General features: G+C 35.4%; 2 protein-coding genes and 1 long non-coding RNA gene across 5 annotated transcripts; 2 read left to right on the forward strand and 1 right to left on the reverse strand.

The window, feature by feature from the left end:
- The first annotated feature begins 27,538 nt into the window (after positions 1-27,538).
- On the forward strand, positions 27,539-131,291 carry ghrhra (growth hormone releasing hormone receptor a). Its single transcript, XM_030159384.1, has 13 exons — positions 27,539-27,779; positions 28,311-28,419; positions 64,854-64,961; positions 76,903-77,003; positions 77,367-77,464; positions 83,544-83,676; positions 91,802-91,955; positions 102,251-102,311; positions 102,683-102,752; positions 102,928-103,022; positions 120,165-120,294; positions 123,383-123,424; positions 130,266-131,291. The coding sequence occupies exons 1-13, from the start codon at positions 27,678-27,680 to the stop codon at positions 130,410-130,412; spliced, it is 1,350 nt and encodes a 449-aa protein (XP_030015244.1). The 5' UTR covers positions 27,539-27,677; the 3' UTR covers positions 130,413-131,291.
- A 6,249-nt stretch (positions 131,292-137,540) lies between these two features.
- adcyap1r1a (adenylate cyclase activating polypeptide 1a (pituitary) receptor type I) lies at positions 137,541-193,949 on the reverse strand. Of its 2 annotated transcripts, XM_030161229.1 has the most exons (15): positions 193,810-193,949; positions 189,192-189,354; positions 176,365-176,461; positions 163,320-163,418; positions 163,111-163,211; positions 162,934-163,028; positions 160,466-160,598; positions 156,805-156,958; positions 155,381-155,441; positions 155,129-155,198; positions 154,929-155,020; positions 152,249-152,332; positions 149,745-149,874; positions 145,485-145,526; positions 137,541-140,169 (listed from the first exon to the last, which is right to left on the reverse strand). In XM_030161229.1, the coding sequence occupies exons 2-15, from the start codon at positions 189,231-189,233 to the stop codon at positions 139,966-139,968; spliced, it is 1,404 nt and encodes a 467-aa protein (XP_030017089.1). In that variant the 5' UTR covers positions 189,234-189,354; positions 193,810-193,949; the 3' UTR covers positions 137,541-139,965. The 2 variants fall into 2 exon arrangements, with proteins under 2 accessions (XP_030017089.1, XP_030017090.1); XM_030161230.1 differs by lacking the exon at positions 152,249-152,332.
- A 6,790-nt stretch (positions 193,950-200,739) lies between these two features.
- On the forward strand, positions 200,740-202,082 carry LOC115437773 (uncharacterized). 2 transcript variants are annotated; one of them, XR_003937979.1, is made up of 4 exons: positions 200,740-200,818; positions 200,959-201,056; positions 201,170-201,375; positions 202,070-202,082. It is a non-coding gene; the product is annotated as an uncharacterized LOC115437773 (long non-coding RNA). The 2 variants fall into 2 exon arrangements; XR_003937978.1 differs by lacking the exon at positions 202,070-202,082 and having other exon boundaries at positions 201,170-201,800.
- The last annotated feature ends 45,345 nt before the right edge of the window (positions 202,083-247,427 follow it).

The following is a 247,427-nucleotide window of genomic DNA, read 5'->3' on the forward strand; positions in this document are numbered from 1 at the left end:
TTTAATTTATTTGTTTAGATGATTTTTCCTTTGGACATCTTGATGTTTGTTCAAAATTTCTCTGTTTTGTATACCAATATATTTTCAATAAAGTTGAAAAAAAAAATCAGCAACAGGAAGTAGTCTTTGTCTTTTCAGATATAGAAATAAACTTGCATAGCTGAATAAATAAATAAATATCTTCTATGGACTTGCAGGTGGAAAATATATTAATCACTATTGGCTTACACATTCTTTTATACACTCCAAGTTTAAAGTTTATGTGGCTTGACAGTATTTTTTTCTTTTTCATAAATGATTTTCAATATTTGGACAATCTTGCACATTTTCTATTTTAATTAACAGTCCCTCAGTTTCACATAACACAGAACAGCTGTCATACAATCTGATTTCAGTTTAATTAGACTAGACACACTTGGTTTTCACACAAAAAACAGGAGTAGTAGAGAGTAGAGCCAACCACAGAATCATAACGTGTCTGTAGCAGTGTGTACTCCCAAGGACTTCAGTCTCCTCAAAAGGTGAAGATGGCTTTGGCCCTTTTTGTGTGACCACTCCAGTTTATTGTTTAGGTGGACACCCAGGGACCTTCAACTGTCCACCAGCTCAATGTCTGAGCCCTGGATGTCCACCAGTATGGGGGTAGTGGTCTTCTCCGGTGGTCGATCACCATGTCCTTTGTCGGTGTAATGATACTGATACTGAGCACAGATTGTTCAACTTTGGTCATTCTCAGTCAAAACTCAAGATAAGGAAAAAACACACATCTTCAAAGGTCAAAGGTCAAGATTATGGGTCGTAGATCATCATTTTCTGAACAAATTCTGAATTTGAATATGTCTTGCAAACTTTTTGGAACCTTGTCTTCAAGGGTGCAAAATAAAATGTTGAGTGAATATATTAGGACGGTCCGTCAGTCATTGTAACCCAGGGGTCACCTCGAGACCTACTATCCTGCATGTTTTAGATCACAGGTGTCAAACATGCGGCCTGGGGTCCAAATCCGGCCCACCAAAGGGTCCAGTCCGGCCTTTGGGATGAATTTGTGAAATGCAAAAATTACACTAAGATGTTAACAATCCTTTTAGTTCAGGTTCTACATTCAGACCAATCCAATCTCAAGTGGGCAGGATTCAGTAAAATACTATCATAATAACATAGAAATGATGACAACTCCAAATTTTTATCTTTATAAATATAAATATTGTCATGTATTTACACTAAAACAAAGTATAATTTCGCAACAAATGTGAATAACCTGAACAAATATGAACAACCTGAAATTTCTTAATTGAAGTAAGTACAATTTTAACAATATTCTGCCTGTTATTAAATGTTTTGTGTATTTGTAGATCTACTGTGATCTGTAAGTTCTAATGTACATGTGGAAATGATAAACTGAGGCAGAATATTGTTAAAATTACACTTATTTTTTCAGTTTGTTCATGTTATTCACATCTTTTGAAAGGATAGTTTGTAGATGGAAACCGTTTCATAATGTAAATTTACTTTTTTCACTCTAAAACATGGAGAAAAGTTTAGAGTTGACATTGTTTATATATTATTGTGTTATTATTTTTCTGGTCCAGCCCACTGCAGATCAAATTGAGCTGAATGTGGAACTGAACTAAAATGAGTTTGACACCCCTGCTTTAGATGTTTCCAGCACACCTGACAGTCGCTATCAGGTTTCTGCAGAGCTTGATGATAGGCTTATCATTTGAATCAGGTGTGTTGGGAGAGGGATACATCTAAAACATGCAGGATAGCAGCACTCGAGGACCAGGGTTGGTGACCCCTGTTGTAACCAGTAATAAACGAACATCAAAGTGTATTGTTAATCATTTTCAATTTATATAGCATAAGGAAAGAAGTTGGTTTTTTTTCTCACATTGCAAGGTGGTCATTTCATTAACTGCATTATTGTGCGTTGTATGTCAGAGGTAAGCACTCCAGCACAGTGTGTTTTGAAGGGTGACCTTCTCTAGTGAATACTTAAGGGATGTTATATTATTAAGTACCACATACATTACCAGGAGTGTGGATCAAACCTACGAGGACTACTGTCCATTGGATCTTAAGTCCAACGCCTTAACCTCTCGGCCATCCTGGTATCCTGTAACCCCTGAAATATGGAAATTTACCAAAACTATTTAGAAATATAGTTGAAAATATTTTAATCTTTGTCTCATCATTTTTCTCATCTTCTATTTATGTCATTTTGAAAACATTTTTATTTTCTCTGTTTATTTCTTGTGCTGCTGTACATTTGAATTTCCCCTGGGGGATCAATAAAGGAACAAATAATTAAATTTTGGTGGTGATTGGGGGGAGGGGGCACTGATCTGCCTTGGCGGAGGTCCGCGCTCTCCGAGTGCTTTTCTAGTTTTTGCTGCAGCACCAAAGATTTTTAGCAGGTATTAATCATTCATTGTCAAATTATCAGGAAGATCTCCTAACAATAGTGGCAAAGTGGGTTACTGTAATTTAAAACTCAGAATCTATTCTATTTTTATTCCATCTTTCCACAAAGTTGTAATTTTCATACAGGATCAAAAAAAGGGGGTGTGGTTTGCCTCTGTGTCCCCACAACCCCTCCAACATGCAGAAGCATTTAAGTCTGTACAAAACTGTTGTTTGGGTGTTATAAAGAACCGTACTACATTTTTCCAACTACATTCTCACCAGTAGGCTGAAGAGGAGGTAGAAGTAGCAGATTCACACATATTGTCCCATTGTTCACATGATATAACTCTATTCAATTCTTTCTCCCATCTTTTTTTTTTAATATAGTCTGTTGAATTTCCTTTGCCTTTCAGCAGGCCTTGATAGAGCTTAGAAATAACAGACTTACTTTGCTTATAGAATAAGCTTGTGAGACTAGTTGAATTATCTTGTTGGCCTCTGAAATACATATTTTTAGTGTGTTTGAAGAGAGACATTTTCATAATTATAAATGCCTGAAAAAATCTTTGTTTTCCAAGTCATATTTTTTTGCAGTGTTTGAAAACTTGGTAAATTATTTTTTTTATCCAGTATCTTGCAATATACTGTTATCCCTGTATGTGACCAGTTTTTCAAACTTGAATCAGTTTGATTAGTTATAAATTCTGAGTCAAAGCCAGCCCATCTAAGGACTCGTATCAGGCTGCTCAGATTTAATTCTTTCACAACTTCAAACCATGTCAATAGTGTAGGAGACCAATGGACTTAATTCCTTTTGACAAGCTGCTGTACGTTTCTGATCTCCAATTAACGCTTGTATTGGAATATTTCCACACGTTCTGCATTTGTTTCCAACTACCCTCGCAGGCACCATCACACCTCTGTATTACTGTTTTAAGGTGAACTGTAATATCTTATCTTATCTTATCTTATCTTATCTTATCTTATCTTATCTTATCTTATCTTATCTTATCTTATCTTATCTTATCTTATCTTATCTTATCTTCATTGTAAAATCAGATATTAACTCTTTCATGCATGAATTATGAGAACCTTAATCAAGATTTTTTTCCTGAGTGTTTTATTCCTCTTTAGGCATGAAAACACGTGCCTAAAGAAAATTTTCTTATGAACCTATTTTTCATGGTGTTCCAAAAATGTCCACTCACACCATGCATTTAATTTTTGAAGCAAATAAACATGTATTTACTGATATATTGTGTGAAAACTATGAAATAAAAACATTTTTAATGCATATTGTAGGTAATGCATTTCTCAGACAGGGATAGTTGTTTGTTTACCTGCTTTACTAGTTTGTGTGATAAATGAATTATCTACAAAAATTATATGTGGAGGACAGTATGAACTTTTACCAGACATTTTTAATGCTACTAATCTGAAGTTTTCTCTCATTTTAACATGCTAATACCAGTCAGTACTCACTTCATGGAGATAATATGCAAAAAAAAAAAAAAAAAAAAAAAGTGGTTTTTGACTAATTTTAGGCGGTTTTTGGGTAATTTTGGGTGATTTTTAGGTGGTTTTCTTGGGTGATTTTTAGGTGGTTTTTGGGTGGTTTTTAGGTGGTTTTTAGGTGGTTTTTGAGTGATTTTTGGGTGGTTTTTATGTGGGTTTTAGTAAGTAAGTAAGTAAGTAAGTAAATTTTATTTATAGAGCACTTTTCACAGACAGAGTCACAAAGTGCTTTATCAATTCAAATCAGAATCAAATTAAGTTTACAGAGACCCAACAGAATCCTCCAGGAGCAAACACTTGTGATTGGTGACAGTGGCGAGGAAAAACTTCCCTTTAACGGGCAGAAACCTGGAGCAGACCCAGACTCCTGAAGGATGGCTGTCTGCCTTGACCAGTTGGGGTTAAAGAGAGAGAGAGAGAGTAAAGGAGGAGAAAAGAGAGAGCAATAGAGATATAGAGAGACTGGGGGGGGGGGCGGGGGGGGGATGACACATGGAGTACGTTATGATGAATATATCAGGGTAGAGACTGCGATCTGGTAGGATCGGCGATTCTACCAGTAGAAACTCCGATCAGAGTCTCTACTGGTAGAAACTCTGATCCGAACCCTAACCCTAACCCTAACCCTAACCCTAACCCTAACCCTTCTACTGGCAGGATCGGAGTTTCTACCAGTAGAGACTCTGATCGGAGTTTCTACTGGTAGAGACTACGATCGGAGTCTCTACTGGTAGAATCGCCGATCCTACCAGATCGCAGTCTCTACCCTTACAAATACATAGAGTGTAATCAGTTTGTGGTGGCCCTGGGTCAGGTGGGAGACTAAAAAGCCTTTTTGAACAGGAGGGTTTTGAGGTGTTTTTTGAAGCTCTCTACAGAGTCCATGGACCGTAGGTGTAGAGGCAGGTCATTCCATAGACGTGGTGCTACAGCTTTAAAAGACCTGTCACCGCGTGTGCTAAAACAGGTCCGTGGAACCATCAGCAGGTGCTGTACTGAAGACCTCAAGCTACGAGTCGAGCTGTAGGGCTGGATCAGGGAAGCAATGTATGCAGGGGCCTGGCCATGTAGGGCCCGGAAAGTTAGCACAAGAATTTTGAAATGAAGACGATGTAGAACAGGGAGCCAGTGGAGAAATTTAAGGATGGGAGTGATGTGGGTTCTCCTGTTTGTGCGGGTCAGGAGCCTGGCAGCAGAGTTCTGGACAAACTGTAGATGGGCCAGCTCCTTCTTGTTTAAGCATGTGAACAGGCTGTTGCAGTAGTCTAAGCGAGAAGACACAAAAGCGTGAACGATCATCTCGAGCTCATTTATGGACACCATAGATCTGAGTTTGGAGATGTTGCATAGTTGGAAGAAACAGTTTTTGACTAGGTGTTTGGAGTAGAATTCTAAAGACATGTCCTGGTCAAAGATGACACCCAGATTCCTCAGTTTGGTCTTTACCGAGGAACTCAGGTCTCCAAGGTGATGTTTGATCCCTGGGATTGCACTATCCGGGGCAATGATGAGGGTCTCTGTTTTGCTGGAGTTCAGCTGGAGGCTGTTATCATTTAGCCACTGCTTCAGCTCTGACAAGCAGTTGATTAAGGAACTCAGTTTGTGGGGCTCAGAGGAGTTAAAGGAGCAGTATATCTGGATGTCATCCGCGAATAGATGATAGGAGACATCACTATACTGTCGGATAATGTGGCCAAGTGGGAGGACATAGAGTAAGAATAGCACTGGTCCCAGGACAGAGCCTTGGGGCACACCACACAGTACATCCGCTGAGTCAGATTGGAAGTTGTTTATTGACACAGTGAAGCTTCTGCTGGTCAGGTAAGAGGAGAACCAGTCTAGCACATGACCTGACATCCCTACCAGGTCCCTCAGTCTCTCAATCATTATGGTATGGTCCACTGTGTCAAAGGCCGAGGAGAGATCTAGCAGGACCAAGACCGTGGATTTCCCGGAGTCAGCCGCCATCAGGATGTCACCAGACACTTTTAATAGTGTTGTCTGTTGAGTGGCGTTGTCTAAACCCAGACTGAAAAGTGTCATATATCTGGTTTGTCTCCAGAGAAGCTGTAAGTTGTTTAGACACTGCCTTTTATGTGGTTTATGGGTAATTTTTGGGTGATTTTTAGGTGGCTTTTTTGGGTGATTTTTAGGTGGTTTTTAGGGGGTTTTTTTTGGTGATGTTTGGGTGGTTTTAAGGTGGTTTTTGGGTGATTTTTAGGTGTTTTTTGCATGATTTTTAGGTGGCGTTTACGTGGTTTTTAGGTGTTTTTTAAGTAATTTTTATTTGGTTTTACGATAATTTTTGGGTGAATTTGGTGATTTTTGAGTAGTAACATCATTTCTACATGAAAAAAAAACAACCCCCCCCCCCCCCCCCCCCCGACAATTAAAAAAAAAAAAAAAAAAAAAAAAAAACAACCCAAACTGTTAATTATAGACTTAAAACAATAACAAGCACTTGATTTACACTCAAACATGTTACTCTAGATCAGGTTTATCAAGAACAGTGAAGTTACATTAATGGTATGAATTGCAGTGTATTATGAGATGGTGCATAAACGTCCACTGTGTTGGCTGATATGGAACTAAAACAACAAAACCCATGAATATACAAGAGAGCAGTTGTAGAATAACTGTCCGGTGGAGTGACCAGTATGCATGAAAGGGTTAAATCCCTAGCCTCTCAACTCTTCAAAATGATCAGCTTAAGCTTTTAAATCTTCTCTATAGCCTCAGGTTTGACAAGTTCATTCTGACTTCTGACAGCCACAAAATACTGACAGATGTAAGTAAGCCATCAGACGTCACAAAGATGTCCTCAGCTAACCTTCAATGACAAGGAAAGGGTAGAGGCCTGTCTGGCATCCGCAATAAACTGCCTTTGACAAATTACATCTCTATAGATTAAATTAAGGCAAATTGGAAAAGTACCAAAAGTCATAAGAAATACTTTTTAGTATGCCTGACTTTATATGACTCTTCCTGGTGTTATATTCTAAAGCAAAAGGGCAAGATCATATAATTAAAACGTGATTATTCTTATTCTGTGCGTTTGTGGTTTGCTTGCAGTTTTACAGCTCTCACTGTCTGTCAGCTGTATTCCTCCCTCATACATACATTCATACAATTTCTGCATCACTTGTCAGATGCATTATGTATGTGTGATATCAGTGATACATAGGCTGTTCTGTAATGTACACAGTAAAATCGCCAGCGTTTATATAACACTTAAAGAGTTCATTTTAACACTACCTCAGTGAACATATGGTCCCTATCTACAAAGTGTAAAATTTACACTGAACATAGAGTTACATTTCCAGAGTCAACTTTACTCTAGTAAGAGTTATTATTTTACACTACACTTATTAGTGTCAATCAAGTTTTACACTATGTGAGAAGTAACACCCATAGTGTTAGTCACATTCAACACTGAAGCTTTAAGTGTTAAGAAATAACTTTTCCAGTGTTAAACCTACTTAACACTACATGTCGATAAATAAATTACTCCCAAAAATGTTGATTTTTAACTGCCTCCTATCAGTGTTACATATGATGGACTATAGTCCCAGTGTTCCAGGGGAGAAAAAAAGATACAATTATTTCTGGACCCAATTTATTCCAAGTAAAAATTAAATATTGCAATTAAAAGTCCACAGTAAATTTGCCAGTGTAAAAAATGTATTTTAATTCTTTCGGCGTTATTCCAGCAATGGACAGAGTAAAATTTAACAAGATAATTTCCGGTGTTGGTGAAAATAATTAGAGTTAACAGAGGTTTTACACTGTCAGTGTCATATATTCAGTGTTAAAGTAAATTAACTCTCTCAAAGTTAATTCAACACCGAGATACCAAGATACCTTTCAGTGTTAAAAAATAATGACTCTGAAAAGCCCCGCCCACCAACCTCCATGCTCAGACTGAGTGAGAAGTCGAACTCTGGCATCTCCATCTTCCTCGTATCGAAAAACTGCGTTTGTAAGTTTGTGTAAATAAACTATTGCTTTTGTTATTTCATCCAAACAGAATCTGTGTGCAAGAATAAAATTACGTCATCATTGTCAATGTTGGGTACGTGTTTTCAAATACCGAATTTCAAATGGATGACATGATGTCATTTTATGTTTACTTTTAATTGCAATATTTAATTTTTACTTGGAATAAATTGGGTCCAGAAATATTTGTATCTTTTTTTTTCCTCCCTGCAGGCACTGGGACTGTAGCACATCATATGTAACACTGATAGGAGGCAGTTAAAAACCAACACTCTTTGGAGTAATTCATTTATCAACATGTAGTGTTAAGTAGGTTTAACACTGGAAAAGTTATTTCTTAACACTTAACTCTTCAGTGTTGAATGTGACTAACACTATGGGTGTTACTTCTCACATAGTGTAAAACTTGACTGACACTAATTAGTGTAGTGTAGTGTAAAATATTAACTCTTACTAGAGTAAAGTTGACTCTGGAAATGTAACTCTATGTTAAGTGTAAATTTTACACTTTGTAGATAGGGACCATATGCTCACTGAGGTAGTGTTAAAATTAACTCTTCAAGTGTTATATAAACACTGGCGATTTTACTGTGTAAACATAAAATGACATGTAAAATGAAAGCCGCCGACCCAATATCACGTTATCCATTTGAAATTCGGTATTTGAAAACACGTACCCAACACTGACAATGACGATGTAACTTTATTCTTGCACACAGATTCTGTTTGGATGAAATAACAAAAGCAATAGTTTATTTACACGAACTTACAAACGCAGTTTTTCGATGCGAGGAAGATGGTGATGCCAGAGTCCGACTTCTCACTCAGTTTGAGCATGGAGGTTGGTGGGCGGGGCTTTTCAGAGTCATTATTTTTTAACACTGAAAGGTATCTTGCTCTTATTGGTGTTGAATTAACTTTGAGAGAGTTAATTTACTTTAACACTGAATATATGACACTGACAGTGTAAAACCTCTGTTAACTCCAATTATTTTCACCAACACCAGAAGTTATCTTGTTAAATTTTATTCTGTTCATTGTTGGAATAACTCAGAAAGAATTAAAATACTTTAACACTGCATTTTTTACACTGGCAAATTTACTGTGTATAGGTTTATAATATCAATGCTAATATTAACTTTGGGAGCTCAGTAGATGCAATCCCCTCTAAAAAAAAATGCATATGCGTATCTGTTTGGCACTACGAAATGAGCCTAAATCCTTTGATATAGGATTCTTTGATTTGGAACATTGCAGAGAGAGACACTGCAATAAGATTAAACATCAGTGTTGAGTCACTTCACTTTCTAAATGGAGACGAGTCTCTGCTTCAGTGACTCTGGAGGGAGTGTTCACCTTTGAAGCCATGATCTGAGTTGTCTGATCCACTGAAGTTCAACATACAAAGCTGTTTAAAGGTATGAATCAGTCTTCAAGGTCCATTTGGCTGCAAGAGGGCATTTAATGGGTCAGCAAAGTCAGGACTATTCACACAGAGCAGGGTCAAATTTACATCTCAATGACTCCAGAATGACTCCACAGTTCAGCGGATTCATGTTCGAGGAAAGAGAGCAGAAAGTGTTACCTGACCTTTGTCTGGGCTGTCAGGAGTAAATACAGGAAACATGGAAAGCACTGCTCTATGAATTTCTTTTTGTGCTTTGAATGATAAATTGTGTCCCATAGGCTTTTAGGCTGCGACATGGAGAGAAAACATCAGACAAAATTTGAACTAAATATCTCCCAAAAACACAACATGAAATAATTCTAAGAGCAAAATATCAGAAAGTCATTTGAAAAACCACTGTGTTGAATTCTTGTAGGTACTCACAGGTGATTGATCGATTATCCCCACGACTATAACTCACAGGTGTCAAACATGGGGCCAGGGGGCCAAATCTGGTCCGTAGGATGAATTTGTGAAATGCAAAATTTACACTGAAGAAATTATCAATCAATGGTGTAAAAATAATTTTAATTCAGGTTCCACATACTGACTAATAAGATGTCAGTTGGGTCAGATCAGTAAAATATTACCACAATACCCTATAAATAATGACAACTGCAGATTTTTATCTTTGTTTAGTGTAAAAAAAAAAAAGGAAAATTACATGAAAATCTTTATAGCAACAAACTATCCTTTTGCAAAAAAAAAAAGTGAATAACCTGAATATGAACATCCTGAAATGTCTTAAGTGAAGTATATGCAAATTTACCAATATTCTGCCTGTTACTAAATGTTTTGTGTATTTGTAATTGTCACCTAAGTTTTAATGCACATGTGTAAATTATAAACTGATAAACCGAGGCAGAATATTGTTAAAATTGCACTTGTTTTTCTTGAGACATTTCAAGTTGTTCATGCTATTCAGATTTTAAAGGAAACGTAGATGTAAACATTATCATAATGTAGTTTTACTTTTTTTATTGTTCTTATTTTACTGTTCCGGCCCACTCAAGATTGATTTGGGGTGAATGTGGTCCCTGAACTAAAATGAGTTTGACACCCCTGCTATAACTCATTACTACCTGTATTTCTAAAGTCCCTTATCTTTCCATTTTAAATCACATTTTTATCACACAGTTCATATCACATGGTTTGTTCACAATATAGAGACTCATTGGAAGTTGTTATGGAAATTTTTTCTCTGCTGCTGGTGAATAATGAAATAGAGACATCTGCTGGCTGACAATATTTTATTTCTTTGTCAAGAAAGGTCAGTTCTGCACACGAGCGGCGATTGTGAAGAAAAGACAAAGAGCATCTCACAAGGTCCACCTTTTATAGGGTGAATCACATTTGCAAGTGACACCTCCACTCTCCTCAAAGGGCCTTTTGATTGAATGATGAACTCAAGGCTTTAACAATCAGTCACCTTTTGTTACCTTGCAAGAAAATTTACACACACAGTAGGGTAAGAATATGGGAAAATTAGCATGCAGTGGGGGGTATTCGGGAAAGTTAGCATGTAGTGGGGAAGGGTAGTCAGGAATGGATATGGAAACAAAGAAGGCAATCAGAAAATCCCATTACAAAGTACATAAAAATCCAAATCTATCTATCTATCTATCTATCTATCTATCTATCTATCTATCTATCTATCTATCTATCTATCTATCTATCTATCTATCTATCTATCTATCTATCTATCTATCTATCTATCTATCTATCTATCTATCTATCTATCCATCCATCCATCCATCCATCCATCCATCCATCCATCCATCTACACTCTAAAAAATGATTCATGGGGTTAGTAAGTTAAGCTTAAAATCAAGAGCTTTCTCTGCTTAAAAAATAAGTTTGTTACATGTAGAGGTTTAAATCAATTGATAAGTTATTTTATTAAGTTGGTCTAAATGAAAAACAAGGAAACCAGTCTTAACTTAATAACTTATCGATTTTGAACAGACATTTCTGCCTGTAACTTAACAAAGAAGTATATTAAGTTAGTACAACTTAAAAATCTTGTAAGCTTCCTTTAAAAGCTGAGTACAAATCTGACGTGCCCAGACATGTTTTGCTGGCAGACCACGCCTACCACAAGAAATGGAAGGAAGCACAGAAAAAAAAGGAGAAACACAGTTTTGCACAGAACTTTACTGAACTTTAAGGCTTGACAGAATCTATCTATCTATCTATCTATCTATCTATCTATCTATCTATCTATCTATCTATCTATCTATCTATCTATCTATCTATCTATCTATCTATCTATCTATCTATCCATCCATCCATCCATCCATCCATCCATCCATCCATCCATCCATCAGCACAAGATCTCTTTCACACATTTGTAACTCTTCATGGTAAACATACTGCTGATCACTTTAGCCACTTTTATGCAGAGATCCCAGAAAAAACGTGAGATGGTGATCCCACCTTTTTTCTACCATTGACTCATTTCCACAGCCAAGCCAAAGGAGTAACAGAGGTGAGACAGGCTGGACTTTTACCACAGTGGACCTGCGCTCCGGAATCAAAGGGCTGGTGATGTTGCACAACGTATAGTGTGATGTATAACTTGCAGACTCCGAACATAGCGGTGTTGCTAACCTCTCCAGAGTGGGTCCGTCTTTCACTATTCCACAAATGTTAGCATGGATAGAGTCCTCCGCCCGAAGTGACAACAGCTCATGGATCTCGGCAGCTCCCCAGTTGGTCGCGTTGATATGTTTGTTTACTGTACACGGCCTGCGCTCATTTTTAAATCCCTCCAACGCTTTGGTCGCACATGCAATACGTCAACAAAACTTCACACCTTGGTTGCAGAATGAGAAGTTTTTCTTTTACATATGCCACGTTTCCACTGCATGGAACCAGCTCGACTCGGCTTCGCTCGGCTCAGCTCGACTCAGTATTCCTGGAGACCGTTTCCATTACAGCAGTGGTTCCCAACCTTTTATGGCTGGTGACCCCATTTTAACATCACAAATTTCTGGCGACCCTAGACATTCAAAATGGAGACTTTTTTTTGTTTGCTAAAATTAATTTCTTTTGATCATGTAACAGTTTGCTATACTATGTTGCAACTAAACATTAATTTTAGACGACATTTAGCCTATATAATGTATATTATTGTGGACGGAGGCAGTAAATCCAGGTGTAGATTACTGCACAAAGTGAGAATTTTATTTTCCTTGGTCAGGATATGTACAGTCAGTCCAGCTTGGATTTACAAGGCTGACAATTAATACTGAGCAAACAGTAACTCAAACTATGAACTAGAAAAGCACTCGAAGAGCGCAGACCTCCGCCAAGGCTGATCAGTGGCCCCCCCCGTGGGCCCCCCCACGCCAAGGAGGTTATGTTTTTGCCAGGGTTTGTTTGTTTGTCTGTCTGTCTGTCTGTTTGTCTGTCCGTTAGTGTGCAACATAACTCAAAAAGTTATGGACAGATTTTGATGAAATTTTCTGGTCTGCGCCCCCCCGTGGGCCCCCCCACCCCCGATCACCACCAAAATTTAATCATTTCTTCCTTATCCCATTTCCAACAAACCCTGAAAATTTCATCCAAATCTGTCCATAACTTTTTTGAGTTATGTTGCACACAAATGGACAGACAAACAAACAAACATACAAACAGACAGACAGACAAACAAACAAACCCTGGCAAAAACATAACCTCCTTGGCGGAGGTAATTATGAAAGAGCTGCAGTATCTGACACTGACCACAATGAACATTTGACAGATAAACAGAACCACAGTGCTTCAGTTTCAGCTTCAGAGTTTGTCATGTCTTTTATGGATTGTGATTGTCTCTATCAACTCACTATATATTTTTTTAGTAATTTTTTTTTTTTAATTTTCATCAATTACTTGAAATTTCAGGCGACCTCATTCGAATTCCAGGTGACCCCACGTGGGGTCCCAACCCCAAGGTTGAAAAACACTGCATTACTGGATACTACTGACTTTATAGTACCTGGACGTCATAGCGATGTGGTGCATTATTTCCATGTCGTCTGCTCAGAGAGTTGCTGAAAACTTGGTCGTTGCGTGTTGTCTCGTCTGAATTTTTACGCCACCAAAGACTGAATCTCCTCGACCGACCATGGTGTAGTTTTGGGCTGTTATCATGTGGATTAATGTACCGCTATATTTACTGTCAACTTCCACATGTGTTTTTTGTAAAATGGTGGGTCACAGAGAAAACTGTCTGACCAGTCAGTGTTCTGCAGTGTTATAAGTCATGGTTTAGTATCGCTTGGAACCTCGGCGGAGGTGATACCAAAAAACTAGTACCGGGTACCAGATTCCAGGTCTTTTTTCATAATAGAAACGCAAAAAGTGGAGTTGAGTCGAGTCGAGCTGGTACCACACATTTTGAAGCGCGGCGATAGTGTTCTGGAATTAGGATCCCACCTTTATCACGGCTCTGTTACTACCTCCAGTGGTGTTACAGAGCTGTGACAGAGGTGGCGCCAAATGATCCACCTTTTTGTTTAAACAGACATCGTTTTGGAATAAAGGCAAAATATTCCCATAAGTACAATATAAAAGGGGCTACTGATAAACAGTATACTCAGAGGTTTTCTTCTTATGGGAAATTGCTTATTTCTTTATATATCTTTTTTTGTTTGTTTGTTTGTTTTTTTTATTATTTAGTAATTCATTTAGCAGTGCCAACATTCATTATTGCCCTGCTTTATATATCAGATATTAAAGTGACTACAGGGTGGGGAAGCAAAATTTACAATATTTTGAGGCAGGGATTGAAAGACAGTGTGTGACCAATTAGTTTATTGAAAGTCATGAGAATTTATTTGCCACAAGAAAACTTATATAATAGAAAATGTTTTTATTCTATGTGTCCTCCTTCTTTCTCAATAACTGCCTTCACACGCTTCCTGAAACTTGTGCAAGTGTTCCTCAAATATTCGGGTGACAACTTCTCCCATTCTTCTTTAATAGTATCTTCCAGACTTTCTCGTAATAGTTTTGCTCATAGTCATTCTCTTCTTTCCATTATAAACAGTCTTTATGGACACTCCAACTATTTTTGAAATCTCCTTTGGTGTGACGAGTGCATTCAGCAAATCACACACTCTTTGACGTTTGCTTTCCTGATTACTCATATGGGCAAAAGTTTCTGAAAAGGTATGGATAATAGTGTTAGGTATGATTATGACATCAATATATGTTTGGTTTCAAAACAATTGACGTAGTGCCTGCTGAGAAAAAACAACTAAATGTTCATTGTAAATTTTGCTTCCCCACCCTGTATATGTTGTATTAATGTTTATTGGTCATAAATTAGTTCTTGCATGGACAGCCCTGTTTGAACAGATGCATTCAGAGTTGCATCTAGAATTGTTACCCATGTCTGAGGTGTTTTCCCTGTTCACAATCTATACTGTGAATAGAGCATCCCCGATCCACACAATTGAAACCATTTATCAGACACCCACTGCTTAGCCTTGTTTAACTGCAAACAGCTAATATTAGTTTGGTTTTCAGACTAATATGTTTGGAAAGCCTGATGACAACGGTGGTATCACACACACCTTTTGTCTCACTGTTTGCACTTGGCTGTTAACGAAGCCTCGTGGAAGCCTCTGCTGCAGGGATCGATTAAAACCTGATAGTAAGCTTCACTAAGAGGCTTGTTTTTAATTATTTTTCAGCTATTAGAAGACAAGGCCTCCTACTGCAGGGTGGTTTCACACGCTCACAATCACTAGTTTGTTGTGAGGAGAATGAATATGAATAGTTTATTTGTAAAGTACTGTACATTCAGAGAAATAGCCACAGGCTGAATGTTGTGTTCCTCTGCTTTCTTTAGGGTACATTCTATAGCACCGCCCTGATCTGCATTTGTACACCTGCACACATTCACACATTGAATCAGTTTGATCTGACCTCATCTGTAAGTTACTGACCACAAAGCAGCGGAGCACCAAGGACATATATTTCTTGCTCAAAGCGAAAGAATCAAGACCAAAGAAAGTCTTTTCAGACAGTTCAATTTTGCAACCTGCCCTTCAGGGTTCAGCAGAGTTTGCCTTCACTGACTTTAAACAACTTCTTTCTCCACATCCAGACCAGCTCACATGGAAATGAAACTCACAACAGATGCTACACCAGGACAATGATACAGTTTTTTTTTTTTGTATTTTTTTGTATTTTTTTTTTTTTTACAGTAGACTAACTTCTGTTAATGCTGACCTGTAATGATCTGAGAATTACTTTTCAGTGAATAATAATTTTGGAATAATATTTTATTTCATATGTAAAACTCTTCCTTCCTCAAATAAAAGTCCCGACTGAATAAGCAAATACTGTATTGTTTAGGTTCATTTGCACGTAGGGCTGAACTATAAAAAATTAATAATAATTACTGCAATTTATTATTGCTACATAATTTTAACACTATGACAATTTGGAGATGAGTGGCTGTGTATTGTAATTGGATTTTATACTGTGATAATTATTGATTTTGTGGTTACGTTTTTATGGACAGTAAAAAAAAGGAAAAAAAAAAAAAATCAAATTTCTTCTTCAGACTTCTGAGGAAGAGCAATATTGGAATAAATCTTTGCATGGGAGCTACACTGGTGTGTGGATTTTTTCTTGTTCTTCTTTTATTGCTATCTGACACCCAGTAAAAGTGGTTACCAACACAGAAAGGCATGGTTCTGGTGGTGTGCTTCATTATTGTTACTGACCAAATCTTTTCTTTATGTTCTGCCTCTAGATTTCTGAACTATTCTTAAGAAAAGTTTAAAGCCACAAATAATTGTGACGTTCTATAATTTCTAGTAATTTTTGTTTATTTTTTGTGACAATTGCCGATGCAAACTGACATAAAAGCTCTCATCATTACAATATTTTTGACTGTAGGTGCAATCAGGTTAGAAACTTCTGTATTGATGAAGAGCCAAGCAGGACTGAACCGCTGTTATTGATTTAAATTAGGGGTGTCAAACTCTTTTTAGTTCAGGGGCCACATTCAGCTAAATTTGATCTGCAGTGGGCAGGACCAGTAAAATAATAACATAATAATATATAAATAATGTCAACTCCAAACTTTTCTCTATGTTTTAGAGCGAAAAAAGTAAATTTACATCATGAAAAGGTTTACATCTACAAACTATCCTTTCAAAAGATGTGAATAACATGAACAAACCGAAAAAATAAGTGTAATTTTAACAATATTCTGCCTCAGTTTATCATTTACACATGTACATTAGAGCTGACAGATCACAGTGGATCTACAAACACATAAAACATTTCATAACAGGCAGAAGTGGCACTTCAGACGTTTCAAAATGTTCATATTTGTTCAGGTTATTTACATTTTTTGTGAAATTATGAAATTTGTTTTAGTGTAAATACATGAAAATATTTACATTTACAAAGAGAAAAATTTGGAGTTGTCATTATTTATATGTTATTATGATAGTATTTTACTGGTACTGCCCACTTGAGATTGAATTGGTCTGAATGTGGAACCTGAACTAAAGGGATTCTTAATATCTTAGTGTAATTTTTGCATTTCACAAATTCATCCCAAGGGCTGGACTGGACCCTTTGGCGGGCCGGATTTGGCCCCCGGGCCGCATGTTTGACACCTATGGTTTGGAGAAGGGGCGTCATTTTGATCATTTCAAGAAGCGAGACTGTTTAAGACGAGAATGTTCTGTTTCTAAAAAATCCGTTAGTAATCTTTGTGCAGGATTCCACACCACTCTTGTAACAAATGACTCCAAAATTTGTGAAATGCCATTAAAAGTGCAGGTGCCTGACTCGAAGTTGTATTCAGGTGATCACAGAGAGTCTTTCCTTAAGTGCACTTGAGGAGCAAATTCAGTAACTTTCCACACTTGAATAAAGCAACTTAATCCTCAATGACCTAAACAGCCACCTCTGAAGCGCTGATCCTATCAATGCATTGAAATAATTCAGCTAAAATACAGCTTCTCAACAGCCCATTTAGACATTCAGAGGCTCCGTACTGAACATGGAACCATCATCAACTTCTGCAACATTGATTCATCAATAAAACCCATGTTTTACAAATAATAGTGCTTTCTGTCGCCTCTTTTTTTTTCTGATCATTATCTTTATAGATTTTTTTCATATAACACAAAAAAAGAAAAAAGGAAAAAGAATAAATACAAAAATAAAGCAAGAGGCTGGAGAGACATGAATGGAAGATTATGCCACGTGTAACAAAAATTAAACACAGTTTCTGTTCCTTCACATACACAACATGTCATTATGAACAGCTAGATATACATAGACACAAACCAGCATAGACAAGCACATAAGCAAACAGTGCTGTCTTAAACAAAAACAACCATAACAACAAAAACAACAGGGGATGAGGCCACATCATACATAAACAAAAGAATCATTTATGATACAAAGAAAAAAGAGTGGAGGGAATCCCCCTAAAGACAGCATCCAATTTTTACATTCCACCACAGCAGCATCATTAGCATCAAGCGCATAGTAACTCCAATAACCCGCTATGTGTTGATCCATACTGTATTTTCTCACTTATGGTCCGCCAGGCCCTTCAACACAGAGATAGTTAGTGTTGTGGCCAAATAAACCTTCTAAGGACAAGAAATTAGTTTTGGTTTAGTTTTTTAGTTTAGTTTATTTCAGACACAAACATAATGGATAATGGATTTCAACTGTTATACATCCCTTATGAAACAAAAATAATATGGGAATATATTGAAAAATATAATGCATTATATTAAAAAATACATTTCCATGTATGGGAAAGTAGTGCATATATTTTCCAATATACTGCAATATATGCTTTAATCATATATTGATACATATAAAACATATATTGCAATGAAGACAAAAACTGCCCTATATTTTTGCATATAGTTTTATTGAAACTCAATTTCTTTCCATTGACACAAGTTTACATAAAGCAGATATTTATCAACACTTACATTACTTGGTATGCATAATAACATATTGCATGAAAATATGCATCATGATATACATGAAAAAAGTGTTAACTAAAAAAAAATGCTCAATAAGATGCCTCCTTAGTCATTTTGGCAACATAGGATGAAAAAGATGTACATATATATATATATATGTACATATATATATATATATATATATATATATATATATGTATATATATATATATATATATATATGTATATGTATATGCATATGCATACATATATTTCGAAGTGTATTACTAAATATATAATTACGTATATTTAGTAATACACTAGACAATATATATATATTTATATATGCATACATACATTATGAAGTGTATTACTAAATATATAATGACATGTATTTACATATATAAGTACATATATTGTCATATATGTTTCAATATATGGAAAGCGGCAATTCCTTATGTATTTTTCAATATATTGTAATATAATACAAAATATATTGACACAATATATTATTCTGTATATTTTAAATATAAATATATATTATACAGTAATATATTTTTCAGTCAGTAATATATTGACACTCAATATACAGAGAAATATATTTTCTTTGCATAACGGTACTATACCAAAGAGGAATATAATGGTTCCATTTACTCAGAAGGCAGATTGTCAATCATCCATTTTGCGATCGAATGAGCATTTTTTGCGATCGAATGAGCATTTCTTCCTCTATGTGCTAATCGCCTGTACAGAGCTGGGTAAAAGGGCATTTGTGTACTCTGCTCTGTCCACATGTAATATGTTGGTAAAAGACTGGAATCTGTCTGAATTGATCTCCCTGAACGCTTTTAAATCCAAACTCAAAGTGTTGTAGAACGACTCAGTGACTTTCACGTGTTTTTCATAGGTTGACTTGTCCTGTAAATTATTGTTTGTTGTAACTGTATGTTGGAACTATGTGTTATGTTTCATGCTGTCTCTTGGCCAGGACTCCCTTGGAAAAGAGGTTCTTAATCTTAGTGGGATTTTTTTCCTGGTAAAATAAAGGTTAAATTAAAAAAAATAAAAAATAATAGTAGAAGTGTGTATTTTAATTTCAGTTCCATCAAATGATATTCATGCCAATTTGTTCATTGCTTTAATATTATAGCAGTTTCTGAAACATATGGACAAAGGAGTGGACTTTGAGTTAGATGGGTATGAACAGATTAAACAAAGCAGGTGATGGAGTAGCTTTATATATTGACAAAACATTGCAAAGCAAAATAATTGACAATATGACAATAGCAGTCAGTGATGTACTGGAATAGTTGCAGTTAATGTTAATGGATGAAAAAAAAAACATGTTGTCTGGGTCTGTATCCGCTTCCAAGTGTAATGTATTGTGATCAGTGTCAGTAAATAGATTCAGTTCCAACATTTCAAATCCTTGAATCCTTTGTAGCAGCTCTCTGTCATTCATGTCTTTTGAGGTAGATGAAATGTTCCTTAGTTCAGGTGTCATTATTTACATACAACTACCGCTGCTTTGTACCTCGTTGATGATGAAAATGAGTCTCAGTCATAATTAAGTTCAGTATAACCTCCTAAGACCTAGCTGTGGGTTTTCTGTCCACATTTGTGGACAAGAGTTTCACAACTTTATACAAAAAAAAAAAGAAAAGAAAACTATCCACCACAAAGGAAATTCCATAAAAATTTTAAAAACGGCATTTGAAAAAACTGTTGCATCATAATGTTTCCAATATTGGCACTTATTTAATAAAAAACAAAAAAAGCTTGTACTTTGCTGACATTTCCTGGGTCTTATGAGGATATAAATGTATTATTCAGATGAGTGTAACAGGATTAAGTAAACTTCCCTTCTGGTGACCCACAGTTGCACTGTAAGACCGGATATGTTGAGTTTACTTAAAAGTTTGAGTAAACTGGTTGCCTTAAAAAATTTAAGTAATGAGTAATGGAAACTTGAGTGTATTAAACTTAAATGCTAGATTTGAATGGAATTGCTATTTTAAGTACAACACACTAAATGCCAAGTTAATTTAACTTAAAATTTGTTGCAATGTCAATTGCTTTGTATCATCATTAGACTGAATATCATCAGTTCATTGCACTCATTTCCAAGTGATTTAAATTAAATCTTTTGCAATATGAATGAGTGATGTAACGTTCACGAACGAATCAAATCTTTTGAACGGCTCTTTGAAATGAACGATGGGAACCAAGTCTTTGTAAAGAGCCGTTCTTTTTTTTTTTTTTTTTTTTTTTAAAGGAGGGAGTGTCTGATTGCCTGTCAATTTAGCATCACTGGGGAGGCACTGGGCAGGAAGAGAATGTTCGAGCAGAAAAAAAAAGTGCACTGCGCATGTCTCATGGCAAGACGTTAGCAAAAAAACAACAGTTTGAAGCGTGAGGTGAGCATAGAAAAGTTTGAGAGTGAGTGAGTGACCACCTGTGAGTAATGAGCCAAAGAAAAAGGAGTATTTGGAAAGATTCAGAAAGAAAACATGGGCATGCAACTTGAGAACTGCACTACAGTTCAGGTATTTCAGTAATTGAAGTGATTAATACCTGTTGTGTTTTGTGCCATTTTTTCCGTATGTTTACACACATTTATTGTTTTTGTTTTGAGGAGAACAAAATATGATTTCATAAGAAAATGTTTTATTTTCTTCTTCATTTTTAGGCTACAGACTAGTCCACATAATGTACCATGTTGTTTTTGGTCCAGTTCCATCATTTGCCTAATGTCACCTCTCATGTCATGGATTTAACCCACACATTTAACTAACTATTCTTTTTTACGGTAAGATAATATGTACTGCTGCACCAATTAAACACCTTTAAAATGTAATGTAAATCATCACATGTAGCCTATTTAATCATTAAAACATTGGCGTTTCAAAATAATGCAAAACACATAAAAGAGCCAGTCTATTGAACGACTCTTTTCAGTGAACGACTCCCTTCAAAGAACCAAAAGTCCCATCACTAATATAAATTGCTTTATGAGATTATTCAACTTAATATATTGTAGCGTGGATGGAAGTTTGGTAGGAAGATAGCTCAGCATAATATGCCAGTACAGTAAGAGCTTTTAATTTGGCAAAGTATGGAGATTCCTAGTGCAAAATGTCAGTCATAGCTGAACAGTAAAGTTATTGTTTGGCCTATGGCTGTCAGTCATGGTGCAGCTCTATAAAAATACAAAAAACAAACAAAAAGGCCAATAAACATTGCCATACACACATTAAGTCCAAATCAACACTAACACCACAACCCCGCTGAACCCTGCACAGAAAAATAACACATTTTCAACAACATGTCCAATACCCACAATGCAATGCAGAGATAAAAAGGGGTGGTCATGAATAAAACTTAGCGATTTAATTCCATTCAACTTAACCTTTGTCATACTTTCAACTATGTTTACAAATTAGTAGAATATACTGAACATTTTATAGTAATGGAATAAAACTGAAATCATTTAAGTACATTGTATTTATGTAATGGCGCTAGTACAGGCACAGAATCCAAATGCAGAACTCCGAGGCGGAATATAAAGTTCAAGGGATTTATTTGTCACAGATTCCACAAACAATTGGATAATGATAATGAGTGACAGAATCTTGAGGATAATTGATGGAGACTTCCTCTTCAGATTCGTCCTCTGGGCTGAGGATGTTAATCCCTTTCTCCGTTCGGTTACCGGGGCCTTTTTCCCCGACTAGGGAAAAGCAGAGGGAGGTCAGGGACGGAAACAGGTCATACACAGGAAAGCTATCAAACAGGCGACAGGACATAAGGGTTGGACTAAACTCACGTACCAGAAGTCAGGCTAGGCGATCAGAACCAGGATAGCAGATGAGGCAGACAAAACCAACAGGGAGCAGGCAGTAGGCAAAAACCGGGTAGTCAAAAACGGGTCACAAAACAGGTAATCAAACAGACAGACAAGATCAAAACGCTGGTAAGAACTACAAGAGTTACAAACTGGCGTCTGACCAGGGCAAGAGACTGACTTTAAATACACAAAAGGGAGGGAGGGAAGACAACTAGACACAGGTGGCACAAATCAGGGCGGAGACAGGTAATCAGGGGAAAGGTGAACACGATCAAGGAAGGGAAATAAAGACGACAGACAAGACACATGAGGGGAAACTTAACAAAATAAAACAGGAAGTGACAAACAAACATGAAAGACAGACAAAACCAGACTAGTGTCTGGCTGCAGGCATGACAATTTAAAGCCTTTTAGTAAATACAAAGTCTGGGTTTACAGTGTGCTCCAGGTGACACACACACACACACACACACACACACACACACACACACAGTCAGACAGACAGTCAGACAGACAGACAGACAGGAAAAAGCCCCTTATCATCAGTGGTGGTCCTTTTAAAGGGAGGAAACAGGAGGGAAGAAATAGGAGAAAACTGTGTGTGTGTGATCTTCAGTTTCACATATGAAAAAAGGAGAGAAGTAAGAAAGGTATAATATAATAACAACAACAACAACAACAACAACAACAATAATAATAATAATAATAATAATAATAATAATAATAATAATAATAATAATAATAATAATAGTAATAATAATAATAATAACAATAGCTTTATTTACATAGCACCTTTTAAAAACAAAGTTTACAAAGTGCTTTTGACAAACAAGTAAAAGGCACAACAGCAGGATACAAGATGCAAGTAAAAACACTAAAACAGAAGCAACACAATAGGAGAGATGTGTACAACAATGCAGAAACATGACACTTCGAATAAATTAAATGAATCGGAATAAAGAGGGCAGGGATAACGTAACATGATGCTGTCAAATCAATGCAAAAATAAAGGAGTGAGATAAAACAACATCATCTATGAGAATATAAACCAACAACTAAACAGGATAAGATTCAAATTTAAAAAAATAAATAAATAAATAAAAATTAAAATGGTATTGTATTGTATTTCCCTCTTCAGTGGCTCATATGGCACATCATTAGTCTTTTACCAATATAAGTCAGGAATGGGGACCAGATTCTATAGAAAACTCCCATCATACATCCAGACCTGTATGTGAAGTATTCCATGGGTAGCATGTCAAAAATAACCTTATGCTCTCCAGCTATTGTGGGGGATTTACAGTCTATCCACTTCAACTATATGTTCTTCCTTGCACAAAAAGTGAGAGTAGAGAAGAGTCTTTTGGAATGTGTACTTTTAAGTTGTGTGTCTGCCAGTCCAAACAGTAGACACACCGGGTCTTTTTTAAGTTTAATGTCAAAAATTAAATGTAGTCAATTTTCTATATCTTCCCAGTATTTATCAATATATCTACAAGTCCAGACACAATGAATACAACTCCCCACCTCGACATTACATTTAATGCACAGTTCTGATCTACTGTTACACTCTATTTTACCAGTTTGTGTTTGTGCAATAACTGTTTTTATATGTTTGAGATGTGCTTATGTTTTAGCTGTGTTTATGTTTTGTTTCCGTTTTTGTTCATGTCTTTTTTTTTTTTTTTCCTTTGGATTCTGTGACTCAGGGAAACACACAAGAATTCCCATGTACCTATACTGTGATATATCTGTGTAAATGGCAAATAAATTCTATTCTATTCTATTCTATTCTATTCTATTCTATTCTATTCTATTCTATTCTATTCTATTCTATTCAGTTTGTGTCTAATCTGGGGAGATGGCGAAGACTGACCCCTCTTTTTGAACTGAATTACTGACATATCTGATATATTTTTTCTGTTTTAATACAATAACCTTGGAATTTACCTTGAGTCACCATGTGGCTCTGACTCTGAGCCACCATCTGTCCACCACACACCTTAACAACACATCCTGATGCTGCTAAATTCACTACTGCCACTTTGCTCATATATCACCACCTTAACTGTTACTGTTACTATATACTGTGTAATTTTGTATATATTAAGAAGTTATTTTATTATTTGTTTTGCTTGTTTGGTTTTTATTGCATATTTCATGGTAGTTTTTATTGTGTCCTATTTAGCTTTTTGTAAATTTTCTTCTCATGCTACAAACACTGAGACCTGGGTGACTATATTTCGTTCTATCATGTACTATAAAGCTGAGTCTGAGCTTTTATGAATATCTACATGGTCAATAAATTAAATATAGGAAAATAGCAATTTTTACTGAAAAATGCAAAAAGATGAGGATGATATTAGACTATATGGTGATTAATGACTTTGGAAAGGTTAAATGTGGAGAAAAATTCATTTGGAAGGCGCCACAATAATAATTCTGGGCATGCAACCCATAAAGACCCAGTGCTACTTTAATGGCAGTTCCCAAATGAATTTTTCTCTCTATTAAACCTTTCTTAAGTGATTTATCACAGTTTAGTCTAACATTATCATCTATATTTTGAGTGTTTTTCAGTGAAAATCATGTATTTTCCTGTATTTAATTTGCCTATCATGTAGATATTCATAAAAGCCCAGATTACAGTTGAGGGTTATTGTATCAAAAACAGAGAAAACTGAAGAAAAAGCAACTTTTTCAGCAAAGATATAAATAATTGAACATAAAAACAAGTGTCTCTAAACCTTACCAATGCAAGTATCTTGAAAACTTCTGTATCTCACTATCATTGATCCAACTCCATGGGTTTTACAGGGGAATGTTGTAGAAGATGATGGTGTTTCTACGTTCACTACGTAGCCTCTGAACGTCCATATGGGTCATATTAGATGACCATGAAAAGATGACAAACAGCATTTTACACCAGTTATTTACCTGTATTAAATAGTGGATCAGGTATTAAACAGTTTGGATCAGTAGATAATTTTGGTATATGGTGGATGTTCAGGTCTTTATGGGTTAAGGTAGAGTTTTTCAGCCTTGGGGTTGGGACCCCATGTGAGGTCGCCTGGAATTCAAATGAGGTTGACTGAAATTTCTAGCAGTTCATTAAAAAAAACAACTTACAAATAAAAAGTATATGGTGAGTTGAGATAGACGATCACACACTGTAAAAAAAATCCTGTTGTTTTTACAGAAAAAAACTGGCAGCTCTGGTTTCTAGAACAATACTGTAAAAAACACATCCAACTGTAAACATATTTGTAATAAGTAGATTTAACATTTTAACCCTTTCATGCACTGTCCACTCCAGTGGACAGTTCTTCTCCAGCTGTTCTCTTGTATATTAATGGGTTTTGTTGTTTTAGTTCCATATCAGCCAACACAGTGTATGCTTATGCACCATCCCATACACCGTAATTCAGATCATTACTGTAACTTTACTGTTCTTGATAAATCTGATGTGCACTAACATGTTTGAGTGTAAATCAATTGTTATTTGTTAGATAAGAAGGCTTTTTTTTTTTTTTTGCATATTATCTCCATGAAGTGAGTAATTACTAGCATTAGAATATGTTAAAATGTGAGAAGACATCAAATTAGCAGCATTAAAAATGTTTTTATTTCATTGTTTTCATATCACTTTCTGATATTGGGTTTTAAACACGTTTCTTTACTTCAAAAATTAAATGCATGGATATTTTTGTAACTCCATAGAAAAAAAATACTCGATCGCATTGTTTTTTTCATGGCTAAACACTGAAGAAAAAAAAATCTTGACTAAGGTTCTCATAATTCGTGCATGAAAGGGTTAAAAATGTAGATTTCACACTGGATTTAAATGGTAAATGGACTGCGCTTATTTAGCTCATTTTCTCCACCTTCATGGTGTCCAAAGCTCTTTCCAAAACCACCAGGTCCAACTGGGAACAATTTAGGGTTCAGTGTCTTCCATGGACACTTTGACATATGGACAGTCAGAGCCAGGATTGGAACCACCAACCCTTTGGTTATTGGACAAGCTGCTCTACCAACTCTACCAACCCATTCATGTACAAGTTTAAAATGTTATATTGTTAAATGTTTACTTTTGTATAACTTTATATATATATATATATATATATATATATATATATATATATATATATATATATATATGCCGTTATTTCAACATTATGGTCTTTGCAATTTAAACAGCACCACACTGTATTTCACTTTACAGTTTAGACAATAGAAATCCATCATTTCTACATACAAATCTGGTTTTGTTCACATACTCTTCCTGTAAAAACTACAGCTATATTTGATTTAATCGTTAACACAAAAATGTTTTCAAATAAGCAACTTTACATTGTATTGTCACTTACAGTTTTTTTTATGTTGCAATTTTACAACTTTTTGGTGTTAATTCTACAGTATTTTTTTTTTTTTTTTTTTACAGTGCAATACATTAAAGACATGACAAACTGTGAAGCTGAAACTGAAGCACTGTGGTTCTGTTTATCTGTCAAATGTTCATTGTGGTCAGTTTCAGATGCTGCAGCTCTTTCATAATTCATAGTTTGAGTTCTTGTTTGTTCAGTATTAATTGTCGGGCTTCTAAATCCAAGCTGGACTGACTGTACATATCCTGACCAAGGAAAATAAAATTCTCACTTTGTGCAGTAATCTACACCTGGCTTTACTGCCTCCGTCCATAATAATATACATTATATGGACTAAATGTTGTCTAAAATATAGCACATACAACATAGTCCAGCAAACTATTACATGATCAAAAACAAATTAATTTTAGCAAAAAAAAAAAAAAAAAAAGTCTCAGTTCTAAATGTCTGGGGTCTCCAGAAATTTGTGATATTTAAATGGGGTCAATGAGCCAAAAAGGTTGGGAACCACTGGGTTAAGTGTTAATATCATGACTAAAACTTCGAACATTTTTCCAAACCAAACTGTGATCCACCAGTGGTATGTAATTCAATACACAACAAGTCAAAAATCTGCAGGAATTTTATTAGAGCTCACTTATCCAGTGTAAGCTGGCTTAGAGGAAAGGTTTAAGCATTAGAAAAAGGCTTGGCTGCCTCACACAGAAGAGTACATTTAATATAAATGTCCTTTTTGAACTTGGTGTCACCGTTATAATAACATGGAATGACATGGATACGGAGTTATTTACCTGTCAGAGAATATGCATCTGTCTCCAATGCCCTGTGTGAATGAAAAAAATATTCATTCAAGTGTTTTTCCTCTACTGTGATGGGAGAGAGCGAGAAAGAGAGAGAGAGAGAGAGAGAGAGAGAGAGAGAGAGAGAGAGAGAGAGAGAGAGAGAGGAGGGTGTAGAGACTCAGAGTGTGTCTGAGGGAGAGAGAGAGCAGATGTGCGACAGCTCTGGGGGAACGGGGATTCATCTATTTTAGGTTGACGGAGTGACTTTTCATACCGAACCCATAAAGAAGTCAGTCTTTAAAGGGCGCAGTGGGAGCAGATCAACTGGATTTACGCTCACATCACCATCGAATGAGGGATAGGAGGACAGATAAGAGCGTGGAAATGGAAAAAGGACGACAGGACAAATGTATTCTCGTCATATTTTATCTGCATTTGTGGTACAAGCCTATGGTGAGCCTTTTATATGTGTTATTTACGCACCATCTATATGACAGAAACCAAACACACAGTTTTCCATCAGTATGATCCAAAAGTTGTGTCTTTACAGCTGCTAATTTAGGAAACAGTCTACCTACTTTTTTGATCTTCAGGACTGTACTGCTACCATGCTTCTATCTGGTTCTTTTACGCACAAATGCGCAAATTACGCAAAAAAATTCTCTTTGAGTCGCTTGCATGTGGAAGTGTTATCAGTGTAATGAAGACCTACATCTGCACCGATTTCCATAGATAAGAAAAAAAAAAAAAAATCAAAATGACATCAGATGTGTCTAAATTTGTGCCATCTTCTAATCAGGGCTTTATGATTAAAAAAGGAGAGAAAAACTACTTTTAAATCATGGATAAAAAAGTTGTTTGTCTTCATTGTGATGCTGCTGATCATTTGTTTGTTGGACTGGACACACTCCACCCTTAGGAGCTCCATCAGTGAAAGGTGATGTGTGTTTGACTGTACATAAATAAGTTGTTTGGTGTTTGCAGGCGGAGGCGATCCATCCGGACTGCGCCATCATTTCGCAGCACCTGAGGGCTCAGGAGATCTGCAGCCAGACGAGGAGGAGCGAAGCGCAAAACCACACCGACTACAGCGGTGGGTCTGTGCGTGTGTGCGTGTATGTGCGTGTGCACTGTAAGACAAGATAGTTGAGTTTACTTAAAAAATCTCAGGTAACTCGTTGCCTTAAAAAATTTAAGTAATGAGTAATAAAAACTTGAGTGTATTAGACACAAATGCTTGATTTGAATGGAATTGCTATTTTAAGCACAACACACTAAATGCCAAGTTAATTTATCTTAAAATTTGTTGCAATGTCAATTGCTTTGTATAATCATTAGATTTGATATAATCAGTTCATTATACTCAATTCAAAGTCGATTTAAATTGAAGTCTTTTGCAATGTAAAGTGCTTTGTATAGTCATTCTACTTAATATATTGTAGCATGGATGGAAGAAGTTAAAGAAGCTAGCTAAATGTCATTTGCCAGTACAGGAAATGCTTTTAATTTGGTAAAACCTTAAGATTTCCATTGTATAAATGCAGTCTTAGATGAACAGTAAAGCCATTGTTCGTCCTATGGCTTTGACTCATGTTGCAGCTCTACAAAAATACAAAAACAAACACAAAAAGGCCAATAAACACTGCCATACACACATTAAGTCAAAATTAACACTAACACCACAACCCCGCTGAACCCCTGCACATAAAAACAACACATTTTCAACAACATGTCCAATACCCGCAATGCACAGATAAAAAGGTGTGGTCATGACTAAAACTTAGTGATTAAAATCCATTCAACTTAAACTGTTTTGTACTTTCGACTATGTCTACAAATTAGTAGAATATACTTAACATTTTATAGTAATGTAATTAAACTTAAATCATTTTAGTACATTGTAATTAAAGCATTTTAGTAATAAATACAACTTCTGGGCTTACAGTGTGTGTGGGGGGGGTATGTGTGTGTGTGGGTGTGATCGCCATGCTGCCTGTTTCTGTGTCTCAGAAAGAACCAAGAAACTTAGACCTGGATGTTTTTTTTAATAAATTTTTTTGTAATAGAGGTGTTGGATAAGTTACACTGAAAAGATCCAACAAAACTTCAACATCACATGCATCCCTGGCCAGTCTCAGCAATGATCTCCCATTTTAACCCTTTAACCCCTGATGTGTCTGTGCTGAGCATTCTGAGTGTATGATTTATTTGAACCCTTTCATGCACACTGGTCACTACAGTGGACAGTTATTCTACAGCTGTTCTCTTGTGTATTCATGGATTTTGTTGTTTTACTTGCATATCAACCAACACAGTGGATACTTATGCACCATCCCATAATACACTGCAATTCATACCGTTACTGTAACCCAGCCAGCATGTCCATGTGGCCCCAAAAGGGTTACAATTGGGCTGCATATAAGGGTCGCATGTGGGTTTGTCTGCAGTTTCCATGGTGGCCCCACATGTGTTTGCCCATATCAGAATCCGAATCAAAGTCAGAATCAGAATCTCTTTTTTGTCATTGTACAAAGAACAATGAAATTGAGGCAAAGCTCTCAGGTTCAGTGCAAGAATTTACAGAAAAATATGAGTAAAACAACAAGAAATATCAGTAAAAGGCACAGATATTTACATTAAAAAAATACAAAGTATTGCAAACTAAGATATTTGTAAAACAGAATTTAAGTAGTGCAAATGATTTGAAAGATAAATATTGTACGATAAATAGTGTGAAAAATAAATACTATCAGATATTCAGATCTCTGATTCTGATATGGGCAAACACATGTGAGGCCACCATGGAAACTGCTGACAAACCCAAATGGGACCCTTATATGCAGCCCAAATGGAACCCTTCTGGGGCCCACATGGACATGCTGGCTGAGAACATTCCTGTTCTTGATAAACCTGATCCGCAACAACATATTTGAGTGTAAATCAGTTGCTAGTTTGTTTGTTTGTTTTTTTTAAGTTGTTGTGTTTCGTTGTTTTTTGCATATTATTTGAGTGAGTAATAACTGCTATCATAGTGTGTTAAAATGTGAGAAAATATCAGATTAGCAACATTAAAAAAACATTTATTTCATAGTTTTCACACAGTATGACAGTAAATACATGTTTCTTTGCTTCAAAAATTAAATGCATGGTGTCCAGCTGAGTGGACATTTTTGTAACTCCATGAAAAATAGGTTCATTAAAAAAAAAAAAAAAAAAAAAATCAATCACATTGTTTTTTTTCATGCCTAAAGAGGAATAAAAACACTCAGGAAAAAATCTTGATTAAGGTTCTCATAATTCATGCATGAAAGGGTAAAATATTTATAAAAATTCAACTGTTTGCTCAGTAGGAACATTTTAAAAACATGCTTATAGAATAGACCTTGTTCTTTCCATAGACATCTGAGCATGCTCAGTCCACCCCTGCTGCTTGTGGAATGGGGGGGGGGTGTAGGCAGAGCAGTGAATGAGACCACCTTGCCTATATTATAAAATTAGACGGTTTGGGCTTTTTTTTTTTTTTTTACACCATTTTCCTTGTGGTTTTTTTTTTGTTTTTACTGTTATTTGCAGTGTTGTGATGATTTTCCTTTATTTTTATTTATTTATTTTTTCATTGATTTATTTTGAATATGGATACGATACAATCTTCCTGATTACTACTATTTGACTTCTTTGCACAACATAATATAGAAATGACAATTCAAAGAAGCATAAAATAATGATACACATAAAAGAAAAGAAAGAAAAAAAAGTCCTATTCGACAAGGAGTTTGAAGAAGCATGGCTTATTAACTCTCACCCCTTTGTCTAAACCAACAATATGTACATATATACATACATACATATACACCCATATACGTACACATCTATCCATCTATACACATATACATGTATGTATACACATACATACATACATTTCAACAAATTGTTGAAAAATAGTCGCCACTCAACTCCACACACACTTGATGACCAATAGTCTCTACGAGCCCTTCCAGTCCGGTTTCCGCCCACACCACAGTACAGAAACCGCTCTTCTAAAAATCCCTGATGATCTCCTCCATGCAGCTGACTCTGGGTCATTAGCCATCCTGATTCTTCTCGATCTGAGTGCAGCCTTCAACACCATCTCACACCCCATCCTCCTCAGTAGACTCTCATCTATTGGTATCACCTATACCCCCCCTCCGCTGGTTTCATTCTTATCTGTCAGGCCGCACTCAGTTCGTTCAGCTCAAATCTTTCAGGTCAGATCCCTCCCCAGTTACCTCAGGTATGCCCCAGGGCTCTGTCCTGGGGCCCTTTCTTTTCATCATTTACCTTCTCCCCCTTGGCAATATCTTCAGAAAATTTAACATCCATTTTCACTGCTTCGCGGATGACACCCAGCTCTACCTCACCACCAAACCTTGCTCCACACTCCCACCCTCCTCCCTCACCTCCTGCCTCTCTGAAATTAAATTCTGGTTCACCTCCAACTTCTTGAAACTCAATAGTGACAAAACAGAAATGCTCCTCGTTGGCACAAAATCCACTCTCTCCAAAACCAACACCTTTCCCCTCACTATCGACAGCTCCTCAGTCTCCCCCTCCCCTCAGGTTAAGAGTCTGGGTGTCATCCTCGATGGCCTACTATCTTTCAAATCCCACATCAATAACGTCACCCGGTCTGCATATTTCCACCTGCGCAACATCAACCGTCTCCGCCCCTCCCTCACCCCCCATACCACCTCTATTCTTGTACACAGTCCCGTAACCTCCCGCCTTGACTACTGTAACTCCCTTCTATTCGGTCTCCCCCAAAAGTCCCTCCATCAGCTGCAAATGGTCCACAACTCTGCCGCCCACATTATCACCAAAACCCCCTCCTACCACCACATCACCCCCATCCTCCAGGAACTACACTGGCTCCCAGTTAAACAGAGAATTGAATTCAAACTCCTGCTGAACACCTATAATTCCATCCACAATCTCGCTCCTCAGTACCTGTCTGACCTCCTCCATGTCACCACTCCAGTCCGTTCCCTCAGGTCCTCCTCCTCTATCCACCTCACCGTGCCTCCTGTCCGCCTCAGCACCATGGGAGGCCGAGCCTTCAGCCGCTCTGCTCCTCAGCTCTGGAACTCCCTCCCACCATCCATCCATAACTGGGATTCTCGCCCCACATTCAATTCCAGACTCAAAACTCACCTTTTCAGAATAGCCTACCCCCCATAAGCTCTACTCTCCATTCTACAACTTCATTTCTATATATAGTAATTATTTGTTTTAATCTGTTTATTTCTTTGTATTTTATGGATTGTTTGTTTTATCTTGTTGTACAGTGTCCTTTGGTGTCTTGAAAGGCGCTTATAAATAAAATGTATAATTATTATTATTATTATTACATATATACACACATACATACACATATACATAATTATATATATACATACATATACATACATACATGCACACATGCATACATATACACATACCCCTACATATACATACATACACATATATGCATATACACACACATATACATACCCATGCTCATACACTTACATATACATGTACAAATTCATATAAACAATGTTCCATACATACACATACACATTCCCATTGGCTTCTCTGCCTCTAATCCCTATGCCGTATCAATAGGTAAAGGAAAATAGTCAGAAATGATAATTATCAATTATAACTGCTAAACCAAATATTTTTGCACATTTTCTTAAACTGGATAATGTTTAGACTTTGCTTGAGTTCCTCACTTAGATTGTTCCATATAACACCAGAAATAGATAAACAAAAGCTTTTTAAGGTTGTTGTCCTGTTTTTGATTTTGAAGTTATATTCCCCTCTTAATTGATAACCTCCCTCCTGATTTCTAAAAAAATTTTGGATATTTTCGGGTAATTGTCTGTTTTTTGCCTTGTACATGATTATTGCTGTTTGGTAAGATACGATGTCTATGAGTTTCAGTAGTTTTGATTGCCTAAAAAGTGGATTTGTATGTTCCTAGTACTGAGCCTTGTGAACAGTCCTTATTGCGCTTTTCTGCAGGATTGTAAGTGGTTGTAATGATGTTTTATAAGTATTTACCCAAACCTCAGCATAGTTATGTAAATATGGCAAGACCAGTGAACAGTAAAGTGTGCGAAGAAAACTTTTATCCAATAATTGCTTGGCCTTGTACAGTATATGACTGCAATATTTTTTTCTGTGTTTTTACCAAGTTTTGACCGTGTAACTGCTTTTTGGAGTTCAACCAGGTGTCAGAAAACAGCTGGACTGATTTAGACAAAAAAAAGAGCCCCAGAAAAAAAACTACTGGGCCCAAATTCAAATCCTCGTTGTTCAGTGTGTTCCAGTTCACAGTTCATGTTCAACATCCTAAATCTCTTACTGATGTACATTCTAAATGCCTTATTAAGTAAAAGCAAGTCAAACTTCAATTCCTTTCTTTGTCTTTTTCTGTTATTTCACCTTGTTTTGAATTTAAAACACACAGTAAAACAAAACCACTGAAGAAAAGGAACATAAACACATACTCACTGCAGCTTTTATGACATTTTTGTAGCCGTAAATTCACAGCAGCACGTTTACCTGGAATAATTTCTCAGGGGTTAAAGCACGGGTGTCAAACTCATTTTATTCCACAGGCCACGTTCAGCTAAATTTAATCTGAAGTGAGCTGAACCAGTAAAATAATAACATAATAATATATAAATAATGTCAACTCCAAACTTTTCTCTATGTTTTAGAGCGAAAAAAGTAAATTTACGTTATGAACAGGTTTACAAACTATCCTTTCAAACAATGTGAATAACATGAACAAACTGGAAAAATAAGTGTAATTTTAACAATATTCTGCCTCAGTTTATCATTTCCACATGCACATTATAACTTCCAGATCACAGTGGATCTACAAACACACAAAACATTTAATAACAGGCAGAATATTCTTAAAATTGTACTTACTTCTCTTCAGACACAGGTGTCAAACATGCGGCACGGGGACCAAATCTGGCCTGCCAAAGGGTCCAATCCGGCCCCTGGGATGTATTTGTGAAATGCAAAAATGACTGAAGATATGAATAATCAAGGATGTTAAAATCATTTTAGGTTATTTCAGTCTAAAGTGGATCAGAACCAGTAAAATACTATCATAATAACCTATAAATAATGAAAACTGTAAATTTGTCTCTATGTTTTAGTGTAAAAAAAAAAAAGTAAAATGACACAAAAATGTTGACTTTTACAGACTTGTCTTTTACAAAAAAATGTGAATATCTGAAATGCCTTAAGAGAAGTATGTGGAATTTTAATAATTTTCTCCGTTATTTGATATTTGGTGTATTTGTAGATCCACTGTGATCTGTAATTTGCGATTCACATGTATAAATGATAAACTAAGGTGTAATATTGTTAACATTGCAGTTATTTTACTAAAGAATTTTCAGGTTGTTCATATTTGTTAATGTTATGTTCAAGTACAATTCGTAGATTTAAACATTTTCATTGTAACAGAATTTACTTTTTTCACTCAAAAGTTCTTATTCTATTATTTATAGTATTTTACTGGTCCGGCCCACTTTAGATCATATTAGGCTGAACTAAAATGAGTTTGACACCGCTAAGACATTTCAGGTTGTTCCTATTTGTTCGGGTTATTCACATTTTTTGCCAAATTATGCTTTGTTTTAGCGTAAATACATGAAAATATTTACATTTACAAAGAGAAAAAATTGGAGTTGTCATTATTTATATGTTATTATGATAGTATTTGACTGGTCCTGCCCACTTGAGATTGAATTAGTCTGAATGTGGAACGTGAACTAAAAGGATTGTCAATATCTTCAGTGTAATTTTTGCATTTCACAAATTCATCCCAAGGGTAAGACTGGTGCCTTTGGGGGGCCGGATTTGGCCCCCGGGCCGTATGTTTGACAACTGTGGGTTAAAGGGTTAACTCTTTATAGGACACTCATCAAAATTCAAAATTTGAACCTTAGTGTGTTATTGGACGTCATCATCTACCTCCTGGTCGGTTGGTGTGACAACAGTCTCCCTCCTCTTGCCATAAAACATGCCAGCAGCACTTGGAAAAAAGTAAACACACGCAATAAAACGACTGTTATAAGGTCATAAACTGACAAAAATTCAATACAATCTCTCTGAATCACCGTATAGTGTTATAAAAACCAAAAAGCTTCTCGACCTCACCGAGGCGCGGGATTGGCCCCATACTTTAATGTTTGCGGAAATTACCAAAAATAGTCACTTACCCGATAAAAGGTTGGACTGCAGAGCTGATTTTATTCCTGTGTGATGAACACTTTTGATAACCTTCAGCTGGTCGATAAGGTGTCATCATGATTTCTCTAGAGTGCACCAAAATGCTTGTGTTGTCTGAAGCCATCATTTATGTATTTACTGTGTTGTTATTATTATCACCTCACCAAACATGTGGCCTGGGGACCAAATGCAGTCCGCCAAAGGTTCCAATCTGGCCCATGGGATGAATTTGCACAGTCCAAAAATTCCACAGTCAAGGTTGTGGAACTCATTTTAGTTCAGGTTCCACATACAGACCAATATGATCTACAGTCAAATAATAGCAGAATAACCTACAAGAAATAATGACTGCATATTTTCTTCTCGGTTTGATGTGAAAAAAAATATTACATTATGCCTATAAATAATGACAACTTAAAATTTTTGTCTTTGTTTTAGTGTAAAAAATAACATTAAATTATGGAAATATTTACATTTACAAACTATCCTGTAACAATAACATGTGAGTAACCTCAACAAATATGAACAACCTGAAATGTCTAAAGAAAATTCAGCACAATTTTAACAATTTTCTGCCTGTTACTGAGTGTTTAGTGTCTTTGTAGATTCGATCAATAATGTATATGTATAAATGATAAGTTGAGGCATAATATTGTTAAAATTGCACTTATTTTTCTCAAGAAATTTCAGGTTTTTTTGGTCATTCACATCTTTTATGTTTGAATAGTTTATAAAAGTAAGTATTTTCATAATTTAATGGGGTTTTTTGCACTAAAACAAAAACAAAAATTTGGAGTTGTCATTATTTATAGATTATTATGCTATTATTTTACTGGTCCGGCCCACTTGAGATCAAGAATGTGGCCCCTGAAAGAAAATGAGTTTGAGACCCCTGCCTTAGATAATGCACAACTTGTTGGTACCTTGGCTTGAAAAATTATTTGCCATTTTTAACTGATACTATAAGTGTACCTGTCTGTGCAGATGCGATGAAAATAACTGGAGATCATAGTGATGCAAAATATGACATTGAGATTCAGTAGGCGATTTTACAAAATGGGTACAGTTCTCTGTAGTGTAAAGCAATATTCGCTCATAAATATAAATCAGGTAAAGGAACTGTACTGATTCCAGAGGAGGAGGGAGATAATAATGTCACATCAAATGGAAGCACAAATGGAGCATACATATACAGTACATGTGAAGCATATTCTACAGACCGGAGTGTGGAAGATAAAATAGCTGCGACAGTATATGACATAAAGCAGGGGTGTCAAACTCATTTTCTTTCAGGAGCCGCATTCAGCCCAATTCAATCTTCAGTGGGCCGGACCAGTAAAATAATAGCATAATAGCCTATAAATAATGACAACTCCAAATTTTTTAGTGCAAAAAATAACATTAAATGATGAAACTATTTCTATCCAAAACAAAAAAGATGTGAATAACTGGAAAAAACTGAAATTTCTGAAGAAAAATAAGTACAGTTTTATCAATATTATGCATCAACTTATGATTTCTACATATGCATTACAGATCAGATCTACAAAGGCACAAAACAGGCAGAATATTATTAAAATTACACTTATTTTTCTTTAGACATTCCAGGTTGTTCATATTTGTTCAGGTTATTGACATTTTATTATTAAAGGATATCAGAATATAATATTCTTTGCAATAAATCAAAGAGAAAAAATTGGTGTTGCCATTATTTAGAGGAAAAATATCATGTTATTTTTCTCACATTAAACCAAGAAGAATATTTGGAGTCACTATTTCTAGGTTATTATGCTGTTATTTTTGAGTTTGATGCCCTTGACTGTTAATATTTTCAGGGTAATTTTTGCATTTTGCACTTTGCAAATTCATCTTGCGGGCCAGATTGGAACCTTTGGCGGGCCAGTTTTGTTTGACACCTGTAACATAAAGGAAGAGAAATGCACTGGTAGAAACAAAGCAGGAGTGTTTTTTTTTGTTCTTTTTTTTGGTGCTTAACAAAACGGTGGTGGTACAAAGAATATAAATGCAGCAGGTATGAATTTGTGTGCAGGGTCAATTTTTGGATGTTTCGGTCATCTCATAATACTATTAAAAGTCAGGTTTAGACGAGCTCTAAATATAAAGTGTCGTGAGATAATTTTTGTTATGATATAGTGCTGTAGAAATAACATCTGATTGATTGATATGCATTTGGAGTAGGAAGAACTAGTTAAGGTGCAAACCCATCTCCCATCCACTCAGCAAAGCAGATGCACGACATTATCTCTGTGGCTATGTGGTCAAAGGGCGTTTAGCTGTTTATATTCTGTGTCTCTATGTGAAACACGAAAGTGAATGTGACTACATACAGGTTGTAAGAGGCCTAAACCTCAGGACCCGTGACTTAAGGAACAGGTTAATCATCAGCCTCTTGAAAACCTCTGTATTCCACTTATGGCCAATTGGCTAATTATTCAGTGGCATAAGGACAAGTAAATAATTGCCTGTCTGATTGGCCACAGCTTAAAATATGAACCCCCAGGTGGTTCTCAAATCCTTAGAGCATATGAAAGGAGCTTGATGTCCCCTTTAGTCGACATACACTTATTTTACCAGCTCTCGGCAAGCAGGCCATAAATATATTCACACAGAAATGATGATGATGATGATAATGATGAAATTCTTTATTCAATCATCACATAATAATACGACCAGTGTCAACAACAACACTACAAACATTACAAACATTGCCAACAGGTTAATGACTGAAAAGGCCCAGGCTGAAGCAGAATGCCTCTATTAATGCCTGTCCTACATGACAAATTCAGCTACCCAGTATTCAATATAGGAAAAAGAAAAAAAACAAACAAAAAAAAAACAACAAAAATACAATGCATACAACCAAACAAGCAAAAACATAAAAAGGTGAAAATAAACCAGAAAAATAGAAAACCTAACCCACCAAATTAATGATAATTTAATGTAGAATCAAAAAGAAATTATTTACCTATTGCTTATTAGAGCTTAACAATTGTATCTTTCAAAAAATGTTTTACATACCATTTTTTTAAATATCAAAAATGGGCTACACATTCTTAAATCCATGCTGGCCTCATTCCATAGTTTAACTCCAACAACAGATATACATCTTCTATTAGTCTCTTTTCTAGCTTTTTGTACAACAAATTTACAAACATCTTGCAAGTCATATTTAGACTCATGCACTTTATACAATTAAAAACACTATCAATAAACGGCACAGAACAAGCATTATTTAACAGTAATTTTAGCAGTAGATTAGCTATTGATGTAAGAACTGAAGTGATTTTGGTTATTATCAAGAAAACATGGAAAATGGCTCTGAAATTAAACTCTTATCAGCTATTTTATTGTTATCTTTATATTTGCCCAAACAAATGTACCTTTAGTTGGACCAGGAATTAAAATGAACAAGAAATTGAAGAAAACAAGGGGTGGATTAATAATGTTTTTGCAACTGTATATATATATATATATATATATATATATATATATATATATATATATATATATGTATATATATATGTATATATATATCAGGGATGTAACAATATGAAAATTTCATATCATGGTTATTGTGACCAAAATTATTACAGGTATCATTATTATGGCGGTATTGTTGAAATGTGTTCAAAATGTTCAAAAAGTACTCATACACATACTGAAATAATTTAAGCAATTTGTATTTTGAAAAAAAAAAAAAAAAAAAAAAAAGCAACAACAACAAAAACCCCCAAATAAAATAATAGGCACAATGTACTTTCTGTTGGCAGAAACATTCAAATATTACCATGTAAACATCAAACATACAAATGTGCATTAAAGGTGGCCCCTTATGGTCATTATTTGACCATTTTCCATATGAAGTTTGAGTTTTAGTTTGTTTTTCATAGATGGATAGATAGTCTCTCTCTTTCTCATTTTTCAAAGTGTGGTAATCAAACACGGTTATTATGATAATTAGAATTTAAATAAGTAAGTAAGTAATAAGTAATACTCATCGTTATACCGGTAATCGTTACATCCCTAATCTACACATATATGTATACATATATATATATATATATATATATATATATATATATATATATATATATATATATATATATATATATATATATATGTGTGTGTGTGTGTGTGTGTGTGTGTGTGTGTGTGTGTGTGTGTGTGTAAATGTGAGTCCCTTTATTACATATTACATATTACATATTACATATTGCACATATCCTATATTTGAAAAGGGAAGTGGACTCTGTGTGTCTTGGGCATCACATCAAATCCATATAGAGCTGACTGCTGCAGTTTGGCATACTTATGTATTTTTGGTCAAGAAAGAGACTAGCAAAAATGACAAGTTGATAGGACCAATATTTTAGGATATATTAGTTATTTTGGAATACAATGGCCTCCCTGTGGTCAATCACATTACTATGCCTAGAATCATAGAATCATCAATGAAGTGAGTTACCTACCAACAGATAAACAATAGGGCCATGTTGCCATGGTGTCAGATTTTATGTGCCGAAACAGACATGCCAGCTGAGAGGTTATTCAACTGAAAATGCCAGTGGAATTTACCAAGAAAGTAAAGAATGTAAAGGAATGAACTGGACCAGAGGATCTAGAACCAATGATACTTTAACACATTACCATTACCTATTACCAATACATCATTTGTTTAAATTCACTGTTGCACCTAGGGTTGTAACGATTACCGGTATAACAATAAACTGCGGTAAAATTGCCAACGGTTAGTATTACCGTTTAAATTCTAATTATCATGATAACCATGTTTGATTACCGCACTTTTAGGGCAGAAAACACCTATGTAAAGATATGCTTTTTTATCAAATATTTGAGTATAGTTTTAATCTATTACAATTTTAATTTTCCATACCTAATATTTGGAACCAATATTCACTTTTAAAGTTGTTGAAAAGGTTCGTTAAGCATCTTTGTGTTATTTATGCAATAAACTATATACATTTTTCAAATCGGATTTTAAATATTTTTTTGTGTTTTCTGGCCTTTCGTGTTGATAGTAGGTTAAAGTGAAAAAAATAACAGGCAGTTGATATAAATGAAGTTGTGCTGAAAAAAAGAATGACATGGGTATAGTAAACATTTGTTTATATAGTATATAAAGGCAAAATCAAAAGGACTGAGAAACAGCCAAAATAGGCTCAGACCACTAAGGGTTAATACTTGAATATTTCTGTCAAGAGAAAGTGCATTGTGCCAATTATTTTATTAGTTTTTTTTGTTGTTGTTGTTTTTTTGTTTTCAAAATGCTGTTAATACTGATTTTAAATTGAGAAACTGACTGAGAGCAAACATTCCTATCTAAGCCTGTGGTTAAAAAGAGAATGAAAACTGAAGAGCTATCATAGGTGTCTTATAAACTAATAGAAGACTTATGGTCAGTATTAAAATCAGTATTAACAATACAACTTGGTAAAATTATTTCAGTGTGTGTATTAGTACTTGGTGAACATTTTGAGCACAATTTCAACAATACTGCGATAATTATGATAACCGGGATAATTTTGGTCACAATAACCGTGATATGAAATTTTCATATCGTTACATCCCTAGTTGCAACTTTATTGTCTATTTATTATCTCCTCAACCCCCTGCTGTTTACAGTTATATTCTGTTTATGGTTCTATTCTATTCTATTTTTTTTTTTTTTTTTTTTTCACATACTATGTTAATTTTGCACCATGGGGCCTTAGAGTTTTGTAATTTCAGTTTTCTGTATGCGATGCACATATGGCAAAACTGACAATAAAGCTGACTTTGACTTTGATAAATATAAATATATATACATAAATACAAATATATACAGTATATATAGTCCATTATCGTTTATTTACCATATTTCATATTTCAGAGTGATATGATGAAGCGGTTTAGAGTGTTCTAGCATGGGGAACATTATCATTATACTGATGATGCGCACACTCACTGACTTCATTTTATTGGGATGAACATGGTGTTTCACAAAGAGGCACGACACACTGATGCCCTTCATCTCTTCAACAGAAATGGCACCCTTCTCTCACCTCCCCTCCATGCGAATGATGAACATTTCAAGACCAATTTGATATTTATTACCTCTGATGACTCTTAACACTTTGGCATTAACTTGTCATCGTGCTACAGACAAATGCATGCAGATGAATTTCACTATCAAACTGTGGTTTTGTGAATCTGCCTCCGTGACGCCGTCCACACAGGAGATATGTAATTACACCAAGATGGAAATTCACTTCGAGCTGAAATGACACCTTTTGTGAGGTAATAACAGTCTGCAGTGACTAGCATCATACATCACTGTTTTTCTTGTTTGTTTCTTTTTACTGTTTTGTTTGTTTGTTTGTTTGTTTTTCTTTACCATGTAATGAAAATAGAAAAATAAACTTGGAAAGAATTCCACATAGATATGATCATGTTTTCCATGTTTCTTATTATTCCCCTTGGTAGTAATTACATTTTGAGCAACAATTAATTAGTCAAAAGTCTCTGAGTAAATAAAAAACACTTGCCAGTTTAATTCGTGCAAGATTTAATCTATTTTTAATTGGAGTGGCATTTATGCTTATTTAATGACAAAGCTGTTATTCCATTTATTCTAAAAATAACCTGTTGATTAATAGAAATGTATTTTATTGGTTGCAGGAATATGCATACCACATGTAACCCATATAAGATGTCAACAGAAAGGATCAAATAAGTGAGGGCCTCATTCAGTTGCATCTCTGGAGGTGCTCCTGCTTCACCAACAAAGTCATTCCATACGTCATCACTAATCCCAAATGAGGTGACATTCAAACAGCTAAGTACAGGGTTTCCTTTAGAGCTGTCAGTTAACAAAAGTCAAAGAAAAAGAAACAGCACAGTGGAAGAGAAAATCTTTCAGTTGATCTGAGTGGAAAGGTTTGTAATTAATCATCACACTCTTGACGTGAATGTCAATTAGAGTTTGACAGTGCGACACACCAGGGAATACACAGCAGCCTTATGGTTTGGGATTGTCCTGGGTGATTAAACCCAACCACAAAGACTCCAGTCCCAGTGTAAGTTTCCATAATTTGTAGTTTTCTCTTGCAACCATTGTGTCCTTTGTAACGTGTATGAATATGGAAAAATGTTTCTTTTAAGATCAATTGTTTCTCTTTGACATAAAAGTCCTCAATCATTGCAGATCACAATTTAATTCGTGACAGCAATTCATCAGCAACTTGAATTGCAACATACAGAAAATAATCACCCTACACTGTAAAAAATGACTGTAGAATGAACACCAAAAAGTTGTAAAATTGCAACATAAAAAAACTGTAAGTGACAATACAATGCAAAGTTGTTTATTTGAAAAGATTTTTGTGTCAGTGATTCAATCAAATATAGCTGTAGTTTTTACAGGAAGAGTATGTGAACAAAACCAGATTTGTATGTAGAAATTATGTATTTCTATTGTTTTTAGAAAATAAAACTGTAAATACAATGTGGTGCCGTTTAAATTGCAAGACCATAATGTTGAAATAACGACATATTTGCTTATATATATATATGTATAAGTTATAAAAAAGAAAACGTTTGACAATGTAACATTTTAAACTTGTAAATGAATGGGTTGGTAGAGCAGCTCGTCCAATAACCAAAGGGTTGGTGGTTCGAATCCTGGCTCTGACTGTCCATATGTTAAAGTGTCCATGGAAGACACTGAACCCTAAACTGGTCCCAGTTGTACCTGGTGGATTTGGAAAGTGCTTTGGACACCATGAAGGTGGAAAAAATGAGCTAAATAAGTGCAGTCCATTTACCAGTTAAATCCAGTGTGAAATCTACATGTTTAAACTGTTAAATCTACATGTTTAAACTGTTAAATCTACATGTTTAAAATGTTAAATCTACATGTTACTCTGTAAATACGTTTACAGTTGGATGTGTTTTTTACAGTATTGTTCTGGAAACCACAGCTGCCAGTTTTTTTCCGTAAAAACAACAGGACTGTTTTTTTATAGTGTACTGCAGCGAACAGCATGAATGTTTTCCATCACAATGCTCTGATAATTAGAACTTTCCTGACCAGCACCAAATTACAGGTAAATATAGCGAGGATGACAAGAAGGCAGATATCTCCCTTTGTCTGCAGTGGCCAAGAGCAAAGTTGAAAGCTGAGAGAAATGCATTAGACTCACATTTATCCGGTGAACAGAAGCATGACTTCCAGTGCCTGTATGTGCTTTGATGCTTGCTGTGACTTTAAGCAACTGTTATTACTATGTTGCAGCTGAACTTGGCTGAAAATGTAATATAATATAGTGTTGTGTACATTCAAATGTCCACAGATTCAGTCACTGGTAGGTTTACTGCAGGTTTAAGCACTAGTGAACTAAACAGCATGTGCACGCTATACTCCCACATGCATTATTTTCTTAGCAAGCCCACGCTATTAGTGGTGTCATCATGTGTCAAAACATCCCATCATTCTTGTATTTCATTGTCCTTATCCTCAAGAAAAGCTCTAATTTAATAATTTAACCCATAAAGACCCAGTGCTACTGTTGTGGCAGTTCCCAAATGATTTTTCCCTCTATATTCAACCTTTCTAAAGTGATTTATCACCATTTATCATAATATTATCATTTGTATTTTGCATTTTTTCATTAAAAATCAGGTATTTACTTATATTTAATTTATTGATCATGTAGATCACGGATGTCAAACATGGGGCCCGGGGGCCAAAACCGGCCCACCAAAGGGTCCAATCCGGCCCGTGGGATGAATTTGTGAAATGCAAAAATTACACTAAGATCCTTTTGCTTTAGGGACCACATAAAGCCCTACTTTAGTCTCAAGTGGGTCAGATTAGTAAAATACTACCATAAAAACCTACAAAATAATGACAATTCCAAATTTTTCCTTTTTGTTTTAGTGTAAAAAAGGGAAATTACATGAAAATGTGTAAATTTACAAACTAGCCTTTCCCAAAAAATATGAAAAATTAGAAATGTCCTAAGAGAAGTAAATGCAATTTTACTAATGTTCTGCCAGTTACTAGAATATTTGATGTATTTGCAGATCCATTGTGATCTGTAAATTTCAATGCATGTTTGCAAATGATAAGCAGAGGCAGAATAGAGTTAAAATTGCACTTATTTTTCTTAATAAATTTCCATTTTTTCATGGTTGTTCATGTTATTCACATTTTTAAAAGAACAGTTTATAGATGTAAACGTTTCCATAATGTAATTTTACTTTTTTCACTATAAAACACATTGAAATGTTTGGAGTTGGCATTATTTATATATTATTATGCTATTATTTCACTGGTCCAGCCCACTGCATATCATATTGGGAGGATGTGGCCCCTGAACTAAAATGAGTTTGACACCCCTGATGTAGATGTTCATAAAAGCTCAGAGTAAAACTGAGGGTTATTAAATCAGAAACAAAGAAAACTGAAAAAAAGGTGACTTTTTCAGCAAAATTATTAACTGAATATGAAACAAAAGTCTCCAGTCACTCTCATTTTTCAAACTCCATTGGTTTTACTGGTGAATCAATATTGTAGAACAGGGGTGTCAAACTCATTTTAGTTCAGGGGCCATATTCAGCCCAATTCGATTTCAAGCGGGCCAAACCATTAAAATAATAGCATAAAAACCTATAAATAATGACAACTCCAAGTTTTTATCTGCGTCTTAGTGCAATAAAAAACATTAAATTATGAAAACATTTACATTTATAAACTATCATTTCACTAAAAAGATGCAAATAACCAGAAAAAAATTAATTTCTTTAAAAAAAAAAAAAAAAAAAAAGCACAATTTTAACAATAACATGCCTCAACTTATCACTTGTACATGTCGATTAGATTACACACAGTGTTACACAAACTTTTGGTAAGAGGCATAATATAGAAATTTGGAAGTTTGGAATGTGGAACTAAAGAATAACGTCAACAATATTACACTGGGTTACAAAAAAATGTTTTTTGCAAGTTGTCTAGGTTTTTTCAACTGAATTAGGACCATTTTGCACCACTAAATCCAAACATGACATCTGTTTTTCTCAATCAGGTCAGGTTTTTTTGCTAATTTGATTTTGAAAAATTTGATCTTCTCACAAAATTGATTACATTTTTGTGACTTTATCAGTTGATTTTTTATATAGTTGTCACCCATAATAGGTTTTAAGAGAAAAAAAAATCATTTTCTAACAGGATGTATTTATTATGTATTCACCGCAGATGGAGCAGAATATGATCTGAATAAGATCTTCTAGTCGAAGCCATTTCATTCACCTGTAATATTAAAAAAAACATTAATCATAAATTGGCAAAAGCAAAATCTTCAGAACTCGTTTATTGCAAGAAATATGAAAGAATTTTGTGTCATATGATGTGAAAATGCCCATAAATGTAAGCAAAAACGTTAAAAAGCCAATATGTAGCATAGTTCAGAAAGTTGACCTGATTGAGCAAAATTAATGTGATTTTGGATTCAGCACACCAAAATTATCCTAAATCAGCTCAAAAAACTTAAACAATAAATTTGTTGTTGACCAGTGTTATGTGTCAGTTTACGAACACAACTTACAAATCGGATCTACAAATCCACAAAACATTTAGTAACAGACAGAATATTGTTAAAATTGTACTTTCTTTTCATGTTGTTCAGATTTGATTATAAGGGTTATTAGACTATTATTTTACTTTAGATCACATTGGGCTAAAACGAGTTCAGCACCCTTGACTGTTAATATCTTCAGTGTAATTTTAGCACTCCATAAAATCATGCCGCGGGCCGGATTGGAACCTTTGGAGGGCCGGTTTTGGCCCCCGGGCCGCATGTTTGACACCTGTGTTGTAGACGATGGTGGTGTTTCCACTTTCACTACGGAGCCTCTGAACGTTCAAATGGGTCATATCTGATGACCATGAAAAGATGACAAACTGTATTTTACACCAATTATTTACATGGATTACAGGATTAGTGGATCGACATATATTAAAAATTTTAGATCAGGAAATGTTTTTGCTTCAGAGTGAATGTTTGGGTCTTTATGGGTTAATTTAGTCCTTGGATTGGCATCTGATACTGACTAGTCGGATTTATATGGATGTAGTAATGTGTGCCACAGTCCCATTTTGTTCACTGGAGGATAGGATGCTTGTTTCTCATTGATGTACTTCTTACGCCACCTTGACTACAGCCCTTTGCAAAATGCCACATCTTTCTAATTTTAAAGGGCACTTATCGAATTTATCTGTTACTTTAGAAAAATCTAATCGAACAACCTGACAGATACCATTTCTAAAGGAACACTTGAAGTCCAGTAATTAAATCAGGATACTTTAAGCGCTCCTGTGCCCCAGTGTCATTAATACTGCAGCTAATCTGTACAAACAGCGGTTTGGTTGTGTTTGTGCCGCCTACCAAAGAGCCAAAACAAGCACCACTGTCTCTGCGGCGAAAATTAAAATTACTACTCTTTCCTTCTAAATAGATGCAGAGTGCATACACCTCTGTTTTATTAGGATTAGACCCATCTGCGCAAACTGGGGATGATCCTCCCACATGCTTCATATTTCTTCTTTCACCAAATCTAAAATTTCAAAGCCAACATCCATTTCTGGAATTATCCATATGAAAATGAAAAGCCCTCAAAGCCAATCTTTTAATCCCTGATACCAATTAGTGCAACACAGATTTTTTTCTTCACTGTATAAACAACACCATACCTTTTCCTTTCTCTCTTAAACTTCAGTAGTTAACTACAAGCTTCACATCTTTTTACTTTCAATGAAAATGTTAAATGTATTTTCCCAGAGATGCTCTTGACAGTTCTGGGTTGAAAAGAATTGTTTTCTGTGTCTTGTGTTTGACTAAGTCCAGTTTACTCTGGACTGAAGCCCAAAATCCAGGGAAAAGATCCATTTTTATTTTTAGCTGCTTCAGTCCACACATGTCTGTACTCAGTCATCACCATCAAAGTGTGTAAAATGAGGCTGGAAAAGATGACGGTTGTCATTTTTAAAAATATTAACAGTGGATCAAAGCGCCACAAACTAAGCTTTAATAAGCATGTCATCAAGCTCCAACAATCAGCACTCCAAATATGTTTTCTTCTGATAAATTTAATTCTAATTTCTGTTTACACTATCATTATTATTATTATTATTATTATTAGGTAGAACATTTGATGTTGATAATTAAAGCAATGCCATGGAACTTTTGCTTGTGGGGTCCCCCTAAAGTCAAGAAACAGTATTGTGTGTAACAACTGTCATAAAATCTGGATCTCAGTAATACTTGCACAGTTGTTGACAAGCCATTGATGTCGGCAAACTTCCTGAGGAAAGACAGTTACTGTGTGTTCAACCATGTCTTCAGACGGAACAAAAGGCTATGATTTCAATAAAACGACCTGAAACATAGTAAGCTTTAACACAGAGGATTTTATAGAAGAATTTACACTTACTAGTCCAACAGTAACACCGTCAGGTCTCCCTGGGTGGGGCATCCCTCCTCCTCTTTCAGCTCACACCAGCCAGTGAAAACTGGGCCAATATTCACCCTGGTCCCACCACTTATTTTATGACTCTCACTCCATCTTTCCTTTCTGTCTCTTTGGACAACACCCTTCCCCTCTTTGCTTTTCTTGCTGCTTCAGCCATGACTGTTAGCCTGTTTGTAGAGTTCCCTCACTCCTTCCTTTACCTGCCTCGTTTTTTGAAGGTGTGTGTGTGTGTGTGTGTGTGTGTGGGGTGACGTATGCTGCAAGGTTATTATCATAAACGAAAACTAATGAAATGACGAAAACTAGAATTGAAAAAACATTTTTGTTAACTCAAATTAATAAAAACTATAATTAAAAGAAAAAGTGATAACTAACTGAAACTGTATTGTGTGTTTACAAAACTAACTAAAATGGATAAAAATTATGGATAAAATTCCCTTCGTCTTTGTCAATGTTGGATTGATACGAAAGCAATTTATTTCGCTCTTGCAATTTTAGCTAGCGGCACCATACGACACTTCACAGTCCGTCACTTCTTGTCACTTGTCGTTTAGTCGTCTTCTGGTCCCCACTCTTCCTGGAAGGATGAAGACTAAATTTGGGAGATAGGAGCAGAGTCCTGTGTGGGATTTATTTGAATACAACGGAGAAGAGGAGAAAAGATATTAAAAAAACTACAACTAATACTAGAACTAAACTAAAACTAAGCATTTAGAAGAAAACGGAAACTAATAAAAACTAGCAAACCTGCTCTAAAAATTAAGTAAAACTAAATGAATTAGAGAAAAAAAAGTCAAAACTAACTAAAACTAAACTATAATGAAAAATCCAAAACCATTATAACCTTGGTATGCTGTAAAGCAGTCAAATTTTGTAGTTCTCTTTGTGCAGGGGCTACAACCCAGAACCAGAAGTTGCATAGTGCGAGTGCAGGTGATACAGACGCTCTGGAGCGACGATGAAAGTCTAAAGGTGTATTCACACCTGGAAAGTCCTTAGGTCCACTTATTTGATTCAGATCGCATTTTCATTGCACTTTTTGCTAGTGGACCAAAATTTGTTGACAGAAGCACGTCCAATGCCAGCACTGTGCTGACATTGGACAGAAAAGTCGGGGGTGGAGTGAATCAGAGATGGCCGATGTTGGTGAAAACAAACATGGAGGTCCTACAGTATGAGCAGTTATTGTTTTCAGAATACGTCTTCTATTTTTACAGAAACAAATTTACGAAAATAATGTTAACTATCAAGAACATTCAGTCTCCTAATTGCTCCACGTCTGTCCACGGTTCATGGCTGCTGCTGTTAGCTCTGACTACCTGTGCGGCTCGGACACTTCCAGCGGCTACGGTGGCTCATCAAGCACAAAAAGAGGCATGGTTCTGTGGTTTGTTTCAGCTCGAGGCCGGTTATATTCACACCAGAAGTGAACCGGCCCAGAGTCCGCTTGTTTGATTGGAATCAGAGTTGGCATGTTTGTATTCACACCTAAAAAGAAGTCCTTTTAAACAGACCAAATGAAACAGGTCTGAATACAGTGAACCTATTGTGAGTTGTTACACCCCCAACCTGACCCTTAAAATGTAGCTTGAAGGCTGAAAAACTCCATAGTGTTGCTTTAAACAAGACAGCCTGCACACTGCTGTTACTGTGCATCACTTCATATTAACTTTTCAGCTTTGATTAAGGGTGCATTTATTACACTTTTTATTCTTGATGAAGTTCCCTTAGGGGCCAAAATATTATTCCGATCTGTAAATTATGATGCTCAGCAGGAGCAAAGTGCAGGGTATTCTTTTTAAGATTTAAGTTACAGACTGTGCTGGATCTGCAAATATTCATTTTGATGAATAAAGAATCATCATTGTTACGTTACAAAATTATTGTACACACACGCATGGCTCAGGAGGTAGAGTGGGTCGTCCAGTAACCGAAGGGTTGGTGGTTCAAATCCCGTTCTGTCCTAGTCGGTCCGTTGTGTCCTTGGGCAAGACACTTCACTGTCCTTGCCTCTAGTGTCACTCACACTAGTGCATGAATGCATTCCATATAATTTCATCCAGTGGTCCCCACCTGACCCTCTCAGCTTTTTCAAATTTTTACATACTTATAGAACATTATATATGATGGGAAAATCCAAAATTTCAAGGCTTAATTGTAAATAGTTCCAAAGTTCAGACCATTTGGAGTAGGTTGGGGGTACCCTAAAATTGCAACCAAAATTAAGACTTGACATTTTCAGCTTTTCAGGCTTCTATAACTTCTGAACAACAAGAGCTAGGGGTCTGAAATTTTCAGAATCATTTCACAGGAATCTATAGTCCTAAGAAATGTGAAAATATTTACTTCAAATTTATAATCGCATGTTACAGAGAATGACAAATTTGAGATTTTATCCATGGCAAACTTCTAAAATGCTACTTTTGGCCACTCATTACACAAAAACTAATCATCATATTCATTAGAAATTTGATGTGCTATATCTTGGCTACTTAGGGAATGGATCTGTGTAAAATGAAGGTCCTATGTTCTGTTATGTGTGATATATGAACAGCTGAAAATCAGCTCACCTTCGGATTCAAAAGTCAATATCAGCATGTGGGATAGGTAGGATCACAAAATAAAAGACACCATGTGAAAGGACAGGACGTGACCTAAATTTTGACACCAAGCACAACTTGCTTCTATAAATCCCATATTTTAGCCATACACATGGCTAAAATATGGTGGCAAAAACGTCCATATTTAATTTGAACATTTAACATAGAAGGATTTATGATTCTGAAAATTTCAGACCTCTAGCTCTAGTTGTTCGGAAGTTATAAAAGCCTGAAAATAGCTGAAAATTTCAAGTCTTAATTTTAGTCACAATTTTAGGGTACCCCCTACCTATGCCAAATGGCCATAACGTTGGGACTATTTACAATGAAGCCTTGAAATTTTGGATTTTCCCATCATATATAATGCTCTATAAGTATGTAAAAATTTTGAAAAATCTGAGAGGGTCAGGTGGGGAATTTTCTTAAAATCTCTTGATTTCATATGGAATGACCCATATGAATGTTTGGTGGTGGTTTAGGTGTGTTGGTATAGGTGTAGTTTACCACCACCAGAGGGGAAGTGTGAGAGTGAATGAATAATGGGACAATAATGTAATGCACTTTGAGTGGCCAAAAAAATTCTATAGAAATCTAATCCATTATTATTATTATTATTATTATTATTATTATTATTATTATTATTATTATTATATAAGTCATTATTTTATTGTAGTTTACGCTTTCCTCTGTAGTGCCTTCCAACTATCTGCTATTAGAGTGAAAATCAGTTAAATTAATGAGCAAAATAAGTCATAAACCTAAACAGACTGTATGTTATTTATTTACAGTGGTTATAGTATTACATGTGTGAAAAATACCTATAATCCACAGTCAAAATGTGACAGAGCACCACAGATTTATCTCCTGTGGCCCAAAAAATATCTATAAATGTTTTATATTTTAATTTCACACTGCTGTAGGTCCAACAACACAAGAGAATAAGAAACAAATAGAATACTGTTTTTTGGAGATGTTATTAGAAATGTTCCGAAAGAGAATGCAAACTAAAATGACTGAAGCAGATTGATTTTAGGGTGGATTACAAGAAGAATCACACAGCCTTAAAATATTTAAAGCACACTGAAAAAACCAAAAATTAAATGCTGTTGTATAACCATGGGAAAAATAGGAAACAGGACAAGTAAAATGAACATTTGAAATGAAAAATAATAATAACAAAAACTAGAATAAATACCTAAAATTCCTCCACACATTCGAGTGTGGTGTGTGTGCCAGAAACACCTGCTTTATGACTCATTTTCCATTCACTGTGCCACTCTGCAAAAAGCATCTCATGAGATTTTGTGACACGACATCCAAAAGTGCCTCTTCCTGCAAACTCGGTGTCAGAATATAATCTTCCTGACAGCAACAGAGCAGAAACAGTGACGTAAATCATTCAATTCCCAGGTTTACTGTGAATAATTGCACATCCTTGCCCTACTATCGCTTCCCACTGTTACGATGGAGGTGATGTCATTTTCATCAGACCACCTGGCAGGTTTCAAGTGGGATGCTTTTTTTGCTGTGGAATCAGAGTAGAAGGAGTGGATAATTCATTAGACACACTGTCTTTGTACTAATGAAATAAGACATCCAGAGAAATTGTAAATTTTACCCAGACATATTGCTGCATGTAGGTCACTGCTCTGCCTTAGACTATGATAAATTATGCTAGTGTCGATGGTATACAGTTTTTAATTAAGTCTCAATGACATCTAATCACGGAACAGGACACATGTGTAATACCATGCATTACACCACAAGTAAAACCTATTTAAATTATGTTTTCATTAGTTAAAGCATAACACGTGTAAGGTACTGTCACACTGAGGACCATGCGTACTAAGCTGCAAACTACTCTCCGTGATGAAACTCATAAGTGCTGGTGCTAATGTCCTCTAATCAGAAATGTTCAGCCCATCTACCTTCAGGGGAAGTCTGGGAAAACACATTAATTTCCACGAAGCCCAAACTCCTTTAACAAAACAATGACTTTAGCTCACAGTGAACGGAGCTTCAGTCAGTTTGTTTGTTAGTTTTAACCTTTTATTAGTCACTCATTGAAATACTCTGAAATTCAAAATTTCAACCTGAGTGTGTTATTAAAGGACATGACAAAACTTTATTACTTTTGTGAAAATGTTTCAAATTTTTGTTATTATTATATAAAGAATCATAGTCAGTGAAGTTACTATATTTGGTTTCTTTACCTGTAAGTGGCAAAAAAAAAAAAAAAAGAATAAAAAAAATCTAAGAAATAAATATCAAAAAGTGCTAATCCAGACACCTGTCCACATCTGCATTATCCCTTTGAACATCATTCCTTACACTCTCAAAAACAGAGGTACGAGATCAGAACATTTATGTACCTATAAGTACATTTTTTAAGAATGTTCTCTCAAAAGTACAATATTGGTCTTTAGGAGGCCAGAATTGCACCTTTAGACTATGAAAAAGGCTCCAAAGTTCTGTAAAGTACAAATGTGTACTATAGGGTACCCTGCAGCATTAAAAACTGTGTGTAGACCATGAGAATAGGCTATAGGCTAGGAGAACTGAACAGTAGGACTAATTATAGTTCAAACATTAGGCTTAGCGCATTATTTATTATATATCATACTGTAATTACTCTATATTATATTTAATAATAATTTGTGTTTTAATTTAATAGCCCAATTAGCTCAATGATAGTAGCCTAATAATTTATTTCGCTTATTAGAACCTCTGATTATTGCCATAATCTCTGTTTTATCAAGTTTTCATTCACACCTCCATGTCTTGATGTCATAGCTTACCTATGCCGTTTTTGTTTTTTTTTCTCAATTAGGCCACCGGTTCAAACTTTAAACATCATGACATTATGAACTATATGAGAGTTTTCTTTCTATGTAAAGTACTTAAGGTACAAAAATGGACCATTTCAAAAGGGTACAGAAATGTCTCTGAAAAAAATACACCCCCAGCGACAAGCATTTGTACCCTTTTAAGTACAAGCTGGTACCTCTGTTTGTGAGAGTGTACATTAGTACCATTACTTCATGGTACCTAACAAAGCAGGTACACTCACTGTTCATGCAGAGGTGGACCTTACAGACCCGGTAGACCACATCAGACTTGAAATTGTTGCCTCGCTGTCCTCACTAGAACTTTTGCTGCCACTGTCTTGTAATGCATGCAGAAATTACTAAAAATAGTCACTTGCCCCATAAAGGGTTAATCTGAACTAGCATGTTAGCACAAAAATCACATATTAATAAATAAAATAAAACAAGTGGTGCCAGGCACACAAAAAAAAAACACCTCTCACATGTATTGTAGCTTATTTTGGCATGGATCCAGCTGATATCATGTCTACAGGGTGGGGAAGCAAAATTTACAATGAACATTTAGTTGTTTTTTCTCAGCAGGCACTATGTCAATTGTTTTGAAACCAAACATATATTGATGTCATAATCATACCTAACACTATTATCCATACCTTTTCAGAAACTTTTGCCCATATGAGTAATCAGGAAAGCAAACGTCAAAGAGTGTGTGATTTGCTGAATGCACTCGTCACACCAAAGGAGATTTCAAAAATAGTTGGAGTGTCCATAAAGACTGTTTATAATGGAAAGAAGAGAATGACTATGAGCAAAACTATTACGAGAAAGTCTGGAAGATACTATTAAAGAAGAATGGGAGAAGTTGTCACCCGAATATTTGAGGAACACTTGCGCAAGTTTCAGGAAGCGTGTGAAGGCAGTTATTGAGAAAGAAGGAGGACACATAGAATAAAAACATTTTCTATTATGTCCATTTTCTTGTGGCAAATAAATTCTCATGACTTTCAATAAACTAATTGGTCATACTGTCTTTCAATCCCTGCCTCAAAATATTGTAAATTTTGCTTCCCCACCCTGTATGCAAGTGCTGATGTCATCATATCAATAGCCTCTATATATATGCCAAGTTTGAAGTAAATTGAAACCAAATTGATGATTTTATAGACATTTGAAATTTCGACCATTATAAGTATACTTACAGTCAATAGAAACTTTGAGGTAGAAATGTCTGCATATTTCTACTTGTAGGGGGGTTGGAATTATTCATTGTGGATTTATTGATGACTTAGTGCTCGGGTAGTTGAGATAATGATGAGTTGTTGTGTTGTTCATTACACATGGGTTGGTCCAAATACACATTGAGCAATACTCAGTGGGTATCTGCACAATTTGAGGATTGGTTTTGCAGGCCTATATAAAGGCCTAAAAAAGGCCTCCGTTGTTAGTCCAGTGAACGGCATCATGCCACGTCTATCACATGAACAACGTCTCCGGGCACTGGGTATGGTGGAGGCCGCTTTGAGCTCCAGTGGTATAGCCAGGCCTATGTATGTATGGGCTGTTCCCAACCCACGATCAGAAACCTGGTTGAACACCACAACACCACAGGCTCTCTTGACCATAGACCACGTTCAGGGGGAGAGAGAGTGACAACTGCCGACGAGGACCGCTACTGTCGTGACTTTGTGTTTGGCAGGTGTCATTTTCTTTTGTTACGTTTTTTGTTTTGAAATTATTCTTGAACTTTAGATTTTTGTTTCTGTATGCCAATATCCTAAACAAATGATTCATATGAAAAAATTCCAGTTTAGGGTTTCAAAATAAAAATGATGTCGAAAAATATGATCTCAAAGTTTTCATTGACTGTGAGTTGAAATGGGAGAAAAAAATTTAAAAAATAAAAAAATTCATAAAAAATGTGAGCTTTGACTTTCTTTTCCCACAATGTCACCACATCTATTGTGGGTCACTGGCAATCTATAAACCCACTTTAGTATGAATTCAACCAATAGTTTTGCTGCTATAGACATGTGTAATTTTGCCCATTATAAGTAAATGGGAAAAAAAAAAAAGAATTTAAAAATTCATAAAAAATTTTAACTGTGACCTACTTTTCCCAAAATATAATCCAATCTATTCTGGGTCACTGGCAATCTATAAACCCAATTTGGTATGAATTCAACCAATAGTTTTACCGCTAGAGTGTTAACGAACAAAGAAATAAACAAACCAAACCAAAAACAATAGAGGGTTTGCACGTTGACGTCACCACTAGTGGAAGTCACCGCGGTTCCGTCCACTGAGTGGCAGAAAGAGGGAGTTGAGTAGCGGCTTTGGCTTGAATACTGCGAAAACTTTAGAACAATCTAAAAAAATGGGGAAGAGCTGGTGTGCCATTGATTGCACAAATAGGTTTAAAAAGCACTCGGAGCTATCGTTTTAGCGGCGACCTAAAGCCAAAGACAGAAGAACCAGATGGATCGCTGCAATTCGTAGAAATAACTGGAATCCAGGCAACGAAACCTGGATTTGTGGTCACCATTTCGTGTCAGGTAATGTTAATTTATACTGTGTTCTTGCGTAAAATCATACCTTAAATTACATATCGTTTTGGCTAACGTTACTTCTTAGTAAAGCTCTTAATGTTGGCATCTGTCATTTAGTTCTATATTTCATAACTGAAACGTTTTTGTCTTCATTTGTGTGATTCTGAACCTTGTGCTCTACATGATTTGTGAACTAGCTTAAACTGAGGCTAACCTAGTTTTCCAAATAAGGGGGTACTCTAGCACAAAGCTGTTGTAGCTGTGTTGGATCCAGTATTTGATGTAAACTCTACTTAAATCTCCACAGTACCAGTAGATCATCCACTCACTTGGGTCAGTACTAAGGGTTCAACTCCAGTAAATCAGTAGTGAACTGTGAGCACTACTGCTGGGCCTTTACCTTGGCAATCACCGCCAAGAAAATACGTCTGCACTGACAGAAAACCTCAAAAACAATAGTATGTTGAATTGAAAGCACTCACCAGCTGTAATCCTCTAATTAAAGATGATGACGGGGATGTAAACAACTCTTTATCTTTTGCATGCTTTCAGCCTTTGCATTGTGGATTTTCCTGGCGTTGAAATCAGGTTCATATAAATGTCAGGATACGTGATTTCCGGCCACATATCAATGTTCGTAGACCACTTGTTGTTTGGTAGCTTGTATGGATCCATGTCCAGTCCAATTGTCTTTACTTTCATGTTATATTCCACATTTTTCCCGGTCTCACTGTAGTTACTGCTGTGCTCCGCCATGTTTGTTTTTGCTGCTCAGTCTGACTTAGAGGGGCGTGGCCCAGGGGGGAAGTGACGTATGTGCATTCCCTCTATACCCCTTGCCTCTTCTTCGGGGGGGTCTGGGTAACCACATTTGCAAGTTATCTGCAGCACACTGGTGTAGTGGTTAGCACTATCACCTCACAGCAAAAAGGTTCTGGGTTTGACTCCAGTTCTCTGTGTTTCTGTGAGTTTGCATGTTCTCCATGGGTTCAGGTACTCCAGTTTACTCCCACTGTCCAAACACAGATTTGAACTGGTTAACTGGTCAATCTAAAACACACATGAGAGTGAATGGTTGCTTGTCATCCCTGTGATAAACTGGGACATGTCACTGGTATACCCCACCTTCACCAGTTGGTAGCTGGGATGGGCTGCAGCCCTGTGACCCTCCAGAGGACTAATGAAAATAAATGAATGAAAACTATTTGCATGAGACTACTATTACCTGTGGATCTCTGTAATTTGTCATAATTACAGAGGTCATCTTGTGAGGCTAATCCTATGTGAATCTACCATGTATATAATTAGTAAAGTAAAAATTCCTCCACAAATTGCATACCATGTTATGACACTGAGGTTGTGTGATAATATTAACCCTGTGATGAAAGGTTAACTCCATTTATTATCCCCACAGGGTAGTTTGGTCTCTGCATTTTACCCATCCTAATACACACAGCTCCTAGCATTAGCATTAGCAATTAGCAAATTAGGAGGAGCGGCTGCCAGTGAAGGCGCTCAGGGACCAACTCCAGATCTTCATTAGTACCTCGACCAATGGCACTGACAGGAGAATTCACCTACTTATACTTGTTTTTGATGGCGTGTGGTGCAAAGAGAGCATTCAGCACAGACAGGCCAGAGCAGGAATGAAACCCACAAGCTCCTGACTGTGAGGCAGAAGGACCAGGCAGTGTACTGTGCAGATGTGTCATAGTTTATGCTCCTTCTGTGCATTTACTCTGCCTGTTTCCTGGCTGAGAATAATAGAGGTTGTGCTTGGATTTATGAAGTGTTTTGGCTTACATTTATGAAGTTCATTTCACAACACAGCATGGAGACCCATTTACTGACAGAGTACCGTACCATACCGTACTCATACTCATACCCATACCCATACCATGCCATGCCATGCCATGCCATGCCATGCCATGCCATACTCATACTCATACCCATACCATACCATGCCATGCCATGCTATGCCATGCCATGCCATACCATACTCATACCCATACCATACCGTACCATACTCATACCATACTCATACCGTACCGTACCGTACCGTACCATACTCATACCGTACCGTACCGTACTGTACCATACCATACTCATACCGTACCATACCATACCATACCATACTCATACCGTACCGTACCATACCGTACCATACCATACCATACTCATACCGTACCGTACTGTACCATACCATACCATACCATACCATACTCATACCGTACCATACCATACCATGCTCATACCGTACCGTACCATACCATACTCATACCGTACCATACCATACCATACTCATACCGTACCATACCATACCATACCGTACCGTACCATACCATACTCATACCATACCATACCATACTCATACCCATACCATACCATACTCATACCATACCGTACCATACCATACCATACCATACCATACCATACTCATACCGCACCGTACCATACCATACCATACCATACCATACATACCATACCATACCATACCGTACCATACTCATACCATACCATACTCATACCCATACCATACCATACTCATACCACACCGTACCATACCATACCATACCATACTCATACCATACCATACTCACACCCTTACCATACCATACTCATACCGTACCATACCATACCATACTCATACCCATACCATACCATACTCATACCATACCATACCATACCATACCATACCATACTCATACCGCACCGTACCATACCATACCATACCATACCATACCATACCATACCATACATACCATACCGTACCATACTCATACCATACCATACTCATATCGTACCATACCATACCATACCATACTCATACCATACCATACTCACACCCTTACCATACCATACTCATACCGTCCCATACCGTCCCATACCATACCATACCATACCATACCATACCATACCATACCATACCATACCATACCATACCATACCAACTTCATTTATAAAGCACTTTAAAAACTTTTCAGCTGGCCAAAGTGGCATACACAAGTTATAAAACAAGATAATAAATAAGTAAAACAGTGATAACACAGGATTCAAAGCGGGCTAAGAACAACAAAATACAACCATCATAAAAACAAAGACAAATTAAAATCTGGTAAAAACAACACTGGAAATCTAAAAAAATGTCTCACTCATTGATTAAAAGCCAATGAGAAAAAGTGTGTTTTTAGACGTGATTTAAATACAGGCAGAGACTGAGCCTGTCTAACATCTAAAGGCAACTGGTTCCACAGCTTTGGGGCAGCAACAGAAGAGACACGTTCCCCACGAAGGTTCTTTTTTGTTAAAGTTAGGTGATAAAAAATTCAAATCTTTTTATTCTGCTTTTTTTCCCCACAATTTCATTCTTACCTTTCTAACCTAAAACTGCAGGCCAAATATGACACATTCCAAATGAACATATTACCACAAATAAAGAAGCTGCATTATTCCTCTGAGCAAGAAAGGTCTCCAACTGCAAGGAAAATTCATCTATTCAATTTATTAATATATTAACATATTGTTCAGCCCTAGAGGCAGACATTTAGATGATAACCTATTATTAGTTACGGTAAATGATACAATGATTCAACATTTTGCTTTGTTTGTCTTTGTGATGTTAATTTGTGTTTGAACTAAATATTCGCTTTGTGTGTTTTTTTTTTTTTGTTTGTTTTTTTTTATTATTGGTTATCAGTAATGCTGGAATGTCTTGCTTATTTTTGTGTGGACCCTAGGAAAGATAATTGTTACTGAGATAATAAAATAAATAAAAGTCTAAATTAGCAGAGGTCCTCACATTACATTAGTCCTGTGTGAATGGAGCTATAGAAGGTTTGGTCGTTCAGTGTTTTTCTCTGGCCTTGGGATGTCACTGAACAACACTGAACTATTGCACATATCCTTGCCCCTTTCCTGAGCCTATTGTCAATGTTTTAGCACTTTTCAAAATGATGCAGTAGGTGGACCTGGGTTCTGAGCAGGGGTGAAGTTACACTCTAAACCAGTGTTTTTCAACCTTGGGGTCAGGACCCCACATGGGGTCACCTGGAATTCAAATGGGGTTGCCAGAAATTTCTAGTAATTGATTAAAAAAAACAACAACAAAAAAAAATTTACTAATGGAAAATATATGGTGAGTTGAGAGAGACAATCACAACACATAAAAGACATGACAAACTGTGAAGCTGAAACTGAAGCACTGTGGTTCTGTTTATCTGTCAAATGTTCATTATGGTCAGTTTCAGATGCTGCAGCTCTTTCATAATTCATAGTTTGAGTTACTGTTTTTTCAATATTAATTGTCAGCCTTGTAAATCACAGCTGGACTGACTGTACATATCCTGACCAAGGAAAATAAAATTCTCACTTTGTGCAGTGATCTACACCTGGCTTTTCTGCCTCCGTCCTTAATAATATACATTATATAGACTAAATGTCGTCTGTTTATTTGCAACATAGTAAAGCAAACTATTGCATGATCAAAAAATAATAAATTTTAGCAAAAAAAAGTCTCTGTTTTGAATGTGTGGGGTCACCAGAAATTTGTGATGTTAAAATGGGGTCATGAGCCAATAAAGGTTGGGAACCACTGCTCTAAACAAATGGTCCTCTTACTGCAGTACCCTTCTGGATTTTTAGCAACATGACTCCAAGGACAGCAATGTGGGCCTTTAGTGTTGGCTATCACTTTGGTCCAGAATGCAATATCTCAACAACAGTTTGATGCACTGCCATGAAAAGTGGCACATGCATTCAGTCTTAATGACTCTCCTCACGTCTCGATACTTCAAGTGCCAGCGGCAGTTTGACATTTTGACAACTGCAGGATGAATAAGGGTGTCAGTTAGTTTTAAACTAACAACTTCATGCACATCTTATTGTAAATCCTGTTATTCTCTCACCTCTCCTTGGCCAATCACTGCATGATGTGGGCATCATTGTCAGCTCAGACAATTCCCACTCCAAGAAGATGAGGGGGAAGGGATTCTGTTTAGCCAACGCATCAGCATTTTAGTCTGATTACACCTTTATCTACGTGACAGTGATGGTCTTGATGTTCTTTGATTTTTCCTTACGACTGAAGACCGTCTAAATTAGTGATTACCCCATAATAAGCTGGAGCTGTAATTTCCATGTAAATCATGCATACATGTTATAAATAGGTAATCACTACATGTTCATGCTACTCATAGTTTTTACAGCTCTCCAGCTTGCTTTATCATCTATCCACCCAAAATGTTATATAATAGCAATAATCTCACATGCTGTCATTTTCCTTTGCAAGAATTTCACAAAAATGTATTCTGACACCATCTGCTGGGGGCTTTTTTTGGGAGTCCAACCCAGGAAATTTTGAGCAAAAATCAAAACTTTTTGTATATTTTGGTGAATTTACTTACCATCAGTTCTTGTCGTTCATGGTGGAAATATCTTGGTTAATGAAAAGGAAAAACACAAACTGAAGCAGGTGATGAAATACACTGTTCCTTCAGATATTCTGTATTATATTCAAATATATATTTTTCTCTACCTAAACAACCATAAAAATGTCCAAAGCACACAGCAAAAAGTATCTACGCAGGTCATTCTTATTAGTTTTATGCTAATAAGTAACATATTTAAAGAGATTGAACTTGCAGCTCCTTATGTAGTTGGAAACTGCGTTGAAAACTTCCAGAGTAAGAACTGCTGATATAACTCACTAACTCAAATACATTTCTGATGCCAATCATATAATGTGTTGCCACTCCTACAAATGTAATCTAATACATTCAACAGTATAATCCAGCTATTCTCATAACTTTGTTGTCTCATCTGAAGTGTTACTTTCGGTCACTACAGGTACAGGGGTTGGACAAAATAATGGAAACACCTTAAAAAATCAACAAAATATAATTTAATATGGTGTAGGTCCGCCTTTTGCAGCAATTACAGCCTCAATTCTCCGAGGTATTGATTCATACAACTTGTGAATTGTTTCCAAAGGAATTTGAAGCCATTCTTCAGTTAGAATACCCTCCAACTCTTTTAGAGACGATGGCGGTGGAAATCGACGTCTTACTTGAATCTCTAAAACTGACCATAAATGCTCAATAATGTTGAGGTCTGGGGACTGTGCCGGCCATATGAGATGCTCAACTTCATTAGAATGTTCCTCATGCCATTCTTTAACAATTCTAGCTGTATGGATTGGGGCATTATCATCTTGAGGTGAAGGTGTTTCCATTATTTTGTCCAACCCCTGTATTTGTTGTCACATTTTCAGCAAAACTGTTATTTGTAGAAACTCACAAATGCTACCAGAAGACAACAATGCTGGATTTACCTACCAGTGCCTTCGGTGTCACCCCCACCCCCACCCCCATTTGAAAATCTGCAGAAAACATTTATGCTTTGAACGAGAATCAAACCCCAGTCTTACACACTGCAGTCTGAAGTGTTACCTATGGAGCTAAATCTCTGTTGGCCTAATTTGACCAATTTGCTATCTGATTGTCTTGGTACTTCTGGGAATGGGACATTCACGTCTAAGCTTCAGGGTTCATTAAGATTAAAGTGTATACTGTGTTGTGAAATATGACCGTAATGCACAGTATGTTCTGTAAACAAAGCAAGCAGTCCTGCTGAGATGGAATATGACAATTCAGAGAAGGATATCACATATGTATGTATATATAACACCCCCCTCCCCCCTTCCAGTTTTTCTGTATCAGCCACTGGACAATGTTTACACAGTAAACGAGTCTATCTACAGAAACAGTAGAGGGTTTTTAAAGGGATAATGGAAGTCTTCTTTTTGTAGAAAAGCAGAACATTGCAAAGGGAGTGGATCAAAATAAGGTTTGGTATTAAAGGAGACTGTATTAAATAAACAGAGGAAATTAGAAACAAAGGGCTGATTCTAATACAGGCCTTCAAATAAAAGCCTGGTACCTGCAACTGTGCCTGTGCTTTTAACGATAAATCCATATAAAAGTCTCCTCCTTTTAAAATCCATGCCTATGAACGTCACCGCGAATCATTTACTTCAAAAACTTCAGTACGATTGTCTTTCCTGTGAGGATAACAGCCTGAACTGGATGCTTACATATCTGTAATCTCTTAAGCAGCTTTTTCTTTTTGTAATACATTTCTTGAAAACTAAATTGCCCCCCCCCCCCCCCCCCCCCCAAAAAAAAAAAAAAAAAAAAAAAAGATGAGTCACAACCACTCAATCAAATTTAGGTCTGGAATAGCATGTGACATTAGTGGTTATTGTCTGTTGTTGCCATGTTTGGATCATTTACATTGTTCTTTCCGCTACAAGCCAATTAATACAAAGGACCTGTTTGGATGAATAAACACATTTTAATACGTGGCGGCTTCAGCCTCAGTGAAGAGTTAGAGCCCTAATTTTACTGCAGACAGACTGTGTTTATGCTCTAGTCTGCAATTGCTCTAGGCTGCTTGAAACATTTTTACGTTCCTCGAAACTTAAAGTGCCCGGGGAGAATAATTTTTTTTTTTTTTTTCTTCACAGCAGAGACTTCCTGTAGAAAATGTGTTTGACATTTCTTTGGTTCTCACTTAAGCCGTGGGGATAAATGAAACACTTTTTGCATTGGTTGTTTTTTATTCCTCACTGGTTCAGCAAACAGGGACTGAACTAGTCTGATGTTGCCCCCGACACAATACACCGTCATTGGGTTTCAGTGGACATATGTCTGTTTGTGATCATATTCTATCTATAGATATTATAGGACAGTGGATGGAAGAACCTGGCAGGTGTGATGTTACACAAAAGCTTTCACCACAGTTCATTTACGGAAACATGACAAGACAAGTCTAGTTGTGCGGAGAGAATCTGACAGCCTATTAGTCAGGATTAATAGGAATTTTCTTTTTGTGACTGGATAATTGGGTCACCAGTATACAGTTTAATTTGGTGTAGATGGTGTTTGCACTGATGGAAACCTGATGTGGCTGAAGCTGTGAAGCAGGCGACAACATGAAGCATACTGTCCTCTGAGAAATCCCTCTGTTTGCAGAAGTTGAGGACATTGTTCAGTTTACAAGAACGCCGTCAGAAAGTTAAAAAACCCAACTGGCACACAGGTATCAAATGCACTTTTCAAAACTGTAATATTTGGCTATTTTTAGAGCAGCACAATAATGTTGCTTTTACAAATAATACAGGGAAAAACCTGCTTAAGCTGCTTATGTGGGGCATGAACTGGCTATTGGGAGTAAACATGCTCTTTTTTACCGTATGCTTGAATCATTTGGGTATATTTTCAGCAAAAACATTGCTTCTTCTTAATAATATAAGAAAAAATCCTTCACATGTAGTTCAAAAAATGGATGAATTCCATTACAGTGGGGAATAAAAGATGACAAACCCTTCAAGATTATGCAAAGAATAAATCAAAATATGCATTTATGTCAATTTTTCATGCAAACATTCCCCTTTACCTTTTCACCTGCTATGACTGGGTTGAGCTGCCTAGAGGAAAACACATAAATATATTTAACAATATAAGGGAATGGCCCATCACTGGTCTGTGGATGCAGAAATGTGACCAAAAATGTAATATCCTCACAAAGAAGATTTAAGTAAAGTAATTTTACTCAAGCCTCAAAGTGGATGTTTTGTGTTACTTTTGATGTAAAAATATATAAAGTACTGTAAGTCTTGTAGCAGTTACCAGGTGTTTGAGTTTTGCTCCTTGTTTGTGTTTGCAGGATGTAAAACTGAGTGGGATGATATCGGATGTTGGCGAAGAGCTGAAGTCGGGCAGGTGGTCAACTTATCCTGCTCTGAAGTTTTCCAGCATTTCTCCAGCAATCAAGGTCAGTTATAACTTAAAGCAGTGTTTCCCAACTTTTTTGAGGCATGGCACATATTTTACATTAGAAAAATCACAAGGCACACCACCAAACAAAAATGTCCCAAAAACTATATTTATTGAAATATAATGCAAATCTAGTCTCAATTTACTTACTCAGTGTAAAACCTGGGCCTGTTTAGTTGAACACAAAGCTGGTATTCTTGCAGGAAATGAAGAAAGACACACACAAATCTTCTTCAATAGCTCTGAGTCTCTCTTTTTTCGTCTTTATAACGGTGATGCTTGAAAAGCCCACCACGCATAGATAGACTGTGGAGAAAGGGAGCAGAACTGAAATAGCTTTGTTGGAGAACTCCTTGGCAGCAGTCACCGCACACTCTCTCGGGGTGGGGGTGGGGGAGCATTGGGGGTGCAGGGGCAACATTGTTGCAGGGTGTTTGGAACAAGAAAGCTAAGAGGGGTGTGTCAGCGACCCCTCAGATGGACCCCCTGACTTACGGATTGAGGTCCGTCGTATAATAGTATAGGAGGCATATCTCCCCCACTCCAACCTGATACCTAGGGTTCGCAGGTAACCAGCTAATCTGCGCATCACTAGTGAGACCCTATTAGTGAAACCAATAGGCTCTTTTAGTCTGCATTGGTATTTATTGATTATCTATTGTTGATTATTTAAATGCATTTATTCGTAGTTGCTTTCAATAATCCTGTATTTATGCACTGATTTATTTATGTTCGTCACATTGTACTTTGGATGTGGGCTGATGTCTGTGGTAAGATGCAAATGAATTGCCCGTATGGGATAAATAAAGTTTTCTGAATCTAAATATGAAGGGGGCTTTATCAACAGAACGCACTGCATCAGGGCCAGTTCACTGTCATTTTTATTTTGCAAAGGGAAACAGGAGACTGTTGTAGTGGATCACTGGTGCGTGTGTAGCGGCTGTACATATACGTTGTGAAAGACTTTCCACACAATTTTTTTCCCCCTTCCTTTTCTGTTTAATCTGGCACACACAAAAACGATATGTCACATGAAAATCATGCAGTCCGTCTTATGAGGCAATAAATAAATAAATAAATAAATCACAGTTAGCTAACTCCGCAATCATACCACGAACATACATAAAGAACATTGCAATTAAAAAAAAAAAAAACATACTCAACCCACAGAAAGCCAATCATGACACTAACACAACGGCACATAACACTCATTCAAATATGACATAAAGAAAATAAAAAAATGTAAAATAAAGACAGGACCAACATGCACGTACTCACCAGGAGAAAAGGACAGCACAACTGCTGCTATCTCCTGGGGTGCACGACCCCAGTTTGCAGGGGAGTGGTGTTCATGTCCCCAAAATAAAATTGTAATTAACACAACAAAGGTCTGCGATGGCAAGTGGAATCCTACACTATATACCTTAAGTCCGTTACACGTGCAGTCGTATGTATCTATATCTATATCACGCTGCTCGCTTAGAGTACCAATCAGGTGAAACTGGATCATTTTCCATGGTACACCTGATGAGTTCTCACTGGCGGCACACTGGTTGGGAAACACTGACTTAAAGGGTACCTGTAGTGAATTTTCATTGCTAGCTATTTCAAAAGATCACATATAATACTAGCGGTTCCATCAGGTGACTTAAGGTATAGCCCGTTGTCAAGTACAGGAGAGTACTAAGTCAGTGCTCCATCAGTCAGACATGGTCAGAGACATACTTCCTTCTTCACAGGCTGTTCCTGCACTGGTAGTTCTGCAGTAATGTTGTATTATCCGATTACCTGGGCTGTGATAGACTGGTTGCTGACCCCGTGCAGTAGACACTAGTCTAAGATCACACGTTATCAGCTGATGCTGGGTCGTGTCCCTATGACGGCAAAACTTACAGCTACACAAACAACAAGCACGAACATGTGCTTTTCATTCAACCTCGCTCACTGACTGCTGCATGTTTACTCACACTTGATCACCTGAAAACAACAATGGTATGTCACTTTCAGCCAGTAGTGGCTGCTCCCCATAGGTTCTGCCCTGGTGCATAATTCACATAATAAAAAGGTCCAGTGTGGTGCATTTTTTTTGACTGAATTGGCGCCTCTCTTGCTAACAAGTAATTCACAAATCACAATTAATGTTGAAAGCATGACCAGCGCAGGTACACTATAATCATCTTTCCAGATTATTTATCTGTCAGGGACCCAGGCATATGGATGTTACTTTCCAATTCAAGAAGAGATGCATTGTACCAGATTTAACGTGACAGTCACTAATTTCCATCTGCAGTCTCTGGGCAGGTAGCCAGAACATCTCATTGAGAGTCAGGAGTAATAAAATCGTACATGAGTGAAATACATAGTATTAGGAATCCTATTTTCTGCCTGTGCACTTTGCTAAGTATAATTACCTTTTCTGGATAATCTGCTGTGCTAATGCAAGTTAGAGCCTCTCTGATGAAAGAGGTCAGTATGAATTATTCATTTATGTTTGTTGGCAAGGTTTATATATGCCCGGGGAGATCTCTGGCAGGAGAAACGATGCAAAATCATGTCTCCTTGGCCTGAGTTATGAAGCAGGATTTTCTGTCACCAATGAGACTACAAAGAGGATGTAAGTGGTTGCAGAAATAATATAATAAATTCAATACTTTCAGATATAGAGGTAGTGAACACCTTTACTTGTTGTTGTTTAATGTAGCAGAAGTTTACTATGCACTATGTTTGTACTAGTTACATAGTATAAAATATACTACTTGATATTTATTCATATACACTCATTAACAAGTAACTTCTATGTGAATATTTAAGTGTTACATAATTCATGTTTTTATCTTTTAAATTGGTAAATGAGGAGAGAATCTACATTTTTGAAGTCTGGGGATGTATATGTTTCAGTTCAAAGACAGACATTATAAAGTTAATGTACAGTCATAAGAAAAAGAACACATACCCTCTTTGGATCCTATGGGTTTACATATTGTGACGTAATAAAAAAAAAAAAAAAAAACATCTGTCCCCCACCAGATTCTAAAATTATGTACATTTAACCTCAAGGGTAAAACAACATACAACCAATTCCACTGTGTCATTATTTATTTAACAAAAATGAAGCCAAAATAGAGAAGCGGGAAAGTCATTAGCAATGAGCGCAGACAAGCAATTTTTTTTGCTGCACATCAATCTGGGAAGGGTTCAAAGGCTATTTCCAAACAATTTGAAGTCCATCATTCCAAAGTCAGAAATATTATTCACAAGTGAAAACATTTAAGACAGTCGCCAGTCTTCCCAGAAGTGGATGTCCCAGCAAATTCACCCCAAGGTCAGACTGTGTAATGCTCAGAGAAATGAATAAAAGCCAAGAGCTACATCCCAGACTTCACAGGCCTCAGTTAGCATGTTAAATGTTCAAGTCGATGACAGTAAAATTAGAAAAAGTATGTGCAAGTTTGGCTTATTACCCCACCCCCTGAAGGGGAGGCAAGGGACATTGTTTTTGGTTTGGTTTGTTTCTTTGTTTGGCTGGTTGTTTGTTAACACTCTAGCAGCAAAACTATTGGTTGAATTCATACCAAATTGGGTTTATAGATTATTAGTGACCCAGAATAGATCTCATTATATTTTGGGAACAGTAGGTCAAAGTTACAATTTCTTATGAATTTTTCAAAAAAATGTTTTCCCCATTTACTTATAATGGGTGAAATTTCAAATGTTTGTAGCAGCACAATTATTTGTTGAATTCATACCACATTTGATTTATAGATTGCCAGTGACCCAGAATAGATCTCATGATATTTTGGGAAAAGTAGGTCAAAGTTAAAATTTTTTAATGAATTTTTAACATCTTCTTATTCCCGCATTTACTTATAATGGTCAAAATTTCACATATCTGTAACAGCAAAACTATTGGTTGAAATCACACCAAACTGACTTTATAGACTGCCAGTGACCCAGAATGGATCTCATTACATTTTAGGAACAGTCGGTCAAAGTTCAAATTTGTTATGAATTTTTAAAATCTTCCCATTTACTTATAAAGGGTGAAATATCTGGGTTTGTTGTGCCTGGCCAAGGTTATTATTGTTAATGAAAACTAACGAAATGACGAAAACTAGAACTGTAAAAACATTTTTGTTAACTGAAATAAATAAAAACTATAATTAAAAAGAAAAAATGATAGCTAACTGAAACTGTATTGTGTGTTTACAAAACTAACTAAAACTCATAAAAATTATAGATAAAATTCCCTCCGTTTTCATCTTTGTCAATGTCAGATTGATATGAAATCGATTTATTTCCCTCAAGCAATTTTAGCTAGCGGCGCCATATGATATTTAACGGTCTGTCACTTCTCGTCACTTATGGTTTAGAGTCGTCTTCTGGTCCCCACTCTACCTGGAAACATGGCGACTAAAGCAGCAGTCCTATACGACGGTGAAGAAGATAAAAAAAAATATGAAGAAACTAAAACTAAGCATTTAGAAAATAACGAAAACTAATAAAAACTAGCAAACCTGCTCTAAAAACTAATTAAAACTCACTGAATTAGAGACAAAAAAGTCAAAACTAAATAAAACTAAACTATAATGAAAAATCCAAAACTATTAAAACCTTGCGCCTGGCACCCCTTTTTTAATCTTGTTCGGACAGGTTGTCAGAAAAAAAAGCCTCTTCTCTCTAACAAAAACATGACAGCACAGCTTAGGTTTGCACAACTGTATATGAACAAATCACATTACTTGTCCAAAAACGTCCTTTGAATCGATGAGACCAAAGTGACGATGTTTGACCATGACGCATGGTCCCGCATTCAACATAAACCGAACACGGCATATCAGCACCAACACCTCATACTGACTGTTAAGCACAGAGGTGAAGGGGTGACGAACTGGGCTTGTTTTTGCAAGTGTAGAACCAGGGAACCTTTCAGTCATTGAGTTGACCATGATGTCCCCTGTAGACCAGTGTTTTCTAGAGTCAAGTGTGACGCCATCTGTCTGACACCTAAAGCTTAGCTGGAATTGGGGTCATGCAACAGGACAATGATCTGAAACACACTATAAAATGTACAACAAAATGGCTAAAAAGAAAAAAAAAAAAAAATCCGGACCTCGTTCTGACTGAAATGATGTGGTGGGCTGTGGACAAACCAATGACGACAAACCTCAATGAACTGAAACAATGTTGTAAGAAAGAATGGACCAAAACTCCACAACAATGTGAGGAGATTAATAAAGTCAAACAGAAAACAATGGCTGTTTCTCAATGTCAAGTTTGCAAGTACGGTCTTGTGAATTTGGTGATTACAGTCTTGGTAAGAATGGTTCCTGAGAATGGACTTCCTAAGAACGCAAGTCTCTGTGTAATTGAACGGCTGAGTGTCTCTGCTGTATTTCTGCCATCAGCTCCCTCAGGTATTTCCTTTAAATCACCACAATGTCACTCAATTTGACATTTGTACCAAGGTTATTATCGTTGATGAAAACTAACGAAATGACGAAAACTAGAATTGTAAAAACATTTTTGTTAACTGAAATAAAAACTAAAATTAAAAGAAAAAAACGATAACTAGCTGTAACTGTATTGTGTGTTTACAAAACTAAAATGGATAAAAATTCTGGATAAAATTTCCTTCGTTTTCATCTTTGTCAATGTTGGATTGATATAAAATCAATTTATTTCCCTCAAGTAATTTTAGCTAGTGGCACCATATGATATTTAACGGTCCGTCACTTCTTGTCACTTGTCGTTTAGTCGTCTTCTGGTCCCCACTCTACCTGGAAACATGGAGACTAAAGTTGGGAGAAAGCAGCAGAGTCCTGTCTGGGATTTATTTGAATACGACGACGAAGAAGAGAAAAGATATAAAGAAACTTAAACTAAGCATTTACAAAATAATGAAAACTAATAAAACTAGCAAACCTGCTCTAAAAACTAATTAAAACTGAATGAATTAGAGAAAAAAAAGTCAAAACTAAATAAAATTAAACTATAATGAAAAATCCAAAACTATTATAACCTTGATTTGTACAACTACTTACACATGTTTTCAAACTAGAACTAATTTTGCTGAATCCCATGTCTTGATAATAAAGATGTTTTTTCTCACTATTCTGTCTCTCGCGTGTGTTCCAACATTGTATCACATCATCTCATGATAGTCATCTACTCAATAAAACATTTATGAATCAAGTTATCACAGAAGCTGCTGTTGCATGTGAGAGTAGCACAAAGTGCATCTTGGGAATTATTTCTCAGCCAAGTCTACACGAGTCACCAAATAGTGCATCCTTGGTTTAAGCTGGCAGACAAAAACAACATCCATGCGTTCTTGGATTGTATGAACTTTGAAATGGAACAGTCCTTGGGCCAGACTGAAGATGTTTCACGAGATCGCGAGAACGTAAGAACAGACAAGAATGTGTATTGAGAAAGGGCCAGTATCTTCATATTGTTGTTGCTAAAGGTGGTTCTACAAGCACCTGAACTATGAGTGGACTTCTGTTTAGTTTTTTCATGCACTGCTTCTCCATTTTGACTTCACTTTTGTTAAATAATTTCATAGTGAAATCTATTCTATGTTCTTTTCCATTTGACATTAGACTTGGAATTTTAAAACCTGGTAAGGACAGAATTTTTCACCAAGTCTTGATGTGTAAAACCATGTATTTCCTGGAGATAAAACTTTCTTTTTCTCCTGACTGGTTGTGAGGTGTTAGTTTGCCATTGTCCTTATAGTACTGTCATTAGGAAAGGATCAATAGAATGTAAGGTCATGATCATTAGGGTATAATGTTCTTTCCTCTTTACCTAGATGAAAATGATCACTCATTATAGGTTCCAAATTGCAGATGAGTCAAACAGACCACGGTCTTTGCTCATTGAGCTGGCTTTTACTATGCTGCCTCCAGCTAATGGCTGAGTGCCCTGTCAACGCTTTATTTGTTTCAATACTTCTGTACTTACCTCCTTGTTCTCCAGAGAATGCCAGTGCAGGGACAGGAACACCTGATATTTCCAAATGGATGCTAACCACTAATGAACATCAGTACGTAACCACAGACAAGTGTCACACTTTCTGTTTCAACGCACTAATAAGGAGAGAAATGATCCAAGACAGGAAATATCAGTCCTAATGTACTCAAGTGCACAAGAATGACAGCTTCTCTTCACAACACCATCACACCATCCGATTTAGAAGACGAGAAAGCTCTTATAATGGGAAAAGGAAATATGTGACAGAGTAAAGATCATTGGCTTCAATGGGTACGGTTACATGATGTTTTTTAAATCCGATTTATTTTTCCAGATGAAATTAATTCGGAACTAAAGTATTTTCTCTTCTGTTTATATGGAAATGTTAAACTTGAATAAAGGTTTACATGAGGTGTTAATGGGGTAGATAAGTGAGCAAAAGGGTTTGCACTGCAGTGCTAACGTTGCCTTGTTCTCTCAGCCCTTCCTTTACCGTTTTAGCTTTGCATTAGTTTTTATTTCCCAAGATTTTATTAGTGCAATAACTCACATGGCCATGATTTGAACCTCAGTTTGTGATCATATTGACCCCAGCGGACTAAAGGAATGATTAGAGAGAATTGAATTTCACAAATCACTCATAAAATACTACAGATCACCTATAAAAGCCTGGCTACGTCTGACCATAGGAATGAAGTGATTATGCTAAGCTAGGCTAAGCTAAGCTAACGGAAGGGCTGTGAGAACAAGGCAATCGGTGCACTGCAGTGCAAACTGATTTGCCCACTTATCGAACTCATTAGTGCATGACGAATGAAATAATAAAAAAACAGGTGGTGAACTGTTCCTTCAGGGTTTTCCAGGCTGGTAGATCCCATCAGAATAGCCCACTGGAACAGTTTGGGAAGACTAGACTGCAGTGCATATTCTTCTGCCAGCGCAGAATGTGTGCGTCATCGCGACAGGACAAGGCAACGAGCATGTGCAGAATGGAAGGAATAAAGGGTTTACATGTCCCAGGAAGAATTTAGTTCGGAATAAAAAGGGGATTAAACCAGTGACTTTATTCGGATTTAAATTTAATCCGAACTATTCTTTTTCAACTGGAATAAGGTGTTTACATGGGCATCTGAAATAGGATCTAACCTTTAATCAGTTTAAACCAGGAATAAAAGTTGTCATGGAAATGCACGGAATATGAGATTAAAAGAGATTTAATTTTACTCACATCACCTCAACACCTGTACTACAACAACTTAGTGTATTATTTTGTATTAAGATGTCTTCCATGAAAAGAAAAAGGAAAAACAAATGGGCAGCCACAGAAGGTACTGTACTACTCTACAGTCAGAACTATAGAACTGTATGGACTGAAGGTTAAATATCTTTGAGTGGCCATGGAATACAGCCAGTGATTGAGTGAATCACACAGTTATCAAACATAGGCCTATAGCTCTACTGTATCCTGTTGTTTCTAATTTTAAATTATTTGGAATGCAATGGAATTCAGTGCCGTAACTGAGGACAACCTTATTAAAGCCAACTCTTTGCTTGGGTTCCAAAAGTGGTCACATTAATGAGGTTAAATTGTATTCAGTATCAGTATTTTTTAGTGTTTTATTTGATTCAGAGCATTTATACTGTTAATTTTGCTCCCCACCATTCTCCTGTACCCCCACCCCCCCCACCCCCCATTCTATTTTTTCTGGATTTGTCAGTGATATGACATCTCTGAAGATGAAAATCACCATAGCATTTCTCAACTATGGATGTTCCGGATAGGGTTCAGTGTCTTTTGCTGAGAAATGTCATAACAATATAAAAATGATTGTACCAACCTTTATCAACACAGAGCCCTTTTTAGAAATGTATGAAATTTAACTGTTTGGACTCATTTTGTTCCTGCATTTCTTGACCCCAGTGAACCTGCAGTAATTATTTCAAGAAATGTGAATCTATAACAGAATGAAACCATTAGTGAAGTGTGTGACACAAAAGCTGCTTGTGCATTAATGTACAAAAGTCAAAGACACATTTGACACATGTGGCATTTATAAAGAATATTCACATTCATTACAAACATACAGCGAAGAATGTATGTTAACATTCTGCTAGTGCTACTAATAATAGTAATATTGCCATTGTATCTATGTATATGGATAAGGTGGATTTTTGGTCCTGAGTGAAAGATGAAGAAACTAGAAAGTTCTTATGCCGTACTATTCAATTATTTGTAAAAGACACAACCAAACAATGCCCAAGGTGCAGAAAAATAGCATAAAAGATTAAATAAACAGAAATATTTCAAATAACACAGCAACAGGAAAAAAATGTAAGAGTTCCAACAAGGTGAAAAAAATTGTTTAAAGGACGCAGCAAGAAAAAAATAAGACGTATGAAGAAGACCGTCACATAAATGACAATAAAAGACAAGTAGGATGATAAAAACACACCTGTAGAACATAATTTTGTGCTTTTGTGCTTATCCTTTATTATTATCTAAACATAAAAGTAGTGTAATCTGAGTTCAATAAAATGACAAGACAAACATTTTGTGTTTAAATTATGATATAAAAGTATGAAAGGAAGAAAAACAGTATATCACATATATTGTGATAAATATGACACTTAATTTTCTTGCCTTAGTTGAACTTTCAAACCCTTTCATGCATGAATTCTGTGAATAACGATCCAGATTTATCAAAGATTGACAGAACATTTAATTTCACTTTATTTACAACTTGGAGTTATTTTCTTGTTTATGCACAAATTCACTATGTAATGAAGGAATAAAAAAGGCTGAAGCTTATATTAGGAAGTGTAATGGTTGTGTAGCATTTTGTTGGGTACGTTCATTAATAAAAAAAACAAAAAACAAAACAAAAATCAGGAAAACATATTTCAAAAGCAAGACAGGAAGCAACTCCGTGTGATGTTAACAGCTACAGTTAAATGTATGTGGAAACCTTTCAACAATGTAGTAAATATGAGATAATTCACTGTTTAAAGGAAAACTGACATGTATACAGAAATATGAAAGGCTAAATATAGTTGGTCTCAATGTAGGGGTTGAATTTGATGCATTATTATGTGATTCTGCATGATTACTGACACCAATATGTTAGTTTATTTATTTATTTATTTATTTATGATTATCTAATGAAGTCCAGAAATCAATCATTCCACACAGGAGAGGTTAATTTTATACATTTCATTCTTGGTTGTATCTTATGTTATATAATCAATATAACAGCGGGTCACAATGAAATGACTCCAAAGCTGTGTGACTGTCACATACTGCTTATGTGCAGTTGGTTTCAGGTGAATAAAGAAAGAATAAACAAGTGGTGGCAGGCACAACAAACCCCACCCCTCACACGTATTTCACCCTTTATAAGGAAATGGGAAGATTTTTATAAAATCACAAACATATTTTTTACTTTGACCTACCTTTCCCAAAATGTAATGACATGTATTTTGGGTCACTGGTTATCTATAAACCCAATTTGGTATGAATTCAACCAACAGTTTTGCTGCTACAGTCAAGTGAAATTTCACCCCTTATAAGTAAAGGGGAAAAAAAAATAATTAAAAAATTCACAAAAAATACTAACTTTGACCGACTGTTCCCAAAATGTAATGGCCTCTATTCTGGGTCACTGGCAATCTATAAACCCAATTTGGTATGAATTCAACTAATAGTTTTGCTGCTACAGTCATGTGAAATTTCGCCCATTATAAGGAAATGGCAAAAAAAAAAAAAAAAAAAAAAAAAAAAAAAAAGATTTTAAAAATTCACAAAAAATTTTAACTTCGACCTACTGTTCCCAAAATGTAATTGCATCTATTCTGGGTCACTGGCAATCTATAAACCCAATTTGGTATGAATTCAACTAATAGTTTTGCTGCTACAGACATTTGAAATTTCACCCATTATAAGTAAATGGAAAAAAAAAAAAAAAAATTCATAAAAAATTTTAACTTTGACCTATTGTTCCCAAAATGTAATGAGATCTATTCTGGGTAACTGGCAATCTATAAACCCAATGTGGTATAAATTCATGCAATAGTTTTGCTGCTGGAGTGTTAACAACCTGTAAGTAAATGGAAAAAAAAAAAAAAAAAGATTTAAAAATTCACAAAAATTTTTAACATTGACCTACTGTTCCCAAAATATAATGAGATCTATTCTGGGTCACTGGCAATCTATAAACCCAATTTAGTATGAATTCAAGTAATAGTTTTGCTGTTACAGACATTTGAAATTTCACTCATTATAAGTAAATGGAAAAAAAAAAAAAAAAAAAAAAAAATCATAAAAATTTTTAACTTTGACCTATTGTTCCCAAAATGTAATGAGATCTATTCTGGGTCACTGGCAGTCTATAAACCCAATTTAGTATGAATTCAACTAATAGTTTTGCTGTTACAGACATTTGAAATTTTGCTCATTATAAGTAAATGGAAAAAAAAAAAAAAAAAATCATAACATTTTTTTAACTTTGACCTACTGTTCCCAAAATGTAATGACATCTATTCTGGGTCACTGGCAATCTATAAACCCAATTTAGTATGAATTCAAGCAATAGTTATGCTGCTGGAGTGTTAACAACCAACCAACCTTCGGGGGGGGCGGGGTAACTTGAATAAAACAGAATGTTAATCTGAATTCAGGTTCACAAAACACTAGCATGTTCTTTGCAATTTTGCTTTCATTCTAATGTTTTACTTGCATGAGTCGACCTCTGTGAAAAAAAGCTATTGATACACATGATAGATGAGGGTCTGAGGGTGTCAGTAATAAAGGTGATGCTATTACTAAGGATAAACAGACATATCTGCTAAAGCACTTTATCATCATAAACTCACCCGAACACCGTACATGAGGGTTACATTGATTTTATGACATACCTGCAGTATTGACAGAGGTTGAATCAAACCCTAACCTTTATGCTCTTCTTCAGGGTACGTTTACAGGAACTGCACTGTCGACGGCTGGTCAGAAATGTACCCGCCGTATGAAGAGGCCTGTGTTTTCAGTGACGACAGTGAGCCTGAATCTGAGGTACACACTTTGTATCAGGTTGTAATCATACCACTCACTTACCTTTCTTCCTCCCATGCTGTTTCCTAATCAGTTCAGACCTTTTTGGGGATTCTTTTTCTCTATGAATAAACATCGACATTTATATAAGAATGTGTCCTTTTCTTCAGATCTGTTCACTTCAGTGCTACAGTGTGAAGCGTTTCAGTCAGTTTTAATACACGGAGCGTTCAAATACTCACCATGACAATCGTATAAAAATTCCTGACGTTTTGTGATATTTTGTGCGGCATTTTACTATTCAGGTGATTTAATATCAGCGTCTCTGATGGCATCACAGTGTACTCACTGTCTTTTAACGTCTCCTTTCTTTTTTTTCTGTAGACAAGTTACCTCTCCACCTTCAGACAGGTTTACACTGTGGGCTATGCTACCTCTCTCATCTCTCTAATGACGGCTATTGTGGTGTTCACAGCTTTTAGGTAAGACCAGAGACACATGCACACATACCTGGAGAAAAAACAAACAAAAAAAAACTAGAGCTGGGCAAGTTAACACGTTATTTCCACGTTAACACATTCATTAAATAACGCCAACAATTTTTTTTTTAATCTCACGTTAATGCCGTTTTATTCTAACTCCTATTCTTCTGCCACTGCTTGTGTGCATGTCGCGATTAGCTCAGCAGATAGACAACAGGTTTACCAAGAAAAGCCGGACGCCCAAAACGTCTGTCCAAGTCTTTTACTGTAGACTCACTGTAAAACTGTAACATACATACAAAATATGTCTCAGTTCTGTTCATTGCCTTAGTACATTTACATGGCATTATACATTTAAATGAATGGGAAAAAGATTGCTAGCTCGATGCTAACTTCAATGGGAAAATCCATACACACGCTAATGATTAGCATTTACAGATTAATTTAAGATTTACAACGTCTTTTTATCCAGCAGCAAAGGTTCACATCAGAGATATTTATACTATTCATTCTTACAACATCTGAACATAAAATACTCTTAGGCAAACGTTTTTGGGGCCATACAAACAGAGTGAAAGAAACGTGTCTGTTAGTTCCTTCTTATGTCTGAACTGGCTACGGGAACACCGCAAGGACAAAACATACGTTAGTGCAACTTATTCCAACCACCTTTGCTTGCTTTTAACAACTGAACATCACATATTATTGGGCTTATTATTATTAGTACTTATTAGTGGGCTTAAGACTCCTGTCAATCACTCACAACCGGAAATAAACTGGTGTGGACAAAGTAGCGTTCTTTCGCATGGACATTTTCATTTTAAATGTCTTCAGATGGTGGGGTTGAGAAGGACACAGTTGTTTGGAAGCACTGCAATGTGGAATTATTTTTATCACCGGAGTACTTCCAGTCTGAAATATCACTGAAAGGCAATACATGCTGTTGATGCCGGCAACACCCCCCCATATAACTATGCGATTAATCGTGATTAATCGCAGAAATCCACATGATTAATTACGATTAAAAATTTTAATCACTGCCCAGCACTAAAAAAACCTACAATGCTCATGCAACAATTAATGCAGCGGTTCCCAACCTTTTTTGGCTCGTGACACCATTTTAGCGTCACAAATTTGTGGCGACCCCAAACATTTAAAACTGAGACATTTTTCTCTTGGATATATCTTAGTGGGGCTAGGCAGATGAAGACATCTTTCCATTCTCTGTTTGGTCCAGTTTCGACTGTGTCCAGGCAGGTTGAACCATAGTAACGCATGTGGTCACATGATCGAGTCAATCAAAATATGCCCTCTCAGATGTTATATCCTGCATTTTATTTGAACTTGATTTTTACTTGGAAAAATGTGTGGTGTTTTAATTATAATGAAATATATATTGAATCATTTAAAAATATTTTTATTAGTAATTTATTTCCTTTTTTCATCAATTACTAGAAATTTTAGGCGACCCCATATGAATTCCAGGCAACCCCATGTGGGATCCCAACCCCAAGGTTGAAAAACACTGATTTAACCCTTTCATGCATGAATTATGAGAGCCTTAATTAGCCTCATGAGAGCCTTAATTTTTTTTTCCTAAGTGTTTTTATTCCTCTAGGCATTAAAAAAACAATGCGATTGACTTTTTTTTTTTTACCTATTTTTCATGGGGTTGCAAAAAATTCCTTTCAGCAGGACACTATGTATTTAATTTTCGAAATGAAGAAACTTATTTATTGATCTACTGTGTGAAAACTATGAAATAAAAACACTTTTAATGTAGCTAATCTGATATTTTCTCACATTTTAACATACTCTAATACTGGTCGTTACTCACTCCATGGAGATAATATGTTTTTTGTTTAACCCATAAAAGCCCAGTGCTACTTTTGTCATCATTTTGTTTAAAAAAAAACAACAAAACTGTTAATTACAGTCTAATAACAACAACAAGCAACTGATTTACACTCAAACATGTTAGTGCACATCAAGTTTATGAAGAACAGCAAAGTTACAGTAATTATATGAACTGCAATGTTTGGGATGATGCATGAGCGTCCACTGTGTTGGCAGTTTTGGAATTAAAATAACAAAATCCAAGCTGTAAAACAGTTGTCCACTGTAGTGGCCACTGTGCATGAAAGGGTTAATGAGTATCTCAGTTATGGTATAAATATCATAAAGCATAAATACTGATATAATCATGTGAGACACTAAGGCTTCTAGGGGTCACTATGTACCTAGAAGTGCCATTTCTAGTCCACAAAAATAACCTCTGTCATTGTATCATGCAATAGTAAAATGTCTGAAGTCATAACATGAGTTTGTTTGAGCATCGCCTGTGTTTTAGTCATGAGGTTTTACAATTAGAAACAGTCTTGACAGACAGGCTATGATGATGTTTTCGTCTCTTATAAATGACTTCACGTAGCTTTCACATCACATGTTAACAAGTATCGTTGCCTAGAACTGAACAGTATTTAAAGCTGCAGAAGCCGAAAGGGAAGCAGAGAGAAAAAATATGTGAGAATTTGGAAATATACACCATCCCTCTGCAGCTTCTTCCTCAAAAGATTAAATATAAAAACAGATGAACCTGACATTGTTTCATGCTGTTTATAGAAAAGAGATGGTGCTTTAGGGAATCAAGCTGTAAAACAATGAGGAGACAGCGTTAAAGTGTCAAACATGTAGGTAGTAAAAATGCACCCACAACACACAAAACCTAGACCCTATAAAAGATGTCAACTGTGCTCAAAATAACAGTAACGAAACAAGGTGTTAACTGAACCAACAGAGGGAACACACAAGGTAACAATAACTAAAAGTAAATCCTCCATTACATCACAGCCGGTAGTGCAGTCTTTTAAAATGGAAACTGCATTTTATAAACCTCTTCTCAGTTCCTTGGTTTTCACTCCTCGACACACATCTGGATCACACAAACCACAGCAGGAGCAGTACTTTAAAAATGAGCGTTCTTCAATCTAAAGTTGTCTTAGTTTTTTTTAAAATGATCAAATGCATCAGGGGTGTCAAACTCATTTTAGTTCTGGGGCCACATTCAGCCAAATTTGATCTGAAGTGGGCCATTGAAATAATAACATAATAATATATAAATAATGTCAACTCCAAATTTCCTCTATGTTTTAGAGCAAAAAAAGTAAAATTATGTGATGAAAATGTTTACATCTACCAATTATCCTTTAAAACACTATGAATAACATAAACAAATAAAACTTTCATAAGAAAACTAAGTGCAATTTTAACAATATTCTGTCTCACTTTATCATTTACACATGTAAATTACAACTTACAGATCATAGTGGATCAACAAATACACAAAACATTTAATAACAGGCAGAATATTGTTAAAATTACACTTCAGACATTTCAAAATGTTCATATTTGTTGAGGTTGTTTGTGTTTTTGTGAAAATTTAGTTAGTTTTAGTGTAAATACAGTAAAATAACATGAAAATGTTTACATTTACAAAGGGAAAAATTTGGAGTTGTGAGTATTTATAGGTTATTATGATAGTATTTTACTGATCCGACCCACTGCAGATTTAAGTGGTCTGTTTGTGGTCCCTGAATTAAAATGATTTATATCTTCAGTGTAATTTTTGCATTTCACAAATTCATCCCAGGGGCCAGACTGGACCCTTTGTTGGGCTGGATTTGGCCCCCGGGCCACATGTTTGACAGCTGTGAAATACATGATCAAACGTATGTGTGTGAAAAATATTGTATAATATTTCTACGTCGCCTACTCACAGTATACTGTTATGCCACTTTGTGAATTGAATTAAATATTAATCATAAGTTCACATTTTCTGTGTGGAGTTTGCATGTTCTCCCTGTGTCTGCATGGGTTCTCTCTGGGTACTCCGGCTTCCTCCCACCATCCAAACACATGCACTGTTAGGTTAATCAGTTAATATAAATTGCCCATAGATGTGAATGTGAGAGTGATTGTTTGTTTCTATTTGTCAGCCCTGTGATGAACTGGTGACATGTCCAGGGTGTACGCCGCCTTTGCCTATAACTAGCTGGGATAGGCTCCAGCGACCCCCGTGACCCTAATGAGGATAAAGAGGGTCCCGAAAATGAATGAAGGAATGAATGAATGAATAAGTTGTTATTTGTTGCCCAGTGATGCTAAAACTAACTAGAAGCACTCGGAGAGCGCAGACCTCCGCCAAGGCTGATCAGTGCCCCCCCCCCCCCCCCCCCCCCGTGGGCCCCCCCCACCCCCGATCACCACCAAAATTTAATCATTTCTTCCTCATCCCATTTCCAACAAACCCTGAAAATTTCATCCAAATCTGTCCATAAGTTTTGAGTTATGTTGCACACTAACGGACAGACAAACAAACAGACAGACAGACAAACAAACAAACCCTGGCAAAAACATAACCTCCTTGGCGGAGGTAACAATCACTGCTGCTTTAAGTGCAATAAATCCATTTACATAGGATGAAATTTTACACACTGGAGGTTATGGGTTATAGGTGTAAATTTTCCCATTTTTAATCTGGATTCATGTTGACCATGTCTAACAACAGTGAGTATAACACAGCACAACTTTGGGAAAATTCAAAATGTGCAACTGCAGTTTTTTATTAGAATATAGTAATGAAGTCTAGTAGAGAGAGAGAGAATTTCACTCAGTACACACTGGCTGTACAATATGTACTAGACCAGGGGTCTCAAATATGCGGCCCGCCAAAGGTTCTAATCCGGCCGTGGGAGGAATTTGCAAAGTCCAAAAATTCCACTGTCAAGGCTGTCGAACTCATTTTAGTTCAGGTTCCACATACAGATCAATTTGATCTACAGTAAAATAATAGCAGAATAACCTACAAGAAATAATGACTGCATATTTTCTTCTCGGTTTGATGTGGAAAAAAAATATTACACTATGCCTATAAATAATGACAACTTCAAATTGTTGTCTTTGTTTTAGTGTAAAAAATAACATTAAATGATGAAAATATTTACCTTTACAAACTATCCTGTAACAATAAAATGTGAGTAACCTCAACAAATATGAACAACCTGAAATGTCTAAAGAAAATTAAGCACAATTTTAACAATTTTCCACCTGTCCCTCAGTGTCTTTGTAGATCCAATCCATAATGCACATGTAGAAATGAGATGTTGAGGCATAATATTGTTAAAATTGCACTTATTTTTCTTAAGAAATTTCAGTTTTTTCAGGTTATTCACATCTTTTTTGTTTGGATAGTTTATAAAAGTAAGTATTTTCATAATTTAATGGGGGGGGGGGTTGCACTAAAACAAAGACAAAAGTTTGGAGTTGTCATTATTTATAGATTATTATGTTATTATTTTACTGGTCCGGCCCACTGGAGATCAAATCAGGCTGAATGTGGGCTCTGAAAGAAAATGAGTTTGAGAGCCCTGTACAAGACAAATATTATCAATATAATAATAATAATAAGAGTAAAGAAAATATACATGAATAAGTGTGCAAAATATTATTGTGTGTACTTATAATTCTATGATTATAAAGAGGAATTATACAGTCTGTATAGTCTAAATGACAGTAAATATAATTCCATCGACTATTTCCTTTTAAAAACATTTCCAAATTAATTACACAGAGATTCCTTAAGACTGTTCAGACATGTTGCTGTTATACATTTTTCCAGTATTGACGTCCATTGTAATAGACATTAAAAATCTTCACACCATCCTCTTTAATAAGTGTCTACTTCACATCCACTGAGAAGGCTCCTTCATTCGTGGCACGCCCTTTTCTATTAAAGAAAGGTTTTTTTTTTTTTCCTCCGGCAAATAAGCTAAAAAAAAACTGACCAAACACTACCTGACCTGCATTAAACAGCAAAGAGACAAATCAGTGCGTTCTTTTCAGGGATTTTTCATTCTTCTCCGGAGTGGAGAAGAGTTGGTTATGACAGAATATCTGGTCTTTATAGAATAGACATTAAACAGACATGTGAGTGTAGATTCATGGCGTCCTGTGGTCACTTATAATGTTAATGCTGCTGTTTTATATAAATGCATGTTTTATTGTCTTCGTCCTTTTGTAGAAAATTCCGCTGCACCAGAAACTACATCCACATCAACCTGTTCTCCTCGTTCGTCCTGAGAGCCAGCGCCGTTTTCATTAAAGACACTGTTCTGTTTGCTGATGAGACCTTGGACCACTGCTCCATGTCCACGGTGAGCGCTTCGTAATTAGATGGTAATGTTTCTGTCCTTAAGTGAATCCTGCATCTGCTCCATTATTGAATTAACAATGGAAATTAGACAGGAAAGAGGAGTGAAAGAGGGGAAGACATGTGACAAACAGATGAATAGCACCCATTATTTATGGCAAAACCCATTCATCAGTCTGCAATAAAAATGACAACCTCAGTACAAACTACATATAGTTTACATACATACCTCATGGTGGAAAAATACAGTAGGTGGAGTTTTCTCAGATGTGTTTTTTTTTTATTAAGTGAGGCTTCAAAATAAAAACAGTTCAGAAAGATCTTAAAGTGTAATTCCACTGATGGCCACTAGATGCTGCCTCTAATTGACATCCATTGCCTAAAGCACAGGTGTCAAACATGCGGCTCGGGGGCCAAATCCGGCCCCCCAAAGGGTCCAATCCGGCCCGTGGGATGAATTTGTGAAATGCAAAAATTACACTGAATATATTAACAAGCAATGGTGTCAAAATCATTTTAATTCAGATTCCACATACAGACACAATTAGATTTCAAGTGGGTCAGAACCTGTAAAATATTATTCTTATAACCTATAAATTGTGACAACCCTAAATTCTCTCTTTGTTTTTTAGGTGTAAAAAAAGTTAAATTACGTGAAAATGTTTACATTGCCAAACTATACTTTTCAAAAATTGTGAATAACCGGAACAAAAATGAACAAACAGAAATGTCTTTAGAAAAGTAAATGCAATTTTGTCAATATTCTGCCTGTTACTAAATGTTTTGTCTGATTGTAATGAACATGTGTAAATGATAAACTGATAAACCGAGGTATAATATTGTTAAAATTGCGCTTGTTTTTCTTAAGACAATTCAAGTTGTTCCTTTTATTCAGATTTTTAAGGAAACTTTGTAGATGTAAACCTGATCATAATATAATTGTACTTTTTTCACTGTTACTATTTTACTTGTTTGACCCACTTGAGATCAAATTGGGCTGAATGCGGCCCCTGAACTAAAATGAGTTTGACGCCCCTGGCCTAAAGAGACAAAGTCACTAATTTTATTTATTTATTTTCTTAGGGGCCATTCTGGTCACTTTTTTTTCTTCATCTAGGCCTTATAAAACATCTACTCATATTCTTTTGTAGATCATCATAAATTTGGATTTTTAGCCTAATAGAGGATTTTGATGTCAGGATTTCAATGACACACATTTCCTTTTAACCCAATAGTTGGGACCTCAGTACTTTTCAATGAATAATTTATTTCTGTTCATTATTTATTATCATTTTATTTTATTTTTTATGACAGACAACTCTGCTGTAGTCATACCTCATGAGATATAGTGACTCACATGTTTAATGTAGTTTGTGTTTTTATCATGTTGCTAAGCTAACATTCAGCATTAACCATCAATAGCTGTTTTTCCATTGATCCTCAAATTGTGGGAATATAACTTGCGCATAAAAATTTGCCTAATGGAAAAACAACAATTTTGCCAAAACTCTCAATTTTCGATGAAAAGCTTTTGCTCAGGCAAGAGGTGGTTTTTCAGGCGTAGCGAAATTGGTATATTGCGCTAAACTGCAATGGAAAGACCTTTGTCCACAACTTGAATAATGTGAACAAAAAAAAACTAATGTTGACAGATGTTACAACCTGCAAAGAAGAACAGTTTTAAAAGACACATGGTGCGGTATGTGTGGACACACCAGGAAACTGAATCATTTTTAGCTTACCAGCCGATAGGCTGTAAGCTAGTGTCGTCATGCAGCCTCCGTCATCGTTGTCGTCTGTTGTCCGTTACAAAAATTTCAAACGTCTTCTTCTCCAAAACTACATTTCCGATCGACTTCAAACTTGGTATACAGCTTCTTTATGATGATGTCAACAAAACTTAGGGATATTATTTGGATCCGGATCTCATTATGGATTTGGTGCGACTTTGAAAAATTTCCCCATTATAACAGATAGGAAGTGCCGGTAAGCTACAGGGCCATTGGTCCTATTTTCTAATTTAGTACGGGATAGAGGGGTAATATATAGTAGTAATAATGAATATATCTGTAAATCAACATGATATTTATGTTTGTCGCTATGGTTATGGAATGACTTCTTGTGTCATCTTGTGATATTAAATAAACAAATCATTGCATTTGTGATTTAACCTCCTAAGACTCAGGAAATGTCAGCAAAGTACAAGCTTTTTTGTTTTTTATTAAATATGTTCCTATATTGGAAACATCATGATGCAACAGTTTTTTCAGATGCAGTTTTTAAAATTTTTATAGAATGTCCTTTGTGGTGGACGGTTTTCTTTTCTTTTTTTTTTGTATACAGTTGTGAAACTCTTGTCCACAAATGTGGACAGTGGGTCTTAGGAGGATAAAGATGGACACAACAAAGCTGTTTCCTCCTCTGAGGCACCAATAAAGGGGGGGTAAACATGACCAATTCATGGGGCCCAGTATTTGTGGGGGGCCCATAGAGCAGTGGAGGGGGCCCAGTGGATACAGGTTAGAAGTTGTGGGCATAGCTGGGTCTTAGGAAGTTCATGGAAAAATCAACATTACGCACTTCTGTTTTTTCAACATGTAGTAAATATCAGTAAACTTTTGCGCACATGTCCAATGAAAAAGCGACTATTATTTACTCTTCTCCAGCTCAGACATTTTGTCCCAAACTCAACTCAAACCAGGGGTTCGTTTCTGGGTTAAACACTGTATGCACCCATTAGGGCACCCTTCATTGCAAGTAGTGAGTTAATGATGGGTCAGGTCACGGTCAGGGAACGTGGCAGCTTAGCGAAGGCAAAATCCGTCTCTTGGCTTTCGCTAAACCATCATTAGCTCACTATTTACAACTATATGTGGGTGAATGAATGCAAATGCCTCCACTCCCGCTGTTTCCATTTCAAGAATATAAAACCACTACATTCCTGTAACAGTCAGTAATCATCAGTCATCCAGGTGAAAGCACTGAAAATGTTCAACTTAAGTATGACACATTTGTGGAACAATTTGTCAATATTCTTCTCTATTTATTTCTCGATGACATTTAGACCTACATATATTACCCAATTTTATTTGCCATAAATTTGCATACTTGTACAAGACCCACATGGGCCGATGTGAGAAATGGAATTATTTTCATTCTTCAGTTTTCTACTCCCCTCCCCCTTACACACTTCTCTCTCCCCAAATTAATGCATCTGTCAGCATTATGGTTAGAATGAAGAATTATTATAGGCTATTTATATACATGCATCATGCGTCTGGCTGGACGTCTAAGGATGACCTGAGTTATTCCACACTGGTGACTTTATTAATAGAACACTAAACGGTTACTGGTGGCTGTAACCACGCCGACAAACAGACAACACAGGACAAACAGATTGTATAGAAAAACTGAACTCTGCTCTGTTCCCTCATCCACTCACTCATACCTCATTACATGTGCGCGCACACACACACACACACACACACACACACACACACACACACACACACCAAGGTTATAATAGTTTTGGATTTTTCGTTATAGTTTAGTTTTATTTAGTTTTGACTTTTTTTTCTGTAATTCAGTTAGTTTTAATTAGTTTTTAGAGCAGGTTTGCTAGTTTTTATTAGTTTTCATTATTTTCTAAATGCTTAGTTTTAGTTTAGTTTTAGTTTTTTTAATATCTTTTCTCTTCTTCTCCGTCACATTCAAATAAATCCCAGACAGGACTCTGCTGCTTTCTCCCAACTTTAGTCTCCATGTTTACAAATTTTAGTTAGTTTTGTAAACACACAATACAGTTTCAGTTAGTTATTGTTTTTTTCTTTTAATTATAGTTTTTATTTATTTCAGTTAATGAAAATGTTTTTACAATTCTAGTTTTCATCATTTCGTTAGTTTTTGTTAACGATAATAACCTTGACACACACACACACACACACACACACACACACACACACACACACACACACATGGTTCACTGGCTCTGCCCCCAAAACCACTCTCATTCATTCATTCATTCATTCATTCATTCATCTCTCAAAGCCACACCCACTCTGTTCTCTGCTGTACTATGTCCTGAAGTAATATATGGTTATCCATAAATCAAAACAGAGAACAAAATTCAGTGAGCGGCTCAAACCTCACACAGTAAATTTTTTTTTGTCAGCGCAAAAATGTCCAGGAGAAAAATCTGACATCATCAAACATGTGATCAAACTTCTATTAAAAAATTTCTTTTTCAAATGTAAATAATATTTCAAAGCAAATACATGAAATGAAGCTACAAAAATGTATCCTCATTCTAACGTAGACCTACAAGGTCCACGTTAAAATCAGCCATATAACACGATACTTAGCTAGCGCAGACTTTTAACAACTAGCACAGAAACTGGATAATGCATCTCGCGTTGCATTGGGGTTAACAAACTAGTAAGTGAGCCCAGAAATGGGATAGTGCAAAATGCATTAAATGCGTTGCGTTGGGCTTAATGATTTAATGAGTGAGCGCAGAAACGAGCCCCTGGCCCCAAAAACATACCACCGGTTTAAAGTCCAAATCCAAAAACCAACAGATGACATCACAGAAGCTCCAGCCTCTTCTTATGTACAGTCTTCTACAGTTTACTCTTGTGATTAGTGAACTCAACAGCTGTATATGATGTGTTTTTTTTAGTTTGAAATTAATTTATACTTATACCTGTAGCAAAAGGTACTGGATTCTGGTTTATCACAACTTACTTTATTTTGTTTATTTTATGTTGGCAGTGCTACTTCATTTTTTGTATCTTTAGAGTCGACATATACAGCCCAACTAGAGAAACAAGAAAGTCCCACATGACATTTAGATTATATTATGGAATACATCATTTGCTGTGACATCCTTTATGATGCATGATGCTCATACCAGGGGTGTCAAACATGCAGCCCGGGGGCCAAAACCGGCCAACCAAAGGGTCCAATCTGGCCCGCTGGATGAATTATAGTGAAATGCAAAAATTCCACTGAAGAAATTAACAATCAAGGATGTTGAAATAAAGGTCAGTTTAATCTAAAGTGGGTCAGACCAGTAAAATACAATCATAATAAACTATACATAACGAAAACCACAAATTTTTCTTTGTTTTTGTGTAGAAAAATGTAAAATTACACAAAAATGTTTACATTTACAGACTAGTCTTTAACAAAAAATGGGAAACAACCTGAAATGTCTTAAGACAATTCAATGTAATTGTACTAATATTCTGGCTGTTATTAAATGTTTTGTGTGTTTGTAGATCCACTGTAAGTTGTAATGAACATATGAAAATGAGAAGCTGAGGCCAAATAATGGCATAAATTGTCAAAATTGCACTTTTTTTTCATAATAAATTACATTTTGTTCATGGTTGTTTGTGTTTTTTAATATTTTTTTAAAGGTTAGTTTGTAAATGTAAACATTTTGATAATATAATTTCACTCTAAAACACAGAAGTTAGACATACAAATTTTGGAATTGATATTATTTATATGTTATTGTTATTATTTTAATTTTCCAGCCCAAATCAGCTCATATTGGGCTGTATGTGGCCCCTGAACTAACATGAGTTGTACACCCCTGGTTTATACAGTGTTCCAATAAATGTCACAACCTGTATTTCTGTTCATAGTTGTAGGTTTTTTTTTTTTTGTTTTTTTTTTTGTGTAAAGTCTTCTCCATCACATCCCAAAGACTCTCATTGGTGTCTGGGTCTGGACTCTGGTTTCCAATCTATGTGTGAAAGTGAAGTCTCACACTCATGGAACATTCTTTAATAATCTGAGCCTATTGTCATCTTGGAATATGTCTGCAACAAAAGATCAGTCATTCAGTATATTCAGATTCAGCTCATTTTTGGACACATAATGTGGCTGAACTTAGACCTGACCAACTGATTCAACCCCAGATCATAATGCTGCACCCACAGGCACTAGGCATGATGGGTAATCACTTCATCCACCTCTCTCCTCACCCTGATGCGTCCATCACTCTGGAATGTTCTGGACTCATCACACCACATTAGATTCTTCTATTAAAACACTGTCCAATCTTTATTCTGTCTATCAAACTGATGGTTGTTAAAGAAATGAGATGTCACTGACTGCATCAGTTAGGGGTATTATTATAATCACATAACCCAAAGGAAGGATCTTACCTCATTGATGGGGTAAATCCACACTTTTTTGTCTGTGTAGTGTGCAAACGGAATGACATATGGCACAGATTTCAAACATACGGCCCGTGGGCTAGAACCGGCGAACCAAAGGGTTCAGTTCGGCCCGTGGGATGAATTTGTGAAAAGCAAAAATTTGACTGAAGATATTAACTAGCGATGTGGACTCGAGTCACATGACTTGGACTCAAGTCAGACTCGAGTCATTCATTTGATGACTTTAGACTCAACTTGACAAAATGTAAAACGACTTGCAACTCGACTTGGACTTAAACACCAGTGATTTCTGACTTCACTCGGACTTCAGCCTTAGGACTTGAAAAGACTCGATACATTCATTGCACATTCTATATTCTTCATTATTTTTACCGTATCTATTCTATTGTGCGGAGGTCTGGGGAAACATCTATAAAAGCACTCTACAGCCCATATGCAAACTACAGAAAAGAGCAATAAGAATAATAAACAAAGCAGGATACAGCGAACACACAAACCCACTATTTATAAAATCACACACATTGAAGTTCATGGATTTGGTTCAATTTAAAACTGCACAGATAATGTACAAAGCAAGAAATAATCTACAGCCAAAAAATATCCAGGGAATGTTCACTGAAAGAGAAGGAGGATATGGTCTAAGGGGAGAGCTAAATTTTAAAAAACATAAAGTAAGAACAACGATGAAAATGTATGAGCATAACAAGCTGTGGAGTGACTGTGTGGAACAATCTAGAACAGGAGATAAAGGAAAGTACAAACAAATATATATTTAAAAAGAGGAAAAGAATTGTTTCTAAATAGGTATATGGAACATGAAGGATAAAAATAGTATAGAGAGTGTAAGAGAGTGTAATTCGAATTTCAGAGATTTTCGTGTGTGTGAGTGGATTAAAGTGAGGACAAATGTGAAGTCTAGATGGACTGGGATTGTGGGTGTGAAGTTATGGAATGGACCTTATGATGCATTTAAGTTATTCACTCCTTTGGCGAAGTTAAAAAAAAAAAAAAAAAAAGAGTACTTTAAATTATTCAGAAATATTGAATTGAGATGGTAGATGTGTTTTTGTTATTGATTTTTAATTTTTTAAAATTTATTATTATTATGGTGTGAATGCTCGATGCTGTACACATTTAAGTTGATGTAAGCAGTGCATTAGTTGAAAAGGATAGGCAAAAAAATAAGCTTTTGTTTCTAGCCTATTCCTTTTTTTGGTTTTTATGTTTATTACGATTGATGTACTGAGTATAATGATTGATGTAAAACCAAAAATAAATAAATTCATTCATTCATTCATACTTTACCTAAAACTTTAAGATTAAAAAGTGTGTCATTAAAAAAGTGTACTAATCAAGTCATTTCATACCTCCCTCACTGAGCGACTCAGTCCACCTCTCTCTCGCTGCCTTGACATACTTGTGTGACCTGTCAGCAGAAGGGGTGGGAAGTGAAAACTGGTTCCAACTTAAAACCAGTTCCAACTGATCAGTTTCATTGGAATTGTACACCCAAAGCGTTATCAATTCTTCTAAATGATTCTCTCATTTCCCAGCGTGATGTTTTCTGGTTTTCCCTACGTCGCATCGTGGTTTGCACAGTCTGAGCCCATGGACCAGGTCTGAGTGCATCCGAGTGTATAGAGTCACAGTCTCTTATACCTAAAGTAAAAATCTGCAGGTTTATTTGATCATGTTTACAATGAAAAGTTTGCGCTTAATATAGTACAGTTGGATTTTTTGAATATATTTGTGAAGTCAGAGATACTTGTAAATAGCATCAAAACACTCATGTCTCCCACTGTCTTTCCACTTCAGCACAGGTAATAGCATCTCCTTTGAAGCAGTGCGTCAGATCAATATTATATAATGACGCTTCCAGAAGTGACTGTGTGTCTGATGTACTAAATCTATCTATTTGTTGTGTTTTTCTTTTCCTAGACAGCGTGTAAGTCGGCGGTGGCTTTCTTCCAGTTCAGCATCCTGGCCAATTACTTCTGGTTGTTGGTGGAGGGCATGTATTTGCAGACGCTGCTCGCTCTAACCTTTGTGTCTCAGAGGAAATACTTCTGGTGGTACATCCTGATTGGATGGGGTGAGTAGGGGGACTAAAAAAAAAAAAAAAAAAAAAAAAAAAATCAATGTTCGTAAAACTGACAGTACATTGAAAAGTCTTGTAGCTGTCTTGCCATTTAACACATTTCATTTACTTCTGATGATTAACCCTCTGGTATCCGAGTGTGCCTTTTAGGCACAATTTTCACTTTGTTGTAAAAAACTTCATATTATTTTTCACAATTTAAATAAGGTTAGAATTCAAAAGTTGTTCATTTTTGCATGATCTTTAAAATTCTGGTCACCAACTAAAATGTGCACATTGTAAACAAAAGAAAATGACCAGACTAGCATCTGTCTGCCAAGTGTGGCTAAAACGCACTGTTTCTTCCATTTGATATGTATGATTAGGGCTGACCTGGATTTACAAAAATAAAATCAAATTAGAGAAGAAAAATAAATCAATATATAAAATTTAATAGTTTGATTTATAGGTGTGCATTTTATGCACACTTGGTGACAGATGCTAGTATTTTTGAACATTTGACCGAGCGCCAAAAATAATAATAATGCAAATTAACCAATGTTGGAGTTAATCACTGACATATGCCAGGATGAAAAAATCAAATAATATGTGATCCGCTTTTTATATAGAATATTGAAAAAAAAATATTTTTTTGTTTTTTGCATCAAAAAAATGGTTTGTTTCCATTAAAAACACGGCATTTAAAGGGTTAAAAAATGTGACAGTTATTGAGTATTTGGTATTTTTATTTACGGCTCAAGTGGATGAAATAGAAAAAAGTGTAAAAGAATTAAGAACAAACTGTTTTAAAATTTTTTGACATTATTCCGCAAGTGTGCCAAAAAGGCACACTTGGTGCTTAGTAAGGGCCTTGGTGGACGGGATACCGGAGGGTTAAAAAAGTTTATTTCTTGTTCTTTCAAAGCATCATTTTGTGATTTTTTTTTTTTTTTTTTTTTTTTTTACAGTTTAAGGCGATCCCTTTGTCATGCATTTTCCCATTTGTTGTGGATTTCTATTTGCTCTTTATTTAGTCCCCCCAGATAAAAAAAGAAAGCTAGTATTGCACAATAACAGCCTCAGCGGTTAAAACTGAACCTGTTCTCTTTGTTTTCCTTCCTGTCTTTTGTTTCATTGACTGTTATAAATGAGTTGTGTCATCCTGTGCTCCCCAGTCCCTCGTCTTATGTTTGTTGTTTGTTTTCCTGTTAAGCCTGCTCGCTTGAGTGCCACTAATGTCTCCACTGTCCCTTGCAGCCAAAATATTGCAGTCCATTCCATCCCAGCAGGAACCCACCACCTCTGTTTATTCCAGTATTGTTATGTTTAGCGAAAAGCTCGAGTGCCTAAAACATTTAGTCACTTGGTTATGACAGGAGCTACAGCTGGTTGAACTAATGGTGCTGAGTGTTTTTATGAGGAGATTGGATGAAACTTATGGCAAGCTGTGGTGATGTGTGACAGTCAGAATGAGAGCTGAAAACCTGTGTGTCCGTCTGAAAACACCCATGGGTGGAGCGGGTTGTATCAGCTGCCAGATGGTTGATCTTTATCATTCATGCAGAGAAAATAAGACACTCCAAAGGTACTTATTAGTGCAGGTATTGAACAACACATAAGTGCATGGAAAAATCTTACTATTAAATATTTCTGCAAAAAAACCCCCAAAAAAACAGGAATTGTCATTGTTTTCCCATGTGTGATATTTTCTGTATTGAAGTCAAGAGCGTAGAGACACTATTTATAGTACCTATTTCACTGAGTTTCCAAATGAAAGTGACAAAGCTGTACTAAATGCAATGAAAATTCACACTGTAAAAAAATACCCCATATCTATTCAGTAAAAAGAAGGCAACACATTACAAGCAATATTATTAATTAAATTTCACTGTTTGGTATTAATTAAATGAAGCCCTTAATAGTTATCCATTTAATATGAGCAGATTTGAATGCTAAACAAAATGGAATTAATTAAAACCTAAACAAAAATATTGAGTTGATACAAAAAAGATAAAATATAAAGATAAAAATATAATTCATTACTCAAATAATCATTTCTTTTTGTGAAACGAACTTAAATAATAGATGTAAATATAAGACAAAATGAATTGTTGGATTTTTAAGCCTTTATTTTGGTACGTCCAACTCAAATAACTTAAGTGATTTTCACAGATTTTATTAAGGTAGTACACCTTTATATTATTGTGATATTTACTAATGCCCTGAGTTATTTTTTAGAGTGTACTAGCCCAGTGAAAACAAAATAAGTTTCCTTACTTTAGACAACCAGGAATTGTGCAAGATGAGCAATGGGGAAGAAGATGGGCATTCTGGACTCTTTTCAAATGTCATGTGATGATAGCCCGCTGTATTAAAAAAAAAGCACTTTGGCAGGAAGTGCTTTTCAATTAAAAATTGCCTGATTACAATGATTTGAATTCACTCAATGTTCTCTGTGTTTGGAGTTAAATAAACAGAAGGCTCATGTTTTATTTAACTACAATGAGTAGATTTTATTTTAGACATTTTTATCTGAAATTTAATTAAATAATTGCCACAAAATCAAAGACACAATTATACTGAATATATTTTACCTAATACATTAATTAAAATCTACATGGCCACAGAATCATTTATTACAGTGTATGGAGATCAGAGATTGGTTGTGCTTTAATCGTTGCCTCACTAGCTGGGTTTCTATCACAGTTTTCTGCAAAATAAAAGCCATATTTCTACAATTTCAACAAAGCTACTTGCACAGTCGTGGAAATAATTATTAGACCACCCTTGTTTTCTTCAATTTCTTGTTCATTTTAATGCCTGGTACAACTAAAGCTACATTTGTTTGGACAAAAAAAATGATAACAACAAACATAGCTCATAAGAGTTTAATTTCAGAGCTGATATCTAGACATTTTCCATGGTTTTCTTGATAATGATCAAAATTACTTAAGTTCTTATCATTAGACAATTATTAGACTGACGTGTTTAGTTTAGTTCAGTTGATTTATTGATTTCAGTCATAAGATAAAAGAAAATCTGCTTCTACTTGTCAGTAAACTCAGCAAATCATGAATGAAAAGCAGCTGAAAGATCAGCAATCTGATATTTTCTGCCCTCTTTGACAAAGTACTTGTGCGTCTATGGAAGCAATTCCAAACAGAATTATGAAATTAACTTGTTAATACAATATCTGCCTTCACTTACTGTCACAACTCATCATTAAAAAAACCAAAACAAAAAACCAAACCAAACCAAACCAAAAAAACTCTTTAGTGTTAAATATAAAATGTTAAATAAAAAATAGTATTATAATAGTGTCAAAATAAGGTAGGCTCTATCTTAATACATCAGCTACTTATTTAAATAATAAACAGCAATATGTTTAACTGGAAAAAAATAATACAGCATTTGATTTCAGAAATAAATGACAGATTTGAATTTCATCCTCCTCCGTTGTTACCTCACTTGTAGCTACACTGTAAAAAATGACTGTAGAATGAACACCAAAAAGCTGTAAAACTGCAACATAAAAAAACTGTAAGTGACAATACAATGCAAAGTTGTTTATTTGAAAAGATTTTTGTTTTAATGATTAAATCAAATATAGCTGTAGTTTTTACAGGAAGAGTATGTGAACAAAACCAGATTTGTATGTAGAAATTATGTATTTCTATTGTTTTTAGAAAATAAAACTGTAAAGTGAAAAACATTGTGATGCCGTTTAAATTGCAAAGACCATAATGTTGAAATAACAGTGTATTTGTTTGGTTTTTTTTTAAATAAAAAAAGTTATTGAAAAAACAATGCAACATTTTACATTAATGGGTTGGTAGAGTTGGTAGAGCGGCTCGTCCAATAACCGAAGGGTTGGTGGTTTGAATCCTGGCTCCGACTGTCCATATGTCCAAGTGTCCATGGAAGACACTGAACCCTAAATTGCTCCCAGGTGGACCTGGTGGTTTTAGAAAGCGCATCATGAGGGTGTATAAAATGTGCTAAATAAGTGCAGTCCAGTTACCATTTAAATCCAATGTTAAATCTACATGTTTAAACTGTTAAATCTACATTTTTAAAATGTTAAATCTACATGTTACTCTGTAAATATGTTTACAGTTGGGCGTGTTTTTTACAGTATTGTTCTGGAAACCACAGCTGCCAGTTTTCTTCCGTAAAAACAACAGGATTTTTTTTTACAGTGTACTGAAGCTAACATCACGAGTTTACATTACGTTATGAAAACCAGTCATGATGAAGTAGTTTTTATATCTACAGTGAAAATGCGCCACACTGGTGCCAAAACTGGTCCAAGTCCAGTCAAATTGAATCAGTTGAAGTTGGTACCGTCAGTGAAGTAGAAGCATAAGTGCTGCCAGTGGGTAAACCAAGTCTAACCATAAAAAAGATTCAATTACAAATGAACGTAATATCTGAAGGTCTGTAACGCACATATACATGCCCAGAAATGTATTATTGGTTCACAAACATTCGATTATACTCTGTGGTTTGGAGACATACAGTGGCATTTCTGGGATTGGTTTAAGATAGAAAACAGACGACACTGCAGGAGGCCTGAGTTAGATGAAAGGGGAACCTAAGTACACCGCCTGTCTCATTTTGTGTCTTTAGCAAACTACATTTCAAGAGATTTACATGTCACAAGCTCAGAGAAAGATGTTACAAGACGCAGGCAGACACCTTCCTTAACGAGGAGTCCAAACCCTGCTGCAGGTTTGTCTTGTCACCTGTCACTGTTGGACTAGGTGATATATTCCCACAGTACAAAACACCACAGACAGTGCACATCCACCTGAAAATAGTCCCCAGCAAAAGTTACATCAATCCTGTAGTTTGCACAAAAAAAAAAAAAAAAACAAAACCCTCAATATTTTAGATAAATGTCAAAAACAAATAGAAATATATATCTAGAATTATCATATTAGCCTCATAGCATAATTACCTGAGACATACACTATATGGACAAAAATATGTGGACACGTTGAATTGGTCTGGGATACAAAACAATAATGATAAATGTCATAATATAGTTTTATATTGGGAGAAATATCATTGCATTGGTTAGTTTAGTTTAAATTATCTTTGCTTCCAAAATGTCTCAAAAGATGTTTTTTTTTTTACCTCATTTCTGTTTACACTGATTTTGTTTTTTTTTTTATTTTATCTATTACTATGATTTTAAGTGTTATACCTCTAAATTTCTAAAATATTTTTTTGGGCTCTGACTGTAAATAATAATTTTCCACCACAACTAACCCCCTACTTTCTTCACATCTCACTTTAAAAAAATAATAATAAAAAATCTCCGTTTTCAAACTATATGGACAAAAATATTGGGACACCTTCGTTAACGAGGAGTCCAAACCCTGCTGTAGGTTTGTCTTGTCACCTGTCACTGTTGGACTAGGTGATATATTCCCACAGTACAAAACACCACAGATAGTGCAGATCCACCTGAAAATAGACCCCCGCAAAAGTTACATTACTCCTGTAATTTGCAAAAAATAAAAAAATAAAAATCCCAGTATTTTAGATAATGTCAAAAACAAATAGAAATATATATCTAGAATTATCATATTAGCCTCATAGCATAATTACCTGAGACATACACTATATGGACAAAAGTATGTGGACACGTTGAATTGGTCTGGGATACAAAACAATAATGATAAATGTCATAATATAGTTTTATATTGGGAGAAATATCATTGCATTGGTTAGTTTAGTTTAAATTATCTTTGCTTCCAAAATGTCTCAAAAGATGTTTTTTTTTTTACCTCATTTCTGTTTACACTGATTTTGTTTTTTTTTTTATTTTATCTATTACTATGATTTTAAGTGTTATACCTCTAAATTTCTAAAATATTTTTTTGGGCTCTGACTGTAAATAATAATTTTCCACCACAACTAACCCCCTACTTTCTTCACATCTCACTTTAAAAAAATAATAATAAAAAATCTCCGTTTTCAAACTATATGGACAAAAATATTGGGACACCTTTGTTAACGAGGAGTCCAAACCCTGCTGTAGGTTTGTCTTGTCACCTGTCACTGTTGGACTAGGTGATATATTCCCACAGTACAAAACACCACAGATAGTGCAGATCCACCTGAAAATAGACCCCCGCAAAAGTTACATTACTCCTGTAATTTGCAAAAAATAAAAAAATAAAAATCCCAGTATTTTAGATAATGTCAAAAACAAATAGAAATATATATCTAGAATTATCATATTAGCCTCATAGCATAATTACCTGAGACATACACTATATGGACAAAAGTATGTGGACGCGTTGAATTGGTCTGGGATACAAAACAATAATGATAAATGTCATAATATAGTTTTATATCGGGATAAATGTCATTGCATTGGTTAGTTTAGTTTAAATTGTTATCTTTGCTTCCAAAATGTCTCAAAAGATGGTTTTTACCTTGTTTCCCTTTACACTGATTTTTTTTTTCTTTTTTAATCCATGACTATGATTTTAAATGTTCTGCCTCTAAATTTCTAAAATGTTTTTCCTGCTCTGACTGTAAATAATAATTTTCTACACCATCTAACCATCTGCTTTCTTCACATCTCACTTTAAAAAAAAAAAAAAAAAAAATCTCAGTTTTCAAACTATATGGACAAAAATATTGGGACACCTTCCTTAACGAGGAGTCCAAACCCTGCTGCAGGTTTGTCTTGTCACCTGTCACTGTTGGACTAGGTGATATATTCCCACAGTACAACACACCACAAACAGAGCAGATCCACCTGAAAATAGACCCCCGCAAAAGTTACATCAGTCCTGTAATTTGAAAAAAAAAAAAGAATCCCAGTATTTTAGAAAATTTCTAAAACAAATAGAAATATATATCTAGAATTATCATATCATTAGCCTCATAGCATGATTGCCTTAGACATGCAGTACACTATATGGACAAAAGTATGTGGACACGTTGAATTGGTCTGGGATACAAAACGATAATGATAAATGTCATAATATAGTTTTATATGGAGATAAATGTCATTGCATTGGTTAGTTTAGTTTAAATCGTTATCTTTGCTTCCAAAATGTCTCAAAAGATGGTTTTTACCTTATTTCCCTTTACACTGATTATTATTATTATTTTTCTTTTATCCATGACTATGGCTTTAAATGTTCTGCTTCTAAATTTCTAAAATGTTTTTCGTGCGCTGACTGCAAATAATAATTTTCTACACCATCTAACCATCTGCTTTCTTCACATCTCACTTAAAAAAAAAAAAAAAAAAAAAATCTCTGTTGATGTTTATAAACTATATGGACAAAAATATTGGGACATCTCATGGCTACAGCTGTAAGATATCCTGTTTATACTGATTTGAGATATTAACATCAATATTAATCATCAATATGATATTTATCACAATATAAAACTATATTATGACATTTATTATATAGTTTTGTATCCCAGACCCGTTAGGAAAGAAACACCTGAATTCAACATGTCCCTATACTTTTGTCTATATAGTGTATGACTTAGGCAGTTATGCTATGAAGCTAATGATATGTAATTGTACAACACCTACAGGGACCATTTTACTGCATAATGTCTACTGTTAGTTTTCATGCATTAAAGCTGGAGCCAAAACTTATGGAAAAAAACACCAAAATTTAATCAGTAGTGTGCATCGTCCCTTTGCAACTCTTCTCTAGTCCAAATCCAAAGACTGAATGAATGTCTGCTGTTTCCTGCTGTTATGAAAAAGGTGAAGACACTTTCCATGAGCAGTAGAATTGACAAAGTCTGATCACTGATAGGTAATTATAGCTGTCAATCATATATTTATCACCAAAAATCTGAGCATCACAGAGTAGATTTTCCTAAAGTTAATAAGAAATTTATACCTAATGATGCTCAAAACGATCAGGTACATTTTGCTTCATATATATATATATATATATATATATATATATATATATATATATATATATATATATATATATATATATATATAAATATTTTACTTTGTAAGTTTTGAGTTCAGCTGTACAGAGCCTTTACTTGTTGTGTACCACAGCACTAACCCTAACCACTAAACAAACAAAAGGTCAGCAGGATTAGCACTTAGTGTTAATCCTGCTCCTTCCTGTTGTGTCCCATGGGACCTCATTTCAGAAATAAAAACTGAATCAAAGTCAAGAGTGAAGTCATTTTTGGATCTTGTTTGATATTTGCCATTATTTATACATGAAGTTTGTCAATTTAAAAGATCATTTTACAAGTCAACAGACAGTGAAAATACATAAATACAGAGACCACACACCTGAAAGTCAAAGGAGCAAGTTTCAGTCAATGAATGTCTCTCTTGAGCTTCAACACGATCAGACTTGTAGTGAATTTCAGGCGCTATAACACATGAAGACTGAAATGAAATAAAAATAACAAGGTTACATCAATGTTCTTGCTGGTGACATGACAGGTGGCGTTCACTGAGCTGTTTTACACTGAACCAGATGTTACTACGCTGTCGTCAGAACACACTGCCTCTTCCCTGAGTTGTAAATAATATTTTAACTAGACAAACATATGTGGATTAGACGGTAAATACAAATGTACTTCTCTTAACACTGACCATTATAAGGTCAGATGAGGCAGACTGGATTGGGTGGAATTTTACTGTTCTATTTGAACATCGTAGCATCTAATCAATCAAACCACCGATCAGAGCACAGACATCCTTCTGTATAGTCCACTTTACCATAAACCGTACACCAGGGTGGCCAACCTGAGGCCCTGGGGCCACATTTGGTTCTTGAGCCGTTCCCCAGTGGCTCCATGTGGCTTTGTCAAAACACATATGGAAATGAATATTTTTTTTAACCATTTTGCTGTTATTGTCGCAACTGTTAAGCCATTTTGATATTTTACAGTTATAAAAATGTAACCTACACTCCAAATTAATGCAAAAACAGATATTCTCATTGCAGTGAAAATTACTTTTTATTTTATGACACTGACTGTATTTAATCTGTATACTTCACTGCAAAGAAAGCCTTCACATATCAGTCGATGTTTGCTGCACAACACAATTATGTCACTGTTTTCTTTAATGTAGTTCTGTAATTTCTTTGTATTTCTGTACATGCAACAAAACTTTGATTTAATCTTGACATATGTTTTACCAACTAATCCTTTCTTTTTTTAAAAATAATTCTTTATTTAACAGGTTTTTTTTGGTTTGTTTTTTTTACATTTATGTACAACGACAGACATACTAAAACCGATCCCCACGGACAAAACTAGACAACTTCAAACAAGACAAAACAGAGAAAAAGAGATTTTTTTTTTTTTTTTAACAAAACAAAATAACACAAAAACAAGCTGCAAAGTTGAGTTGCATGTGCATTCATGTTCAGAGGTGTGTTTATTGCGGTCATTGTATACTGTTAAAGCATTCATACAAATGGGGTGTGTGCCACAAGATTGGGCGTATAAGAGTGTGAATGTGTGTGAGTGTGTGTTTGTGTATGTGTGTGTGTATATAATTAGTTACTGAACATGGAGTAGTCAGAACGAAGGGGTCAGAAATAGGCAAAACAAGTTATGAAATACAAGTCAAGGTGAAATAATAGTGAGTTTGTTTGTGAACATGGACCAGGTTTCATTGAAATGTTAAATTTACCAACTACTCCATATATCCTAATAACCATTTATTTATTCATTCATTTATTTATTTATTTTATTTTATTTTAATTTTTTTATTTATTCCCAAAAATGGCTCTTTAGATAGTAAAGGTTGCAGACACATGCCCTATACTATTACTAAAACATTTAGAAATTTACCATTTCGACAAAACATTACACTAATAATAAACCTATAATATACAATTTTACAATATTAAAAAATGTAAACCTATGAAAAATATAGGTTAAATATAACCCAGTTGTAGCTACTTCTTTCCAAATTCTGAAAATAAATCTGTGTCCTTTGTATCTGTGTTTGTATGACATAAAACACTGTGTATGTGTCTCTGAGTTAGAGATTCTGATTGTGATGTGTCTTATCATTTTCTTTTCTGTCTCCTGCTTTTATCCCGAGTCTGTTTCTACTTCTGGTACAGAGATGCAGGCAGCAGATGGATACATTAGATACAAAGAAAGCATCAACACCATATTTTTTTTTTTTTTTTTTTAGACCTAATGACATTTTTATAAAAAATGCAGCGAACATCTGAGTTGGTGCGTCAGTGTTGCTCTGATTAATGTTAGTTGACAGATACACACAGCATGAATAATTAATGTGTGCTCTTATGTTGAAGGTCTCCCGTCAACAGTTCTTATACTCTGGGTGTTGACCAGATTCTTCTACGATGATAGAGGGTATGCCTTTTTACATAACATGTTGTGGTTGATATCGCCTCATTACATTCTGAATTAATGCATGTTAAACAGCTTCCGTGAAAGCTCCAGTTATATAATCATATATGATATCATCAGTTATTGATAAATCATTTTTAATGTAATGATGTGTTCAAACCAAAGTCATGAAAGAGTGAGAGAAATACTAAATAAAATAGCAATGATTATACTGCATTTTGTTGGAATACAATAAAACTAAGTATAACATTAGCCTTAAAGATCGAGACTGTATTTAAGTTTAAAGTATATCTATTTGCTTTTTTTCTTTATTTTTTGCATGTTTCAACTTGTATTAAACTGTGATGTAATATTTATTCTGTCATTAATTGCAGTTGCTGGGATGACAACGATAACGTTGCTATTTGGTGGATTATTAAAGGACCGATTACAGCCTCTCTGTTGGTGAGTGGAGTTGACATTACCGTTGTTTTTCAAAGACACATTTCACCTCAACATGTGTTCGTAAGCAGGATTATTGATGGGTTTAGATCAATTCGCTTTTATTAGAATGTCACGTGTTTTAACTCTCTGTGTGAGTTGTGTCATCTGGATAATGACGTGCATGTTTTTCTTCCAGATCAATATAGTCATCTTTGTGAATGTGATCCGGATCCTGGTTCAGAAACTCAAATCTTCAGCCATGGCTGGAAATAATGACACCGGGCATTTCATGTAAGTCACAGTCCACTGCTGCAAGAAACTGAACACAAGGAAGAGCTTAAATGTTGTCACAGTTCGGGAAGTCGTAAGAGCTGCAAGAATGATTCCCAGCAAATACAGACTCATACATAACTCATAATCAAATCGTTATTTTCTCATTAATATGTGACGTAGATCTGTTTTACTTATAACAGCTTAAACAGCACAAATCATGCAGAGTCTGATCTTCTCCATTCTGATCCAGCTCATTTATATACACTACCAGTCAAAAGTTTGGATTCACCTTCTCATTTAACCCTCTGGTATCCCATCCAGCAAGGCCCTTACTAAGCACCAAGTGTGCCTTTTTGGCACACTTGTGGAATAATGTCAAAAAATTTTTCATACAGTTTGTTTTTAATTCTTTTTATACTTTTTCTATTTCATCCACTTGAGCCATAAATAAAAATACCAAATACTCAATAATTGTCACATTTTTTTAACCCTTTAAATGCTGTGTTTGTAATGTAAACAAACTAATTTTTTTTAATGCAAAAAACAAACAAAAGCATTTTTTTTCCAATATACTACATAAAAAGTGGATTATATATTATTTGATTTTTTCATCCTGGCATATGTCAATGATTAACTCCAACACTGGTTAATTTGCATTATTATTTTTGGCGCCAGGTCAAATGTTCAAAAATACTAGAATCTGTCACCAAGTGTGTGTAAAATGCACACCTATAAATCAAATTATTAAATATTATATATTAATTTATTTTTCTGCTCTAATTTGATTTTATTTTTGTAAATCCAGATCAGTCCTAATCATACATATCAAACGGAAGAAATAGCACACTCTGGCACACTTGGGAGATGCTAGTTTTGTAATTTGCTAAACTAGCTAGATGCTAGTTTTGTAATTTTCTTTTGTTTACAATGTGCACATTTTAGTTGGTGGCCAGAATTTTAAAGATCATGCAAAAATGAACAACTTTTGAATTCTAACCTTATTTAAATTGTGAAAAATAATATGAAGTTTTTTAACACGAAGTGCAAAGTGTGCCTAAAAGGCGCACCCGGATACTGGAGGGTTAAATGATATGAGATGGACCGCAGATGGCCAGCCAGTGCTCAGTATCACTGTGAACTCCTTCAAGACAAGTTGGAAAACATTTCAGGTGACTACCTAATGAAGGTCATCGAGAGAATACCAAGAATGTGTAAAGCAGTAAAAAAAAAAAAAAAAGCAAAATGTGGCTATTTTGAAGAATCTCAAATATAAAACATGCTTTGAGTTATGTCACACTTTCTAACTACATAATTCCATGTGTGTTCATTCATAGCTTTGATGCCTTCAGTGGGAATCTACCATGTAAATAGTCATGAAAATAAAGAAAAAACAGGTGAGTCCAGACTTTTGTCTGGTAGTGTATATGATCCTAAATTAGGTTCAAAACAGGTTGGATTGTTGCAACGTGGCCTCAGTCTGTACACACATCAAATCAGTGGGTGTGTACATGGTATTTGTCACAGTTGTTTGATGACAGGAGTTACTTATGGAATACAAATACAGAAGACAGCAGCGACAACATTATTACACTGGAAAAAATCTAAATCTTACCAAGTGTATTTTTGTCATTTCTAGTCAAAATATCCCATCACACTTAAAATAAGACATAATCACCTAAAGAGTAACTTTTCACTGAGATATAAGAACTTATTTTTAAACAATAGATCTGGAAAATCTTATTTCAAGAAATCTTACCAAGATCATTTTCACTTGTTCCATTGGCAGATTTTTTTGCTTGAATTAAGCAAAAAAAAAATCTTGAATTAAGCAAAAACAAAAATCTGCCAATGGAACAAGTGGTTGGTTGTTTGTTTCTATATGTTGGCCCTGTGATGAACTGGTGACACATCCAGGATGTACCCCACCTTCACCCATAGGAAGGTGGGATAGGCTCCAGCACCCCCACAACCCTCTTGAGAACAAAGCGGTTCAGAAGATGGATGGATGGATGGATGGGTGAGTGGATGGATGGATGGGTAAGTGGATGATGGATGGATGTATGGACGGATGGATGGATGGATGGATGATGGATGGATGGATGGGTGGGTGGGTGGACGGATGGATGGATGGATGTATGGACGGATGGATGGATGGGTGGGTGGGTGGATGATTGGGTGGATGTATAGATGTATGGACGGACGGACGGATGGACAGATGGATGGGTAAGTGGATGATGGATGTATGTATGTATGGGTGGGTGGATGTATGGGTGGATGTATGGATGTGTGGACTGATGGATGGATGGACAAATGGATGGATGGGTGGATGGATGGATGGATGGATGGGTGGGTGGATGTATGGATGTATGGACGGATGGATGGATGGACAAATGGATGGATGGATGGTTGATCAACATACTGGGAACCCCTGAAATAGAATATATTTAACCTCCTAAGACCCAGGACACGTCAGCAAAGTACAAGCTTTATTTTATTTTTTATTAAATAAGTGCCCATATTGGAAACATCATGATGCAACAGTTTTTTCAGATGCAGTTTTTAAAATTTTTATGGAATGTCCTTTGTGGTGGACAGTTTTCTTTTCTTTTTCTTTTTTTGTATACAGTTGTGAAACTCTTGTCCACAAATGTGGACAGTGGGTCTTAGGAGGATAAAGACGGACACAACAAAGCTGTTTCCTCCTCTGGGGCGCCAATAAGGGGGGGGGGGGGTAAACATGACCAATTCATGGGGCCCAGTATTTGTGGGGGGCCCATAGAGCAGTGGAGGGGGCCCAGTGGATACAGGGTAGGAGTTGTGGGCATAGCTGGGTCTTGGGAAGTTAATGGAAAAATCAATATTACGTACTTCTGTTTTTTCAACATTTAGTAAATGTCAGTAAACTTTTGCGCACATGTCCAATGAAAAAGCAACTATTATTTACTCTTCTCCAGCTCAGACATTTTGTCCCAAACTCAACTCAAACCAGGGGTTCGTTGAAGTTGTGAAAATGTCGTGTAAGATTTGTTGTATAATAGAGGTGTAGAAGTCAGGAGTCGAACGCTGAAAGCATGTTAAGTTTCGTTTTCACGGTATCGTAAGTCCCCCACCACCCGACAGATTGAAAAGACACTCAATTTCTGTAGGGCCCACAGTGATTATACTGAATAATTGATAGCGGCATCCCTGTTTCTCCTACTGTGTAAAAATGAAGCCACTGTCACAGGAGCTGTCACATTTATAATCACACACAATTTGGAACCCCAGTCTCACACTCCAGATGTAGATGAAGGAACAGATGTTTCCAGAATGCACAATCTCCCTTCCATCAGCTGAATGAGGAGTTCTTCAAGATAGGATCTCCTCTTGGCCCCATGTGTACCATACTGCCCAATAGAAACAAAATTCTTCCATGAGTAGAGTCGAGCCACTGAGAGTGAGAACTGAGCAGCAAAAGGACAAAAAATACAAAATAAAGGAAGAGCCGGCTCTCTCTCTTGATGGGAATCGAGTCTTCTGATTAACTACAAAGCACTGGCTCTCAAAGCTGCATCTTTTGAGCCCGACACACCACTACTGACCAGGACACAGCAGCAGGCGGCTTTGTTGACGGCTTATCAGAAGACACTCTGAGGAGGAGTATCTTTTCTATAAAGGCTGCCTTGTACACCTGCTGTTCATTTGTTGGTAATACTCAGCTGGTGGCCCGACAGATGATGAAATAGCTACTGATTATGGAGGATGAAAGAGGTAGTTGGTACCAATCAGCAAATGCAAGTGAGCTCTGCTTGAAATAAAAGTAGGGTCGCATGGATCGGGGCATTTTGGGGCCGAAACCTCAATTTAAAATAAAAAATATCACTGTTAGTTTCTGTTTGTTCATTTTGCTTATTTTTGCACATATCGGTTCCTTCTTTTGTATCAAGGAAACAAAGAATTCTGCATTAAATCCACCAAATTTATGAAGAAACCTTTATGAAGCATCCTAAAAGGTCATCTGATTTGCAGGCAGGATGTCCATAGCCTATGAAACATGAAGTCACCAAAAATGAAACCTTCAAAGTCAGTCTTGTAATGCCGCCGCAATCTTTTGTATGTTTTTTTTCTCCAAGATTGCATTGGAGTTATGACTGTCCAGCTCTTCCTTTTTTACTTTGATGTCTGCCTTCAAGCAGCACCCTGAGAATAGTACAGTATCCTACAATTCTGCTTTATCAAGAGAAGGGAAAAAAAAAAGCCAAAAGGGATTGAAATGTATAATATATATAAAACATAAAGCATAGAACCTGAAACATCACAAGCTCATTTTCAGTGACTTCGGCGTCCGTGCGTAGAAAAACATTTCCCTTCATGTCAGTGTTTAATAGATACACCTTTAGCCTCAATCATAGAACTGAGTCTGTGTGGGCAGGAATCAATCAGGCTTCCACATCTGGACGCTGCAATTTTACTTCTTTCTTCTTTACGAAACTGCTGAAGTATGAACATCCTTTTTCACATCCGACCATAAATGCTCTATTGGATTACGGTCTGGGCTTTGACTTCAACTGGCCACTCTAGAACATTCACCTTATAGCCTTTTAAACCATTTCTTTGTAGCTTTCATTGTACGCTTTGGGACATTGTCTTGTTAGGAAATCAGTCTTCTTTTAAGACATGCTTCCCTTGCAGACTGAATCCAAGTGTCCTCCAGATTATCCTTATATTTTGCCGCATTCTTTTTATCCTCGACCTTTACCCGCTAACTTGCTTCACAGTAGGGATGGTATCTTCAGACCAAAGAACCTCCTACCACTTGAGTCTCCCATATGCCTTTGGCTGAACTCTAATTAAGACTCCTTCAGCAGTGGTGTCCTCTTTTTTTTTTTTTTTTTTTTTTTTTTTTTTTAGAATAGAATAGAATTTTATTGTCACTGTCACAGGAACAGGAAAAATCCATCATTTGGCAGCTTTGTTGTGTTTAGCAGCAAAAACATTTAATGCAAAAAAGAACTGTATAAAAAATAGCACACAAAATGTAAAAAATGTAGACAATGTATAAAAGCTACAAGGTTAAATATTAAAGATACTACTAAAATACTACTAAAGCTAACGGTTTTAACAGGCGACATCACATCACCCCTATCCTGGCATCCCTCCATTGGCTCCCTGTGTGTTTTAGAATTGATTTTAAGATTTTACTGATCACTTTTAAAGCCCGGATGGGTCTGGCCCCTAGCGATATAGATGAGATGCTAGTTGACTACGAGCCAGTATGCGGCCTTAGATCCTCTTGGCTGTTCCAAAGTAGAGGCTTAAATCTAAGGGTGACTGGGCCTTTTCCATTAGGGCCCCTCGATCTTGGAACGGCCTGCCCGAGGAGATAAGACTTGCAGAATCAGTGACATCTTTTAAATCACTTCTTAAAACACATTTTTATATACTTGCTTTTATGTGATGTCTGTCCCTTTTTAAATTTAAAATTTTTAATTTTAATTTTTTAAATTTGATTTTATCCTGTTTGATTAATTTATATTCTAATACATGATGTTGTTTTATCTCATTTCTTCATTTTTTGCATTGATTTAACAGCATCATGTTACGTTATCCCTGCCCTCTTAATTTATTCGAAGTGCTATATTTGTTGTACACATCTCTCTTATTGTGTTGCTTCTGTTTTAGTATTTTTACCTGCTTCCTGCTGTTGTGCCCTTTGTCAAAGCTCTTTGTAAACTTTGTTTTTAAAGGTGCTATACAAATAAAGCTATTATTATTATTAAAGCTATTGAAATAAACAAAAATCTAATTCTACGCTACAGATGAGAAATAGATACAATAAATAAGGATATATACAAAGTATGATTAAAAAAAAAAGACAGACAAGGTGCATGGGTTGTGACTATTGCACTGAGGTAGAGTAAGAACTGCACTGTCCATTAGACTGGGGAGTGTTGTTCAGTGTGTGTGTGTGTGTGTGTGTGTGTGTGTGTGTGTGTGTGTGGGGGGGGGGGGGGGACATTTAATCTCTTGTGGCTAAAAACTGTGCTTGAATCTGTTTAGTTGTTTTTTTTAGTTTTTGTCTCCCATGAAGAACATGGGCAACAGTTGCTGAATGCAGTCTGGCCCATCTTGGCTGCTTAGGAACATAGCTCACAAGTGTCAAACATGCGCCCGGGGGTCAAATCTGGCCCGCCAAAGGTTCCATTCTGGCCCCGGAGGATGAAAGTGCTAAAATGAACCTGAACAGTCCAGGTTGTCCAAATCACTTTGGTTCAGGTTCCACATACAGACCAATGTGATCTACAGTAAAAATAATAACACAATAACCCATAAATAATGATGACAAATTTTCTATGGGAAAATTATGTGGAAAAAATTTAAATGAAAAAAATAACATGATACCGTGAAAATATTTACATTTACAAAACTATTCTTTCACAATAAAATGCAAATAAATACATAAATAAAAACAGAGATGAACAACCCGAAATGTGCAATTTGAACAATATTCTGCCTGTTACTAAATGTTTGGTCCATTTATGGATCCACTGTGATGTTTAAGTTGTGTTAATAATAAGAGATGTAATATTGTAGAAATTATTCAAATTTTTGTTCCAAACTCCAAAATTTAACATTATTCTGCCTGTAACCAAATGTTTATGTAACACTGTGTGTAAATGTACATGTATAAATAATAAGTCGAGGCAAAATATTGTTAAAATTGCACTAATTTTTCAAATGAAATATCTGTTTTTTCAGGTTATTTACATCTTTTTTGTAAAATGTAAATATTTTCATAATGTAATTGTCTTTTTTTTGTGCTAAAACAAAAAGGAAAAACTTGGATTTGCAATTATTTATAGGTTATTAAGTCATTATTTTACTGGTCTGGCCAGCTTGAGATCAAATTGGGCTAACTATGGCCCCTGAACCAAAATGACTTTGACACCCCTGACTTAGCTGTTTTAAAGAATATTCATAGGTGTCTTGGTGTCCTCATTCACTAGTTTCCTTCTTGCACAGTCTCTCAGTTTGAAACTGACAGTTTCTGAGTTTGTGCTCTAGAGCTACACTTCCATTTATTGATGGGTTTAACTAAACTCCAAATGGTCAGTCACTTGGACTTTTTTTTTGGATTTGTCCCCTGATTTATACTTTTCAGTAACCCTTTCTCAGAGCTGTTTGGAGTGGTCTTCTCTTGCCAAGAATACTGATGAACCACTTATTTAACCTTCCTGGACACAGCTGTCTTTATCCTTCAATCACTTGAGACACATTCATTGTACTCAGGTGAGGTCCATTCATCTATTTGTGAGACTTCTAGTGCCAGTTGGCTGGACATCTGTTCAAGAAGTCACTTTTAAGGGAGTGAATATTTATACCGCCACTTGACAATACTTTGTAGTATCTTCACTTATTGCAAATTGTCAAAAAAGTAAATACATAAGTTGAACAAAAAGATTACATGGATAGCCATTCTAAAGGGGTAAATTCTTTTTCATAGGCATGACATGGCAAAGTGCAGGCTAAAATTTAATCTTCAGATTAGATGCTGGTAGTTTAGACCTGGTTTTATGTATTTATATATTTTGCTGTGACTGAACAGCTCAAATCACATGGAATCATATTTATATCATCCAGTCCACTGCAGTATGTGGTCCTGAATCGTACACAGAGTCAGTCGTGATAATCGATGTGACCTCAGTGTGAACAGTCAGATCAGGATTCATGCAAATTTTATGTTGATCCTTCACAGCTTTACACTGCAAAAATCAAAATCTTCAAAGTATTTTTTTCTCATTTCTTGTCAAAATATTTTATCACACTTAAAATAAGACATAATCACCTAAAGAGTAACATTTCAGTGAGATATAAGAACTAATTTTTAGACAACAGATCTTGAAAATCTTATTTCAAGAAATCTTACCAAGATAATTTTGACTTGTTCCATTGGCAGTTTTTTTTTTTTTTTAAATTTGGATTAAGTAAAAAAAAAAAAAAAAAAAAAAAAAGCTTGGATTAAGCAAAAAAAAAAAAAAAAAAAAAATCTGCCAATGGAACAAGTGAAAATTATCTTGGTAAGATTTTTTGAAATAAGATTTTCAAGATCAACTGTCTGAAAATAAGTTCTTAAAACTCACTGAAAAGTTACTCTTAAGGTGATTCTGTCTTATTTTAAATCTGATCAGATATTTTGACTAGAAATGAGAAAAATACACTTGGTAAGATTTAGATTTTTGCAGTGTATTGAAGGAAGACATTGAAATACAATTAAGTATTACATATGAGTTTAATCTTAAACATGTACACCCAGAACATACACATGCAGCAGTAAAATGAATCCAAAAGCACAGCTTTTACTTGTAGTAGTGAATTTATCAGATTTACTGAGGCAGTGACACCGCTTATGCCAGTGTTTGTGCATGTGGTACAGTTCAAAACTATAATCCTGTTAAAGGCAAAGCCCGAGGTAGGTGGTTTCAGATCCAAAAAGCAGAGGTTGGAAACAGTAGTAACAAAGGGTTTATTGTCCATACTAAAGAACCAAAAACACAGGTAATGAGGGGGTCTGGAGGTTGTCACAGAGGAGCCAGAAAAACTCAGGTGGAGGGACACGGCCAAGAACCAAAAAACAGCAGGCTGGAGTTGTCACCTGTAAGGAGAGGAACTCAAAAGGAGAGAAAAAACAAAGAAAACAGACCACCACAGTACCTCCCCTCAAGGGACGCCTCTGGCTGAACACCAGGCAAGTCAGAGCAATTTCATCTTTAACACTTACTGAAAACCAAAAGCAATTTAACTGTGAAGCTATCTTTAGACCTCTGGCAAAGCTGCCAAATTGAAGTGAACATCCAAATAAAGTCCAACAACTTCAACATTCAGTAACCCTAACAACCACATTAAAAAAAAAAAAAAAAAGAAGGCATTCACAACCACAAAATGCTCTGAATTACTCAGTTTACCCATAAGGGCTTAGTCAGATATAACTAACATAATTTTTCAAGTAAATCAGACTAAACACCAATAATCAACTTCAAATTCACTTGATGATTAGGTGACACGTCCACCTTCATAAAGTCCACCTTTCCTATGCTGCTAGGTTTCATAAATCGAGGCTCTGGATCAAGCTCTCCTGCAAACATAATTTTTTATGTTATGTTTATTCATCTTCTCCACTGGTGCAGGCTTTTCCTGCTGCTGGAGACATCCATGCCCCACCAGGTTACAGGGCTGTGGTTCTGGGACTGGTGGGGGAAGGAAATCAAAGGCAGACACTTGGCTAGGAGCAGCTGGTGGGACATCTGGAGTCATGAGGTCGGCCTTCTTTACTGAGGTGCACTGAAGCACCCCTCCTTCCACAGTTTCAGGCTGGAGCCATTTCTTCTTCTTTCTTCTGGAAGAACTTTTCCCTTGAAAGTGTGTTTTCAGTGATTGATTACGATTCTGCAACTATCCAGGATGGTCCATGTGGAGGGACAGAGCAGGCTTGGCCCTTACTGAAGACAGTTTCCAGGTTGTGGTATTCAGAAGGAACTTTAGAGGGGTCTAAACTAGGGGCTTGGATTGCAAACAGTGGAAGTGACAAAAATGCTCCAATTGGTGATAGTGAGGGTTATGGAGCTTTAGCCAGGAGAGACGAAGAACTATGGGTGAGGACGATGACGAGACCACTGATGGAGAAATGGACTCTAGATGATTTCCTGGGGTTAGCAGAGAGATAGGGGCAGTGCAATGTGTAACAAGGGCCACAGGGTCTAGGGCCAGTACTTCCCTGGGTTTAAACAGAGGCACAAGGGGTGGTCCTAGATGAGACACACACTTGGGGTCTATGAAATTCTCATCTTCTCCTGAGTCTATAAGAGTGGACAGAGAGGAAGGTTTGAGCTCAGGGCAAAGTACCTTTAACTAGAAAGTTAGACGAGGACTGATACACCGAGGTTTTGCTCACCAGTACCCCCTCTACTGCTGCTGATCCTCTCTTTACCAGCTTAGGACAGTGGATACGAGTGTGACCGGCCTCACCACAGTAAAAGCAGAGCCCAAGCCTCACTCGGCGCTGGCGTTCCTCAGGAGTGACTCTCATTTGTCCTAACGGCATGGGCTCCCCCACATCAGCCTGAGGACCCACAGACAAGCTGAGGATACCACTGGTCAGAGCTGCCGGTGAGGGGGGCGGAGAGGGTCTCGATCCTGAGCCCTGGTGGAATCTGGTGCGGGGAAAGGGAGGAGGGGCACTAGACCTGTCTGATCTCTCTCTACGTAACTCCCTCAAGTGGTTGTCCAGGCGAATTGCCAGAGAAATTAGCTCTTCTAAAGAGGAAGGTTCATCCCAGACAGCCAGTTTAACTTTAATTTCATTACTAAGGCCTTGATAAAAAGCCGATCTAAGGGCCGCCTCATTCCATTCGCTTTCAGCAGCCAGGATACGAAAGTCTATGGCATAGGAGGAAACTGGGTTGTTTCCCTGCTTTAAGGATAAAAGCTGTCTGCCAGTTTCCTTTCCTTTAAGGGGATGCTCAAAAACCTTTAACATTTCAGTAGAAAATGTCTGATACGACTGGAGGTTAGGCGAGTGATTGTGGGAAATGGCTAGTGCCCAGGCTAAGGCCTTATCAGTTAACAAGCTCATAACAAAAGCAACCTTGGAATTATCTGAGTGATAAGTGAACGGCTGCTGATCAAAGACAAGCGAACACTGGTGGAGGAAATGCCTGCATAGCCCTAGTTCACCTGAGTACCTGCTGGGTGTGGGGATGAAGGGCTCACAGGGTTGGCTGGGCCGGGCGGGTTGGACTGGAGGAGCCGGTGGAGCTGGAGAGGCAACGGACAGCTGGTTGAGACGATCTTTGAGTTGGGTGAGGGAGGTGGCCAGATTCTGGATGGAGTCCCGGACCTCCTGTAAGACCTCTCCACGCTCACCTATGTGTGTCTCTTGAGAAATCAGGCTCTGCTTCAAAGGATCAGCCTTGTTGGGGGTTCATGTCGGCCAAAAGATTCTGTTATGGGCAAAACCCGAGGTAGATGGTTTCGGACCCAAAAAGCTGAGGGTGGAAACAGTAGAAACAAAGGTTTACTGTCGACGCAAAAGAACCAAAAACACAGGTGATGAAAGGGTCTGGAGGTTGTCACAGAGGAGCCAGGAAAACTCAGGTGGAAGGACACAGGAAAGAACCAAAAACAGCAGGATGGAGTTCTTAGCAACAAGCAGCAAAAACATCTGTACCAGGTGGAATCTTCTGGCACTGTGGTGGTGGTTTGACCCGCTTAAATACTGAGCTGGAGGGAGAGGCCAAGTGGAGACAGGTGTGCTAATTAACACACCTGTCACCTGGAGTAGGGGGAGGAACCTAAAAGGAGGAGCAAGGAGAGAAAACAAAGAAAACAGACCAACACAAACCTGTTCACACTGGAATCTGATATTGGCTACAGTAAGAAAAAAAAAAAAAAAACTGTTATCATGTTTTCCTACTCTTGATAGATCAGATTGTATGTAGATAAAACGTTATTTTGCAGAGGCACTCTTAACATTAAGATATTTTAACTGCCTCTGAAGACCTAAAGCAGACTAGTTTCCTCATATTCAATTTTATACAATTTATAATAATAATAATAATAATAATAATAATAATAATAATAATAATAATAATAATAATAATAATAGTGAAAGGAAAAGTCCAAAATATTAAGTTAATTCAGTTTTCTGCTCCCCTCCTCAGGCTCTGTGTGCTTGACACAAAAATTTAATTCTACACTACAGATGAGAAATATATACAACAAATCAGGATATATACAAGGTATGATTAAAAAAAAAAAAAAGACAGACAAGGTGCATGGGTTGTGACTATTGCACTGAGGTAGAGTAAGAATTGCACTGTCCATTAGACTGGGGGGATGTTCAGTCCGTGTGTGTGTGTGTGTGGGGGGGGGGGGGGGGGGGACGACACATTTAATCTCTTGTGGCTAAAAACTGTGCTTGAGTCTGTTTAGTTGTTTTTTTTTGTTGTTTGTTTTTGTCTGCCATGAAGAACATGGGCAACAGTTGCTGGATGCAGTCTGGGCCGTCTTGGCTGCTTAAGAACGTAACTGTTTTGAAGAATATTTGTAGGTAATAATAATAATAATAATAATAATAATAATAATAATAATAATAATAATAATAATAATAATAATAATAATGAAAGGAAAAGTCCAAAATATTAAGTTTATTAAGTTTTGTGCTCCCCTCCTCAGGCTCTGTGTGCTTGGCTCCATCCCCCACCCCCCACCCCCTAGTCATATTCATTTTAATTAATTACTATAAATTCTAACTGATAGTAATTGATATGAATACATTATTATAAATATTAAATTATTTTACCCATTGTTGAATTGTGGTTGCCTCCACTGCTACAGCCACCACAATAATACTAGCAAGTTAGACTATTATTATTATTATTATTATTATTATTATTATTATTATTATTATTATTATTATATTTTTGTGTTGTTGTTATTGTCATTATTACAATAATTATTATTTTACCCCTCATTCCCCCCTCTCTCTTTCTCTCTTTCATTTACACCCCCCTCTTCCCCTTTTCCCTATCTTCCCTAATCAGTCTATATTGTTTAGTTGCCCTTTACATTTATTATCTTCTTCACTGTAATATGATCTTGTCATTGTTGTTGTTTGTCATTAGTCTGTTGTTGTTTTTCGCTTGTTTGTTTGATTTTCCTTTTGTTTATGTGTTGTTGTTTTTCTGTCCACAATATCTTGTTAATTATCACTCATAAAAAATAAAAAAAAAAAACTATTAAGTTTTACTATCAAAAACAGATTACTTTGAAAGTGACTGGCTTCATAATCAAACAGTTCCACAATAATAGATAATGGCTACATGTACATTTTTAGGTGTTAAACATGGATGCAAGGATTTGGATTAATGTCACCCATTTCAAATGTGACCAGAGGGGGAAAAAAAGCTTGTAAAACTTCTTTAAAATAAACCTGCAAAGTCAGATATGAATGTGATAGAGAAATGCACTGCAGTTTATCTACAAAGGATCGAAGGAAATGGATCCAAATAAATTTGAAAATGCAGAGCTGTGATTTTCCTGTTCCACAAAGAAAATGGTGCGTTTGTGAATCAGCTCTGGGGAGTCCTGAAATGTAACTTTCCCACAATGAATCTCCCTGTCTTTCTTCTGACATCAGGTTGGCACAGACTCGGGCTCCACTGAATTAATGTACAATGAGAGCACTCAAAAATAGCACCTTGATACCAGAAATAGATATCCACACTTTTGCAGTATGACAGGACTTTTCCTCCACCTCAACGGCCATTTCATTCTTTCAGAAGCTTTATCTCTGTCTTATAAACTATAATCGGCTTCAGACAGATCAGTGACATTAACACAAAAGCACGAATCCCAAGTGTGACAAAAGACAGATGCAATCCTATTATGCGCCAAAAAATAAGATGATGCTATTTTTAGCGCTAATCTTTTAGCAGCTCTTTTTAATTCTAATACAATGGGTTTTTTTTCCCACTTATATAGGACATCCAGATGAATTAAAGTATGTTCTGGTCAGTGTTACAGCTGAAGCTCTGCAGGGATCCAAGAACAAGACAACATGCATTAGGGTTTAGATTAGTGGCTGTTTTTTTTTTTTTTTTTTTTTTTTTTTTTTAATCTGTCTTTGTGCACAGTTCTGAACTAATATTTTAATCCTCATCAATACTCACCTCCATGATGTGAAAAAATAAGCATGGATTAAAGAGAAAAAACAATAGAACATTGAGGTGCTTTTTTGCAGAACACTGGCACGGTTTGTTTTTCCAGGAAACAGATGGCATCATAATGAAATGGCAACATTTACATGATATTTAAACACCGGTGATCTGATTGTAACAGCGCTTTGATCACGTCACATCCTAGTTTTCTGACATTTAAATATATATTTCCTGATGAACCTGTTGATTATGCTGCACTAAAGGTTGTTTTGTTTAATACAGATATGATGTCCTACCAGTGAAATTACAGGATATTGTATAAATTAAAATATTAGACATGATTTATAAAGTAAAAAATAATATTGTTCTAAATACCATTCAAGATTTCTTTAAATTAAAAGAGAGTAATTATAATTTAAGAGGTCTTTATATTTTTGAATGGACTAAAGTGAGGACAAATACGATGCATTTCGGTTGTGGGTGTGAAATTATGGAATCGACTGGATGATGAATTTAAGTTGTTCACTTCTCTGATAAAATTTACAAAATGCCTTAAGTATAAAATCATTCAGGAATATTCAGTTGAGATGGTAGATATGTTTTTATTGTTGTTGATTCTTTTGTTATAATAATGCTTGATGATGTACACATTTAATTTAATGTAAGCAGTGTATCAGGTGAAAAGGTTTGGCAAAAAATAAGCTTTTGCCTCTAGCCTATTCCTTTTTTTGTTTTTTGTGTTGTGCTGCGTGTGGTGATTAATGTACAAACTAAAAATAAACCATTTATTCATTCATTCAAGATTGATTTTGTACATTTTTTCCTATTTAACTACGGTGGCCGACAAGGGCCAAACACATTGCAGCGGCCCAGTGCATCTCAGTTAGAGAAAACAGCTGCAAGTACAGAAACAATGCAAATTCACAAACTCAAACACAAGTCTAAATGAGGTACAAAACGAGGAACGTGGTGCAAATGAAAAAATGCGCTGCAAGAAACAAAAACAAATGTATAATCATAAAATGCTCTGCAAGTAAAGAAACGATTCAAACCAAGAAAACATCTGCAAACGAAAAACGCTGCATCACCAGTCAGTAAAAAGGAAGTGTTCCAAACCTGCAGCCAGCCAGTGTTTATAGACAACAGACTAGTGTCAAATAGAATCAAATAAATGTCACATGATCGCTACGCCATAACTTCAATTTGTTCCAAGTGTAGTTTGAAACCCTGTCAGTCAGCTGTTCTGAGTCTCTCTCTCCATCCTGTGTGTATGTGCATTGACAGCGCCCCCTACAGGTTTGGACCACTTCCATTGTACTGACTGGTTATGCGGCGTTTTTCGTTTGCAGATGTTTTCTTGGTTTGAATCGTTTTGTGCTTTGCATTGTTTCTCTATTTGCAGAGCACTTAATGATTATGCATGTGTTTTTGTTTCTCGCAGCGCATTTTTTCATTTGCACCACGTTCCTCTTTTTATGGGTCGTTTACACTTGTGTTTGAGTTTGTGAATTTGCATTGTTTCTGTACTTGCAGCTGATTTCTCTTAACTGAGACGCATTGGGCCGTTGCAATGTGTTTGGCTCTTGTCGTCCACCGTATTTAACATCATACTAGAATCAGAATCAGCTTTATTGGCCAAGTATATGAACACATACAAGGAATATGGCTTCGGTTTTTACATTGCTCAAGACATACAGTTCTGACATGAACTCAGACAACATGTGGACCTATAGGGATCTAGAGAGGACAGTCTGAGTGACTGTGGTCCTGGTGAAAGTGTCAGTCAAGCCTCTATTTTTCTTTTCAAGTTAAATTCAGAACAGGTGCTGCACACACACATTTGGAGCAGATGCATACAGCGTCCCACTTATGAAAGCATTTGTGCAGCAGATGATCCTTGAAGATTAACTAATGAGATCAGCTTAACAAAGAGATTTTTCACTTGTCATTACTCACGTCTATGTCTTTTTGTGGTGCTGTGTGTCGTACATATGTGAAACGTTATCTCCAAGATTCAAGCGATACGTTTGTCATTTACACACGTAACAAAGAGTGCAGCTACACAGGAATAGATTGACTTCTACATCAGTGAAAATACAAAACAGAAGGAACTATGATAAATATCAACACACCTAAGATCAGGGCTGTCAAACTCATTTTCTTCCGGGGGCCACATTCAGCCCAATTTAATCTGAAGTGAGTCGGACCAGTAAAATAATAGCATGATAGCCAATAAAGAATGATAACTCCAAATTGTTTTAGTCCAAAACTGACAATCAATTATGCCAATATTTACATTTACAAACTATTCAAACAAAAAGGATGGGAATAACCAGAAAAAAATTAAATTTGTTAAGAAATATAAGTACAATTTTATCAATATTATGCCTCGACTTATCATTTATATTTATATAAATGTGTATTACAGATCAAATCTACAAAGGCATAAAACATTTAGTAACAGGCAGAATCTTGTTAAAATTACACTGAATTTTCTGTAGATATTTCAGGTTGTTCATATTTGTTCAGGTTATTCACATTTTATTGTTAGAGGATAGTTTGTAAATGTAAATACAGGGCGGGGAAGCAAAATTTACAATATTTTGAGGCAGGGATTGAAAGACAGTGTATGACCAATTAGTTTATTGAAAGTCATGAGAATTTATTTGCCACAAGAAAATTGACATAATAGAAAATGTTTTTATTCTATGTGTCCTCCTTCTTTCTCAATAACTGCCTTCACACGCTTCCTGAAACTTGCGCAAGTGTTCCTCAAATATTCGGGTGACAGCTTCTCCCAGTCTTCTTCCAGACTTTCTCATAATAGTTTTGCTCATAGTCATTCTCTTCTTTCCATTATAAACAGTCTTTATGGACACTCCAACTATTTTTGAAATCTCCTTCGGTGTGACGAGTGCATTCAGCAAATCACACACTCTGGCGTTTGCTTTCCTGATTACTCATATGGGCAAAAGTTTCTGAAAAGGTATGGATAATAGTGTTAGGTATGATTATGACATCAATATATGTTTCGGTTTCAAAACAATTAACGTAATGCCTGCTGAGAAAAAACAACTAAATGTTCATTGTAAATTTTGCTTCCCCACCCTGTAGACATAGTGTAGACAAACATTCGACTAGAGACAAGGACAATAATGGGTTGAGATTTACAGTGGATTTATAATGTAATATGTACAGAGTACAAATAGGATTTTTTTATGCAGTAAGTGGATGTGTGGATCCTGTCTATTAAAAATATATGTGTATGTATATATTATTTACAGTGGGATTTGCATTGTAATATACACAGAAAGTGCAAATTGAGCAGTTTTGTACGGGAATAAGCTCTATAAAAATATATATTTATGTATTATTATCATAGTCAGCTATGATTAAAGCTGTGCACAGTCTTTATGTTATTAATTTTTCTTCTTTTTCTTCCACCTGTGTTGTTGGTTTCCCTCAGGAGGCTGGCTAAATCCACTCTGTTCCTCATCCCTCTGTTTGGGATGCACTACACTGTGTTTGCTTTCCTGCCTGAAAACACTGGAGTGGCTGCCAGACTCTACATTGAACTGGGTCTGGGCTCTTTTCAGGTACAGCACAGAGAGATGTCGGGCACAGATACTGACACTATTGAGCCCCGAAGTGGCAAAAGCACACTTTCTTTTTTGTACTTGAGTAGAAGCGTACATACTTGAGTTGAATCAGAATTAGAAGCTGTAAAAAAGGCTCCAAGAGAGGAAATATTTCTACATATCCACTGGTTGTTCCTGTGCAAAGTTGAATTTCTCATTTTCTATGTGGGTGTCAGTTCTCTTTCATCTAATTAAACAGATAATAGTTTGTGCTTAAGTTCAAGATCCCCCCTTCCATGTTTTGTTTTATTACATTTGTCATGTTGTTGTGCACAAAATGGACTTATCTATGTATTTTTTATGTGTTTTTGTCCCCTCCATGTCAGCAGAAGTAGGAAATAGCACAAAAATCCATAAGTACACATATTAAAAGGTTGACAATAGTAAAGTAGTAGTAAAAAAAAAATCATCAGGAAAATAAATACTCAATTATATATAACTCAAAAGTCCTCTTATGTACAGATATTATTACTCCACCCCTGAAGCGGAGGCAAGGGGTATTGTTTTTGGTTCGGTTTGTTTGTTTCTTTGTTAAGACTTTAGCAGCAAAACTATTGGTTGAATTCATACCAAACTGGGTTTATAGACTGCTAGTGACCCAGAATAGATGTGATTACATTTTGGGAAAAGTAGGTCAAAGTTAAAATTTTTTAGCAATTTTTAAAATCTTTTTTTTTCCATTTGCCTATAATGGGAAAAATTTCAGATGTCTTTAAAATCATCCGTTTTGTTTCAATTTACTTCAAACCTGGGACACATATAGAAGCAATTGATATGCTGACATCACCACATGCATAGACATGATGACATCAGCTGGATTGATGCCAAAATAAGCTACAATACATGCGAGGAGCGGGGTTTGTTGTGCCTGGCACCACTTGTTTGTACTTTGATACATCCCATCTCTAATTAAGACAAAATCCAAAGCCAAATACAAAGATTCTTCAACAGAAGTTTATTTTCTATATTTGATCCAAGCTCTGTGTTGTATTCATATTCCAAACTCAACAGTTGGGAGAATTTGTGTAGCAGAATGCACCAACATCTGCAACTATAAAACCACCCACAAATCAACATTATGTTTCCACAGACTGTATCACTCACTGAATAAAGTATAAAGGATTTTTTTTTTTTTTACTCACTGTGGTGTTATCAAGTTTTCTTCTTCAAACTCATAGTCTGCTCAAAATAAAATTGTCTTATAATTTTTATGTGATTCACCAGCTGATAGTTTATATTATAGCTCTGTCGGCTTAGCTCTGTTTATAGATATAAAACAGCCACAGGAAAACCATAAATCACCTCTGTTTTTTGTAACTGCACTAAAGATCTGTTTGGAATCAAACAAATAAGGTCACAACTGTCACAGTTTAGCCTGAACCATGGGTCAACAAACGGCAACTTAGAAATCATAACATCACATAATAACTTTATACCTTTATAGTTTAACTCACCTGTGTAGAAGACACGCTGCCATTTCAGCATCAAACGCCATTCTTTTCATTACCTCCACCAAGTGAAACAGTAGAGGTTATGTTTTCATCAGGGTTTGTCTGTCTGTCTGTCTGTCTGTCTGTCTGTATGCAAGATAACTCAAAAAGTTATGGATGGACTTTAATGAAATTTTCAGGAAATGTTGATACTGGCACAAGGAATAAATGATTAAATTTTGGTGGTGATGGGGGGGGGGCTGATCTGCCTTGGCGGAGGTTTGCGCTCTCCAAGTGCTTTTCTAGTTTAAGTCTGTGTCCAGTTCAGAAAATAACAACAGTGCTTCTAGCTTTTATCACTTTGTCGATAAAAGTTGTTTCTTCATGGTTCTCATGCCATCTCATCACTTTCTGATATTTTTGTCAAAGGCCCCATGGCGTTAGTTTTCCTCACCATGGGAATCCAGCAGATTGACTCATTACTCCCTCTAGTGGTCACATAAATCCACCAGACCAGGGGTCGGCAACCTTTACAGCCTGAAGAGCCAGTTTTGTCTCGAAAAAAAAAGAAAGAAATCTGACCAGAGCCATGAGAAAAAAAAAAAGTAAACCCATCTACATTTTACCATGAGGTGGCTGCTCTGCTGGAGCCTATTTGGGATTAGTTTGCTATTTAACTTTGTATTTCCATTGCAATAATGCAATGTCTGGTGTATTTATGAAATTATACAACTACAAGAAAGAAAACATCCAAAATTTATACAATTTTTTTAGATGATGGACACTATTTCCAAAACGTAATTACATTGTGCAGTGGAGAAAAAAAACGCGACTTTCATGTATAGTGGCTTACTTACAAACTACGAGCAAATGCAAATTGAGCATCTTGTATTGAATTTGGGAAGAAAATAATCCATTTTGGTTTTTATGCTGTGAAAACAGGATTTTATTCCATGTAAAGCCTGCACATTTCTGCAGATGGACAAAGTTAGAATAGATTTTGGCCGATAACAGTGTTAAAAAGTAATGACTCATTCAGTTCATTTCAAAATGTTCCTTATGTTTTTTGACTAGAGGAACCATAGACAGATGCTAAAGAGCCATATGTGGCCCCAGAGCCACAGGTTGCAGACCCCTGCACCAGACTATCATGAATAGACTTGGTTCATATTTCTACAATTGAATACACTGACGTCTCTGCCAGAGCTTTTTATTCTAAGCACTCTTCTGATAATTTTAGTTCATTTTTTAAATGTAGAAATAATACATTTATCCCATTACATAAATTACACTAATGAAATAATGTCTCTATTGTTTGTTTACATTGAGTGAGTTGTTAAAAAGAAAAATGCTTTTAACCTTTTCCACTGCATTTTTCTGCCTTTATTAAAAGCTTAGACAGCGGAGAGATGATACATATTCAGGATGTGTTAAAAATCGTAAAAGGAAATGAAGTGTATGGACTTGTCACAATCTAAATCCATTAGGCTAAAAAGTTGTAAATGTAACATGAATAGGTAAACTCATTTTAGATGTTTGTTTAATTTAGTATTTTGCCCTGAAGCTGAATGTGTGCAGTGTGTGTTTCAACAGTTGCTTTTCCGTTTGTGTTGCAGGGTTTTGTGGTGGCGTTGCTGTACTGTTTCATGAATGGAGAGGTACGTGAATCATGTAGAATCTGTAACATGTAAACACACATCTTTTACTCACACAGTTGCTTCAGAAGAACAAACATCAGTTGAAGTAAGCCTCACTGCAGGGGTTGTTGACGGGGGGCAACTCTAAAGCGTTGCCAAATGTAAAACATCGGAATTGCATTTGCATAATTTATTCATAACTGTGCAAGCCAGAAGTAAAACAGAGCAGCTACCCAACGTACCATGTAGAAGTTTTGACTGCAGGTCATGTATTTTATGGGTCCTTGTTTTGTTTGCGCTGGTTTCACACTAATCATATTCCTGACAGTTTGTGGTGCAAAAAAGCGTAAAGCAGCACAAATAAAAGCAATGAAGGAGACACTGAACTAAACGAGGGAGTTATTAATGTGCAAACCCCATTTCCAGAAAGGTCTGGGCATGGAAGTGTGATGAAATGAGTAAAAATTAAAGTCATCAACATTTCAATAATATTATTAATGCATTGGTTGACAAACTGGTGATCCATGTAAAGCAAAGGTGTCAAAATCACTTTAGTGCAGGAGCCACATTCAGACCAATGTGATTTAAAGTGGGCCAGACCAGTAAATAATAATACAATGACCTATAAATCAGGTCAACTCGCAGTTTCCTTTTTGTTTTAGACTGAATAAAGTAAAATTACATTAAAGGAGTGATTTTTGCTTTTTTTTTCAAACATGGAATTATGCATTTTAAAACATTCCCCTGTGGTCTACATAAACTGTAAATGCTCTACTTGGGTCTGAATTCTTCATTAATTCAACTCCGCAAGTCCATCTTCAACCCTATTTCTGAGTAATGACACCAGAAAGGTCGTTTTGAGCGCTGGCCCTTTAAACGCACATGACTCCACCCCTTCCAGGTTGTTGATTGTGTTTCTCTGTCCCGTTCAACCAACATCTGAACATTTTAGGTAATTGGCTTGAAGTTTGGACATATTTTCAGTTTTTACTACAACTACTGCTGCTGATAAACAATTATGTTGTACTCGGAGAAATGTTCATGGGAAGTCTTGACCTGATATGTGCAAATGTCATGACATAACTAGTTATAGACGTAACAAATTAAGCAGGAATTAAAGCAGGTTGTAGAAATCCAGTCCATTTTTGCTAAAATGAATATAAAGATAGCTTTGCAGCACCTGGAGGGTTCAAATTCAAACTTTTGGAACTATTATGGTCCAAATACACAAATAAATATACCAAAGACTAATAAAAGTATGTTAAGCAAATATGACCCCTTTAAGGAAAAATGTTAAGATCTACAAACTATCCTCTAAAACAGTTTGGATAACCTGAACGACCACAAGCAACTTGACATTTCTTACAATATAATGTCTCAGTTTGTCATATACACATGTGCATAACAACTTACAGATCACAGTGGCTCTACAAAGACAAAAACATTTGGTAACAGACAGAATATTGGTAACATTACACTTACTTCTCTTAAGACATGTTATATTGTTCATATTTGTTCAGGTTGTTCAAATTTTTTGTGAAATGTGAAATATTTTCATGTAATTTTCCTTCTTTTTACACAAAGAAAAATATGGAGTAGTCATTATTTATAGGTTATTATGATAGTATTTTACCGGTCTGGTCCACTTTAGATGGTATTGGTCTGTATATGGAGCATGAACTAAAATGAGTCTAACATCCTTGATTGTAAATATCTTCAGAGTGATTTTTGCATTTCACATGGTCATCCCACGGACCGGATTGGACCCTTTGGCGGGCCGGTTTTGGCCCTCGGCCTGTATGTTTGACCCCAATGATCTAAAGAATAACATTTTTGTAACAGTATTATCCGGTCTAATTACACACTTCAGATCACAGTTGTTTTTTCTTTTATTCTGATTATTTTAAACTAACTTTTTATCTTTTTTTGTCATGGTGGAGGAAAAGAGACACAGGCTGACAGTTTAATAGGACGTGGCTTTATGGTTTTATAAATGTTTTTTGTTAACCTGTTAAACCCTGATCATATTTTCAGGGGAAAAATGCCTAAAAAGACATACCCAAAGTAAATGAAGAATTATTTCACAATAATAAGGTTCATATGGATGTTCTTGGTGTTTATGGACATTTAGGGACCTCACAGAATCTATTCCCATCGTCTAAAATATTGTATCTATTACTATGCCTGAGCAAACTGTAACAAACTAAAAGAGAAATTAGAATTTTTTATCCTCGCCTGTTTTTTTTTTTCGGCTGGATTGACGATGATATGCATAAATTAATTGTTCGTGTCGGAGATTTTTAATAGCGTATATTTCACCCCATAAAGATTAAAGATCATGTTTTAACATTAAAGTTTGCACTAAAATACACTTTTGATGTACTTTTATTAACATTAGGGTCTAAACTTTTAGCAAAAGTTGAAAAAAACATTAATTGTCCTGATGTATTACATTTTTATAGTAGATGAATATTAATATAATTTTTTCAGCCCGCGAGCGGGCTGATAGGGCTTAAGGGGTATGGCTTTACAGTCGCAGAAACAATTATTAGACCATCGAAAGTCATCAGAAACAATGGTTATACGATCAAGTCCTAACTCCTGCGTGTATCATGTGACTAAAACAGACAGAAAAGAAAACATGGAATGCCTAAAAGCACTGTTTTTGTCAGTACAATGCCCTAGATACTGATGTAAGAACTGAAGTGATTTTGGTTATTATCAAGAAAACATGGAAAATGGCTAGATATCAGCTCTGAAATTAAACTTACTATGAGCTATTTTTGTTATCATTGTATTTGTCCAAACAAATGCACCTTTATTTGTACCAAGCATAAAAATGAATAAGAAATTGAAGAAAACAAGGGTATTGTAATAATTTTTTCCGTGACTGTATAAAGACAATCATGCATCGTGTGATCACCTGGATGTTTCTTTATAATAACCATTGCTCGAGTTTTCAAAAAAAAAAAAAAGAAAAAGAAAAAGAAATGAAGAATACAAAACAGGATGGATCTGACCTTAGTATCTAAAACAGTTGGACATTAATTGTTCTGACAGTAAAAGTGAACAGTAAAAGCTAAGGTCAGGTTCGGACACTTTTGGTGCAGTTAAAGACAAAAATTCACAATCACTAAAATTAACCCTTTCATGCATGAATTATGAGAACCTTAATCAAGATTTTTTTTTTTTTTTCCTGAGTGTTTTTATTCCTCTTTAGGCATGAAAAAAAAACAAACAATGTGATTGAATGTTTGTTTTGTTTTTTTTAAATCAACCTGTTTTTCATGGAGTTACAAAAATGTCCGCTCAGCTACGCCATGAATTTTATTCTTGAAGCAAAGAAACATGTATTTAAAACCCAATATCATAAAGTGATATGAAAACAGTGAAATGAAACCATGTTTAATGCAGTTAATCTGATGTTTTCTCACATTTTAACATATTCTAATACTAGTTATTACTCACTTCATGGAGATAATATGCAAAAAATAAATATTAACAATTGATTTCCACTCAAGAACCAACAAAGAACAGCAAAGTTACAATAATAGTATGAATTGCAGTTTATGAGATGATGCGTAAGTGTCCACTGTGTTGGTTAATATGGAACTAAAACAACTAGACCCATGAATATACAAGATTAAAGCTGTAGAGTAACTGTCCACTGTAGTGACCACTATGCATGAAAGGGTTAAATACCGGTCATAGTCAATTTTAACATCACTGCTTTCATTTGTTTTTAATTTGAGGTTTGTACTTTGTCATTTAAATAAAGCTCCAGATGAATTAACAAATTACAGATTTGCATTTTAGACAATGTCCCAACCTCTCTGGAGATGGGATCTTCCAACTCAGTCACTAGAATTAATGCTACAGAAGCCAAAAATGCCAAGCAATGCACTCCTTCCTTCCCTCTGCAAGTCTCTCACTCTATGTATAATCACAAACTAGATATAAATATAGATGTACCTGATGCTGTTTCATGCCATTATGGAAATGTGAAAGCATTTTTCCAAGCTTTCATATTCAGACATTTAACAGAGCATGCACGCTGTGGTGTCATGTTCATGTCACATCTGACTAAATCTGATCAGTGATCAGTAATTACAGCAGTCAGTCACGTATTTAATCTTCCTACCTGTTTGAAAATGTGAGTAATTAGCCAAAATATGCATCATGAAGTAGATTTTTAATAGACTGAAAACAAAGAGGGTAGATGCAGATGTCTCATTTCCTCTCAGACCACTTGAATGTCAATAAACTGAAATAATAAAGAAAGAACTATGATGCATTGCAGCTTTAAATGTTGCCATTGAATGTTTGTGCAGAAGCAATGCTGTTTTTATGTGGTTGTAATGAGCATAATATCTATTTCTCAGTGTATTTATTAAAACAGAACAAGAAAACAAATGTAGATCTTGAGCACAGCATTGAAATCTCACATAAAATATAAACTACATGGTTTCTACAGGAGACAGTCAGTACTTAGTGTGATTTCTGTTCCTATTTGGTTAGCCCAAGCATAAGAAATATTGGACATGTGTGGAATGAAACCTGGGGTAAAACACTAGACGATTAGTTCAGTAAATCTCATAATGTCTGTGCAGAAGATAAGGTATTTCAGTCTGTTTTTTTCTTAAATTCTTGTTACCCTGCCCTCCAAAGGAGAGGCAAGGGGTATTATTTTTGGGTTTGTCTGTTTGTTTGTTTGTTTGTTTGTTTGTTTGTTTGTTTGTTTGTTTGTTTGTTTGTTATCACTCTAGCAGCAAAACTCCTGGTTGAATTCATGCCAAATTGGGTTTATAGATTGCCAGTGATCCACAATAGATCTGATTACATTTTGGGAAAAGTAGGACAAAGTTCAAATTTTTTATGAATTTTTAAAATCTTTTTTTTTTTTTTTTCCCATTTACTTATAATAGGCAAAATTTCAAATGTCTGCAGCAGCAAAACTGTTGGTTTAATTCATACCAAAAAGACAAAAAAAACTATTTCACAGGGAGCTATTGGTATTAGACAAACCAGAGGTGCTCATGTAGAGAGGGCATGAATAATAGAAAACAGCTTAAAAATCCAGGCACGCACTTGGTTGGAAAAATTAGAAATTGTAAAAAAAACAACCTTTATTTCATGAGAGCCTGTAGATTAATTCTTTGGGGCTGGAGTTAAAAACACACCACACGCTGGCTTTTTACAATTTCAAATTTTTCCAATCAAATGAGAGCCTGGATTTTTGTCTTTTTTTCTGAATTCATACCAAATTGAGTTTATAGATTGCCAAAAACCCAGACTAGATATGGTTACATTATGGGAAAAGTAGGTTAAAGTTCAAATTTCTCATGAATTTTTTAAAATCTTTATTTTCTCCCATTTACTTATAATGGGCAAAATTTCACATGTCTATAAAAACATGAATTTTGTTTCAATTTACTTCAAACTTAGCACATATATAGAGGCAATTAATATGCTGACATCAGCACACGAATACACATGATGACATCAGCTGGATCGATGCCAAAATAAGCTACAATATGTGCGAGGGGCGGGGTTTGTTGTGCCTGGCACCTCTTGTTTTTAATGCTGTTTTATTTACAGTACAGTATAGTGTACAGGTTACAGTATGTCACGATATTCTTGCTAATACAACAAACAAACAAATGATGGGGCCTAAAACATTTACGCAGTATATGTCTAATATCCTAATATCTTTTTACCATTTTGTATTATTAATAAATTATGGCCTGTTTTGGTAACACTTTATAATAAGTACACACTATGAAGCATTAGTTAAGCATTAATAAATACTGAATTCATCATTTATAAAGCATATTTATGACATGAATACTCATTAGTATATGGTTTATAAGCAGTTATAAATGTTTTACTCATCATTCATAATCATAATCATTCAGTCATGCAGCTTGTTTGATAATCCCATGTGCTGTGTCTGTCCTTTGTTACAATAACTGAAACTTTTGTGAGTCTTTAGGCATTTCCAACCTTTAAATCTCATTTGTAAATGCTTTATATGTCATAGAGAGTGCACACTTTAGATGAGCTCACACCATAGACTTAATTAAAGAGTAGTTAGTGCTTTATAACTACCTGAAATAATGAATTCCGGTATTAATAACTGTTTATAGAACATCTATTGGAAAATAAATGTGTGAGTTTGTATAAAATATCCACTAAAATATTCACTAAGCATTAGTATATGCCTGAATAGTGTATGTGTGAACATAAATGCGCATCATAACTGGTTTGTAAGTGATGCAATACTATATTTTTAAATGCTGAATCCATCATTTGTAAAGTATGAAAATACAATCATTAAGCTCTTTGTAGATGAGCTTATTAATGATGAGTAAAACCATTATAACTGTGCTTATAAACCATATATTAATGAGTATTCATGTCAGAAATATGCTTTATAAATGATGAATTCAGTATTTGTTAATACTTAACTAATGCTTCATAGTGTGTACTTATTATAAAGTGTTACCCCTGTTTTTTTAATTTTTATTTTTCTAATTTATTGTTATTATCAATCTTTTAACCTGTTTTTCATTATGGTATGGCCCTTGTAGGCATCTCAATGGGATTTTATCTGGTTAAGTAAAGGTTAAATAAAATTCCACATTTCTGACACAGAAATATTTTTCTTATCAATATTTCATGACACCTTTATATCCACGTTATAGTGTCTTAAGAGCTCAGAGCATTTTTCTTTCTTTTTTTTTTTTTTTACAGTCTGTAGTCAGAAGTCTTTCAAATCCAGTTCCTTGAAGCAATGACATATCAGCTCTGCTTCTGAGAGACGTTTTTCATTTCAACCCTTTGTATATGCGTTGCTCTGCAGGTCCAAGCAGAGCTGCGACGGTGGCTGCGGAAGTGTCACAGTCAAAACCATCTCACACCAGCCAAGCGAAGTATCACCCAGATCACAATTCGAGCTCGCGGGGGACTTGGACGGCCTGCCTCTAGTGGGAACGTGTCTTCAGTGTGATTTTTGAGTCTGTCCTTAAGAGGATATTTGGGCAAGCAAAATATCAGAGATGGTCCTGCTGATAATATGAACCCAACATCCCTTCTGCGATAACAGAGAGACCACAATGAACACTGGTGAGTCACTGAGAAAATGAATAACATCAGTGGCAGAAGCTGTGATGATTATAATGGTACGGCACACACTTCTGATCTTTGTGTGCAATCTCTCATATCATTGAAACCGAAAACTACAAATAAGGAAGAGGATTTGTGTGGAGGCATCATCTGTGTCATGGTGATACTGTGGACAGAGGAGACAGTGCTGGCCCTGAGCTGTAGGAGCAGGATTTCCCACTGTTGTGTTTACTATTTGGACAATGTGATCCTATTTGTTCTGTACAAAAATTCCATGGCACTGCATGGGGACAGCTGTGGAAACAATGGATATTTGACGTCGCTGTAAAAATATGAAATCCAACCTGATTTTTCCAACAGTCTGTGCTAATCAGACTCTTCCAGTTGAGTCTGGTTTGAAAATATTATGCAGGAAAGTGTGCACTGACTGGATTCCGTGCATCGATTCACTAACTGCTGAAGAGAAATGTAAAATTATAAATACCAACGGGCACCAGAGTGAGCTCATATAAAGTTGTGTGTTAATGAAACGGCCGTATTTTGGTGCATAATTGTCTTAAAAGCTGTCTGCTCTGATGAGCCGTGTTTTTAAACAGTATTTGTGAATATTTATAAGTTTATTCCCTTTTTTATGCTGCTGTATTATGTGATGAATTTGGACATTTTTCCGCCTTGGAGAATAATTTAGAGGACAAGTGTTTAAACAGCATCATAATGGGGCTACGTATAAAAAAAACATGTTAATATACACTGTCCAGGTAAAAAGTTAAAAAGAAAAGTCACATCCTCTCATACGGTCGCGGAAAAAATTATGAAACTATCAAAAGTCATCAAAAACAATGGTTATGCAAAAAAGTGCTAACTCCTGTGTGTATCTTGTGACTAAAACGGACAAAAAAGAAAACATGGAATGCCTAAAAGCACTGTTTTTGGCAGTACAATATTAGCTATTGATGTAAGAACTGAAGTGATTCTAGTTATTATCAAAAAAACATGGAAAATGACAAGATATCGGCTCTGAAATTAAAGTGCTATGAGCTATTTTTGTTGTTATCATTATATTTATCCAAACAAATATACCTTTATTTGTACCAAGCATAAAAATGAATAAGAAATTGAAGAAAACAAGGGTATTGTAATAATTTTTTTCCAAGACTGTATAAAAACAATCATGCATCGTGTGATCACCAGGATGTTTCTTCATAATAACCATTGCTCGAGTTTTCAAAAAAAAGAAAAAAAAGAAATGAAGAATACAAAACAGGATGGATCTGACCTTAGTATCTAGAACAGTTGGACATTAATTGACTCGGTTCTGACAGTAGAAGTGAACAGTAAAAACTAAGGTCAGGTTCGGACACTTATATTGCAGTTAAAGACAAAAAAATCACAAACACTAAAATTAAATACCGGTCATAGTCAACTTTAACATCACTGCCTTTATTTGTTTTTAATTTGAGGTTTGTACTTTGTCATTTAAATAAAGCTCCAGATGAATTAACAAATTACAGATTTGCATTTTAGACAATGTCCCAACCTCTCTGGAGATGAGATTTTCCAACTCAGTCACCAGAATTAATGCTATAGAAGCTACGAATGCCAAGCAATTCACTCCTTCCCTCTGCAAGTCTCTCACTCTATGTATAATCACAAACTAGATATAAATATAGATGTGATTTTAGTTATTATCAAGAAAACATGGAAAATGACAAGATATCAGCTCTGAAATTAAACTACTCTGAGCTATTTTTGTTGTTATCATTATATTTGTCCAAACAAATGTACCTTTAGTTGTACCAGGCATTAAAATGAACAAGAAAATGAAGAAAACAAAGGGTGGTCTAATAATTTTTTCCGCGACTGTATATTGGACCACTTTTAGCTTTGATTATGGCGTTTGCATTTGCTTGGGCAGTGTTTCAAAGAGCTTGTGTAGTGTCATAATGTTTATTTCCATCCAGAGTTGCATTATTTTTCTCACAATATATTGATGATGGCAGAGTCTGGGCGCTGTATAAAGTTTCTCAAACCGATTTTCAACAGTTTTCAGGTCTGAGCTCTGTGGTGTCTAATCCATGTGTGTGAATGATGTCTTATCTTTAACAGTTTGATCCTGATGAATCTTGGAAGGAAAAAAAAACTCCACTGATGTTCAGACCTGGTCATTCAGTATATTCAGGTTCAGCTGACCTCATTTTATGGACACGTAATAATACTAGGGATGTCCGATATTGGCTTTTTTGCCAAAAACCGATATGCCGATATTGTCCAACGCTTAATTTCCGATTCTGATATCTACCGGTACCGCTGCTGATATATGTGGGATATTAAACTAATTTTAGGTAACATCACATATCTCCTGTCATGGAATTAACACATCATGCCTAATTTTATTGTGATGCCCCATTGGATGTATTCTCAAATGCAACAAGGCTTTCAAAATGTAAACACTGTCTGTGCAAAGAATACATACTTCAACTTAAGTTGTGGAAAAAATGCCATATTTATTTATTTTCCCTCCCTCCCTCCATGAGTCTATTACAGTGTGGCATCTCTACTGTACAATTCTGAAAACTGCACATTTCTTTCAGCTACAAACAATGCTTCATTTACGTGTCGGTAAATGCCAGCAAAATCAAGGCATTATTTTATCGGTTTTAATGACAGGCAAAAAAAATGATAACGATATTCACTGATATTACATTTTTATGCCAATATAGGGCCGATAATATCGGTGGGCCGATATTATCGGACATCCCTAAATAATACTGAACCAAGACCAGACCAACTGAATCCACACTGCCCCCACAGGCTTGTACTGTAGGCACTAGGCATGATGGGTAATCACTTCATCCTCCTCTTTTCTCACCCTGATGCATCCATCACTGTGGAACAGGGTCAATCTGGACCAAGGTTATTATCGTTAACAAAAACGAAATGACAAAAACTAGAATTGTAAAAACATTTTCGTTAACTGAAATAAATAAAAACTATAATTAAAAGAAAAAAAAACCCCGATAACTAACTGAAACTGTATTGTGTGTTTACAAAACTAACTAAAACGCATAAAAATTATGGATAAAATTCCCTCAGTTTTCGTCTTCGTCAATGTCAGATTGATACAAAAGCGATTTATTTCCCTCAAGCAATTTTATCTGCTGGTACCATCCAACACTTCACAGTCCGTCACTTCTCGTCACTTGTGGTTTCCAGTTGTCTTCTGGTCCCCACTCTACCTGGAAACATGGAGACTAAAGTTGGGAGAAAGCAGCAGAGTCCTGTCTGGGATTTATTTGAATACGACGGAGAAGAAGAGAAAAGATATAAAAAAAACCTCAAACTAAGCATTTAGAAAATAACAGAAACTAATAAAAACTAGCAAACCTGCTCTAAAAACTAATTAAAACTAACTGAATTAGAGAAAAAAGTCAAAACTAAATAAAACTAAACTAGAATGAAAAATCCAAACCTATTATAACCTTGATCTGGACTCATCAGACCAATCTTTATTCTCTCTATCAAACTGATGGTTGTTTAAAAGGATTAGAAGCTCCTCACTGCATCAATTACAGTTTAAGACCCTCTTGAAGCTGGAACATATTCATCACTGCTTTAAATATCCAATGGAAGGATCTGAACTATTTGCTGAGTTACATCCAGGTGACTTTTTTTCACTGTCCTGTGCATAATTCTTATAATTAATCTATTCTGAGTCCACATTTATAGCACAAATGCATTGCAATTATATCTTAAAATTTAGGTTCTATCAAACCATTGAGTGTATTTAATCTTATTTATACAGTTGCGGAAAAAATTATTAGACCACCCCTTGTTTTCTTCAATTTCTTGTTCATTTTAACCCTTTCATGCATGAATTATGAGAACTTTAAAACACAGTAACATCCCGTCAGAGAGCGAACTTTAATTGATTGCCATTCCAACATTTATTTCAATATAAAGTAGCTCCTTGTTTTGGATAATCCCTCATGGTCCAACTAAAGCAAAAATGAATTTAAAAAATAAAAGTGGGTAAAATTGTCTCTAAAATGTCCCGTCAGAGAGATTTTGAATACCGTTTTTTGACCCTAATCAAGATATTTTTCCTGATTTTTATTCCTCTTTAGGCATGAAAAAAACAATGCAATTGAAAATTTTTTATGAACCTATTTTTCATGGAGTTGCAAAAATATCCACTCAGCTGGACAGCTTGCATTTCATTTTTGAAGCAAAGAAACATGTATTTACTGATATACTGTGTGAAAACTATGAAATATATTTTTTAATGCTGCTAATCTGGTGTTTTGTCACATTTTAACATACTCTAATATTAGTTATTACTCACTTTATGGAGATAATATGCAAAAAAAAAACTTTTTTGTTTGAGAAAAATGGCTAATTACAGTCTAATAACAATAACAAGCAACTGATTTACACTCAAACATGTTACTGTAGATCAGATTTATCAAGAACAGCAAAGTTACAGTAATAGTATGAATTGCAGTGTATAGGATGATGCATAGCTGATACGGAACTAAAACAATAAAATCCATGAATACACAAGAGAACAGCTTTAAATAGCTGTTCACTGTAGTGACCTCTATGCATGAAAGGGTTAATGCCTGGTACAACTAAAGTTACATTTATTTGGAGAAATATAATTATAACAACAACTAGAAGCACTCGGAGAGCGCAGACCTCCGCCATGGCTGATCAGTGGGCCCCCCTGTGGGCCCCCCCCACGCCAAGGAGGTTATGTTTTTGCCAGGGTTTGTTTGTTTGTTTGTTTGTCTGTCTGTCTGTCCGTTAGTGTGCAACATAACTCAAAAAGTTATGGACAGATTTTGATTAAATTTTCAGGGTTTGCTGGAAATGCCCCCCCCCCCCCCCCCCCCCCCCCCCCCCCCCCCCCCCCGTAGGCCCCCCCACCCCCGATCACCACCAAAATTTAATCATTTCTTCCTTATCCCATTTCCAACAAACCCTGAAAATTTCATCAAAATCTGTCCATAACTTTTTGAGTTATGTTGCACACTAACGGACAGACAAACAGACAGACAGACAAACAAACAAACAAACAAACCCTGGCAAAAACATAACCTCCTTGGCGGAGGTAAAAATAGCTCATAGTAGTTGAATTTCAGAGCTGATATCTAGTCATTTTCCATGTTTTCTTGATAATAACTAAAATAACTTTAGTTCTTATATCAATATCTATGGCATTGTACTGTCAAAAACAGTGCTTTTAGGCATTCCATGTTTTCTTTTCTGTCTGTTTTAGTCACATGATACACACAGGAGTTAGTATTTGATTGCATAACCATTGTTTTTGATGACTTTTGATGGTCTAATAATTTTTTCCGTGACTGTACATTGTCGCGTTGATGTATAGTCACATGATGCCTTTGAATTATTTTCTAAATCTTGAATACTGCAACCAAAAAGGTGAAAAAAAAACAAAAAAAAACACAACATTGTGAGGAGTGTTTGTGCATACCTCAAACCAAACAGCACTGTGGGGAGTCCTGTCTAAGTCAACAGTTTCAGTCACAGCGGTGTGACACATCTGTGGTTATTACACACAATATGAGTTGATGTTGCACTTTATTTCCCATCCCAGAACAGTGATGAACTAAATGTTTGTGTTTGATCCAGAAACGTGTAAATCTTAACACTGTGCTCACTGTATTGTATGTCATGGAAGTATATTTAGAGGTAAGTAGGAGTGAGGTGGAGGAGTGGGGCATGACAGAAAACTTGTAAATGTTTTGTATGTATAGTTTGATTAATGACTGCATTTACTCAACCTGGATAAAAGGTGTTGTTTGTGCAAAGAACGGTTGAAATAAGTCTTCACAATGTTCAACAACTTACCACATTTAGGTTTATTTTGCAGTCAAATTTACACAACCTGGACATGAAAGTTGGACACGAAAACGCATGGTACACATGACACACCGTCACAGCTAGAACAAAAGTTAGATGAGGGTTTATACTTTTGTTTTTTGTTTTTTTTCCATTTCAGATACCTATATCTTCATGAACGCTTGCCTTTACATACATGTGCGTACAGAACACATTCTCCCCAACATTCACACACAATCACACACACGTACACACTGAAGTACTGACATGTCTCTTCACAGAGATGCAATTGAACACTCCGAAAGCAGGTACGTAAATGTACAAAACACGGTCACAAACATTACAGTTTTTTTCTTTAAAGAGGTCCACCTGTGTGCCAAAAATATACATATACAGTGTACTGTATATATGATCAAGAGAAGACATCATTTGTACACCATGGCAATTTATAGCAGGCAACATTTATGAGAAGCTGAGCAACAACGGTACATTCAAGATTCAATTGGCAATCAGTAGAAGTCGCACACACTCGATTAACACAGGCTCGGCAGGCACGACCGCCAAAGAAAAAGGCTTTGAAAACACAAAGATATGCCACACACAGCATAGTTACAATACAGAAAATATGCCAAGAGCACCGCCTTGACACATATATAAAGATTAGTGTAATGTTGAACTAACCGTAAAAGGATTTTTAAAGAAATAAATAAACATAATGGCCAAAAAAAACCCCAAAAAACTCATTATAGTGCTCAGCAGTGACCCCAAATCATCAAGTTCACAGTTTGTTTTCAACAACAGCAAGAAGAAAGGAAAGATTAGGACTAAAATGTGGGCACTAACAAAAAAAAAAAAAAAAAAAAAAAAAAAAAATCAGTTACTTTTTATAGTTTTGAGTATTGCACATCACACCTATTTTAAATAATCTATTACATGTCTTTGATGATTCATGTAAAAGTCACAAAAATAATGGTCATTGTCAACCATGTAGCATCAAAATGCATCAAAAAGAAAAAAAAACACATGTCAGTTTAACCCTTTGCAGCCCACACGGAGGCCTTCTGTGATTCATTCTAGCACTTGGCTGCCATCTAGTGGTCGACAAATATACAACACAGACATGTTCAGGTGAGGAGTATTTCCACTTATAGTTTTTTTTTTTTTTTCACAGACACTAACAGCTTTGACACATGGTCGTTTCCATCTGAGCCTCAATCGGACTCAGAGTGACGGCTGGTGATAGAACACGTAAGCAGCAGCAGAGTGGGTTTTTTTTACGCACTCATACACACTTTTTGTGTTTTATCGTTGGTTGGTTAACACCTATGTAAAACCTTCTCAATGGAATAAAATATCTTTGTACATCCGGCTCTAATTATAAGTGGTCTTTTTATTTATATTTATTTTTTCAATCCTATCTTTTTTGTCCAAGGCGTTGAATTTCAGTAGTGTGGTTTTCAGCTTCATGTTGCATTTTTTTTTTTTTTTTGGATATATATATGTATAGGTATAATCTGTCACAATGTTCTTGGCAGCTTTGGACAGTTCTTCAATTACAGTTAGAAATGACACATAGTGCCACACATCTCCTACTGTCACCGCTTGTGGCACGACATATATGGCACTTAGACCAAAAAAGCAACATTTATCAATGTAATGAAATCATACATCAGTCATACAAATATTCATTTTACAGGTAAAAGCATATGTACATTATATGAGTCATTTCACATGGCACTGGCTTATGGAAAATAAATATACATCCTTATCACTTCATTATTTAAATACACTACATTCTGGATGAGAGTAGAAAAAAAATAAATAAGTATATGAATAAAGCTTCCTGTACATATCATTTCACATTTCATCTCACTAAATGATTCCACCACCTGGACATCTGATGTTTGTTTAGCGTGTTTCCTTCAAAGAGACACAAATAAAATAGAAAATGAAAAGAGGGGAGGAAAAATAAAAGTACTGGCAACACTTTACGATTGTCAAAAGCTGTCACATTAAAGCGCTTTGTGTCAGCTGCTACGACGCCTTTTTCCGTTCTGATGCCTTAATGTGTTTGACGTTGAAGCGCTCCCGCTCAAATGGGTTTGCAATTTACTGGAGTAATTACAAGTAAAAGTCGAAAACAGAGAAGCAGTTACGTAGAGAAATGACTCCAGCCTGTTCAGACATATTGTAAATAAAACAGTAAAGGAAGAAAAAAAATAAAACACAGCTGTTCTTTTCACATAAAAGTTACAAAAAGCATTGAAAAAATGTACATGAGCAAGCTATTTTCCTGTTTTTTTTCTTTCTTTTCACTTTTTAAGCACAAAAATCATCCACAATAAAACACACTATTCTGTACATTCTTGAACTGAAATGACCGTTACTATCATGTTATGTTGGTTTGTTGTAAATAAAAATGTAAAATGACAGGTGTTTGTGATGGACTAGGCACTTTGGGATATGAGTCTAGAATATGGTTCATTGTAAAACGTGTTCAGAAGAATTCGAGCAAAATAGAATATATGCTTTTTATTCTGCGTTTTAAAGCATATAAAGTCAGGGCATTTATTAGAGAACGTTACTCTCCAGTCTGACTTTCATTGTGAGGAAAAAGAGTCTTGTAAATAAAAATTCATATTCATGTGCTGTAACATCTTCATATTGGCAATATGATTGGCACTAGGATGTTAAAAATACTGAATGATTTTTTTTTCAGTTTTTATACAAACAAGTAGTTCAGAATAGAGCGGGCAGGATACTCTGGGTCCTCAGGTTATGGGATGAAGTCTACAGATTTGGGCTCCAGTTCCTTTTCTTTTTCATTTGGAAAAAGTCATTACAATACTGCGTTATGCAAAAAAAAAAAAAAAAAAAAAAAAAAAATCTGGAATTAAAGACAGAAACTCTGATCTACACACCAAAAGTAACTATATACAAAGTCCATGAGTTCTTTTTTTCTTTTTGTTTTCATAAATCTTTTGACATACTTTGTACTTACGGCTGATTGTAGAAAAAATGTCAAATTGAAGATAAAACATCTCAACAATGAGCATTTGTACAAGCAAGGCGAATGTTTGGTTGTATTTCACTTTGGACTGTTAAAAGATCAGATCCAGTCAAGCAAAAACCCCGCATGGCACTTGAAGCACATTTACTTTACAACAGCCAATGTGACCCCTTACTTTTGCTTTGTTTTTACAGCTTTCAGTGCTGCTTCGTTTTGGCAGCGACAATTATTCGTCAATGAAACAATGAAAATGCTAAATAATCATAATCTTTGTTATCTCTATTGTAAATGTTGAATCTGGGTAGCCCCTAAAAAATTTAAGTGCTTCGTGAATTTTCGATCGTAACCTAAAGAATCAAGAACTTATAATAGTCAAATGGAAAAAAAAAAAAATGCACCTTTAATAAATATACTGTGATCTGTAGTCGTTGCTTTATAAATTCCTCATTTTCCAAGGGTCAAACTAGAAAACATAAGAGTTTTTGAGGGGCCACTTTGGTCTGTTCTGGTTGGTCTACATGTCGGAGGAACGGCACCTTAAGGATGACCCTGGCCAATCAGACGCTCAGGTGGGGAGGCTGATGTTGGCGTTCTCCGCCAGAGGGCTGGACATGCGGATCTGGGAGCTGCTCTTGCTCAGGATGGACAGCTGAGTCCCGCCGTTCACTCCACTGCTGGCCAACGAAGGGTGCCGCTGCTGCTTCAGGTCCACAGCAAAGTACCGGTTCACCGTCCAGCTGCGCCATTTCCTCTTGATCTCCGACTGCACCTTCAGGGAGAAACTTCACAAGGTCATTTTTAATGTACTTTAAGCTGCACCGGCTCCGTGAAGAGTGTCTAGTGTTATAATCAGTATAAAGATCAAAAAATATCTGGATCTGCAGTAGGAGTTGCACAGACTAGTCACATTTACTGTTCTGCAGTGACGCTTTAACCCATAAAGACCCAAACAGCAACCGTTTACGAAAAAAATCTACTGATCTAAAATGTTTAATACCTGTTGATCCATTATTCCTATCAAGACTTTTTCTTCAGTTTTTTCTGTTATGATATAATAAACTTTGAATTTACTCTGAGCTTTCATGAATATCTAAATCAAATATAGGAAACTAAATATAGGAAAATATGGTGAAAAATGGAAAATACAGAGGATAATATAATAATAAATGGTGATAAATTACTTAAGAATGGTTATAAAGAGAGAAAAATTCTAAATTCTAAAATGTTTATTACCTGCTGATCCACTAATCCTATCAATACATGTAAATAATTGCCTACTTTTTCGTCATTTTTTTCTGTTATGATATAATAACCTTTGAATTAACTCTGAGTTTCATGAATATCTAAATCAAATATAGGAAAATACATGATTACAGTGAAAAATGCAAAATACAGAGGATAATATTATAATTAATGGTGATAAATTACTTAAGAAAGGTTTAATAGAGAGAAAAAAATTCTAAATTCTAAAATGTTTAGTATCTGTTGATCCACTAATCCTATTAATACATGTAAATAATTGATCCCTTTTTCTTCAGTTTTTTCTTTTATGATATAATAACCTTTGAATTAACTGAGTTTTCATGAATATCTAAATCAAATATAGGAAAATACATGATTTACAGGGGGAAAATGCAAAATACAGAGGATAATACTATAATAAATGGTGATAAATTACTTAAGAATGGTTAAATAGAGAGAAAAATTCAAAATTCTAAAATGTTTAGTACCTGTTGCTTCACTAATCCTATCAATACATATAAATAATTGATCACTTTTTCGTCATTTGTTTCTGTTATGATATAATAACCTTTGAATTAACTCTGAGTTTTCATGAATATCTAAATCAAATATAGGAAATGAAATACGGGAAAAATGATGATTTACAGTGAAAAATGATAAATACAGAGGATAATATTATAATAAATGGTGATAAATTACTTAAGAAAGGTTTAATAGAGAGAAAACTTCTTAAATCTAAAAAATCTTCTTAAATCTAAAATGTTTATTACCTGCCGATCCACTAATCCTTTCAATACATGTAAATAATTGCCTACTTTTTCGTCCTTTTTTCTGTTATGATATAATAAACTTTGAATTTACTCTGAGTTTTCATGAATATCTAAATCAAATATCGGAAAATACATGATTTACAGTGAAAAATGCAAAATACAGAGGATAATATTATAATAAATGGAGATAAATTACTTAAGAAAGGTTTAATAGAGAGAAAAAAATTCTAAATTCTAAAATGTTTAGTATCTGTTGATCCACTAATCCTATTAATACATATAAATAATTGATCACTTTTTCTTCAGTTTTTTCTGTTATGATATAAAAACCTTTGAATTAACTCTGAGTTTTCATGAATATCTAAATCAAATATAGGAAAATACATGATTTACAGTGAAAAATGCAAAATACAGAGGATAATATTATAATAAATGGTGACAAATTACTTAAGAATGGTTAAAAAGAGAGAAAAATTCTAAATTCTAAAATGTTTATTACCTGTTGCTCCTCTTATCCTATCAGTACATATAAATAATTGATCACTTTTTCGTCATTTGTTTCTGTTATGATATAATAACCTTTGAATTAACTCTGAGTTTTCATGAATATCTAAATCAAATATAGGAAATGAAATACAGGAAAATGATGATTTACAGTGAAAAATGATAAATACAGAGGATAATATTATAATAAATGGTGATAAATTACTTAAGAAAGGTTTAATAGAGAGAAAACTTCTTAAATCTAAAAAATCTTCTTAAATCTAAAATGTTTATTACCTGCCGATCCACTAATCCTTTCAATACATGTAAATAATTGCTCACTTTTTCTTCAGTTTTTTCTGTTATGATATAAATACCTTTGAATTAACTCTGAGTTTTCATGAATATCTAAATCAAATATAGGAAAATATGTGATTTACAGTGAAAATGCAAAATACAGAGGATAATATTATAATAAATGGAGATAAATTACTTAAGAAAGGTTTAATAGAGAGAAAAATTCTAAATTCTGCACAAATTAGTGCACCAATTCTGCACTAACCCAATCAGTATATGGAAATAATTGTCATAAAAGTACTTTTTCTGGTCTTCAGTCTTTTTATGGTCATCAGATATGACCCATTTGGACGTTCACAGGCTCCGTAGTTACCGTGGAAACACCGTCATCTTCTACAGCATTGATTCACCAGTAAAACCCATGGAGTTGGATCAATGACAGTGGATGGACACAGTTGTTTTTGTAATCAGTTTTTAATATCTTTGCTGAAAAGCACATTTTTGCTTCAGTTTTCTCCATTTCTAATATAATAACCCTCAATTTTAATTTGAGTTTTTATGAACATTTCAGTCAGTGATCAGTGAATTAAGCATAAAAATACCTGATTTTCACTGAAAAATGCAAAAAGAGGACATTATAACATTTATCATTATTGTTTTGTATCCCAGACCCCTATTATAAAAGAAATACCTGAAGTTAACATGTCCCAATACTTTTGTCCATACAGTGTATGAAACAGGCAATGATGCTATTGGGCTAATGATTTACAAAATGGTGGCAGGAAAGAAGTTGTTTTGGTGGAATTTGTGCGAGGAAGCACATTATGGTACTGAAAAGAATAAATACCAACAAAACAAAATGGTACATAAAGGAATAGAGGAAGGAAGGAGAATGACAACCTGGACACTGTGTGATGGAAATATTCACCGGGGGGGGGGGGGGGGGGGGGGGTGCACCCCTATGCGGTGCAGCCAAAAGCTCTGTGATTACTTATTAACACCACACACTCCCATCATAGAGAACCTGCTGCAGCTTTGGGCTTGAAACCAGGGCAGATTTCCCTTTTGGCGAAACTACACAAAACTTCCTTGGCTGTGTTTGAGTAAGACAGGAGGTTACGGACTGAAACTATGGATTTCATCTTCCTCCTCAGGCTTCAATCGGACCACAAGTCTGATTTAAGTCTGTAACACCTAACCCATTAAAAACTAGCCCCAAAAATCACATTTTTTGGAATTAAAATGTTTATTAGCCATTTTAACATGATCCAAACCAACATTTTTGCCATATCATTTTGTTTATATACTGAACAACAAAAGAAACACAAGTTTTGGTCGTTAATTTAGACAAGAGTTCAGCTGTCCTGTTGAGTTGTCAACTGAGATACACATTAAAATAAGTGAGTTGTAACCATTGGAGCGTGTGTTTGCAGGTGAACGCGACCATGAGTGGTGTTGAGCACGTGCACAAAGTATCGGAGGTGCGGTATGTTTTGAGTGATATGGTAGTGGGAGCAACAAATGGGAGTGGCAATTCCCTTTGTTTATCCAGGGGCTATAAAAAGAAATGGTAAGATTCAAAAGTTACTGCATTACCACGATGCCTCGCCTTAACGATAATCTGAGAGAACGCGCCATTGGTATGCTTGATGCTGGTTTAACGGCTCGCAACATTGCCAGACGTCTGCAAGTGCACGAGTCCACCATCAGTAGGCTGAGGACACGATTCCGTGACACAGGGACCACTCGGGACAGGCCCAGATCCGGAAGACCACGTGTGACCACCCGTAATCAGGATCGCCATATTCGCTTGGCCCATCTCCGTGACCGTCAACTCAGTGCTCATGGACACAATTCAATGTACTGCCACTGTAAATTTCACAGCTGGATATAAATATCTCATATGAAACCAATATTCATAATAAAACTCCCATATAAACCAATACCGAAAAATACTTGCATTTCTTTTGTTGTTCAGTATATATTTTTTGTATCATATTTGATACGTTAGCCATTTTTGGCAACTTTTTGCCCACAGCAATGTTAACTTTAGATCAACATTTTTTTTTACTGGTAACATTTTGAAAATATAGAATATGTCAGGTAGGTTTTTTTTTACATAAAACTTTTCACAGCCTTTTTTATTTCCCTTGAATGGCCTAATGTAGTGGTTTCCAACCTGTTTTGGCTCCATTTTAACATCACAACTTTCTGGTGACCCCAGATATTCAAACTGGAGATATATATATATTTTTTTTTTGCTACAATTAATTTGTTTTGAACTTGTAATAGTTTGCTATTCTATGTTGCAAATAAACATTAATTTTAGATTATTTTAGTCTATATAATGTATGTTATTATGGCCAGAGGCAGTAAATCCAGGTGCAGATTACTGCACAAAGGGAGAATTTGATTTTCCTTGGTCAGGATATGTACAGTCAGTCCAGTTTGGATTTACAAGGCTGACAATTAATACTGAACAAACAAGAACTGAAACTATGAATTATGAAAGAGCTGCAGCATCTGAAACTGACCACAATGAACATTTGAAAGATAAACAGTACCACAGTGCTTCAGTTTCAGCTTCAAAGTTTGTCATGTCTTTTATGGATTGGGATTATCGCTGTCAACTCACCATATATTTTTTATTAGTAAGTTTTTTTTTTTTATTATTTTTTATCAATTACAAGAAATTTCAGGCATTTGAATTCCAGGCAACCCCACATGGGGTCTAACATAATTTCAGTAGTTTCCAAAATGTTTCAATTTTCAACCCGGATAACCAAATTAATGACTTTTTGAAAACTACCAAAGACGCTCCTACAAAACATGTGTTGGATGATTTAATGACAGAAGCAATATAATATAACAGCCACCAGGGGGCAGAAAACATGTATTGGTTCATATACAACAGGCTTTTAAGGAAAGTATTGATGTTGTTGATATGATAAAGGTGTCAGAATCTAGCATAGCAAATATGATACAAATGGTTTTATAGGGTTAAGCATCCAAGCTGTGTGTTCTGGTTGTACTTGCTCATTTTAACGAATAAAAGCTTAAATATATTAACATCCCTATGTTTAATACAGTCCGTTCTCCTGCGGTTTTCTTCATGACGTTATCAGTAATTAGATGACTCAACTTTCATCAGGTAAAATTCCCTTTTGAAAAGTCCTGCAACCCCTAATATGCAGACCTTTACTGTAATTACAGAAGTGTATTTGCACAAATGAAAAGCATTTAGAGTAAAATAATACAAAATGAACACGTCTATGAACAGATCAGAGCTTACCTCTCCATTAAGGAAACAGTAGAGCACAGCTACAACAAAGCCCTGAGGAGACACAAAAACACAAAAACATGTTTTAATTTTCTATAATAAGTACATTTTTATGACTGTATTACTATCAGATACATCAAAAGGATCAAACAGTGTGTGTAAGTAAGAAAAAAAATAATACTCATAGGAAAAGTTTATGCTTTATGAAATGTTGCAGCTCTGAGAGACATAAAAAATATATCGACTTCAGCACCAGGACGTCTGTAAACTATGTATTATTTTTTCTAATCAGGATAAGAAGAGGAAGTACTCATTATCTACTTCTAAATATTAGACGTATCAGCTGAGATCAGTGTTGATATGATCATTTATTTAACACGAATGGTTGGGTCTCAAATAGGGTTCATTAGATGTCGATTAAAACAAATATGTTCATAAATGGGTCTGACCAAGTGAAAGTGAACATCAGGGTCAATTTATTTTTTTCTCTAAAACAATATTTTTGATTACTCAGCATGAAAGACATATTTCTCTAGTTTCTAAAACTGTATTCATTTAATTTGCACCTGGATATATAAGAAAATATATGAGAATACAGTGTAAATTAAGTAAAGGTTGTAAATTAATGTATACAGCATAAATTCAAAATGTAAATAGCAATGTGTAAATAAATATGTTAAAAATATATGTCTGTCTAATGTTATATTTCATAATAATCAAATACTATGATGATTTTGAATGTTATTTATCATAAAAACAGTAGAAAAATGTGTATTAAAGATCGTAATGAAACACATGTTGCCAAAGACTGATAATTTTTATCAATATCTTAATAAAATCTTTGATTATTATTATGATGCATCACACTAAACAAACACCTCATTCTGTTACTTTTTTGGATTCTCACTCCGTTACCACAAATTAATGTCTTTTAAAACTAAAATAAAAATGATATCAGTTTCATTTTTGGACATAATGTACTCTCATATATTAAGAAAAGTGTGCTATGCCAAATATTTGCACTTTTTGGCATTTTTTCCAAACCTTGAATAACTGTTGTATAATTTTCCTCACTCCATTACTTTGTCAATGATGATAAATTCAGGTTTTTATTAAATATTTGGTTATTATTCCTTAATGGCATGTTAAAGTTCTTACTTAGACCTACAATTTGAGCCATTATAGTTCCTGCTAAATTTATTTTTAAAAACAGAAATGGAATGATTAGTATTAGTGCACTGTGCTTTCTCACCCTGTTACTTGCTTAGGTCTAAATATGTGTATTTGTGCATAAAAATGCTTCAGCAGGGAGCTAAGGAATATTTAGATTATGCATATTAAAATATACAGACTGAATATAAGAGCTTCAGGTATAAGAAGAGGAGTAAGAAATGTATAATATATAGAGTATATTTTCTTTATTATTATTTTATTGGTTTCAACTGGTTTTGAAATGTTCACTTAATTCCATATATTATGTTATAGTTTGGTTCTTAGTTTCAAATGCATAAATAGCTTCATTTTTAGTTTTATTTTGAGAAATTGACTTTACTTTCTATCTTGTCCCTATTAATTTAGAACTAGTTTTGTATTTTCAGGTATTATGAAGAATGCCTTGATTTACAGAAGTTCCAGACCAAGAATTATCGATTTGTGGTGATTCCAAATGAATACTCTCTACATCTATTTCTAACCTTTCCTAAGTGATTTATCACGATTTATTATTTTATTTTCTGCATTTTTCAGTGAAATTAAGGTATTTTCCAGTATTTCATTTATTGATCATGTAGCTGTTCATAAAAGCTTAAAGTAAATTCAAGAGCCATTATATGAAAATGGAGAAAACTGAAACAAAAGTGAGTTTTCAACCAAAGTAAAGGTGAAATAAACATAAAAACAAACTTCTACAACTACTGTTATTTGTCAGATTACATGGGTTTGTTGGGACGGTTCACTGTGGAGTCTCTGAACATCCAAATGGATCATATCTGATAGTTCTGAAAAGCTGAGAAACTGCATTTTATATGTATTATTTGCATGTATTCATAGGATTAGAGGTTCAAAAGTTATTAAACATTAGAGATCAATAGATGGTTTGGGTTGTTTAGGTTTGTGAGGGTTATTATAGGTGCATAATCCAGTAACTTTAGGTGCTAAATGTAGCTGATTTTAACAGCAGGTTAATTTTATTTTAGTTTGTGATGTGTGTTCAGTGTACCTTTATTTATTTATTTTTTTTGTTTTTTTAATCATTTTCAGGGTTTTTTACTGCTAGATTTAGTTTCACATCTCATTTTCACTAACAACAATAACCATGTTTACAATATGAGAATTTGTATTTTTTTAACCTAATAATCCATAAAGACCCGAATATACACCAGTGAAAAGCATCCACTGATCAAAAATGTTTTTAAAAAGCTCAGAGCCACTAATCCAATCAATCCATGTAAATAATTGGTGTAAAATGCAGTTTGTCATCTTTTCATGGTCATCAGATATGACCCATTTGGACGTTCAGAGGCTCCGTACTGAATGTGGAAACACTGTCATCTTCTACAACATTGATTCACCAGTAAAACCCATGGAATTTGACCATTGACAGTGGATGGAGACACTTGTTTTATGTTCAGTTAATGATATCTTTGCTGCAAAGCTCACTTTTTTTTTCAGTTTTTTTCTGATTTTCTGTTATGATATTATAACCTTTGAATTAACTCTGAGTTTTCAAGAATATCTAAATCAAATATAGGAAATGAAATATAGGAAAATACATGATTTACAGTGAAAAATGCCAAAAACAGAGGATAATATTATAATGGTGATAAATTACTTAAGAAAGGTTACACAGAGAGAAACATTCTAAATTCTAAAATGTTTAATACCTGTTGATCCACTAATCCTTTCAATCCATGTAAATAACTGGTATAAAATGGAGTTTGTCATCTTAGATATGACCCATTTGGACGTTCAGAGGCTAAGTAGTTACTGTGGAAACACCGTCATCTTCTACAACATTGATTCATCAGTAAAACCCATGGAGTTTCATTAATGACAGTGAATGGACACACTTGACTTATGTTCAATTATTGATATATTTTACTGAAAAAGTCTCTGTTTTTGGTATGATAACCCTCATATGTAATCACAGCATGATGATTAAAGTACATGATCAGTAAAATAAATATAGGAAAACTTGATTTTTACTGAAAATATGCAAAATGGAGAGGATAATATAATGATAAATTGTGATAAATCCCTAACGAAAGGTTAAATAGACAGAAAAATTAATTTGGGAACTACCACAAAAGTAGCACTGGGTTTTTATGGGTTAAGAACTTGGAAAGATTGTCTATTGGGTCATAGTATTTCTTTACTGAACCCATAAAGACCCAAACAACCACTGGTGACCGAAATCATCTACTGATATACAATGTTTAATAACTTCTGATCCACTAATCCTATCAATCTATGTAAATAATTGGCATGAAATACAGTTTTTCATCTTTTCACGGTCATCAGATATGACCCATTTGGACGTTCAGAGGGTCCATAGTTACTATGGAAACACTGTCATCTTCTACAACATTGATTCACCAGTAAAACCCATGGAGTTGGATCAATGACAGTGGATGGAGACATTTGTTTTAAGTTCAATTAATGATTTAGTTTCTGAAAAAATAAGTTTTTCTTCATTTTTCTCTGTTTCTGATATTACGACAATTAACTTTAATCTGAGCTTTTATGAACACCTACATGATCAGTAAATTGAATATGGAAAAATACCTGATTTTTATTGAGGAAATGCAAAATACAGAGGATAATATTATAATAAATCACTTAAAGGTTAGATAGAGAGAAAAAACTCATTTGGGAACTGACACAAAAGTAGCACTGGGTCTTTATGGGTTCAATTATATGTATATTTTTTAATTTAGAAATATGTAGAAAATTGATATTATCATTATTGTTGCTACTTGACCAGCTTTCCGTGTATCTGATATTACTACAGATTACTACAATAAAGAGCAGAGCTGCACAATTAATCTTATCATAAATTCAATGTCAATTTAATTAATTAATATGGGAAAATACCAGATTTTTATTAAAGAAATACAAAATACAGATGATAATATTATAATATTATCATAAATGATGATTAAATCACTTCAGAAAGGTTAAATTGGGAGAAAAAAATTATTTGGGAACTGCCGCAAAAGTAGCACTGGATATTTATGGGTTAAAAAGGATGTTTGAGGAGCTGAGTGATGGTACCTGGAAGGATCCGAGTCCCAGCTCAAAGACAAGTCTCTCCCTCTTGCTGACATCTTCAGGTGAGAAAGCGAACACAGTGTAGTGGATGCCAAAAAGGGGGATCAACAGGAGGGTAGAGCGCGCCAGACGTCTGTGAACATATACATAAAACACACAGTTTAATAAAATCTAAGTGTTAAGTCAGATCTGTTCATTCAAATGTAAATGTGTTTCATCTCATTTTAGCTGAACGTGATGCAAGAATGAAGCCACTGATGCAACACTGTGACATTTTCTACCATCCAGTTAAATGAACACTCTTTTCTTAACGCTCTATCATTTTTGTTTTTGACGTCTTAAGCGTCGCGTTAAAGGATAAGCCTGCTTGTATTCTGTTTTTTGTTTGTTTTTGTTTTTTTTAACTCAAAAGACAAAAAAAAAAGAAAAAGAAATAAAAAATATTGTCACAGGCCTATTGAAAACCTTTGAGTGAGTCACACTGTTGCACTGGGTTACATCTTCCTCCATAATAACCTTGAGCACTGTAATCTATTATAAGTCAGGCCTACATACACTGACCTGCTGCCGTACATACTCAGTAGAATACATCAAATGTGTATAAGTCCGCAACAGAAACTAGTCCCCTAAAAACATCTGTATTTCCTTTTATTGCCCCGTTGATTTTGGTTTGGTTTGTTTCGTTGTTTCTTTGTTAGCAGCAAAACTATTGGTTGAATTCACACCAAATTGGGTTTATAGATTGCAAATGACCCAGAATAGATGTGATTACATTTTGGGAACAGTAGATCAAAGTTCAAATTTTTTATGAATTTTTATTTATTTATTTTTTCCATTTACTTATAATGGCTGAAATATGTCTATGCTGTCTATGTCTATGCCTACATGAGCACACGCATAGACTCGATGACATCAGATGAATCGATGCCAAAATAAGCTACAATATGTGCGAGGGGCGGGGCTTGTTGTGCCTGGCACCACTTGTTTATATGGAGTTTACCAAAAAAAAACCAAAAAAAAAAACCCACTGCAACTACATGTGATATCAACTATATATTTAAATATAAAACAAAACTCAGGGTTGACTCTAACATCATGGTTGCCCCTGGAAACCCTATGCATTCTATCATGCAGCCAAAAATGTACAATACAGATAGAAAGAAATGGAAGTACACAATACAACACAAGACGAGACAAGACGAGACAAAACACAGATGAGTGACACTGTGGCAGTTCAGCAAACCCCAGTTCAACATTTCTGAAATCAAGCATTAGACTAAAAGATCAAAACCATTTGATCCTTTATCTCACCAGTAAACCACTTGTTTTTCTATTTTATACTCATTCAACTGAATTGAATATGCCTGCCTCATCTTAAGGAAAATCTATAAAAGATTTTGTGTTAAAATCTCACACCTGTGTGTACTTCACCCCCTTTTGCTTCTAGTGTTTCAGGTTCAGTTTATGTGGTTTTAATGAGCAGAGACATTCACCCACACAGCTCCTCACAACCCCAGACCTTCAGTGTTTCATATACAACCTCAATTACAAAAAACCCCATCAAACTCACCGTTACCACTCAACAATTTATTTCATTTTTCTCATAAACTGGCTAAAAATTTTATATATTTACATCATCTGTTTGGAATAAAGTATGAGTTATTGAGATGCAAATCACCACATTCTGTTTTTAATTACATCTTTTGTATTTGTTGTGTCATTAGTATTTCATGTCTGTAATACAATCTACTACCTAGGCTCCAACAATGAATGACACTCCAAACTATCTAAATCTGACAATAATAGAATAAGGGGCCATTATATAAATACATATGTATAAATGCTCCCTAGTACTTCATGATGACTCTATCTCCTTCCTGTTGCAGCTTGTGGCCAATTCAAGCCTTTGGAGGCGCTTGAGAATTTAAGATGATATTTTTTCATCATTTGTACCAGTTTTGTGTCTACAAAAGCCACTCAGTCCTCTTGCGTATCTGGCCCAGAGTGTTAATCAGTTTTATTTGGTTGGTAGCAGACAGATATTTGTCACTTTTGGACAGCGCCCCTGTCTCCAGTCCTCTGCTAATGGAGTCATTCTGCTTTATACCTACAGTAATATGAATGGTTTTGATCTTCCTATCTGTCAGCAAGAAAAGGTATATTTCCCAAAATATTGAACTGTTCCTGTAATGAGTAGACAGAAGCCACTACACTACTGTACACTAGTGGGTGTAATTATCTGTGATGTGTATCTCTGCCAAAGATAAAAATACAAATAAGAAAATGAATCTAATACCTATGGGACTTTACAGATCTGTGTGTATGTGTGTGTGTGTGTGTGTGTGTGTGTGTGTGTGTGTGTGTGTGTGTGTGCTGGTATGTAATCCAGACGTTACAATAAAGAACCTTGGTGTAACTACACACGCACCAACACACATTAACACACATGCGGTTAACACAAGCAGACACACAAACGTGTGTCTCTGGGTGAACACACACACACTTACAGTGTGATGGTGGATAACTCTGACATCCTGCACGAATGCTGAACAGCCTGTGTGGGCTCACTGAAGCATTTCTGAGCACAGCTGCTACACAGCACAAAGACAACACAACAACACAACAAAGACAGCGTCTTTAGGGACACAGACACACAGTCTCACACAGCACACACACCTTCACACTTGGTCTCACATACACACAAACACACACATACACACACACACACAGGTTTGAGCAACAGATGAGAATGGCATTATCTTCAGGCTCTCACAAGATGCTAGGCTATGTGAGCAGAACAGGAGTGATGTCTGGTTACAGTACAACTCCATAATGAGACTCCAACCTTCTGAGAACAGCTACCACAAACCAACCAGCTCTGGAAAAAGGCGTCTAGGACACATGATAGGTGTAGGGATTAAAATGAAATGTCATTACAGTGCTATACACACATAGGTCCTGCAGAAGTTGCTTTCGTAAGTGTCAGTTTAATGAAACAGTGTGTAATAAAATTACATAAGCAGGATATCTGTTCAAAGAAATGCATGATTTCATGTGTTTTGTACTGTCAGCAAATCCCACAAAAATACCAAAACTAACAATACTTTAGGTCAGGGGTGTCAAACATGCGGCCCGGGGGCCAAAACCAGCCCGCCAAAGGTTCCAATCTGGCCCACAGGATGAATTTGTAAAAATTACACTTCAGATATTAACAATCAAGGATGTCGAACTCGTTTTAGTTCAGGTTCCACATCCAGGACAATGTGATCTCAACTAAAATAATAGTATGATAACCTATAAATAATGACTCCAAATTTTCTTAGTTTATTGCGAAAAACATATTACATTACATCTACAAATGATGACAACTCCATATTTTTCTCTTTGTTTTAGTGTAAAAACTTACATTAAATTATGAAAATATTAACATTTACAAGCTATCCTTTAACAATAAAATCTGAAAAACCTGAAATTTTGGAAGTGAAATTTTAACATTATATTTCCTGTTATTAAATATTTTGTGCCTTTGTAGATCCAATCCATAATATGCATGTTTAAATGGTAAGTTGAGGTGTAATATTGTTAAAATTGCACTTATTTTTCTCAAGAAATCTCAGTTTTTTCCAGGTTATTCACATCATTTTTTGTTTGGATAGTTTGTAAATGTACATATTTTCACAATTTAATTTTGATTGCACTAAAAGAAAGAGAAAAATTTGGGGTCGTCATTATTTACAAGTTATTATGCTATTGCTTTACTGGTCCGGCCCATTGGAGATCAATTTGGGCTGAATGTGGCCCTGGAACTAAAATGAGTTTGACACCCCTGCTTTAGGTCATTATGCTAAGCCTTTTGCTTCCCAGTCTTTTATTAAAAAAAAAAAAAAAAAATCTCAACACCAGGCTCATACATTTACTTCTCAATGTGCATATGTTCTGGTTTTTGAGCTGCCATCATGAGGTCAAGATTTTGTGATTTTGATATTGACATGTTTTTTTGGAGCTGGAATCTGCAAGAGGTCATGGGTGAGCTAATGCTAAACGCTAACTGACAAAATTCATCAAGCACTGTGGAACTAAGGCATTTTACAGTCTTGGAAGTGGAACAGTTGAGCTATCAGTCAGGAAAAAAATGGGTTTAAAAAAAAAAAAAAGTCTCTGAAAGTCTGAAAGCCTGGTGTGGTAGCCATCAGACTTCTACTTACCCAGAGATGGACCATTAGATCACTTCTTAGAAAGTTCAAGTAAAATCAGTGAACCTCCATGAGTGGTGGAAAACATTTATTGATTTGGTATTTTTAGAGACACGCTCATATTAAGTCTAAGGTAGTCAGGGCATTTTGGTGTCCCCAGTGGCTGTTGGTGGTATTACAACTTTAACACAGCTCTCGCCTCTTGTTTTTAATGTGAGAAATAAGAATTCCAGCATCTTCTCTGGACACTACAGAAAATCTACCATGCAATAAGAGGTTTTGTTGCTCAGTGGTGTTTTTAGACAGGTCGGTCGATTAATATAATCATAATTATTATAATACTAATATTAATAATGACTCACAGCTGTAATTACTGAAGGCGGTTTGGATTCAGTCAGACATGACTCCACTGCTCTATTTTGTGGATTTTCAGCACCATTTCATTTGTATTCACATTTTTACAGAAAGCTGAGGAGAGTGTTTATTTTTAATTTCTGCCATTTTCCCCCTGATTTTGGTTCCCTCTCACAAAGCCATTTATGTATTTTTTTTTAGCTTGTGTTACCCTGAAGTCAAGTGTATTTGTAGGAGACTATTTTCAGTATTGGCATACACAAGCAGTTACTGACACTAGAGGGAAAGTGTAAATACATGAGACTTCAATAATCCTTTACATTGGTCACATAATGCAATGGTTCTGCTTGTAGATCTGTTTTTTTTTTTATAGTTCTTGAATGGTTGCTGCTAAGTGACAAACAGTAAACTACGTATGAGGGATCCATTTATTTGATTGTTGGTTTTAGCCTTTTTATGGAATTTGCTCACAGTTAAAACTATAGAATATTTACAGACTTATCCTTTAAGCAAAACTGAATCACATGTGTATTTTAAACCTGAAATATTGACTTTTTTTTAAGCATCTTTACAAAGGTTGGATGTTTCTGAAGACATCTGACACATTATGGTGTTAGTGAATAGGATGACTTTAACTTACAGGTAAATGCTTGATTCATTTCCTCCGATATCAGGGGACTGCAGTTTCTGGACCAGAATAATGATGATACCAATGAAGAGGACGAAATTGATCTGAGGGGGAACAAAATATGTATTAAGAAGGCATTGACTGACTGTTTATCAAAATAAACACAGATGAGATGAGAGACTGAACGACCATAATATGAGCATCAGTCGTACCATGATTGAAGCCACGACCGGTCCTTTAATCACCCACCAGAGGGCAGTGTTCTCATTTGTATCCCAACATCTGGAAGAGGAAAAGACCAGCATGCTTCAGTAAGAACACCCACCTTTACCTTCTGTTCACACCTCACTACTTACACAACAACGTTCACTTCATCACTGTATTTTCTATTCCAGCACCAAATGAACGTAGGGCTTGCATTTTATTTTTTCGACTTTTAAGGCGAAAAGGGCGTCAGGACTCACCCAATGTCATGAAAGTGGAGCCTCAGTACGGCCCAGACGGTGACACAAATGGTGGGAGTTCCTGTAATAACAGCAGTCATTATTCATTCAATGCAGCAGAACAGATGTGATCATGGAAATCTGTCAAAGACGCAGCTAATTTCAGATTTTTGTCATTAAGCTTGGGATGATTTGATGATTTGGGGAAATGGAAAAACAGAGCATCTGCTTCTTATTTATATATGTATGTAGGAGGGCTGCACGATTTAGGGAAGGAGTTATATTGTGTTAATAGTGGACATGATTGCATTTTAACTCAAACAATCAAACTTTGGTAAAAACAACTGTATTAACTTTCATTCTGTATATTTTACAAATGACACCACATATACTGGACCTTTCAACTGCACCCTTTTGCAATTATAGAATTAAATTGACATTGCATTTATGAAATGATTTAATTGTGCAGCTCTGCTCTTTATGTGTAGTAATATCAGATACAAGGAAAGCTGGTGAAGTAGCAATAATAATAAGATAAGATAAGATAAGATAAGATAAGATAAGATAAGATAAGATAAGATAAGATAAGATAAGACTTTACTGATCCCACCATGGGGAAATTTAACAGCAGCAATATGCAACACACCAGTGCAAAAGTGCAAAATGATACTATAAAAATGATACTATAAATTTTCTACATATTTCTAAATTTAAAAAATATATATAATTTAACCCATAAAGACCCAGTGCTACTTTTGTGTCAGTTCCCAAATGAATTTTTCTCTCTATCTAACCTTTCTTAAGTGATTTATGATCATTTATTATAATATTATCATCTGTATTTTGCATTTTCTCAATAAAAATCAGGTATTTTCCCATATTTAATTTACTGATCATGTAGATGTTCATAAATGCTCAGATTAAAGTTAACTGTCATAATATCAAGAACAGAGAAAAATAACAAAAACTTGACTTTTTCAACAAAATCTCTCATTAATTGAACATAAACCCAGTGTGTACATCCACTGTCATTGATCCAACCCCATGGGTTTTACTGGTGAATCAATGTTGTAGAAGATGGTGTTTCCACGGTAACTACGGAGCCTCTGAACGTCCAAATGGATCATATCTGATGACCATGAAAAGATGAATAACTGTATTTTATACCAATTATTTAAATGGATTGATAGGATTAATGCATTAGAATTTAATATAAATTTTATATCGGGAGATGATTTTGGTTGCCAGTGGTTGTTTGGGTCTTTATGGGTTAATGTAAGATATGACTGTATTTATCCCACTGTGGGGAAATTTCAAAATTTGAAGCACAAAAAAAAAAAAAAAAAACAGGAAATGCAAATGATGTAATAAATAAATCATATGCCGTAATAGAAGGAAACCAGATTTCCAGTTGTAATGATAATAACTTAATAACAGCTGCTCACCCCATCCTACAATGGTGTACCAGTAGAAATAACGTCTCTCGGGGAAGAAAGTCTCTACCAGCAGCGTGAAGAGGTACAGACCCTCAATAAACAGCCAGAAATAGTTGGACATCACACAGTAATGGAAGAAAACCATCACTGCTTTACAAGCCACCTGCACAAGGAAACACATTGAAGATTACAACACTGCAGCAAAGGATCTGTTACATCTGCAGAAATCATCTACAAAAGAGTTTTTGAATATTAGATTATCAGTGTCAGCTCTACTTCTGTTTTTTTTTTGGAGAACACTTAACCTGTTAATGTAAATAAAGTATTTTTAATCTGCTAAAACAGCAAATCTATGCTTGCTGCTCAGGCTCTTTGAAAAGGTCAAGACAGTAAATGTCAGGTTGACAAATGGCCTTATTTGTGTAAAACAAAGAGTAAAGAGACTGTAGTTACTAGGGTGAAAGGGTCATGTCTAGGACTGTACCCTTCAGTGTGTAGAGTAGCATACACTGGAAAAAATACAAATATTACCAAGTGTATTTTTCTCATTTCTAGTCAAAATATCTCATCACACATAATCACATAAAGAGTAACTTTTCAGTGAGGTATAGGAACTTATTTTTAGACAAAAGATCTTGAGAATCTTATTTCAAGAAATCTTACCAAGACAATTTTCACTTGTTTAATTGGCAGATTTTTTTTTTGCTTAATTCAAGGTTTGTTTTACTTAATTCAAGCAAAAAAATCTGCGAGTGGAACAAGTGAAAATGATCTCTTTCTTGAAATAAGATTTTCAAGATCTATTGTCTAAAAATAAGTTCTAATGTCTCACTGACAAGCTATCACACTTATTTTGACTAGAAATGAAAAAATATACTTTGTAAGATTTAGATTTTTTGCAGTGTAAATGTTGACCATATTGACGTGTTGGCATACCGACTACATTTGTTTATCTCAAATAATGACAAAATGATGTAGCTGGGTGATGAAACTACCAACACAAACATACGCATATTTATCCCATTTATATTGTTTAATAAGTACAGTTTGACTGCATTTTATGTCTAAAGCTAAAGAACAACAATAAAAATAAGAATAAGGCACCGTGAAACTAATATTCTGACGTCTGACATGGTTAAAGGGGTTATGTGTAGTATTAATATTCCAAATTCTCAACAACAGGGGTCAACTCATGTACCATAATAATAATAATAATAATAATAATAATAATAATAATAATAATAATAATAATAATAATAATAACAATAATAATAATAATAATAATAATAATAATAATAATAATAATAATAATAATAATAATAATGCACTTATAACAACCAAAACCACCAATGAGTCAACTGTACATCTTCATAGACTGTATGACTCACTGAATAAATGATGAAGCTCATTATCTACATTCATCTGTATTATACAGGGTGTTCCATAAGTCTCCATACATAGGAGACATAATACATTCCATGCATATATGGTTCTAACATGTATTTCTTTATATTTCTTCTTTATAGTTCTTCAGCAGACATGCATTGAAATGTGTTCCCGACAAAATGGCAGTCATATAGAGCATATTATATAAATAAAAATGGTTTATGTCAAGAAACGTTTATTTTTCCTATGTATGGAGACTTATGGGACACCCTGTAGTATCATCAAGTTTTCATCTTCAAACTTAAACTCAGTTAAAATGATGCAGTTGTCTTATAGTCTTAGCTCTGTGGTTACTCTGTGTTTAGACAAAAAGCAGCCACAGTAAAAACCACAACCCACCTCCATTTTCTGTGGTTTGTGTTGTCAGTAGCTGCAGTAAAGGTCAGTTTGGAATTGTCCAAACAAGGTCAGAACTGTCACGCCTAAGTCTGAACCATGACTCAACAAACAGTGAACTTAACATAATTTAATAACTTTATACCTTCATAAACCTCACAATCAAACTCACCCCTGGAAAAGAAATGCAGCGATTTCGGCCTCAAAGTTAATTGTTTTACTTAGAGCTGCGTCCAGTTGTGAAAACGCCTGCAATGCTTATAGCTTATTTTCTTTCAAACCTTCTTTACTGACCCTGTAAAGCCTGAACCATTAAATCATTGACAGAAAAGTCCAGTTCTTTGAAACTGGAGCTTTTATTGTTCCTTCTGAACAACCAAAAAATATTTTATTTCAAATATCAATTTCCATGCATGAGTTTCAATTTTTTATCATATTTGATACATCAGGTCTCAATGCTCAAATATTTTTATTTTTTAACAAACAAAAACGTAATATAACACAAACATGTCTAACAAATTGATAATTCATTCCCAGGGCAGCTGTGGCTACAAATATAGTTTACCACCACCAGAGTGTGAATGTGAGAGCGAATGAATAATGGGTTAATAATGTAAAGCACTTTGGGTGTCTAGAAAAGCGCTATATAAATCCAATCCATTATTATTTATTATTATTATTATTATAAAATTGGTAAAGTTCTTCCTCCTTCCTCATTAATAACAGTCTTGTAGTGTCACTGGAAAGGCCTCTAGTGACTGAATTCCTCCCCCTGGTGGATTATCCATGTATTGCATGTATCTAATTGTATACATTAGGTTTTTCAAGTAAAAAAATATCACTGATCATGTAGAGGGCTTCAAAACTCATGCATCAAATATGATACATACTGGTGTTATAGGGTTAATGGATCTCATGCTCAACTTTGCTTTGCTGTTAATTTTCAACACCATGACTCACTACTCCCTCTAGTGGTCATATACATTCACTGCAGCTGTCAATAAATTTACCTTATACGGGATCTTTGCTGTACAATATATTGACATCTTTGGCATGACATCAAAATCCTTGATTCTGAATACTGTAATGATTTTTGGGTAATTTTTTAATATTTTAAAGTAAACAGAATAACCCCTTCAATGCACTATGAAAATTCTCATATACCATTTCTGGTCATGACAGAGAAATGACCTTAAAAGTGTGGCCTAGGGTGAGTATTTAAACTAGGTCTAAAATTTCACTTTTGGAAGATGACCCACCCTCATGGACTATAATCTAATAACGTCATGTTAATTAAAGAGTCCACATTGGTTATGGGTCATCCAACTACGGCACTGATCGGATTTCCGGTACCACAACGCCACACTGAAGCAGAAAGGCCGTTTAAAAAAAAGGCCAAAATAACCATTGATATGTTAATGGGACTCTAGTAGAAGATTTCCACTGGCCTTGCTGAAGCCATTAGCGTACCTAATTAGGTTTATTTATCATGGCTCCTTAACAACAGTGAGCAATGTGTTGTTACCAGACAAAGGCTAAGAGCTTGTTCTGCATTTGTAATCAGGGAGTATTAGTCATCTAATAGCGTGTTTGCTTTTTGTAAAAATTTGCATGTGATTGAAGTTCCTTCAAAGGTGCATATCAAACAGGAGAGACTGAGGGAGAAGCAGGAGTCCATGTGCTCCGTCCGTGAACCTCGGTGTAGATCTCAAACACAACAGGACCTCATCAGGTTTTACAGACGCGTTTCGCTTTGTACAGAAAATTACCATCTCAGCTTCAGTGAAAGTCTTAATAAGGCTGTAGCTGTTCTTCTTTCCGTGGAAATGATTAACAAATGTTTTCCTGCGGTGCAGTAACGGTATGTGAGGAAGGTGTTTCTACTAACTGTGTGGACGAAGCAGTGGTCGCTGTCCTCCTGAGCGTACAGTACGCCGTCTTTGATGAAGACAGAAATGGCCCTCAGGATGAAGGACACAAACAGATTCATGTGGATGAAATTTCTGGTGCAGTGAAGTTTCCTGCAGATGAGAGAAAAAAATATACTGTATAAACATAAGTGACAATGACTCATACTTTGACATAAATATATCACTATTTTTAGGATAAAACATAATACATTTTACTTCTCATCATTTGGTAATTTCCAACTCAGTTGTCTAGTGTTTTATAGTCACTTATTTTAAGATACATAAGAAGCAAGAATATTTCAGACCAAGGTTATTATCGTTAACGAAAACTAACGAAATGACGAAAACTAGAATTGTAAAAACATTTTCGTTAACTGAAATAAATAAAAACTATAATTAAAAGAAAAAAATGATAACTAACTGAAACTGTATTGTGTGTTTACAAAACTAACTAAAACGGATAAAAATTATGGATAAAATTCCCTTCGTTTTCATCTTTGTCAACGTCGGATTGATACAAAAGCGATTTATTTCACTCTAGCAATTTTATCTAGCGGCACCATATAACACTTGACAGTCCGTCACTTGTGTTCACTTGTGGTTTCCAGTCGTCTTCTCGTCCCCACTCTACCTGGAAACATGGAGACTAAAGTTGGGAGAAAGCAGCAGAGTCCTGTCTGGGATTTATTTGAATACGACGGTGAAGAAGATAAAAGATACAATAAAACTAAAATTAATACTAAAACTAAGCATTTAGAAAAAAATGAACACTAATAAAAACTAGCAAACCTGCTCTAAAAACTAATTAAAACTAACTGAATCAAAACTAAATAGAACTAAACTATAATGAAAAATCCAAAACGATTAGAACCTTGTTTCAGACTGTGTTCGCTGTAAAACTGTACAGAATGATGTGTGTCTATTAAATGGGGAGATTCTTATTCTTTTTTAAAAAAAATTACTAACGATTCAGTCCGTTTCTGCCCAAGTGTTGGTTAAATGAGTGTAAATGGTGTATCTGTGGTTTACCCACTCCTTAGATTGCCACTTTTCTTATTATTATTGTTTCATCTTCAGTTTGAGGGCATGTGTCGGCTTAAAGCAACTTGATTCTTCTTATATATTTTATTTAACCTTTATTTAACTATAAAATCCCACTGGGATCGAGATCTCTTTTACAAGGGCGACCTAGCCAAGAGGTAAAGCAGCACACACCATACCATAATGAAAAATAGGACCAATGGCCCTGTAGCTTACCGGCCAAATTAAAAGCTTTTGGAAATGTATCCAAATGCCATTTATTATCACCCAGTTCTGTGTCTGTCGTTGTAGTCGTCTGTCGTCCGTTACAAAAATTTCAATCGTCTTCTTCTCCGAAACTGCAATTCCGATTGACTTCAAACTTGGTATACAGCTTCTTTATGATGATGTCAACAAAAGTTAGAGAAATTATTTGGATCCGGATCTGATTCTGGATTTGGTGCAACTTTGAAAAATGTCCCCATTATAAGAGATAGGAAGTGGATGGATGCAATAACTCAGTAAATATAAATGATATCCAGTGTAAATTTCTCCAGTCCAGCCCTGATAGGGGGATGACCAAAACATAATGTCCACATGCTGATCAGGATCTTCTTCTGGATCCGGGAACTTACGGAAAATTTAACATGGGCTCCTATGGGGAAAAATTTTCAATCGTCTTTTTCTCTGAAACTCCAGTTCTGATTGACTTCAAACTTGGTATACAGCTTCTGTATGATGATGTCAGCACAAGGTATTGAAATTATTTCGATCTGGATCTGATTCTGGATTTGGTGTGACTTTGAAAAATTTTCCCATTATAAGAGATAGGAAATGAATTGATCCAATAAATCAGTATCAATGATATCAAGTTGGAATTAGAATTTTTTACAGATCTGATTGGAATATGACCAAAACATGGGCTATTTCTGTAATATAATAAATACACAGAACTGGGTGATAATAAATGGCATCTGGATACATTTCCCAAAGCTTTTAATTTGGCCGGTAAGCTACAGGGCCATTGGTCCTATTTTTCTTGATGCCATTATGGTTGAATAGTTGTTATTGTGTTTTATTGTTCATTGTGTATCACGTATGTGTTTTATGTTTTTTGGACTTTGTATGGCTGCTACTTTGGCCAGGTCTCCCTTGTAAAAGAGATTGCATGCATCATTTGTTTCAATAAATTTGTAAAAGGAATGTGGATTTTATTACCAATTTTTAATGCCTAGTTAGTTTATATTGTTTTTCTTTTGGGAAAATGCAACACTCTTTGACTTTGAACTCAGACAACAGTGTGTTTATCATGCCTTACAACACGTCTCAAGGTTTTTCTTAGTAAATAAAGTGAAACAAATACACTTCTAATATCATGCCTCAGTTTTTGGGAGCTATCTTTAGGAGGATAAATGGTAATTCTCACCTGAATCTACACAGGATGACCATGGCTGTGGTCAGCGACACCAGTGACGTGCTGTAGCCGACGGTGTACAGGGCCTTGACCGCCTTGAATATGACCTAGAGTTGAAGACAGGAGGCTTAGTGGTGTGTGTCTGTGACAATGTGATTTAAACTTTAGATTAGGTAAACAAGGTTGTACAGGTTCGGTGGTGTTGTCGTAGAAGAAGCAGACTTCGAGGTAGTGAGGAAAAGGCTCCGACCAGCCGTCCTCGGTACAGTTTCGGCTGACCTTCCCCGGCTCTACAAGGTATTAAAAAAAAAAAAAAAAAAAATCAGAACCGAGTTGAACTGCTTTTCAGAGATTTCATCATTTAAATGAGACACGGCTAATCTCCTCGCTCCACTCACCCTCTTCAGGGCCCATGAGCTCAGGGCAGTTGACCACCACCACCTCGCCGATACTGGCCGCCTGCCAGCAGGTCAGGTTGTCCCACAACCAGGGACACGCTAAAGGACAGAGGACAAGTGATCAGTGTAAATCTACAGCATTTTGTACTTCTATCCCTGAGGTAAATAACAGACGCTAATTAAACTGAAATGAACTTAATTAAATGAATATGACATAAGTGAACTGGTATGAGTCATTTATGACACTCAGATAAAAACTATTAATAAGAAAGAGGAAGTCACCATCAGATTTTATTAGCTGGAAGTACTAAAAACTATTAACTGATCATTTTAACACTTAGATGAGTATAAGTCAGCCTGTATTAACACTAAATAGTTTTGTTACTGGTATATTATTTACTCCTTTTTCCTTTAATTCTTGCCTGAAAATAGTCCATTAAAAAACATCTGCAGTTCAGTTTTATAAGCAGCTCATTCACAGTTGTTTTTTTTGTTTTTTTTTAATATATATAATGACAAAGAAGAATGTTTATTTGTTTTTATTATCCCGACCCCTGAAGGGGAGGCAAGGGGTATTGTTTTTGGTTCGGTTTGTTTGTTTGTTAACACTCTAACAGCAAAACTATTAGTTGAATTAATACCAAATTGGTTTTATAAGTTGTCAGTGACCCATAATAGATATCATTATATTTTGGGAACAGTAGGTCAATGTTAAAATTTTTATGAATTTTTAAAATATTTCTTTTTCTCCCCCATTTACTTATAATGGAGGAAATTTCACATGTCTGTAGCAGCAAAACTATTGGTTGAATTCATACCAAATTTTGTTTATAGATTGCCAGTGACCCAGAATAGATGTGGTTACATTTTGGCAAAAGTAGGTCAAAGTTCATATCTTTCATGATTTTTTTTTTTTTTTTAAATTTTCTCCCATTTACTTATAATGGGCAAAATTTCAAATGTCTACAAAAACAGCAATTTTGTTTCAATTTGCATCAAACTTGACAAATATATAGAGGCAACTGACATGATGACATCAGCACATGCATAAACGTGATGATATCAGCTGGATCGATGCCAAAATAAGCTACAATACGTGCGAAGGGTGGTGTTTGTTGTGCTTGGCACCACTGGGTTATTTATTTTTTGACAAATGCAGAGGAATAAAGATAAATAAAGATATTTTACACATAACATATACCAAAACTGACCCTCTTCTTTTGATCCATCACTAGCTGAACACATATTAGGTGGTCAGGTCAGGAGCAAATGAGGGGGTTTAGTGCCTTGCTAAAGCGTACATCTGCCTACAGTTTCTCCAGCTGCCCTTTAAGTGTGTGTCCTGACCAGGAATGGAACCCTGGAAGCAGCTGTAAGAGCTCCAAATCCTAACCCCCTAGACCCCCATTGTGACGCTTTTACTGTTTAACACAGGTAGTTTAATGTAAACAGTATGTGATTTCTGATACAAAAACATAGAAATAGGTGATGTTATGAAGTAGAATGGGTCCATGGGAGTTGTTGTTTGAATGGAAATCAGTCTGAATCAGTCCATAGTGACATCATTTCATGTTTTGGTATTGAATTCTAATGAAACAGTTGGAGTACAGTTGGTGTCGGCTGCTGCCTTATCGGTACAGACAGCTGAGCCCTTTAAAAAAAAAAAAAAAAATAATAATAATAATAATAATTTTAATGAAACATTTGCAAAATAATTTGACCCATAAAGACCTAGTGCTAGTTTTGTATTAATTCCCAAATGTTTTTTTCTCTCTATTTTAACCTTTTTTAAGCGATTTATCACCATTTATACTGATATTATCCTCTGTATTTTGCTTTTTTTTTTTTCCCAGTGAAAATCAGGTATTTTCCTATATTTAATTCACTGATGTAGACGATCATAAAAAGCTCCAATTAAAGTTGAGGGTTATTATAACAAAAACAGAGAAAACTGAAGGAAAAGTGACTTTTTAGAAAAATATATCATTAACTAAACATAAAACAAGCATCTACATCAAAAGTCATTTGCCAGACTCCATGGGTTTTACTGGTGAATCAATGTTGTAGAAGATGGCAGTGTTTCCATGGTAACTACGGAGCCACTGAACATCCAAATGGGTCATATCTGATGACCATGAAAAGATGACAAACTGCATTTTACAACAGTTATTTACATGTATTGATAAGATTAATGGATCAACACATATTAAACATTTTAGATCAGTAGATGCTTTTGGTCGTCAGTGGCTGTTTGGGTCTTTATGGGTTAACTTTAGCAAAACATATAATGACAATACTCGGAAAAACAAAACAGACTATTGCAATTATTAAAAATTTGTCTGAATCTGAAAAATGTTGTCAAGGCCTGGTCGCTTTAAGATACACTTTATAGAAAAAAGCATTAAAATGCATTGGATTCAGTTGTTTAATTTCCAACATTGGCTAGTAATATAATTTTATATTGCAATAACATTCATAGGCTTACATTTGTTTACACTGTCAGCTAAAAAACATTTTAAAAAAAATGCTTCACAGTTTGGCTTAATTTTCCTCAATGTTGACATATTTTCATTATTTTAACAAATATAAATGTTCAGCCTCTAGGTTTCTGAAACATTTGTCATATTCTTACCATTAATAATCATTTTAAAATGCCAGTAATCGCCTGGTTCCTTTTGCTCTCACCCAGAAAGAAAAATCAGCTTGTAAACTTATAAGAAATATTGATTTGACATTTATCATGATAAATATTGACGATAATATTTCACATCAGCTGGAATGTGAAGTCGTATAATCTGTAGATGTGATGTGTCCCAATATCTTTTGTCCATAAAATGCATTTTAATAAAGAAATATTACGTATTGTATTTGACCCCTGACAAAAGAAACATAATATTATTGTTCCTACTGAGATAGAGATTAAAAGATGGGAAAATAATTAAATGGCCATAGTGAGAAGCCACAGGGAATCAGCAGTGGATGGATGTTAATACTCTGCTTTAATTTAGTTGACCAGAGAGGCAAATGCATCTTTATTTCATTTTATTACATAAGTGCTATAATGTTTGGCAAATCACTGCGGTGCATCTGAATAATAACGCAGTTCAACCTGACAGCTGGCTCTAAATGTGTCACATCTAAGTGAAGGAGGTGAATACTTTGCTTTTTATTTTGTTTTCCTGTCTTCATATTCATCTTCCTCAGCAACAAAAAAACCAAAATATCCACCGACTTAAACTGCTATACAAAAATATGGTCTGGTCCCAGTATAAAGATGGAGGGTCTGAAAACTGATCTTCCATAAATACTCTGTCTTAAATGTTATTGTGTGCTTGTTGTTCCTTATCTAGTTGGTCTGTGTTGTCCATTACCATCTGCTATTGTTCTTACTATCGCTGGTATGTGCTGCCCTTTACCATTTGTGCTATTGTAGTTTTTTTGGGTTTTTTTCTTACCATTGTTGGTCTGTAATTATTACTGTTCTTTACCACTTGTGGTATTGCAGTTTTTTTGTTTTTACCATGGCTGGTATGTAATTATTATCATGTAAGTTGATGGTTAACTGTTACCTGTGGTCAGAGTTGGGTAGCAACGCGTTACATTTACTCCGTTACATTTACTTAAGTAACTTTTTACATATACTGAACAAAAATATAAATGCACAACTTTTCTTTTTGCTCCCATTTTTCATGAGCTGAACTAAAAGATCTAAAACTTTTTCTGTGTACACACAAGGTTTATTTCTCTCAAATATTGTTCACAAATCTGTCTAAATTTGTGTTAGTGAACACTTCTCCTTTGCTGAGATAATCCATCCACCTCACAGGTGTGGCATATCAAGATGCTGATTAGACAGCAGGATTTTTGCACAGGTGTGCCTTAGGCTGGCCACAATAAAAGGCCACTCTAAAATGTGCAGTTTTATCACACAGCACAATACCACAGATGTCACAAGTTTTGAGGGAATATGCAATTGGCATGCTGACTTCAGGAATCTCCACCAGAGCTTTTGCCTGTGAATTGAATTTTCATTTCTCTGCCATAAGCCATCTCCAAAGGTGTTTCAGAGAATTCATGAAGAAGACTGTGCGAGGAAAATGGTGGTCACATCAAATACTGACTGGTTTTCTGACCCCCCTGGACCACCCAATACAGTAAAAGTGCACATTTTAGAGTGGCCTTTTATTGTGGCCAGCCTAAGTCACACCTGTGCAATAATCCTGCTGTCTAATCAGCATCTTGATATGCCACACCTGTGAGGTGGATGGATTATCTCAGCAAAGGACAAAGGAGAAGTGCTCACTAACACAGATTTAGACAAATTTATGAACAATATTTGAGAGAAATAGGCCTTTTGTGTACATAGAAAAAGTTTTAGATCTTTGCGTTCAGCTCATGAAAAATGGGAGCAAAAACAAAAGTCGTGCATTTATATTTTTGTTCAGTGTAAATTGTACTTTTAAGAGTATTTTTAATATGACATACTTTTTACTTTTACTCGAGTATATTTATGAAGAAGAAACGCTACTTCTACTCCATTACAATGGTGCACATTCTACTTGTTACTTTTTTTTTTGGTCATTTGTTAATGCATTTGTTTTAGTTGTTTCCATTTGTTTTGTTTTGTTAGAAAGATTTCCACCAAAAACTCACATGACTCACATGAGTTAAAGAAATTCGACAGAAGGGGAAAATATGTTAAGATAAAGATATCTAGGCTAACTCGTAAAAGTAAATAGAAAAACATGCACAGTATCTGCCTCCGTAAGAACAGACTAGAAATATTAAAGTGATGGAACCAACAATGATTATTGTGAGGTATATTTGTAACTAGCTGTAATGTTCATATATATATATATATATATATATATATATATATATATATATATATATATATATATATATATATATATATTCTAAATATTTGATTTTAACATTTCATTTATTAATTGTTGAATTTAAAAGAACAATAAATATGATGTTACTCAGGAAGTACTCAGTACTTGAGTATTTTTTTCATTAATACTTTTTTACTTTTACGTGAGTAATTATTTGGATGACTACTTTTTACTTGTACTTGAGTAATATGTTTCTAAAATAACAGTACTTCTACTTGAGTCAAATTTTTGGCTACTCTACCCACCTCTGCCTGTGGTAACACCACCAGGAATGTACTTTGTTTCTATTTTTTTTTTACACACATTTTGGTTATGCAATGTAAATACTGTCAAATGAGTTTGTTCTTATTTGGTATAGGCCTATTTTGTTCTATTTTGTTCATTGTTCTGGCTTGAAGTCAAAGGACAGGAGTGAATATTTAACCCTTTCATGCACGAATTATGAGAACCTTAGTCAAGATTTTTTTCCTGAGTGGTTTTATTCCTCTTAAGGCATGGAAAAACAATGCAATTCATTTTTTTTAATGAACCTATTTTTCATGTAATAAATACATTTTAATGTATTATTATTATTATTATTATTATTATTATTATTATTATTATTATTATTATTATTATTATTAATTTATTTATTTTCTTTTCGCCTGCTCTTTTTTTTCTATTGTCTTTTTTATATATTGTTCTTTTATACTGCACTTATTAATGCTGATTAAACATGGTTGTTAATATTTTTTTTATAATTCTCATTCTGTCTTCTCATAATTTTTTTTCAGTGGTTGTTTGTTATGTGTTCATGTCTGGGTAGGGTTATGCGTTGTGTCATGGGTGGATGTTGTTTAGAAAATCAAAGATCTCCTTTCTGTATAGTGAATCTCTGATTCATGTTTTGTTATCAATAAAAAGACCTTCGAAAGAAAGAAGAACCTATTTTTCATGGAGTTACAAAAATTTCCACTCATCTGGACGCCATGTGTTTAATTTTTGAAGCAAAGGAATATGTATTTAAAACGCAATATCAGAAAGTGATATACTGTGTGAAAACTATGAAATAAAAACATTTTTGATGCTGCTAATCTGATGTTTTCTCACATTTTTATCATACTCTAATACTAGTTATTACTCATTTCATGAAGAAAATATAAAAAAAAAAAAAAAAATTGTTTAGGAGAAGAACAGCAAAGTTACAGTAATGGTTTGAATGTCAGTGTATTATTATAGGATGGTGCATAAATGTCCACTGTGTTGGCTGATATGGAACTAAAACAACAAAAGCCATGAATATACAAGAGAACAGCAGGAGAAGAACTGTCCACTGGAGTGACCACTGTGCATGAAAGGGTTAAAATGTTATGTTACGTTATTTGATGATGAGAATGGGGGTGGGATTAAATAAGTTTTTCTTCTTCCCACTCCTATTCGAGTATAGATGATTTTTATTTATTTTTTCTGGAATTTTGAATTTGCATGTATTCTGTAAATGCTCGAAATAAACAAATGAAATTAAATGAATGAAAAATGACATGGCTCTCGCTCAAATCCTGAATGTCCAGCTGTGATTTCTCTATTGTTATTTCTTCTTTTGTCTCCGCCCCCTCCCCTCCACCTCTCCAGATTCACGCTAGACTGATTTTATCATGATAAAGAAGCAGACGCTGTTCACTTGCATGCATTTGTGCACAGGTTCATATATGCGTTGATATTTCTTGGACATGTGTGTGCATGTTTTTAGACCATTCTCTCTTCGGCCTGGCCCGCTAATCTGTTTTGGTTCTGTCTGGTGAGCCGGACACGAAGCCAATTACCTTTTAAAGGGCAAATCAGAACCAAATGAGCCGCACTGAGCTACAGAGGTAACCGGCTTAATAAAGCACTCTGTCTGCATCACTGGCTATCTCACACCAGATCCCACAGTATAGTCAATCTCCAGTGGGCCGCGAAGATACAGCATCCACACACAGCGCATATACAGACACACATCCAGCAACAACAGCAAATAAACACAACTGCTGGAGGATGGGCATGGATTTTTCTCATTAAATCTGGACCGGGAGACTGGATTTCTTTTTTTTTTTCTTTTTTTTTATTAAATATGAGTCATGGGGTGGAACTGTCGTAGAATACTGATCAGAAGTTCAGAGCTGATTTCTTATGTATTACCACACCCTGACAGACTCCCACTCATCATTTTTATTAAAACAAACCGTAAAGAAAACAACGGATAACCGTGCTCTTTTAACCCTTTCATGCATGAATTATGTGAACCTTAATCAAGATTTTTTCCTGAGTGTTTTTATTCCTCTTCAGGCATGAAAAAAATACCGACTGACTTTTTTTTATGAACCTATTTTTCATGGAATTGCAAAAATATCCACTCAGTTGGACACCATGAGTTAAATTTTTAAAGCAAAGAAACATGTATTTACTAATATATTGTGTGAAAACTATGAAATAAATTTTTTTAATGCTGCTAATTTGATGTTTTGTCACATTTTAACTTTCATGCATGAATTATGAGAACCTTAATGGGTCAAAACACAGTAATGTTCAGTCAGAGAGCGAACTTTAATTGATTGCCATTCCAACATTTATTTCAATATAAAGTAGCTCCTTGTTTTGGATAATCCCTTATGGTTCAACTAAAGCAAAAATGAATTTAAAAATAGAAATGTGGGTCAAATTGTCTCTAAAATGTCCCATCAGAGAGATTTTGAATACTGTTTTTTGACCCTAATCAAGATATTTTTCCTAAGTGTTTTTATTCCTCTTTAGGCCTGAAAAAAAACAATGCGATTGAAAATTTTTTACGAACCTATTTTTCATGGAGTTGCAAAAATATTCACTCAGCTGGACACCATGCATTTAATTTTTGAAGCAAAGAAACATGTATTTACTGATACACTGTGCGAAAACTATGAAATATTTTTCTAATGCTGCTAATCTGGTGTTTTGTCACATTTTAACATACTCTAATATTAGTTATTACTCACTTTATGGAGATAATATGCAACAAAAAAAAACCTTTTTGTTAAAAAAAAAAAAGTTAATTACAATCTAATAACAATAACAAGGAACTGACTTACACTCAAACAAGTTACAGCAGATCAGGTTTATCAAGAACAGCAAGTTACAGCAATGGTACGCCTGCTTTTTTGTCTGATATGGAACTAAAACGATAAAATCCATGAATATATAAGATAACAGCTTTGAATAGCTGTCCACTGTAGCAACCACTATGCATGAAAGGGTTAATGATAAGGATTTGACGTAATCCTGTGGTTTTTCTGCACAAATATAAAAAAAATTAAGACACTCTGATGATCTACCAGTATAATTCCTTTTAATTACATTGATTCATATGTGGCGTGACTGATTTAGCCCTGAAATTATCAACACTGTGCTGGTCATTTTAATACTACTTTTTCATAACACGGGTTAAATTTAGCTGGATAGTGATTACAACAGCAGACAGCAAATCATGTAGCAATTTCACACGGCCTGCAGATAAACCTGAGGCCACAGCACTCCAATTAAAATATAATAACAAATACATCATGAAATATGCCTTAAAAAATTGGTCCTGATGACTCGGGAAAGAGAAAATGTGTGTGATTAATCTAAAGCAGAACTAACTGTGATTCTTGAACATTATTTATTTTCTCCTATTTCCCTGAACTTTTTTTTTTTTTTGTCCTTCCTCTTCTCCGGAAGTCAGGTTTGTGCAAATCAGGCACTTTTATTTCCTCGCCAGTGATTTTTCTGTCAGCAGACACACAGGAAGGTTTCTTTTAAAGGGACGGGAGGAGATAAGCATTCATTAAAGGTTGAAGCAGGCGAACGCGTGACTATAAGCCAGTGGTTTTCAACCTTGGGGTTCGGACCCTACACGGGGTCGCCTGGAATTCAAATGGGGTCGCCTGAAATTTCTAGTAATTGATAAAAATAAAAGTAAAAACCTTACTAATAAAAAAAATAGATGGTGAGTTGATATAGACAATTACAATACATAAAAAAACATGACAAACTGTGAAGCTGAAACTGAAACACTGTGGTTCTGTTTATCTGTCAAATGTTCATTGTGGTCAGTTTCAGATGCTGCAGCTCTTTCATAATTCATAGTTTGAGTTCTTGTTTGTTCAGTGTTAATTGTCAGCCTTGTAAATCCAAGCTGGACTGACTGTACATATCCTGACCAAGGAAAATAAAATTCTACCTTTGTGCAGTAATCTACACCTGGATTTACTGCCTCCATCCATAATAATATACATTACATAGACTAAATTACAGGTGTCAAACATACGGCCCGGGGACCAAATCCGGCCCACCAAAGGGTCCAATCCGGCCTGCGGGATGAATTTGTGAAATGCAAAAATTACCCTGAAGATATTAACAATAAATGGTGTCAAAATCATTTTAATTCAGGTTCCACATACAGACACATACAGTCCAATTAGATTTCAAGTGGGTCAGAACCAGTAAAATATGATCATAATAACCTATAAGTGGGATGTAACGATTACTGGTGTAACGACAAACCGCGGTAAAATTCCTGAAGGCTAGTATTAGGTTAGTATTTAAATTCTAATTATCATGATAACTGTGTTTGATTACCACACTTTGAGCACAAACTTGATATGGAAAAAGGTCCAACAATGGCTATAAGGTGCTATCTTTAATGCACATTTGTATGTTTGGCATTCACTGTTTTAGACTCATGTTCGTTCAGGTTCCACATTTAGACCAGTATGAGCTAAAGTGGATCAGAATCAGTCAAATAAGAACAGAATAAACTAGATATAATGACAAATACAAACGTTTCTCACACCATTACACTAAAAATAGACTAAAGTATACAAAAATATGCAAAAATACACTAAAAATATACTAAACTACACTAAAAATATGCAAAAATACACTGAAATATACAAAAAATATGCAAAAATACACTAAAAACATACTAAAATATACAAAAAATATGCAAAAATACACTAAAGTATACAAAAATATGCAAAAATACACTAAAAATACTAAAGTATACAAAAAAAGCAAAAATACACAAAAGTATACAAAAAATATGTAAAAATACAGTAAAAACATACTAAAGTATAGTAAAAATGAGCAAAAATACACTAAAAACATACTAAAGTATACAAAAAATATGCAAAAATACACTAAAGTATACAAAAAAATATGCAAAAATACACTAAAAACATACTAAAGTATACTAAAAATTAGTAAAAATACGCTTAAGTATACAAAAAATATGCAAAAATACACTAAAAACATACTGAAGTATACAAAAAATATGCAAAAATACACTAAAGTATAGTAAAAATGAGCAAAAATACACTAAAAACATACTAAAGTATACAAAAAATATGCAAAAATACACTAAAGTATACAAAAAAATATGCAAAAATACACTAAAAACATACTAAAGTATACTAAAAATTAGTAAAAATACGCTTAAGTATACAAAAAATATGCAAAAATACACTAAAAACATACTGAAGTATACAAAAAATATGCAAAAATACACTAAAGTATACAAAAAATATGCAAAAATACACTAAAAACATACTAAAGTCGACAAAATATGTGCAAAAATACACATAAATACATATCTTTAATGCACATTTGTATGTTTGATGTTTACATGTTAATATTTGAATGTTTCTGCAACAGAAAGTACATTGTACCTATTATTTTATTTGTTTGTTTTGTTGTTGTTGTGTATTAGTACTTTTTGAACATTTTGACCACATTTCAATAATACCACGATAATAATGATAACCGTGATAATGGTGGTCACAATAACCGTGATATGAAATTTCATATCGTTACATCCCTACCTATAAGTAATGACAACCCCAAATTTTCTTTGTTTTTTTTTTTGGTGTATAAAAGTAAAATTACATGAAAATGTTTATATTTCCAAACTATTCTTTCACAAAAATGTGAATAACCTGAACAAAAATGAACAACTGGAAATGTCTTAAGAAAAGTCAATGCAATTTTACCAACATTCTGCCTGTTATTAAATGTTTTGTGTGATTGTAAAGCACATGTGTAAATGATAAACTGATAAAAAAAAAAGCAGAATATTGTTAAAATGTTAAAATTGCACTTGTTTTTCTTATGTCAATTCAAGTTGTTCATGTTATTAAGATTTTTAAGGAAACTTTGCAGATGTAAACCTGATCGTAATATAATTTTATTTTTTTCACTGTTATTATTTTACTGGTTCGACCCACTTCAGATCTAATTTAGCTGAATGTGGCACCTGAACTAAAATGAGTTTGACACACCCCTGGTTTAAACGTTATCTAAAATTAACATCTATTTGCAACACAGTATAGCAAACTATTACATGATCAAAAACAATTAATTTTAGCAAAAAAAATCTATGTTTTGAATGTCTGGGGTCGCCAGAAATTTATGATGTTAAAATGGAGTCACGAGCTAAAAAAAGATTGGAAACCACAGCTATAAGCACTAAAAAGAATAAACTTCCGAATGTGCATATGCATATATAACCTACATACCTAATTCACTTTATAAAACGGTTTTAACATAAGGTTCTAAAATATGATCAGCCCACATCCAGGATCTGGAAACACAAAGACTGCAAGGCCGACCTTTAAAATCCACAGATGAAAAACGAGCCGAACTTACATCTCCTCTTCTCTCTAAACTTGTTATCTTACTCTCTAAATCTTTTATGCTTTTTTTTTTCCTTTTTTTTCCTAGGAGTTAGTATCTGTCAGCAGGCTGTGACTCACAGTGCAGTCTGGGAACTGCAGTGTGTTTGGTAAGTTTCAAACAGCAGGAGGTCCTAATGAAAATCACAGACCATACACAATACAATGATCGTTTCCAGGAATCATATAACAAGCTTCCTGCTCTTTTTTTCTGTTTTTTTTTTTTTTTGAGTAGGATGTGGAAAGAATGTGAAACCAACTGTGACACTGCAGGCACATATTAGTCTTCGGAGACAATATACAGTAGCTTCTTTTCATTAAATTTAGCATCTTTTACAAACTCTTCTAAGATGTGACAGATACAGGATTTGTTTCCATCCATGAAAGGTCAAAAATCTTATGTTTTCTGAGATTCCTAATGAAAAGTATAGACCAGGGGTGTCAAACTCATGTTAGTTCAGGGGCCACATACAACCCAATATGACCTGCAGTGGGCCGGATGATTAAAATAATAACACAATAATACAAAAATAATATCAATTCCAAAATTTGTATGTCTAATTTCTATGTTTTAAAGTGAAAAATTAAAATTATATTATCAAAATTTTTACATCCTTTAAAAAAATGTGGAAAAACATGAACAACTAGAAGCACTCGGAGAGCGCAGACCTCCGCCAAGGCTGGTCAGTGGCCCCCCCGTGGGCCCCCCCACGCCAAGGAGGTTATGTTTTTGCCAGGGTTTGTTTGTTTGTCTGTCTGTCTGTCTGTCTGTCTGTCCGTTAGTGTGCAACATAACTCAAAAAGTTATGGACAGATTTTGATGAAATTTTCAGGGTTTGTTGGAAATGGGCCCCCCCGGGGGCCCCCCCACCCCGATCACCACCAAAATTGTTAGGGGGTCTGAGCCTATTTTGCCTGTTTTTGAGTTCTTTTGATTTTGTCTTTATATACTATATACAGACGTGTTTACTATACCCATGTTTGGTATCTTCTTTTTCAGCACAACTTCATCTATATCATCTGCCTATTATTTTTTCACTTTAACCTACTATATCAACACAAAAGGCCAAAAAACACACAAAAAATAAAAAAAATCCGATTTGAAAAATGTATATAATTTATTGTATAAATAACACAAAGATGCTTAATGAACCTTTTCAAAGACTTTAAAAGTGAATATTGGTTCCAACTATTAGGTATAGAAAATAAAAATTGTAATAAATTAAAAATACACCCAAATATTTGACCTAAAAGCTTTCTTTACATAGGCGTTTTCTCTGGTTTTCTCAATCAGTTACTATAAATTTCACGTGGGGTCCCGACCCCAAGGTTGAAAAACACTGGTTTAAGGGCAGCAGAGCCATAAAAACTGTAGAGTTGCCCACAGAATGATACAAGGACACACCCCAGCAGGCGTGACTGTCTATACTTGGACACATTCTCACATACCTAATTCAAGGTCATCACTGGGGTTGTGCTGTGCTATCCTCTCCATGCATTTCTCATGTTCGCGTTTGATTATACAGTGTTCGGACTCTGAGGCCACCTGGAAAAAAACACACATTAGAATAAACAGTCAGTGACACATTCGATGACAGATGAGTCTACAGACACACGTTTTCATGTTTGCTGTATTACTGGAGTTGTCTTTTTGATAACACGAAGCACCAAATATACAATACATCCGATACCTTCTGTCCTTTTATTACTGCGATTCTAGATGTAAATATCTGACTCCATTATTCTTTTTACGAGATGCTAAGTCTGTCTATTTGCTGGCAGGCTCTATACAGTTTGTCTCTCTGCGTTTTGCTGAAACAGCTGCCTCCTGCTGCTTGAAATGACACTCTAGTAACTGAACTGAAGTACATTCAGGGCTATAAAACCAAAACAAGGAGCTGAAAGAAGTTAAAATGTTCAGAAGAGCCCATTAAGCAGAGGGGTGAGACTCACAGAGTAATTCATGATATGATACTTGATACACTGTGACATATTGATGGTACCACAATACAGTACTTCATTATATATTATAGCCTCCGTAGAGGATACGATTTTCACAGTTTTATTTAAAAAATGTCCACCGTAAAGGGCAATCCATAAAAAATTAATTGTATCTGACAACATTGCTGCGTCATGCTGGTAACACCCAAGATAATTACGTAATGATAAAAAATGCTGAAACTTGTTAACTTGAAACTATGATATATGTATACCTGAAAAGGTCTCCAAAAAGACCAAAAACAAAACACACATACAAAATATTAATTATCTATTTTCAGTGGATTGTGGTGTCACTGTGGTTAAACTAAATATTCAACATAAAGTCTTAGATTAGTAGCTGTTTACCACCCACACCCACATGTACTGAGTCAAACTGGTAGATGCAATGTGCAGCTGGGGTTATGTAATGGAGTATTTACACTTAGTATGTGTAAGATGGCAGAGGCAATTTGTATTATGAATGAATGTATTATGTATTATGGATAACATATACATAACATATACATTTATTATTTATATACTATTATTTATAGTATTATAGTTATAGTATTATAACTATAGTTATAGTATATAAAGTTATAATATTATAGTATTATATTTATATATTATTCAGCTAAAATTAGCTTAGAGGTCTTATTTATGTCTTTGTGCATCAGAAATCAATCTCAGTGAATCCCCAAAGGAACTTTGTGTTGGTAAATGCAAGTTCTGCAAATGTACAGGATTTCAGTTCTGTTCAACATGCTGATGCTCATATGAACTATGTTTTCAGCTCAAAAATGTCCAATTTCAGCACAATTAATGCTATATTTTCATGTCACAAATGGCCAAATTATATTTGAACTGAATTTACCTGAAAAACAAATATTCTATTCTTTGACATTCCCCAATTTTTCTCACAAGATTCTATCCTACATATCACATGTTTTATTTTTACAGGTTCAATCTGGAGTATGGTGCTGATCCATCCTGCTTATGTTACGCCAATACATACATGAGGAATGTCACATGTCACTTTTTAAATCAACAGTTTTCTAATAATAAGCATTTTTATAAAGAAATAACAATTCTATATTGTTATTTACTCTTTGGTATGATGATAAACTATACAATAAATAATTCTGATCCTAGTTTTTGCACAGGGATCATTAGTGTAAACGGTGACATGGCTGCAGAGCATCAGTATGATGGGATCCACAACAACCATGTCACATCCGTCCACTGCCACATTTTGTGTTTTTGTGTCAGCTGTTATTGTTTTAGATCCACAATACTAACATTTATGAATAAGAGGAGGATTAGCAATAGTAAGTCTATAAGTTTATTCCTAATAAAGTACTGGTACTGACCAGAGCATCATGGGTAATGTCACGTCCGTCCACCAGCAAAAGTTTTCACATACACGTGCTATTCCAAATCCAATATTTCTGAAAATAGAGCTTCCACTGTCAAATAATATCAGTAGTCTGTGCACAAATGGATTAGCATTATTTCAACACAGTTCTATGCATTTATGACAACTTTTTTTTTTTTTTTACAAAAATGGACACTTATTTGACCCCCTAAGTAAATTTTAGCCGTATTATTTATGTAACTGTGTTATGATTATGAATTATGTATGAAATTTTGTCACGAAGTGCATTGAGGGAAGTGGAAGCAGTTTCCCACAGATTCGGCAAGAAAATGTAGCCAGATCGTTCCAACGTAAATCTATACAGTCCACCAGGGTTGTTCTACAGAATGAGTACAGTCGGTGGATGGAGGTAAAGGCCACATTTAAGTTCAGCACTGACCAAGAGACAGCGAAACTGCTGCTGCGGGGAATTCCCATTCCCACAATTCAAATCCAGACTCGAAACTCACCTTTTCAGAGTAGCCTACCCCCCATAAGCCGTACTCTCCATTGTACATCTTCATTTCTATATATAGTAATTATTTTTTTTAATCTGTTTATTTCTTTGTATTTTATGGATTGTTTTGTTTTATCTTGTTGTACAGTGTCCTTGGGTGTCTTGAAAGGCGCTTATAAATAAAATGTATTATTATTATTATTATTACAATGCACTTCGTGAAAAAATTTCTGAAAAGGCCTGAGGGACGTTTCGTTTTTTTGTAAACATGCAGAATGTGTTTATGATGGAGTCATTTTCAGAGTCATTCATTGTGAGAGAAGTGAAAAACTAATGGATTAGTGATAATTAGAATATCACTGGGGTTATACAGATTTGAAAAAAAAAATAGTGATGAAAGTCCTTTGCTGCTTTAAAGGATAGATTTGAATATAGAACAAAGCTAAAGGTTGAATTGTTGGTATGGGGGTTTTTATTGGACAGACTTTGTATTTTGATAACTGATAATCAATCTGAGGATTTTTTTTTTTCCAGACAAAAAATTATAATTCTGTCGTTCAAACATCTTTGTTTATTTATTTCCCCTTTCATATAAACTGAATATCTATGGCTTTTTGACAAAACAGCACATTTCAAGAAATAATCTTGGGTTTTGGGAAACAATTTTTCCCCATTTTCAACTGAACAATTAATTAATTCATAGAGGAAGTAATCAACAGTGATGATAATCATTATCTGCAGCCCCAGTCTAAACCCAACCACACTGAAAATAACTGTGTAAGAAAACAAATACAAGAAAATAATTGGAGATGCAAAGTCTCACATAGCGATTCAACCACAGCGTTACAGCTGATGGTCCTATGTCTGATCCATTCACTGAGCACAGCCTTGTTCTGACTTATTAAATATGACATTTTATGTAACATATATTGAGTGTGTGTGGGTGTTTGTGGGTGTAAATAGTTGAATTCTGGTTGTATGGATATGTGTACCAACATTCGAATAGACAGCACAGATGACTCAATTTAGTGCACCTGCATGTTTTAATAACAGGGTCTAGATCAGGGCTGTCAAACTCTTTTTAGTTCAGGGACCACATTCAGCTAAATTTGATCTGCAGTGGGCCGAACCAGTAAAATAATAACATAAAAATATAGAAATAATGTCAACTCTAAACTTTTCTCTATGTTTTAGAACAAAAAAAAAGTAAATTTACATTATGAAAAGGTATACATCTACAAACTATCCTTTCAAAAGATGTGAATAACATGAACAAACTGAAAAAATAAGTGGAATTTTAACAATATTCTGCCTCAGTTTATCATTTACACATGTACATTATAACTTACAGATCACAGTGGATCTACAAATACACAAACCATTTAGTAACAGACAGAATATTGTTAGTATTGTACTTACTTCTCTTAAGACATTTCAGGTTGTTCATATTTGTTCAGGTTATTCACATTTTTTTGCGAAATTATACTTCGTTTTAGTATAAATACATGAAAATATTTACATTTACAAAGAGAAACATTTGGAGTTGTCATTATTTTTATGTTATTATGATAGTATTTGACTGGTCTGACCCACTGGAGATTGAATTGTTCTGAATGTGGAACCTGAACTAAAAGGATTGTTAATATTTTAGTGTATTTTTTGCATTTCACAAATTCATCCAAAGGGCCGGACTGGACCCTTTGGCGAGCCGGATTTGGCCCCCGGGCCGCATGTTTGACACTTGTGGTCTAGATTCAGTGTCAGGATATCAGAACCATATCTTAAATGTACATATTAGTAATTTGTCCCTCTTCTATTCATTTCTGATGTAAAATTAAAGCATGAACTGCAGCAGCTGCAAACACCCAAGAGGAAAAAGTTGAAGATAACTAAGGTATCATATACTTCGTCAGCTTCTTTAAAACTCACTTTTCACTCTCTTAAGGCCAATTTTTGTTTTGCCCCCGTAGCTTACTTGCACCCCCTTCACTCTCACTGTGAAATGATGGGTGTAATACTTCCCAGCACTCTGCGCCATGGCTGACTCATCACTCTATCTCTCTGCCCTCCAATATGAATTCACTTCAGACTTTTCTGTCTCGAGAAGATAGGGCATCTACTGTGTGAGCAGACGTCCCAGAATTCCCTTTTTATGACCTTACACTTGGGTAGAATTTTAAAACAGGAATTATGTCAAAAATCACTGGAGCTTTTCAAGGGTTTAGAGTGATTCTCTTTTTACACGTCAAACCACAATCTCCATAAAACACTGCTCAGCATAGGCAGGGGATGGATGACCTCACTTTCTTCTGCAGTTTGCAGTGTTTTATATTATTCACTGAAACCAACACTGACGTTGTTAGAAAGACCTCTTTTTTTATCTGGTAGCAAGCATTCATGTTGCTAAGCAGCAGGTAACTCGCTAGGAGCCAGTACATATTGTAGGCAAGCCTTCCCACAAATGAGAAATAATTGGATGCAGATGACTAATATCTGCTTGGCATGAGTGCAGACAGGCCTGTATGATCACAGTATGAAATGTCTTATTGCATTACATTCATTTATTCATGCAAATTTGTCAACAATCCTATAAACCATGTCATGTATAAATATGTTACTTATAAGAGAGTACATTTTTGTATTGTATGAAACATATATGACAAATATATTGCACATAGGGATGTAACGATATGAAAATTTCATAACACGGTTATTGTGACCAAAATTATCACAATTATCATTATTATCACGGTATTGTTGAAACTGTGCTCAAAATGTTCAAAAAGTACTAATACACACACTGAAATAATTTAACCAAGTTGTATTTAAAAAAATAAATGAATAAATAAAATAATCGGCACAATGCACTTTCTACTGCAGAAACATTCAAATATTAACCCTTAGTGGTCTGAGCCTATTTTGTCTGTTTTTCAGTCCTTTTGATTTTGCCTTTATATACTATATAAACAAATGTTTACTATACCCATGTTTGGGATCGTTTTTTTCAGCACAACTTCTTCTATATCATCTGCCTATTTTTTTTTTCACTTTAACCTACTATATAAACATAAAAATATATAAAATCCAATTTGAAAAATGTATATAATTTATTGCATTAATAACACATAGATGCTTAAGGAACTTTTTCAAAGACTTTAAAAGTGAATATTGGTTCCAAATATTAAGTATATAAAATTAAAATTGTAATAAATTAAAACTATTCTCACATATTTGACATAAAAGCAGATCTTTACATAGCCGTTTTCTCTGGAAAAGTGCGATAATCAAACACGGTTATCATGATAATTAGAATTTAAACAGTAATAATAACCGTCTGCAATTTTACCGCGATTTATCATTATACCGGTAATCGTTACATCCCTAATTGTACATATATTAAACTATATTATGGGACACAAAACCGTTAATTTTTAATATGCTCCATGTATATAGTTAGCACATATATGGTAGCCTACATATAGGTTTTCTCTCCTTATATGAAATAACATACATTTCTTGTGAAAGTAGCAGTTTCACCACCATAGAGTACATTTAAATCCTCACATTATTAGAAAAAAAATCCAATCTATTTATGTCATGTCATGTCACAAATACTAAATAGTAAAGTTGTGGTCAAATATATAGACTGAGCTCCCACAGCCACTTTCAGAAAATTATGAGTCAATATTTGGGGGATAACCCACAAATGACAGAATGTTTAACCTGTTAAGATCATAAACATTCAATATAAAACATGCTTGTATTACAAATTGGATGACAACTGCATTTTCTGAAAGCTATTATGTCCCTTTGTGGAATAAATAAATAAAATGTTTTATATAAATCATATAGATTTTCTTTTTGATTTGGGGGAATAGTGGAACTTTTTGGTATATTATCATTTCCCCTCACTTAGCCACTGAACCCTAAATTACATATACTCATGACATGGACCAGTTCATGACACATAGTTACATGACCTGTACACTGCAAATATGTGTATGGGAATTGTTGTCACATTGCCTTTGTCAACTGGTATTACCTTCATTTAACAGATATTTCTGATGAGTGAATAAATGTTTTGAAGAGACATACTCTTCTTTCAAGTTGTAAAATGATTTCACATCAGTTACTCTGTCACACACTTCCCACAGATTTGGGTCGCTGTCAGACGAGTCGACACATCTAAAGCACACACACGGTTATTTTTGGAGGCTGGTTTAAAATGATCCAACTTAAGACAATTACTCCAACAACACAGAGCAGAAGACAGAGCACCATTTCTAAATGTGCTTCTTATTTTACTCCTCTACAGTCAAATTCGGTAGTGTTTAAATGTCCGCTCCTCTCCTCCCGAACAGATGTGTGTCCAGATAAACCATCCATTTTCAGGATCCAGAACCCTGTTGTGCTCCCCAGGGCTATTTTCAAGGGCCAGATAACTAACTCCCGTGGCACTGCACAGCACAGATAATAAAACTCCCATTTGACGTTGCACACCACTGGCCTAGCGTATAGACCCGTCTGACACAATAAGTACATTAGCACAGACATATCTGCCATATTGGCCGCTGAAGGTCAGCTCCAACTGCATTGTGTGGCTCATACAAAGATGTCAGCAAAACAGACCCTGTGCTTTTGTCAGGGGTCACTTTTAACTTGAAGGTTGGCACATGTGTTTCAGATGGCAAGGTCATGATGGAAAAAATCACACTTTCTTAAAGGAGTGATATTTTGCTTTTTTAAATGGAATTCTGCATTTTAAAACATTTCCCTGTGCTCGACATAAACTGTACAGGGTGGGGAAGTAAAATTTACAATGAACATTTAGTTGTTTTTTCTCAGCAGGCACTATGTCAATTGTTTTGAAACCAAACATATATTGATGTCATAATCATACCTAACACTATTATCCATACCTTTTCAGAAACTTTTGCCCATATGAGTAATCAGGAAAGCAAACGTCAAAGAGTGTGTGATTTACTGAATGCACTCGTCACACCAAAGGAGATTTCAAAAATAGTCGGAGTGTCCATAAAGACTGTTTATAATGGAAAGAAGAGAATGACAATGAGCAAAACTATTATGAGAAAGTCTGGAAGATACTGTTAAAGAAGAATGGGAGAAGTTGTCACCCGAATATTTGAAGAACACTTGCGCAAGTTTCAGGAAGCGTGTGAAGGCAGTTATTGAGAAAGAAGGAGGACACATAGAATAAAAACATTTTCTATTATGTACATTTTCTTGTGGCAAATAAATTCTCATGACTTTCCATAAACTAATTGGTCATACACTGTCTTTCAATCCCTGCCTCAAAATATTGTACATTTTGCTTCCCCACCCTGTAATTGCTATGCTTGGGTCTGAATTCTTCATTAATTTAACTGTACAGAACCATCTTCAACCCTATTTCTGAGTAATGACACCAGAAAGGTGGTTTTGAGCGCTGGCCCTTTAAATCTAAATGAGCCACTTCCCGCCACCACCCCCCCTAGGTTTCTGACCGTGCTTTCTGTCTCGTTCAGCCACTTGTGTTTGTTAATAAAACCAACAACTGAACATTTCTTTTGCCAGAATGAATATAAAGATAGCTTTGCAGCACCTGGAGGGTTCAATTTCAAACTTTTTGAACTATTAGGATCAAAATACACAAATAAATGTACCAAAGACAAAAAAGTAGGTTTAGCAAAATATGACCCCTTTAAATCACATGCAGTCCAGGGGCCAAATCCGCCCTGCCAAAGGCTCCAGTCCGGCCACTGGGATGAATTTGTGAAATGAAAAAATTACACTGAAGATATTAATCATTTTAGTTCAGGTTCCACATCCAGACCAATTTAATCTTAAGTGGGTCGGATCAGTAAAATACTATCAGAATAACCTATAAATACTCACAACTCCAAATTTTTCTTTGTAAATGTAAACATTTTCATGTCATTTTACTGTATTTACACTAAAACAAACTATCATTTCACAAATACATGAATAACCTGAACAAATATGCACATTTTGAAACGCCTGAAGTGTAATTCTAACAATATTCTGCCTGTTATTAAATGTTTTGTGTGTTTGTTGATCCACTGTGATCTGTGCGTTGTAATTTACACGTTTAAATGATAAACTGAGACATAATATTGTTAAAATTGCACTTAGTTTTCTGAATAAATTTCAGTTTGTTCATGTTATTTACATTATTTTAAAGGATAGTTGGCAGATGTGAACATTTTTGTCGCATAATTTTACTTTTTTCGCTCTAAAACACAGAGGAAAGTTTGGAGTTGACATTATTTATATATTATTATGTTATTATTTCACTAGTCCAACCCACTTCAGATCAAATTTAGCTTAATGTGGCCCCTGAACTAAAATGAGTTTGACACCCCTGCCTTAAATCGTTATTACAGTATTATTAGGCACACTTGCAGACCTGACTTATGAGGCACGCATGGACCGCACAGACTATATGCATGAGCCATACAGACTACACTTTTTTGACCGCTGATTTTGTCCAGATGATGTTTTAAACATGATCAGTCAGTAAAAATGTGCCTGTATTCAGAAATGTTAGCTAACCTATGGAACACTTTGAGAAAGACTTTCTTGCATAGAAGGAGAATATACAACTACAAAGATATGAGTGATTACTGGTGAATCCATTCATGCAAAATCTGCCTTTCTAATGTTAAAAAGTATGTGGCAATAAAATAACAAGGCCATTTGACTAAGAATCTGAAAGCAAAGTTCAGTTTGTTAATAGTATTTCCACAGTAATGGCTAGTTTGTCATATTTAATGCATGCTGACTGAAAAGCAATGAGGTTTTCTGCAGAAGTCGTGTTACTGGCATCGTTCAGCCGACCAGCTGAATGTGGAATATTATTTGTGTTAGTGTGTGTGTGTGTTTGTGTGTGTGTGTGTGTGTGTGTGTGTGTGTGTGTGTGTGTTGTCTGCAACATCAACTGAAATATGCACTTTAACACTCTGTGACACATTCTTTTCCTATCTTAATTATCTAATCTGACCTCATACTCATCCCCCATTACATCACCTACATGTGCTAAAGCTGTTAAAAGGAATGATTTACATCTTGACCAAGTCCCACTCTTGGCTCTAGATATTTAGTGGCTATTGTTTCCAGTAGACGTCACACAGATGTCAAGTGACACTATGTTCTGAATGTTTATGTTGTAAAATGTTAAAAATGAAAAAATAAAATATCAGTTTAAAAAAAGGAAGTACTTTGATTGCTTCCATTTTTCTGACAGGATTATGCAAAAAATACTGCATCAATTTTCATGAAGTATGATGGAGGGGTTGGACATGGCTGACCCTTAAATTTTGCAGCAAAACAAAGAAGTTCCTCAGTGGATGTTGGGTTTGAGATGCATACCAGTGGGAAAACACTGGAACTAGAAAATACACACCTTCTACCAGCACCTTCTCTCTGTCTGAATCATTATTAGTAAATACTGTACAAAGAAAGATAATCTGAGTTGTCAGTCAGATATTTAACTCTAGAAAACAGGTATAGACCTTTAAAAGAGTCAAGGGGGGTGCAGAGGTTTAGTTTCCTCTAAGATGCTTGAATATGATGAAAGGAAATAATGAAACGTCCTAGTGATGCCCAAAGAATATCACTGAATATCAGTGAAGCTTGAGGGAATAACACTTGTCTACACTCAAACATAGTAGGTGACAGTAATGCACCTTAATATTGGATCCAAATGTAAAGCAAAAAAAGGAGAATAAGAAGGTCATTGTGAGCAACTGTAGAACCATGGAAATATGAGATGTTCATCATAAAGTAATAAAAACACAACTGACATTACACTAATGCCGCCCTTTTTGACTTAAAGCTCAATTCTGATTAACTACACATATCAATAAATATTAAATACAAGTAAAAAAGGTTCATATTTCCAAATAAATGAAGGAAAAAACATACAAGGAGGAAAAAAAGGGGGAAAAAAATCTTCCGTGAAACAAAAGACCCTTGAAATCTGCTCATTTGTTAGAGGTGGACATACTCGTTATGTATGAATATGTTCCAATTAAGGCTCATATTTCCTCATGCTTTGCAGCAGGATTTTCTCCCACATCACTAATTCTTTTCAAAATCCATGTATCAGAGGGTACGTTACATAATTAACAAGGGTTAAAAAAAAAAAAAAAAAGGTTACATTTTAATTTAATGATTTCTACATCTGTGAATTCTTGAGCCCCTTTGCATATAAATATAAATATAAATATTAATATCTAAGGATGTAAATGATCATTTGGCAGTACCACTGATATTGTCAACTATTCTAAATCTAACACACTGCACATTTACCTGTTACCACTGACTCTTAACAGGGTCAAATTATAAAGAAAATTAAAAACCCTTCCAGCCTCTGGGCTTTGTAATCTGACCCAGGCTTTAAACAGTTCATCCTTGGCCCATGTCCTACCTTTTTTATCCTACTTTCACTATGTTTTAATTGTTGCAGTTGTCATACTGTCACGCTGACAGAAAAAACAATAGATAGATAGATAGATAGATAGATAGATAGATAGATAGATAGATAGATAGATAGATAGATAGATAGATAGATAGATAGATAGATAGATAGATAGATAGATAGATAGATAGATAGATAGATAGATAGATAGATAGATAGATAGATAGATAGATAAATGCTTTATTGATCCTTTGCAGGAAATTATTTGGTTACGACAGAAGTAAAGAAAAAAAAACACACTGACACATCCTAACAGACAACCAACATTAGAGACACAAGGTAAAAAGTGACAAAAAAGAATAAAAAATAGGATAAAACACCTGTAAATCATGTAATAAAAATAAAATAACTGGTGGCACCAACTGACAAAACGATAGAAAACATAGGTTGCAATTTGTGTTTTGTGTCCATGGCCTAAAAATACATTGGAACAGGGGTGTCAAACTCACGTTAGTTCAGGGGCCACATTCAGCCTAATATGATCTAAAGTGGGCCAGACCAGAAAAATAATACAAATAATAGGATAAGAACTTGTGAATAATGTCAACTCCAAAGTCTTCTCTATGTTTTTGAGTGAAAAAAGTAGGGTTCTGTAATGAAAATGTTTACATCTACAACTGTACTTGCACATAACATGAACAAATATAAACACCCTGAAAATTCTTAAGAAAAATAAGTGCATTTCTTGCAATATATTGCCTTAGTTTATCATTTATACATGTGCATTACAAGTTACAGATCACAATGGATCTACAAATACACAAAACATTTAATAAGAGGCAGAACTCCACATACTTCTATTAAGACATTTAAGGTTGCTCATATTTGTTCAGGTTATTTACTTTTTTGTAAAAAGCTAATCTGTAAATGTAAACATTTTTGTATAATTTAACTGTTTGTTTGTTTTTTTTGTTGTTTTTTTGGACAGTAAAACAAAGAAAAATATTTGTAGTTTTCATTATTTATAGGTTATTGTGATTGTATTTTACTGGTCTGATCAACTTTAGATTGAATTGACCTAAAACGATTTTGACATTCTTGATTGATAATATCTTCAGTGTAATTTTTGCATTTGACAAATTCATCCCACGGGCCGGATTGGACCTTTCGTCGGGCTGGTTTTGGCCCCCGGGCCGCATGTTTAACACCTGCACATTGGATAAGATGAGGGTTTACAACTGGTCTCAATGGAGGTCTATGCTCTCTGATATGTGCCATTTATGTATTATATTGGACATATTTTACTGTATTTCTAAATCTGTATTGCAGTTGGTTTTGTGTTTATTTATCTGTGTATATACATGAAAGCCAATACCAAGGGAGCTATGGACATACACTATGCAGCCCATCAGTTTGTGTTCTGTATAAAAAACATGTTAAGCTGCATCGATCCTGTCAAATCACAGCCTTGCCCACATTATGTTTCAACTAAACCAAATGGTCTGTATTTGTGTACCTTGGCTGTGGAAACTGCTGCTGTGCTGCATTGATTTGCTTAAAAATAATTCCTCCCACACATCTTGCACAAATCTCCCATTCTGCTTTTTTATTTCAATGAGAATGCTAATAAAAGTGAGGCAGAGCAGATGGATAGGCAGCTCTCTGGTCAGCCGGGCCATCTGTTATCTAACAGGCGCTCGGTCATCCTAACACAGAGCTGATCCCAGACCTGTAACGTATGCTGAATGATGTGCTGATGCGGCATGTGTTGATTTCTAGCCGTCCAGCGTTTGTCAGAAATACACCCACATGTGTGTCCAGCACATATGAAAATAAACCAGTGGTGAAGATACAACAGAGGAGGAAGATGGTGTAGACGCTATAAATATGGATGGGAATATGGTTAGGAATTTGCTCGTCCCTCCCACACACACACCCCTACTCGTGTGCATAGTATACAAATGCACACAAAAAAAAATACTCACCAAGGGCAGCAGAAAGATAGCAGTCAGTAGGTAGCCTCTCATTGTCTCCTGTGAAGCGCCTGTATCCCAAAGGCTCCACAATATGTGTATGTGAGTCTGTCTGTTCACAGGGATGCACTGAAATTGCTCCCCTCAGCGTCGTCACACTTCAGCATGAAGGGCTCTGAAATACAACACACAGAGGAAACAGACTCTGTATGAGAGCAGAACACGAGAGCATCTTCTATATATGCTCGGCAAACACGATACTCTATTATGTAGATCTAATTCAGGGTAAAGTACCATGACGTTCAATGGAAAAGATCATTTGTGCCACATCTAAAAAATAAATAAATAAATGAATGAATGAATAAATCAGTCACTAAATGCTTCTCATTTTATACAGTGGTTCCACCTTATAAAGACTGGGCACATGACTATATTTATCATGTAGAGAAGATATTTTAGCTGCTTTTATTGGTATGCTTACAATAGATTTTATATATGATTTACAGATTAGATGGCAACAAACTTAACCCTTTCATGCATGAATTATGAAAACCTTAATCAAGATTTTTTTCCCAAGTTGTTTTCATTCCTCTTTAGACATAAAAAAACAACAAAAAACAAGCAATTGAATTTTTGTTATGAACCTATTTTTCATGGAGTTACAAAAATGTCCGCTCACCTGGACATCATGCATTTAATTTTAGAAGAAAAGAAACATGTATTTACTGATCTACTGCATGAAAACTATGACATAAAAATATGTTTAATGCAGCGAATCTGATGTTTCTCACGTTTAACATACTCTAATACCAGTTATTACTCACTTCATGGAGATAATATGCACAAAACAAAAAAAACTTTTTGTTTAAAAAAAAAAAAAAGAAGTTAATTACAGTTTAATAACAATTATCAATTTTTTTTTTACACTCAAACATGTTATGGCTGGTCAGGTTTATCTAGAACAGTAAAGTTACGATATATGTAATGTATGAATGTCAGTGTATGGGATGGTGCATAAGTGTCCACTGTGTTGGCTGATATGGAACTAAAACAACAAAACCCACAAATATACAAGAGAGCACCTTTGAATAGCTGTCTACTGTAGTGACGACTATGCATGAAAGGGTTAAATGTTGTTGTACTTGTTACAATGACAATAAAAATATTCTATTCTATTCTATTCTATTCTATTCTATTCTATTCTATTCTATTCCACTGCATTCTATTGTATTCTGTTTTGTTCTATTCTGTTTGCTATTTCCTAGGGCTGTCAAAATTAATGCATTAACGTGGATTAATCAATCATCATGATTAATCTGATTAAAACTTTTAATGCAATTAATCCACCTGCAGCACAGACAGACTGAATGTTTCTGCCAGTGCATTTGGGGCTGTTTGTCCAAGTCGAGTTACTGTCGTGCAATTGCAAATGGTCAGTTGATCTGGTAGTGACAGGCAACAGAACCAACCCCTAAAGATGGAAGAAGCTAAACAGCATGTTGGCCCTCTGGATGGAAATATGAGGACAGAAAAGGCCAAGATGTAACAGTTGTTTTGTTGAAACTGTTGAAGGTGTTTAATAGACATGTTAAGTGCATATATATTCCCTTCTTTCTTGAGTCTGCTTGCTTATGCTAAATGAAACACAGTTAACATTAGGGGTGTAAGAAAATATCAGTTCTGCAATATATTGCGATATTTCATTTCACAATACTATATTTAAAAGTATTGTATCGATATTTCTAGGTATTCATTCAAATGCAGATATTTTGTTTTTTTGTTTTTCTTTTTAGTTTTTATTATTTAACACTCTTTTATCAAATAATGTTAGTCCCTTTGTTGGGATCACACTTTCACACTGGGATCACAGTTTTGAACTAATAGAATATGAACATTTGAGCAGGATCTTAAACTGTAATGTCTATAAAACATAATTTCAGTTTTAACACAGGAAAACTTTGTGATATAGCATCAGATCCTGTACTGATCAAATAAAAATGTGTTCAGTATTTGTGCATATTACTGGTGTAATTCAATTCTTTCAGGAAATAATCATTAAAAAAAGAAAAAGCCTTTTTAACAGTATCGTGATATATCGTGATATATCGTATCATGATCATGATCCTAGTATTGTGATTTCTATGGTATCACCAGATTCTTGTCAATACACACCCCTAGTTAATATAGGCCAAAAATGAATGATATTTAATCATGATTGATTGAAATTAATCCACAGCAACCCTGTGATTAATCTGATTAAATATGTTAATTGTTTGATAGCACTACTATTTTCCTTTTCTTCTTGGGGGAACATCTGAAAGGTGTGTATGGCTTTTGTTCATCTTTATGCAATGGTTATAATTCAATGCACTTCTCTTGTAACTCTAAATTATTTACAGATTGCATATATTATACTTACAGTCTGTGCATCATGGCTATGATACTGTGAATGAATATGTATATTTATTCATAGCATCTTTAATGATTAGGCTTTACATTCAAGGATTCCAATAAATGCACAATTTGGATCTAAAAGAGGTAAATCAATTAAACTTGAAACAGAATGAATACTTGTGGGTTATTATTAACTGAATAATTAGTGAAACAAACTGCTTCTCACTGGGGGCCTATTGGTTACCTTTAGGTTTTGATGTTATTCAATGCATATTAAAGAACCTAGTTACCTTTTCTTTGACTCTGAGAGATCGTAATAGACCTTTGTACTGTTTTCTGGCATTCAATTCATCAATGAAAAAAAAAAAAAGAAATTGTCAGAATTATCAATGAATAGCATCAACATTCACAACCTGACAACACCATATTTTCACTTGTGTGTCTTCAATCAACAGTTGGGGCTTCAGGCCTTCAGCTCTGACTACCTCCCCCCACTCTCATCTTCCACAGAGCTGCCTCAAAACACAATGATTCACTGCAAACACAAAGCACTGGCCAGCACCAGCATAGAAACTCACATAATAACCAAACAGCGGAGCACACACACATCCCACCGCAGACACATTTGGGCTAATTCATGCACACAAACACACACACACATATATAGACACAGATTCCACTCTGTGTCCCCTTCCTCGAGACCCGAATCCAATTACCTCTAAAGCATCTCTCGGATGCTTTATCAAGTAATAGGACAGACCATGTTCGGAGGAAAAAAACATACAGAGGAGGGGGGTTAGCACATGTTAAGAAAGGCTGAAACCAAACGCACAAACAGAAAAACAGCCAGACAGGGAGGGAAATAACTTAGCAGACGACAGTAGGAGACTGACGCAGGGGCCAAACAACAGCCAAACAGATGTCAGAGACAGACACAGCAATTAGCTCTGTTTCTCTCCATCTCTTTAAAGTCAAAATGTCAATGTGGCCATGTTTCTGGAGGCTCCAAATCAAGTTAAAACCAGCCCTTGGTATTTAGACCACATCCATACGGCTATAGCTCTGAGGATTGAACCACTGGTGCACAAAAAAGAACAAAAAAAAAAAACAGAGAGCTAAACGTCAAACTATCCTGAGGGCAAAGCAGCAAGAGAGTCTTTGCTTTGCTCAGCAGTAGATACCTGTGAGTCACTTGGCAATCTGTGGAAAAAAAGAAGAGGCAAAACACTAAAATGGTTTTTACAGAAAACACTGATTGCATGAAAGATGTGACACATTACTGAGCAGGATATAATAAAGCTGAGTGGATCATTAGTCACAGGACTTGAGCAAAAATTAGTAGAACGTTCAAAAAAACAAAAGAAGATGACGAAGACAGGAGACTTTATTGGTCTATATGCAGAAAACTGGTACATATGCAGAAACAGATAGAAGAGATAAAATGATTGAGAAGGCTTTGAGTATCTGCATCTTCATGAATGATTTATGTCCACGGTAAAAAGGGATTTAAAAGATCTGCCTCTACACATCAACCCCTTGTGTGCTTCATTCTTCTGAACTTCTCAGTACATTAATAATTCATGTACAATTCTCTACAATCCTACTAAGACAACTGAAGGCTTTCGATTAATCCGAAGGCAAGATGCTGCACATGGAACCTGCATGTATTCCACTGTGCAATAATGCATCCACTGAACATTAACTGGCAGCTTTCTCATGTAGAGTTAATGTCAGAACCATACAGGCCATTCAGCCTACATTACAAGAGGAACAATTCATCTATACAACAGGAGTCGTTTTCTTGGAATGACAGGTTGCAAATATGCCACACGATTTTGTAGGCATATTAGAGGAACAAGAAAAATGCAAAACAGTCTTCATTATGATCAGTCGATGACAAATGATTTTTCTCTTGCAGGCGCAGAATCAATAATCTAATTTTGCCCAGCCTTATCCGCTTCTTACCGCATTCTCAAACGTTTAATTCGTCAATTCATGTGGGTGACCTTCGTTTTGCACATGGAAAATGGAAAACACCAGCAAAAAACACAATCTACCCACCAACCGGTTAATCATTCACTCTAAATCCTCTCTGTCGTGTGAGAAGAAATAACGATTTTTTTTTTTTTTTTTACAAAGGCTCCTCAGTAAAAGGCTTTTCATTAATGAGCCGCAGCCACAGCTCTAGGCATGAGTAAAAAGCTCCCGCCGCGGAAAACAAGTCAAAGCAACTTACCGATGCGTAATTTTCAGCGGCGCAAACATCAGTATCCACGAATTCGTCGGTATTCGACTGTGAATGTCTTTGGTGAATGTTTTGTGTGTGGGTTATCAGCTCAGTTATCGTCCGGAAAACGGCAGCTGCCTCTACTGCTGCTGCTGCTGCTGCTGCGGCACCACGACGAGGTGGAGAAGGAGGAGGAGGAGGAGGAGGAAGAGGAGGAGGAGGAGGGTGTCAGTTCCTTCGGGATTCGCACCTCGTCAGACACAGAGGCAACAAAGTGAGACAACAGTTTAGTCTACAAATGCAGGTAAGGCTATGCAGCACCAGGAGCGAATAGGAATCAACAACAAAGAAGGGGAAAAAAAACATATAGGGTGTGCGTCCGTGCGTGGGACTTTTTTTTGTTTTTTTTTCCGAAAAAGAAAGAAGTCATACAACTCTCTCAGCCGTTGACATTTGCGCCTGCGCATCTAAAACGCGCCAGAAGGCACATGGCTCGGATCCCCACTGGGTGCAGTTTATGAGGCAGTTTTTGAGTCCATAATGTGTGACTCACATTTTTAGACCACAGTTTAACATCCGGATTCTTTGTTTTGCGCAAATCCAAAGTGATCTAGTGACTTAGAGTGGACGGTGGCGCTCCTGTTTACTTTCAGCACCACGGACAGCGACTTAACAATCGCCTGGAGCGCATCCCTGGAGGAAAAAACACAAAAACAAAAAAACAACAAAAAAACAACAAAACACTGCGAAATCTGAGTATTTTACCTGCCACTAAATAACCTCCTCAGACTGAATACTAAGCACTGTTTTAATTAAATCTCATCAGGATTGCTGTGGCCAAGCTAGAGTGCTTTCAGGGCCAGTTATATAAGGCTAGTGTTTTGAGAGGAGCACAGCACAGGGATGATTGATCATCCAACTGAGGTCTTTTGATGGGTTGGCCATAAATCAATGGGGCATAAAAAGTATTAAACCTTGCAATGATATGGAGCTTCTCTCAGAGCAAAACAGGAAATAGGGGGTCACATACTGCCTGTAAGACACCACCCATATCAAAATATATTAAATGTCGAGGAAAGAACTCCATGAAAACACCTGATTGGATGAATGGAAATGACGCATGTTTGAGCAGTTCAAGGAAAGATTTTAATACTGTTTCCGGACGAGCCTCAAGGACGTCTATGTTAATGCTTCCATTGAGAGAGATTCATAAAGTGTCTGTCATTGCAGTCAGTCAGCAATCTTTAGTCTATTTTTGTCACAATGATAGCAGGTAAAACAATGCTTGGAGCCTTGTTTCCATGGCAAACATTCAGCTGCATCTTCCAGCAGCTTCAAGTGTTTGGCTTTCCAATTCTCTATGAACTTTCAACAGAGCAGGGAGGTACTGCTGTGGTAATTACAGTAAGATGTAAAGAGATCAGGAAGAGTGGAAAGAGACCAAAAATATGCTCATTTTATTTTTATCTGGCTGTTTTCCCTCCCTAAACAATAGCCACATAACAGTGTGGTCACAGCATTAAGAATAATCAATAAAATGGTTCAGACGTCCGACTCAAGGACACAGTGATGCTCATGGATGCTGACATAATTGAAAGGTCTGTCGGTGTCAAAGGTCAAACCAGTTAAAAAGCTTTTCCACATAGGTCTTGGACAAATCTGTACATTGTGTTCCAGCAGATTACTCATTCATATCCTCCTGAGACCCAGGAGAGTGAAAAATTTAGCTTTTTTACATTAAATCATTTTCTTGATTGGAAACTGCATAATGCAACAGTTTTTCCAGATCAATTTTTTAAATTATGTTTATTTATTGATGTATTTATTTTTTAATGGAATGTCCTTTGCAATGGGCAGCATGTTTTAAGTGAAACTGTTGAACCTTTGTCCCATACATATATATATATATATATATATATATATATATATATATATATATATATATATATATATATATATATATATATATCAGCTAAAATTTGCTTAGAGGTCTTATTTCTGTCTTTGTGCATAAGAAATCAATCTAAGTGAATCCCCAAAGGCACTTTGTGTTGGTAAATGCAAGTTCTGCAAATGTACAGGATTTCAGTTCTGTTCAACATGTTGATGCTCATATGAACTATGTTTTCAGCTCAAAAATGTCCAGTTTCATCACGATTAATGCTATATTTTCATGTCACAAATGGCCAAGTTATATTTGAACTGAATTTACCTGAAAAACAAATATTCTATTCTTTTAGATTCCCCAGTTTTTCTTACCAGATTCTATCCTACATATCACGTTTTATTTTTACAGGTTCAATCTGGAGTATGGTGCTGATCCATCCTGCTTATGTTACGCCAATACATACATGAAGAATGTCACACGACACTTTTTAAATCAACAGTTTTCTAATAATAAGCATTTTTATAAAGAAATAACCATTCTGTATTGTTATTTACTCTTTAGTCTGATGATAAACTATACAATAAATAATTGTGATCCTAGTTTTTGCACAGGGATCATTAGTGTAAACGGTGACATGGCTGCAGAGCATCAGTATGATGGGATCCACAACAACCATATCACATCCGTCCACTGACACATTTAGTGTTTTTGTGTCAGCTGTTATTGTTTTAGATCCACAATACTAACATTTATGAAGAAGAGGAGAATTAGCAATAGTAAGTCTATAAGTTCATTACTAATAAAGTACTGGTACTGACTAGAGCATCATGGGTAATGTCACGTCTGTCCACCAGCAAAAGTTTTCATATACACGTGCTATTCAGAATCCAATATTTCTGAAAATAGAGCTTCCACTGTCAAATAATATCAGTAGTCTGTGTACAAATGGATTAGCATTATTTCAACACAGTTCTATGCATTTCTTACAACTTTTTTTTTTCTTTTGACAAAGATGGCCACTCATTTGACCCCCTAAGTAAATTTGATCAAATATATATATACCTATCCTGCATCTGAATTTATCAATGAAACAACAGGTTTACATTTTTATGATCTGTAATGAATGTATTTTAATTAAATATTAAACAAATGATGTGCTCTCAGAATAAAGCTGCTCCCTTTTGAGATAAACATTTATTGAGACAAACTCACAGCTGCTGGTATGTACTTACAGGCATGGAGTCCAAAATGTTTAAAGTATTTGAATAAAATTATATTGTGGTTTATGTCATGTTTTTTTCATTCTTGAAGCTTTCTTAAAAATATGCATCTCTTGCCAAGATAAGGCAAGCACAATGTATTTTTTGCACATGTGTGTTTGTGTGTGTTTACTTTACATTTATGTTAAGTATATAGTGGAGTTGATGTTTGCTAAAGTCTCCACCTGTAAGTAAGTAAGTAGGTAAGAGCCTCCTGCTGGATAATTACTGCTGGGAAAAATAGAAACGTAACCATAATTAATTCATCAGGGTGAGAAGAGATCACCAATAGAGACATCATTTTCACCTGTTTGATTTTGACCTCCATTTCCCCTAATGAAAAAATGCTAAATAGACTGCATATGTACACACACACACGTTGAACAGCACACGTGTTGTATATATTATGAAATCCGTTGTGACTTGTTAAACCAATACATCTTTCCAGATTCACATCTCTGAACAGCAGATACATGCTAAAAACATAGAATATGTTATGGCTGAACTCTGTGTCCAGGCTACCCATGACTGTACTGTATCTCTAAGGTTCAGGTGTATTGAAGAGTTTCATCTTTTCTAGAAGTGGACTTCCACTTACATGCATTTTGTACACATACCAGAGTGAAGCCTTTTGATACAAATGTAGACCTGAATCTGTCATGTTACCTTTAATTAGTCACATGTAAAGAAATCTTTTATACACAAGAACAACAACAAGAACATATCACTCCCATTCTCCATAACCTCCACTGGCTACCAATCCCCTTCAGAATTACTTATAAGACCGTCCTCATCATCTTCAAGTGCCTCCATAATAACACTCCTGACTACCTCAAGGACCCCCTCACCCCTCCACCCATAGTCTTCGGCCCCACAGCATCAACCTCCTCCTCCCCCCCAGAACTAAACTTCAGACCATGGGTGACTGGGCCTTCTTCTCTGCTGCCCCCCATATCTGGAACTCCCTCCCTGACCACCTCCTCAGTCACTGGACTCCTTCAAAAAGGGGCTAAAAACGTTCCTGTTTAGACAGGCTTTTATGGGCCACCTTGATGCTCTGTTTTATTCACCTAGTCTTTTATTCCTGATACAGTATTTTTATTTTAAATTTGTATTTTTTTATTTTTTATTTTCATTCTTTTATTTTTTATTGGACTGTCTTTTCTCTTGTTAAAACTTGTTAAAATGACCATCCTGCCCATATTTGATTATGGTGACACCATCTATAGGATAGCTTCTCATTCCACCCTCAGCAAGCTTGACCCTCTCCACCATTCTGCCATCCGTTTCGCCACAGGCGCTCCTTTCTCAACTCACCATTGTCACCTGTATAACTTAGTTGACTGGACCTCCCTCCACACCAGACGGCTGTCACTGGTTCCAGTTCATTTACAAGACCTTACTCAGAAAAACCCCTCTTTACCTCTCCTCCCTTCTCCACCTCTCCCATTCTGCACTCAATCTTAGGTCCAGTAAGCTCATCAAACTCACTATCCCTAAAGCCCGCACTGTTTTTGGTCACAGCGCCTTCCGATTTGCTGCAGCTAACGACTGGAGCACTCTACAAAACACCCTCAAACTCACTGTCCTCACATCTCTCACTGTTTTTAAGCAAAACCTGGAACAAATTTTAGCTGACTGTTGCACCTGTAGAGTATTTGTCTTTTACATGTCTCACTGTTATTGTTGTGATGTATTTATTTATTTATTTACTGTTTGGTTTTGTAATTGTTCAACCTGTTTTTACTTTTAGCCTCCTCTCCCCCTGCCCCCCAAGGAGCTATTGCTCTTTGATCAGGCTGCACTTGTAAATAAGAATCTGTTCTTAATTGTTTGCCTGGGTAAATAAAGGTTTAAAAAAAAAAAAAAAAAAAAAAATTCTCTGTAGCACTTTGAGATTCTGCTGAATGAAACTTGTTTTATAAATACAATTTATTATTACTACTACTACTACTACTATCATTATATCTGGATTAAATTGGACTTTCAATTCCCACAAGAAGAGAAAGGGTCAAGGTCTTTGGTGTTGATGGTGTTATCCATTTATATGTTTCAGATGAAAAAACAAACAGATTTGATAGATTTTGTTACTCTTTAATGACTTAAATCTGTTTTTTTCCATCAGCTGTAATGGCGTTAGTACAAACACAGAATCCAAATGCAGAACTCAAACACCAAAAATATAGTTCAAAAGGTTTATTGATCACACACAGGTGAAAAATAATGATCAGTGACAGAATCTTGAGGATAATAGTTGGTGATATCCTCCTCTGATTCATCCTCCGGATCGAGGGCGAAAGCCCGTCTCCCCGAGCAGTGTTAGGGGTGTTTTTCCCGACTAGGGAAAAGCAAAGGGAGGTCAGGGACGGAAACAGGTCATACACAGGTAGGCAAACAATCGGGCAACAGGACATAAGGACAAGGCAAAAACTCACGTACCGGTAGTCAGGGCGAGAAGATCAAAACCAGGTATCAGAAGAGGCAGACAAAAACCAGACAGGGAGCAGGCAGAAGACGAGAAACCGAGGAATCCAAAAACAGGCAGGCAGACGAACAAACGAGGTCAAAACGCTAGTCAGAACTACAAGAGTTACAAACTGGCGTCTGACAAGGGGAAGAGACAGGGTATAAATACACAAAAGGGAGGGAAGACAACTAGACACAGGTGGAGCAAATCAGGGCGGAGACAGGTAATCAGGTAAGAGGTCAGAATGAACAGGGAACAGGAAGTAAAGACGACAGACAAGACACATGAGGGGAAACTTAACAAAATAAAACAGGAAGTGACAAACAAACATAAAAGACAGACAAGACCAGACTAACGTCTGGCTGCAGGTGTGACATCAGCATGATCATTTTTATTTTTTATCATTACATATCTGCTAACAGCATACATGGTCAGTTGTGATTAAAACATAAAATGTAGCCAACAGTTTAGTGAGCATTTCAGAGGCAGTGTTTTCTCTTCCCTTTACTGAAGAGTTATCATGTTATCTTGTCACAAAATGTTTCTGTTACATAGTACGCCAAATATACCTTTCAGTTGTAAAACAGAGTCATGATATGTTTGTTGTTGTTTTTTTCAGCTTCTAAGAGCACAACCACTGTGTGTGATTTAGTCGACTGTGTGACTGAATATATTTTATTGAAAAATCAAACCTAAAAATAACGAGTTCATATGTCACTATACATCTAGAACATTTTGTTAGTGTCAGACCATCCACAGGTGTCATGTCCAGTCAGGACATGACAAAAGGGCTGGGGACCCACAATGGGTCCAGGTCATGTGTTCAGTTGGATCAGAGTATTAATATAATATATTATTGATTTCATAACATAAAGCATTGTTTTAATCTTCAATTTTCTTGTTCTTTTTTTCCCCAGGTACCCCGTACTATAGAACCCCCCGTACCCAACTGACCCCAGACAGACCAGGTGAAGACTGTACAACACCAGTACTCAGACAGATGACGCATTTAACTGACTAATTTGGAAATTACTTTTCATTTATGGAGTGTCTTGGTCATTTTTCTGTATTTTTGTTGATAATTTTCTCTAGTTTTTGGGTTATTTGTTTATTTTGTCACTTAATTTTTGTTGCAGAGCAGAGAGGTCCTGATGCAGACCAGCCACAGATCAGGACCCGATGAAACGAGGACCCACACGGGTCTAGGTCATGTGTTCAGTTGAATTTAATATTTAATGTTATTAATATAATAAATTACTTGTATGTTAATATAGTGCAATGTTTTAATCTTCAACTTTCTTGTTCTTTTTTTTCAGCAGCAGGATGAATAAATGCTCAGTCATGTGAGGAGACAAAATGAACTTGGATTGGATCAACAATAGTAGAATGACATCATCTCTAAATGTAAGTCAATGTTTTGTCTCTGAAGATGCATTTTTCTGAGTCCCTGATCAGGAATGTCCACCACAGTTGTACATTTGTCTTGTTGTGTGTCAGTGGGTGTCACACTGGATAAGCTGGGTCTTATTTTGACTGTGTCTCAGCAAAGACAACAGTGTTGCAGATCCTCTGTGAAGGAGGAGGCCTGTCTGATGGGGCCATCCATCCACCTGTGGTTGTTTTCCAACCAGTAGATCCAGAGGTCAGTACAAATCCACTTCCTGTCTCTTTAGGACCCACATTTACAAAAACACATCATGAAATCATTCTTCTACATTCAAACAGTGTTAAAAGATTCTGTCTTAATGTTTCTAGATATGGGTGTAGACGACATCGGAGGTGATGGACTTATGAGGAAGAGCAGGACCAGACCCCAGATCCCAGATCCCAGATCCCAGACCCCAGACCACACCCTCCCACAAAAAGTCAAAATGACCCCTCTGGAACCTGAAACTGTAACTGCAATAAAGCGCATAAACTTCATCTTTTTCTTCTGTTTTTGTAAAAGAACTGATATGAAGGTTTGGTTGGTTTTATAGAACATGTAGTTTCACAGGTGGATTGTACCTCACTGATCTAGTGGTTCGTAGTGGAAGATGGTGTTTAACCCTCAGGGGTCTGTCAAAACTCCTGATTTGGCCTTTATATAGCATAAAAAATGTTAACCATACCCATGTTTGGAATAGTTTTTCAGCACTATTTCACTGTATGATCTGATGATTCTTTTACATTTTATCTTATTTAACATATTGGACCCAAAATTACACAATAATAATTGAATATAATTTGAAAAAAATATAGTATTTATTACAATGAAATCCACAATCATGGTCAATGCTCTGTTTTGGAAGTTGAAAGAGTAAAGCAGGTTTCTATATTAACCTATAAAGGTGTCTATTTATCTATTCATCATATCTCCAGGTTTACAAGGTCGATTAATCTCAAACAAAACCTTTTTCTTTCATAATGCTACAATCACCGTCAAGGGTTAAATTGCACAGTTCAAGTGTTTCTCAAGGCCTCCAAAACAAACTGTAGATTTAGAAACTGCAGATTTAGTGTTTAAGTGTGAAGTGGTGAGCAAAGAAGTAGTTAATGCTACTGCAACAGTTGTAAAACCTCTTCCAACATTGATCAAAAACTGTGTCTTTACATGATACTGTTTGTAAAATGTTCTGTGGTATAATCCCTCACGAGTTGGAATACAGTTATAAGGTTCAGTTTATTTGGGGGTACGTTAGACAGAAACAGGATGATAAACTGTAGTCTGAAATGTGACTTTGAAAAGTACAATGTCTGACTAAGAAGTAGAGTAACAGAATAAGTAAAAAGTTATGTGCAATGGAAATACTCAATTAACTCAATAACCCATGATATTTGATAATTATGTTATGTAAGTTATGTATGAAAGTTAAGTACTTTGTTCTATTTCATTACTGATTGTTTTACACTGAAAACTTGACTCATTTGTGTAAACAACCAAACTGAAGAGATTAACTGAATTATTCCAAGTGATGATTTGTTTTTAGTTTGTGGTATAACTTCAACAGAAGTTTCAAAAATTCAAGAAATTATGAACAGACGAAAATAAATATCTGTGAGAAATCCATCAATGACAAATAAGCATCGGCAAGATCGGCAACTCAAAGAAATAATATATTTAATATATTTTAAAAGCACGCAGTAGGTTTGTTAAATTGTAAATTTTACATTTATTTTGTTTTTGCTTTATGTTGAAATCCTGTTAATTACTTTCTATTCTGTCCGGTAGTTCACTCTGCAGCGGTGCATCATATTCTGTAAGGCCTCTGCATGTCACATACAAGTCAATATGTGTAAAACTGTTCCAAAAAACACTATTCTACAATTGGAATTAAAATGAAGTTATTTATCAAATTACTGTTATTTACACCATTTCACTCTGGTTGTTTGTAACCCATTTTGTCAGCTGTGATGTCAGCTATGATGAAGGAGACCAAATGTAGACATTTTGTAGTTCTTTCTATACCCTATGCTTTCTGTGAGGTATAGATATTTTTTGCCAGAGCCAGGTGCCCATATCCATAAAACATCCCATATTTCCATACTGAACTCTTTGCAGTTATAAAAATAATCAGATATTTCTTTCAATCCCTCTGTTGACAAGTGCGTCTTAATGCAGGTCCTCAACATTACTGCGACATTAATACATTCTGGAACTCTGAAGTAAACAAATATAGTAAAATATGGGAGACATAAGCAATGGACCTGTGAGGGAGACCAGACCCCAGACCGTCCCACAAAAAAAGACAAAATGACCACTCTGTAACCTGAAACTAACTACAATAAACCGCATAAACTTCCTCTTTTTCTTCTGCTTTTGTAAAAGCACCAATATGGAGGTTTGGTTGGTTTTATAGAACACGTCCTTTCATGAGTGGATTGGACCTCACTGATCTAGCGGTTCGTAGTCTTAGAGGTCTGTTTGCCTTTATATAACACATAAAAAATGTTACCCACACCCATGTTTCTTATATTTATTCGGCACTATTTAACCTATATGATCTGATAATTCTTTTACACATTTTCACATACATTTTCATTTCACATACAGGTCATAACATGTCATTGTGTGGAGGGGGAAAAAATCTTGGTTAGCCAAATTAACAGGTTTATATGAAAGTCCAATGTACCTGCTTACATTAGTCTAGTGCATGAATTAGATGCATAGGTTACAGAAAAGACAGCAAACTTATTTTATTCCTTCAATATTTTCAAGGTAAAAATATTGAAGGACTTGGAACTTTGGCCCAGGCCATAATTATGTCTACTTCATTATATCTGTGAAGGGCATGCATTTCCCTGATGACAAGGTGCTTCAGTGAATTAATTTTTTTAAATTATATTTCTCTCGTCGTATTAAAGTAGCAGTCAGTTTGACTCCTGCTTATTATATCTATGCAGATTCACTTACACTATATTACTGATTACATCCATATTTGATATATTTTTTAAGAAACTTCATAATGAAAGTCTCAAGAAAAGAGTTATTTTTCCACAGTCTGCCTGGGTTACCTTCCTACAGTTGATTTTAATACTGTGATAAAACCCTGAATGAAGACAAACTGTTGATTATATTTTTGGGAGGCAGGGTAGTTTATACACAGATTAAGACAGATTTGTTGAAACTGCAAATGGACAATCCATTTACTACATCAAATAAATACCAGTACATTAAAAGCCTTCAATAACAGTTCTTCCTTGTGGCAAATACCAGCAGAGAAGACCAGCAAAAAAAAAAATAAAAAATTTGCATATGGATTTTGCTATTTAGAAATTAATTTACATTGTGAAATCCAATCTGAGCCTCGGACTATTCATCGTTTGGCCTGGGAAAAACACAGCCCTGCGGAACAATCAATTTGGCTCTGTGTAATGAGTTAAGTCCAAGTGTTTATTTATTAGAATGAGGGGTAACACTTTACAATAAGGGTCCCTTAGTTACTAGTAGTTAGTGCATTTTTAAGCATTAATTAACAGTTTAATAATAATACGTTAACAAGCATTATTATGCATTACTTAGCATTAGGTAACATACTCCTTAATATATTAATAAGCAGTTAGTTAATGTTTATTAAGAGTCCTTAATCAACATTAGTTAGTACATTTTTAAGCATTAATTAACGGTTTAATAATACGTTAACAAGCATTATTATACATTACTTAGCATTAGGTAACATACTCCTTAATATATTAATAAGCAGTTAGTTAATGTTTATTAAGAGTCCTTAATTAACATTAGTTAGTGCGTTGTTAAGCATTAATTTATGGTTTAATAATATATATTAACCATCATTATCATGCATTACTTAGCATTAGGTAACATATTACTTAATATATTAATAAACAGTTAATCAATGTTTATTACTCAAAGTTAGTTACTAAGTTATTAAGTGTTAATAAACATTTAATCATGGAATTAGTTATCATTATGTATGTACTATTCAGCATTAATTAAAATGTTGTTTATATATTAGTAAGCCATTAATAATGTCTCTAGTAATCATTTACTAATGGGGTTTATTTGGAGTGAATAAGAATTCAGTAACAGCCACCTTCAGCATTAATCATCCTTTATATGGTGTACATCTTACCTGGACGGGCATTAAAGCTTGACTGTGTACTACATAGTACGTAGGATTCGCGGTACTGGTACTCTGGTTGAGAAGGGCAACGGTCTGCCACTTCATTCCCAGTTACATTGCCAGTATCAGTTGCCATCATTGTTGCCGTCAATGGTTCCAGTGCCATCGCTGTTGCCGAGTAAAGCTCCAGAGCTCGTTGGAGCGGTGGAGGCTGGTCGACAGTGTGTGTGTGTGTGTGTGGGGGGGGGGGGGGGTTCAGGATACGCTCATTATCATAAGCAGTCATTTGTTTCTTTTCCATGTTACTCCTACAATAGAATGTATTCACTTTAACTGTAAAGCAGAAGGAGTAAGTGAAGGAATGGAGGGATGACATAATCAGAATGCATCTCTTCCTTCAGTGGTTGGGGGTACAAATGTCATTAGAGCTGTCAATCACCTGCTCACCCCTCACTGTAATGATTGACCACAGTTCTAAAGCCTGAAAACAGGGCCATGGGGAGGTTCAGAAAGTCGAGTTTCCTTAGAGACCTCCTGGATTATAATTTGCTGAAGGGTTATTTGAATATCGGCTCAGTCGAAAAAAAACATAACAAATATAGAATTGTCCCTGGGGTTCTAATAAAATACTGTGTGGCATTTATTTACCTCCTCTGCAGGAGGCGCCTGGCCTTTATTTAAAGGAGGCTGGCATTAGCGTCAGACCTTCATTTCACATTTTCTGTTTTATTAATAGAAATGGTTGTATTTAATATGAAATCTCATTTTGACATTTGCAATGTTCCTGCAATGTGCTTTTCTACAAAAACAACACTTTGATTATAACAAAATGGTGAGACAAACCAATTATTGAGTACCAGAGCTTTTATTTTGTAAACGTTTCCCTGCTGTAGCTCTTGTGAATTTCTGAAAATGCCAGTTTCACCAAAACAGTAAGTCACACATCTACAGCAGCTGAAACTGGACAATAACACAAGAAGAGCTGACACTGCGAGATTGAATTGTTGAATGTAATACATCAAACTTTTAGAAGTGAGCATTGTCCTTAATGTTTTATTTGGCAAGTGACTATTTTTGGTAATTTCTACACACATTAAATATAAGGCCAATCCTATGCCTCAGTGAGGTCAAAAAACATGTTTTTATAACACTATACAGTGATTCAAAGAGATTTTTTAGAAATTTTAAAGCTGTAAATAGTGATTTTGTCAGTTTATGACCTTATAACTGGTTTTTTTGCATATGTTTACTTTTTAGCAAGTGCTGCTCGGAAGTTTTATGGCAAGAGGAAGGAGACTGTTATCACATCAACCGACAAGGGGGTAGATGACGATGTCCAAAAACACACTGAAGTTGAAATTTCAAATTTCAGAGTAATTCAGTGAATGCCCTATAAAAGGTTAACTGCCATATGAAGTTTTTCATGCAATGTTTTTCTTCGTTTGTTATTGTGAATCAGCTCGTATTTGTTTGCTTCTACTATGATATTAATAGAGACAGGGCTTATTAATGACTTAAATGTGTTTTATTTCAGTATTTCAGCCTTACATTCCTTTTTCCATCAGTTTGTTCCTAATGACTTCATGTCATTGTTTTCTCTGTGTTTTTAGCCCATAAAGACCCAAACAACTGCCATTAACCAAAAGCATCTACTGATCTAAAATGTTTTAACACCTGTTGATCCACTAATCCTATCAATCCATGTAAATAACTGATGTAAAATACAGTTTGTCATCTTTTTATGGTCATCAAATATGACCCATTCGGACATTCGGACGCTCTGTAGTTACCATAGAAACACCGTCATCTTCTACAGCATTGATTTACCAGTAAAACCCATGGAGTTGGATCAATGACAGTGGATGGAGACACTTGGTTTATGCTCAGTTCATGATAGATTTTGCTGAAAGTCACTTCTTTTCTTCAGTTTTCATTGTTTTGATATCCTCCTGAGACCCAGGAAAGAACAAATTGCCTTTTTTGAAACACCCCAATGCAACAGTTTTTTCAGATGCATTTTTAAAATTTTTATGGACTGAACTTTGCCTTGGATAGCGTTGTTTTGTTTGTTTTTTTGTCGATAAATCTGTCAAACTCTTGTCCCTTACAGAGGACAAAAATGCATTGCAGGGTCTCAGGAGGATATAATAACCTCTGAATTTACTCTTTTAGCTTTTATGAACATCTACATGAGCAATGAGTTGAATAGAGGAAAATGTATGATTTTAACTAACAATATAAAATACAGAGGATAATATTATAATAAATGATGATACATCACATAAGAATGGTTAAAATAGAGAGAAAAATCCATTTGGGAACTGTCATAAAAGTAGCACTGGGCCTTTAAGGGTTAAGTAGTACTGGTAAAAGCATCAATGCATTGGCGCCATAAGGACCCTCAGTCAAAAGCACCCAATGCAGTTTCAGATGGATCTATTTGAGTCGATGTTATGCGTATGCCTAATTCCAAGTGTCACACATGATTAGAGACACTCTGTCAGTCAGTCTGAAGGAGATGTGGATTTCCTCATGTGCTCGACTGACAACGGGTACATTTTAATTTGACACAATATGCAAATGAACTGTAACCATCCTAAAATAGTAATAATCTCTTTTTCATGCATCACTGGTTACATAACTACTGCATATTGTGACGAAATAAGCTCAAATTTTGCTGTGATTCATACAGTAGTTTATCCTCGGTCCAGTCTGTAGTCCTTAAGCACAAACTGGGTTAAAGAAGAACCTTATTCTGTTCATATATAACACATGTAAGTCATTCATGCTCCGTTCAGCTTTTAGGGGGCTTTTTGAGAATCTACCCACAAAGAGATGAAGCGAGTGGAAGTGGTTGATTCTTCAGTTATTTTATTGATATAACCGAAGTCTCTTGAAGGTGTCTGTGCTCTATTGCTCTGCCACTCAATGAAGCTCTCCACAGGACATCTCTCCCTCGGTCTGTCTGTCTTTCTTCTTCCATCAGCCACCAATCAGAAAGTTGGATTGCCACAGTGACTCATCTTCAACACAATGTGGGAGGCAAGCATCAAGCAGAGAAGAGAGAAGGAGGCCAAACGAGTACAAAAGCTACTGGTCTGAAAGCAGAAATAGTTCAGAGGACGGAAGTTTCCGTTTCTTTCTCAAGTGTAGTGAAGGTCTGCAATTTAATTTGCAATTCAGTTCCTTAGATAAAGAAAAAAATAGGTGTTATGAGACAGATATTTACAAAAACTGAAGGTCCTGTGTGGAATTTTAACATCAAGGAATCATTATCGCTGCTGATTTTGATAAATTAACATAATTACTGTAAACAAAAAAAAATGCTGCCAAGAGGATTGGCAGCGATCTACTGGCCTTTCCACTGTGTTCATGTGCTGCTGGGTTAAGATTTCACAGGAAGGTTTCTGGATCGCTTTATGGCACAAAAACAGTGGGAGTTGGGGGGTCACAGAAGGAGAGAATGCTTTTCTCACACTGGCAGATGGGGAGATTAACAAAAGCCTGATGGAAAAATTCTCAGTTCTCAACCATGAGCTCTTGCCCTTTTTTTTTTTTTTTTTCCCCCAAAGCAAATGCATGCAGAGATATGGAAATGTGTTCTTAAGTTGTTAGACGTAGGCTGTGTACCATGGCTACATGAAAAGTTGTTTGTTTTAATATGGACAATAACCAGCAAAATAGACTATAATTTATATTATATATAAATTATATCATATAGAACACAGGTGTCAAACATGCGGCCCTGGGGCCAAATCCGGCCCGCCAAAGGGTTCAATCTGGCCCGTGGGATGAATTTGTGAAATGCAAAAATTACACTAAAGATACGAACAATCAAGGATGTTAAAATCATTTTAGGTTATTTCAATCTATGGTGGATCAGACTAGTAAAATACTATCATAATAACCTATAAATAATGAAAACTGTAAATTTGTCTCTTTGTTTTAGTGTAAAAAAAGTAAAATTACACAAAAATCTTTACATTTACAGACTAGCCTTTTACAAAAAATGTGAATATCTGAAATGTCTTAAGAGAAGTATGTGGAATTTTAATCATATTCTCCCTGTTTTTTAATGTTTTGTGTATTTGTAGATCCACTGTAATCTCTAAATTGTGATTCACATGTATAAATTATAAACTGAGGTGTAATATTGTTGAAATTGCACTTATTTTACTTAAGAATTTTCAGGTTGTTCATATTTGTTCATGTTATCTTCACGTACAATTCATAGATGTAAACATTTTCATTACAGAATTTACTTTTTTCACTCAAAAGTTCTTAACCTATTATTTATATTATTTTACTGGTCCGGCCCACTTTAGATCATATTAGGCTGAATGTGGCCCCTGAAGTAAAATGAGTTTGACACCCCTGATGTAGAATATAAATAACACACATTTCCAATACAGTGCGATATTCAGATTTAGCTACAAAATGTTAAGCGCTTTCAGGAATATTACACACTACATTTAAAGAGTTTCTGGTGTTTTGTTGCTGAAGCTACCATTGATAATGTGACAGTACAAGGCCTTCACCTCCATTTTGTTCTTGACAGGTCTGTTCAAAAGCTTTTGATTGCATCTAGGCTGGCAGCGTGGATTGACTTCATGCAGCATACCGATAAAATTGCAGGTTGTCAGTGAAAAGAAAAGCAGTTCAACGAAATGTTCTCTGTAATGGGTGACACATGTCGTCACAAGGCCCTTTAGGTAGTGTGGGAGAGAGAAATGACAAATCACGCATCAGAGGCCTCAGCAGGGGACATTTCAGTGTGTCTGAGTGTGAGCGTCTGTGTTCCTACTTTATTTATTGTAACTTACCATCTGCGGACGCTTCCTGCGGTAAATAAAGACAGTTAAAAGACAGCAAATGGCATCTTAAAAATATTTTACAATAAAGACATACAAACACACGCTGAGGAAATATCAAGCAGCGCTGCAGGTTTTGAGTCACCTCGGCAGGTTAATGTCAGATATTATGTTTAAACAGAATAACTGACTATTTAATGTGAGGTATTCAATGAAACGTTTCATTTATTTCTGTATTTGATTGAAATATGTCAAAAGTGCAATTTTTCTATGCTGTAGAAAATAAGAAATCTATAGAAAGCTTTTTTTTTTTTTTTCATGTACAGGGTGGGGAAGCAAAATTTACAATGAACATTTAGTTGTTTTTTCTCAGCAGGCACTACGTCAATTGTTTTGAAACCAAACATATATCGATGTCATAATCATACCTAACACTATTATCCATACCTTTTCAGAAACTTTTGCCCATATGAGTAATCAGGAAAGTGAACGTCAAAGAGTGTGTGATTTGCTGAATGCACTCGTCACACCAAAGGAGATTTCAAAAATAGTTGGAGTGTCCATAAAGACTGTTTATAATGGAAAGAAGAGAATGACTATGAGCAAAACTATTACGAGAAAGTCTGAAAGTGGAGGAAGCAACAAAAAACGTACCAAAGCTTTTATTAAAGCTTTCAAATTCAAAATCCTAAAAGATCCAACCAAATCCATGAGAAAAATGGCAATTGAACTTGAGGTAGACAACAAGACCGTTAGAAATGCAGTAAAATATGATTTGAAGTCAAAATCTTACACATGAACACCAAAACACTTACTGACAACAGCAACAAATCCAACTTTAGCAATTTTTGGGAATCATGTTTACGGCCGCCTTCTAGCCCAGATCTAAACCCTCTGGATTCTGCTATTTGGGGCGTTTTAGAACATGCTACCAATAGAACATCACACAGCAATGTCGACTTTCTTAAAGATACTATTAAAGAAGAATGGGAGAAGTTGTCACCTGAATATTTGAGGAACACTTGCGCAAGTTTCAGGAAGCGTGTGAAGGCAGTTATTGAGAAAGAAGGAGGACACATAGAATAAAAACATTTTCTATTATGGAAATTTTCTTGTGGCAAATAAATTCTCATGACTTTCAATAAACTAATTGGTCATACACTGTCTTTCAATCCCTGCCTCAAAATATTGTAAATTTTGCTTCCCCACCCTGTACAATCCCACAAAGTATAAAATTTGAAAAGCTTTGTGGGTATGTTTTCTGAATGCAGTGAAATTTGGCTCAAAAGAATGAAAATATCCACAGGATAGCGAGGTTGAGTGTCTAAACATCCACAAAAATATGAGTGAAAAATTTGACTATTAACATGACTATTATAAAACTTAGTTAAAAAAAAAAAAAAAATGCTGTTTTCAACATTTCTTAAACCTGTAGATGTGGTGGGTCATGTTTTTGCCTGACATGTCCTGAGTAATATGGACTACAGCATCACTGGAGATAATGTGTCAGCAAGTCTGGAAGCTCCACAACCTTATATATAGTTAAACATTACAGGAATCAGTTAGTTATATCTAATTTATAACTTTATCTTACATTATAGAGAGCTGAAGTTCCATTCCTTTCAGTTGTTCCCCATGGGATTTTATTTCAGAAAAAAACAATTGTAATAGATTCAAAGTAATTTCTTGATCCTTTTTTAATTATGCCTCATTTATACATTTTATATTTGTCAGGTGAAAAGATCCTTTTACAAGTCAAGACAGTTGTTATTTGTGTTAAAAAGTACCAGACTGTGAAAACATGTAAATACTAGAAAAGCACTCGTTTAGCACAGACCTCCGCCAAGGCAGATCAGTACCCCCCCCATCACCACCAAAATTGTATCGTTGTTCCTTGTGCCAGTATCAACATTTCCTGAAATTTTCATCCAAATCAGTCCATAACTTTTTGAGTTATCTTGCACAGAGACAGACAGACAGACAGACAAACTAACTAATGCTGGCAAAAACATAACCTTAGCAGAGGTAATAAAGACTGCCATGTAGGTGTTGTCATCGTAACTTTATCTGTCTATAATCTCTTCAGCGTCACTGTTGTTTCTGCAGATTCACCATGACCAGACACTTGGTGATTTTCATCTTATTTTTTTTAATATTTTTTCATCTTGCTCCCAAACATTGTGGTAAACTGAGCCAAGACAGCGGCCATTTTGATGTTTGTGATGTGTGTCACATGCAACAAGATGTGCAGTCCACTCAGCTGTTTGACACAAAACTAAAGGTTTCTGTACTGTTTACCACAAACCACTACTTTCAATTTTCTGTTCATGTTTTTGTTTTGTTTTTTTGTTTTTTTTTCAAAAATTAGGTCCCATAAAGCACAGCGGAAGGGGCGGGACTTTGCATCTCCGTTACATGAGTGGTATGGAGTTGCTATCCAGACAGTGAGCCACCAATTGGTAGCTAATGGTATTGGGATATTTGTTATGGCTGATTTGTGAAGTTAATAATATAATTAATAATAATTAATAATAATAATAATAATAATTATATATATATATATATATATATATATATATATATACTTTTTTTTTTTTTGTCATCAGAGAACCATTGCTTTTTTTGTACTTCACACACATTTTTATATGCATATTTATTCTATCCTGTATATAGGGTGCCTATTTTATTTATTGCTGCTGCCTCCTGAGCTAACTGTGTTGAAGTTTCATTTTTGATGTAAAATCTGGAATGACAAATAAAGTCTGTCCATGTCCACATCTACGTAAATGTCTAATAAAAAAAAAAAAAAGACAATGTTCGCATGGATTTAAGCTCATTTCCAATACATTTTCATTTTATTCAGGCTACATGATTCTGTTGGGTTTCTGTAAATTGGCTTAGAGTCTGGTTTTTGACCAACTCTATATATAAAGAGTCATGAGATAACTTTTTTTGTGATCTGGCATTATATAAATAAAATTTGATTGATTGAGTGATTTAATTGGTTTTCCCCTGTAAGTCGCTTTGGAAAAAAGCGTCTGCCAAATGCATAAAAATGCATAAACATGAGACTATAGGCTACATATTGTTAGCCTCATAGCGTAATTGCCTAAGTTATATTTTTGCGTAACTTTACTCTATTACCACTGCTGATTCATTTTTCATCACTGGCTATGACCTGAAAAAAATATGACTTAGGCAATTATGCTATGAGGGTAATGATATGTAGAAGCCTGCAGTGTTTTTAGGCTTTTAGAGACTTTAAAGGTTCAGTGGATATTTTCTGACATTAAGTGGAGAAATTCCAGATTACATTGAATCAGCCAATTAACTAACATTCCCCTGCATATCCCTCCTCTCCCTCCTCCTCATGTTGGTTGTTAAAAATCACAGAGTCTACTCGTTAGAGGTGACGTTTGCGTTGGCGGTTCAAGGCGATATTATTACCGGTCCACCCTCAGACACAGTAGATGTCACATACCCAGACATTTCTCCACACTTTATTGGCTTTGTGCCCATGCTGTAGAGAGGTCTGACACCCTCCACTATCCTTATGGAATAGGGGTGTTTGTGTGAGCACAGGATGCTGTGACAGTGCATTTGCAAATTAAGAGAAATTGTTTTGTTAGAACATGTGCGTGAAGAAGTATGTTGTTGTGTTGAAATAACTAAAGAAAATGGCACAAAAAACGTGCGTCTTTGTCAAAACTTGTGACTGTCAGGGTGTAGTTTCAGCTCAGAGGATGTTGTTCTTTCACATAACGAGGTGGACTTTCAAAGTGACGATGCAGTGACCGCATAAAAAGGAAGTAGAATGACAATCCTGATACAACAGAAGTATTCAACTTCATTCAGTTCAAGGTGAGTAATTCAGGGAACGAAAAAAAGGACAAGAAGAGGAAGTCTGTTTTTAGATATTAAAACATGGAGGCATAATGTGGTGGACTCTGGAGGCGACCCACATCCTTTTTAGGTAAACCACTACACCTAAAGTAACTGAAAACTGATACACTGTAATAAAAAAAAAATTGTAATTTAACAGAATTTTCACTGTTTATTTTACAGATTTTTCCTGTATTTTTGCAGGAAAATATTAATGAAATGACAAAAATAGACTGTGATTTTACACATCAAATGGAAAATGACAGGAAAAAACGGTAACTGCGAATAACCATAAAATTTCCATTTTTTAAAAGAACTCTTCTTTTTTCATAGAAAAATACAGTTAAAATACATTTGCAAATGCATTGTAATTTCACAAATATTTCTTTTCTATTTATGAGATTAAACTGTTAAATTAAAGTTTAATACTGTAAAACAAATAATAATAAAATGAGATGAAATTGCTGACAATTAACCGTAAAAGAAGTATTTGTTCTGTAAGTTTAACAAGACTTGTTTGTTAAATGTCAAATATCTTGTGTAATTACAGGAGGTTTCGCAACAAAAATGTTGAATAAATGTATTTTTGTGAATGTATAACATGTATAAGCACTGATAAACTGTCCAAATACTGTTTTTATCAGTGGATTGTACAACTTAGTCTCATTGAAAAGTATTTATGTATTTATTCATAGGTAATTTGATTGTTTTAATACATGAAAATATTCTTTATTAAACATTAAAAAGTCAAAAAAAAAAAGAAGCAAAATCTCATGTAAAGTTAGGGCAAAAAACTATATTTTAATTATGGGAAATTACCATATTTTTATGAGATGGTTATTTTCCGTTATTTTACAGTATTTTTTCGGCACCCTTGCTGCCAGAATGATACCCTTTTTTTACTGTTTTTTTTTTTTTTTGCAGTGTAACTGATGAAAACATAGATTCATCAAAATCCTCCTGATAACCACACACAAACACTGTGGTAGAAACAATGCCAGGTGCCTTTATGTTCATTAAAACAAGCTTTTCCTACTGTAATCATTCCTATTTTTACCTCCGCCAAGGAGGTTATGTTTTTGCCAGGGTTTGTTTGTCTGTCTGTCTGTTTGTTTGTCTGTCCGTTAGTGTGCAACATAACTAAAAAAGTTATGGACAGATTTTGATGACATTTTCAGGGGTTGTTGGAAATGGGATAAGGAAGAAATGATTAAATTTTGGTGGTGATCAGGGGGGGGGGGGCCCACGGGGGGGGGGGGGGGGGGGGGGGGGGCACTGATCAGCCTTGGCGGAGGTCTGCGCTCTCCTAGTGCTTCTAGTTCATATTGCTGTTGAAAGGGGAACTATGCAAGATTTTTGCCTTAATTAATTGAACAACTTTGAAGTAATTGCAATGGTTAAATGGCTTGTTACAGTGAGAGTGGAAGCTTTCTGCCTTCCCACTAGCATCTCCAGGGCCATAACACGCCACTTGCAGCTTCTCTGCGACCAACCAGCTTCTTGTCGACGGGTTCATTGAAAACATGCACACAGTCGGAGGAGGAGGGTTAGGTGTGTTTTTTACGACAGTGAATATGTACTTCAGAACTGTAGGGGGAGCTCTATAGAGAAAAATGCCACGAAAACAGCCACGAAGAGCCAGAACGGTAAAAATCTTGCATAGTTAAAGAGTGGTTCCTATGGAGCTTATAGGGGAAATTGAGAAAAAAATAAAGTGGGTCAAGTTTTGCAAGATCTTGCAGAACTGTTTATATTAACCCTTTCATGCATGAATTATGAGAAACTTATTAAAAAAGATTCCTGAGTGCTTTTATTCCTCTTTAGGCATGAAAAAAAAACAAGTCAATAGATTTTTTTATGAACCTAATTTTCATGGGGTTACAAAAATGTCCACTCAGCTGGACACCATGTGTTTAACTTTAGAAGCAAAGAAACATGTATGTACTGATATACTGTGTGAAAACTATGAAATAAAAACATTTTAATGCTGCTAATTTGATGTTTTCCCACATTTTAACATACCTGCATGAGGATAATATGCAAAAAAAAAAAAAAAAAACACAACTTTTTGCTTAAAAACAAAACTGTTAATTGCAGTCTAATAACAATTAGCAATTTTTTTTACACTCAAACATGTTACTGCAGATCAAGTTTATCTAGAACAGCAAAGTTACAGTAATGGTATGAATTGCAGTTAATGGGATGATGCATGAGTGTCCACTGTGTTGGCTGATATGGAACTAAAACAGCAAAACCATGAATATATAAGAGAACACCTTTGAACAGCTGACCACTGTAGCGACCACTGTGCATGAAAGGGTTAAGAGCAATGTTCTTCCGGGTCATCCATGCTCAGAATAGAAACAAAACAGACACGACAATAAAGAGAGGGTCTAAAATACAAAGATATTAAAACAGTGCTTGGCAGTAGACACAGGTTCGATGTTAGTGAGAGACATCTAAGAAAATTCTTCAGTGGGAGAGGACTTTCCTGTTGCAAAGCATATTTGGATCTTGCCATCCTGGTTGATTTCATTAAGAACCAAATGCAATACTCTGGACAGCTTCACAGGTACAGATGGATGTATGCAAAATGCAGAGGATGTGGACTATGGGTGAGGAAAGAGGATGTGAGACTGGCATTAAAGCAATTGTGCATCCATCTATACCTGTGAAGCTGTCTGGAGTATTGCAGTTGGTTCTTAATGAAATCATCCAGGACCGCAAGATCCGAATACACTTTGCGACGAGAAAATCCTTCTTGCTGAAGAATCTTTTAGATGTCTCTCTCATCTAACCATTCTTAAGTGATTTATCAGCATTTATTTATAATATTATCCTCTGTATTTCGTATTTTAGCCATATAAATAAGGGATTCTCCTGTATTTAATTCGCTGATCCTGTAGATCACAGGTGTCAAACATGCGGCCCGGGGGCCAAATCTGGCCCACCAAAGGGTCCAATCCGGCCCACTGGATGAATTTGTGAAATGCAAAAATTATACTGAATATATTAACAATCAAGGATGTAAAAATAATTTTAGGTCAATTCAACCTAAAGTGGGTCAGACCAGTAAAATACTATCATAATAACCTATAAATAATGAAAAAACACAAATTTTTCCTCTTTGTTTTAGTGTAAAAAAAAAAAAGTCAAATACACAAAAATATTTACATTTAGACTAGCCCTTTTACAAAAAATGTAACAACCAGAACAAATATGAACAACCTGAAATGTCTTAATAGAAGTATGTGGAATTTTAACAATATTCTACCTGTTATTAAATGTTTGGTGCATTTGTAGATCCACTGTGATCTTTAAGTTATAATGTACATGTGTAAATGATAAACTGAAGCATAATACTGCTAAAATTGCACTTATTTGTCTTTAGAATTTTCAGGTTGTTCATATTTGTTCATGTTATGTTCAAGTAGAGTTTGTAGATGTAAACATTTTCAATACGGAATTTGACCTTTTTTTTTACTCAAAAACAGAGAACACTTTGGAGTTTACATTATTTATAAGTTTTTATCCTGTTATTTATATTATTTTACTGGTCCGGCCCACTTTATAACATATTTGTCTGTATGTGGCCCCTGAACTAAAATGAGTTTGACACCCCTGCCGTAGATGTTCAGAAAAGCTCAGATTAAAGTTGAAGTTTATTATAGTAAAACAGTAAAACAGAGAAAACGGCAGAAACAGTGACTTTTTCAGTCAAATATATCGTAATAGCCCTGCAGTCAATGACACCCCAGAGAGAGTACAGTTCCACCGGTTTCAGACTTTATTAATGGACTGAGCAGACAGGAACAAAAGTTGTTGTCACAGCCACAATTTACACTGCTAAACCTTTCACCCAAACAACAACACAGCCGTAGCTTTCTTTTCTTTTCTCCCACTCTCTCCTCGCTCTCTTTGCACACGTGCACAAAAGGCCGAGGCACAGGAACAGAACAGTCACTGCATGAACATCAATACCCACGTAATGCAGAAACACAAAAACACTGTTAACATCCTTAACACAGATTATCACAATATCATTAACTGAACATAAACCCAGTAAATCAATGTTGTAGCAGATGACGGTGTTTCCATAGTAACTACAGAGCCTCTGAGCATCCAAATGGGTTATATGTGATGACCATGAAAAGATGACAAACTGTATTTTACACTAATTATTTACATGTATTGATAGGATTAGTGGATCAACAGGTATTAAACAGTTTAGATCAGCAGATGGTTTTGGTCGATGATGGATGTTTGGGTCTTTATGGGTTAACTTCAATACTCCAGACAGCTTCACAGGTATATATGGATGTGCAGTTCCATTAATGCCAGTCTCATATCCTCTTTCCTCACCTGTAGTCCACATCCTCTGCATTTCACATACATCTACCTATACTCTGAAGCTGTCCAAAGTATTGCATTTGGTTCTTAACCCTTTATCGGAAAAGTGACTATTTTTGGTAATTTCCTCAAACATTAACCCTTTCACGCATGAATTATGAGAACCTTAGTCAAGATCCCCCCCCCAATTGTTTTTATTTCTCTTTAGGCATGAAAAAAACAATGTGATTTTTTTTTTTTTTTTTTTTTTTTAATGAACCTATTTTTCATGGAGTGATAAAAATATCCACTCAGCTGGACACCATGGGTTTAATTTTCAAAGCAAAGAAACAATATCAGAAAGTGATAAACTATGAAATGACACCATTTTTAATGCCGCTAATCTGATGTTTTCTCACATTTTATTATACTCTAATACTAGTTATTGCTCACTTTATGGAAATAATATGCAAAAAAAACTTTTTGTTTAAGAAAACTGTTAATTATAGTTTAATAAAAATAAGCAATTGATTTACACTCAAACATGTTAGTGCAGATCAGATTTATTAAGAACAAAGTTACAGTAATTATATGAATGTCAGTGTATGAGATAGTGCATAATCGTCCAATGTGTCGGCTGATATGCAAATAAAACAACAAAACCCATGAATATATAAGAGAACAGCTGGAGAATAACTGTCCACTGTGCATCAAAGCATTAAGGGCCAATCCTGTGCCTCAGTGAGGTCAAGAAGCTTGTTGGTTTTTAGAAACACTATAAAGTGATTCTGAGGGATTTTATGGACATTTTGAAGCTGTAAATAGTGAATATGAGTGATTTTTGTCAGTTTATGACCTTATAACAGTTGTTTTGTTGCATGTTTTTACTTTTTAGCAGGTGCTGCTCACATGTTTTATGGCAAGAGGAGGTAGATGACGGTGTCTAATAACACTCTAAGGTTGAAATTTGGAATTTCAGAGTATTTCAATGAGTGCCCTATAAAAGGTTAAGGAAATCAACTAGGACCGCAAGATCTGAATACGCTTTGCAATGGGAAAGTCCTCTCCCACTGAAGAATCTTCTTAGATGTCTCTCACTAACATCGAACCCGTGTCTACTGCCAAGCACTGTTTTAATATCTTTGTATGTTAGGCCCAAAGTCAAAATAAAACTCAATAAACTTCTCCCACTCTATTGTCATGTCTGTTTTGTTTCCGTTCTAAGTATGGATGACCCAGGAGAATATTGCTCAGTTTTGTGAGATCTCGCAAAACTTGACCTGATTTTATTTAATTTTTTTCTTTAATTTTTTTTTCTCAGTGTCCCCTAACAGCTTCATTGAATCCTATGCAATGGAGACAAAAAAGTGTCTCCTCAAATTCATTTTAACACCTGAAGTTAATTCCCTTTAAATACGTTTACCTCAGAGGTCTGGACTGTACAAATGGATTACAGTCTGTTTATCACCAAATCATCCTTTTGTTACTAACTACAGTTCAGCACAGAATCAAAAGAGCAGGAATGTTGTACTAACCTGTAAAACTATTTGACCAATTCAGACTAATGAAATGAAATCAAATTAACCTCAGATAAATATTACAGTTACATAAGACAATGCACGGAACAGAATGTAAATTGTGAACAGACCTCATAAGAACCAGCAGGAACACAAATATAATTAGACAAAGCATAGCATGTTCCAGAGTAAATATGATCTTTGAAACCTTTCTGTTTTTAGACAGATTTGTGGACATGCTATTGATCTGCTTTTCAGCTAATTAGTCTTCATCAGAAAAACATTAACCGTAGCAGATCTACAATTGCATTGTTGTTTTCTCAAGTGTATTAATAAATGCGCCTGTGGCTTTTATGAGCCAAAATATATAAACTACAACATGAGGAACTAATTGGCTCAAGCTTCTGTTCTGTTTTTGTTCTACACATTCTGTGGACCATCACAGAAAACAGCAGCGTTGTGGCTGATATTCAGTGATATAGGAATTCATGTCAGATTGGTGTAGATTGTTCAGAAGGAGCAAAAAATGAAGGAGTTGGTGTCTCTGAACACATTGAAAGTCAATTTCATGAATGTGAAAATGATAAATCTGTGAATGTTTTTTATGTTGACTGAACTGGGTTCTACCTTGAGATGCTGTTGTGGAACATTGGTGATTACACTTTTAGTACCTTTGAAATTATTGGTGGTGTTTTACATGTATGATTTTAGAAAATTATAACAGTAAATAAATTTAAAAAAAAACATGAATTATTAAAGCATTTGGCATGTTTAAGAGGTTTCATTTGTTTTTCTTTTTTTAAGTGGCCATAAAAATACCCATAAAATGAATGAAATATCTAGTCATCATTAAGCTCTATGAACCATAGAATAGATCAACCATAAGGAGATTAAGGTCATTTTCCTCATAAAGACATAAAAAAGTGAGGCCTGTGTTACTGTCTGTAACACAGTCATGTTCTTGCACAGAGGAAGCCAAAATGTCATGTGTGATCATGGTTAGATTGATGGTGATGAAAAGTCTGAGGACACAATTGTGTGATTTTTTTTTTTTTTTTTTTACAGTTCTGCTCATTATGTAAATATTAATGTTAAAAGTGGATAAAAACAGTAGGACTCACTTTGTCTGATATTTGTGCTCAGAGCAGCTATCTTCATGTTTCATGAACATAATGAAATTAAATCATGTTTTGGAAGCAAAATAGGGTCAATATTTTCAGACCCAGAGTTTAATGTTGTGTTTCGTGAACATTTTAATGTGGACGTATGGCTAAGATATCTATTCCTCTGTAACACTCTGTTGCTGCTGTTTTGGCCATGATAGTCTTGCGAAAGAGATTTTCAGTTTCAATGAGTCATTTTAAAGCAGCGTATGACTTTCATCACAGTTTTTTTTTTCAAATTCATAAAACCTGAGTGATAGCCTAATCATCACTAATCCATTAGTCTTTCCATGCTTACACACCTGAATCACTTCCCTCATGGTGAACTTCAAAGATGACTCCATCATAAACACAGTCCGCTTGTTTACATAACAAACTGAAACATCACTCGGGCCTTTTTGGATATTTTGTCACAAAGTGCATTGTGGGAATGGAAATTCCACGCAGCAGCAACTGATGTCTAAGAATTGTTTTTCACGCTCACACACCCAGTATTATGAGATGACAACTGACTTAGGGTGATTCCTTCCATTTCTTCTGACCCGTTAGTGGACATGCTTCCATCAGTTGTTGTCGCCATGTTTGTTTGGGTCTTCCCCCAAATCTTGCTCTTGTTTTCAAAAATGACGTCACATCTCTACTCGGCTTTTTCCAGCTCATAAACAAACCATTGAAGATGGCGCGATTTTCAAATCATGAAAATGATGTGAGTTTTAATGTGAATCGGGTGTTTCATTGTGTCTTACTGCATTTCTCAGATAAATCAGAATTTGTACTAATGTATTGAGGTGGCCATGGCTGAGGAGGTAGAGCAGGTCGTCCAATAACCGAAGGGTTGGCGATTTGAATCCTGATCTAGTCATGTGCCATTGTATCCTTGGGCAAGACACTTCACCCACCTTGCCTCCAGTGTCACTCACACTGGTGTATGAATGTGCATGAATGCTTGGTGGTGGTTGCAGGGGTCGTTTGGCATGAATCGGCAGCCATGCTTCCGTCAGCTGTGGCTACAAATGTAGTTGACAGCCTGATCACAATCAAGGTGTACAAGTATATTTGCATCAGTTATTAATCAGTATTGCAAAAAGATCCCCCCAAAACCATTCTCAAAATGTTTCTTGGGCCATCTTATTACTAGATCTTGCAATCCTCCAAATTTGAAGAAAATCAGATAAAAACTGATAAAATGGCGACCCAATGAGTGTGCACAATTTTATTGTTATAAGAGAGCAAAATGATATTACATAATGTTTGGTAACACAATAAATAATTCCTACTCAACTCCTGTGTCTTTTTTATTACAAAATCCACACTTCACATTGCTTTTCATTTATTGATCATTTTTGTTGAACAGCTGTTTGATTATCAATTCTTATTTTCAGTATTAAGACAGTCAACCATTTTGTTCTGAAAACCCTTCTTTTACAGCCCTTTAATTGTAATAATAGAATGGGAACCTGTTATTTCAGTATTATTATGACTAAATATGCACAACTAGACAGATTTTGGTCTGCTCCCTGGCTGCAGAAAATTTGGGAACAATGTGTCAAATGGATGTTTACATTGAACCGCATGTTTTCAATGGTGCGTTGTTCACCAAAATTCATGTAGTGTCCGAACACCAATATACTTCCATCAATAATACCGCGTCTATGCCTTATAGATATACTGTTTTAACTTGTTCACAAATGTTTATTTCCTGCTGTACCAGGAAGACTTAGTTACAGATCTAACAGAGATGTGACCATGTTTCCATTCCAATCTTCTACAGTCCGTACACCAAGTAGTGTCCATACACCATATTCAAAATATGTGGGTCTAATTTTATTGTTTCTGTCAATATATGGAATTTTTCAGCAGGCATGCTTTGGACACGATATTTATGCAATAAATAATGTATGATTCTCCTGAGTGCTGAAACATTTGTATATCTTCGTAGGCATTAAATATGGAGGCTATTAGGCTGGAGTGTCCGTACACCCAAGAATTTCTGATTTAACAGGGATACAAACCTGCCAAATTTTTAGTAGACACCATAATACAAAAATATTTTGGACTTTAAAAGAGAAATATCAGACAAATAAAATGGCCTGTCTGATTTTTTGATAGAGCATTATAATTTTTTATCTATATGTGCACCCTTTCTGGTACCCTTGATTGTGATCAGGCCGTTTACCACCACCAGAGTATGAATGTGAGGGTGAATGAATGATGGATCAATAATGTAAAGTGCTTTGGGTGCCTTGAAAAGAGCGATAGAAATCTAATCCATTATTATTGTGTGAGTTTTCACATAATGATGTTTTTTGACCAGATGTGTGATCCAAGTCATACACTGCTTTAAATATACTGTAGGTTAAATAAAATATTATATAAACCATACAATAGTTTACTGGTTGTGTAAAAAAAAGTTTAAATGTAAGTTCACAGAAGAAGGAAATAGAAGAAAGACATGACAGTATTTTTCTCTCAGGAAACAAAAAGAACCAAATGAACAGCAGAACATTCTTGTAAAGTGCATCACAGACGAACAAGGCATAACACTGGTTAGTCACCGCTTCACCTAAACGATGGCAGGAAACAACTCGATAAACTCCTCCAAATGGCATTTCACAGGTTGTGTCTAAACTTAATGGTTTGTTTGGAACATTATGTGTCGCCTCCACACATTAAAGCTGAGAGGGAGACAATCACAGATAATCTCTACTTCCAGTCAGTGAATAATTTTGCATCTCTTCGGTCAGGACACAGAGTAGATGATGACAGTCCCTTTGAGAAAATCTGAGCATTTTTCGGCTCTTTCTCTCTGAACATTCAACCACCACATCCTCACACTCGGCCAAACAGATCTATACGAAGAGCGCAGAACTGCAACACTGATCACTGTGCGGTTTTGCAGTTGATTATCGGTTGCCATGTGCTACATAGTAATCACTGTCATTCTGCTTACGACAACTAATTATAAGGCGAGTGGAAGGCAGCTGTATGACCCCCAGGCTTTGTTCAAGCAGCTGGAGCTTTCAATACGCTACAGCGACCATGTGCTGTGTTCTGATGACTGAGATCTCATGAATCTCTTGAGGCAGAATTACAGCTGAATTCAAGTAGTTTATGAACCCCCAATATCAATTTAAGAATAAAGAGTAGGTCAAAGAAAAAAAAAAAGAAAGTTGTGCAACTTTTTTCCTACATGTGTTGTTCATAAATGCCCAAAATGTGAGGAAAAAAAAGGATAAAACTATCACGTAGCGGTTTTAAATAGCACACATTCTGTCAGTCACATATGGATGCAACTCCCACCGCATCAGAACAATCAAGGAACAAAATGTCCCTGTTGTCATGGAGACCAAAGCACTCTGAAGTGCTTTACATATAGCCTACAGTATCAGCCAGTTCCTGAAGCATACACAATCTCTAAAGGAGACTTTTGTGTCTCTTCCAGTGACACATTTTTAGCGAGAGCATTCAGCAAACTCAGCATTTGGTTTGAGCAACGACTTGGGAACTGGACCATTTTTACTTCTATCCACGATGCTCATGAACATGCACCCGCATTGTAATAGAATTACTGACTATGAATCTCATTTTTCAAAGGTTTTCTGCAAAAAAAAGGGAACTTAAGAGACAAAAAAAACCTGTAAAGCCTGAACCATTAAATCATTAACAGAAAATTCCAGTTCTTTGAAACCGAAGCCTTTATTGATCTTTCTGAACAACCCAAAAATTTTTTTTTCAAATATCAATTTCCTTGTATGAGCTTCAATTTTGTATCATATTTGATACATCGGGTCTCAATTCTCAAATATTATTATTTTTGAACAAACAAAAAAGCTGGGGGACACTACATTTAAAGCGAGGTGGAATGAATCGATGTATCTGTTTTCATTCAGTTTTTTATGTTTTCCTCTTTTTTTCATTTCACACCACAATGGCCTTCTCCATTTGGCCGTATGATATGGATATGATTTGTGTGCTGGCGATATTCCCACTTCTGCAATGCCTTTAACCCTGTAAAGCCTGAACCATTAAATCATTGACAGAAAATTCCAGTTCTTTGAAACTGGAGCCTTTATTGGTCCTTCCGAACAACCAAAGCATTTTTTTTTTTTCAAATATCAATTTCCGAGTATGAATTTTATTATTATTTTTGAACAAACAAAAACACAATATAACAAAAACATGTCTAACAAATTGGTAATTTCTTTTTCAAAACTGGCACAGTTCTGCCTCCTCACAATCTTGTAGTGTCACTGGAAAGGCCTCTGGTGAATGAATTCCTCCCCCCTGGTGGATTATCCATCTATTGCATGTATCTAATTGTATACATCAGGTTTTTCAAGAAAAAAAATATCACACTGATCATGTAGAGGGCTTCAAAACTCATGTATTAAATATGATACATTTGGCATTATAGGGTTAAACTGCTCTCTGCACCAAAGTACAACAAACTGAATTTCATCACCTATTACAGCAGCTTTGTTTTCTCCACAGTAGAGAATTAAGGCAGAGGGGTCAAATGAGCTGCCCTCCAGACAATGGCGAAAGTGAGCCATAGATCACTTTAGTGCAATGAGCAATATTAAGAGATTCTCCATTATCCCACTGCAACCTACAGGCAGGTTACAGAGCTCTTTAACTTCTTAAAAGGTCCCACTGGAGTCCTGGTAAGAGATGATGTCATTAGCCAGTCAGCTCAGCGGTAAGTAAACAGTATGAGTTTTTACAGATATACAAAGAGGCAGTGGCAAGGCTCCAGTTCCCAGGTGGTCTTTCTAACCTGCTTTCATCACCATTACAGTATGTTCCAACAGCAACCACAAAAAATAAAAAAAAGATCACATTACAGAAGCAGTATTTGATAATCAGCCTTCAGCCTATAAAATTAAAATGGTCTGAAAAGAAACAAGAATTGTACACGCCTTCGTAGAAAATCTAGCCTGTGGTGCAGGCTTTGGCTAATTACAGATGTTTTCAGACAGGTAGGGGTTATATGAGACGTGCAACATTAATTACCAGCCACTTTCAATCACAATTAGTCAGATCAGATTCAGTGACTTGTGCTCCTGGTAAAAAAGCTGGTATTAAGGGTTGATGGGAGTAGGTACATGTATAAAAGGAGTTCCACCAACAATCAGTCATCAGAGCATGTCCTGATATAATATCCTCATCTTTCATTATTATTATTATTATTATTATTATTATTATTATTATTATTATTATTATTATTATTATTATTATTTGCTGTGACAGTATTGGCATGGCTCTTCTTTAGGGAAGTCTCATCTGAACTGTCATTGTGAATCTTAACTGGTTGATTTGTATGTTCTGGTGTGCTTACAAATCTTATCTGGTTTAATATGAAGAGACACCCATGTCCTGGTTGACTCCATCATGTCGACTTATTGTAGACAGAAGATAAAGGAAAGTACAAACATAAATACATTTAAAAAGAGGTATAAAGAATTGTTTCTGAATAGGTATATGGAACATGAAGGATAAAAATAGTATTGTCTCAAAGACCAGTTGTGGTTTCTTGGAATTAAGAGAGAGTAATTTGAATTTCAGAGCTTTGCATATGTGTGAGTGGATTTAAGTGAGGGCAGATGTGAAGTCTAGATGAACTGGGAATGTGGGTGTGAAATTATGGAATGGACCTTATGATGCACTTAAGTTATCCACTCCTATGGTGAAGTTTAAAAAAAAAAAAAAAAAAGTTTAAATTATTCTGAAATATTGAATTGAGATGGTATATGTGTTTTTGTTGTTGATTTTTTTTTTTTTTTTGTTATTATTATGGTGTGAATGCTCGATGCTGTACACATTTAAGTTGATGTAAGCAGTGTATTATTTGAAAAGGATAAGCAAAAAAAAATAGGCTTTTGCTTCTAGCCTATTCCTTTTTTGGTTTTTATGTTTATTACGATTGATGTGCTCAGTACAATGACTGATGTAAAACCAAAAATAAATTCATTCATTCATTCATTCATTCATAATTATGAACATTTAAATAGCCTTAGATACTTTTACATAATAAGGAATTAGATTTCTATAGCACTTTTCAAGGCACCCAAAGCACTTTACATTATTGGCCCATTATTCCTTCACTCTCACTCTGTGGTGGTAAACTACAGTTGTATCCACTGCCCTGGGGCAGACTGATGGAAGTGTGGCTGCCAATTTGTGCCAAATGGCACCTCCGACCGCAACCAAGCATTCACATGCATTCATACACCAGTGTGAATGACACTGGAGGCAAGGAGGAGGAAGTGTCTTGCCAAGGAAACAACGGCACATGACAAGGAAAGAGCAGGATTCAAACCACCAACCCTTCGGTTATTGGACGACTCGCTCTACCTCCTGAGCCAATGGCTGCCTGTGATTGGTTTGACTGAATGAACCAAACACTGTATTTACATGCCAATAATCTGATAAAGTAAATAAAACCAATAGACGTGCTCTTATAATAACATTAGCCTGGTCATATTTTTGAAAAATTGTGATATCAGAGTAACTTTATTCTCCTAAAACTGCTAATTCATTTCTCATCATTGGCTATGACCTGAAAAAAATATAGGACTTAGGCAATTATGCTATAAACTGAATCAATAAATACCATTAAAACTTCATAAAACATCTTTACTCAACAAAAAAACACAACTTCAGTGTTTCATGTATAGGGTTGATCACAACTGAGTTCAACAACTGCATGTGTAAAACTCATGGTGCTGTCTATCGACTGGTAATAGGGCTTAACCCTATAAAGCCAAATGTATCATATTTGATACATGACTTTTGAAGCCCTCTACATGATCAGTGTGGTATTTTTTTCTCGAAAAACCTGATGTATACAATTAGATACATGCAATACACAGATAATCCACCAGGGGGGAGGAATTCATTCACCAGAGGCCTTTCCAGTGACACTACAAGACTGTCATTAATGATGAAGGTGGAAGAACTTTGACAATTTTGAAAAGAAATTACCAGTTTGTTAGACATGTTTGTGTTATATTGTGTTTTTGTTAGTTGAAAAATAATATTTGAGCATTGAGACCTGATGTATCAAATATGATACAAAGTTGAAACTCATACATGGAAATTGATATTGGAGAAAAATTTGTTTCGGTTGTTCAGAAGGACCAATAACGGCTCCAGTTTCAAAGAACTGGAATTTTCTGTCAATGATTTAAATGGTTCAGGCTTTACAGGGTTAAAGGCATTGCAGAAGTGGGAATATCACCAGTACACAAATCATATCCATATCATACGGCCAAATGGGGAGATGGCCATTGTGGTGTGAAATGAGAAAAAGAGGAAAACATAGAAAACTGAATGAAAACAGACACATACTAGATTCATTCCACCTCGCTTTAAATGTAGTTTCCCTCTGCTTATAAACCCAAACATTTTGAGACATTTTAGACCTTGAATATCAAAACCCCAATTTCAGACATTTTAAGACTTCTTAGAGGATCTGCAGGGACCAACAAAGACCTTAAAATTCCTTCCTCTTATAAACAAGTCTCCTGATTACTGCCACTCCTGCCATCTGCTATCTTTGAGAACACTACCCGCAGCGAATAAGCTGAAAAAAGGTTGATGAGAAAAACCATGCATCACTTTGAGCAAAGTTAAAACTGTTGCTTAATTATGTTTAGTTTTAATTCTCCAGCAGATTAGTAGATGGGGGGATGACATTATTATCTGCTTAATGATTAACCCATAAAGACCCAAACATCCACCAGCGACCATCTACTGAAGTAAATGTTTAATATCTGTTGATCCAACAATCTTATCAATACATGTAAATAATTGGTGTAAAATGCAGTTTCATCTTTTCATGGTCATCGGATATGACCTATTTGGATGTTCAGAGGCTCTGTAGTGAACGAGGAAACACTTTCATCTTCTAAAGCATCGATTCACCAGTAAAATCCATGGAGTTGGATCAATGATAGTGGAAGGAGACACTTGGTTTATGTTCAGTTAATTAGAGATTTTACTGAAAAAATCACTTTTTCTTCCAGTTTTTTGTTTTTCATAATAATAACCCTTAACTTTAATCTGAGTTTTTATGAGCATCTATATAATCAGTGAATTAGATATAGGAAAATACATGATTTTCACTGAAAAAAACACAAAATACAGAGGATAATATTTTAATGAATGGTGATAAATCACTTAGAAATGTTAAATAGAAAGAAAAAGTCATTTGGGAAGTGATATAAAAGTAGCCCTGGGTCTTTATGGGTTAAAACTCACTTAACCTTTCTAATTCGATACTACTACTACTCGATCTGTAATACATGAAAGTATCATTCACCAGAACATACATCAATCACACGCCTGCACACACTTCTACACTTTCACTTAAAAGCAGCAGTTTTCTGTGAAATAACCATAACGATCATGTTTATTTGGCACACAGGACAATAAACAAGATCATGTGCGAAACAACTTCTCCCCACACACTGATATTAGCCCTGTGTGAAGACACCATTAAACGTGCCAAGGAATGTAACACAGAAGCCATCCGACTATAAGACAGTGAATAAGTGAGTATCATTCCTGCGCGCGCACACACACACACACACACACACACAGATATGTAGTTTGGATAGCTGAGGCAGACATGCCGTGTGACTCTAAAGCTTAGTGATGCGAGGAAGCATGAAATGTTGGCAGCCTGTGATGAGCAATGAGTCTATTGAGCTGAAACAAAGCGGGAAACAAGGAAATCAATCAAGGGGATTTAGTTTAGTTTGCACGAAGAATTCTGTAGGAGCAAAGTATATTAAAAAGTACAGATATTTTACAGATAAAGTGTTTAACCCTCCGGTATCGGGGTGCGCCTTTTAGGCACATTTTGCACTTCGTTTTAAAAAACTTCATATTATTTTTCACAATTTAAATAAGGTTAGAATTCAAAAGTTGTTCATTTTTGCATGATCTTTAAAATTCTGGCCACCAACTAAAATGTGCACATTGTAAACAAAAGAAAATTACAAGACTAGCATCCGTCTGCCAAGTGTGCCAAAAACACACAATTTCTTCCATTTGATATGTACGATTAGGGCTGACCTTGATTTACAAAAATAAAATCGAATTAGAGCAGAAAAATAAATCAATATATAATATTTAATAGTTTGAATTATAGGTGTGCATTTTACGCACACTTGGTGACAGATGCTAGTATTTTTGAACATTTGACCTAGCGTCAAAAATAATAATAATGCAAATTAACCAGTGTTGGAGTTAATCACTGACATATGCCAGGATGAAAAAATCAAATAATATGTGATCCACTTTTTATGTAGTATATTGAAAAAAATTATTTATTTTTTTTTGTTTTTTGCATCCCCCCAAAAATGGTTTGTTTACATTACAAATACGGCATTTAAATGGTTAAAAAATGTGACAATTATTGAGTATTTGGTATTTTTATTTAAGGCTCAAGTTGATGAAATAGTGAATAGTGATGAAAAAGTGTAAAAGAATCAAAAACATACTGTATGAAATTTTTTTTTACGTTATTCCACACGTGTGCAAAAAAGGCACACTTGGTGCTTAGTCAGGGTCTTGCTGGACGGGATACCGGAGGGTTAAAGAAGGTCTGACGTGTATTCAAACAGCAACCGTCTTGGCCTAAAACACGCTGGAGTAAAATAAACATCAAACTTTCTCTGTGTAACACATCAAATATTGACCTTAAATACATGTTTAACTAGATATTACTTACATGAAACATGAACCCTGGAAAGCATCCAGGAGCAGTGAAGTCAGCATTTTTAAGTGTTTGCATAAACTCTGCATGGCAGTCACTATGTTCATATGTAAACACATCGAACTCCAAAAGATAAACACCTTGCCAATGTGCACCTACTAGAGAGTAGTAGTTCCGCTTTGATGTAGTATTTAGACGGTATTTTAAAAAAGTGTTGTGAGGTTATGTCAAAGAGCCTGTTTACATCCACACCAATACTCAAATCAGTATCCAATTTCTGGAGTTATCCGATTATTTAAGTGATTATGTAAAAAGTATAATCTGGTATGTTTTATCAGATAACAGCAGTAATCTGATTATGAGAAATCAGATTAACACACCTGGATTTGTCTCCAATACTCTGATGTTTTCCTGCATGTCTACAGGTTAATCTGATTTATTTCGCTCTTTTACGTCTGCGCAAAATCGTAAAAAATTGGAGTTACGTAGTCAAATGTTGCACCCTCAAAATGAACCTCCAGAAACATGTCCATCTTCATTTTGTAACTTTTATTCCCAGTTCAGCACAAGCACATTTAGCTTTAGCCTGCATACATAACGTTTTCATCACTCACTCACTCAATTTCTTTTTTTTTTTTTTTTTTTTACGACAACATTGCTCTTCTTAAAGGGTAAGTAACAACTTTTCTCCCTTCAAAAATAAGGTAAGTAATGTTTTTAACCATTTTAACAATAACACATGAATTGAATTGCATTTTTATTTCAAGTAAATTAATTTTTAACTTGGCACTATGATATTAAACCAGCAAAAAATGTAAAATTATGAGCACAATACTGTATGTTTCAGAGCACTACACAAACCTGAATGGAAGACAATAACAGGAAGTTTGATTCTACCATCACTATGTTGGGGTATCTAGACCAGGGTTTATCGATTACATTTCTTAAGTGCTTGTAAATGCGTTTGATCTGATTATTACAATTATCTGATTACTCCCACTTATCGGACTTTTACGGTCATGTGATCAGGCTCAAAGACGTCAATGTACAATACTGTAGAAATATGAACTGGATTTATTCACAGCCACGGGTGGACGTGTCACTGTGAGTGTATGTGACCACTAGAGGGAGTAGTGAGTCACTCTAGTGCAGGGAAGTCAAACTCATTTAAGTTCAGGGGCCACATACACCCAATCTGACCTCAAGTGGCCCGGTCTGGTAAAATAATAGCATAATAACTTAGAAATAATGGCAACTCTAACTTTTTCTTTTTGTTTTACTACAAAAAAACATTACATTTACAAACTAACCTTAAATAAAAATCAGAAAAACCTGAACTTTCATGAACAACCTGAAATTTCTTAAGAAAAATAATAGCAATTTTGACCATATGATGCCTCAGCCTATTATTTACTCATGTGCGTTACAATTTACAGACCACAGTGGATCTGCAAATATACCAAATATTTAGTTACAGGTGTCAACTGAAAAATGTAGAATTTATCTTTTTGATCAATGCAACTTCATGTCAGTGTTTTTTGTGGAATCTTAGCAAATTCATCCTGGGGGCCTGACTGAACCCTTTGGAGGCCCAGGTTTGGACCATGGACCCTATGTTTGACACCTGTGCCCTAGTGGTTCCCTGTGGTGCTGGAGGCTGAGATGAGGACGAAATCAATAAGAAAGAACTTTCAGAGTCAAAAAGAAAGTAGCAAAGAATGGAGTCTGATGCTGAAATCAATGTATAAAATGATTATATGATGTTATTATCTTTGCTAAGTTTAGTTTAGTTCAGACTAAACTGTGTGACTTGCTTGTTCAGTTTAACCCATAAAGACCCCGTGCTACTTTTGCGGCAGTTTCCATTTGTTTTTTTTACCTCTACACTGAACCTTTTTAAAGTGAATTATAACCATTTATTGTCATATTACCCTCTGTGTTTTGCATTGTTTCTGTAAAAAAAAAATCATGTTTTTTTTCTATATCTAATTTACTGATCATGTACTTGTTCATAAAAGCTCAGATTAAAGTTGAGGGTTATTACATCAGAAACAGAGAAAACTGAAGGAAAAAGTGACTTTTTCAGTCCAATTTCTTTTTAACTGAATATAAATTCAGTATCTCCATCCACTGTCATTGATCCAACTCCATGGGTTTTACTGGTGAATCAATGTTGTAGAAGATGACAGTGTTTCCATGATAACTACAGAACTTCTGAACATCCAAATGGGTCATATCTGATGATCATGAAAAGATGACAAACTGTATTTTACACTAGTTATTTACATGTATTGATAGGATTAGTGTAATGCAGTGTTTTTCAACCTTGGGGTCGGGACGCCTGGAATTCAAATAGGGTCACCTGAAATTTCTGGTAATTGATAAAAATAAAAAAAAACTTGATAAAAAAAATTATGAAAAAAATATATGGTGAGTTGACAGAGATATTCCCAATACATAAAAGACATGACAAACTCTGAAGCTGAAACTGAAGCACTGTGGTTCTGTTTATTTGTCAAATGTTCATTGTGGTCAGTTTCAGATGCTGCAGCTCTTTTATAATTCATAGTTTGAATTACTGTTTGTTCAGTATTAATTGTCAGCCTTGTAAATCCAAGCTGGACTGACTGTACATATCCTGACCAAGGAAAATAAAATCCTCACTATGTGCAGTAATCTACACCTGGCTTTTCTGCCTCCGTCCATAATAACATACATTATATAGACTAAATGTGTCTAAAATTAATGTTTATTTGCAACATAGTATAGGAAACTATTTTAGTTTTAGCAAAAAAAAAAAAAAAAAAAAAAAAAAAAAAAAAAAAAAGGCTCTGTTTTGAATGTCTGGGGTCACCAGAAATTTGTGATGTTAAAATGGGGTCACGAGCCAAAAAAGGTTGGGAACCACTGGTGTAATGTAAACTATCAGTGATGAAACACTTGATGATTATAAAACACTGTTATTTTGATTATATGAGCTTGTGTTTGCAGAGGAAAACCTGATGTTACCATATTACGGATTTGTATGAATAATGCGTTTTGGACTTTATTCAGTGAGTGATATAGTCTCAGGGGGACATAACAATAATTTGTTGGTGGTCTGAGTGTGTTCCAGTACAGACCTTCCCCCTGCTGTTTATAGTTATGAAAATCACTGCACTTTATATCTATTTCTATAGGAGTTATTGCAAGACTATAACCCTCTAAAATGGGTTAGAAGTGATTTAACCACAGTGTGTTTTCTACAAATCATTTCTTCATATTGCAGCCTTTTCCTGGTATGTTGTAATAGGACGAGCATATAAATAAAACAGAGTCTGTTTCAACCTGAACAGATGGTGCTGAACTCCCAAATCACCAGAGGGTCGGTGTGGAGATTTCTCTGTTTGAGAGATAATGATTTTCTCCTGTTATACTGTTAAAATCCCAGGCTGATTACACTTAGATATGCTGACATTCAGGTAAAAATGATAAAGCGGTCTTTGGTGCAGGGAGTGTTTTTCATACTATAAACTATACCTCTTTTTATAGTGCTGACACAACAGACACATAAACACAGAAATAAACACCTAAACCAAAATATGCAGTATCAGTGCAGTGTAATATAAGCATTCAGCCACAGACCATCTTTAACTGATTGTTTCACTAAAGGATCAAACTGGAAGAACACTTGAGTGTATATATACTGACAGTAATTAGCCCCAGTCCAAAACACAAGGGGCTGCAATATATCATAAATGTTTGCACACACTCAGAGCCACATCGCAGCAGTGGAAACACTTGAAATAACTCACTTTAATAGCTTTTCCATAAACCATAAACTGAAAAGTGTTTATAAGTCCTTCACTCAGACATGTAAATGCACAAAAATATTTACAGGAAGCACTATAAGGTTTGGCTTTGCTCCAGGGGACACTCAGACAGAAGTGTGTCTTTCCACTGCTGTGTTCAAGTGTAGTACATGAACTAAACATTACACACATGACCCATCGGCTAAAATTTGCTTAGAGGTCTTATTTCTGTCTTTGTGCATAAGAAATCAATAGAAGTGAATCCCCAAAGGAACTTTGTGTTGGTAAATGCAAGTTCTGCAAATTTACAGGATTTCAGTTCTGTTCAACATGTTGATGCTCATATGAACTATGTTTTCAGCTCAAAAATGTCCAATTTCATCACAATTAATGCTATATTTTCATGTCACAAATGGCCAAGTTATATTTGAACTGAATCTACCCGAAAAACAAATATTCTATTCTTTTAGATTCCCCAATTTTTCTTACCAGATTCTATCCTACATATCACGTTTTATTTTTACAGGTTCAATCTGGAGTACGGTGCTGATCCATCCTGCTTATGTTACGCCAATACATACATTAAGAATGTCACATGTCACTTTTTAAATCAACAGTTTTCTAATAATAAGCATTTTTATAAAGAAATAACAATTCTATATTGTTATTTACTCTTTAGTATGATGATAAACTATACAATAAATAATTCTGATCCTAGTTTTTGCACAGGGATCATTAGTGTAAATGGTGACATGGCTGCAGAGCATCAGTATGATGGGATCCATAACAACCATGTCACATCCGTCCACTGCCACATTTAGTGTTTTTGTGTCAGCTGTTATTGTTTTAGATCCACAATACTAACATTTATGAATAAGAGGAGAATTTGCAATAGTAAGTCTATAAGTTTATTCCTAATAAAGTACTGGTACTGACCAGAGCATCATGGGTAATGTCACGTCCGTCCACCAGCAAAAGTTTTCACATACACGTGCTATTCAAAATCCAATATTTCTGAAACTAGAGCTTCCACTGTCAAATAATATCAGTAGTCTGTGCACAAATGGATTAGCATTATTTCAACACAGTTCTATGCATTTCTTACAACTTTTTTTTTTTTTGACAAAAATGGACACTTATTTGACCCCCTAAGGAAATTTAGCCGCCATGTATTATGCAGCTTTAACCCCGTAACACCTGGCCCACCAAAAACTAGCCAGAAAATTCTACTTTTTGGGAATTGAGATGTTTATTAGACCTTTTAACAATATCCAAACAAAACATTTTGACACATCATTTTGTTTATGATATATTATTTTGTATCACATTTGTATGAAGATAATTTTGTGTCTTTATTATTCAAGCAAAGGGGGAAAAAAAACGCAAACAAAAAATACAGTTTTGAAACAAAAAAACCAAGATTTGAAGTGCAGTGCAGTGTAATATAAGCTTTCAGCCACAGACCAAAATGTTGAATTTTATGGCTAGTCTTTTTGGGCCTCATATCATATAAATGCAACACTGGATTATTGAATTGTATGGTATGATTGTTTTAAATGGTGTATATTTTATATTGAACTGCAATGTTGTGGAAAAGCCCAACTGGGGACTGGAGGTGAGAATTAGTACTAGCTATAAATTCTATATGTGTCACATCAGGTGCAACTATGTTTGACTGCACTGTCCCTGTCAGTTAAATAAATAAATAAAATAAAACAAAAATGAAGGTTTCAAAATTTTTAGTCTTAACAAAATCGATTGTGTTCTCAGTTTCTTTCATTTCAAATCTGAAACCTCTGATTGCAGGTCAAAATATTTTAACGTTTTAAAAGTTTTGTTTGCTAGTACAAAGCTTTTGCACCTCTAGATATTGTGTGAATCCAAAAGTTTCGCTTGCAAGTTCAATTGAATGTGATGGGTGGGATCTACACGAGGAGAAGGGGTGGATTTCTATTGGTAGTTTTCTTTGGATTGACAGTGTGGCTGGTGCCTGGTCCTCCCACCCACTTGAACACAGTGGGAAATCTTGATTTTTTTGTTTCAAAACTGTATATTTTGTTTGCCTTTTTTTTCATTTGCTTGAATAATAAAGACACTAAATTATCTTCAAACATTTGATACATTGGTTGTTTTCATAAAGCACCTTATATACCTGCAGAATCAAATCTCATACACATGTTTTTAACTCAATTTAACTGTATTTTAAAGAATAATTAACAGGTAAGTATGCATTGTTTCAGTACATGAAATACTTAATAAAAAAAAAAAAAAAAAAGAATAACAATATCAGTGTTCTACTTAATGTAACTTTTAAAAATGACCAAGGACTTTCCTGCAAAAAAGTTTGTGGATGATTTAATGATATTGCATATATAGAAAAAGGCAAACACAAACTGGCTGTATCAAGTCACATACAACAGGTTTTTAAGGAAAGTATTGATCTTGTTGATAAGATAGAGGTCTCCGAACCTGGTGTAGCAAATATGATACAAATGGTTTTATAGGGTTAAAGTGTGTGTTTGAGAATATTTAACATATATGAGATATTGTTTGAAAATGTGTGTGCAGTTTTGATCATGAATCCTGTATGTGTGATTGTCAATTAGGACACATTATTCTCAATAAATAAACAGATATGTATTTGTCTCTGACCTTAAACCTTGGCCTAGTTCCCTCAATACTTCTCACTTGATTAAATCTTAAACATGGGTCTAATGAACTCATGCAGAGCTCACACCAGGGAGCTTCTATTTCAATACAATGCAGCGTACTTGGAAAGACATTATCTAATAACCTCAGGTCTTAGCCCTGATACTGATACACTTGTCTTTGCAGTGAACCGTAACTAGAGAAAAATAATTGTACAAAATATTCAAATTATCCATTGGCTGGTAGAAATAATTCAACTCCATGTTTTTATTACAGAGATAGGAATTAAACCAGGATGCAAGGAAATACGCACATTCTCAAAACAGTGAAGTTAACAAGAACAGAACCACAGAGAGTGTGAGCAGCACAGTGTGTAATTAATTATTCCACTTTGTTTCACCCAGTGACTTACATCAGAGGACTTGTTTTCATTGCTGTGTCTACACTTTACACAAGTACTGTCAATCCTAAACCTGTTATACGGGGGCTGGCTTTTTAGGAAAAACTGCAAATATTTAGGAGTAAACACTGAATGTGGGTTTCGTACATTACAGTATGCACTGAAAAAAAAAAAAATCCTGTTGTTTTTACGGAAAAAAACTGGCAGCTGTGGTTACCAGAACACTACTGAAAAAAACACATCAAACCAAAAACATATTAACGGAGTAACGTATAGATTTAATATTGAATCTCAGTAATATTTACATGTTTAAAACGTTAAATTTATTTATTTTTATTACTTTTTTTAAATAAAAAAAAGTAGTTATTTCAATGTGATGGTCTTGCAGTTTAAACGGCACTACATTGTTTTTCAATTTATAGTTTAATTTTCTCAAAACAATAGAAATACATCATTTCTACATACAAATCTGGTTTTGTTAACATATTCTTCCAGTAAAAACTACAGCTATAATTGATTTAATCATTAACACAAAAATCTTTTCAAAAAAACAACTTTGCATTGTATTTTTACCTACACTTTTTTTATGCTGCAATTTTCCAACTTTTTGGTGTTAATTTTACGGTCATTTTTTACCGCGTGAGGACTATATTTCTGCATAGTCATAGTCACACTGCAGATCTCTATTATCCTTTTTCGTTGAATTTAATGATATAAATACATAAAGTTTGGGTAGACATTTTTCATTTACTTCCACATTCAGTACCATGTTGCAGTGGAATATAACTATGTGTGTGTTTTTAAATAAATAAATAAATAAATAAATAAATAAATAAATTCTCTTCTCAGTCTAACTCAGACTTATTAAAAAAGTAAGTGAACCTGATGTGGTTTCATGCAGGTACAGAAAACTGAAGCCACTTTTCCTTCTATGTTGAGACACCGAGTTCAGCTGCAGAATTGCATCAGATGATGGAATCTGATCAGTAACTCCACCCGTCATGAATCTAACCCCATAAATATCTGAAAATGCCTAAAGTGACAAACAAAAAAATCTGCGTTATGGGGTTGATTTTTTACAGACTGAAAACATATGCAAAGAGTAGATTCATATCTGCTCAGACCTCTTGAATTACTCGGTGCTGACAGGAAATTATGTAGTGTTTGCCTTGTGATGCAGATTCAACAGTAAATAGTAAATTCAAGTACAAGGGCAGTTCACACTACAGTGCCTTTGCATTTACACTCAATAATGAAAATACAGAAAAAAATAACAAAAATGTGTTGCACATGTTATTCCCAGTAACGTTTCTCCTTTGCCATCATTGTAGTAACGTTATTCAAATTCTTTTGTACTTGATGCACTCCATGTTTTAAATTCTTTATGGATTTTTTTATTGGTTTTAAATATTTTATTGATTTTTCTATCAGATAATTCATTAATTATTACATTGTCCCTGATGAGACTAGTATAGCTGTTTGAATACAAATGTTTTTCAAGTATTTAAGTCTTAGTTTTGCTTGTATTTGTCTCACCACCTTCTATTTAAATGATATATGTCTCTAAAACACAGATACAGATTAACTTTATTGATCCACTGGAGGAAATTCACTTTTCCATCAGCTTGAGAAAAATGAAGAAAACCAAGCAAAAACAGAATTAATAACCAAGTAGTCATTAGTCCATTAGTCAACAGACAAAAAAACTACATAAAATACAATATCAAACTTTACATTTTCTTTCTTTTTTATGATTGCACTGAGACTGTAGAAGCTGTAAATGAGCATCTAAAAATGTGACATTGAGATTAAGAATGAATTAATGAACTAACGAAAATGTGGACTATTACTGTGGCTGCAAAAAGACTTACATCACTTACAAAAGCACGGCGAATGACGCTACATGCTCCAAGTTTTAAATGACTACAATTATTTCAGCTCAATCCTCAGCAGGAAGGTATACGATGTGAAAGTCTAATCATGGCCGTGCAGCACACTGTGGCAATCAGAGCACATGCACATTCCTACCTCCACCGTTCAATCATAACTCCTTATAATCAGATTGCCATGGCAACTTGGAGCGCCAAGTGAGTCTGTATGTGTGTCTCTGTACTTTGAGGTACATGAAAAAGGACAGAAATATCTGAGGTGGCGGGCTTTCATCATTTCTGTGACACAGATGTTAGATGATACAGAGGACTTGAAGAAACTGGTAAAACTCACCTGTTATAGGTTCTCGGCTGGCTGCGGTGTTCGTGGAGAGAGCAATGCATAGATCAGGGGTGTCAGACTCATTTTAGTCCAGGGGTCACATTCAGCCCAATATGACGTCAAGAGGGCTGGACTGGTGAAAAGAGTAAAATTACATTGAAAACATTTACAAAAGTCTCCTAAAAATGTGCATAACCAGTGTTGGGGAGACTTAACCCTTCCATGCATGAATTAAGAGAACCTTAATCATGATTTCCCCCCCTGTTATTCCTCTTTAGGCATAAAAAAAAACAATGTGATTGACAGCTTTTTATGAACCTATTTTTCATAGAGTTGCAAAAATGTCCACTCAAACGGATACGATGCATGTAATTTTTGAAGCCAAGAAACGTGTATTTACTGATATACTGTAAAAAAAAAAAAAGAAATAAAAACACTTTTAATACTGCTGATCTGATGTTTTCTCATATTTAAACTAGTGCTGGGCAGCGATTAAAATTTTTAATTGCAATTAGTCGTGTGGATTTCTGCGATTAATCGCGATTAATCAAATAGTTATACTAAATAGTTATACTGGGGGGGGGGGGGGGGGGGTGTTGCCGGCATCAACAGCGTGAATTGCCTTTAAGTGGTATTTACTTGAAGTACTCCGGTGATAAAAAATAATTCCACATTGCAGTGCTTACAAACAACTTTGTCCTTCTCAACCCCACCATCTGAAGACATTTAAAATGAAAATGTCCATGGAAAAGGCCGCTACTTTTCTCCATGTTTATATCCACACCAGTTTATTTCCGGTTGTGAGTGATTGACAGGAGTCTAAAGCCCACTAATCACTACTAATACTAATCAGCCCAATAATATGTGATGTTCAGCTGTTAAAAGCAAGCAAAAGGGGGCCCTCTAGTGGTCAGAATAAGTGTCACTAATGTATGTTTTGTCCTTTCGGTGTTCCCGTAGTCAGTTCAGACATAAGAAGACACACTTCTTTCACTCTGTTTGTATGGCCCCAAAAATGTTTGCCTGTGAGTATTTTATGTTCAGTTGTTGTAAGAATGAATAGTATAAAATATCTCTGATGTGAACCTTTGTTGCTGAATAAAAAGATGTTGTAAATTTTAAATTAATCTGTAAATGCTAATCGTTAGCGTGTCTATGGATTTTCCCATTAAAGTTAGCATCAAGCAAATCACATGGTAAATAAGTAAAGGTTAGTTCAAAGGCTGGCATATTATATCTAAACACAACCAATGAATTTACATAAACTTAGCATGAGCCTGCATAAAGAATTAGCAACCCATCTGCGACTGCTAGCATAAACGAATTAGCTTAAACATGCTAATAACACATTGTAACAAACACATCCAAAATAACGTCATAAACATGTTTCTAACGGCACGTTTGCATGTGAAATTATTTAGCAAACAACCGAATGATTGATACATACAGGTGTTGAACTGCAGGAGTTAAAGTTTGATTCAGCATTACTCGGAAAGTTCGCTAACTTTTCTCCTCTCAGCTACACCGGCACCGGCGTTTGGTTCTAGTGCGTGTGGAGCGCCAAAATAAAAGCATGAGTTTCAAAATAAGAGTCCGTATGTATAAATGAACTAAGACTTGCTTGAAAGGCAGAACGGCATTAATGGGAGATTTACACAAAAAAATGTCGGCGTTATTTAATGAATGCGTTAACGCGGTAATAACGCGTTAACTTGCCCAGCCCTAATTTAAACATATTCTAATTCTAGTTATTTCTCACTTCATGGAGATAATACACACACACACACACACACACAAAACATTTTGTTAAAGAAAAAATGATAATTACAGTCTAATAACAATTGATTTACACTCAAACATGTTACTGCAGATTAGGTTTATCCAGAACAGCAAAGTTACATGATGCATAAGTGTCCACTGTGTCGGCTGATATGAAACTAAAACAACAAAACTCATGAATATAAAAGAGAACAGCAGGAGAAGAACTGTCTACTGTAGTGACCACTATGCATGAAAGGGTTAAACGACTAGTTGAACTACGTAGTCAAAGTACAGTCATATTTTGTGCCGCGCAAGTAGTTCAAGTACTTTTTGGGTAATCGTTTGTAGTTAAACCACTCAATTTGCAAACTACAATTTTAAGCAACAACATAAAATTAAGGGGTTGTTTTTAGATTTATTTTTTGTAATTTGGAACATTCAACGCAAGACAGTGCCTTTGTCTTTCATCCTGAATTGCTTTGAAGGTATGATCACGTCATGACATGACAGCCAACGCTGCCTCTGATTGGCTTACCCTGGCAGCACTCGAGTGCTTCGCAGATTCCTAATGTCGGATGGTCGTCACCACCATAGACAACCCTACCGCCAGCACCACCCCTGATAGCCACGTGCCACATCAACCATGGCCATATTTTGTTTCACATTCACCACATGTACATTCTCAATTTAACCCTTTCATGCATGAATTATGAGAACCTTAATGGGTCAAAACACAGTAACGTCCAGTCAGAGTGCGAACTTTAATTGATTACCATTCCAACATTTATTTCAATATAAATTAGCTCCTTGCTTTGAATGATCCCTTATGGTCCAGCTAAAGCAAAAATGAATTAAAAAGTAAAAATGTGGGTCAAATTGTCTCTAAAATGTCCTGTCAGAGAGATTTTGAACACCGTGTTTTGAACCTAATCAAGATATTTTTCCTGAGTCTTTTTATTCCTCTTTAGGCCTGAAAAAAACAATGCGATCGCAAAAAATTTTATGAACCTATTTTTCATGGAGTTGCAAAAATATCCACTCAGCTGGACACCACGCATTTAATTTTTGAAGCAAAGAAACATGTATTTACTGATACACTGTGAAAACTATGAAAAAAAAAAAAAAAAAAAGTAAATGCTGCTAATCTGGTGTTTTGTTACATTTTAACATACTCTAATACTAGTTATTACTCACTTTATGGAGATAATATGGCAAAAAAACTTTTTGTTTAAGAAAAATGGTTAATTACAGTCTAATAACAATAACAAACTATTGATTTACACTCAAATATGTTACTGCAGATCAGGTTTATCAAGAACAGCAAAGTTACAGTAATTGTGTGAATGTCAGTGAATGGGATGATGCATAAGCGTCCACTGTGTCGGCTGATATGGAACTAAAACAGTAAAATCCATGAATATACAAGAGAACAGCTGGAGAATAGCTGTCAACTGTAGTGACCACTATGCATGAAAGAGTTATTGGTGAAAAAAAATCAGGTGCTAAAACTACTTTTTCTAGCCGTAGTTTTACAAACTATATTTCTCCAGGGGTAGACATGTATGTTTGAACTACTGCCATGCTGAACTGCTTGTAGTTTTGCATGCTATGGTTGCAAAGCATAGCAACACTGTGAATAGCAATGAACAACCGAAAATTTTCATAAGAAAAATAATTGCAATTTTAACAATATTATGTCTCAGTTTATCATTTACACATGTGCATTAAAACTTACAGATCATAGTAGGTCTATAAATCCATAAAACATTTAGTAGCAGGCAGAAAATTGTTAAAATTACGCTTACTTCTCTTAAGACATTTCAGGTTGGTCATATTTGTTCTTATTCACATTTTATTGTGAAAGGATGTTTGCAAATGTAAATAATTTCATGTAATCTTACTTTTTTTTATACTAAAACTATGAGAAAAATTTGGAGTTGTCATTATTTATAGGTTATTATGATATTGTACTGGTCTGACCCATTTGAGATTGAATTGGTCTGTATGTGGAACCAAAATTAAAATGAGTTTAACATCCTTGATTAGTAATGTCTTCAGTGTAATTTTTGCATTTCAAAAAATCATCCCACAAGCTGGACTGGACCCTTTGGTGGGCCAGTTTTGGCCCATGAGCCGAATGTTTGACACCTGTGGCATAGATGCTTGAGAAAAGAAAGGAAAAGAAAAGAAAAGAAAACTGACACTTAAAGGAGACATATGAAGAGACATTACGACTGAAGCTGAGGAGACTTTCTGCTTTATGGGAAGTAAAAGTGACTGTGACCATAAAATAACACGGACATTATGTTTCCAATACACTGTAGAGATGCTGACTTCAGCTCCCCTACCCTTGTTTCACATCATATTTCAGGAAGTACACGGTGACAGACAGTAATATCACTCGTGTTGTTGCAGCAGAACACGGTGTTATGACTGCAAATGCATCAAAATGACACTGAATTGCAGTTAAACACAGTGGTCACTGAATCACTAATGGAGATGCGGTGCCTATGTTTGGTAAATCACAACCACAAAAAAAGGCTTTTTTTTTTTTTTTTGTTTTTTTGAATAATTATCTCCTCTGTGCAGGGCTGAGCTGTCAGTGTATGTTGCAATGTCTCAGCGGCTGCTCCCTGGTCTGAGAACGTATGATTCAGATGCAGTATTGGATGAAATCTGGAAGCTGACGTTTTTGTTTATAGATGTAAAAATGAATCAGCAGAAACCACCATATTTTTCATTTTGGCACAAGAATCTCAACGTTTAATTGTGTTTTTTCACTGTTTTTTTTTTTTTTTTTTTTTTTAGGTTTTACATCAGTCAGCACACCAGAGATCAGTGTTATATTAGATCAGGCATCACAGACTTGTGTAATTAATATCAGCTAACTGCTAACTGCCACCATTTACATTTAAGTTAATGAGCCGCTCTCTGTAGCCTCCTAAGCATGTATCCTCATACCTTTAATTATTAATGTTGCTGCTGCTTCTACTTGCTCCACACTGTCATTACTGGTTGCTCTGGTTGTACTCTTTCCCTTTTATCATTCTGCTGCGTAAACTACACAGATTTAAAGAGCACTTCCTGAATCACGAGGACCTCTTTGGACTTGTTTCACATTTAATGCAGTATACCAGTAAGTACGGTGAAATTTAGTTTCCTTTGGCTTAAATGTACACGATCTACTGCTTAAACCAAATCTGCATTAATAGACCTTATTCGCAGGAGACATTGTGGCTTGTTAAAGGAAGAAGAACACAGGTGCAGACACAGTGATTAGATTGTCCTTGACTCTCTATCCCAGAATGCTATTTCAGAGAGCCATCATGTACAAAACCAAGATCCTGGAAATGATGAACCCAACTGGAATGGAGCCACCGTCAATAAATACACCTGTGGGTTTTGTACCTTAACAAGTCAAAATGTCTGCTGTGAAAAAGGTCCATCTGGGAAGGAAAGAACAACAACAGCAGGTACAGGTCATCACAAGCAAGATTCAGGAAATGTAATATTCATGATTCTATTTAAAATCACCTGTAAATATGATGTTTTTGTGTTTTTCATTCCAGGATTTTTTATTTTAATTTTTTTTTTTTTTTTTGGACGGAGAGAGAGTCTGCCATGTTTTTACATTCACCCAGGTTGGACACTACAACACATTCACGTTTTTTTCATATTTTCAGAAACACCTTCCCACCTGTTTGCAATGATGGAGTCGTTCAAGTCTCCATCTGATTCAAATCCTTCTGCGCAGAAACCTTTGTGCTCTGAGTCTGATGTGTTAATTATTCAATAAGTTATTCACAAAATTCATCAAGCAGTGGCAGTGATGGTGTGATCCTCTCACTTTTCTGCAGTACTTGTGTCCACTGAAGCTGAAACAACACTAACGGCCTGATCACAATCAAGGTGTACAAGTATATTTGCATCAATTATTAATCAGTATTGCAAAAAGATCCCCCCAAAACCATTCTCAAAATGTTTCTTTGACCATCTTATTACTAGATCTGGCAATCCTCCAAATTTGAAGAAAATCAGATAAAAACTGATAAAATGGTGACCCAATGAGTGTGAAAACGTGTGCACAATTTTATTGTTATAAGAGAGCAAAATGATATTACATAATGTTTGGTAACACAATAAATAATTCCTACTCAACTCCTGTGTCTTTTTTTATTACAAAATACAGACATCACATTGCTTTTCATTTATTGATCATTTTTGTTGAACAGCTGTTTGATTATCAGTTCTTATTTTCAGTATTAAGACGATCAACCATTTTGTTCTGAAAACCCTTCTTTTACGGCGCTTTAATTGTAATAATAGAATGGGAACCTGTTATTTCAGTATTATTATGACTAAATATGCACAACTAGACAGATTTTGGTCTGCTCCCTGGCTGCAGAAAATTTGGGAACAATGTGTCAAACAGATGTTTACGTCGAACCACATGTTTTCAATGGTGCGTTGTCCACCAAAATTCATGTAGTGTCCGTACACCAATATACTTCCATCAATAATATGGTGTATATGTCTTATAGATATACTGTTCTAACTTGTTCACAAATGTTTCTTTCCTCCTGTACCAGGAAGACTTAGTTACAGATCCATGTGGTAAGCCAGATTTCCATTCCAATCTTGTAGAGTCTGTACACCAAGTAGTGTCCGTACACCATATTCAAAATATGTGGGTCTAATTTTATTGTTTCTGTCAATATATGGAATTTTTCAGCAGGCGTGCTTTGGACACCACATCTATGCAATAAACAATGCATGATTCTCCTGAGTGCTGAAACATTTGTATATCTTTGTAGGCATTAAATATGGAGGCTATTAGGCTGGAGTGTCCATACACCCAATAATTTCTGATTTGACAGGGGTACAAACCTGCCAAATTTTTCGTAGACACCATAATACAAAAATAATTTGGACTTTAAAAGAGAAATATCAGACAAATAAAATGGTCTGTCTGATTTTTTGATAGAGCATTATTATTTTTTATCTATATGTGCAGCCCTTGTGGTACCCTGGATTGTGATCAGGCCGTAACTAAAGTGTGGGGACAGGTTTAGCTGTGTGAGACTACTTTAGACGTACAGTACCTGCCCAGACTGTCTGTACTCTGTACCAGCATCTACCTGCAGGAGCTGTACTCTGTGTACTGTCCTCATCCTCTGTTTCATCATCTACCTGTCTGACATGTTGAACCTAGACTATGTGCTTATGAAATTATAATGTGAGGCTCAGTGTTCAGTCAGATAAGAAAATACACAGCAAATCAAATCTGTTCTGAAAACTTTAATAATAAATGAAAGTTACAGAGTCAGGGTGTAAATGTGATTGATGCATGATGAAATGCTTTTGGTTTTTTTTGGTTTTTTTATGTGTGACAATATCAGATGAAACATACAGGCCCGGTATGCAAAGGCCTTAAGGCAGTGTTTTTCAACTTTGGGGTCAGGACCCCATGTGGGGTCACCTGGAATTCAAATGGGGTCGCCTGAAAATTCTAGTAATTGATAAAAATAAAAAATAAAAACTTATTAATAAAAAATATATGGTGAATTGAGACAGACAATCATAATACGTGAAAGACATGTCAAACTCTGAAGCTGAAACTGAAGCGCTGTGTTTATCTGTCAAATGTTCATTGGGGTCAGTTTCAGATGCTGCAGCTCTTCCATAATTCATAGTTTGAGTTCTTGTTTGTTCAGTATTAACTGTCAGCCTTGTAAATCCAAGCTGGACTGACTGTACATATCCTGACTAAGGAAAATAAAATTCTCACTTTGTGCAGTAATCTACACTTGGATTTATTGCCTCTGTCCATAATAATATATATTATACAGACTAAATGTCATCTAAAATTAATGTTTATTTGCAACATAGTATTGCAACAGTGGCGGCTGCTCATCTTTCAGACAGGGGAAGCTCATTGTCGGCTTACATAAAAAAAATGTCAAGTTATTTAAACATAAATTCGTCCCTCCGTTCCTTTTTAAGAAAATGGTCAGTGACCTTATCGTACCAAGTAAACAAGAAAATGTTGAAATTATGTTAAATTGAAACAAGGAAGTACAATGTGTGTGTTTTATTTACAGTGCAAGAAATGAACAAGTCATTTCGTACTGGTTTCTCTGATTTCACAGCAGAATGTGCGACGGTATTAAACTGAACTGTATCAGTGAAGGAGTGGATCTCAAAATAGCTG

Source organism: Sphaeramia orbicularis, chromosome 17, assembly GCF_902148855.1.
Source record: "Sphaeramia orbicularis chromosome 17, fSphaOr1.1, whole genome shotgun sequence".
Lineage (NCBI taxonomy): Eukaryota > Metazoa > Chordata > Actinopteri > Kurtiformes > Apogonidae > Sphaeramia > Sphaeramia orbicularis.

Excerpts from the sequence above, each read along its gene's own strand:
- ghrhra (XM_030159384.1), top strand. The coding sequence starts at position 27,678 with ATGAGGGATAGGAGGACAGATAAGAGCGTGGAAATGGAAAAAGGACGA. Across the intron at positions 77,004-77,366 it reads ACAGTGAGCCTGAATCTGAG|ACAAGTTACCTCTCCACCTT; the intron begins GTACACACTTTG and ends TTTTTTCTGTAG. Across the intron at positions 102,312-102,682 it reads TTCTTCTACGATGATAGAGG|TTGCTGGGATGACAACGATA; the intron begins GTATGCCTTTTT and ends CATTAATTGCAG.
- adcyap1r1a (XM_030161229.1), bottom strand. The coding sequence starts at position 189,233 with ATGAGAGGCTACCTACTGACTGCTATCTTTCTGCTGCCCTTG. Across the intron at positions 176,462-189,191 it reads CTATCTTTCTGCTGCCCTTG|GTGGCCTCAGAGTCCGAACA; the intron begins GTGAGTATTTTT and ends GTTTTTTTCCAG. Across the intron at positions 163,029-163,110 it reads ACGACAACACCACCGAACCT|GTCATATTCAAGGCGGTCAA; the intron begins GTACAACCTTGT and ends CTTCAACTCTAG.